This window comes from Acanthopagrus latus, chromosome 21 (genome assembly GCF_904848185.1).
Source record: "Acanthopagrus latus isolate v.2019 chromosome 21, fAcaLat1.1, whole genome shotgun sequence".
In the NCBI taxonomy this organism is placed as follows: domain Eukaryota; kingdom Metazoa; phylum Chordata; class Actinopteri; order Spariformes; family Sparidae; genus Acanthopagrus; species Acanthopagrus latus.
Genome location: NC_051059.1, coordinates 19,835,641 through 20,094,380, shown reverse-complemented (window position 1 = coordinate 20,094,380; position 258,740 = coordinate 19,835,641). Strand labels below are relative to the sequence as shown.

General features: G+C 41.4%; 4 protein-coding genes and 1 long non-coding RNA gene across 6 annotated transcripts in view; 2 read left to right on the top strand and 3 right to left on the bottom strand.

Annotated features, from left to right (window-relative positions):
- Positions 1-4,863: 4,863 nt before the first annotated feature.
- LOC119011804 (uncharacterized protein KIAA0040) lies at positions 4,864-13,759 on the bottom strand. Of its 2 annotated transcripts, none has more exons than XM_037085180.1 (2): positions 13,590-13,759; positions 4,864-9,508 (listed from the first exon to the last, which is right to left on the bottom strand). In XM_037085180.1, exon 2 carries the CDS (start codon positions 8,926-8,928, stop codon positions 8,596-8,598), a length of 333 nt encoding a protein of 110 aa, XP_036941075.1. In that variant the 5' UTR covers positions 8,929-9,508; positions 13,590-13,759; the 3' UTR covers positions 4,864-8,595. The 2 variants fall into 2 exon arrangements, with proteins under 2 accessions (XP_036941075.1, XP_036941076.1); XM_037085181.1 differs by lacking the exon at positions 13,590-13,759 and adding an exon at positions 9,635-13,179.
- A 12,536-nt stretch (positions 13,760-26,295) lies between these two features.
- On the bottom strand, positions 26,296-226,307 carry tnr (tenascin R (restrictin, janusin)). The gene is made up of 37 exons (XM_037084415.1): positions 226,230-226,307; positions 225,027-225,097; positions 222,296-222,372; positions 213,754-213,870; positions 201,346-201,403; positions 200,652-200,946; positions 173,058-173,139; positions 148,942-148,993; positions 122,649-122,701; positions 98,603-98,723; positions 97,209-97,431; positions 96,973-97,073; positions 95,560-95,722; positions 93,241-93,717; positions 85,855-85,974; positions 85,578-85,721; positions 84,589-84,704; positions 80,775-80,925; positions 77,280-77,458; positions 76,779-76,869; positions 76,214-76,296; positions 74,310-74,412; positions 73,397-73,486; positions 70,139-70,272; positions 69,871-70,000; positions 67,241-67,507; positions 63,825-63,944; positions 63,274-63,417; positions 56,500-56,619; positions 54,399-54,542; positions 43,660-43,790; positions 39,654-39,786; positions 38,464-38,615; positions 38,148-38,244; positions 32,885-33,046; positions 32,120-32,283; positions 26,296-30,175 (listed from the first exon to the last, which is right to left on the bottom strand). Exons 10-37 carry the CDS (start codon positions 98,684-98,686, stop codon positions 30,056-30,058), a joined length of 4,143 nt encoding a protein of 1,380 aa, XP_036940310.1. The 5' UTR covers positions 98,687-98,723; positions 122,649-122,701; positions 148,942-148,993; positions 173,058-173,139; positions 200,652-200,946; positions 201,346-201,403; positions 213,754-213,870; positions 222,296-222,372; positions 225,027-225,097; positions 226,230-226,307; the 3' UTR covers positions 26,296-30,055.
- On the top strand, positions 89,495-91,981 carry LOC119011368. The gene is made up of 3 exons (XR_005072175.1): positions 89,495-89,617; positions 90,828-90,958; positions 91,846-91,981. It is a non-coding gene; the product is annotated as an uncharacterized LOC119011368 (long non-coding RNA).
- On the top strand, positions 106,674-109,683 carry LOC119011367 (E3 SUMO-protein ligase ZBED1-like). Its single transcript, XM_037084422.1, has 3 exons — positions 106,674-107,791; positions 108,207-108,823; positions 109,032-109,683. The coding sequence occupies exons 1-3, from the start codon at positions 106,921-106,923 to the stop codon at positions 109,422-109,424; spliced, it is 1,881 nt and encodes a 626-aa protein (XP_036940317.1). The 5' UTR covers positions 106,674-106,920; the 3' UTR covers positions 109,425-109,683.
- Positions 226,308-255,844: 29,537 nt separating the features above from the next.
- Positions 255,845-258,740, bottom strand: part of LOC119011365 (myoneurin-like) — a 5,452-nt gene continuing 2,556 nt past the window's right edge. Inside the window, exons 2-4 of the mRNA XM_037084419.1 lie at positions 258,423-258,565; positions 258,117-258,336; positions 255,845-257,985 (exon numbers count right to left, since the gene is read on the bottom strand). Coding sequence (XP_036940314.1) covers positions 256,615-257,985; positions 258,117-258,336; positions 258,423-258,565 — 1,734 coding nt within the window. The 3' untranslated portion in view covers positions 255,845-256,614. The remainder of the gene's footprint in view (positions 257,986-258,116; positions 258,337-258,422; positions 258,566-258,740) is intronic.

Sequence of the window (258,740 nt, the reverse complement as noted above, 5' to 3'; positions counted from 1 at the left end):
ATCCAGTCCTTCAGTCAGCACAAGATGTCCAAAGTCCATCAGTAGTTTTAATTTAATGAACTCCACACAGCTCATATATTATTCATTTAACAGAATCACCAGGTTAAAGTGTTCAACAGAGGGAGTTTTTTTAGTTCACATACATCTATTATGAAACAGATGACAGCTATTAAATTGCTCACTAAGTGTTGACACCAGTGGTAGAAAGTACATGAATTTAAGCTTTTTATTAATCTCTGTTAATTTAAAGGGTAACTCCACCAGTTTTTCAAATCAAATGTTGCTTACAGATCTTGGGGAGTACCTCTGCATTTGAAAAAGAGTAGTATAGAGTCTTTAGTGGCTCCAGAGGAAGCTGCATGTAATCTGATAAATTCCACCCAGTGATGTCACTCAGTGGCTGAGGTGCATTGTGGGTAACGTAAGCAGCAAGTTTTTTAAGAGCAGTCCACTGGTCTGCATTGCACTCCTGCAACACTTTTGGACTCATTAAGGACAGTTTGAAAAAGCTAAGAATTGATATCGAAGAACACTTTATTACCCACAATGCAGCGTAACCACTGAGTGACATCACTGAATTATCAGATTATATGCAGCTTCCTCCGGAGCCACAAAAGACTTTATAATACTATTTGCACATAAGCAGCAGATCTCTTCAGTGAATATGAATATAAAACCGTGTGTGTACTTATTATTATTTTGTGTGCGGCTCATTAGTTCATCTGCCGAAACCTGATAACAACCTGATTAATCATTTGAATCAGGTGCGTTGGAGCAGGGAAACATCTACAGTCGTATATGTAGGACCAGGACTGAATGCATTTGTCCTTGATATAAAGTAACTGATCAGAGTACCTCCTCCACTCCTGGCTGACACTCTTTTCATTTGGAGCTGCAGCGTTCCCACGACACGGCGCTTTCATCACACTGAATTGAGCAACTGTACTTGCAGGAACCGATGACTGTTTGCCGTCGGATCTTATGAGAGTTTCCCAATTCTGTATCTCATAATCTGCAGACGGCTCACTGACTGTCTGGGTTGGAGCTATTTTTACACAGCCGCTTAAAGCAACGCGGTGAGAGGATATAAACGGCACATTACACCATTTAAACACACACACATTCAAAAAAAACAGATAACAGATAAAAGACATGCACCACTTCAGAAAATGACATTCCTCGCTTAAAAGCCAAGCGGTGAAAAGAAAACTCTTTTGACTGTTTATTCGCCAAAATCAAATGAGAGGGTGGGAAGGTTGCCGGCCCAAAAAATAAAAATTAAAGCAAATATTTCTTGAATAGGGTTTTTTTTTCGCCCCCTAAACTTTGAAATGAAATGTCTCACAAAAGCTCATTGATGCGGAAGGCCTTTTCAGCCACAGTGATTGCAAATTACTTTAAGGAGATTGGTTCCTGCCATTGCTCTGAGAGGCAAGTGGTTTGCCCAGTGCCAGGATAAACAGAGAGGTTTGCCCCTCTCTCTCTCCCCCCTCTTTCTCTCCCTCTCTCCCTCCCTCCCGTGTGTGCGCCTATACACTGTACAGTATATAAGCTCGCAGACACACACATTTGTCTGACCGTGTCACTCTGGCTGACACTTGCGCCTCGGGTTCAGTCGGTGTGATGTATTTTTTCCATGAGGGGAGCTCAGTAATGTTGTAACAAGGGAGGGTTTGTTTGAAAGGCGTGGAGGGTGAGCGGCTTGTGGAAAAGAGGGAAGTACTGACCAGACAGAGGAGAGGAGAGGGAGGAGGGGGGAGGAGGTGGGAGGCGAGGAGAAGAGGACATTACAGTTATGTGATGTGTTCAGTTACTGATCTTTATATACTTTTTTTTCACGATATGATATTTATCTTTTCTTGACATTGTTTTTGTTAGTTCTGGTTTTCCCTTTTTAGACGTACCGTATGCTAATAGGATTTTAAAATGTGTCCACGCCGCCGCCTGGCTGCATTTCAGTGCTGTCACGTCTCTGCTTCTGCAGCTCTAATGTGAAATGGAAGCCTTTACCTTGGCATTTTAAAAGTGTTTTGTCAGATATACACTAACAATCAGCCAGCCACAAAAGCTTGATACATACATAATCTGGCAGAGAGGAAAACGCTATACTTTTTGAAAGGTCTTTCATGCTTTTAGTTTGTAGGATGGGAAAAAAAAAAAAAAAAGACACGGTGTACAAAACGTTGAAGAATAAAGAACAAATGTCAGTTTTGTGTGTTTCTACAAAACTACATATAAGTTAGAACCTTAAGTTTCTTTGGGTTCTTTTTATATTTTTCTCTTGTGCTTATGCTCTGCTTAGGTTTAGGCCCAACACACACTCGGTCAGAGTTAGGAAAACGTCACCGTTTGGCTTAAAATACTTGGTCGCCACAAACAGGACTGGAAGTGTCCCGCACAGTCATCTCACCTGTAAATCCACCAACATCACCTCCACCTTCTAATATGGAAGTGAGGTTTAAACATGTACAAATGTCATTATGGTACACGGTCTACAATGCGAAACGTGACCTTCTAACAATTTATCCCGATGACAGGTTCCTAAAAATATCTCGAGCTTAGCTGGACTGCTGTGGTTCAGTAATAATCTAATCTTCATATTTTCTTGACTGGAAAACAAATTAAAAATCTAAGTGTATTTGGGGGGGGAAATTAGTTACAGTGTTCTTCCCTGTTAGGCAGCACAGCAGTGACATCAACCAAATTAAAGTTTTAATCATTTCCTTATTACATTTGTCTGGGACCAAAACTATTTCACATATAAATGAGCTGATACATTATTGGAGGACAAAACGAAAAACATAAACATAAAAGTCGGTCCCAAACTTTTTAACAGTGGTGTACCAGTCGCTGGTTTGCTCTCTTTATGTTCCATACATACATATTCAGTGTCTTGAATGTGACTGTTATTTACTGGAGTTGTCAGAAGTGTGCAGAGACGCCAGGTTAACGTAGGGAGGGTCTTGGTGCAAGAGGTGACGTTCTGAGCTACCGTGGAGCGTTCTCTCAACAAACTGATTGTTGTTTGCAAAGTACACCAGTGATTAAAAGGAAAAACGATTTGTCAGGTAGATGGATACACCTCCCGTTTGAATTTAAGACTTTCACAGCAAAGTGTGAAGACGACAGGCCGTGAAAGATCCCTCTCAGTCACCTCCGGCCTTAAAGAATGAAGTAAACAAACAACACAGTGGTTGACATGCTGAGATTTAAGTTATGCTAATACTTTGACAACGGTGAACATTGCACGCAGGTTAAGAACCAGCATCTGTGAGGCGGAACAAATTTCCCCAAAGTGCATGTCTGTGCCTTAATAATGTCAAAGATGAATTGCTCCTCAAGCCAAACTGATTACTTGCATCAAAGATTGCTCCGCCACGGCCATCAAACCGATGATGAAAATTACATGTTCATGAGGCTCACTGGAGGCAGAAGTGCTCATTAATTACGACGGCTCAGCAGCCTTCAGTTTTTGTTTGTTTAAACAGTCGTTACCGCAGGAAAATTCCCTCCGTTTTTCCCTTTTTTATTTGCAGTAAAAGTGAAAATTAGACTAATATCACAGTTTGGGATCAATTAGATGTCTTTGTTGTTTGTTTGTTTGTTGTTTTCGTCACATTTCATCATCACAGTTCCTCTGGTCAGACTGCTCACGGTGTGTAAACAGTCTCCAAAAGTGACAGCAGCTTTACTCCCATTTGGCTGCACATATGTACCCAAAGTTAAATGCATCTGGTGTGTACATATTGAATTATGAAGAGCATATTACCTGGTACTTGGATGAAGAGCACAAACAAAATTTGACACATAAAGATAATGACTTGTGTCAAAACTCAAAGGCTCCGTTAACTTCACTTTATATTAGAGAAGGATGAGATTCCATAAAGCAAAAAAAATAAAAATAAAAATAACAACTTTATTTGCTCCCTGTCATCTCCCGCATCGAACTCTCCTTTATCATCTCTATACTGTACGTCGGGATAAATTATGCATGCAGGGCAAACAACAAAGCCCAGCCAGGCATATAATTAAAAAAAAAAAAAAAAGAATAAGAAAAAAAATCGCCTCAGCGTTTTGTTTCAACTTTGGATCATCAAAAATACATCCTAAATATACAACGTCGTGAATAATTGGATTGGATCAAAAAAAAAAAAAAAAAAACATACTGCTATCATATAGAAAGCGATCCAGGGTGGCAGATTTGCTGTTTAAACGGATGACAAATCCTCCCCACCCGAGTTGGTTCTCTATGATCACGGCCAACTGTGGAGGGGGAAAAAAGATAACATATGCACTGTAATATTCCCAAATGTGTGACACCTGCAGCAGATTCACACTCCCCCCGAATATAAAATATGATCCTTTCAAAGCGACGGGGTCAGCGTCGCTTCATTAATTCAGCCTGTTATATGTTTATGTGCAGAAACACCCACGCTGCTGTATGATGGATATGAAAACTGATAATGAGGATCAGTAACTTGTGATCAGCTGGGACGCAAACTGAGATGTGATGAATTAAAAAATGACGAGCATTCATGTCTGAGCAACTGAATATGTTTAGCAGAAACAGAAGAAAAACCTTGCTTTACTGTCTTCATTTGTCCTTGTAATTATATATAATCAGTCAACTGATGAAGTGACTGTCGTGATTCTGGGAGAGATTCTACTTTCTCTTTAACGTCAACAACCAGCACAGCGCTTGAGATCAGTGATCAGTAGACATCTCAGTGTGAGACTCCCCTGCTGTGACTCCCTGCCTACACATCTCAGTTTGGGAAAAAAAAAAAAAAAAAAATACAGAATAACCTTCTTCTTCTTCTTCTTCTTCTTCTTCTTCTTCTTCTTCTTCTTCTTCTTCTTCTCACAAGACTCACTTATGTGAAAGAAAGATTGTGCCAAGATAGATAAAACTCTCATGTCTGTGCAGAAAATATATAGCTGGAGCCACAAGCCAGCGACTTACAACAGAGGGAAAACGTCTAGTGAAGCTACTCAGGCTTTTGTCTGACAGTAGCAAATCCCCTCAGAGCAGTCATTAATTAACTTCTTATTGTTTGACAGTGAGCGTTCGCAGAGATGGTTATGTTTCAGGCAGCTTCTTGGACTACAGCAACTGGTCCTGGCCAAGAAATTTGTGTTGTTGTATGGATTTATCATCATTTATTTGTCGTTACGTGCTTTACTATGCAAAGTAACCAGTCAATGTACGTAGTTACTTTCCACCTCTAGGATTAAACAAACAAAATACAAGATTATGAATGATTAATTATAATTTTCCTCTAGACAGATCAGGCGAGCAGTTGCCTCCTGTTTGCACTTTTTGTACTAAGCTAACTAACCAGTTCCAGCTGTAGTTGTATCTGTCATCCAGCTCTCAGCAAGCGAACAAAAAGGAAGATTTCTTAAAATGTTAAATTAGCCCTTTAATCTTAACTTTCTTTTATCTTCTCCCTGTTTGTATCATCGTTTAGGCTGTTAAGAGCTTGTCGCAATTTGTAAGAATGAACCGAAACTGGCTGTAAATCTCCCTCTGACTAATACAAAACCACAATGACATGCAGAGCCAACCCCCGAACATGCCGGCAATGTGATTTCTTGGCTAGCGGCGCTTAACGCTGATTGCTACAGAGGCTTTTTATTTTGCAGGGTAAGCTTTCAAATGAAGCTCCGGCAAACCAAGAGTTTCCCTCTTCGTAACATGAAGCAGAGGAGACAAACCCCGATTTCCACACGGGGTTGTATCTGTCTGAGCAGTAATGAAATGAGTGCGGCTTGTTTTCCCAGCAGCACTTGAGCAAGAAGATCAACTTAGTGCCAATATAAGCTAATGCATAAAGATGATGATACTGCTGAGAGGCTTCTGTTTAATTGGGCTTTGAGATGTCACACACTTAAAAAAAAAGAAAAAAAAAAAGGAAGGAGCCTTCAAATGCAATCTGCTTTAATCCCAAATCATTTGCTCATATCAGGGTTTCTCCTCTGTATTTTTTATTTTTATAAAACACGTTCAAAACTTGCTTTGAGTACTCGTTAAAACATTTTTATCACATGGCTTTTGTAAATGTAAATTCATATAATTTTAATTGTGATGTATATACAAACATTGTTGGTGCGAAACACCAGGACCCGTATTGATCAAGCTTTTAAGAATTACGTTACATTTACAGTAAGAATGCTCTGAGGATAGTCGAGGAGCAAAAAATCTCTGACGGTGAGAGATTAAAAGACTCAAACTGAAAAACAAAACAAAAATAACGTTGAGGAGGAGAATTTAACTGATTGGGCAGATGTATACGGAGGCAAGGGGTCAGTGAGACATTAATTTATTCTGATGATCTTTTTTCTGAATCTGATCTAAATATTTTTTTTCTGACTTGTGATCTTCTGGAGAAAAGAAAATGATTGCAAGGATGATCTTTCTAAGTTCTGGCAGTAACTGAGGGAATTTCTTTTTCTTTTGTTTTCAGATTTTTTTCAGGACTCTTACGGCAGACTAGTGCGATGCTATCGTCGCCAAAAGAAAGACGTGTCAGTCATGTTAATATGACCTGCTAGAACATGGGGTAGTGCTGCTGTTCAGCCTCTTGTGGTTGAAATGAGTATTTCATAAATGACATAGTTCCACACATGCACAGAAAAACTAATGTATTCTCCTGATTTTTTTTTTCTTTCCTGTTTTGTCAAAGGGAATTATTTCTTTTTTAGGAATTTAGAAAGATTATCTTGACAAAACTTTTTTTCCCCACCAGATCACAAGTCGTAGACGCAGGAGAGATAAACATTTAGATCATACTTAGAGAAAGGATCATCAGGAAAAACACAAAATGTCTCAGTCACACCTCAGGACTTCCGTACTCGTGTGTTCAGAGTTGGAAAGGAATTCTCTCGCGAACAAAGACATGCAATTCTGTCATGTTTAGCCTAAATATCTTCAATCACAGTAACCCTGAAATTAACAACTCAGTGACAAACAGGGAAAAGGAAACAAAAAGAAAACCAAACAGGAGAAAGAAAGAAATGCTGCTGCTGTACATCAGATAGTTTAGTGCTGTGGAAAGTGATTTGAAAAAATAATTATTGTCAGCTTGATGTGTGATGTTTTTCACACTGATACATAGTCATCGGCTCTAACTGGCCCACTTTGAATGATGCGTGCTCATTATGACCAATTTTATTTAGTAGAACTACTCAAAAACATGTCACCGAAAGTGTTTCCTCACCTTCATTTCACCTAAACTCCTCTTAAATTCAAAGTTGCGAGACATTTGATTTGCATAACTTTTTGTCCTCCAGATTGAGAATTTGTATCACCTGAATCCAAAACTTAAATAAATACAAGCTCCCACAAATAACAACTCCGGCTTCGATACGGTTGTTGTCTAGTCTTCATTTAAAAAGATTTGTTAATCAGTTTGAGAAGATTACATTTGGATTATGAATTGTGCCTTCAAGGCTCACTTGACCTGAATACTGCAACGCTCCCAAACGGCAAAAACGGGGAGGAGTGCCTCGGCTGTGCTGCACTGAATGAAGCAAATAAAGTAAGAAGATGAGACAAAATTGAAGCGATGGAAGTCCGAGTTTTTCTTTCCGCGCGGCGCAAGTTAAACTTTTTGGATGTCAGTGATTCCACTTTAGAAAGTGAGAGTCAATCATCGGTGTCGATTGCCGGCTGAATGTGAAAAAGAAGGCAGCATTACAGCTGCCTGAACGCTGGGCACACTTTAAATTGACTCTCTCTCTCTTTCTCTCCCAGATACAGACGCAATGAATTTCACATGGGAGCTCAAAGAACAAAGTGCTCTCAATAACACTGTTCTCTCTCTCTCTCTCTCTCTCTCTCTCTCTCTCTCTCTCGCTCTCTCTCTCGCTCTCGCTCTCTTTCTCTCTGTCACACACACACACACATATTCCTCTGTTTTTAGCATACTTCTTCCTTTTATGTACCACGCACTAAAAAGCTCAAACAAAATACTGTAAACATCGTTCACATACACACAAAATGACAAGAATCTGTGTATTGTTTAACATATTCAACCAAACATGTGCCCGCTACATTATGGGTCACTCTGAACCACTGTCTCAATCATTCACAGTATAAAGAGAAGTGGACGGAGCCTCCTGCATCTGAAAGGTCACTTCAACCTTTCTGATGGTCAGCAGGGGTGCAAACCCACCGGTTTCAAAAAGAAATATGATTATATGGAAGCGTATGAAAAAATGACCCCACTTTTCACCTGATCTGTTTCCTCTGTGAACACTTTCCTGATGAGTTTACAGTCTCAAGTTTTTTTCAATACAGCAGGATGCTCAGTTTGTAAATTAAGGTCCGATTTAAACCGTGGCTTCCTTGTGAGCCACCGATCGCTACCACAGTATGCCATTGGGTTCTCAGTCAGATCCAATCATAACCCCCCACCCCCCCAAGCTCCACCCTCTCATCCAAATATCAACCCCGGTAATGCTGAGGCTTTAAAAGACGGTAGTCCACACTGGCTCCATCCACTTCTCTTACTACCATGTATCTGCTCCATCAGCTCCACTGCACCACCTGGCCCAGGATCAGCAATCTCAGTTTTTAAAAAAAATGGCCGCCTACACCATGGCCAGAGCGACCCTGTCGGGCGTCATTGGCCCCGTCTTGACAGAGATCCACAAGTCCTCCTCGTTGTTGCCCGAGCCCTTCTTCTTCTTCGTCTCCGACCTCAGCGTCCCATCTCGGCAGCAGCAGCAACAGCAGCAGACGTTGCTATGGCGACAGCAGCAGCAGTGGCAGCACACCACCAGAGTGGTGAGGAGGACGAGCAGGGGGAGGGTCAGGAGGACCACCAGGCAGACCGTGTTGTAGACCCCCTGGTTGTGCTTGTCCGTAGCGAAGCTCCAGAGTTGGTTGAAAAACTCCTGGATGCTGTCGGCCTTCCCATCCATGGCTGTCAGATACGGAGCGCTGGCTCCTTTTAACTGGAGTCTGCTGCAGTTGTAAAAGATTTAATTAATCCTTGAGAGGGTTGTGAAGCCCGTGAGTCAGTGAATGTGAGGGAGACTCCAAAAATAATTAAGATATGGTGTTCACTTAAGATAAAAGTCCTTGTGTGCAATCTGGATCCAGCTCTGAAGTGGCGGGGTATCTGCGAGGCTGGAGTGTGCGCTCAGGCTCGTGTTGTTTATGCTAAATGGAAACACTGAAAGCACCGAGGGCCACTTCATGTGCGCCTCCTTCCTTTAAAGTGTCCTGTGAGGTGGTTACAGAGCCGAGGCATTCTTTAAACAAATCCAAGAGACCAACAGCTCATTTGTTTATAACCGGCCTCGCTTTGAAATCACCCAGATGTGACGATTCTGGAGGAAAAAAAACCAACCCAAATCTGCACTTCGGCCAACTTTGTTTATGCGGCTTGGCATTCCAGTAACAGCTTTTCTTTGCTCTTTGTCTTCTCCTGTCCTCTTGCCCTTTGCCTTTCAGTTTAGCTCAATCCAGCTGTAGAGAGGTGGTTCAATTTGGGCGTGTCTGTGAAACAACACACACAAACGAGAAGAAAAAAGAGAGAGAGAGCATGAACATGGAGAGAAATTTTGTTCATCATCAGACAGCCCGTCTACCCTTCCCTGCATCCAATCCATCTTTCTGTCTCACTCTTTAACGTCTCAACTCCTCGCTCTGCCCCCTCTCCTCTTGTCAGTTTCAGCTTTGGATTTTCAGCTTTTCCCCTCATTAATACTGCAGAGGAGTCGTTCAGGATTCAGGGCAGATCTCGCTAAGAGTCCCGCTGAGGGAGAGAGAGAGAGAGAGAGAGGGGCAAAGAGAGGAAAGAGAGGACGAAACGGAGAGAGAGATTGTGTCTGAGGGAAGGCCAGACAGAGATAGAGGTAACCAATCTTTCTAAGAGTCCCGCTGAGAGGGAGAGAGAGCGACAGAGCGTCAGGGAAAAAAATCCGAGTCGAGGGGGGAGACAGGTCGGCCAGTGAGAGGCCTGCTGCAGGAGATTCATCTGAATATATCCGGCTAATGGCTCCCATCGGAGGAGATTGATGGGATCCGGTTTAAGTTTTCATAAATGTCTGATTGTAACGTTTCACCCTGGCCTCAAATGAAATCTCCTCTTAATAGCTCTCCTGGAGAGGAAAACACAAGGAGAGACACTTGGACCAGATCTGCAATAATAAGTCCGTCTGAGAAAAATAAAAGTCACAGTGTTCCTTTATCTGGGAGACTGTTTGATTCAGTCGGAGGCCTCGAGGCGACGTCTTTATCTAAATGCTGTTAAACTACTATAGTTTTTCAAACACCGTTTGACTCAAGTATGTCCCCTAGATTGTCTATAGCTCACGGCTACGGAGCCTCTTTGTATTCTAGATGCAGGAGGGAGAAGAGATTTTCATCTCACATTTGGCTGCTTTCTTAGGCAGACACAGAGAGAGGGAGAGGGGCCAAGATGCACCTGCAAGTGGAGAGCAAATAGATTTGGCGTGGCTGTCGCTGTGCGTCGCGTCTCATGTGTGAAATTGGTTTACCCACAGACAGACTGCTAACTTCCCCCCTGTTCATTTGCTCAACAGGAAGCCGAGCGCTCGAAGCTAAGAGGCAACCTGAGACGCCGAGGCAGGAGTTCAGACAGAGCGGTCGCATCTCTAAAAACACATCTCATCTAAAATACATCCCCACACATAAAGCTGTGCTTGGTGCTATTTGTACATGTGGTTGCATTTTTTGTTTGTTTTGTACGTTTAAGTTTAAAGGTCATGTGACTGTGGGCCCCACAAGCTTTAAAAGTAGATGTTTGCCAGCCAGCCGTTCAACCTTTCATCTTACTCTTGTGGTTAACAACCTGCAAGCCGGCCTTTCACAAGTGGCCACGAGATAAAGGTGATCTGAGAGGAAGGTTAAAAGATGGTAAAGAGGGTGGGAAAGCTGAGAAAACATGTTTCTGCAGCACAATATTCTGTTTAGTTTTTCATATTTTCCTTGAATGTTTGTTCTTGCCTCGTGGAGAACTTGCTTGTTTCCTTTTTCAGGCCTCTAAAAAAACACACAATAGATACTCATTGTACACAGTTTATACTACATTTGTGTTTAATCTTTATAATATATAGTTTTTGCTGTTGGTACGCACGAAACCTTGTTTTTTACTTAAAGGAAATGATGCAAAGCGTGCCTGATGCAAATGCAATCGAGGTGTGACTTCAGCGTGCCAATGCAGCGCCGCTGAGCAACAGACAGTGAGACAGTGAGTTTTTTAGTTTCCTGAGATGTTCCTGGTGCTTTGTAGCCTTGAGAAACTTCTCGATTTCCCTTTGAGGAGGGTTGTATTGCGGGTGAACAGTCGACCTATAATAGAGAACTCAAAATGAGCTGTGCACACAGTTAGCATGGGAGAGTGAATCGGTGGTCACACAGCTACAGGTTGGTTGAAGGGCTCACCACATGCAGATGCACTGGTGGACTCAGGATGTTTGTGGGGGATGGGCAGGAAAGAACAAATAGGGCACGATATGTTCGTGGTTGGGCCTATGCAAACAAAGAGGGCATGTTATAGCCACCATAAGGTGTCCAGGAGGGCACCTGTATCAGTGTGTGATCACTGACAAGGTTTGCAAGTAAACATGTCTCCTTTTTTCCGAAGTCACAGATAAAAAACGATACAATATGATAACAGAACTGCTGTCAGAAGAAACAGACTCAGTGAATAAACCATCGTCGCTTTAGCTTCTGCTGGAATGAGAGATGAAACAAACACATGTCGTTGTGCCTCCTTCTTCTCCTTCTCCTGTAATGGTTTAATCGCACCCTAATGGAGAATTAGTGCCACCAACTGCACCACAGTCCCTCCAGTCTCATATCAGCAGTTGGATGGAAGCAGGCATTACAGGAATTCACATTTTCTACGGCCGATTTTCTGGAAATTCCATCAAAAATCTGCATTCCACTTGGATTGAGACTTGATTACAAGCGGTGGTGGAGCCCGCGAACATCACCAGGAGCCACGACGTCGCCCGTCACATTATTCTTGATTATTTCCTCCGCTGTTGGTACATGTTGTTGTGATGAGCTTGGCTGAGCAGCGGCACCTTTGCGTGCACCCTGATCTCCCTCGCATTATGAAAACGCTGTCAACGCGACGAGCCGGAGTCGCTGAACAATAAAGTCTGCGAGGGAGACAGACGAGGGGACGGGAGCAGCGCAGAGGTGTAATCGAGCTTATATAACAGAGACGTCTAACGGTGTATCAGTGGTAAAGTCTTCAAATGGAACAGATAAATCACTAAGTGTTATGATGATTAGTCTCTGGCCAGGAAGTGTGAGATCATTTTAAAGTGAGCTGAAAAAAAAAACAAACAAAAAAAACCTCAGCGTCAGGAAAAGCTAAAATGGGATCTGAGGTCATCGATGTCAGGAGCTCATTTTATGAGAAGTCTTGCGCTTTTCTTGAAGTAAACACTTAGATCGCCCGTGTTTCCGTCCCAGAAGGCTTCTCAGCGGGCCATTTGCTGACTTTAAATGCCGATGACGCACACCTGAGCCGAGGTTAGTTTGTGATTTATTGACGGCGCAGAGCAGAAATAAAAGGCCATTTATAAAGACAGTATAACTGTTTATATGAACCTCGAACTGCTTGCCTGGCTCATGTCATCTCAACCAAGTTGCCATTCTGAGACTCCCGACCGGGTCACTTCACTTCACTTCACTTTCTCATGACATCGTGCTTCAACATCCAGGAAAAGGCCATTTCTGGGGCACACAAAGCCAGGAAGGGGCTGAGAAAAAAATATTATGATTGCACTCAGTTCCCCCCCCCGCTTTTTAAGGAACATGTGCGACCTAAAAGACAAAGTTGTGACAGAAGGCGAGGCAGGAATCTTTAATGACTCGCCTCGAGCAGATCTCCTCAATCAGTCAGTATTAACAGGCAGTTCTTGGACGCTTGAGTCAGCCACGAAGAAACGATTAAAGCTGTACGTTTTTTCCCCAGCAGAAATCATCTTGCATCGCTGAGTGCAGCTAGAGGCCTGCTGATAGTCTGGAGGAGTACAGCTCTCTACGGCGAGCAAGGACGAGCGCGCAAGACTCTTGTCGACTCGATCGTGATGAAGTGGAGGACGTGATTACAGTAAGAGCAGGAGGAGGACAGTCAGTAAAGGTTAGAGCCAAATGCATTTCCTGTAAACATCCATTAAACAAAGCAACACAGAGTTGTTCTATGGTTTGAGGTTTATGAAAAGGATTGCAATGTTTTTTGTTTTTTTTTCCTTTTCACAAACTGATATAAATCAAAAGGTTTGCTTTAAAAAGTCAAGAAATCACCTCGAGGATCATGTCACTGTGATGCTCCGAGCACTCAAAGGCAGGAAGAAACTTATCAGCTTATTGTTCTAACGTGTCAAACATCCTGTGAAATCTAACCACCACCAAAACATTGTTATTATTTTTTTTTTTTCAGAAGTTTGCTACAAGAGCATAAATTCAGCCTCCGTCTCCCCGCAGTCTTCCAACAACAAAAAGCCCCTAACAGCTTACATAAACCACTCAGAACAATTTCAAATTATCCCAAGTTTGCCGGCACTCAAGATCTCTTTCAGAAGCGGCACCTTACCCCCGCAGGCACTTGGTGAAGCGGCAGGTCAGCTCTCTCCCTCCTGTCTAATCCAGTCAGCTGCTCAGAACGCTGTTGTTTCTGTTTTGGCATCTGGCTTCTGCTCTGTTCTGGTCCCCCTCACCCAGACATCTTGACAAGTCTTCACTTTCTGTTCCTGTTTCCCTCCCTACCCCTGTTTCCCGTCCTCCACCGCCTCCTCCTCCTCCTCCTCTCTCTCTCTGTGAGTGAGTGTGTATTTTGGTCACGACGTCACTGCACCCTGCCCACTTTTGTGCAAGAATGGGCCCTCTGTCTTGTGCTTGTGTGTTTCCTAGCGTGGTGAACTTGATGCCTGCGGTCGCTTTACTGTACTCACACAAGCTCTGGGGTGATGTCAGAGGGAGAGGAGGGGGGAAGTTAAGCAAACTGAAATGAAATAATAAGAAGCCTTTATTAAAAAAAAAAAAAAGAAAAAAAAAGAAGAAGTGTCTAGGAACAAATATTAAAAAGAAAAGGCTCGCCTACGTCTGCTGATCTGAAAAAAACAAAAAAAACCAACATGCAGCTCCAGTCTGATGGTGCAGAACATTTTGCTTTACAAGGACGAATACAGCTCAAACAAACAGCACTCTAAAAAATGGCAATAAAGATGGGGAAATGAAAAGTACCAGTGGGTGAGGGAGTTAGATACATGTGGATATGAGAGAGTGAGGTCATGTACACACACCCATGCAAACACACACATACTGCGCCTTTGGCATTGTCTGCAATCCCCTTTAAGAGCAGTCAAGCAAAAGAGGATTTTTTTATTCAAGTAGGGAAAAAGGAAACAAAGTCTAGTTGCTGTCCACTCCTGAAGAGGGGGGGAAGTTAATGTGCAGTGACTCGAATACTGTACATGTACTCACACACACTGTCTGATGCATGTGTGCAGTACAGCTGGGCTAATGCAACAACTCCAGAAGAGGTTTTTAAGTGGAGCGCCACAGTCAGGTCACATAAACAGCCGTGAATCTCCTTTAAAAAAAATCTTCCACTCTCTCTGGAACTGGTTCTTTCTTCGTTGCTCTGTTTTTTACGTCATGAATCTCCAAGGATTGAGAAAGACAAAATATGATCAGATCCACAATTTATGTTAGAAGACTACGCGCCCGCAGCTTCTGTAGGTGGAAACCTCTCGACATGAAAAAAATGCACCTCGTGACCGCCCGGCTGGCTGAACATGCCGGTGTTTTCTCTGTAGCTACGGGGCACGGTTACATGAAAATTGATGAGACAAGCCTCGCCATGTCTGCAGGTGTGTCTAAGCCATCTTAGACAAATAGCAACCATCCACCCACACACACACACACACACACACACAAGCACCACAGAGGGTGCTGTCTGACTGGCAGGGCGTGTAGCACCGCACAGTGAAACTATATCACAGCTGCTGTCGAGGCACTACAGTGTCCAGTCACCTCGAGCAAGTGTTGATTAATGACCCGAGCATAGCAGCACTCCCCCTTGATGGAAATCCTTCTTTACAGGACTTTATATGAAAATGATTTTGGCGTATATTCCACTTGCTGCCTCGGATGGCATCTGCAGACATATCCCTGCGTGTTAAAACCTTGACACCGCACAGATGAAATGCAGGCACAGCGTGGCATACGTGCTCAACAACAGAATGCGTGACCTTATTCAAATTTACTTTGCCTCACTTCTGTGTAAGACCGAGGAAAAGCATCTTATGACAAGTGAAAAGGTAGGAGCTTTGGCGTGGTTTGCAGAGATCCCTTTACGGAGTGAACAAAATCTTAAAGCAGCAGATGAGACTATAACACGGTGAGGTCCAAAAGTCTGAGACCACATTGAAAATCTTTAATATCTTTACATAAATCTTGTTCTGTTCTGACAAGTAAAATGGAGTATTTAATCCTGCACTGTTTCTTGGTCAGCTACTAATTTGGGCTTTGAGCAGCTTAGTGAGTCTCCAGCAGATCGATGCTTATTAAGAAGCATTGTGAAAGCTGGGACACATGGCGTCAGGAACTGAGCGTCAGAAAGTGTCGGCCGAGCAGAGGGGGGGCTTTCTTCTCAGCGTCAGATCACGCTGGAATCGAATGAGTCATCAGGTTTCACACAGACTTGCAGAGTCCATGCCAGCTTCAGTTTCTGTTGTCATTCGAGCAAAAAGGGTGACTAAGACATTCTGAAACACGTCCACATTTGCCAAAGATTTAACTTCCACCCAAATTGTTTGGCTGGTGGGTGACAGCTCCAGTGTTGTGGGCGAGTTTATGTTGTGTACTGTGGTGTGTTTTTTTTTTTTCTCAGGTGTCACCCCCCCTCCCGGCCTGCCTGTTGAGGTCCACACCTGATCCTACTCATCATTCAGGCCTGGTGATACAAAGTGCTGCTGGTGCCGGTGGGCCCACGCAGCTGTGGTGTGCAAGAGCCAAAGCGACGGAGCTGAGAACGTGTTTCTTTGTTGGCTAGTTGTTTTCTTTCAGTTTGAACGACTGCATTCTGTTTCTTTTCCCTCGTTTCTGGTTCAGATTTACTATGTTGCTCCCCTCGCCTCCTGGCATTACAGGCATTCAAAATTGAAGTTTCTTGACTCGTGGACTTTTGGATCTTAGTGGATGTTACAAACCGAATCTCCTGATTCTTACTCGTCTTTATTTGTTGTACTTGATTAGGGTCATTGGTTAGTTTTAGGTTTTAAATGTTACTGTAGAGTAAAATCTAGATGGCATGTTGCTATATATTTCAAATTCCCTGCTAAGTGTCCTGGGCTGTATTTCTCTTATTAGACATGTCTTTATTATGCTTCCTGTGAGATGGGGGGGGGGGGGGGCACGATATATGTTTGTTGATGAACACTGTGATACTTAAATATGAAATATTGACCTTATGTTCAAAATACAGACATGATAGTACCTTGTGCCTCTTGATTTGTTGCACAAAATCATGTTGGAGGAAAACACAGAGAGAGGAATGATATGAAAAAGCTATAAAAGTACAATGTGCCTCTTCAGGTCTGCTGTGATTTAAAAACATGAAGCTGCAGCGGTGGCCTCGGTCAAAGTGAGCAGTAGTGGCTGGTATTATTTTTTGTTCCATGATGGAGACTTCATTTTTGTTCTTACATTATAAGGAGCCTATTGTACCCTCCCTTTCCTCTGAGGAATACCTTATGTTCCGCTTACACTGCAGTGACCCTCGTATGCGTCCCATTTCCTCCTTGGATACCGTACTCCCAATTTATGCGTCGCTGACCCCGTGCTATAACAGGCGCAGCTCCCATCTGGTTTATAGAAAACCCTCTTTTTTCTCAGTCGAGCTCACCTACAAGGGGAAAGCTCGAAACAATATATCTCTTTATCCAGCTCGGGTCCGTAGCTGAACAAATTGCAGGAAAGACCACAGAGCTCACGCCGGATCACTGATCGTACAGTTATGATATAGCGAAAAAAGTGACTGTGACATTACCAGTGGCTTTAAAGAAAAGCCTCGCGGAGTTACTGGACCGTGCAAAAGAGGGCCTTACAAATCACCACGACCTACTGCTTCTGCCAACACACACGAGATATGAGCGAGTGTGAAGCCAACACGGTGCACACACGGTGAGTTCTCGAGTGCGAGCGCTAATGAAAAGTGACTAAAGGGTTGCTGTAGTGGAATCTGACAAGTGTCCAGAAATAGTCTGCCAATAAAATCAAGTTTTCCCCCCAGAGGCAAAACGTTAGCCGTGATTCAGCGCTGTAAAATGTTTGGGGCGCTGTGAAAAGACGACAGAGAGAAGATGTGATTAGTCTATATAAGGAACTGCTTCGTGCTCTCAAGAAAAGCCATTATTGAAGAGTGATCGGCTGGCATGTAAACTGAAGGCTTTTACAGGGGGCACCGCACTGCACATTCCAGCCATGAGGTCATTCTGAGCTATTTCAACACTTAATTACGTAATAATCGCAGCATAGCTCTCGCATGACAAGGGCTGTCTTCTGGGAGCAGACTTTATGTTAAACATTTCTCTCTCGGAGAAACAGAACTTTGGGCAACTCTGCTGGATAAATAAATAGAGGGCAACTCTGTCAGCTCGCTGTAAGAGGAGTATTTTCCACAGTGCTTATATTTAATCATGGGGGCGGGGGGACTTTCTCAGTTCCTCTTTCGCTCCATGACTATTTCCAAATGCAGCAGAGCAAAATGAGACATTGTGGGAATAAAGAGTCACTCAAGTTAGCCAACGTTTCAGGTTGCCATAGATACGGGAGTTTATAAAAACAGAGGATGGCAACAGAAAATAGCATTAAAGATATTAGTATGACATTTTGGGTAATACCCTAATTTCCTGCCAAGAGTTAGAGGAGCAGATTGATATCACTTTCATGTGTTTGGAGGGAATATGTAGCTAGAGCTAGCAGTTGGTTAGCTTAGCCTAACATAAAGACAGGAAACAGGGGGAAACAGCTGGCCTGGCTCGGTCCAAAAGGTATCAAAGTCAAGCTGCTCCAAAGACCACAGTTTATCAAGTCTGCGCAACCCAGGAGGGACATAAACTCCATGTGTTTAATTCATTTTCAGGATTATCTTGTTAAAAACTCACCTGCCTGTCGAAGTTATGTTGTTTACATTTGGTTTCTAACTGGTGAAATGATGGAGCGAAAGCTGACGATTGGAGGGAGAAAGTTAAGTCCCGCCCCGTCTGGGAAGCTAGGTAGACACACACAAGACGGTGAAGAAATGATGAGGGCAGCCGCAGTGGAAAAAAAGAGTGAGGAGTGAGCGACAAAAAAATTTACAAATCTGTTTCATAAATGAGTGTGTGATATAAAACTTTGGTGACGGAGCCGATTCGGAGCCCCTTCTGCCCTGGTTGATACCACTTTTGCAACATCTTGGTGAGTGATTTTTATGCTAAGCTAAGCGAGCGTTAGCTTTGTGTGACCGCTGACATGTGGCACTGCTGAGAGCTAGTGTCTCTCCCTTGCTACAGTAATGTGTATGCTTCACCTGTTCTCATTAATGTTGACCCAGAAAACACTGTCAGCGTGTTGAAGAAGATTTTGGGCCAAGCTAGCTGTGTCCGCCTGTTTTCAGTCTTTATGTTAGCTTAGCTAACTAGCCAGACATTTAATGGAAAAAAATATATATATATGTGAGTGGTGCTATTTTCTCACCAAACTCCAGACAAAATAGCAAGTTATCATATTTCCTTAATTTTGTTACTTAACTTTATATGGATCGTAACTTATATAGACAGAAAGATTAACAGATAGATAGGTAGACAGTTGATTGGGTGAAACATATTGTCACTACATTATAACTGCTGTGTCATTATCTTTTACAGTCAGACACAACCGAGTTTCCTGCTAGAAGAAATGTCTGACAGTCTCACAAGTTGAGGTGAAGTGTTGGTGGGGACGGCCGAGGCACTTTTTAGTTTGTCGCGAGCGTCTAAGATGACGAGCCTCGTGTGCGCCAACGCGGACGTTTACGTTGCAATGATAACAGACATTTTTCAGACCGTGGCGGAATCCTTGTTTCCAATTTGTGTCTAAAAGAAGACACGTTTTCAACCTATAGTTAAAAAAGAAGATAAAACCTGCTCAGCCTCAGTTCATATCAGTTTTTTGTTTACGCAGAGGTTTTTTTTATTTTTTTGAGTATAACTCACAATATTTATAAGACGGTTCTACAAAGCCCCTATGTTTATCTTATGGGAACAGGCTGTTATCTTGTGCACACTAGATAATAGCTTGTTGCTGTGACCTTAGCTTCGTGTCTCTCTGTTCTTTTTTGCAGTCTTAACTTTAGGCAGTAAAAGCGTCTCAAGAATTTTGTGAAACCAAACCATTTCTTTACAGAGCTGCAGTTTTTGTAACTTAACTTAAGGTGATAAGATAAAGGGATATTCTCTTTAAGCGTTGAGAAAGACTTTCCTAGGAGTCACTGTTCATTCCCGGTCCTGAACTCCAAATGTTGGCTGAAATCTAATCAAGTCGACAGCCTTACTCACTGGCCATTACAGCGTGATCTCCATTCATGTCAGTTCAGACTGTGCAGTGAATTTAGTGCACTCTCACAAACCAAATGTGGTCTTCCTCTCTCACAAATACACACATAAATACACACTCCTGGCTGCTCTGTAAAAAACCTCCCTTTCCAAAGTCTGGAGCATGTAACATCCTGCAGGTGATGTGATAAAGTACAGAACAAACTCTCTGCTGAGCTCATCCCTCAGGTCACCGCAGCCCCCGAGAGACGTTTTCAAATGTGTGTCAGCTCTCACAACTGAATGGCTCCTGAGGACTTCTGTGTAGTTCAACTGATGCAGGAGGAGGCGAGGCATTAAGGAGTGCTGCTGGCTCACTGCAGAAAATCTGACTCCATTTCCTACTTGGCCCTGAATCATGGGTAGAAAATGGCAAAAGCAGGAAAGAAAAAATTGGGGACAAACTCCAACAAAGTTCAGAGAGTGAACACAGTCCAACCGACCTGATCTCATACATCTGAGTACAAATAAAATGACTTTACACTTTCAAAATCTGTCTCTTGCATACGCCAAAGTCCAACTTTGCATACAGCTGATCCTGCCTGCTAGCTTTTATGGAGAGCAGATCCACCTTCAGCACATTAACATGTGACGGTCGCATTCTGTTCGGTTCAGGCAACAAAGCTAGTTGGTTAGCTTTAGGAAAAGATAATGTTAAATATGTGACACAAACTCAAAATGTTACATTCTTTAAACTGAAAATATTGTACTTTTTTTGCTTTAGTTTAATCTCAAGCGAATGCTGATTGCACAGTGTACTGGCTGTAGAACAATGGCACCATTCATGCATAAAGTGAATGCTATTCAGTCGTCAACCAGGCAGGATTTTACTAGGAAAAATGGAGGTTGAATTATAACCCAAAAGAAACGTGTCTATCATTGTGTGACCAAAACAGGAAGTAGCATTATTTCTCCCCCAGTTGCTGTTCCCATACAACGGGAATAACTGCTGAAACTGTACACTGCAAAAGACAAAGAAGGCCGCTGATGGGGGATGTAAAGAAGGTAGATAGAAGAAAGAAACCGAGGTAAAACAAGAGTGAACAGATGGGCATTCCCTCGACGGAGAGCGCTGGTGTTGTGTCAGAGTCTGTTCCCCCGCTGATATGTGTTCCCCCTTACCACCAGAGCCTGAGACAGTTTTAAACTGACACTGTTTCTATTAGATCAATAAGCACCTAGATGAGGGTTTCTGGGTCATCCTTATTGTCATGATTCTTTTCTGTGTAAAGTAACCAGTTTTCAAGCAGTAGCAGTAGCTAATGCTGTCTTTGTGATAGTGCTGCTGACAGTAACGCCACGGTGAAACGCCGGGAGTGAGGGAAAGTTGAAAAGCTGTCTGGTTTCACACGGAGCTCAAACACCGGTCTGCTGGGTGTTGTCATATTGACCCATCCATCAACCCAAACCTCCTCCCTTCTTGGACTCGCTCTTTAATGTCCCTTAGAGAGTGTGTGCACGCCACCATCCTACGTTTGTCAGCTTCATGACAGTAAATGATCTTGGTGCGATTTTTCCTTGATCAACAGAAAAATCGATCAGTAATCTTAACTGCGTGCATCTGCCACTCACCAAGGAGGATGAGGCGCAGCAGAGGAATACACAACACGCTGTACAGTGCCCAAAACAGGCTATGATAACTAAATGTGTCATAATCTGTAGAATGAAAGGACAACTGTGGCTGGGAGAAGGCAACGAAAAATGGGAGTCTCCCTGCAAACTTGAGAGGGTTGACAAGGAAGCCAACCTCAGTCAGCTCTGAGCTGATTAAACAGCATGAAGACAAGATCACAAAAGGCTTCTGTAAATTGTGGAAACACCCAGTTTCTGCCACTTCAAATGCTCTTTGTACAAATGAACAAACAGCTCCATGAAGCCACCCCCGTAGATCAAAGGGTGCGGGATATTTAACTGAAGAGTTTGATTGCTCCGTCGGTCTTTGTTAAAAAGAGAAAAAGAAAAAGCAGTCTCATTAGGCAGTATTTAGAGCCTCCATTATGCATTCATTCATTAAGTAGCTGTGCTTAAAGCCTTAATGAATGGTTAGATAGATCCTTCCAATAATAGGCATTTTACTCATTTGCAATGGTGGCCACCTAATTACAACAAGCAAACCAAAAAAAAAACAGCATCAACTCTAGAATGCGCTGCTCAACCTGAGCATCAAGTCTTACCTCACGTCCAACTCCATCGAGGTTCGTGAGCCGTCAAGTCTTCATGCCTCTGTGATCTATGAGGCCCGGTCCAGGACCCCCCCCCACCGCTCCAACTCACATAAACAGCTGATGGAAATCAAGCTGTTCACCGGCCGGCTTCCCAATTAAGCCCCGGTGTTTACAACGCCATCACAGAGAGACTCTAACTGGGAGATCTGGGTTGCACCTCCCTCTCATTCAGATGCCTGCCAGGGCCTGTTAACTTTCTGGGTTCAGTGAGATGTAAAGAGACTCCGCGAGAGCACGGGAGACTGGGGACGGGCTCACAACGCCGCTTTTCATCAGCTTCACCCCCGTCACCAGCTCCGTGCTCAATCCTGCAGAGAGATGGTGGAGGCGTTATCGGATGGATGGGGTGAGGAGAGGATGAGGGGGAAGAGCCGATGCCTCCTGTTCCCTTGACCATGTAATATTCAACATTTATGCTGCTCAGCTCTGTTTAGCAGCACAGAAATCATATTTCCTGACATATGTGTACCATTTGGATCTTTTCATTACCATGTAAGTAGAGGGTGAACTACTTTTGGATGAACCTTTGTCATAAAAAAGCATACTGTCGACAAGAGCATTGTTTTGTGCCTAATCTGCTCCTAAAAATGCTGCAATTAAGGAATATTCTCTGTGTAAGTTTTGCAGCAGCTCACAGAGCCCTTGAGCACTTTTGCTGAGGCGAATTTCACAGAAAAAGCTCTGTAAGACCTCACAGACTTAACTCAAATGCACCAAGAAATCCACGAAGCACTGAAAGGAGACACTGGGATTTAGCAGAGTTACATAGCGGACTTACCGGATCCAACAAATCATCTTATGTCCGGGACACTGACAGGGTGGACATTCCGGTACAGTAGCTGCTCTGGAGTCCTGCTCTGTACCCGCTCATGCACAGAGATGCACCGTGATATAATGTGAGACGTAAATCGTTGAATAAAGCTCTCAAATAGAATAGGTACGTAGTGTTTTATGCTAGTGGAGGCAAGCGTGTGCACATCTTAGTTGTGAACAAAGAAAACTGCCTGAGAAAACCCATGTTTGGTTTAAACTTCTCATTTACGGTCCTTTTTTATTGTGTTTGTTGTGGGGTGTGTCTAAATCATTTTAATGAGGTTTTGGTTGACTTATTTTGCTAATTGGTGACCATTACTGTTATAGTTGAGTAACATTAGCGTATTTGTTCTGTTTTTAAAAGGGATCTAAGTTGTATTTATTTACATGCTTTATCTTTTGGTTAATTTCAAAGTATAAGAGAAAAATGAAAACATTTGGAAATCCGCTTGGCACAGTAAATTATTAAAAGTGTTCTATGGAACCAAGCCAGTCGTTAGCTCATGTCAGCGGGCTCCATTTCTAAACTTTAGACTTTGAATCCAACTCGAGTCCAAGGAAACCCACAGTCCAGCAGCGTTAAACAACTTAAACAAGTTGTCCACAGGCTTGTGTGGGCGACAGAGAGAGACAATAGAAAAGTGATTAATATGTGTAAATTGCTGCAAATTGTCACATAGAGCCTCTTTACTGAAGCTCAGCTTAAGTTTAATCAGGAGGACTCACTTCACACTCACAATTCCCTCCCTCTCTCTCTCTCTCTCTCTCGCCCCACTTCACAATCAGCTGAATGTGGTCATCACAAAATTTTTGCGACCCTCCTCCACCCCATCCACCTCCAGTTCCTGTACTATTCACGGCCTTCATTACTCTGATGTGCACGTAAACATGTTATTTATTCACTCTTCCTCTCGAAACAGAATCATTTTTATTGCTGACACTGACGGTAGTTAAGTTCAGTTAATGTTTCTTTCAGCAGGTTGTAGTGATTACATTGAATGTGGTGACCCTTCATGGTTGCCATAGTTAAGAGCTAAAAAGCCTAATAGTGAGTCTAAACAGCAGGTGTCCAAGTTGCACTGATAATTAAATAACTACATGAGTGATTCTGTCACTATCCAAAATAATAACACGGAATTATCCCACCACACATGTATTACAATATACCACAGTGTATCGGGCAAATGGCCTACATTGAATACAAGAATGAATTATTGTAGCTATAAATGATAAGCGGAACTGTATCTTTTTGTGGCAAAACATCCTGTCATTCAGGTCACATCAACTTCTCTTTTTGTTTCCAGATGAGATAACTGAGCCTGAAAAGTTGAAGTCGTTTTTTTGCCTCCCAGGGCAGGTTCATCTGACGGTGGTCTGTGGTTTGTTGCTTCCTCCAGCTGTCTGAGAACCGGCTACTGGCAGCTGTACTGTTGCAACAGCAAGTTTTCATGTTCAGTCACCACAGAAATGCAAAAAAAAACATACACAGTTTGAACAGAAAATAATCTGCTTTCTCTTTACTGTTGTCACATACACAAAGTCAGCTGCTTCCCTGGTTCACAGACAAGTTTCACTGTGTTTTGGTAATCCGCAGTATTTCAAGCTCGAGTAGCGTAAACAGAACGTCCTCATGACTGACGGAAACGCTCGTCAAAGTGTGAATGTCGCTTTCATGACGCAGCAGTTCATGTGAAGTGTTTTGTTTTGATAAAGCTTATCTCTCTGACCTTTACCACACTGTTAATCCTGCGCAGCTCATTTATTTGTGTCTGACTCTAATGTATTCACAAACTTCACGCAGCCTCATTATTTACCAAGAATGTTTCTGCTGACCAGACATTTGAATGGATAATTAATGGATAATTAGAACGTGCAGTAATTAAACAATGAATCTTAAAACTGCTGAATTGAGGCTTTTGCGAGGATCTCGATAAAATCGGTAACTGCGTATGTGTGTGGTGTGTTTTGTTCTGCATGAGAAGCTCAGAGAAAAGCTTCTCACACTAGTAATGTGTAGCATTCGGTGTCATTAATAAGATTTGATGAACAAGCCCGAATTAGTGGTCAGTTCTGCAGTTAAGGTTAGAAAATTTAGAGTGTGTTCCAACCCTGAAATTAATATAGGGTGCTAGAAATCAATATGCAACACAAAATGTAGTGCCTGTAATGGACATGCTTGTTGAACAGTGAGGAGGATCACAATGTCAGAGACGACGAGACATATTAATGTAAATATACACTATAGTGCCAAAAGTATTCACTCACACATCCAGACAGTTGAAACCAGGTGTTCCTATCACTTCCATGGCCACAGGTGTATAAAAGAAGCACCTTGGCATGCAGACTGTTTCTACAGACATTTGTGAATGAATGGGTCGCTCTCAGGAGCTCAGAGAATTCCAGCGTGGTACTGTGATAGGATGCCACCTGTGCAACACGTCAAGTTGCGAAATTTCCTCGCTCCTAAATATTCCACAGTCAACCGTCAGTGGTATTATAACAAAGTGGAAGCGAATGGGAATGCCAGCAACTCAGCCACGAAGTGGTAGGCCACATGAAATGAAGGAGCGGGGTCAACGGATGCTGAGGTGCATAGTGTACGGAGGTTACTAAGTTTTTGCAGAGTCAATCACTGCAGACCTCCAACTTCATGTGGCCTTCAGATTAGCTCAAGAACAGTGTGTAGAGAGCTTCATGGAATGGGTTTGCATGGCTGAGCAGCTGCAGCCAAGCCATACATCAGCAAGTGCAATGCAGAGCGTCGGATGCAGTGGTGTAAAGCATGCTGCTACTGGACTCCAGAGCAGTGGAGACACGCTTCTCCATCCGGCAATCTGATGGACGAGTCTGAGTTTGGCGGTTGCCAGGAGAATGGTACTTGTCTGACTGCATTGTGCCAAGTATAAAGTTTGGTGGAGGGGGGATTATGGTGTGGGGTTGTTTTTCAGGAGCTGGGCTTGGCCCCTTTGTTCCAGTGAAAGGAACTCTGAATGCTTCAGCATACCAAGATATGCTGGACAATTCCATGCTCCCAACTTTGTGGGAACAGTTTGGACAGTGGGAACAGAACTACTCCTTTAAACTGAAGGCAGTCAACTAATGTTATTTTTATGAATTAAAGTTCAGCTTTTTATGGTTTTTATGAATCCTGGTGGTCTGAATTCTCTTCATCCGCCCCTCTGGTGAGGATTCAAGTATTCATTTTTTAATGTGGAATGAATGTTTAGCTGACATGTTGTACTGCAGGTCCGCCGGTGTGTATCACGTCCATGCAGGTCTGCCATGTCTCTGCGTGTGAGCCTAAATTAGAGGTTTTGGAGCCAAACCCTCACTGGCAGACCTTCAGAACGGCACCTTTCACTGTTCACTTCTAACTGCTGCTGGCCTCACTTCGGCTTTTTAATGGCCTCCAATTAGAGGTGAAGACACTTTGAAAAGTTTATGACATGGAGTCAGTCTGCGCTCGGTACTTCATTATTTCCTAAAAAGGGGGAGTAGTTACAGTGACTGCAGCTCCACAGTTAATACGAAAACTCGACTGCAAAAATGAGCAAACTGAACGAAGGGTTTGTTCGAACAAAGATGTTGCACGTGGGTATGAACAGTTCACCGCAACACGAGAAGAAAGAGCAAATACAGCGGATCAGACTATTTGTTTTATTAATATGTAGAAAATGTATTAAAAAAGGAACTATATAGTACATGTTTAAGTCAAACTAGAGCTAAATTTGACAGTAATATCCAAGGTTATCCAACAATAAATCCTTAGTTTCAGCATATATGAGCTTTTCAAACAGTCAAGATCACATTTTTGTCAACATTTACATTTTTCATGGCAAGATTTCAAATCAATGCAGTTCCAGTATCTGGCTTATATAACAAATCACCACCAGACACGGTGGTTTTATCAGTTAATTCGCTCGTAAAAAGAAAAAAAACAATGAAATAAAGCATTTTTCTCTATGAAACCATAGAGGACCCTTCTGTCATTATTTAACGGTCAATTTTTACAGAATAATTGGAAAATAAATAGAGAAATAAATAAAGAGAAGCTCAGGAGAAACAAAGAGCAATGCAGTTTGAGTGTATTCCAGTGACCGAGACTGAGCTTTTAGTTTAAATAATGGAGGAGACGCTCTTTTTCAAAGCTGATGCAGCACGACAAAGAGTCGACATTTCACATGATGACAAACATACAGCGCAAACAAAGCGCCGACTTAACATCTCCTCCAAAGATTAAAAGAGAAAAGTACTTCATCAGTCGTACCGCAACAAGAAAAAACAAACCAGCACATCTTATGCGACACTGGTTGGAACGACATCAAATTATCCAGAATATGAAGGAAACACAGCGGCCGCTTTTGTCACGTGTCGTTTCATCACAAGAGGGCTGCATTTGCTCGAACTCAGAAACATCTGTCATCCTGAAAGCTCTCAAAGAAAGAGCAATATTACTAAGCCTTTAATTACTGTCGTGTTTGTCTGAAGCAATAGATTCACTCGCAAATGCAAAAAGGAAAATATTATGATTACCCTGAAATTAAGAGGGCAGGACAGAGGCCTTTTTGTTGTTCTTACTGATTGACAGAAAAAGCTTAATGTAATAATGGATGGTTGAAAAAAAAGAAAATATGCAAAATAAGCTTAAATATATACCAGCTTTCGCCTTCAAAGTTCCAACAGCACCTCATAGTTTTGCCATGAGAGAAATAAATCCCCCCCCAACCCCAACAATACAAATAACATTCTGTTTCTTTTCTTCAAAAAAGCTTCACGACCTTTGTTCCTCGCACGAAAGAAAAATGCACCGAGGCAAACTTCATCTAAGTAGTTAATGAAATAAGTACACGGAGAACTTCCCTACGCTACTATAAATCACTACGGGGAGATGGATTGCACGAGAGGCTCTGAAACGTTCACTTCGACACCCGAACATAAATCAGACCCCGGGGAAAGGTCACGTGTTGAAACGGTTTGTTATGAATCATATTTGTAAGTTTTTTTTTTTTTGTTGATTTTACTTTACTGTTTCTACGACAGCTCAGGCGCCCGATAATGTCAAATATCTTACAACAAACCGCTCCAAGAGCGCCTTTCCCCCCCAGATCAGCGAAGAAATGTGTCACAACAACTCAAACCACGAACACATATTTGTTATGACATTTCTTATTCACTATCAGGCTTCTTGATTGCAATTTCATGCATCCGTCCCTCAACACGACACAACGGTTAAAAGAATTACAGCGTTTAAAGGGGGCGACGCTTCTGAATTAGTTTGCATCTAAAGGGGGAACACATCAAAAGTCACATAAATCTTCAACTCTATATCTACATGAGTATATTAGTAGTAGTGTATAGAGGGGGAGAGTCACCATTGTTCTCAAGTCTAAAAAAAGGACTAAAACTCAAAAAAAAAAGAATATACACAGTCAGATGATACAAGCCAGATTTTCTCTGGTTTGCTTCAATGAGATCAACAGAATCCAAGAAACACAATAATGACATTTCCAGCTGTTAACGTTTTGGATCATTGAATATATGTGAGACCATGTTGCTTGCAGCGATGGCGACGCCGATTTCCCCCCTCCCCCAAAAAAAGGATTGCGTTGGACAATAAACGTATTTTTATTTATTTTTTTCATATAGTATGAAGCCAGAGAGAAGAGTTAGCCAGTTTTTTTTTGTCTTCAAACTCTGCAGAGATGATTTCCCCTCTCACAGAGGAGTCGGAAAAAAAAAAAAAAAAACTAAAAGGAAAAAAGGAAACTAAAAAAAACATTTCCAGAAAGAAAAACCTTTAAACGCATTGGCACTGAACGCTTTGTGCAACAGTGTGAACACTGAATAGAACAAAATGCTCGGTGGGCACGCTGCAGATTACGCCCCGCTCTACTAAAAAGAATACATTCTCTGCCATGTTTGCTGATTTTGTTGTTTCACGGGGGAGCTTAAAAAAAAAAGCGAAGCGAGTAAAAAGGAAGGGCACAGAAGAAAGACTTGGCTCCACTCCACCTACTGTTCTGCTTTCTTTGTTAAGTTCATTTCAGCTAGCAGCGGGGGAGAAGGCCAGGCTTAAAAAAAAAAAAAAAAAAATCTGCACTATGCCCACCCTGACGTTTTTTTTTCTCTTTTTGCATAGAATTTAGTGTTCACATTGCATAAAATAATGCCAGGGGGACGTGATTAACATAACACTCCCTGAAAAGTGAGAATCTATTAATGTAGGAGGAAGCTGCTTCAGTGACTTTGGTGACAGAGCTGACTGGCGTCTTTCCAAACAGCAGGCCGAGCTGTTTCATTATGCAGAATCTTTGGTTGAAATGTTACATCTATCAGCACCATCTCTGCAAGCAATCGCAGCGCCTAAGAAGCTGCACTGAAACAGATATTAAAAACGCTTGTCATATTCTGAAAGTAAAGTCCAGGAAATAATATTGAACGCCCGAGAACTGAAAGAAACGGTTTGATTCAACAATAGCTTTGCTGTGTTCCCACTCGTAGTGCAAATACGGTCTCAGTGTGGCTACCGATAATTATAAAGTTTAAGGTCGACTTCTGTTTCCGCTTTTATGATTAACATAAAAGGATACTGTATTTAAACAGTAACAGACAGAGAGAAATGAAACAAATAAAACGGATGCTGATGAAGCTGTTGCTGGTGCACTGCCGCTTTGTGAACGATGATTCCGGATGTTAATTTAGTCTCTCGCGTCGAGTGTTTGTCATCACGTTTTTCAGATTTAAACAAAGGCATCAAATCATATTAGGATGGACTTTTTGTCACAATATCAGTTATAAAAATATATATATCTTACAGTTAAGGTTTTTTAAGGGCATATACAGTATATTTTTCGTTAAAAGTGTTATTATTTTTGTTTAAACGGTTAAAATAACGCTAGCTCTCGCGTTCCCCGAGGGCGTTACTCAGCACATTTCCTCGCATCCCAGGGAAAGGCAAATCACACACTTAAAAGACAAAAGAAGCTCCTTGGTTTGCCTTTCCGTTTCTTTTTTTTTTTTCCTTTTTTTTATACAGCAAATAAAACCATTGTCATTCAAAGTATTTCATAAATTACATACAGTGTCCTCTATCATCTGGGTAGAAGTACAGCAGGGAAAGACAGCTAAAGCTGGGCTGGAGGGGAGATGAACGGAGCTCGGACGTCGTTTCAGCCTGTCTGCTACTTTATGATCTGATTGTTGGTAGTATATTAATAATGTGTTTTATCATTTTACAACTGAATATTAATAAAATATTAGTAGTTTTTTTTTGTCATACCCCCCCCCTTTCCTCGCTAATTCAGCACTAATCAGCGAGGCACACAAATAGCAGAAACACATCCGAGTAAACACCGTCCAAACTCCCTTCATCCACCGGTCTGGCTCGGGTGGCGGCGGCTTGTTTATACAGGGGCGGACCGCCTCCTCTTGCTGCTGATGCTACGGAAGTTGAACGGCCTCATCTTCATCTCCACGAAGGGGATGGAGAACTCGTGGCCTTTCCAGTGGTACCAGTTAATACCCTGTAAGAGTAAAGGTGTGATTTCAGAGGCAGCTTGAGAGAAATTACAGAGAAGTAAAAGGAGAGGCTGCAGATAGAAATGGTATACAAATATATATATATATATATATATGTATTCAGTAAAGTGCATTAAAAGCAGGAAAGGGAGAAAAAAATTCTGGTATAAGAGCTCACAAAATTACAAATCTAGTGCAATTACAGTCTCACTCTCGCCCCGCTAATCCTCCTCACCGCCAAAACCCTCCTATTTGCAGCTTTAGCTCTGAAAGGCAATTTCTCCCCTCGTGTCTTTATGCCTGTCCATCTCTGCTCCCACCTGGTCTCATTTCATGTCGTCAAAGCAACAAAGAGAAAGGTGCAGAGCGCGGCGAGAGAAGCAGCGACGCTCCACAGGCTTTTGTAGTTCAGCCCTAATCACAGCTTCGCACAACGCCTCACTCTCTTTCTCGAGCCATTTCAGCATCAAGCTGAGAGAGAGAGAGAGCACATCACACGCTCGTCAGAAGACAACCCCTCGACACTCACACCCCACCTCGTGTTTAGTAGTAAGCAAAAACATGTGCGCTCACTTCATGTTCAAATAAAACTCTGGTGTTTTTCCCTCCACATTTTCTTTAATTTGATAATGAACTCACGAGTAGGAGTATTTGGATAAATAAACTCCTCCTGGGACCATCGCAGTCCCAAAAGATGATACAAACACTTCTGATCAATCAGTATTAAGATGCATCATCTCTCCCGGTTTCATTAAAATTCAACAAGTGGTGCAGCAGCCTGTTTTCTGACCTTTCATTACAGCTCCTCCATCAGGCCAATCAGTGTAATAAGTGTGAAGACGGATGTCTGCGGGAACTTTCATGTAATTTAATTCACAAATTATCAGCCTTTCAAAATGAGAAATTCAAACCGTTAATAACACCGGCATAATCAGGACAGTTTGTGTGATTCTTTTTTTTTTTTTTTTCCCGGATGCCGAAATGCCAACGCTGCGATGCCGAGTTAAAGGGCCAGTGGACCAAAATGCCAAAAGAAAAAAGTGGCGGTGTTGGAAATCAGACTACTCTGTTGGCACAGCAGCAGCAGCAGCAGGGAGGAGAACGGGTCATCTGAGGTGCTCAAATGACAAATACACCAACATGGATTTCAAAAAACACCACTTATAATCTGTGTCAGAATATCTCATTGGAACTCAGATGTAGTGGTCAGTGGAGACTCTGACCCCATGATTCCACCTTCGCCGCGTTAAAGCCTCTATGCGGTCGGGGAAGCAGATTTCGGCCGTTTTAGCCAATGCTCGTGTTTCCGCCGTCTGCTCGGGAGCATGTTTCCGTAGCGCCCCAGGTCTGCACTCCGCCCCGCAGAGAAGAAGGCTCTCTATGCTTTGACTAAAGGTTTTCTATCCTAAAATACAACCTGGTCTCAGATTTCGTAGGTGATAATGAAATTCACCAAAAATTATTTTTGGAACATGCAACATGTGAGCACGTGAAATGTTTCTTTTCACATTTAAAAATCACAAGTTCACTTGTGAATTGAATGTTGTCTGGCTTTCTTACCACACAAAACTCTCCACTTACTAATGTTTTCACATATGTTTACATGCAATTTGCATTATTTTCACATGCGGATTTAAATTTCCAGATTTGCAAAGAGGGACACCGACCCAGGCACCACAAGTTCAGGTAATACAGTTTACCCACCTCGAGGCACTGATATTGTGCTTGTGTGTTGCATATTCCCAGACAAATTTCAATTGTATTAGCATAAATGAAATGACGCTAAGTGTGGAGCTGCGGTGGCTTCTGGAGTTCCGGGGCAGTCTTTAAACTGGTAATAAAGTGACAGTCTTAAGTAAATCTTAAGCATTACGTGTTCCTTCTTTTTTCCTTCTATCTTTCTAGATATAACTCTCTGATATAACCGGGACATTTATTAGATGACTCACCTGACTGTGTCTGGACTCGCCATATTTGCCGTTGAGGTTGGCCCGGTGGCAGTTCTTGTACCACCAGGCTCCTTTGTAGGACAAGGCACAGTTAGTGACAGCGATGTCGTTGTCCCTGTCTTTCGTAGAGAAGGGCCGGCCCTGGTGGTAGCTCAGAGAGTCACCTGGGATCAGAGGTGAGAGAGCGAGAGAGAGAGAGAGAGAGAGAGAGACGTAGAACCTTAAATAACCAGTGTTGGCATATGGCTGCTGTGAATAATGGCGCGATGAGGGGGACATAAACGACAAGACAGGAGGGAGGGAGATGGAGAGACATCATATGGAAGCAGTGGGGAAAAAAAACAGTCCGGCTGCAGGTCTTTCTGAATTTATTCAGGCAGAGAGAGGTATAATTATAAACATGAGGGGATGATGGGTAATTCTGGCATATGGTCATGTTGACAGACTGAGGGACACATAGAGAGCGAGGACAAGAATGGAAGTGTGGAGGAATGCTGAGGCGGGTTTCAGGCATCAGGGAGAAGAAAAGATGGAGGAGCAAAAAAAATGGCAGATGGCAGAGGAGGGATGAGAGAGAGAGCGCACGTATATTATTATCATATTACGGTATATTGTATAATGTGGTATTCTGACATCAAAGCATGTTAATGTAGTGAAAAGCTTTCGGCGTGCTCGCTGGCCACTTATGTACAGTAAGTGGGTTCATCACAAGGCTGCCATCCGAAGAGCCACGTGAAAAGGCTGAGCAGTGAGCTGTGTACGTACCAGCGGTGCCGTTGTACTCTCCTATCCTGAGCTTGTAGAGGTTTCTCGCGTCTCCAATGGAGAATTTGTCATAGTTGGCGTAGACCGACTCCTGCCCGTCCTTCATGTCAATCCTCAGCTCGTACCGGCCCTGGCCAGCGATCTTCTGGATGTTATCGAGACCTGTGGAGAGACGTACGCACGTCACAACGCTGTCGTCCCAAACCTTGACGGTTACCATCTGCAGTTTGACGCAACGTCCATCTTCCAATTACAGCCGCTTTAGCACGACAGGAGTGATGGCGACTTGTTTACTTCCCTTAATGATTCGTGTGTACACAATAATAAATCACCCGATTTCTTCTCAAAGGGGTTTACAATCTGGAAAGACCTGACAAAAAAAACAAAAAACTGAGTGGAGGAAAAGGAAGAAACTCTTCCAAGAGAAACGGACATGCAATGCGTAAATGTAATGCGGTAAAAACCCTAACACATGACATGAATGAACATGTGTCGATTTTTGTGACATTCTACCTGCCACCCACATGTGCACCTTTATGATGTGAGATACAGTTTGCTCGAACCTGCATCGACTCCCGATAAGCACCGCATGTCAGGCGTCCTCTTTGTCAGCTTGTCATGCACGTGTGGATGATTGGCGGCGTCGAGAGCGGTGGACACCGTCGCCACCGGCACCGCCTCCAAATGCCACACATCGGCTACTTTGGGAGATAGGAGGCTTTTGCTCTTTATCTCCAAGGTAGCAGATACAAGGCTCGTTTGAATGCTAGAGAGGCGATAAGGCCCCACACTGACCTGAGCGATTGGGACTGCCTTCCCGATCAGATTACAACAAGCGCCCATTTGGAAAAGAACCCCCCCCTTTCTCCTGCTTCACCTCCAACAGAAGCATCACGTGTGCACTTTTTCTGAACCCGGGGGGTTAGGGCAAAATAGACAAAATCCACGAGCCATTGCTGATAAGGCGCAGGAAGTAGAAATCTGGGGGAGCCGGGAAACTATATCTGCTGTAACACGTCAATGGAAAGCAGATACGATCTATGTTACTACCCAGAGGTGCTTAGGGTGACGGGGGAAAAGCAATTGTTGTAATAAAATTGTGTTTAACACTCAGTCATCTCTAATTCTCATTGTATAATATCACTGTGTTATCAGCAATTAATCTAACAGCCATAATTTTTTCCTCAGTTTCTTCTTCCAACAGTTTTATGGGATCAGACTGCTCTATTCCAAACTGCAGCGATTAAAAATGCATTTTGACACACTATTGCACTCTTGTCTTATTATACTACCACTATTACCATCTCGTCACATTTTATTACCAGCTTTCCTCTCGCACTCATACAGAAACAAGGGGAGGAAATAAAAAAAAGAAGAGAGAGAGAGAATGGGATAATGACTGCGCATCGGACACCCTGGTTTTCCCTCCGTTATTACATCATCAAACTGACATTGTGTTGGACATGAACACTGGCTGAGGTCAGTGAGCAGGGAGAATTGATCGCCCTCCAGCAGCAATAAAAATGGCCGTTTCCAAAGTGTAACATAATAATGAAAGCTTTAATTTCCATATTCTTTACTGCCGGCCAGTTAAGTGCCTCTTCTTTTCAGTTTGAGTGGATTTAATGACGATGTCTACGCTTCCATACTGTTCAATATATTGCTGCTCTGTGTGTTGAGGCGGTGATTAGCTAAATGTTAGCTGTGATGGCTCTCCAGGGCTGTGACGGTGAGCGGATCTGTAGGAAGAGGAGTGAAGGTCAAACGGTTTGAAACTGCAGTGGCCCTCTGCATGACGACACCGTTTCCTTTCTGTGCGGACGAAACGCTTAAAGGACACGGCGCACAGTGGAAATGGTTTAACTTTACAGAAACACAGTATATTGATGTGAAAGAAGTTGATAGAAATATATATTTAGAGAGAAACACTGGCACTCTACTTGCTCACAGATTCGCCGACAGCCCTTGACCTGGATTATATTGGGCAATTTTCCATGTTCAAAAACTGGCCACTGCGTGCTGTCTTGACCCTGCCGACTTTTTGATAAAATGGCAGAAAAACTGTCAAAAAAAAAAGTGTCAAAAAGGGAGGAAGCTGTGTTGCGCAACCTTTTTCTTTATGACTTTCCCTCACCCCCTCACAGTATTGTACAACCCGCAGGTTATGTCAAAAAAAAAAACCTTCTAACATCAGCTATTTCACAAAGACACAATTAAATTTCCCTCCGTCGTGTTCTGGTGAGAATAATTAGATAATATTACCACAGGGCTTTGTCACAGAAGACATTTTGACATGTCACAGTGAGGGGGGGAAAGCACAGGTGTAATTAATGAAATCAATGATGGCTGGATTCAATTTAGCTGCTTCAGTTCCAAGGTCCCGCTACCGTGCACGCTGGCTCACTGTCACACTGTCACGACTAAGTAGGGCACTTGAAAAAAGAACAGAGCCATTGTTAAGTTTGTTAGCAACACCTGTGCTTTTCCTCCCGCTCAAAACTATATTAACCGCCAGAACCGCCGAAAAAAGCCAGTTTCATTCGGCAGCCGTGACATTTTGTGCTGCGCTCTGAGGTTGCCGTGTTCCCTCCTGGCATGTTATCTGTAATCTGGCATCACCGGGAGAAGCTTTCACAGGAGAAAAGAGCGGCTCTTGATGCCTCACACCCCGAGGTTACATTAAGCTGCTTTTATGCGCTGAGAGGACAGAGTACAGTATGGGATGGAAGAAAGACACGGAGGAGGGAGAGTGCATCCTAGGAGGCATGGAGAAAAAAAAAAAAGCAAGAACCCCTGGAGATGGAGGTGCCCTGGACTGGTACCAGAAGTGGTGAGAGGGCAAATTACTGCTGACTCAGCTCAAGTGGAAGCGGGTCAGAGGGAGTTTTGTACGCAATGAATCAGATATGCTCCGGTGTCTTTGGCTCATATTGTATGGCCATTATAAACCGAGTGGAAATTAGGAAAAATCTGTGCCAGGGTTCTGCTCCGTGATGCCCTCAGGTCCCTATCAGAAAAAAGATAAAACACTTTAACGCTCACTATCCGCTCCATAGTTTGCAAAAAAAAAAAAAAAAAAAAAGGATAGAATTTCCCTCCTGTATGGTGTTCATATCATCGTACAGAGACATTTTCTGAGCTCCAGTGAGTAATCTTCTCCACTGTTGTCGGAACATTAAAAAAAAAAAAAAAAAAATACATTTTTTATGTAAACCTGCAGACGTAATCCAAATTTTTTTTTTCCATTGTGACAAAATGTTTACAACAGCGTCTCAGAGGTGGTGCACAAAAGTAACGGCAGCGGCTGACATTATTATTCAATTCCACTCGACGATGCTGCAAACTACAGCAACAAATCTGACAGCCTCGACAAGAATTGCAGGCTTTTTATACCCCATTCCATTATTTTGTCAGCTCCTGTTTATGAGGGGTTGCATCTAAAAATCTCTTTATGCTTCCACCTATTACAGTGCGCTTAGTCACTAATGGACTCGAGCGTGCCGCAGCTATCTTGTATCATGATCCGAGACCTGTCAGCTGCAAAGTAGCAGCCCTCCCTCTGTTATAGTGTGGTGCCATAAAAATTTGCCCCCAGTGTTATTTAATTTCTCTAATCTAAAAGTTCAAAAAACATTCCTCTCCGTGTCCTGATTCACTGAATGAAATATTCATGTAATATTTCCCTTTAATCATCCGCACAAAAACAATAACATAAAGAGTGGCCCATGAAGAAACATGACTCATTTGCACATTTTCTAATGAATATAATTATTGTTCTGTAATGAGATTTTTGAGGAGGGTAGGGTGGGGGGGAGAAGAAACACTCAGCAGTCCATCACAACAGTGAGGATGTTCTGCTGTTTTTGTCTCCGAATCAGAGGCGACGCTAAAAACAATTACTGAGTCATTTCAGGGAGAGATGATCTTTCAGCGAATCCAGTAATGAATTGGATAGACTTTGTGAAGTCAAGTCCTGAAAGATGAGACGAGCAGGAACAAAAAAAAATCTTCACACAGAGTGAAAAACCTCACAAAGGAAGGCAGGATATTGAAGATATTAGAAACGTCTCTCCTCTTCATCAAATAGATGAATCAACTGAAGCCAAGTGAAAGCTATAACTATCTATTGATTGTGGCTATTTAATCCACTTCACTCATGGAGAAGATGTGTTGATAAAGAGTGTTCAGATTGAACAAAATTTGAGGCCAGATGTGGTTAACATCAGCATGCTGCTCTTAAAATGCAGCTGAAACAGAAAGGGTGACAGAAAGCTGGGATATTGTAAAGTGAACCCAACCTGTGAATTGACTTGCTAATACAGCTACTAGTCAGTCAGCATCACTTTCATCTGCGGCGCCCCATCATCCCAGGGGACGATAGAAAAAGTGTTTGGGAGGAACACAGATCCTCCCAGAGATGTTAGCAAGTGACAAACTGAATCAAGCTCTGACTTCCACAGAGCGAGTCCTCGTGTGCTTTACTGAAGCCCGAGATGACGTCCTCAAATGCCTTGTTTAGTCCAAGAATATATTCAGTATACTGTCCTAGCAGAGCAAAGAAACCAGAACATATTTACATTTAAGAAGCTGGATACAAAGAATTATGAGAATTTACTTAAACCAATACATAAATTATGAAAATAGTTTAATGACCGACTGAGGAGGAGGGCTAGTTAGCTGCTAGCTGTTAGCAGCCGATGGGCAGCAGAAGCCTGTCGTGTGTTTGTGTAAGGGAGGCTAACAGCTAACAGAGCCAACACAGCTACCAGAGCTAACAGAGCTAACAGCTAACAGAGCCAACAGAGCTAAGAGCTAGCAGAGCTAACAGCTAACAGAGCCAACAGAGCTAAGAGCTAGCAGAGCTAACAGCTAACAGAGCCAACAGAGCTAACAGCTAGCAGAGCTGCACTGAGAGTTTATGTCCAGAGGGAGCTGAAGGGTTTTTAATACTGAACAGCAGTGTAATGCGACAACACAACAAGTTTACAGTTCATAAATGTACTCAGTTACTCAGTTCAGTGCAGTTTGAATGCAAATACTTTAAACTAATAACTACTTATAAAAAAACAAAGTAAAGAAACAACACTTAGCTTTTGGGGCTGTTTACATTCATGTCAGGACTATTACAATAGTTTTTTTCAGGAGAGTGGTGAGGGAGATTTTTTATTTCATCCCGTATCTTTCAGCTATAAAAGCTACAAAAGAACCTTTACTCTCCACATTTTTTTTCTCAAGATGAAGTATCTCAGCGCAAGAATCTTACCGAGCCAGAATTCATCCTCCAGGTTTCCAAAGCCGACCCGATAATCACTCCACTTCCTTGAAAAGTCTGTCAGGCCGTTCTGACGGCGCTGGAACACCTGAACACCAAAACGAGACGATGTAACAAGATCAGATCACTCGGTTTTATCAAACTAAAATAGCACAGACGACTCAGTGATGTGATCAAACCGACATTGTGTGTTTTATTCCATCCGACAAAATCCATTTTTTTTTTCCTTCCTCGGCCTGACACAGTTTCTTACATTTGCACGTGGCACATGTGCTATTAAAAGGGTATTATCTCCACAGTGACTTACAATCCAGCCTCCTTCATCCGTGGTCATGTCACAGTACACCTGCACACCCTGGCTGGGGTCTCTGTTGATGTAAATGGTGTAGACGCCGCTCAGCGTCTCTCCGTTCAGCAGGTGTTGGGCGCAATTCTGAGGTGTTGCAAATAGACGACTCCCTGGAGAGAAACAGGGACGAGTTATGATGTGCCTATTTTTGTCTGTCTTTTGACTCAGATTTTATGGCATTTGACAACATACAGTATTGTTTAAGAAGCTGCATTAATTGATACTTTTACATCAACAATGGATGTATGCCTTTTGCGTAATAAGCTGCTTGTAGGGACAAACCCATGGAGAGTTTCCATCAGCTCTTCGGAGAGTTCAAGCGTCTTGTCAGCTCATTGTTCTGCTTTTTTAGGTCCAAATTTTTCCCTGCTCTTACCAGTTCGTTCACAGCAGGCAGCTGTATTGAATCTGAACTGCACACTACCTGCGCGGCACCAGACAGCATACAGACACAAATAGCTGGTGAACACAGTGGAGCATCTCACCCTGAAAGAGCTGAAAGTAGAGTGAAAATTCATCGGGCGGCCAGAAACACGACACCAAATGAATGCTAATGTTGCTCCATATCTGCTGGATGTGTTTAGAAGCAGCTAAGAGGTTTGTTATATCAACTTCATAAGGCGAGACTATTCTAATAATATGGTTACGGCTTGTTCTGCTGCTCCACAGTGGCCAAAATGTACTTTGAATGAAAGTAAAACTGTAATCCTGCAAAGCTTTCATTACACAGCCTGGATACCGATATGTACTTTGGGCTTGATCACATAAATCTAAGGAGGTAAACAACTTCATGATGCTCTCTGACCCTTAACTGACTGACACATTCTGCACTCACTTACACACTGAGCACACAGTTCAGCTGTAGTGTTGCAGACAGCCACCCTGCAGGTGCAGTCTTAACAGGAAGTCTCCCTCAAGATGCTTCTACAGGGAGGGGACATGGAAATTGGGCCTGAATCTGGGGACCCATTATTTTGCACCTTCAGTTATGGTGACAGTAATGTGAAATGCAGTGCGAGGAGGAAAAAAAAAAAACAACATATGTGGGGCCAAGAGAACTCACCCTGTTAGAATCTCATTCTGAGCTTGAATCAGAGAGAACAGATACATTGAATGTGTGTGTGTGTGTGTGTGTATGTGTAATATACCTGTAGTGAAGGTAGTGGAGACTACAGCGCTGGTGTCGAGTCCTCTTGCAGCCTGGAGCTTGACGGTGTACTCTGTGGTCTCAGCCAGTCCCTCCAGTCGAATCCACGTGTCCTCGGAATCCAAGATCAGCTCCTAGAATACATGCACAAGCACACACACACACACACACACACACACACACACACACACACACACACACACACACACACACACACACACACACACACACAGGACAAATTTCATTCATACACAATTTATGGGAAGTTGGATAAAAAAAATTAAAAAAAAATCATTTTCTGAAAGAGTAATAATTTAATATTTACTCAGTTTAAACCTCGGGGTAAAAATCAATTATATTAGAATTCCTGTAAGTCGCTGATAAAACATTGACTTGAACATGTGAGTTTTACAAAGATTTTTAGTATGGCAACAAAGAAAACCTTCAAGCTATTTCTGTTCAGGAAACACATGACAGTACACTTCGTGCTCCAGTAGCACAACGTTCACAGCCTGTTAGAAGAAATAGGTGTGGTTTATTTTATTTCATTTTTACCACATAAACCTGTTGTTTTTAAGCATTAGAAAAAAGATAAGAACTGATGTCATTGTGTGGTGGTGTCTTTGTCATGATGCAGAAAATAAAAGGGAAATAATTAGCAGTAAAAGTTGCTATTCCACTGACTGCTAGTGTGGCTGCCTGTGTCTTCACATGTGAGAAGGGACATTGGAAATAGAAAAAGAGGAGCTGAGAAGGAAAAAGAAAATAAATAAATAAATAAATAAGAGACTAGGGTGGCAACTAGACGGAAAGAATGAGATAAAAGACCCTTATCGGACAGCCAAGCCGAGAAGCCGCGAAGCAGTCAGGAAACAAACATTTCTATTTTTGGCGAAGAAGTCACAAGGGTACAGTACAGTTACTTCCCTTTGGTTTTTTGTACGAATCATCTCTCATTGAACCAGTCTTAAGGAAGCCAAGATGTTTGACCGCCTTTGAGAGAGAATTTTCCCTGACATCACTTTCGTAGAGAGAGGAAATTAATCCAGTTGAAACAGAAATGAGAACTTGTCTCTGCACGAATTTGTGTGTGTGTGCATGTGTGTTACAGTTTGCCCTGGATACACATTAAATATGAACAAGTAAAAAATAAAATATTCAGCCAGTTTGGAGGAGAAAAAAAAAATCACACATTTCCAGGCAATGTGTCCATGTGAATTATGCAGGGGAAGCAGCTGGTAAATAGTGTCTCCGTCTCCGAGGATCTGACATTTTCCCACCAGGTTTTCAGGGTCAAGAAAAGATTTTTATTGCGCCCCATCTTATCAAGGATAATATACACCATCATACACTCCCTAATTGTTGCATGGCTCAGTGGTCGAAAGTGCTTCATGTGTATTTACCCTTGTGTGTGCCTGTCAGCGGGGAGATCTTTATCACTCCAGGCATGAACATAACCAGCCGTGATACTTACAGCTACTTTGTGTGAATTATAAAACATCAGTTTTCTCTGTAAGACGGGAGGCTGGCTGAACAGCTGTAAGTCTCGCCGATATGTGTATGATTGTTTACAGCCAAGACCGACCTCGAGTGGAGACAACCCGAGGAAAATTCTCACAACGACCATTTCAGTCTCCGTCTGCAGTGATCGCTGTTTTTTTATTTTGCTCCGAGCATGAGTGGCATGACTCATTTGTTGCTGAAATATATGAATTCAAAATGTGACACTTGTTGAGGCAGCTCACCGCGGGGAAAGAGGATTTGAATAAAACCTTGAGGAATATGACCATAAGTGGAGAGAAGAATAAGACATGGAACCGATTTCCAAATCTTCCAAGTGGGTTTGCGAGACCTGCCGAACTTTTATTCATTTCTTCAAAGAGAATTAGTATTTCACTTGCCAATTTAATTTAAATTACTGCTTGTGATTACCAACAACCAACATGTAGGCGGTGGACTGAAATTACAGTCTAAATAATGTTAATAATTAGAGATGAGCAAGTACATCATTATCCATATCTGTTCTCTGAATGGGTTTAATTGGGATATCAGAGGCTGTTATTATTATTAAAGGCTAACACCTCCAATTGTACGCATAACAGTGTTTTTGCAGGTCTTAGGGAGTATTACTACATATGTGAAAAAAAGAAAAAAGAACAAAGTTCTTTTCACATATGTAGTAATACTCCCATAGACCTACACACACACCTTAATGTGAAAAATAGCTGCACTGATGAAATAATTAGAAAAAAATGTACAGAACAACTTTTTTTTCTAAAAAAAAACTTGAATAAGTAAATTGTATATTGAAACTTTTTACACACATATGTATCCATTTTGATATGTCAAAATGTTCCTCTCTGCCACTCGAGGAGCGCACTGGTGTTGAGAAAACAAACTAAGGCTGGAAACTGTAGCAAACGACAATGGACCAAAAGTGTTTGCAGTGGTAAACATGACACAAACATCAGAACAGACTGCCATCACATGTGTATCCAACTACTCAAGCTGTTTAATGAGATTCAGCAGTGTAGCTAAATATTTAACAAGCTGATGTTTGTTTGTAATTTAGAGAGCAAGGTTTATCTAGAAGTTAGATATGACGGAGACTTAAGCAGACTGCTGTCTCGTCAGTACGATCATCTACTGTATGATGGATGGTACAACAAATTTATTTGCGTCTATGAGAGCAAGTTCTTTGTCAATAGTGCTAAAATATGTGATGCCATAATGAAACCGAACAGCATTAAATATGACTTTCTCCCTTTTGGGTGCTGATTTGTATTCTGTATGTTTATGTATTAGGCAGATATAGAGGGTACGAGAAAAAGCTTTAATTTCAGTTTGACTTAACATGCAAATTTATGCAGAGTCTCGGAGATGGTGTACAAAATGTTGATTTAATATTGCTTGTATGTAAATGCCATAGCTGTTTCTTAAGGAACAAACTGTTGTTTTGGAGTGAGGATGAAAAGACGAGTAACTAAAAAGAGCAACGTGAATAGAAGTCTGTTCTGAAAGAAATGGGGTAATCTGACTTCTTAGTGTTGCTTTCTTTGTGTGTGAGTGACACCCGATGGTCAACCACACAGCAATACACACATTCAAGGTCAGTGTGTGTGTGTGTGTGTGTGTTTGTGTGAGAAAGAGGCTTGAGATGAATCATCATTTCATCAGTATGGATGTGCGTCTGTGTTTGTGTGTGTGTGTGTGAGTGTGTGCGCGCATGCATGTGCATGTGTGTGTGTGTGTGTGTGTGTGTGTGTGTGTGTGTGTGTGTTCTGACTGTTTATAAGCTCCATGCCCATCTGGAGGGCCTGTTTGTTTGTAAGACACCTAATTGCTAATAAAGGGAGTATTTTGCAGTGCATCTTGGGAAATTGTTCGACTCAATTCGTTAACAGCCGTTCCACACAGTTCCTGCTAACGTGGTTTATTGTCATTACTCGGCCATGTCAAAAAGTTTAATCAAAATAAACAATGTCTCTTCTGAGACACATTATAGTAATATCTCTATTAGACAGGCAATTTCGCTGCATACCCCCCCGTGTGCACTTCTATCGGCGAGTGTGTGTGTCCCCAAATGCTCGCAAGCTCCAACATCAAGGGATTAGATGATTGAAAGATAAAAGATGAATTTTCAAGTGCTCGAAAAAAGTTGTGACTCCAAATTAATTTCCTCTTTCTGAACATTGTTCATCCCGGTGTTTAATGAGTTGATTTAACTGGGAACATTCTCTGCGTTCTAAATCCGAAGGGGGGGTTTTAATATGTTCTACAATATCTGCAGTTTCTATTTTCAGGTATGTGGATTAAAAAAATAAATAAATAAATAAAAAGTAGTTTATCTCCCTGACACATTTGCAACTCCACTCGACAGGATTTCCAGAACTGCTAGATATGGAAACACATTTTGGCTGCAGATAAAATGTTAACATCAAGGGGAAATACAGTATGTGTGTGGCAGAGTTGAGGCGCCGGAGTTCAGATGTGTGCGTGTAACAAACCTTTCGGCTGCCGTCAGTTGACTTGTAGGTGAGCATGTAGTTGTCAATTTCTGCTATTGGCGGTTGCCAGGAGATGAGAGCGCTGCGGTGATTCACCTCGCTGGCTGTCAGGTTCAGGGGCGTGTCCATGGCTGCCGAGAGAGAAAGAGAGAGAGAGAGAGAAACCTCAATGTTTACAATCAATTCAGTGTAAAAAAAGAAATGCTTTCATAGTTTTTTTTTTTTACACCGACAGCATAGTTCAAGTCTCTAATAGTGACCGAGGTCTTGATTTGTTTGCCTGCTTTTACAAAACATGGTTACTTATCATGTAAACTCATCATGTTTCAGCTTCTCATAGTCGGAGTGAGTGAATACCTGATGTAAGAAGTAAGGAAATTGCTGTTACTGTACATGTGAATATATATTTGGTGAAGAAAGTACATTTCTGTGTTAGGTGCTTAGGATTTGTGTGGATGGAATCGCCTTGAATACAAAATAACACACATTCTTCGTCGCAAAGCACTTTTTAAGTCGAGCGTTAAGATACTGTCGAGGCATTTAGGCAGAAACAGCTCTGTTCATTTGATTGAATTATTCAGCGTATGCAGAAGTTATTGAAAGGTTGAATTCGCAGCTGATACTGTGGCTGTGTTTTGCAGAAAATGTAAAAGGGCAACATCAGAAAGGGGTCAACTGAGTAATTTCGGTTTTAACATTCCTCACAAGAGATCAAATCAGCTGAAGCCGCGGCGTTGAACTCGCGGCTCCGTTGCTACGAACAATGGAAACAAGCCAAGTGCACTCTGTGCCGCTCTGCTGAGAGTAGCCACAGCATGTCACGGTGGAAAAAAAACAAAACAACAACAACCCACCAACGCTTCACAAAATGTGTTTGAGAGAAAGCTTTTTGAGAGAAAGCTTCAAATATCACTGATGACAAAAGCTCACATTATTCTCGTTCTCACCACTCAACAATCATGAAACTTCAGTTCGGACGAATCATGCGGAGCACAATTAGAAATAATGTATTTAAGTCATTCTATTTGATATTGTTAATCTTTGACATGTTTAACTGTATTATTTGTTAACTGCAAAGTTAAAAACTAAATCCAAGTATCTTATTATAGAAATGATGTAGAGGGTTTTCACACATGGCAATAAAACAAACTGTAGGCATCCTGCAGGCTCTTGATCATCGACTAGTTAATGAACACAAGCTGTGGCTGACTCACCGTCGAGAGAGATGTACCACGCAATAACATCAGCAGCCGCAAAATAATCACAGCCACCGTGTACAGGGACCAAAATCTAGGTCCTGTAGACATAAATCAACAAGCTGGAAATTAAACCTAAAATTGACCCACAGAAAATCTGCAGGGAGGCGAAATTATCAGGCTGTCCTTGCAAATTCACACTACCACCCCCACCCCACCCCACACACACACACACACACACACACACCAGTATGGAGCCGACTGGCCAGAACAGCACTGGGTGACAATGACCCAATATTTTTGGATAAAACCTCAGATGCTGAGAATAAAGTGGCTACAGGGAACTTTCATTTTTTTGTCGATTCTGGCAGCTCTTGTGGACAAAAGAGCTCCTTTTTCCAGGTCCTGATTTGGCTGGTGCCTATGTTTGTTTTGGAAGCGAGAGAAGAAAGATGCAACTCATTTTTCAACATCATTTTCTTTCTTTAAACACAGCTGTTTGTAGGATGCGTAGTAATTAAACAATTATCTATTTGTGGCTCTGTAAGATTAATAACTGTAAAGGAAAGTTTGCTTTAGTTCCGTGCCAACAGACTACAGAGCAGCTTCTCTTCTCAGGTCGAGACTCCTTCATCTCCAGCCATAAAACTGTTTTATTGTATGACTTATCCAACCTGGTGTCAGGCATTAAGAATAGCTAAAATATAATGAAAACAGCCAATCTTCTTGCTGATGGTCTCATTCCTATAAAGTTAAAGGTTCCCTGGAGTACATTTAAATAAACGTGTCTAGTTTATGTAATCTGGCATGCCAGCCGTGTTGAAGGTCATCTTTGAAACTATTTTTCTTTTCTTTTTCAATTCTTCTGCCACTTGAACCACAAGTGTTACATTATGCCGCCACTCCGAATCAAGAGTCTGAGGATAAAGCTGACGTTAATACAGATTTCTCTCACTGTTAACAATTCAAACAGAGACCAAGGACATGATGAAATGCCACCCTGTGTATCAACATTTTTTCTTTTTTTTCCCCACTTTATCGGATAATGTTGCAGTGTGCAGATGGACAGGAAATATGAAGTGACATGTGGTGTTGTGATAACGTTAAGTCCATCCAGTCTTAACCCACTTAACCACCAGGACATTCATTTTGACTTCCCTGCCGTTATAGTTTGTAGTCGTAGATCTGTTACTGAAGTAAATGGTGCAGATTTGAGGGTTTATTTTACACATTTTACGCAACAGTGAGTTCTTATAGCAGCAGGACGGTGTACAGAGGATTTGACTCGATATAAACTACAGTGGCCACAGTGATTGCAAAGAAAGAACGCGTCATCCAGTGCAATGTTGAGGCTCACAGAGGCACTAATAGTTTTTGGAGAACAATGCTGGCCTATGACACAGAGGAATGAGCTATTTTAGGCTTTAGCCACACGCGCAGTACTTTTTTTAATTGGTTTTGCTGATAATGAGAACAATATTGGCAGACTTATCCTTTAATGCATGAAAACTAACGATGCGGTCGATAAGTTGGTCCTCGATAAGGGATGACGGCTGTAAACTGTATATTTTGTAGATGAAGTAGAGATTAATAACGGGACACAGTTGCCTGCACAGTGCACTATAACCGTATTCCCTGATGTGGTTGAAATCTCTACGTCAGTAAACACTAAATCCCCACAGGACTGAGTGAGACGAGCGCTGAAGACTCTTTTTCTGTTTAGTCACGGTATATCACAGCCTCAAATGCATTCAGGCCCTTGATCAGCGAGCCCACCCAAGTTTTACTGCACGTTACATCACACCAGCCGAGTATATTCATGGTCCCTGTGCAGCTTTCAACAAGGCCAGATTATAGTGCCTTTGTTGATACTTTAACCACATCACAAGGAGATTCACCTCAATTTCCCCACCTTACATCACCTCTTTTTTCAGTCAATATGTGATCTACCGACATGGCAGCGGAGGCACCGACACAGTCTAACCCCATTTTACTGCCTGATAGAAAATAGATGACCTTCTGTTTGGACAAAGATCTGTTTCCTGTAGTTACATCATGACTCTGGGGCACATCGTCAGCCGGTCGCACCCGGCAGCGCTCTGTGCTAGGAGAGGCAGGGGCGAGGCGGCGCCGAGTGTGCCGCGCAGTCCGACATCAGCGCTGTGAATCTGAGATAAAGATATCCGTTACATGACAGTCTCTTTCTGTGATTCCCTTTGTTTCACTCCTCTGTTCTTTCCTCCACAGCGAAACAAACACAGGCTTCTATAAACAAGCCTGAACTTTTAACTTCTCCTGAGGGCTCGAGGGGGCCGAGGGGGCTTAACTGTTCGCTGAACATCCAACCCTCGACTGAACCCATAACTTCGCACGTCCCTGCACGCATAAAGGAAATCAACAACTCCACACTCCACTCCCCGTTCTTTTAAATCCTGGCATGTGCGCGCATATGACAGCTCGGTAATTAACAGCGTGTACCCGTCTTGATAACCTCCTGAAAGATGTGGGGAGCCTTCAGTGGGAGACAGTGATAGGCAGATTCACATGGTGCGACACGGGGATTGAGAGGAGATGGGCAGAGGAGGGAACAAAGAGCGTTTAAGAGCGAGTGCGGTTTGAGATAAACACGGCACATTCTGCATCTCATTCCTGCTTTTTTTCCCCCCTCCTTTTGTCTGTTTCATTCCTATTCCCACCTCAACCTGGGGTCCTCCTCTCCTCCGCTCTCCTCCCTCTTATCTCCGTTCGTGCCTCTGTTCCTCTCTCCTGCTCTCCATCCTTTGTCCACCCCCTCCTTTTTCCCCTTATCAGACAGGCTGCCATTCCGACTCAACGCGCCGGAGAGTGAACGGAGTTTATCTTTTTGTTCTTGTCCTCCCCTCCACTTGATGAACTCTGCTGCTGCATCATGGGCGCGTGGGGGGGGGGGGGGGGATTTTAATTCATAAAGTTGGAGCATCCACCCTCATTCTGCCCATCTATTCCCTCATTTTGCCCAATTAAATCCATCTCCTCATCCTTCTCTCCCTCTCCATCCCTCCCTCCCTCCCAATTAAACCATCGCATTGAGCGTGTCCACACAGGTGAGCAGGTGCCGCCGGAGTTTCCTGGCAGCCCTGACGCTCCATCTTCAGAGGCGGAGGTTTGAACAATGGGATTGAGATGAATAGGTTTGGCTACATCTAATGTCTCATTAACACACCGTGTAAACAATGCGAGAGGGAAGAAGGAAACACACACACAGAGAAGCAGATGGGAAGGGCAGCATGGGCAGCGGCAATTTGTCGTAGGGAGACAAGAGGGAGGAAGTTATTAGAGTGGATATCACATCTCTATTCCGATTTGCAAGTGAATGATTCCTTCTGGAGGAGGTTTAGGTAATTTGTTTGTTTTTTGGGGAATCTAATCCAATTCAGCAACTGCTACCAGGATGGACCTCACAGGTGGAATCGTGGAATTGAGCACCTTTTTTAACGGTATTTTAAGGCCAGTGGAAATTAAAGCAAAACATGACAAACTTTATTTCGGTTTCATATGATGGCGTCTCCTAGTCTTACATCAGTTCAATGGGATACAACAACCCTTTTTTGAAAAATGTACCTTTAAATTACCTTTCCTACCTGAGCCTCCTTTTCATCAACCCCGCAAACATGAACACGCATCTTGTCCTCCAACGTTCACCGGGGAAAACTGCCCTGTTAATGTCAGTCTACCAGCTAGATACCTAATTATCTGCTCAGCTGCAGCACATTAGACAGTATGAAAACTGCAACCTGCAGATGTCACCTCGGTTGGATTGGACGCTGGTGTGGTCCTTTCTCTTTGATACCACTAACAACACGCTGGCGAGGCTTTGTCTTTACATTGCCTCTCATTCCCTACAGTGCAACATCGGCACTCCGTCAACCTGCCGGATGCTGTCAATCAAGCCCCTCCAGCTGGGTGAGATAAAAAGAATATTTCTGATATTTCCCCACGGACCTTTTATTGCCTTGACCGTGTTCCTGACTGCACAGAGGGACGACTAAATGTTATCTCAGCTGGACCTCAAGAATACACAAGAGCCTTTAGTTACAGTGGCACAGTGGATAATATCATTAGAACTGAAACGGGTCAGACAAACCGTAATTAAGATTTGCTGCAGTGATTCAAAGTTCTTCCTAACATTTTGTACTTGAGGCCATTCCACCCCCATCATGGCTCTGCTTCACACAGCACCTCCTACAGAGCGTAGGCTTGACTTCTGTCCAGGGAGCCTCGGATCACTAGACCTCGCCAACCGTTCTCGGTTGTGGTCAACAAAGTTATTACACCAAAGTTAGGTTTAGGAACAGAGGCCAGGCCTCTCTGCCATGCAATTTCCTGTCCCTATCGATAGAGGTGTGTTTAACCCCTTCCTCACCTGACTTTATTTAAAAAAAAACTTCTTTCTGCTTTTTCTCCGCCCTGGTACTTATTGCAGGAACCACAATGAAGCTACTACTTGATAAATTAAATTACGGCATAAACCTTCCGTTTTAAGTGAATTATTGTGCATCAAGTTAAGGGGAACGTCTGCATAAACAGAGTCATTAGGTATTTATCATTCATAAAAGTAGCTGCGTTTCAATGTGTTCTTCAGGCTCCAGTAATAAATCAAACATCGAGTTATTTTAATTAATACACATTGACTCAACATCATCTGAAAACTAGCCATGAGCTTAAAACTAAAGCCATTATATAAAGTGTATATTCAATATCCTAGAATGGATATTTTTAATGATGTTGCAGAGTTCCACACAGTGTACAGGAAAACAATTAACAGCACAGACTTTATGGGGATGCACGATCTTAAAAGTACATTAAAGTGTCAAAGATGCTTCAGCCGCCTGAAGAATGGAGATTATCTCTCTGTAATAGCAGCACCCTCAGCACTTGCTGAACAACTACCAGCCGGAGCCCAGTGACGCTGCCCGCAGCAAGGATCTCTGCTGCTTCAAAACCTCGCCAAGCACCTCTCAGCAAGTGGGCTCAGACACATCTGAGGGAGAGAAAGCCCAGTGCTGCAGCCTACAGGCTTATGGAGACACCCGTGGCAAAATCCCTTATTTTCCACCCCTATAGCTTAAATATCAGCCTTTGGGGAGCTGTCTTACTCTGTGTTGAACTCTCGAGGCATGGAGGCCAGACAACAAAACAACCCTCAGCTGTGGTTAAGAGGCTTGGGAATCAACAAAAAAAAAAAACTCTCCCCCAGCCAAGGAAAAGAAAAAAAAAAAAAACCTGAGTGGTTAAGGCAGTCTTAGTCACATTTTATGAGTCTGACTGGTCCCCTTTCCCCTTCCTTCTCTCTCTGTGCTGTGTTCATCATGCATATGGAGAAACCATCCTCCTCTAAAAGGAGTAAAAGTCAAAACGTGACAGCAAGAGCTTTCACTGACCCTTCACCTCATGTGCAACACACGGAACAGGAAAACTGGTGAACAACTCCTATAAGAGAGTAACTGTTTGTGTGTTGAAGACAAGCAGGGTTTCTATGATTGGCTGGGTTGTAGTATGTTTTGTTGACTCAGACTCACTCACAGAAAATGTGTCTTTCAGCCAGTTATTTCCAACCTCCCCACGTCTCACCAACACCTATCTAATGGAAAAGTTCAATCAGATGGCGGATCCTGTGTTCAAACCACCGACCTTAACGCCCCATTTACACCAGGTATTAAAATAAGATCTGTATCTAGGCACGTTATCCAGATAGTAAATCATCTGATCTTTTTTTTTCTTCTTTTGCATTTACACCTGGTATTTTTGGTGCACTCTCGTTATCCTCACTGAGATCAGGTGTCTGTCCTCCAGTGCAAATCTGGCAATGAGTGATTTAAGGTGGCAGCAAATCCGGCCCAGACTCCTTTAATAAATTAGTTTTTGAGCTGAGGGGAAACTTTATAAAGACTGCGAAACACTTTTTTCCCCCCACAAAGTCTTCAGTGTGTGTCCACTATTTTAAATTCACCAAATTAAGTTCATTCATTAAGTTATTTTTTTCTCTTTATAAAAATATTGTCTCAGTTTGTTGAGGTAACAGAGTGTAGGCTACTCCATGACTAGATTAATTGCAAGCCTTGTGAAAGGCAGATCAGTTGCACAGATGAGTACACAGTTTCTAATTGGATATCAAACATCTCCCTACCATGCTGCTTTCATTCTTACTGCAGTTATATAACATCCAGTACTCTTCTGGTGCGTTCATGGCACAGAATACACATCTAATCAGTATCTCGAAGTGTGTCTCTTACAGTCTTCTCACTTGCTTACTCTCTATATTTGAACGACAACCTTTATTTCACAGTATGTTAGCTGGAGACAAATATCTGTATCAATGCTGTGGTGTCCAAAAATTGTATAGATTGCAGTTAAAGCTACCTAAGCTCCCAACACGATGCGAGCCAGAGTGCATATATATATAGAGATCACTTCTAATACAAGATGTAAATGGAGTCTTAGAATCGCATGATCAATCTGCTCAATTCAAGAAAGACGAATCAGGCAACTTTTTAAATCACATCTTTAGACTTCATTTAGTCTGAGTGATTTACCTTTTCATGTTCATGTTACTTATTATAACAGGGTTTGAAATTTCTCTGCAGGCTATTTTGGTCAACACTTGTTTGAAAAGAGCTTTATAAATACTGTGTGTCAACGCATCTGTAACCAGTTACTCTCACCTAAGCAGTCAGACAGACAAGTGAACTGCAACTCTAAGAGTGAAAGTCTGACAGAGACAGAGGCAGGAACAGAGCAGCAGACGTGTGGAGAAAGACTCACCGGCAGACTAGTTGACCAAACCAATCAATGGCCTCCTCCCGCCTCACAGCCCGCTCGCAATGTGACATTTTCCACTGGAGCGGAACAGCCAGAGACAGCAAGCTGTGTGAACTGAAACCGGCTTTAATATTTCAATTAGGAAGTTTAATTAACAACAGGGGGAAGATTCCTCTGAAGTTGTGGGTGACTGAGACACCCCCTGATTTGACATGTCATCATTAGTCCTGCGGGGCTGAAGATTTCATTGGTGTGTGTTTCTTTGTGCGCTGTACTTACATGGGCCCATATAGGGCACAACTGTGCAGACGCTTCAATGGGAGGAAGGCACTTGTGTTGTAAGTTTTTGAATAAAATACAACTGTCCAAATGTCTCCAAAATACAGAGTAAAGTTTTAAGTAATTATGAGCATGGCACTTGTTCCTGTTTGTCCTGTAGTCGCTTTAATTCTGAGTGAAGCAGACATTGTGCAGACGTCCTTCAATCAGTCCTTTCCATCTGCAATGGAGGAATGTGACCGTGGCGAGAACAGATTTTGTCTATTAGCAACAAAGCCGAGCATTAATCGCTTGCTTGATTCAGTGAGACGTGGTATTCAAAATCCTTGTCGCCTTCACTCACTCCATGGTGACTGTATCGCAACAATATCCTGTATTCTTTCTTTTATATGACAGTCTAACCAGGGTTTTTCGGTTTTGTGTTGCTCTGTAAAGAAGCTGAGGTACATGACGCACTAGGCAGAGCATCTGTTTCCAAATAAGGAACACCTTAAACAGCCAGGAACATTTGTTTATGCAGGAGTTACTATACATGTACGGCACTGACATGGTTGCAGGTAAGCCTAATTTTCCCGAGCCCCATTTATGTTTTGAAGTCCCTGCAGCTCAGAGTTTGTATCTGTTCCGAGCAGTTCGTCTCTGCTGCAGTGCAGGACAGCTAGCTCCGCTTCTCCCCGAGGGATTAAGAACTCCTCTGCTGACTGAAAAGTTTTTTTGTTTTTTTTTTTTCCCCTGCAAGAACTCTAAAAAGAAAACAAAGTTTACAGAGATGCGACTCAGCTAAACTGGAACAATTCCTTCAGCCCCAACTTTCCTCTCAATGAAGCACATCTGTGAAGGTGAACATAATGAGAGCGGCGGGACACGTGGAGATGAAGCAAACGGAGAGTTCACAAGTTCAGTTCTCATGACAGCTTGTGCCTTTGACCATGTCAAAGTTACCAGCAAGACTCTGACCCATGTGACTCATCTTAACTGTGCAGTGAGTGTTACACAGCGATCAGGGGTCCAAGGTTTCAAAAGCACACTGTGTGGGAAAAGCTCACACCTGTAGAAAGTGCACTGAAAAGTGACCTATACTATTAAGAACACATTTACTCATAGAATACCACAAACTACATGTTTATCACCTGAAACACCGCCAATCAATAAAGCATACAGTGCATACACTGTCCTCAAACAAAAGCTATCGGAATCTTCTCCTGGAACAAGCAGTGATACTCTCAGATAAACAGCCCCACGCCGCTGAATACACTCTGAGGAAATCTGAGTTTGAAGTAATCTAATCACCACATGTAGTACAGGAGAAATGCTTTGTTAATATATCTAGGTGAAATATTTAACAACAAGAATAGCTGCTCTACCAGTCAGGCATCCTCTGGTGTGTTGCAGCCACACAAGACTAATTGTTTCGGTTCAATTAAAAGTGAACTGTGTCAGAACTGCCGTTTAAAATATTTTGCATGGACTTTAATTCTCAAAAGAATGTGAATAAACAAACAACATTTTTGACAGAACGCATTGCGTTGCAGGGGTGTCTAATGAAGACAGCATGCTAACCAGCTAGCAGTCCTATGTACGAGAGTTTAGCTCAGATCTGGGTTGGAAGCTGAGTGATGCCTGGCTCACTCTCAGTCCTCTCCTGCTTCCCGCCACTCCCGACCCCAGTTGATCCCACCTTGTCTCCGCTGTCACCTAAATCCTGGTTGGATTAGCTTTAAATCACAATGTCTTCAAAACCTTTGTGCTCGTGGTGTCACCAACACTTCCCCCCCGGTGCAGTGAGCTCCCAGTCCAGGCAGAGTCACCTCATACAGTAAGACTGCTACCTGCATGGCTCATTGAGCTACAGCTAACAGCAGTTAGTGGTTACACTAGTGATGCGCTTGCTGGTCCTTACTTGTTTGGAGTATGAATTCAAGAGGTGGCCAATGCTTAGGTATGAAGGTTATTATTCACTGTCCACCACGGACTCGACGGAGGAGGTACTGTTCTGCAGCAGGCCAATTTTCGAGCCACCTTTTTGACTGAAACTAACATCATGAGTATAAAAAAGACAAGCATGGATGGAAATATGCTTGTGTCCACAAAACCCTCCAACCAGCTGTCACTTTTCTAGGTTGGTTGTGACAGTGAACTGCATGATACATCGCGCCGATCACATGTACAGATGCAGTCATTGTATTACTAAGTTGTTGTTGTTTGTGCTCCACTTTATTCAACCTCAGGAAGAAATGCATCCGCTGCATTTCACTCATTCTAACTACTTTAGAAGCGTTGTGGAGCTATTGCCCTTAGTCAAGGACAATGAGAGGAGAATTCATAATTAACATGGACATTTTTTTGGTATGAATGAAACCAAGCATCCCAGGGTGAAACTCTCCTACTGTGAGGCGACAGTGCGAGTCCCTGAGTCACTGTTCACGCCGGCTGTTCTGACTCCAGCTGAATGAGATAAACGCTTACGTGTTTGGAGGTTGGTGATGACAGTGCCGCTGGTGAGGGGTCCTTTGGTAGCGTAGAGGGCTACGGAGTAGCTGGTGCTCGGCTTCAGGTTGGATAGCTGGTGCTCCTGCTTGTTACCTTCCACCAGGAAAGTATCGGCCGTCACTGAAATACAGAGCACACATATATGAATGTGTTCACTACATTCACACCATCTTATACATCGTCTGGTTTTGGTTTTGTCTAAACGGAATACATTAAATTGTATCTCTTTGAAGTATTTCTTCACTAATTATGCTTTTGGGGGCCACGCTATAAATACGTTTTGCTCTGAAGTACTCTACATGAAATATACGGCCGAGAAAAATTTATTCACCACTCTTCTTATCTGAATGCGTTTCTAAGAATCATTTGAAGGTGACTAATACTTCTGTCTAACAAGGTGATTTCGATTAAATCGCCATTAAATTACCACTTTATATTTTTAGCCAGAGGAAAACTGCCTCTGATTTGACTGTGAACAAAGTTACCGATGAAGAAAACAATGGTGTAAAATGAGAAAAAGACTTTCAATAATACAATTTAATATAACTGCTGAAGTGTCTCAGGCTCACTGATGGGATTTCGTTGCGTTAGATGTTCGACTGATTGAAATAAAGTTGGGAGCTGCGTTACGGTTAAACTTCACAGTGACAGTGATGCTAGTGAAGACATGGACGAGCCATACATTTACACTAATAACCATGTTTATGTGAAGTTTGACTGACTGATACCACGACGTTTGGATTTTATGTGGGTGTTCCTGGTGGCCATTAAAAAAAATCTAATTTGTGATGCAGGACAATACTCCATGAAATATGAGCTTTTACTGACCTTGATTTAATACACTGACACTCAAGGGGATTTGTCCACAACTTGAATTGCACTTCTCTAAACCATGGAGGAGGCTGGTTTCCAAATATGTGTCCTGCATATAGATGCTGTCTGCGTTACTGAGGGGATCTGGCATCTGTCCAGTCAGTCAGCATGCAATTTACACATTGACTCCGAGAGCTGAGTAATACAGATTCCTCTGGATAACTCAAGGCATGGCTTAGTCAGTGAGGTCATGTGCAAATGAGAGAAATATGCTTCCCATAACATTTTTTTTTTTTTTTGCAGCTCATGGAGAGAAAATAATGGTTGAGATCAAGTGTCAAGCATTTGACTGGTGAATATATAAAAAAAACCCTGCTTTACAGAAAAGGCTAATGACTGCTAACACATAAGGATGTTTGTTTGAATGATACGCTGCCTTTGAATCTTTTCATACTTTCATATTTCAGCACTGCAGTCTGTGTATGTCAAGTAGATTTGAGTTATATCTACTCATTGTGAGTTGGCAGCCATCCACTTGGTTCAGGGAGCAAATTATAAGTTGACTCTGAGAGGAGCAATATGGTTATCTCATACCTATCTGGGTATGGCTGTCAGACAGCCCAGACATGGCTCGCATCAGAAAACATACAGCCGTGTACAAGCTGCACTGTTTGTGTCAAGGCTTAGTGGTTCAACCGAGCATGATAAACAGTTCTGAAAGCAAGACAAATGGATCTATATTGCCTCCGAGGCTCACACTGAAAACCTGTCACAACTCCGCACGCTGCACCTGAATGACCTGAAACTAATCTGCTGATTACGCTCCGACTCTGCAGTTAAATCTTACTGCAGTCAACGCCATGCCTCTATAAGATTTCAATCATTTAATTGTGCAGAATGGGGAAAGAGCTCAGTGTCAATAACAAGCTGTTAAGTAAATAATTGCTTGAACAACGCCTCACGCATTCAAGGCTGCATGAAACACAATCATGACTCAAGCGGACGGCAGGATCAGGAAAGAAAGCTGATCTGTAAGGATCCTGTGAAATTAGCGAGGAGGATCCTTCAGTGGTGCCGATGTGTGAAGGGCAGATTATGAGCTGACTTTGTTCGTGATTTGCAACTGCGCTGTAGTCACTTGACATCCTAGAAATCCAGCTCTCACAGAGAAAAGGGCGTTGCAGTGGGTGGTTTATTAATCGATTCCTTTAATTGTCTTATAAACAGCGAGTGAATGAAAGCCTCTTTGATGACAGGAACTCACCTTGATTGTGTGTGAGGGTCAGCACGTAGTTGTCCACACTGGAGAGAGGGGGGTTCCACCTCAGCAGGGCTCCTTGTGGGGTGATGTTGAGAGCGGTCAACTCAGCTGGCATGTCCATCGCTAGGATAACAACACGACAAAAGGGTAAGTCCAATGTGTCCACAAAAACAAGGCTAACATCAGGATCCATTCATCCATCAAGAGATGGGTGGTTATACATTAATGGTTAAAAGATTGATCAATAGTTAAAATAGCTGCCTGTTTTGCCCTCTTTATAATGCACAACACTACAGTGCATATGCAGAATATGAAGGAAAACTTGAAAACGGACCAAGAACTGCCCCAACTTGGATGCCTCTGTCAGCGCCATGTCACATTTTTGTTGCTCTGATTGGTTACAGATCTGTCAAATTGTGCCCAGAGGCATGCTGGTCTGTGCCGGTTCATGACACCGCTTGGAAATCGGGAACGAATTGTAAATTGTAATTGTAAATCCTTCACCACATAACACGGCTCCTAACCTGCTGCCGGATGTCATATCCGCTTAGAAAAAGAAAATCAAAAACATATATGTATTAAAAAAAAAAGCAGTTTGACCAAAACCCACTTTGTCTGGAAGGTAGCTGTTTTGTCTCCGTTCCCAGATATTTTGTAAGATTACATGAATTTCGACATGAACGACGGAGCTGTGTCATTGCCGCTTTCAAATGCAGAGAGGTTGTCATTATCTACACAGCGGATCGCGGTACAATCGCAGAGGGACGTACAATATCAATTACAGCTCCCGATTTTGAATAGCATACTATTCAAATAATAATACTAAAAAAAAAAACATCATTCCACAATCATCATCAGTTATAATCATAGAAGCCAAGACACAGAAGAGCTTTGCATTCATACCGATTAATTCCGACTCTCTTTGCCATTTTGATCACTGTTTCTTCAATTCTTACACACATCAAAGAGAAATTATGCAGTCAAGAAAGCTGCAGAAGGTCTCAGTTATTCTCCCGAGCCTACTGTTTCCCCACCCTCCACCTAATTTCATTCTCAGACTGCTGGACATGCCAAAATTGAGTTTGAATTTAATTATACCTTTAACCTCGGTGTTTCAACCCCAATTTCTCCTCAGGCGTGTTATTTTGGCACGGCAGAGAGCGAGGCAGGAGAACACAGAACACCGCATGTGCTCCGAAAGCTCGGCCCAGATGAGGTAATTAATATTGCCCTGCCCTCATCAGAATAAAGAAAAAAGGAATGGCGCTCATTAGCGCACTGAAGTGAGTTTGAGTCTTTCTTATCGCTCCGATAGATGAACAAACCCGATTAAAATCATTACTTTAATTGCAAAAAGGTTTAAGTGAATTTAATGGACGCTTGCCAAGTCAATTAGATTGGCAATGGAGATAAAGTAGAGATGGCCAAAGAAGAAAAAAAATAAACAGGTCATCCTCCTTCATCAGGCACAACGATAATCCAATCATCGGTCTCCATCTCCTGATTGCACCAGTGAATCACAGGCCGCTACGTCATGCTCGCGCTCGGATCTGTGTCTGAAAGTCAAGCTCCAGCGCTTAAGATCACGTTTGGATTAAGGGCGAGAGAAGAGGTTTTGAAAAAAAAGCGACAAAAGGCTGCTCTGGGATTACAGTATGAGGCTGTGCTGATGGGAATCTCCGCATCATTAATCCATAGAGTGTCCACTGCCAAAATAACACTGTTTTTACATGCCACATCGCCACCATCTATCCAGGAATACAGGAAAGCTGGACATTGAGATAATGAGCATGTGAATTTGGCAGCCTTCAATGGTGCAAACCTGCTGTTCTGGTAACACACCACAACGGTGATTACAGAGAAAATCACAAAAACGAGACCCAATAACAAAATTAAGCATGAGCAAACAATAGTGTGATCTGCCCACGTTACTCTAAAAGCTGAAAGCCGGCTGAAATGAATTCATAGTTCTGTCCTGCTTCTAAGGATAATTACAGTGTCTGCCAAGGTTGTGTTTGAGGAGGTCAAACAAGCGGAGTGGTACTTTGCCAGTTCACTGCACTAGAGGGAGAAAATACAATATTGTGAAAACCGTACAGCTGTTGGGTTGGATGTTACAGGTGACTTTAAAATGATATGTGAATCAATATTAGACTGCGTTTTTATGAGCCAATAATTAAATTATGTGGATCAGGAATAGCGATGTTTACTTTGCATCTTTTCATCTGTATCTTGCTCACATTTAGTGAACGCTTCATTACTGTTATACTTAAAATGACAAGAAATCACATTTAAAAGTGTAATAATAATTTTAGGGCTGAACACTACGTTGTTGTCCAGTGACAAACATCTGGTAGGTCGAGTCTGGAGTCTGACAGTAGAAGCTGTGGGTGTAAGACATCATTTCATTGATCATGTTGAGGGCTTTCAGTCTCCATGAGCTAATGCTAGCTTCACTGACTGACAGCTCAAGCTGCTGACCTGCTTGGTTTATTAATACTGGGTAACAGCTAACTGTTTATTTTGTACAAATAAAATGCTGATTCAGTTTACAAGCCTGCAAAGAGATTTGATTCTACTGTTGATTTTATGGGAGAACATTAGGCACATGGAGGTTGCCGTTATGTTTCAAGAGCGTTATTGTTGCAGTCATGTAAATGCGTTCAACTGAAGTTCTTCCTCGCTCGAATCGAGGCTCAAAGGACAGAGGATAACGTTCACTGTACAGACTGTAAAGCCCTCGGAGGAAATGTGATTTGCTGTGAAATGTTAGAAAAAAATCTTGAGGAAAAAAATGAAAGTGACCATTTGTTACCCGCTAAATATTGTATTTTTAGAATGGCCTCGCTGCGCCGGTCGGCCACGCGGTCAGTCTGCTTTGTGCTGCGTCTTTGGTCATTAAGTGGACCAGACTGCAGCAGGCAGTGCAGTTAGTGAGACACATTGTGCCATTTAACTCCCCAGTCTATCTCTGCATCCCCTCCCGGTGCTGTGGAAGCTGCACACAAAAAGCAGGTGATGCGTGTGAGTGTGTGCTCCAAAATAACCCCACAGCTACACTGGATGTGTTTGTGGCACAAGTACTAACACGGAGCAGCCATGAAAACATTTTACCTGCCGCACCAGCTGCTTTCATGCCACATGTGGGCCGTGTTGCCTTGTAGCTACTGGGAAACTTTTCTATGATTTTATATTAGAACATTTTCGGCATGCAATGTTAAAAAAAGAAAAAAAAAAGTGTGCCACTACATTCACTACAAGTGCAAAATCAAATTTATTCTTCCAAAATGGCTGAACTTGAATTCTCTGACTTCTCTTAAGTGTTTAGCACCAGAACTTGAAGGACTGTATCCCTTCTTTTGCCAGCACCTCTGCCCCTGACATCACTGGTTCCTCTGAAACGATCTTTTAAGCATCCACTTAAAATAGCAGTCTTCCTTTTATTCATCTCGTCTTAACAGCTGCAAGAAAAAAATCAGGTAGGGAGGGACTTTAAAGGCCTCCCTCCGTACTTCCATTCTGAGACGAGCGATGCATTACCAGGGGTCCCCGACACTTTCCTAATGAGCGCCCTCCATTAAACAGGCCTCCACGCAGTCCATTTAATGTCAACCCTCCCAAATCCATAGTAGATTAGCGCTACCTGCTGCGGTGACAATATTAAAAAACGGCTCCTTGCTTTGTCATCCCCTCTGATGATAATTGATTACAGAGAGGAAGCAAGTAGCAATTGCGGCGCCATTCAAGTCATTACATACTTGGCCAGGCAACGCTGGATTACGTTCCCAAATCCCCTGTTTATGTATTGTTGTTCAAAGAGGCATTAAAATGTCCCTGGTTGTGCAGGAGATTGTTTTTTATTTTTTTTTTACCATTTCTAGGAAGCTTGACTATGGTGTTGTGTTGTTTTCAGGCTATTACAAGGCCAATGGCTCTGCTTATTGTAAGAACACTGGGATTGTTAAAAAAAGGGGGCTGATAATAAAGAATTGGAGTGGAAACATAAGACAGAGATGAGAATGAGAATGAGAGAGACTCTTTTGGCTTTCTTTTTCTTCTCAGTGGACTCTTTAAACCTGACTTCTTCAGGTGATTCAGTTCTCATTGGCATGCAAACAGACCTTTTGCTCTACTCTTCTGCCGCGCTCTCCTTAGCTCTCGTTTTTTTTTTTTTTTTCTCCCACACAGGCACCGAAGATTATGCGTACAGCACTGGGAGAGTGTGTTAATCTTAGGTTAGTGGAATTCTTTCACACACGCGTGTGTGTGTGTGTGTGTGTGTGTGTGTGTGTGTGTGTGTGTGTGTGTGTGTGTGTGTGTGTGTGTGTGCGTGTGTGTGCAACTGAGGTTTTTCCTGTATAATAATGCCGCACTAAGTTATGAGCTTCCACCTTTGCAGAAGAACTGGGGAGAAATAGAGGGCGGGAGACACCGAGAGAGGAGATTAAAGAAAGAAGGGATGAAGCAGTGAGGAAATAGAAAGAGGATGGAGGAGAGAAGAATGGGAGGGACAGAGAGAGGCTTAACAAACATATGGAAGGATAGAGGTGAAGCAAAGAGATAAGCAAGGGAGGGAAGTGGAGAGTGAGATGGAGTTGGGAGTAGGTTACCAATTACTGGGTCACGGAGTGGACAGTTTCATCTACTGCAGCAGCAAAGATTGCACCTCCTGCAATGTCAGCTGTGCACTTAGATTTTGCCTGATGCCTGTGTGTGTGTGTGTGTGTGTGTGTGTGTGTGTGTGTGTGTGTGTGTGTGTGTGTGTGTGTGTGTGTGTGTGTGTGTGTCTGTGTGAGAGAGAGAGTCTGCTGCTCTTTTTAGCACACATTTCCAAACACGCAGCCGTTATTGTTATGGGAAGAACAATCGCTCTGAAAGTCTCGCCGAGGAAGAGGAAGTCTTCATTCACTTGACGTGGCAAACATTTTGTCTCCCTCCCCTCCCCGCCGCCGCCCACTCACAACGGGACATTTATCAAAGGCTCGCAGTCAAAGGAGCGCGAGGAATGCGGTGCGACTTCCTGTTGTATGAGAGCAGCAGAACAGTACAAGAGCACAGCAAAGGTAGATCACACCGTTGAGTCGGGGAAACAGCACAGCAACAATGCAACCCTGCTGCAGTAAATCCTCCCTTCGTTAAGGTCGTAATGTGTTAGAGAGGTGTTGATTCAACTTCAACTGTAGATTGTGCTGCTGTTGCCTTATACTGACAGGTGTCCCTATTATTTAGTCTACCTGATTTTTATCCCTGAGGAAACAGCTTCCACCGCACGTACAGTTTGATGTTTGCCTTGCAGCGGCCATGGTTACAACGAGCGATTAAACCCTGAGACTGCGGAAGAAAGCAGCCTCCCAAACCAACAAAACAGAGACGCTTTCTCCAAACAAAGCATGCTCTCTTTTATCCTGCTTCAGTCCATGTGACTCACAAAGAGCCTGGTTCAGACCTCAAAACTGTTGACTGCATTTGGAATTTTTCAAGCAATTTGAATATTCATGAGAAATGGCCACATAAAAATGGCCAGACGACAAGTGTGACTGGCACAGACACAGCGGCACAGGGCATTGTGAGTCGAGCTTCAGAAATGAAGATGAAGCTTAAGTTCAATCAGGAAGACTGTGTAACGCTACTCATCATCTGCACTCGTCTCACTCTCCCTTTTCTATCTCTCTGCTTCTTATCTCTCCTCAATCATAATCAGCTGACTGTGGCTGCTTGCTCTTTCAGTTAAATAAACCAGATTATACAACAGTCTTCTTAAGCCTTCATAATGTCAATTGCCAAACTTTAAATCTGTTCTCATCTCTGCTGCTGTCGTTTCAGTGCATTCACAATGTATCTCTTGTCATCCATCTCAGCCAATCTCTTCATCCAATCATCTTCCGTTGGAGGGGGGGATCCCAGTCCACGTTCAGCTTTATTATCCCCTTAAAATATCATGACACCATGCTGGGCTCTAATTGCCAGAGACTGTTCCTATTTCCCATCTTTATTGTGCGCATATCAATAAATGCTTGTTCATTGTAAGTCGTTATAAGTCTCTGACTGAACTGTGATATGTTACAGTTGTTTGCCTCTGCCAAGCAGTCAAGATGCAGTTTACGTTAATGTCTGTCTAGATTCATACATGGAAGTCATCATTGTTTAACATATTAACAACATATGATGGCAGTAAATAATTTCCAGTGAGAGACGCGCTGTCTTCACTCAGAGAATATTTTTCAAATGCTTCATACGGATCTTCAATCCAGCAGCGCCGACAAAATCTAATCAATACGTCATTAAGTTCCTGTGGAAGTTTGTGTCAAGTTTGAAAAAAAAAAAAAGACTCAAGGCGTTCCTGAAATCTCGGATTCATGGGTTTTGGGACCGACGGACAAACTGACTGAAAATATGATGCCTCTAACGACTGCTGTTGGTGGCACAGAGGCATAAAAATGCATCCTTAAACTGACTCCTGGGCATAGATTTCCTGACCTGATCCTGGTCGGACATAAATCTAGAAATGTCCCAGATGTCCCTGTTGGGGTCGGCTCAGTCTCGGCAGCTGATACGGTGCTTTTAAATTCTCTGATAAAGCGATAACTGATCATTCTTGGGGGACCTGCTGTCTTTGCTGGGGCTATTATTTCCCAGCTTTGTCCTGAAATACATATCTACAGTATGACAGCATCACAAATTCTCAGGCAAGCGGAGGTCTAGTTTGTATGGTTGTGTAGCTGTGCGCTTCTCTTCTGTAGTACACGCTCCTAACAATGTTCCCGGATGGACTCCTACCTGTGAAGACAGAGGTGCTGACCACTTTGCTCTCCTGACTCCCTCTGACAGCGTTGAGGCTGATCTCGTATTCTGTTGCGGGGAACAAGCTGGACAAGGTGTAGTTGGTCACATCGCTGTCGATCACCACGCTGTCCACTCGACCTGCCAGAGGACATCAGAGAGAGGGGCCGACATCAGAAAGTGCTTGCCCTCACTCTGATCTTACATTTTCTTTGTGTACGGGGAATACGGCTTTGCCAACTGGCGTGTGGTTTTTTTTTGCATCGCAGAGTTAATGTTTAATCAAGACGGAATTTTAATTAAAAATTCAATTAAAATTCACTGATAAAATGCTACAATTAATTAGGTGGAGCGGGGTGTGTAACAAGGTTCGCTGCTACAAAATATCTTACATCAGAGGGACCCGCAACACCAAATGCCATGTTCATTTAACTGTAACATAAAAATGCAGCGTGTCGGCGTGTCTGCTAATATAATAAATACCTTTTTGTTGTAATGCAATCAAACACTTTACTGCACGTGAGGAAAATTAAGCAAGGAAGGGCTACCTCTGGCTGACTGGTAGGACAGCTTGTAGTACTCAAATGGAGCCAGCGGTTTGATCCAAGAGATGGTCACCGCATCTTCGGTCACGTCCGACACCGCCATTTCTTTCGGTGGGTCCATGCCTGGAAGGGAGATGATGGGTGGAGGAGTGTTAGCAGGGGGTCAAGCTGGACCGAGAGACTGGTGTTTTCAAATGTGGGGACCGGGAAGATCTTGCTTTGACGATTTCCAGAGATTCTTATGAAGTACAACAGGAGTGCATGTGGAGGTGTATTCATGAGGTGTATCACAAAGCAAGTTCAGTACATTTACATGAAGATCTAAAAGAATCAGTGCCCTTGGAAGTGCCTCAGTGCTCCTTGCTTTGTCCATATTTAATCTCCTCACCTCTTGATCACATTTGCATAAACAGACCTGTCCTTGGTCTCTGGAAGCATGAGCATGCTTTAATGCAAATTTGCACAATAAATAAACACCATCAAGAGATGTTCCAGGAGAAATCCGTCCAGCTAAAAGGAAAACAATGGGCGGCATTAGCATTGAAACTGAGCAGGGCTTACTCAGAGGAGATTTAACCCCCCCCCCCGCTGACAATTTGTTTTATGTGTGTCCCCTGAGACGGCCGAGCTGCCGTGGAAAAGGTTACGGCGAAAACAATGTGAGCCCACAATTAAACTAATGACACGTCCTCAGCTACTAGAGAAAGAAAAGAGGGATAAGGAAAGACAAAACAAGAGGAGGAGGAGATGAAGAGATCACTTCAATCTCTCAGTGTGGACAAGAGGGGGAACTGGCAGCGCTCGTAAACAAACTGCACTCTCTGTTGTCCTGCCTTGAAAAGAATAATAGCTATTATTCACATGCAGAGGGGGGCAATCTATAACTCCCGGCTCTGAACTCATTGAAATTCTACTTGTAGTGTATAATATACAGTTGTAGCATTTATATAAAATGTGATTATTTATGCATGCATATCCTACTAATCATGCTTGCTTCTGCAAAGGTTGTGTATGAAAAGAAAGGCTAAAGAAATCTATATTTTCTCATGAAGCTTTTTCTAAAGGTCTGAACGGAAACAGTTACAGAATAGGTCTGTCAGAGTTATCTACTCCTATCGACTTTATCCCCCTGGAAGATCACAATTCAATTTGCACTGTGTAAGCTAATGAATGAATGTGGCCCCTCAGGCTGAGCTCCATTAAAGCACCGTTCGGGTCGACAGCAGTGACAGAGACGGTATCAGTCTGATAAACCCCAAAACAGCCCACTGTAGCTGTGGTTAAAGCACACGGCAGCCGACGATTTCAAATGAAATATGTGTAACGCTTAAAAGCAGACTTAATCATACAAGGAAAGCCAGAGGGCGGCGTCTCATCAAACAAGCGAGATCAAAGCATGACACTGAAAATTACCACGATCTGAAGACAGGTGCAAGAGGTACTGCACATCTGTCTCAGAGTCCCCCGTCCAATTTCACCCTCCAAATCTGCATGTCTGTGTGTGGGTGAATGTAAAGAGGAGAGAGAGGGAGTGCTCGGAGCTGCCAGGGTATTATATGGAACTGGCACAGTGATCAGATGACAGCATGCAGGTGTCTCTGGCACCAGTTCAGAGTTAACATCTCTATTGTTCAATGCAGACTTTTGTCTTTTACTCCATTTGCCTTCATTCCTTGCATATTTTCCCTTTTGATGATTTCTCTTTTGTCCTAATTTCTAGCAAAAAATAAATAAATAAATAACCACAGATTTCTTCTTTTCTGTCTCGCCCATTGTGTCTTTCTCAGTCAGGTTATTATGCCTTTCCTCTCCTCGTTCACTCTCTGCCTAGATGTGAATAGCACATTCGCAATCAAAAGAAATTGGTCTGAGAGCTCCCATTCACGGTAAGCCAGTTAATGAAGAATTACGGGGTAATACTGTGTAATACATTAACAAAGACGGACAAAGGTGTGAAGGATCATAGAGGCGCAGCTGGAAGAGAAACATTTTAATCAAGAGAAGCAGAGAGAAAACTGAGAAACTGTAAATACACGAGGAGAGATAAAAGGAAGGCCTGAAAGGAAAAGAACTAATTCAGGAGGATGAAACAGAAACGGTACAAAGCGCAGGGCCGACTGCGTCTCTTACGCTGAATGTTACAGTTCGAGGGCATCTGTCCTCCCCCTCGCTCACCATTCTCCTCTCTGTCCTTGTCTGTGCCGGAGAACCATTCGTCAGCATTTTCCTAAATATCTCCCAATGTTAGGATGGCGCATGAGTTTAGAATGAATATGAAATAACACATCATTGTATGGACTGGCAATTGACTCAGAGATGATCTATTTGGCAGCAAACCTCAGCCATTTGACACCACAGAAGAGTAAAAGGAGTCAGAAGTCAAAATCATTCTGTCGTTGTTCTCCGCAAATTAAATGCTACAACAGAATATCTGGAAATACGTATTTAATTTGAAATCCCTATTCCCTATACTGTATTTCCATGTTGATTCTTTCCCCCTTTTCCTTACTTTACTTAACACATTATTTCCTAACTTTTCCTCATCGATTCTAAACCTCTTTCATTCCCCTTTTAATCCTGAGTGGGATTCAGGGACCTTCCAGTACCACCTGTCTCAATAAACCCCCCAAAACAGCAAACAGTGCAATCTATTCATCGCCGTGATCAACGAGATTAGCGCTGAAACAAATTCGCTAATTAATTGGTTGGTTGATAGACCAAAAAATAGCCGGCAATTCTTTTGTTAATTGATTAATTATTGACTTCTCCTCACAAGTAAAATAAAACCAGACATTACCTAGTGAGAGCTTACCCGCTGTGTTTCTTATGTGATGGGAAACTGAGAGTTGGTGTGACAAAACAAGCAATTTAAAGACATGCCCTCGAACATTTATAGAACAGAGCAGCAACTAATGATTATTTTGATTATCAATAAGTCCGATGATTATTTTTACTATTAATCATCTAGTCTATAAAGTGTCAACAATCTTTAAAAATGATCATCAAAACATCATCGTTCCCCAAAATGCAGAATCTTCAAACTGCTTTTTCTGTCCAACCAACAGTCCAAAAGACTCATTTACTATCATAAGTGACAAATAAACAAAATTCTTATGTTTAAGTTTATGTTTTTTTTCATATTTTCACATTATATTTTTACAATTTAATTAATATCTAATTCTCTATTTATATTTCAGTTGCAGCTCTACTACAGGCCAAAAACTGATCAACCTGCAGATTAATTGATAATGTGAAAAGACTCATTTTCATAGGTACAGTGAAAATCCATGCATTCTGCCCAGACATGAAAACAATGAAATAATAAAAAAAAACAAACCAAGGATGCATATCTTCAAAGACAGCTCTCACACGCAGCCATTATTAAGCTGCTCATGTTTATGTATCCTCAGGCAGCTCACCTGTAGTGAGTGATGCTGTTATGGGCTCAGAGGTAACATCCCCCTGTATTGTGATTAGACTGATGGTGTACGGAGTGGACGGCAGCAGCCCCTGGACCAGTGACCTTGTCTTGACGCCGTCCAGCGTCACCTTAGAGGTGTCGGTCCCGTCTGCAGAGCTGTAGCTCAGGATGAAGAGGTCAGCTGGCGGTGCTGGAGCGCTCCAGGCCACCAACACAGAGTCTGACGTCACCTCTGACAAGTAGAGGTGGGTTACGGGCCTGATTCCTGGAGGAACGGGGGGGTTTAAAGGTCACCGGAGAGTTTTCAAGGACAGATAAAAAGTCGACCACAAGCAGGAAATTGTGATGGGAAAAAAAAAGCAGCAGAAGAAAGAAAAAAGAAGAAAAAAAAAGACCAGCTGCCATTGTTATGGAGATGACAGACAAGCAATTCAGTGATGGATGGAAGCAGTCCCGAATGGTGTATCACTTCATTTATAATGCAGTTGAGAAAATTAGTCTTGGGTGTAATCTTGATGAGGAAGGTGAGAGTCAGAGCAGACCACAATCATGTGGAAGTAATGATTTAATTGGTTAGGAAAAAAAAAAAAGAGTAACTAATGAGATTATCCGCCACAAAGATGAAGATGTGATGGGACTGCTCGCAATAAGACAATGAAGAAAAGATGATGATAGCAGATGCTGTTGTCAAAATGCATGATGTGGACCGGAGATGATGTAATGAATAAGAATCAGTGCAGCAGCTGACACAGCAACAAATGCAAGAGGATTCGTAATTAGGCACGACTGTATAGATACATACAGCCAGCCTAACATTGTCCCCACTCACTCGTGCTGTGCATGTGTATGTGTGGAGGCTGTTAGAAGATGTAATAACACAAGGGCACGCTCAAATACACACAGCTCTACAGCACCAATTGAGATCCAAACTCCAGAGAGTAACTTTAAAAGGTACAATTTGTAGAAAGTGGCCAGAATTCAAAGGTAGGTCGTATGTTCTAAAAAGCCCTAATAATGCTGTCGAGATCACTCCAATTTGGGCTCAGGTTTCGAACAGTAAACTGCATTACAAACTGGGACCTCATGATCTTAAAAGGATATTGACCAGGCATGAGGGGTTGAATAAAAAATGTTTGTTGCCTTATGGGAAATGTAGGGTCCAAACTGGAGAGGTCTGGTTATCTTGGCCTCTCGCAACCACTCCTTAATATTGTGACAAAGAAGCGCTCAAGTCTTCACAAGGACACAGATAATCAAAATAATTTACCGCACATTTCCCCTAATGGAAGGGTTCTTTTAATTTTTGCTGCTGTTAGCATTACAGTGTCTTTACAAACCTTGGAAAAGTGAATAAATGAATAAACAAACAAATGAGTCCATAAATGACTAAATAATGCCAAGCACGTAGATGAAATGGAAGAGTTCACGTTCGGCAACAAAGAAAAGTGAAGGACAGACAGAGAAGCTCCAAAGGCAGAGTGGGATTTATATTTGATCACAGGTCAAGATCAAACTTTGAAGTGTTCACCAGGTTTTGTTTTTGTTTGTTTGTTTTTTTTTTCCTTATGATGAGTTCACCTGAGCGCAGGAAGACAGATGTTGCCAATATGGCCACGAAAACGGCGGCTGAGAAGATGACAGGTAATTAATAATTCTTCCCTCTGATTCCTCATGATGTGTCATTTTATCACTCTCCCGTCTCTTTCCTCCAGATGGTTCGAGCGGTGTTGCTAAAGGAGCCGCACATGACACAAGGTGATGAATGCGATGGAGATCTCTGCGATAGCGATGATGATTATGATGGTGACAACCACCGCGACGGTCATGTAGAGGAAGAAAAGAGATGATGATGATGATGATGATGATGATGATGATGATGATGATGATGATGACAGCGATGAAGAGATGAATGACAAATCTGACAGCAGGTAAGCGCATGAACATCATTATGACACCATCCTTTGTGACAACTGAAAATCCCATCAGGCTTTGTGTTAAATAAAAAAAAAACTAAACAAAGAACCAACAGCGGCGCGTAGATTGACAGACAATCCGATATGTACAGTAGGAGAGATTGACAAAGGTCTGGAGAAAAAAAAAAAAGTTTTGATGTGATTGAAGTTCTCAGAGAAAGAGCGAGCAAGCGGCGCTGTGTGACAAGAAAACTGAAGGAGGAATCTGAAGAAACGGAAACACATGCGGATGCAAAGCAGTCATGCAATTAGGGAACATTTGTAACAAGCTCATTAGCTGACTTGAATAATTTACCTTCACTAATTGCTTCTTCAAAGTCTTTTAGGGTCCTCTACTTTTCTTTCAGCGTGACTCACCTTACCTGCTGCTACACTTTAGTTCATTAAATTCAGCATTCGACTTCATTACGCAACACTGTTGTTAAAACCGTTGTTTGGCTTTCTGCAGTAATAGGCTGATCTTTCATGTCTTTATCTGAGCGGAGAAAAACACTCCAGAGTAAATTTAGCTTAGTTCTGTTTGATAATTGAGTGAATTAAACAGATTCTGTAAAGCAACTTTGATTCTGTGGGAGAGTTTATATCATCTGTTGAACAGAAAAACACAAAAAATGGAGGTCAGTTCGGCTCCGGCGAACAACACAACCGTCTCTACCTGTGAAGGCGTCTATGGTGGCCGCGGTGCTCTGCTGTCGCCCCCTTCTTGCGGCTACAGTGATGGTGTACTCAGTCCCGGGCTCGAGGTCCGTCAGAGTGGTGGTGGTGACATCTTTAGGAACTGTCAGCTGGAACAAGAAGATGCAGCTAAGCACAGGTTCTTCATAATAAAAGCTCATAGCCTTGTTGGTCTGCCTGTGTGCGGCACACACATCCATGTCAGTTTATGTGCTGCGATGTATCTGACATCTGTAGAGTTTCTTTACCTCGGTAGAGACGCCAGAGGAGGACGTGTAGGTGACCCTGTAATGGTCGATGGGACCCTGGACGACGCCCCACACCAGAGTGATGGTGTTGTCCGTAGAAGCCGTGACAGTCAGATCCAAGGGCACGTCCAGGCCTGATAGAGGGGAAGCAGGATTTCAGTGAAACTCTGAAGTGTTGATAATCATATTAACTCTGTTGACCCTGAGAACGGACCTGAGTGCAACAGGGAAAGTTAATGACGTCAATTTAAGATATTGTTTGACATTTTAGGGGCGCCCCCTCTCCTCCATGTCATATAACAAGGAGCTATGTGCACTAGACATTATAGCTTATTATTTGTAGTTCTTTTTTTTTCCCTTTCCCACCTGTCACTCAAGACATATTTAAGTGTGTGAAAGTAATTTATTCTTCATCTAATCTCTATCAAGTATTTTCCATTCAACATCAAATTCATAAACCGTAATCACAACACCAGACATTTGGAGAAAAACGAGATTTTTGAAATATCAATGTAATATCTCAAAATTCAAGTTATGACTTCATTTTATCATTTATTTCACCCTTGCTTTGGTTGAGCTACCCCAACATAAGCTATGTGGAGAGTGCACAAGGCTTCATGTCCTTTTTAATTAATACATTTACTGCTAAAGTTAAAACCTCATCTTGTTGTTTTATGGCAGTGTGGTCTCATTTTCCTATGTTTCTTTTGTTTGCCTTTTCACCACTTTATTTGAAAGGACAGGTGAAGAGTGACATGCTGAGAGAGGTGACAGCATATACAGGAAAGGGCCACCAGTTCGAAAATGAACCCACGCCACTGCAGCCTCTTAACATGGAGTCCACACTCTACCAAGCAGTGAGCTGCTGGGGCGCCCCATGTTTCATATTTCTGTGTTCTGCACCACAGAAATACAGTTGCAACAAGAAAAACATAAAATATAATAATCGTGAATGAGTTTTAAAGCCCTTAGCTGAGATTGCAAATTCGGCATATTGAAAAAGAAGATTAAAGTAAAAGCAGATGAATCGTATTTTGCTAATACAGCTCGCAGCACCCTCTTCTTCTTCTTGTATTGATGTTGACAAAGTTCGTGACACGCAGCCACTCACCGCTGCACGCCTCCCTTCGACCAGAGTGCACAAAGAGTAACTATCAAAAAGCTTCTTTTGTCCATGTCCAGACAGGAGGAAGCTGTTGTGACACATGCACTGAGTCACATTTTATTTTTATGAAATTTTTTGTGCGATCTGTGTCAATACTGTGGAACATTATCACACTAAAAGAACGTCTTCTTATCTACAGTATGTCCTCTTGTTTGCTGCAGCGCTGACATCAAAAGCAGAATGGTTACTAATTAAAATATCAGCTTCCAGGAAGTTCATGTCTAAGGACATTTAAATTAACATCCAGATCCCACATGCTGCCTTTAAAGATCCCACCCACACATGTAAGTCACACACTGAAATTCTCTAATATATGTCTGACATGGTTTTTGCATAGAGAAAGCATAATTACCACATTAATGTCCTGCTCCCTGTCCCTCATTATGAAGTCCAGAATATATAAAAATGCAAATATTTTTCCTCTCACACGTTTTAACTGCTGGACACAAGATGTCTCCCGCTGCACTGTCCATTTTCCGTGTCTGTGTGCTGGAGGCTTCAAGTGTCCACGTCATACCTGTGTTTGCTGAATATCTGACCGGGATTGTCTTCCAGACTGTGTGTGATTACACGAATCATGATCGTTGGTCCGCCCCTTTTAATCAGATTTCATATGAACACAGAAACAACCTCCACTTCCACCAATCATTGTAAAAACATCCCTCTAGTATCAGACTCTGTGCATACATCATTCGACAGAGTGAGACAGTGAGGCTCAAACATTCATCTGCAGGAACAAGAAAACTATTTTGGTTCTCTCTGTTCTCATGGTTGGCCTTTTGTTTCCTGCAGCAACGACCCAACCTTCCCACTGAATGATCAATGTTTAATTCCCACCTGACCCTTGACTGGACTATTTGCCTGAACCTTCAATGTTTGTTGGCACTCCTTGCCAAAAATGTGTTTTTCAAGACAGAAAGAAACTTCAACTAGTTCGACTAAAGCCACTGTCAATAGAAACTACGCTTTCAGCCTTTAGCAGCTCACACTCCGCATAATGAGCAGTGCTGTGTGCCAGGCAGACGAGAGGTGTTGTCATATTATTTAAAGCTATATGAGTAAGATGTAATAGCTGTAGTGCATTTTTAAAGTTCAAAGAGAGCGCACAAAATAGCGGGGTAGAAAGAGAGTGTTCTTAACGAAAATGGAGGCATAATTTTTGCAAAATACCATCAGCCATTAAAATAATTGCAACTGGAGGAAAGATGTGCTTGACAGTCAGTGTGCTGAAAAGATTAGCGAAGCCCTCCACGAAATAAAATTTCACGCAGAAGGGTAAATGGGGTCCTTCTTTTTTTTTTCTTCTTCTTCTTTCAGCCAAACAACTAAAAACACAATAAAAATTCAAATAGCAGATCAATTACAGAGGTAAAGCGCGGGCCATTAGCAGAATGGGACGCATTAATACAGATTTAAAATGCCATGCTGGGAACTTTCACCCAAGCAGGTAATACAAACCAGCTACACGCCGCCCTTAAACAGCACAAGTCGTGCCAAAATTTAATTTGCCTAATTTCATTTAAACAGCTTTAATGTTTAAAACGGGACCAACAGCATGACCTGAGAATGACATTAGTACTCTGAACTTTTTAGTCGCTGAAACTAAAAGGTTTCTTCAGCTCTTCATAGTCTGCGTTTTCGAATGCATCCCATAATTTGGAAGAGGAATAAGGCAAATTAGTCTGCTGATGTATGAAAAAGTGACAGTGGTTTTCTACACGTTATTTGTTTATTTATGTTCTGACTGTTCAAACTGAACAAAAAACTGACCGGTTGTGGCTGGAATAAAATGTTGCCACTATGAGGCCGAACACAAATTCTCTCAGCGCTGAAAGTAACCGTCCTCGAGCAGTGACATTTGTCCCTGTAACTTAATTTAGACTCGGTCCCTGTGGTGGAAAAGCAGTTCCTCGAAAGTTTTCTGGTCCCTGGGGAAAGTTCCTACGGTGGAAACGTGTCTATGGATGATGACTGATGGGTCAGTCTGCCTGTTGTGAAGCTGAGAACTCTAGTACAATTCTTCTGTGTGTCTCATGGGCATAAGTTAGATCACCAGTTTTTTGACAGTGGAGTAAAGGCAGTGATTTGCTCACCCGTCCTGGCGTTCATTGTTGCCGGTGTGCTCTGGTTGCTGCCTTTCATGGCAGAGATGCCGATGCCGTATTCTGTTCCTGGAAGCAGGTCTGAGTCACAAGGAGAGAGAGTGAACCGATTACTCACCTAGTACAAAATGAAGCAAGAAGAAACATCCCCCAGACTTTTTTTTCACATTCTACCTCTGCGAGCACGTGTCAGTGAGATGGAGTTTTTCATAACAGCGTAATTAGTTGTACATCGGTGATGAGGTCTCAGCAAATTCACACGTACATCAGTTAGATTCCGGGAGAAACCTTTTTTTTTTCTCTCGTGCCAGCTGCATAATTGATCAGATTCAAATCAATTCAGCACGTCCGCAGTGAGTTCCTCACGCCACAGAAATAAAGATGCGGAGATGAGCAATGAAAATGAAGGAGGCAGAGATTATTAGCGGAGATGGAGGGTGGAAGGGGAGAGAAAATGAGAGTGACAGAGAACGAATGAGAGTGCAGGCAGCATTGATTGCAGCGGACCAACAGAATAACACAAGGACCTTTTGCTTCTATTCTTATGCTGGCCGTGCCCTTTTCAGCACTATGGCCTTTCAGAAAAAACATCCCGGCTGACCCCTCCTTTTCTGACAGCCTTTCGATATGCCCGCAGGACAACAAGCATTTCCACAGATACAATCAGTAGCCCTGTCAACCGAGCGTTAGGCGCAGAGATAATCCTGCCATGTAGAACACACAGGCACTTGCCAGCTTCTTCACTGCACATTAGATGTGCCGTGATAATAGCGGAGGCATGGGGAAAAACATCGCACTGAGCAAAACACCCCCACAGATGTTGATGATAGCTATTCAATAAAAACTGTCAGCACAACAAATAAACAAATCAGGTGAAGGAAAAACAACAACATCGCTCGCTTACCTGTGAGCGTGGTTTTCGTGGTGGCTCCCTCATTGCGTGGTACAATGACTTTGTCGTACTGGTCCCCGGCTAAAGTGCTGTACACCACCTGGTAGCCCTCCACCTGCATTAAACAAACACATTGAAACATTATGACGCCAAACGGAAGGAGACTCTCAAAAGTAACTTTTTTTCTTTTTAAAAAAAGGAAGGAAATATGAGGCTTTCACCAACAGCCAGAACAGATTTAAATGTTACCCTGCATTGCCAATGGTTCCCAGAATAATAAATGGTTTATTTTGCATTAGCCCAGTGTGATATTTGGCTCTCTGTCAACACTCCGCAGAGTCATGAGGATGAATAAATTTGTAGTGCCATGAGGCATTAAGACAGACTGGCTTCACAAGTCTGGTTGTGTAGTTAGTGAGCACTGGGAATATCACTGTGACTACTGAGGGAAGAAACATGATTTATTACATTCTGATTTGGAGTAAAACACTGAGCGACCACTTTCAGGTTGGCATTTACCAAGCTCAGAAGATGTAGACCCACCTATGTGTGATGATAAAATGCTCAGTACAACAACACAACAGTTCAGAAGAAGGTGAGGAATAAAAACCTGCTTTTGTTGGGTACGCAGGGTGGGTCAAGGGAGGGCAGATAAAATCGGGGGATTAAGGACAAATTAGTGTTTATTTTTACGAAAAAACGCATAATCAACACAGACTCTGTGATGTAATGGGCAGCTAAGGTTGTTCTAAGAATCTGTAAAAGGTATTAAGCATTTCACATCCGTCCACTCGTTTAAATAATAAATACATAAAAGACAAAAAGACAAGGACAAATGTTAAGGTTGAAAAAGAGGAGAAGCTGATATTGGGAGGTTTAGCATCAATGGCGTTCAGTGTTGAAAGAAGTACTCAGAAACTCTGAGTAAAAGTACCATCAGTATATCAGATTACTGGTTCATCGACACATAAGCAGCATTTTTCATGTTGTGCTTCGCTGATGTGGAGCTGATTTCAGCTAGTTCACATTCTTTAAGGGGTGTAATCTATTACATTGGATAATACTGTATATGTTAATCGTTAACGGTGTAACGATCCATCAACACAGATCCATATGTAGGAGCCATATCGATTTTATAATTAATCCAATACTAGTGATGCAAAGTCAAATCATTAGTCCTCATCATCTTTGGGATACGCCTTTATTTAGAAATTTTCAGAGGCATGTCTGTGTGATCTGTGTAATTAAGATGGTGCGGACAGTCAGTATACTCTCCTCTCAGGAATGAATCAGAAGTGTGGAAAGTTTGGGATTTTTGGAGAAAGGACAGGTCAGTTGAGAGACAGTTATTAATCATCATTATTAGTTATTCATTTGTTTGTTTGTTTATCTAAAGGGCCTCCATCAGCTGATGACGTGGTGATCAGCTAATGACTGCTGTTAATGAGATACAATAGAGAATAAAGTGCTGACAGCTTCTTTTCGTAACTGATTGTGTTAAATGGGCCGGTGATATTGTCTGATATCGATCGCAGGACTTTGAAAATCAATAAAACCAAAATCATATTGTATCGTGATAAAGCTGCTGATTTTCACCCATCTAATTATATGCTTTGTAAAATCTTAATCTGCAAAGTAATTTAAGCACTGTAGAATTTAAATCATACGGTACAATCACCTCAAATTCACTAACTTACTTTTCGCCACTGATCAGCAGTATTACTTGCAAACACATCAAGAGGAAGGTAGATTGAAAGAGAACAAATCGAATGAATTTCCAGAACTGGCGTTTAAACGATCAACCCTTGTTGTGTTGTTCTAAGGTGCATACCCCACCTATTGATACCTCAAAATGGCTGAAAGAAAAATTATGAAAAATGAATTATTAATGCTCATTTTGGTCCATGACTAGTTACCTCAGCCTCACTGTTTTCCCATTCCAGCTCCAGGGTGGTGGAGGTCTTTGACACGAGACGCAGGTTCTTGGGGGCATCAATCTCTGAGAAGAACGATAAAGCTGACAATGTTGGGGACACTGAGACCAATTTTTAGGGATGGTGAACAAGCAGGGTTTCAACATCATCACAAACAGTTCAAACTGTGAATTGTCATAGATGCTCTGAGCATGCAAGACGACATGATACACTGCACATCAGCATCAGCTGCTACACGTCCATTTGTACTCATTTAGATCCTGTAATCAACAGCAACCTGCAGATTTTATCCATTTGAATCCCCCTGATTACATATTTTAAAATCATATGCAGACATTTTACATTAGATATAGCAGAAAGTAAAGTCAATTTGAGGACACTCGCTAGATGTTTGCACTCTGAACAAATCTGAATAATGTTGCGACAATAATGTGCTTTCCCCTGCACATTACCATGAACAGATGTTCACTACCGTCTTCTATATAGAGAAACATTACAGTATACAGTTGGACACTGTTGGCGACATCTGCTTGCTGTCAGACCTCACCGGTAGTAAATTCAGTGGAAATGGATCCGCTCTCATTTCCCTTCCTCACACCACTCACAGACACCTCGTAACGTGCACCAGGGCGCAGAACCTGTGGAACAAAAAAAACATGGACAGTTCAGTCGGTTTGATCTCTTTGCATGGATGTTATGATTGTCTTTGTTTTTATCTCCAGACACAGACGTCAGGCAGATTCTGAGATTAGATAATTTAACAAGCATGAAGAGCATAAACACACACAAGCACACACTAGTAACACTATTCAACGCTCAACCCAAAGATAAATGTTTAGTTGAGAGGACTGGCTTTTCTGTCCCCACATGACAGGTTAGTGCACATCAGATCTGTATACCACACACACACACGCACGCACACACGCACGCACGCACGCACACACGCACGCACGCACGCACGCACGCACACACACACACACACACACACACACACACTCACACACACACACACACACACACACACACACACATTCACCCCACCAGTTACCTGCAGGGAGTACTGGCTGAGTGTGGGCTGGAGGCGGAAGGTGGTCCGTGGACCCTCTCCTCCCACCAGGCCGTATCGCAACACAATCTGATCAATCTTTGCTTTTGGTGAAGTCCACTCCACAAAGGCTACTGTGTCTGACACATCACGCACGATCAGCTGTGTTGGGCCATCAATCACTGGATAAAGGAAAGCAGGAAGAAAGAGCATAATTACTTAACGCCCTGTTGCCATTGTTACAAACAAAGCAGAGGTCGCTTTATCTAATGAGAAAAAGTATTGCTGCACTCATTTTTGGTTAAGTCCAGATATTCTTTGACATTTTTATTACCCATTCATTGATTTTTGGACAGATATCATTATCCTAATTAGAGCAATCTGAAGACTTTTTTTTCTCAACTAATTATCGGGTCAGTTAAAGTTGAGGAAATTGTGAAAAATGGCCCTGACAGTTCCCTGAAGCACAAGGTGACATTAGATTGCTTATTTTTTCCATCCAACGCTCTAAATCTCCAAGATATTCTATTAACTAGGACATAAGACATTGTTCACAAATCACATTTGGCTTGAGACCACATTTTTGCTTATAGGATTGATCAATCAAAACTGTTGCCAATAGTTTCTTGTGGTTGAACTGGTCAATTTCTCAACTGTTGAAGCTCTTCTTTGAGGATTTTTAATTCTGCAAACGTTACGTCAACAAAAGAAGCAAAACTTTCCAATTGTTAAATATCAAAGTAATGTCAAATACAAGTCATTGAAAAAAAAACTAACTAAAAAGACTGGCCTGAAAATAATTAATTCTTTGCCAAATAATGATTTAATTAAACAAACTCAATGACAAAGTAAACACGATCCCTAATCTGGCTGAACATTCAGAAACAGTTCAGAAACAGTTTTGTCATATTCAAAGGAAAATAACATGAAAAACTTAAAGAGAAGTGATAAAAGTTCATTTAAATAGTCACTGCTTCAAGCTTTTGCAGTGGTAAATTGAGATTTGTTATCAGAAAAAGCAGTTTCATGACAGCCACGCACATTAAACTTATCAGACCTGACATACGCAGAGACAATAGGCTTTATCTGTACACGGTGTAAATCATGAGCCCTGATCTGAGAGGAGAGCTTAAAATACAACATGAATTATGGAGGTAGATGCTCAGAAATGTGGTCAGACGGCTGTTTGTGTCTGTTGTGTCGACAATATGAAAACCTAAACGGCTGAAGGAGGCCTTCCGGGCTTAAATGACCCGGGGGATTTCCTCAAGCAGGAGAAAGGTGTCAGAAAACCAGAAGGGCTGAAGCCACGTCAGTGGAAGGATATGGAGAAACCATTAGACAACTCAAGAAGTGAAGGCTTGGCTTGAGCTGACATTTGCAGGGGAGGAGAAGTGTTGATCTTGACTGGTTTTATTGTGGTAAGAGGACACTGAGGAACCCCTGAACCCAACCAATACCTACTCTTTGGTGGAGGCAGAGGTGTCTGAGGTAGTTAAGAAGCTCCTCTGGTAGAGTGCCCGTTATGAATGCGATTAGTCTTAGGATTCTGAAAGCTCTGGACATTGGTGGGCTTTGTTAGTTAGCTGACAAGCCTTTTAGGGTTTTCCAGGCATGTCCAACTGTTATGAGACCCCAAGGTAAGACCCAGAAGAAAGACCCAGATCTAGAGAGATTAGAGTTCTTTCTACCTGGACCTGTATAAGTTCAGACAGATGGATGGATGGATGGATGGATGGATGGATGACAGGAGAAGGATTCACTAAACATTCACTCAGCAATTTCTTGTTGTTAGAGCATCAATGCCAATATAAGGGCATTTCAGTCGAGACAATGAGGTGTTCAAAAATGTGATAATTAGCACTCTGTTTCAATAGTGTGTTAATTACTTCTTTCAACAAAAGCTATGGTTTGACAACTCTTGCTTTCACCGGTGTCTGGGAAAAAGCAGGTGTTTTTTTCAACTCTAAATCAACACTGAAACCTAAATGACCCCGAAAGCTACGACTTAAATATAATCAGTGGCAGTTGTAGATTCTGGGGAGGTGTTTGAATAATTACCCATTTAAGTCTAAAAAAGGTGACAAACATATCATAGCATATTGTGCTGTAATAGCTTATTATTCCCTGCTGGTTGCTTCTGCTTTGATAACTTAGGGTAATGATACAATTCACACACCAAGTGACAGACGATCAAATTCTCCCTTAAAGTCTTTCTTTAGGCTTCTGAGATCTAACAAAATCCCAGAGTCAGGCTTGACAGATCACAGGTCCTCCCGATCCTTGATCTTACAGAAATTGGCCCCTTGGGTCTCCTCCTAGAAAACATCCTGAGCAAGACAGCTGTTGAGAACCAATTCCCACATCAGCTGTCCTCTCCCTCTGGTTCTCCCCCGACTCCACGCAGCTTTCCTTCCACCTCCAACGAAGGATAAATCTTTGTTATGAATAATTGAGTGACTTCAAATTTGTCTTTTTCTCTTTCTTTATCCAATAAGGTGTCCTGCAGTGTGCCACCATGAAAAATTAATGGCTTCCATGAATTATTAATCGATACTTAATTACAACCCACGGAACGAAGAAAGACTTGACAGAAAATTGATGGTGTTTTGACTACACACATCAGAGTTTGAATTGTTATGGACGAGGTTTGAATTGGATGTATTACAGCTGTCCAAGTAGTGTCGGCTGGGTGAGGAGTTGGGGGCGATACCTCAGTGAGGTTTACGTCAGGGACATAAATGGTGGCACACACTCACAAATATGTCAAGGCGATGGTAACTGCTTATGTCAGGGTATTTTGCTCTGTGTTTTGCAGTCTACAAAGTGGAGGGAGTACTACAATAATGCTACTGACATGCTGCTAATGCTGTTGACAGCTACGGCAACTGTTTTATCATTAAAGCATTTAATAAAGCAAAAATGATAAACATTTGCTTCTTTCAGCTTCCAAATATAAGGACTCGCTGTTCATCACTGTTAATTGAAAACTGTTGGGTTCTGAATGATGCTTAAACAAACAGCAACTTTGAAATGTCACCTTTGGTTTTTAAGTTGCTAGTTGCACTGCTACTGACTTTATTAAGTATTTAAACTCTTTGGTATTATACCATTTATACATGTATTCAAAAATATCTCTGACTTGTTGACTGTATGGACTCCCTTCAGCTCACAAATCTGATACTTACCTTCTCATACAATCTATGATTTTTAATTTTTTTTCTGTGTTTCATAATTACTATGAGGGTGGTGTTGTTGTCAGTGCAAGCAAACAAGCAAACAAGTGTAATCACATTTAAAATATTGCTAAATCCGGATCGGTGCACCAAAGAACAAACATCGGGGTTCTCTGAATGAATAACACCCACCTCAAACCAGTGAGAGAGAGCAAACAAAAAACACAAATACAAAAATCGGCAGTGTTGAAGCGAAACTCGATGCTGATGATATCATATCCAAACATCTAGGTTTATCAGTACAGTTTTTAATATCACTTACATGTTGTGACAGTAGCAGTGACTGGCTGGCTTCGACCCTGGTCTCGGAGCGCCACCAGGTTAACTGTGTACTCCTCCCCTGGTCTCAGACCAGTCTGTATAAAGGAAGTGATGGTACTGGGCAGCTGTGCAGTCATTCCTCCATCATTATCCTGGGAGGAACAGAGAAAGGTGTAACTGGGTCAAAATCACCCTGCATTGTTATAAATATTGTGTTTTATTTTGAAGAGTTCATTTTAGTGATTTAAAGAACTCATGGCCCCTCCCTGAATAAATGAGGGATTTGCTGGGCTACATAGAGATACAAATAGGTGGACACTTGCATTATTGTTTTGCTTTTTTGGGTAAATATCAGCTAGCCTGCATCTTAAACTTCTTCTCTCAGTGGAGATATGGGACCTGGCAGATAAATGACTATCTCACCAGTGAGATACAAACACTGACTCATCCATTTCAATTCTTTGGAGTATTTTCTGAACTTCATACTTTCTAGCCTTTTATTTTGAATTATTTTTGAAACTTTTGGATGGTGTAGCGCATTAAATTCCCAAACGGAGCTGCTCGGCAGAAATGGGTATGAATGCTACACTGATATTTCTCAGGCTGTGTTCTGCAGAGGCAGCACTCTGTACATTTCCAAAGGCCTGCCACTCATCCATATGGAGCCCCTGCTATTCCCAGCTGTTCTCGCAGAATCGGTGTTGCACATGCACTTCCTGCCAACAGACAGATGTTCCACCTACTGCTGCTCCAAGAACCCCAAAAGCCTTGCACACGAAGGCTCCTATTAAAACAGAACATACAACAGCTTGCTACTTTCCTAAATTAAAACTATAATTAGAGATGTGATCCATTTAATCACCTCAACTAAATTACCAGGGTGGGCAGTAACGCACAATGTTAATGGTCCAATAACAATTGGTGCTCAATCTCAATAATAATACAGTTAAATGAAGGCGATGCTAAATTATACAAAACGAGTCACCATAATAGTATATCCCACTCCCATCTCATGCGTCTGTGTGCTCATAATTAGTCATCATTCTTTCTGCTGACAAGGTTGCTTAGAGGAATGATGGGAGCATTTTTTTTTTTTTTTGGGTCCTCTGGGAGGTATTTTTATCACTTTAATTTTGTTGAGGTGACTAAAATGTTAGACAGTTTGATTGCCCATTCTTTCTTCTTGGTTACTGAATAGGGGTAATTTAGTTTTTCAGGTAAGACAGCATATATTTTATGTCCAATAACGTGTTCTGATAATCCACTTATTATTCATAGAAAGCAATGTAAGAAATATAATAATTTCATACTTGAAAAGTATAGCAGCAAATATTAATATATATAATAGCATAACTCAGAAAAAAAAAATCAATGTTGCCAAGTAGAAAACCCAAACTTTTCAAATCCACCATGTGATGAAACCACGTCTCACACACACACACACACGCGCGCGCGCACACACACACGGATAATAATTGCACCCATTATTTGCATATATTATTATAAGCACATTTCCAAAACAGCGAAGGAAGAGAAAAACACTTGGATTCTAATCAGATAGTTAATGGAATTATTGAAAAGAAGAAAATTGGAAAGAAAAAATATCATAACTTTATATGATTTGTTTTTAAATTAGATGTTTTCATGCCTTCTCCTTCATAATGTAATTAAATATGCTATAATGGGATCCTTAATCTTGAAAACTGTTGACATTCACCACATTTGAAAGAGAAGTTGTCCTGGGGATTATCAAGAGTGACAGAGGGGGAAAAAAACATTGCTGTTTTGTTTGTTTCTTTCTTTCATGTCATTTTTCAATGCTGTGTGCACCAAAAGTCTAATTCCATTCACTTGCATGGTTCTGGGCAGGCACCTGGCATCTCAAATAAGTAAATAAAAGATTGCAGAGACTACTAGAGGTGGGTGAGCATGTAGCGTTTTGTAATTTGGGTTTATCTTTGTCGAACCTAATACATAATGTACATGTATAACAAGCTGCTTGGAGTGTGAGGGGTTGCTTCTCACCTTATTTACCCGACCTACAGGTTTTCTTTAACGAGAGGCCGTTTCTCTCATTAGCGAGAAAAGATGGATTGCTGGCTGTTTGTGGAATTTGCCTGGCACGGTTTCAGTTTTAACAGTCCCATAGCTGCAGCCTCATCATGTGCCCTAACCTTTGAGCTTTGACCATTTGTTGACTACACAACATGAATCCCAATGTGGAGATACTACAGGGAAACCCTGATCATTATGCATGGCCATGTGTGTGTTTCTGAGTGTGTGAATTTCATTTTCAAAAGAAAGCCAGAGCAGCTTGTCCAACATTCAAACTCATGGTGTCTCCAGGAATTAGACACTCTGGTTTTCTATTTTGAAGATGTCACATAAATTATATGTACATATATACTAATATAAAATGAGTAATATGATACTAGTAGAGTTCCACTGTCAGCAGTATTGATTGCCTTATTGCTATACAGATTTACCGATTTATTGCAAAAAGCTTATGATATATAACATATTAGATGGTGTGGTAGGGTAGGGTAGGTTTGTGTTATCAAAACCACCGGCAGCATGATACTTTATTGGAATGTCAGATATACTGTATATTGTAGCTGTTTCTAACAGTGTTAACGTCAGATCTCGAAAGCTCACGCCCCCCTTTCTGCCGCTCTGTTTCCTTTTTACAGAGTAGCGAGTTCTGTATTTGTTCGCATAGGCAAAAGCTTTCATGCCTACTTCCATTACGAGATTGTCAAAATTCACAATCCCCATTGCTGGATTAAATCCACGGGGGGCGGGACTGCCAACTCATAATATGATTTCCCCTGCGGCTGGAATGAGGGAGGGAAAAGCGAAGAATGATAGAGGGAGGAGAGGGAAGGGAGAGAAAGAAAGGGATGGAAGGTACCTCTGGGGTAGAGATGAAAAGATCTCCACCAAGAGGTGATGGAAGGGAAGTCTAAAAAACAGAGATTAGAGGGAAAAGGTGAGGGTGGAAAGTGCTAGAAGAAGAGACACTGCAGAGTGGCATCGAAGATTGGATAGGAAGAGAGAGGGGGGGAGGGCTAAAAGCAATAAAATGAAATTAGGAAGCCCGGTGCTTGTTCCATTCAGAAATGTGCTATCCTCAAAAGGGATTGAAATAAACACAAAAAAAGCATCTGACATCAGATTTTATGCTTGAAGTCCGACCGCACCAAAGGATTTCGCCCCATGAGAACACCTTAAAGGAGAAAACCAATTACTGTGAGAGGGCATGAGATTAGAGTGCAGAGAGTACCTGAGTTTACAGCACGAATTAGAAAGAAATGTTTTTTTTTCTGCTTTCTGGCTTTGAACCTGGCCTTGCTACGGTGTTATAAAGGGTTATTCTGAAAAAGGGTTTAATGGCTCATCCATCTAATAGCCAATAAGCTTAAGACAATCCTCTTGTCTAATTTGGTATGGGCTTCGAGTCGAGCGAACCCCCAAGAAAACCTAAATCCATCAAGTTATTTTCCTTCCCGTTTCCGCACAGATATTCAAAGTCATTTAGAGGTTGGCATTGGTGAGATCTGAAAATAATTATTTTCAATCAAGGATATTTTGTTCAGTCAACAAGCAAAATGGAAAAAAAAAAAACAGCTGCAGCTGCGTAGATGTGTGCGGGGGAGGAGTGGGTCAGTATGTTCTTCTAACAGACAAGGACAGTGCACTTGTCTCTCAGCATGCTGTAGTGCAGTCTTACACTGGGACTGACAGCACACGCACACACACACACACACACACACACGCACACACACACACACAGTGTTCACACAGCTGTACTCTACCTTGGGGATGAAGCTGATCTCCCAGCCATCGAAGGAATAGTAGAACGGTCTCCACTGGACCTCCACTGACGTCTCAGTGATGGATTTGAAGACTAAGCCGTCCGGATTGGAGAGATCTGGAGAGGTAGCCAAAGACATATTATTGTTCTTCAGTGACCTGCACAGCCCATAAATCACTACTCATACTGAAGGTGTCCAATGCTCAACCGTTTTGTTTTACATTTGTTTTCCAGCCCTGTTGTCTCAGTCTTAACTTGTTTTTCTTGAGGGACGCTGCACTAAAGCAAAAAATGTTATTGATCAAAAGATTGATCTGTTACTTGTTGAAAACTGTTTAAAACGGTAACGCTTGCTTCTTAACACCCAATCTAAAGCCTTATCAAATACTGCATTTCATAATTAAGTTCAGCAAAGACAACCCAGCAAATCATGAAATCACTGCAAAAATGGTTCAGTCAAGCTTAACTGTCCTAAATTAACATTATTACTCAAAAATCTGCAATCACTAAAATTAAATTCACTTATCTGTGAAATGGGGGATCATTTTATCAGCCAGTACTGAACTAATGGAAACACACTGTATGTAGTCAGATGATGTCGAGTGGACACAACATTCTGAAAATAGGCTATTATCTATCAAGGGGTTTGGTGGGTTTCCATATTTCTGGTAAGTGTGTTTCTGTGTCAGGTCTGATGACCTGGCATTAACACCAACCAGGAAGTACACAATCAGAAGCTGTTGAAATGTGCTTTGTTATGTGTTTGTGTGTGTACTGGAGTGTAAGTGACATTGAATAAGTGTTACAGATAAGAATCACAACAAGTTGAAGTGTATCCCCATGAACAGCTGTATCCATGTGAGGATACATGTACAGCGCAATGTGTTACATTTATATTCTGTTAGATTAAACATTGATTCGGCGGAACATCCTCTAGGTCTCCCGTGAGGGTATTTTATCAACATAACCCAGAGGGCTGACTGCACTTACAGGTCGAAACAGTGATGCTGGCAGGAACGCTGATGCTGTTGTTAATGACAGCGAACACGTTGATGTTGTACTCTATGCCTGCGTCCAGGTTCGTGATAGTGATGGTGGTGATGTTCCCTGGAATCCTCAGCTCTAACTGAACACCTGACAGGGACACAGGTAAAAAGATACCAATTACACACCTTATTATTTCAAAGAAGCTGAGTGTTATTTTAAAACTAATTAAAACTAAAGCTTCTATTACTAACTTTCCTCCTTCAAAAAGTTCTGTACTTACCTCCGGCGCTGCTTGGTGTGTAGGTCACTAAGAAATCTGTCAGCACCACTGAGCCCTCCCACTCCAGGTCAATAGTGCGATCAGTCACACCTCGTACCCTCAGGTTCATGACTGGTGCAACTGTTGAGACATAAAACAAAAACTATTAGAATACAATGTTTAAAAAATAGCCATGTTTACTTTATTTTGTGTAGTTTTTTCCTGTTTGTGTTTTTGTACTTGCATATTTTGGTTTTACCATGATAATTGTGAAACATAAGCATTATATCACCTGTAGAGCCACTTGGTAGTATTTTGCATGTGTCACAATATTGTGAGATATATCCTACTTTAGTGGCAAAAAAAATGGCAAAGCTGTGTTTGCTTTAATATGTAGGGTAAGACTTTCACACCCACGATTCATAAATTCAGACAGCAGGTGACTAACTTGTATCCCTGGTGTAAGAGCTACAACTCCTGTGAATCACCCACCATAGAGCCTCTAACAGCCAGTGAATTGTGTAGACAAGTGACCCACTCTTTCCTCATCTCCTCTAAACTTAAAAATTATGCAACTTTATGTACTTTTTATGTGGTTTGCTTTTTGAATTGGCTCTTTTTCTGCATAAGCAATTGTTTTTGACTCTTTTTGCATCCACAAAGTTGGTGTAAATAGGGAAGTTAAGAACTAATACGAGAGTCCAGGCACCAGAATAATTCCGCAGAAAAAAAACATCAGCTAATTGTTTAAGTCTCAGTCATATTGTTATCTAATTTGAACTTGGATAATGTAAGACTATATGACGTTGACCCACTGTGTTTGCCAGCTAAAAGGGGCAGATACAGGTCATCTGTAGGCCAATTTTTGCCAAAAAAAAGTGGATGCAAATATAATGACTGAGAAAAGAAAGTTGTTGGGAATACCAACATTTTCCTCAGACAAATAAAATTATGAAGAAAAACTCTGTACCAAAGAAAAGTTTACCTCCATGGCCCCATTTATGAAAATGTCAACAAACACATCTTCACTTGCAACCTGAGAGCTAAGAGTCATTGTCAACGACACAAAATGGGGGTGATGTGATGGACACTTCTCTTGGAAAAAAACTAAAAAAAAACTAAACACAACCCTGTTAATAGTCAACATTATTTCCACTGTGGTGCTTCAGATATGGGCAGCAGTCCAAGTGCCTGGGCTGACATCAGACCACCATCAAACTTCTATACATGCATATAAATTGCCACATGTGGAGCAAGATTTTATATTTAGTATATAAAACCAAAACACATCTCCTTACTAACACAGAGCCCTGCTTTCATTCACTGCATGATTTTGCCAATCAGGGCCAATAAAGGCAGACTAACTGGTAAAATGATCATGACAAGAGTGATTAAAAATACTGTCAGTGCACACAACATTCCTACTGGTGCCATTATCTCCCTGACTAAAAACAGTCTCAGCATCTGTATCTTTTTCAACACACGTCAGCTGGCCAGACTGCACTGAGTAGGTGCATTCCAGCCAGTAAAAGAAGCCAGCGCTTGTGTCAACAACAGGCTGAGTGTTAACATGAGAGGGAGAAGCGCTGTCATTCATTTGGGCTGAAGTGGAGAAAGTCAAGCCATAAGCCTGAGACGGTGGTGCTGAATGCAAATGTGGAGGCATAAACAAGAGTGTTTACAGCTCCCCCTGCCAAAAACAACAAGGATGAGGAGGAGGGGAGCCTGATGAAGGACAATGGAAGAGAAGAAGGTAAAAAAAAAAAGTGTTTTTAGGGGGGGAGAAACAACAAGACTGATTTAAAGACAGAACAGGAGAGAAAACGACTAGACAAGATAGGCTTCTGCAGAGTAAATGACTAAGGATGAAACAGAAAAGAAGAGAGAGTCACAGAGGAGCAACGGAGCAGCAAGTGTGATGGTGTGATAAACAACCTCTCACCCCCCGATCATCTCTACATCCTGTGATACAGGACTTTATAGCACAGCGCTGAGTCCACCTCAGGGAACCTGCGGACGCTCTGGTAGCCAATGCAGATTCTTCCTCACACACTCGAAAGAATGGGAACATGCTGTACGACGGTTTGCTCATTTCGAAACAGCGAACCCGCACTGGGGAAGACTGCTGCAGCATTTACTCAGCTAGATTAATTTCACCAATTAGACCTGTCACATATATAAAGGAAGTAACAAACGAAATGAAGGAGCAATAATCCATGGGATAGAAGGAGAGTGATTGAATGAGGTCATGCAGGAGGCTGAACAGACAAGCCGCTTGAAAAGTAAAGACATAAACTCCCAGAGTAAGTGAAGGGCGAACTCTCAAGTGGGCACTTAGGGGAAGGTTTCCCTGAAAAGTTAGAGCCAGAAGCTGTAACTTTACCGACGAAAGACAAGTGCTGAGTTCTCACCTTGTTGTTGCTATGTTAAAGGTCACCAACGAGCTGCTAATTTGTATGCAAATAATATTGTTTACTCTCCTGAATTTCTCAACATCTCTGGATTGCAGAGTATCGGGAGAGTCGCTGACTTTTGCGACCGGGCTAGTGTCTAACTTCAGCAGCAGTTTTCAGTTTCTGACTTCATGTCCTTGTTTTTCTGTCTCATTCTAACTTCAGTTGAAGCACATTTTGCTTTTGAGCCCCTGACAAGGTCTTCGGATAACAGACAGCTTAACAGTATGAAGGGGCTGTGTGCACGCTGGCAACACGAGAACACAACAAGCTTTTGTAAACATACTAACTTACATGAACGGGGTGAGACAAACACCGTTTATATCTCTTGCAGACTCATTAAAATGCTGAATGTTTTGGTGCTGAATGCTGAAGGTGAGTCATGTATCTTTCCCAGGGTTTTTTACACAGGGGCAACTTGCTGAAGGTTATTCAACATTATCGCCTGGAGTCTTTAAGTCTCATTAGGTCTTTTCAGTATGCTCTGATTGGTAGACACGGCATTACCCACTAAACTAAAAACCTTAAAAGGTAAAACTCCAGCTGACAGCGGAGGTCAGTTTATCATCTGAGGACTAACTTACCTCCAGGCTACCTCATGTAATGGCATTTCTCTCATTCATAAGCTTAAGTGACTTAACTGAAAGTTTGCGTCTGACGCACAATACCATGCAATTGTACCCCATAAGATCTGTTTTCAGTCTCTTCGATTAAATGGGGGTCAAGGATTCAGTGTGCTGTTGTTGAACCTGAACACACAATGCTTCAGGATGGTTTTCCTTGCTTTGAACTGAAGTAAGGAATTGCATTTTGTATTTTGTTTTTATTTACAGATCCTAGTAACAAACCAACTGTGGAAGTGAGTCTAGCTGGATAACTTACACGGCCCTACAAAATCTATCATCGCTTGTTACAACTGTTCGCGGTAACTCGGTTTGTACGAGTCCTGAGGCAGCGGAGTCAAGAATACTGCTTTTAATAACATGTGAGAGGGGGAATCTACAGCGGTGTTCTTCAATCCTGGACCTCTGGGAGCCCTGCCCTGTATGTTTTAGATGTTTCTCTGACACAGCACACTGATTCAAAGGGATGGGTCTTTATCAGGCTTCAGCAGAGCTTGATGACGAGCTGATTATTCGAGTCAGGTGTGTGGGAGCAGGGGAACATGTAAAACATGTAAAGAGGGGGTCCCTGAGGACCAGCATGAAAGAACACTGATCTTCAGTATCTACAGCGAATTCAAGTAACATGCAGCTTGTGAGAATAATGGAATATCAGCACAAAAACAGGATGACTATGGGCAATGAAGTGTTTACTATTGAAGTTTTAAGGTATATACGTTTAATGTGCTCTTTTATATGCGGTGTCAGTGTAATTTTGTGGTTATTTTGCTTGCCAGGTACGATGTATCAGCATAAAATATTGCCTTTTTTGTTGAGATTTACTATCACAAATATAAACAAAACACTTTTTTTTAATTCCATTTTTTCACAAGTTGAAGTTAAATATCTGAGACTTGGTTTTCCAAAACCTTGAGCAAAATCTCTTAAAATCCATGCTCGTGAGCTCTTTTGCAAGATGCCATGATAATCCATCCACCTGACAGGTGTGGCGAATGGTGGTCAAACCGGATATTGATGGTCCCACTACCTCATTCAATTTATGGGCGGCAGCTCTCGTGAACATTCCTGCAGTCAGCATGCCGATTGCATGTTAACTCAAAACCTGCGACATCTTTGGGATCGGGTTGTCTGATAAAACTGCACATTTTAGAACGGCCCTTCATTGTGACCAGCTCAAGCAACACCTGTGCACTAATCATGCTGTGTACTCATCATCATGATGAGCCACACCTGTCCGATGGATGAATTATCTCTGCAACGGAGAGGCGCTCACTAGTCCAGACTTCAACTGCTTTGTGTCTGAAGAATTTGAGAGAGATGAGTGTTTTGGGTGTGTGAATGTGCCTTATGTTCACACCTAATTGCTATTTTGTGTCATCATTGGTGAAAAGCAAGTGAAGTGAGGTTCTGCTTTAAAAAAAAAACTGTGGGTTTTCTATGCTCAAATGCAAATTTGGCTTCTCATTCTACGCTCTGCTTAAGCATCCAAAAAAGGAGGAGCGCACAAAAGATCAGACTCGCATTCAAATCTTTTTTGGTTGGCAAAAAAGGCGGCTCCAAAATACATACTGTCAAAGAAGCTTTGTCATACAAGGAAAAAGAGAATCAATGTCTATTCAGTGCAGGAGAATAGTTTTGGTTATTGAAGGACTTTTGCTGCACACTGACACACAATTTCAGGCACAACTGCAATAACAGTATGTGTCCTCAAGCTGCTGAGGCAGGCTATGAATAGCACACAGGTTTAGGCTTGTGCTTGATTGTGCGACGAGGTGTTCTCAAATGTCTGTCAAAGCCCTATAATATCACAGTTAAACATGTCATTTCTGTCATCATGGGGGCTCTCAGTGAAAAACAAAACAAAGGTGTAAGTAGCAGGGGAGATAAAATCTATCATGTAAATGTTCCATTTCTATAGAACAAGGCGCCAACCTTGCAATGTGGGGTTCAGTATCTCGCTCAAGGATACTTTGACATGTGGCCGGGGGAGCCGGGGAATCCAACCACGGTCCTTCCGATTACTTGACGATCTAAATGTTCACAGACCAGGTAATGCACTGACGTTTTATTTATATTATTTTCAGTCATGTTCACTGACCACATTCTCTGTCTTATCATCTGATGAGATTCACTGGAGGTTGTAGCAAAAGGTGACCAGATTCAATGAACTGTTACCTTGAGTAAAATTACAGAATTCCAAGTCTGGTTTGAACATGGAATCTCAACGATGCACAAAAAAGATTTGGTCATCTTTGGGCATTTTACTGCAGACGTGTATTTGAACTTTACATGTGCCTAATGACATACCTGACAAACACAACTTTACACAGTGGGCTTAGAAGTTTCTTCCGTGAAAGCTGCGGCGACATCCGCAGCTATGTGAGAAATGTCAATGTCAGTTGTCAACAATGCCGCACTCATCAACAAGACAGTGTCACCGCCACTTTTCCAACGTTGGATCAAGGCGTGATCGTGGAATTCCTCTGCTGTCGAGATGAAATGCCACTCTTTAGCCCACGCTGATCTCTGCTTTGTGCACCAACACATATTTTCATGTGAAGATACACTGTATCCTTCCTCACGCCTCAAACATGCCATTTCAATTCTCCATTACTGCACGTGGGGGGAAAATATAGGCCTTCTTAATTGAAGCAAAAATACATCCCGCTTTCTTCAGCTTTTGATACCATGAAGCACTTAAGCCTGTCACCCTACAGGTCTCTGGTAATTGAACTGCTCCGTTTTGTATTCAGCAAACTATCCCCTACAAGCGCCGGCTATTTTAGCCTCTAATTGCAGAGAAATAAGCAATTCGGACTCCTGCGCTTGCTATAGATATTAAATGGTTGGAGGAATCAGCTTTAGTAATATGATTTGCCATCCCTGTCTCTGTTGCTCGCCCTTCTGTCCGTCCTCATCCTTCACTTTCTTGACAGCTGCCTCAAATGGCAGAGGAGGATCTGATACTTTGGCGTGGAGAGCCGGGCTCTTCGACAAAGGCGAGCATGACTCAGAAACTGTCTCAGCTGCAGCTAATGTGACACCTCTCTCTGCGGATGGATGTGACTTTTGACAAATAAATGCTGTTATACCTTCTGCTGTCGGGCAAGTTACGTGCCCCGCCACCTGGAAGCGCGGGTGGGGGGGGGGGACAGGTTGCATTTATAAATCTATACAACAAAACAGATTTATCTCTACCAGCTCTACAGGGATCAGATATGCAACCGTGTGCTGTGAAGCATCATGGGTAAAAAGGTGTATTTTCTATCTAAAGGCTACACCAGGTGGTTGAATTAATTACATCCTTTCTTCTTGTTAAATGTGTGCTGATAAATGAAATCCCCTGCTGTAGCCCCTATCCTGTCTGCAAACTCTCTGCCCTCCGTGGTACGTGCCAATAACTGCTATCCTTCCATTAGCTTTCAGTTTCTGTTATATATTATATTCAGTGCTGAGAGGATTAGCTGCTTAGTCAGCTAATTTAATTTTCAGAAAAGGAATCCAAGACAGATCTCATAATCGTCCCAGTCATATATATACAGAATATCATCCAAAAATGCCAAACAACTGCTGGTTTGTGAGAATGTACTTCTTTTTTTTGTTTTGTTACAGTTTTATTTTATTTCAAAAAGAATGCCTTTACTTTTAAGGGAAGTTTAGCCCTAATTGTAAACGTTTTGACAGATGGTGTTTACACAAATGTTTCAGACATTAACATCCCGCCTCATTAAACAATCCATTCCAAACATCACTGTACTGAATCGATTACAGCGTAAGATCTAGATTTTCCGTTAGTTGGTGTTATTCATCAAGTGGAACAAATCTGTTTTTTATCACCCTTACTTTTTCAGAACTACTCCCACACTGTAAATAAACCACACAAAGACACATCAAAATGCTCTTTATATAAAGAGTGGACTGTAATCTGAGGCGTGCATTCAGTTTTTGACACCTGAATAAAACCTCAGTCATGGTGCCAGCGACTCATGAACAAAGAAATGTGCTCACATACCAGTAAATCAATCTCAGCGGCCGAGGCACTTCATCTAACGTTGCAGCTCCAATTTTGAAAAGAAACCCTGGTCCTGCCCCGAGAGTTCAAGCTGAACTGTCTGAGGGTCACACAGTCACTCTGAAATCTGTTTAGTCTGTTTTTCTACTGTGAGCTACTTGCTTCTGGTCACACTGACAGGAGTGTTAAGGGAGGACAACTTCCTCTCCCAAAGTTTTTTGCTTCTGGGAATTGAACTGCAAATGTCATACAAACTACTTTTTGAACTCGACAACAGCCAAGAGGATCAAACTGACACGAAGGATAAAAAGCAGCCTACCAGAGTTGCAGTCATCTCCAGCAAAGCCGTCCTGGCAGACACAGAATCCATCCTTGCAGACTCCCTTCTTGCTGCAGTTGTTAGCGCAGTAGACCAGCGAGCAGTCCTCTCCCACGTACCCGGGCCGGCACTGGCACGTCCCGTTGACGCACAGCCCCTGGTCCGAGCAGTCGTTGAGGCACCTCCCGACCATGCAGTCTTCGCCGGTGAAGGACTCCTCGCACACGCACTCCCCGTCGATGCACAGCCCGCGACCCGAGCAGTCTGAAGGGCACCGCGGCTCCGAACAGTTGTCGCCCCCAAAGTCACGGTCGCACACGCACTCCCCTTCGACGCACACCCCCTGGCCGGAACAGTCGTCCGGGCAGCGAGGCTCGGAGCAGTTCTTGCCAGTCCAACCTTCCTCACAGATGCAGCCGCAGAGGTCAAAGCTGAAGCTGCCGTGGCCACTGCAGCCCGGGACAAAGTCCAAGCGACCTGGGGAGAAAGGTATACAGAATTATGTGACACAGTGTCGCTTGACTCTGAGATGAAAAGTTTAGAATGAAATCAAACCTAAAGGGCAAATTCAGTTTTTAACATTACTTAGACTTCTTTTCTATTTTTAGTATCCTTAAGACACTTACAGAAACCGCTTAATCACTGGTTCCAACACTGCAAAATGAAGCAATGTGGATCCTTGACAACAAGGACTTTGTACTTTGATCCCCAAGAATCACTGAGCTTTTTTCTCATTATTATACCACTTTAAACGTGGAGAATATCCATTTTCTTTTCCAAGTAAAATTGTCGATTTAATATGAAAATGTCGGAATAAAACTTCCCTCCTGTCTCCTCTCCAGCTCCACATTTTCTTTTTTGTTTCCTACAATGGCCCTCATACTCTGTAGCAGAAATTAACAGAGTAATTGCGATACTGGCAGTTTATTTCTCAAGGATGCCTTGCCATGACTTTGTTCTGGTCCCCAGGAAAAATATCAGAAAAGAAGCTGGGATGTTTAAAATGTGTGTACATGTACTGGAGTCTCTCTTATGTACTGAAAAACAGATGCCCTTTCTAAAACCTTATTAATACCACATTAAAGGGGCTTTATGTGACAATTTGTGTTACATGTATTAATCCCTTTTTTTATTATTGGCTATAAGTGAACGGACTAGACCCTCCTCATCTCCCTCTGTTGCCTTTACAAGCCTGTGGAAAATTTGTTTCAGCTGCTGGACTGTGTAATTTTTCTGAAGGACAATTTACAGCGACAGTCCCGAGGATGTGACATAATGCACGTTCTCAGTTCTGCTAACAGAGCAACAGCAGCTAAGGTAAGTTCACAAATGGCATCCACTAACATGAACTAGAAGTTTTTGCAGAGCATGTGACAGAGTTTGTGGATTGACCTAAAATCTACATGAAAGATGTGCGTCAAATGTTCACCTGCTGCGTCTATTGCACTTAACCCCCATGTAAGAACTGTTTCCTTAACATTTAAGGGATAGACGGCATGTGAACTGTGCAATAGATACCCAAATCAGTGCAGAATAACCCACTGATAACCTAACTGACAGCATCAGGTCAGCACTAAGACATTTTCAGGGTGAATGTGTCACTGTTCTGTTTTTGTAAGAAGTGCTAGTAGTCCTTGGAATCCCAGGAAAATGGTGTTTAATTCTCGAAACAAAAATAATTGAAAAAATCACGGGAAAACCTTCAACCATAGTCCGCATGCATCGACAGCCTTGATGGAAGAAACGGCGGTGAAGACATCAACCGAAACCTGTCTCATTTTGTGCTTTTTTTCCATCTATCCATCATCCTCGTCCTCAGCTGAGCATTTCATCCTCATTCTGATTCAGATCATGACTGCCGGAGATAATCATATTCTCACCGTAGAGATAGAGCGTTTTCAGAAAATATTTGAAAGCTGTGATGGTGTCAATGGAGCAGATCCTTTACCCATAATATATCATATAACTCCGTTTCAGTCCCCTCATATTATAATGGAAGCATCTCCTGAATAGTCAACAAATTTCTCCCTAGTAGCAAAGGTTTCTCCACACCTTTTAGACCGAGACTGTGAGCTGCCCTGCAGCATCAATATTCCGCAGCCGTCTGTCTGCTCTTCCTTCGTTGTATAAACAGTTTTTTCTGCTTATTGTAATATCTGCTCTTTTTCTCCATGTCACGTATGACACAGCATGATTCGAACGTTTCTCTTGCAGTTTTTAAATCTTTATATCTTTTCAAACACAGTGGGAAAATGGCTTATTTAAACAAAACAACATCCTCCAGCTCTATCCATATACGTGTTGTCACTGTCAACTCACCCACAGCGGAGCTCTCCCCGCAGCATCCAGACCCACACTGAGCTCTGAGCAGGGAAACTTCTCTCTCCAGCATCTCCACCCTCGTGGCGAGCTGTTGGATTGAGGTCGTTGTTGGACAACCACATGCAGCTTTTGGGATGTTGATACGGTGAGTGAATGTTACCTGAAGAAGAACGAAAGTAAGGTTAAGAAGTGCATATTGGTACCCAAGGGCATTAAATCATAAGAGAGCATTTATGCCTCAGTTATGGACCAATACACATTTTCTTCAATTTAAGGTGATACGTAATGCAAAATCTATCTTTCTGGTGTCCAACATTTACATTCAGCCATTTAGGCTTCGAAAGTCGCAGGGGGAAGTGAGGCCATGGTCAGTTTTCATAGTTTAATAAAAAATCATTTAAATCAGTAACGTTACCTTATCAAAGTATCTTCCAAACCTTCCAAACCAAAGTTTTGGGACCAGTTCCAGTAGATCACCTCAGTTGGCAGCTGTGACATGGTTACAACTTAATCCTTTGGGTCAACTCCGACTTCAAGTCAGGTACACTGAAAGTGCTCATTTTTGACACTGACAGGCCGAGTGTCTGACAACATTTCAGAAGCAGTTCCTACAGAACTAGACCTTCTGTCCAAATGTAAGATCCTTTCTGTAAGTTTACTGAGCAGTTACAGTTGCTCTAAATCTAAATTGTCAAAATCAGTTTAAAATTCAGCCGTGAGTTCGTAAAATAAGTTCTTGTTGGCAGTTTGTCTAAATAAACTCCAAACTCTAACTCACCCTGATACTGATTAACAAAAATGTCTATCTCTATAAGAATTGTTTCAATAATGTTGTCAGACACTTAGATGACAACCTTTGCCTGTCGGCGGCAAAATCAAGCACTTTTAGTGGACTAGCTTTGACAGATGGAGTTGCTCCAAAGCATGACATAAGAACCATTGCAGCCATGTCACGACTGCCAGCTGAACGGATCTGCTGGACCGAATACAAAACTTTTGGTAAATATGAATCATTTCCACATCAAGACGAATCATAGAGAAAGCTGACATCTGATCCAAAACTGCTGCAGCAGTGCTTTGACAATCTTCCATCGATGTTTTAATAATTTCAGTCTTGTTCACTGCCATGTTCAGTTGTTGCCGGCATAAATTAAGAATTTTGATAGTGATCTGAAGTCACAGTACTTTCGGTTTTGTTTATGTAACACTTGAATTAATTCTGGATAAAACAATGTGTCACCATAAATATCAGTTTGTGATGAAACAGATGTTGTCCTTCAGAATAATCTCCGTGCCGTAAAGTCACTCATAAGTAGTCTCTTCACGTCGCTCATCCTAAAAAAAATGTATCCTTGAATGCTTTATAACTAAATAAACAAACCCAAAAATGTTACTTAAAAATACACCTACCTGGCTGTCAGCATCTAGTGTCTGCTCAGTGTATTCTGTTGGTCCATTTGGATCCATTGGACCCTCCATAGAAGGGCTGGACCCCAATTCAGCACGAAGACCTTTAACCAAGAAGAAGAGCTCTAAAAAACTTCAAAATACAACATGTTTGTGGGTGTCTATGCGAACAAAAGGTCTCTTGAGGACAGCAGTGAGTGAGTTTAAACCCAAACACTCGATCGATCAGAAGACCTCACCATCATCTGGGCCCGGTGGTGTGGAGGCGTCCAGGTCGACAGAGCACAGAGACTCTAAGGGTACGTTGATGTTGTAGACGTGGTTAAAGACCACAGGTTGCTCCCGCAAGGTCTGGTTGGCTGAGGAAGCGGAGGGGGGCTGATCCCCCCCTGGGATCTGTCTCTTCACTCTGGTGGTACGAACCAGCTTGGTGTCTCCGGATGGAGCAGCACGAGTAGCAACCTGAAGAGAGAGGCAACATGAAACAAAAAACACTGCACGTGGCTTGGACACAGGGGGTTTCCAGCTGTTTTTGTCCTTTATGTCTTGTGTTTACAAAATGATGGAGCACAGACTAAGAAAAGACACCAGGGGGACACAAAACAAGATTAATATACTGTGTATGAAGGGTTTTTCTCACTGGCTGCAACATAAGCAAAACTATTTTTACATTAAAAACCGAGGCCATTTGCAAAGAATGTCAGTATTTTCAGACTGTGTCAGGCAGTGCAAAAAGTAAAAGTATGAGGATTATGTTAAGCTAAGATGTAAATCTTAACACGTCTGGAGAAGTAGCATTCTACCTACAATCAACACATTACTTTGAAGGCTAAGAAGCACTTCATGAACTACACTGGCGTCTGAGGATACATTTCACTGAGGGAAAAAAGCCACACTCGTGACTAAATCCACTGTGTAGTATTTCCTCACCATGTGAGGTCTATTCCTGGATGATAGTCGAGTTCAGGCCAGGGTTCACAGACACTGTGCCCTGATCATATGATTAACCTCCATGAAAATTCAGTCTTAGGCCGGCCTGGGCTAAATCTATAACTGTGTTTTCCACAAATATACTTTACTCGGGCAATTTCAGTGTCAAAGTAAGAGTTACATTTCTCTCCTTCATATTAGGACTAACTAGCTATACTGAAAAACAAGAACAATGCAGTTTCTTCATTCTTAGCTATTCATGGCTCATCAACAGCTGGTGAACTTATTGCCCGGTACATTCAGAATTAGCACAACACATGCATGTAGCCATCAAGTGTGTCTTTAAAACGCTCTTACAAACAACAAAGCTAAAGTTAGCTTACTTGGCTACGTAGGATACTGGCTAAGATTATAATTTTAGTCAAGCTAAGTGTCCTCTATCCCGTAATGTACAAGAAACCAACAACGTAAAATATAAAAAGCCTTTAGAAAAGATGCTGGCACAGTATGTACAGTTGTCCAAATCATCACTTCTCTCTGATCATCAAATCAGCCAGAATAGTCTTGAGTGGATTTGTGCTCAGACTCAAGTGATTAATATGGCTGCCAAAAATAGTGGATTGGAAATAAATAATGAATATGAAAAAAGAGCCCTGGGCAGCTCTGCTTCAGAAGAAATGGGTATTTTATCAGAGCATTTTACCTGTAGAGTAAGAAACAGAGCCAAAGCAAGGAGCCGGCCTGTTGTGAGCACAGTGGCCCCGTGATGCTGCTGCGCCGGTGGCATGCTGGGAAGAAACCTCACCAATCTCGTCTGCTCACACCTATGGAGGATTGGCAAAAAGTAGAACAGCGAAAGAGAAGAGAAAAGGGGAGAGAAGAAAATAGTTGGTCCATAGATTTCAGTAAAAGAAGCAGTCGTAGATGGTATTCGCGTCGCATGAAAATGTCTTTTCAAAGAACATACAGTGGCTGCTCCAGTGTGGTTGTTAGTGTGCCAAGATGGAAAACATCTATTCGTGTGTTTCTGTGTGTTTCTATGTGCATGTGGGGAGTCTCACTGCCATAAGCTCATCCTCTGTAAATGATAAATAAATGCCTTTGATCTGCAAAAAAGAAAAAAAAAAAAGAAATTGGCTTTAGAAAGAAAAAAATACAAAAAAACTCTACTAGGGATTGTGAACGTGGTTAAGAACCCTAGAATCCATTTTGCTGTATAATGCCAAATATTTGATCTTTACACTTGGGAGGAATACAAAAGTATCGCTCTGGGAGAGAGTTGATAGATGGATTTCAGTAGAGACACGGTTTGAGTGATGCCGCTGTAATCCTCTCCCCGTTGAGTGGAGGAGAGCGAATGGGAGGACTCGCTGAAATAAAAAGCCGCGCAGAGGAAGAAAAAAAAACTGATGTGGATCCTTGAAGCGGCTGTCACAGACGAGAAAGTGCCGAGCCGAAGTTTGCTTTAGATGTGGCTATTTGAATAAAGAGTTATCTCACTCAATGTGCGGAGATGCCGTATCATGCAAGTGTGGCGACAGCTGGTTCCACAAAACCGGAAGAAGCAGTTTCATCAGTAGCATGTGTGTTTCCTGGCACTAATTTTAAGCACACGTCCCTGATGAGTTTTAGCGTGTCCCATCGCGCCTCTGTATCCATGTGGGCAGAAGACCATTCAGAGGGAGTTGAAAGAAAACATCTCACAGCCGGGCCTGTGTAGTCAGTATTCAAGAGGCTCTTTTATCACAACAATGCATCTCATGTTGGAGAAGCAGGCTGCTCTCAGTTGGCGCCTTTTGTGAGCGCCAGATGGAAGTCTTCTTATCACACCTAACTGGCTCGGGCTCTTTTATTGATCATTTAGGGTGGAAATGTTGAAACATCAGCGTATTTGCACATAAATGAGAAACTGAGAGAATCCCAGCGTGTGTGACCTGCGGATCCTTTAAAGTTTGTCTCATTGAGGGGAAAACATTTTTTTTTTTTCTCAATAGATGCGTACGCAATGTCCCAGACGTCCCGCTCGCGGTGCTGAAGATTCCTAGCACTTCACTTTCAAGATTGACCACCTGAGTGCATCCTTCATTTTAGGGCCAAAGTCTGACAACTTGTGTGTGCTTTTACATGCGTGGGGTGCCCAGAAATGCTCATATGAAAGATGTTGACACCTATAGTATATCATGAGAGCCCCATAGCAGAAAGATAGCCAGTCATATGTTACAATCCATAGCATGCCTCGCTTCAGACAGTGCCCCTAATGCTTTTAAAAATGGCTTTGGCCTTGCAGGAAAACGACTCCCAATGCCGCCTGCTTAACGCCGAGGAGATGGAAAATGTTCTCCTCTGAAACCTCCCCTCAAGCATGAAGCTGCCGTCTGACACGACACGAGCCGTTTAACCAGTGAATTCACCAAACAAATGAGAAGCATGCGGATGATGAAGGAGCGAGAAAAGCCAACTGGAACCATCTTGTTCACAGCCATTAGCTAAAGCGGTGTCCCTTCGGCTAGCTTCAGCAGTCGGTTCGCATGCATGCTTAAAAGACATGATGATGACAAATGGCAGTACACGGACGTTTTTACTCACTTCCTGTGGCGAGTGTGATAGAAAACAGCTCTGGAGATCAACCACTGCCATGATATTGTGTTTTAAACTCAAGTCAAGGCCAATAAAAATCCGATGACAGTATCAGTCAACGTGTTTTTTGCTTAACACAAAACATAATTTTGAGAAGGATCCTTTAAACTTCAAAGATTTATAGTTTAGCTTGGTTTAGTGTAGTTTGCTTATAATTTACTGAATCCAAACGTTTGCTAAAAGAAAACAGAGATTCATTTTGGTACAAATTAGGGTAAAAAGGAAGGAAATTGTCTTAAAAACACTATTTTTTTTAACCAAAGCAAATATTCAGTTAAGCCTTTGCTTCTAATTTCGAAACATTAATGTCTATATTGTTGAATTATATGCTTGTCTGGTGCATGTTCAGCTGTGCAATAACTTCAATACTTACCACCATCTTCAATTTCCTTCATTCTTCATTATGAATACCAAATCACATATTTGTCATTCCAGTTGAAAATACTCAGACTGATAAAACCTCACAAACATGGTTACTACAGAACTCTGATCTGTACTAACCAGGTCATTTTCAATTGACAAATGTCTTGGCGACACTAGTTATACATATACTTAACTATAAATTAACTAAACAAATAGAGTTCAATATGTATGATATAACTTCTTACAAATAAACTTCAGAACTACCTCCTGATGGCAGAGATTAAATGACCCAACATCCTATAGTACACCTGTAAATGTTTTGTTAAGTGCGAGGCGGAACGTATGAAAGAATACGGGGCTCTTTCTTGCCTTTCTTCTGAGACAGAGGTAAAAATAGATGTATTATGAGATGAAAGTGTCATGCCACTGTTTTATATCCCCACAGAAAGAACAGATAAAATTCTAACATATGCATGCAACGAGTCTTCCTTGAAGGCATCCTCCTTTTAACATGGGCCAAAAATAGACCTATACATTAACACAACTCTATAGATAGTTTGACACTGGTGGTGATAGAAAGTTTGAAAGAGGTTCAAAGTCACAGGATTATACTTTAGTCATTGGGTCACGGTGCAGGCTGATGCCCACGAGCATCTCCACGCACAGTGAGAGGAGGTTTTTCATGGAGGCTCAATTAAGGACAGACCCACTCATTCAGAGTGAAGAGAATCAACACGCTTCAGGCTCCAAAAAAACAGGTTTGATTTACTCACTTTATTTTCCGGATAGAGAACGCGCGCACACACACACACACACACACACACACACACACACACACACACACAGCCAACACAAAAACAAGTGCACTGATTTATACACCTTCAGATCTACAGTACTCTTGCATACACACAGTAAATCTGCATTGAATCCACACCAGCGTGTTCACACAAGCACAACCACACACTGTGTAATGTATCCATTCAGTTTAATAACAGTCGGTCCGCCTACCTTGATGGTAAATAGAGCCGGCAGCCGGGGGCCTTCACTTGAAAGAAACTTGAATCTAAAATCTAGCTGATAAAACGAGCGCGTATGTGTGTGTGTGTTCACATCTCCCACTTACTCACAGACAATTAGATGCGTGTGGAAACAATAGACATTTACTGACATTGCTGTCACTTGATGTATTACCTGGTGATTCTGTTTTAGGGAAATTGAATGAGTTCACCCCCTGCAGTGCTGAAATAAAAATTCCTGTTTCAATTATAATAATAAAAAAAAAAACATTAGGATGCTCAGATAGATAAAATGTTTAGCTTTTTTTAGTCAGCTCACACTACGGAGGCTAACGTCCCAACTGTAAAATGAATCACAAAAACCAGCATGCGTAAAATTTTAATGTACAATAAAAAAAAAAAAAAGAAAAAATCACTTTGATCTCATTCTCTTCAATTTTTTTCATCGTTTTCAGATTACATTCCTCCCTGAGGTGAGCTTCTGATTTTTTGTCTCGATTCTTTCTTCTGTCTTTCTCTTTCATCCACAATGTGGTTTACGGGCAGGCGAGTTGATATGAAAAGAGAATTTAATTTTAAAAATGCACAGTAATTACACTGAGATACAAATCCAACCTTTGTCATGTGGATACTTCAAAAATAGTCTTCTTGTCAGGCACGGCAGATTCAAATGTGGTGCCAGATATCTGGAGAATAAAGGCTAAATCACAACTGCGTTTATGTTATACATATATATATATATATATATATATATATATATATATATATATATATATATATATATATATATATATATATATATATATATATATATATATATATATATATATATAAAGATGACTTCATCATGAAGGTGAAAACACTGACTTGGTGAGCTGCCATCTCTTACTTTAAATGTAATCATTAGGAGCAGCCTCTCTGCACGTCCTCAGGTGAACATAGTCAGTGGAACATATTGGAAAAAAAAACATCTTGTTGGCAACATTAGCTATTTGAGAAATAATAATAATAGCAACCTACTGAGCTTGCTTCCCTTTTCCTAATGCCCCCGGAGCAAAGAAAAAAAACATTTACAGACTATTACCATTACAATGAAACCTCATCTTTCACAAATATCCCCCCAAAGGTACGAATAAACAGTCATGCTGGTATTCAAGCAAACACACGCACACGATATACAAGCTAAAGGGAAAAATACAGTGAGAAATGGAAACATAGTGCACATGAGGACCAAACATATATATATATATATATATATATATATATATATATATATATATATATATATATATATATATATATATATATATATATATATATATATTAAATGTAAGTATGACTTTTATTTGGGTGATATTGCTGCATTTTATAATTAACTTAACTTTGGGAACACAGAAGGAAAGTGGACAAACACGAGAAGGAAAAAATGTCTGGTGAGACCGTAATTATTGGATTTATGAACCAATTCTAATCATTCATAGGAGGCAACTTAAAGCAGCAACAGTGAACTTTCATTTATTGTTGATTCTGGCGGCCCCTGTGGACAGAAGAGGAAGTGTTTCCACCGCCTCCTGTCATAACGAACTTCATCTGGCTGGCACACAGCTGTCTGCAGGATGCATAAGGATGAAGTTACATGTAATCCTACAGCTGGCAGATTCACTTGCACACTAAAAGTCATTTTGTTGAGCTAAAGCTAAAGTTACCAACATTCCCTTATAAAGTCATGTCTTCATAATAATAAGCCAACAGCTCGTTTTAGTTCAGTTATACAGTTTTTTCTGCTGCCATCTGGCAGTACAGAACTATCCACAGCCTCTTTACTCAGGCTTAGTATTAAATTGAAATTATTTCATAAAAAACACACAAAACTCCTGTTCTTGGCCTTGCTGCTGATCTATTTTTTCAACTGAATCTGCTGCTAGCCAGCCTTGAAATAACATGATTTGACACAGAATTAGGCACAGCTAAAGGCTGAGAAGTAAAAGTGTGTTGTAAAATGTCTCTTGAAAAGTGGGGGACAACCTGATGGTCGGTGGAGGAGAGTTCTAGAGTTGAGGGACAGCGTTAGAGAAGGTCCTGTCCCCGTTTTTTTTTTTTTGTTGTTTTTTTTTTACTTTTCAAGACTGATACCAAAATAGAACAAGTTACAATGGTTGTGTGTCGTAGAATGAGTTTTTTCAAGCTCAGAGGTGCAAAGAATTTATCTGATTTTGGAGATGATGCAGAGTTGACTAACCTTTTAGATCTCTGTGAAGATTGCCAGCTGCTCTGACAGAAGCAACGACCTTGAAGTGTGATATCTGTCTGAAATGAGCTGAAAAGGGAACTTCACTTGGCCAGATTCATGAACGCTGCCATACAACCCCGGGGCGAAAAAAAAAAAGATATTGGCAATGACCTCAGCTATAATAGGGGAGCGTGTACTCTTCAGACGAGAACTCATTGTACACACTTCAGCGACGTACTGAGCTGTTTACATGAGGCATCCTTTTCTTAAATAGACCTGGAACTTTCAGTAACTCACCTTGAACATTTTTACTGCACCAGAGCGTCGGAGGAGGCAGAGTCGGGAGGGTGTCGCTAACAATTAGGGAAGCGCGATGCAAATTTCACTTAAGGGATTACTGGGATTTGGAGTTGCAAACACCGGGTCAAAAGCTCACGCTGCAAAGGGTTTTTACACAGCTCTGTGGCAATGCTGATGCCTGTAATCACATCCTGATTTAAATGCTTACTTACCCTTCCTTGTGGATTATGCAATGGCCCTTTTTGACCTAAAAATACACTCTGTAAACACTTTATTAGGTCTACCAATGTGTCGGTGGATTGGACATTTTCTCCAGAAAATACAAATTCTTTCGGGCATAAATTTAACAAGGTGCTGAGGAGGCTCACTGGGGATTTGGGGGATCAGACCTCTAGATAATGTTACCAATGATTATGTTTTTTCAGACACACATTCCTGTCTCTCAAAGAGCTCTTATTTCCATACTGTCTCTCCTTCCTTGCTGTTTTCCTCTGACCTTTCTCATTGACAGCTTTGTTTTTAAAAGACAGAGCTGCCACTGAGCGCATTCTCTTTGTTTACCGCTTTCTTCACTGTTAAATCTACACAGTGTACTGTGGCAATTCATATAGCACATATCTTGTTGATTTTAATCTACGGTCGAGCAGTGGGTGAACTTTTTGACCCTGTCTGCATCCTTGATGGATTCAGCTGCAGTCGCATTATTCACCATTTAAAGGAGCTGGCAGTTTGTGTTAACAAGTTTACCTCATAAAGTGTCCTCTGACTGGGCTGAATGTCCCTCAAGAAAGGAGCACACAGTTAATTTCTTTTTGTTATTCTAACGACACACGATTGCGACTGTGTTGTGACTGTCACTCAGTGAAGTGCGGGGGATAAGTGTGGAGCACAGAGGTCGCTGAATGTTCCATAAAATGTCAAGACTGGTTTGGAAACAGGTGACACGAAGGCAACTAAAGAGGCAGCTTTTTCACTTGTTTGGAGGAGATTGCAGAGGGTAAATTCCATTTCCAAGTTGTACACCCTACCCTCGTTTTCCGGATGCCCCCGTGCCCCTCAGAACACAGTCACAAGGGTTAGAGGTTAAAATCTCTCCCTATGAAATCGGACAGCTCTCGATGCCCTCTTGAGCTGCGATGACTCGCACAAATCTGCAATAGCAATACAACGACAGCCAGCTCCAGAGACGTCAGCAAACTGGTAGCGCTTTTTGTTATGCTTGTTATGAACACTGAAATGACTGAGACTTCTTTTAACCCTTGTCTGATTGAAATGTGCCTCTGAGAAACCTGCGATGGGAGGGCCATGTCGCCCTAACACCGTGCCTGACAGCTCTATTCCAGCAATAATTGGGACACCCCTATGAAAGGAAAGGAAAAGAAAGAGGCAAAGAGAGCTGCCTTGAAAAGAAAAAATAAGTTGTGCAAGACACAAAGAGGAGGGAGGGGATTGCTAACTGCTTAACGGGCAGGAAGTTGCCTAAAACAATGTCAATGCTTGCAGAAAATTCAATGAAAAGGTTGGCAATGTTTCAGATTTTTATTAAGGATCAATGCCAATCAACTAGTCTATTTCTTCTTACTTTCTAAGTTCCCTAACTTGTCTGCGTCTGTAAGGCCTGGAGCCATCTGGTTTCTACTTAAAAATACACACTTCTGCTTACATTCTATCTGTAAACAGCTTGTCGCTGAAGTTGAGCAAATGTTACTTGAATACTTTTGAATTTGTTGGGGGGTATTTTTAACCATTTCAGCCAGATTTATACACATTTAGTGCTCCTGCAAGAAGTTCCAGTATGTGAGATTAACTCAAAACAAAGTACATGTCAATGACGTCCATGATAATGAAGGAGCACGTCCCCCAGTGTGACTGTTCTCAGTGTGGGTGGTTTATAGGTTTTGGTTTAGGTGAAGCTCTGCGGCACAGAGGGATAATGTGCATCAGAGTTCGACTACAAAGTGAATACATTTCATGTTTTTTTTTTTCTAAACAGATTAGAAATGAAGGCAGCGTGGAGACAGCATGCTGCATGTTGCATGCAAAAGTCATCAAATTTCAATCTGATTCTGAGCAAAATGTTTGTGCCTCCGTCATTATACTCAGCTTCAGCTTTTGAATAGGACAAAAGGCACACACATGCAGGCGTCTACAGAACCTCGCAGGGATTCATGGTGCGGGGCAGCTTGTTCTTACTCTCTCTGATTCTCTTCACTATAGGTGTGAGTAGGGCTGCACAATTAATCGAATTTTAATCACGATCACGATTTTGGCTGCCACGATTAAATTAAGATGATCGTCGGCGATTTTAACATTTAAAAAGCGAGCTCTGTTGCATGTCAAATCAAGCACTTTCTCAACCAACCACCAGGGGGCGACCGATAGGTTTGGGCATCATTACGCTGCCTAAACCGCAAACGAGCGAGCCCTGCAGGCAGCAACGCCATTTTCAAATGATTTGTGAGAGAGTGAGGCGCAATGTCGGGGGCAGGAGACACAAGTGCGCTAGCACCGACTGGAGACGAGGAGCCGCTGGTGCCTCGTGAAGCAGCAAAATCTACTGTGTGGAGTTTTTTTGGATTCAGGGCAAGTGATATTGACCAAAAGGACGTGATATGTAAAGAGTGCCACAGAGTTGTTTCCGCGCCAAAAGGCAACACAACCAATTTATTTAACCACTTGAAAACACACCACAAACAAAAATATGATGAATGCATGAAGGCCAAAGCTAACGCTGGTCCACCAAATCCCCGTCAGTGTCCAGCGCCAACCCAGACAACCATTACAGCAACTCTGCACCGGGCGACACCGTATCCATCCACCTCTCAAAGACACGCTGAAATAACGGATGCAATAACGTTTTATTTGGCCAAAGACATGTGTCCAATAAGTGCTGTAAGTAACAAAGGCTTCAAAAGCATGGTCAAAATACTGGACAAGAAATACGTGATCCCCTCGCGCAATTATTTCTCCAAAGTGGCATTGCCTGCACTATATGAAAAATGTCGGGAGGAAATAGAGAGGGAAATAACAACAGTCGAGTATTTCGCAACTACGACTGACCTATGGTCCAGCAGAACAATGGAGCCGTACATGTCCCTGACAATTCACTATATTGATGATGATTTTACAATGAAGAGTCGGTGCTTGCAGACGTCATTCTTCCCACAAGATCACACAGGAGAAGCTATAGCCCAGGGACTGCGGGAAGCACTGGCCTCTTGGAGCCTGCGAGAGGAGAAACAAGTCTGCATCACCACAGACAATGGATCTAACGTCATCAAGGCAGCTTCTCTAAATAAATGGATGAGGCTCCAGTGCTTTGGCCATAGGCTCCATCTAGCAATTGGTGAGTAGGACAAATAAAAACAAAAAGTACACACAACTGAATTGTACATATATGTATTCTGTGCTAATATGATGGAGATTGGTCATCATATGTGTAGGCATTTTTTAAATTTTAAATAAATTAACATACAAATAAGTGAATAAATAAATAAATAAATAAACAAGTGATTGAAATAGCATAACATCTGTGCATCTTAACTGACCAAAATTTTACTGTGCTTGTCTATCTATTTATGTACAGTTTTTGGCCTTTTATTTCATGTGATGCTGGAACAAACTAATTTCCCTCCTCTGGGATCAATAAAGTTCAATTCAATTCAATCAAATCCAATCTTAAAACAACACATGAAAATAAAAGAGCAAGTGTATGCAAGGTTTTGTTCTGTTTTAATTATGAATCTCATGTTCTTTTACAGAGAATGCAATGAAAGATCCTCGCATTGACCGTGCAGTAGGGATCTGCAAAAAACTTGTGAGCAGTTTCTCCTACAGCTGGAGGCGTAAAAAGGAGCTAGCACGGGCTCAGAAGGAGCTGAAGCTTCCAGAACATGGGCTGAAGACAGAATGCCCCACAAGGTGGGGGTCAAGACAGGCAATGATTGAAAGAGTCCTGGAGCAGCATAAGGCCATCTCTCAAGTTTTGTCTTCTGACAGAAAGTCCAGACATCTCCTCCCATCATGGCAGGACACTGAGATCCTCGAAGCCATCTACAAATCCCTCCACCCTTTGACTGAGTTTACTGATGCACTGTCCAGTGAGAAGTATGTCAGTGTTTCTTTTGTGAAGCCAGTCCTCCACCTCTTCACTTCCTCCATCCTCAAAGTGAACGATGATGATCCAGAGCTCACAAACACCATCAAGACAAAAATCCTAACTTACCTGGAGGAAAAATACAAGGATCCCGAGACACAAGACCTGCTCAACCTGGCTTCTGCTTTGGATCCCCGTTTCAAGCTGCGATACACAAGTGAGGACAGGGTTGCACCGATCCAAGCCAGACTTATGTCTGAGATGGCTGCATCTCTGAGCATGGTAAGTAATAATTGTAGATACTTGGATATAAACCATTTATTATGAATTCAAGAAACTAAGTGAATTAAAATGTGCTAAAAAAAAAATAATTCATGTGCTGTCTGCAATCTAGATTCTGAATGTGGTTGTCAAAAATATTTATTATATATTTACAAATATATTAGAGTAAATTTGTTATTCATATCTTATTTACCATGCACTTTTCAAGGAGCAGGGCCCAAGTGATGGTGGGACTGCAGACAGGGCAGAGGATGATGCACCCAGCACATCCAAGAAGAAGAAGACCTTGGGGAGCTTCTTCAAGATCACTGAGAGAGCCAGACCAACCCATCCTCCTCAACAAGCTCTAGCCACTGAGCTTCAGTCGTACCTGCAGTGTGCTGACCTGGACAGTGAGGAGAACCCACTGGACTGGTGGAGGGAACATCAGCGAGTGTACCCACGGCTGTCAAAGCTGGCCAAAAAATATTTGGGTATACCCGCAACAAGTGCCCCTTCTGAGAGGGTTTTCAGCACCGGGGGGAACATCGTGACTTGCCTTCGGTCTTCGTTAAAGCCTGAGAGTGTTGACAGGCTGGTGTTCCTGGCTAAAAATCTGTAGGCCTGCTGTATGGTAGTAGGTTCCATTTGTGCCTTTCCTGCAACTGTCTGTTTACAAACTGTTTGTTTGCACTTTATAATTGCATTTTGCAATAGAATATTGCTTTCCTTTTGTTTCAATTTGAAGAGTTGTTTGTTTGAATAAGAAAGTGCAATAAAAAGGTATGTTTTACCTAACATAATGAATAATCGTGATTAATAATCGTGATTACAATATTTATAAAAATAATCGTGATTAGCATTTTGGCCATAATCGTGCAGCCCTAGGTGTGAGGAGTTTTCTTTAACGACTCCTCTATAGGACACCCAAAGATGACAGCTAGTTATTAGCACAACTGTATTAACAGCTGCTGTGAGCTACTCGGTCCCTCATCCGTAATGATTATTTTATAGTGGATCAGTGAGAGAGGCCCTGACTTGTGGGAGTGTTTTGTGCTTGCAGCTCAGACTTGATGACAAAATTCACAGTGGGTCAAGACGTTTTCACCTTGACCTTTCTGTCAAAATGCACAACACTGACTGCATCCACACCGGGAAGAGCGTGTTCTGAACTGCAAAAACATGCTCATTATCAACAGCGTATACTGCATATATCCTCCTATTTATACAGGAGGATATTAATCTGTATGCAGATGCAAATTTTAATCGACATGGGGAAGTTTAGCCTTTAGAACATGGGAAAGATAATGTTTCAGGAAAAAAAAAGCCAGAATAAAGAGCACAAAACGGCCTCACAGAAAGAAACGGCACGCTACAAAAATGACAGTGTAATTACAGAAAGCAGTGACGGTAAAATGATTACAGGGATTTAATAATGAGCTGCAAGAGGGTTCAAGAGACACAGAAAAGATAGCTGAGGGAAGAAAAAAGGGAAAACAGCTAAACAAGCCTCTCTCATCCAACATGCTGAATGCCTCCCCTCCCACACACTGCTCATGATCAGTCTCTCTGAATAAATGTGTGTGTAGGTGTGTGTATCTGTGTGTTTTAGCAGTTAGGGGACCCACAAGAGATTAACATCCCTGTTGGATTATGGAGGGGATATGCACAGGGAAGCTTCATTAACTCTCACTGTGTGTGTGTGTGTGTGTGTGTGTGTGTGTGTGTGTGTGTGTGTGTGTGTGTGTGTGTGTGTGTGTGTGTGTGTGTGCGTGCGTGCGTGTGTGTGTGCGTGCGTGTTGCTCTTTTACCATGACCACAGGCCATTTTCGCCTGTTGCCTCCCCACTAAGTGCTCGCTGCCTGCCCTGTAGACATCTGTCTCAATCTGTATACTTGGGTCTCTTTCCTCTCTGTGGCCCTCAGTGAGGGGGGCTCAGTGGGAACCCATAATTCAGCCTCGGGAGCGTCTGTAACTATCCCTTTACGAGTCGAGAGCGGGACAGTGAAAACATTTATGCAGCGGTCGCCTCCTGTAATCCGGCCCTGATGGTAATCTCCAGTGCCTCCGCAGCTGCCGAGACACTGCGATCATGAGCAGTCTGTGCGGGGGAAGGCACCACAAATGCTGCTTCGGCTTTAAGATGCTGCAGGCTGCGTGTCGGTCTCTGCCCCGACCGGTACCAGGGGGCAGGATATATCCATCTGCTGAAATCTTCTCACCGTCCTGCGGAGTCACACTGCTGTGTCATAGAAAGTCAGGAGAGAGGAGAGAGGAGAGTGGCCAGGTGGACGATTTTTTCTTTTTTTCTGCTGTACCCACATTTTATCCTCCTCATGATTTTATTCACCTCTTTCGGAAAATCACCTTTGCTCTCCTCTGGTCGGTCTTCTCCTATTTGCCGCTCTCGTTTTTCATTATCTCTACTTGTCATTTTCACCATCTCCTTTTATCGCTCTAACAGGGTTTTCATTTTCTCTCTTCCTCTGAAGATTTTTCCTCGTCCCTAAGCCTCTGGTTTTTTTTTTTCACCCTGCACAGCAAATCTGTTCGTCCATTATGACATATCTGTGGCTGATGCTCGGGCTGAAAGCCACACGCAGTACCGATAAAGAGACTGAATTCTCTCTCCGCCGTGTTCATCGCTGCGTTCTCTCCGTCTCTTTCTTTCTCTGGCAGCAGCCCTGTTGTCCCCTCCCTGCTTGCCCTATGGAAGTAAAGCCATAACCTCCATTTGCACAGGTTAATGTGCAGCCACCTCGACATGAACACAAAACCAATACCAGGCCTTCTTGCGTGGGTGATCGCTCACTCTCTCCCGCCCTCCCGTCTCTTGCTTTCCTTTATTCTTTCTTCCACCCCTGCTACCCCTCTGTCTCCCTCTCTCTCTCCACCTTGTAAATTGGACTCTAGCAACATTACGATGCTTTTCTCATTATTCCCATCACTCTGGCCAAATTGCCTTGTCTTTCAGGACCATTGGGCTCTGTTCATTGGCTGCACTGGCAACCAGAGGGCTACACGAGTATTTTTCCTCTGTCTCAGGGCTGCTTCTGAGCAAAGATGGGCCCAAGAAATGGATTCCATTCTACAGCACATAACACGACCCCCGGCTACTGATGACTGCCTGCTCCGCGCTGCACGCCGAGACCGATTTATCACAGAAAATGTAAACAAATGCTCACAGGAGGCGCTGAGATAACATGCAGTACAGAAGTGCCAAACAGTAGTCAATCTTCTAAAAAGCACCTTTTAAATCTCTCATACAGATTCGTCTTTGGTAGGCACAGGACTATCTGAACTACCTTTGTCTCCCAGTTCCCAGGTAGAGACGACATCGACAGTGAAATTGAATCAAATTATAATAAATACATCATCTACGGGGGGAATTCTAACATCAGAGTACTGTAGGCTCATAATTGTAGAGTAGTTACAGTGCTGCTTGATTGGCTATGGATTTCCTCTAATTGTTCACAGCTAATATAATAAAACCCTGCTATCACAAATTAAACATCAACACCCACATTGCCATCGAGCTGATGGCTGTAAAACTTAATATTTGACAAAATTCAGATGTTGTGAAAATGTTACCGGTCAAATTAAGATATATTCGTAGACACACATGCAATTTGTTTATTGATGTGTGGACTCACTGCACTGTTTTATTACTGATAACCATGGGCACTGTCATTTTCTACCAGCCACGAGTCTGTCGGCGAGTCTCTGTGTTCGTGCGGCCCTGGAGAAACCTTTTGTTTCGGCACTTATTGTCTTGGTCAGATGTTTATCCGTCTGTCTGTCTGTCTGTCTTATGTCTTGATTTTTGTCAGCATGAGAGCGTCACAACCGTGCAAGATCAACTCGCAAAACTGGTAGGCCGAGTCACAGTTTGATCCAGCATCCCCGTCTATCAAACAGCGAGCAGCCAGCTTGATATTAAAGGATTACTCTCACCCTTTGCCGGTGAATTTCAGCTGCTTCCTTCTAGACAGAGGGATATAGTCCCATGGTGTAGAACAAAGCGGTATAAAAATAGTTTTGTTCCAGTGGCTATCATGTTGGAGCAACATTTTGCACAGATGCTTGAGAAGCAATGTCTATCTATTTAGTTAGTTAGTTTTTTTAATTAATTAATTTTAATTAATTTATCAAATTTATTCTACTGGCTGTTGGGTTTGTTTTTGTGTGTTTATTCTCTTTTAAGTCCGGATTAGTGGAGCCATGAATGCTTTAATCGTGTTTTATCATGTTGTTTATCATGTCTATTGTCAACTGGAATCTGAACTTTGTTAGCCTTTTATTTGTATCAGTAAATTCCCTGAAGAGACCAAAACAAACAATGAATTCATGTGACTAACAAGTGTTGGCTGTGCCCTGCAAAAACGTTGTAACATGCATAAAAGACATCATTCTTACGTATCTCCTCATTATATTAAACCTCAGCTACTACAGTATGGCTGATACAGCAGAAGTGGGCCTTTAGCAGAGATCCTTCCAAGAGATTTATTTTTGAGACACAGGTGTGAGATGAGGATCTTGCATATCTATACTCTGCGGTTCAAGTCTGTGAATTTCACTGTATCGTTGAGGTTTATTTCATAGATAAGACAGAAAATTCACTAAGGAAGAGACAACTTGAATGGCTGTTATTTAGGCTACATCCCAGCTCAAGGTTTTTTCTTGGAATACGACTCTTTATCCAGGTCTCTATGGTGCGTTCACACCAACCTCAACCAAACTGTTGAACCATGGTCGGATAAAAAGTGGTGGTTTCTGGTATGAAAAGATTTTTTTTCTATCGTTCGGGACATTTACAGGTTATCACGTAGCAAAATTAACAACGATGGGCACATCGGGAGAAGAGGAAATCAAATGTGAAATCAAAATGACCAAACTTGGGCGGTTTCTCCTGCATCTCTTGGTTGTTTGGCCTCAGCAGAGGTATTCTTGGAGATTAAAAGAGAGCAGGCCAAACAAAAGAAGCAGTCAGATGGACAGAGACAAACAGACAGAGACAGAGACAGAGACAGACGGACAGAATAAGAAAATATGAGCCAGACGGAAGAGATAAAAAAGCTACCAGAGGGGAGAGACAGAATGTGGACAAGATGGACCGGGGAAAAAAGGGCACAGGATATGGATGGACGGATGAAAGAGCGCGAGAGGACAGTTAAAAATTTAGACAGTGAAGGTAAATGCTTAAGTCCTTTTGAGTTCACCCAGCTATGAGTCAGGATGAACTGAAAGGATTTTCTTTCTCTCTCGCTGTGTGCTGCAGCTGAATACCCCCTGCTCTTCTATTCTGTCCTGACACAATACATGGCTTTTAGCAAACTCATTTCCCTTTTCAGAGCTGCCTGCTGGTCATTATAGAATGGACAAGAAAAAAAATATATATTTATATACACATACAATATACTGTATATTCCAGGCATGAACTTCAAGCAGAATGCACAAAACGAGAAGTTTTTATTCGGCTTTTTTGTCTGTATTCGTCTCACCGCAATGGACTTTAGTCCTTATCATTAGAAATTCTGTTAATAGGGGCAAGACACACACACAGAGTTTTTAGAAAGCAGTGCTTTTTTCCGAATCTGTCTCGCCGCCACATAGTACCTGCATAAAGCACATCAAACAGCCTGTCAGTGCCTGAGTTTGACATGCCTCCCTTCCCTTCCCTTCCCCTCCCTCCTCTCAGTTCTCTTCATTTCTCCCATATCTTTTTAGCTCAGGCATGACCTAAAACAAAGAATGGACAAAAAAACTTCAAAAACCCTCCCTGTCTGTCACCTCATGGGCTCATGTTGTCTGTCGGTCTCTGTCTCCATTATAACAAGCCATTTCTCTCCTTTCATCTTCCCCTTTCAAAAGCCTTCCGTTTCTTGTGGGACAGAAAATGACGACGTATTCTCCTGCACCTCTCAGTAAATAGGCGGAGGGAAAAAAAGGAAAAAAAAAAAAAAAGTCGTCCTCTTCCCACCTGTGCTGGATGTCTTTCTCTTTCTTCTGTGATTTAAAGGTGGGTTGAAATGACACACACACACAAAAAAAAAAAAAACAGCCACAATCCAATTCCATAAGCTGCGCGGAGATGATAAAGCAACTACGGAGGATCAAAAGGATTGACACGTTCTTCTGTTGCCGCTGTCTGTTCAATGCCACGACAGTGAGGGAAGGAGTGCTCCCGGCGCTCAGTGGGGATTGTATTCAATTACCAAATAAACAGCTCAATGGCACGCAACCACAATAGGCTGTTATTTTAAAGCCCGGTTTATTGACAGGCATTATTATGGGGATCTTGTATTTGCGGTGATACTGCGGCGGCTCGTGAAACCTGTTTCTAAATGCAGCGTCCTCTTTGGGGTAGGGAAACATATTGAAGAGATAAGTAACAGGCGTGTGTCATACATGCCGAAACAGGCTTTTTCTCATGACTTGTTTGCATTGTTATAGTAAAGTTTATGAAACGTGCTACTAGCTATCACAAACTTCATCCACGGCGCTCTATTTTTGATGAGCAAGACAAGATAAGATTTCTTTGTATTGATCCCCTGTAGGAGAAATTCAATTTGACAAAGAAGCACAAGAAAAACAAATACTGTGAAAACAATATCAAAACCTAGCAGTGCAGGGCAGGAATCAAAGATCAAATAGAATAATATAAAATATACTTGAATGAATAAGATAAAGTAGATGCTATATACACTAGATGAATCTATGTGTATATACCTGTGCAACGTTTAAGGCACAACATGCAAAAAGTAGGAGTCGTAAATGTGTAAAAAATGTATGTAAATCAGGATTTTGTTGCCCATTATCTATAGAAACTCTGCATCTACTTTGTACTGAACAGAACAATTATCCATACCAATGGACAACAATTCAGTGATCAACCATTAAATAAATGTATAAACTGGTCTTTCAATGGAACACAAACTTTTTTATATATACAGTTTGATCCAGAAGGGTCAGATTAGTCAGAACTTTATCACTGACTAGAGAAAGGTTGATTCACAATAGTCAAATGTATATTTTGGTTAAGCTTTGATGGGACTTGTATGGCTTTAATTGCCTCCACTGAAGAGGCAAAACAAGGTTTTTGCTCTTGTCTGCTGCTGATTTGGTTGGTTGGGTGGTTGGTTGGTCAGTCGGTCGGTCGGTCAGTTGGAGTCGGTCGGAGCCAGGAATAGACACCAGGAACATTTGGTGTGGATTGGAAGTGTAACTTTCTTTAACATTGGGAGATGGGGCCTTTTTCATTACACAGGGAACTGCGCATGGATCTTGTCAAAAGAAGAAATCTGGCATATCTAATTGGCTAGTTTCTATTTTCATTTAATTATGACTTCATAAGGATCCAAATAAAAATCTGAATCTTGGCCTCGGCAGAGGTATGCGCTCTACTGAGAGACATTCTAGTTGATTTAGCAACAGACTATTGGGACAGATCGGTTCAGCCTTTGATTATGGTCGGGCTGAAAAAAGCTTGGTCAGACTTTAATCCTGACAGGGGTATGAAGAGCATAAGCCATGTGAGGCAAACAATCTGACTGTTAAGTCCACTGACGGTCTTTTACAAGTGTGGGCAGGAGGCCACTATTGATTGTCTCCGGGTTTAAATGTGTGGGTAAGGTTTCCTTCCTGTTGAAAGAGGCTGTTGGATTTAGTATATTCCCACTCACCATCAAAAGTATGAAGAATTCATCAATCTTTAAATGTGGATCAAACCTGATTCTGTCGACAAAGCTGGCATTCACAGAAGACTGACTTTACCTGACTTTGTTGGCAACCGGTGCAAAGAGAGAATGATCTCGAACTTTTATTCATTACCTTTAAGACACACTTTGGACTAGTGCCCAGCTGTATCTGAGCTTATAAGCCCTCATGAGCCAGAGCACAGCTTGAGATCCTGAGGCAGCCCTGCTCTGGTCATTTACCAGTCTAGACAGACGACTACAGATTATCAAGCTTTCTACATCACGGCCCCGGCAGACTTTTTGAACCACCTGTCTGATGAGATCAAGCCAAACTCTTTAAAAACTTACTTCAAGAACTAACCGCCCTGTGATTCGCAATTTGGAGGTAGTCTTTTTGGTTGCAACCTTTTGTTTTACAAGGATTGTAAATCTGTGCACAGGACCCTGCTCTTTCAGTTTGTGTTGTGCCAGATGCCTGCTTTCACCTTCTTTAATCTGACTCTGTGTGTAAGATTTTTTGATTTTGTTCTTGTCTTTTTATCTCAATTTAAGCTACAACCATCAATCAATCATAAACAATTCAAGACATGAAGAAAGAAACAAAGAAGAGCTTGTAAAGCTTTATGGACATTAAGCTGTCTCCTCTAGTATTGAGGGACCTATCTGGGATTTTTATGGAATCAAACTTATAGAAAATATACATTGTACGCAGGAGCATAATTACTGCAAACCTCTCAGGGGTGATCATAATATTTTAGAGGAAAGTTCAGGTTTTAAAGAGGTGAGGTCAGACTGTTAAGACATCCAGTATTGATCGTGCTAACACTGGGTCAAATTGGAAAAAAAGCTTTCCAGAATAGAGGGATGTAAGGTCAGACTGGAAGGGTTATCTCGGCTACATCTCTGTACCAGGACATCAGATTGTGATAGTATCAGTTCCAGGAATAGCCCGGCGAGGAGGAGATACAAAGGTCCAGTTCATTAGCAGGGAGCCTGTCACACTGACAGACCGCTGTGACTGTTTTTCAGCAGCAAAGTCTTAACAGGGCAAAAGTAGAAATAGAACAAAATCTCAACAGTAAGGGGAACAGCTATGAATATAAATAGCATAATTTAAAGGACACTTCTTGTTTCAAGCATTAATTAGAAGTTTCTTTGGCTTGAAACTAGTTAAGGGGGAAAAGTACTTGGCATTGTTTGGCAGTGTGGTAATAAACTCTTGGATTTCTCCAGGTGATGGTTACAAGAAAAGCTGTCAGCCAAAAGACCTTCAGCTTCACTTCCTGATGCTGCTGTCTAATTGTCAGTATACTACCTCTAAGTATGAAAGGCAATACTTTGCCAGGAGGAGCCCCCCGGTTTACTTCACAACCTAGTTCATATGTTTCACCCATAGCTCAAAATATACAGATACCAATATCAGAAATGAGTGTTCAACCTAAATGTGTGTATGTTTGGCAAAAAATGTATACAGTAGTAACTTCTGAAAGCATCCCTGAAGCCCAACGATGCAACGTAGATATCCAGTCACTTGCTTTGTTCTACATGATCAATCCTCTTTGATTTGGGATTTCTTGTGACTTAATACAATTAATACACAACGTTTTAGTGACTGCATTGTTTGTTTGTTTGTTTGTTGGTTGGCTGGCTGGCTGGTTAGCTGGTCGGTTGGTCATCAGGAAAACACAATAACAACAGAATAGATTTCCATGAAACTTGAATGGAGGATGAGTCTTGACCAGGAATTATCACCCATCACCTTTAGTATGGTTCCGGATCCAGGAACACTTTGTTAACATTGCTAGATATGGTGTTAAAATTTTTGTTCCTCAGGGAATGATGAATGGATCTTGGCTAGTATCCACTAGTGAGTACAAAAGGGGAAAGTATCCACTCTACTGAGTGGCACTCTAGATTTATAGAAAGTATTCCTATCATTTAATTTTGTATATAACACATGAATCTTAATTTAAAGCTTTATTCAGTAAGCTGAATTTTTTTTAGATCTCAATACGAGATCTTTGAGCATTTTTATATACAGCAAATTAAATGCTAGTAAACCTTAAAAAATACTAATAATATATAATAATAAAAGAAAATAATAAAATAGAAATTTTAACCATTTTCTCTCATATGTGTTGCATGTTTAATATTATTCTTCAAATTAACCTGATGTGCCAGATGGTTTATTAAAAAATAAAGTTAGTTTCATAAAAGCCATCTGGAAAGGAGCTGCCAGAACTGTTTGGAGAAGGGCAGCCATTTAAAAAAATAATACTTTGCAGGTAATTAGATGAGCCATCTGTCCATTGCAATCTATCACAGGCTAACGCTAACCAATCAGAACAACAGTAGGAGAGTGCTACCACTGTAACCTGTTGATAATCAAACTTTTATTCAAAGCCAGTTGGAAGAAATGTGAGCACATTATTTTCCACTGAGAAAAGTCTTCAGACTGGAATGTGACTGTTGCTCCTCTTTCAGTGAAATACAGTCTCCATTTGCAACTGCGTGATCTTGCACATCTAGCTGCCTCACAATGTAACCTTCGAATTACTATGACACTGAGTTTGTTCAAAATGTTGTCACATTTCCTAGCCCTACAAAAACCAGCACAAAAGGGAGGGAAATTGAAAATAGTATGTTCTTTGCTTTACAATGATGCGTGTAATGACAAAATATGGGGAAAACAGGCATCACATTCCAAAAGCTGCTCTCGTGCATACGTCAGTGCAAATCCTGACATCTCAACTCCCCGGATATATACAGAGAATTCCATCAGCTGTCAGTGCAAGTTGAAAGAACTCACATTCAAAGATTCTGAGGATGCTCCCAAGGGTCTGTCTGTCTGTCCTCGCCTTCCAGTCTTCTGCAACATTAGGTTTCACATGATTTCCTGTGTCATGTATTCACAGTGTTTACTCCCTTTAGTGGAGATGTAATCCCAACATTGCTGGCATATTAAAGTCACAGTGTAGCACTTCTGTTCACTGTTTGTGGCAGTAACGTCTCCACAGATTATATTTGGGCATGGCAAAGATCGTATTCGCACTCTAACGTTTCTCTAAATGCTGAATCCATCTGCACGTCGAATTTTTGAATCCTGTCACGCAGTTCAGGCGTCTGATCAGATGCACCCAGGCGGGGCTCTGCAGAGCACCTCTTTCGAGCGAGGCGCTGTTTGTGTGCTCCTCTTCTGAATGCACCACTGTCTGCTGGTGCTGCTGCCATAATCAAGACTGACACAGGCACACGGACCATAATCCCCATTGATTAGACACCAGAGATCAAAGGCTTCCATCGCTGTCACTTGCACCTCCTGTCTCCTCTCTGCGTATGCTGCTTCTTCCTTTGCCTTGCCTTTCTCCGTCTTTCGCGGCCTCCCTTGTGTGTGTTTACCTTGCATCCGGGGTTCCCCTGCTTGTTTTTGCATTCCCATCATTAGTCGTTAAAAATCTCGCCGTTTGTCTTCCCTTTGCACCTGTTTCATCAGCTACTGTTGACTTAGAGGCTTTCATTCAGCTAATAACCAGAAGCTGAGCTCAATCAGAATAAATAGGCTCATTCTGAGATCAATTTCCCTCTGTATGCTTGACCACATGATGTTTAGTAGTTTATTAGATTCCACATCATGGCTGTTGCTGTGGGAAGCTTGTTTTTCACATTTAATGACTGCAGGAGTACTAGAACTCTTCAGTCAGTGGTACAATTAGCATCGAACAGCAACAGCGCCCAAAACCAGCAACTCCACTTTCTCTCTTTGTTTTGCTTCCTGTCCTTCTCCGTTTCACACCGTTTTCTCTCTCTGCGCTGCAATCGACGCTCTCACAGTTTATCATTAGGACGATGATGATGTTAAACGCCCCAAACAATTGATCTGACTTCTCTTCTGCGGAAAACAAAATCTGTGAATGCTTGCAGCCACACGACTGCACTAGGATGAGCTCGTTGGTTAACCTCATATATTTAAGATCAAACAGCTGACATAATAGATCCCAGGGCCTCCAGCAAAATGGAGCCATGCGCACACCCACAGCATTGTTATGAGCTCAAACCTCCAGCAGGTATCGTGCCCAGATCTTATGATTCATCATGCATAGTAGTTGCTGTAGTTGTTGATTAAGTAGTGCAACCCCATCACAACTGTACAGAAATAAAAGTTCTATCTATTCCTCAAAACAAAGCTGCTCCAAAAAATTGGGATTTTCTACACTGTCTTAACTTTTATTACCATAAAACGTGTTTTTATTAGTGTCTGGTGCCTTTTATTTTACTTACAGCGAGTGAAAGGTTGCATTAAAGTGTGTCTCGGTATTTAATACGCTCATAAAAATGCCTCTACAGAAAATAAAAGTTTAAAAAAAACATTGTTAATGGAGCATAAAAACCGAGAGCTCCTCATCATAATCCGGTTTACACAACCAAAAGGTTTATTTTCATTATCCAGAGAAAAAAAAAACGTTCAGAGAATCAGAGACTGCGACGTATCCTGAGCACACCTGTGACACTCCTGATAATCACTGTTCGAAATTAAAAACCTGTGTGGAACATCTCACCAGTCCGGTGTGTAAATAAGCACAGTAGGTCGTGTTCCCATTTTGTCAGTTCCCAGAGCTGAAAATTTAATTAAGTGATGAACATACCCTTGCTGTTTAACCCATGTGTAATTAGGCAGAAGAGTGTATCATATTCCCTAATCACAGAGTGCAAATGAAATGTAGCAATGTTGAGACTGCAAAGCATCTGCTATTGATTGAGTGCAGACATAGCTTTTTTGTGGGGGGTCACTCGACCGTCTTTCTTCCACTCTACAGACCGTAGTCCTGTATCATTTTATTATCATCTTTACTGTGAGCTTTGAATTTAAGACTAGTTACGAGTCATTTTACCTTCACTTCCTTATATTAATTTCATTTATCTGTTGTGTAGGGTTGTATGGGGCGGGGGCGTTGAGGGTCGAACAATGGCTGGTATGTTTTGCACACCTTCTTCCATGAATAACTGTTACAAAACTCAGAATCTTTAACCCTAACCCTAAGAGAACTTTTACAGAAACACTTCCGTTGTGCTGTGTTTACAGTGATGGCAGAAAACTGTAGGAGAAGCACACGCAGTAATGAATGTCCTCCATTCATTGACGTTAAACTGAATCAATATAGCAGAGGATCAATCTCTGTTCTAAAAAACGCAACCACTTTTAATGGCCCATGTCTGTATATTTCAAAGACTTTTATGGTTTAGATTTTTTTTCCACTCAAGTTCACAAGCTCTGAAGGATCTCAAGGACACGTGGTAACCCTGTGCCGTCATTGTGCCAGCACAAACTTAGCGGCCCTTGGTCGTGCTTGGTGTTATACTTCTGAAATTTAAGTTTTGTCCATGGTAAACCTGGTGATATCTACGGTGTCTATGTGAGAAACAGCCATTCATCCTTGTGTTGACAAGAGGACAGCAGTGAATAGAAAACTTGAACAAAAAAGAAACAGAGACCTGCCCGCACAACTCAAAGATGAGATCTCACTGACCATGACATAAACCATGACTTCTCTGTCAGTTTGTCTGAAACAATCCTCTTTGAGATTGAACAGAAACAGTCAAGCCTCGAGACGCAACCGTACAGCATCAGATGGTCTACAGCCTGGTACTTATCTCTCTTTATGTCTGAGTTTGTCCAGCAGACAGACAGAGATGTGTGGTTGCGGATGCGTATGTGTGTGTGTGTGTGTGTGTGTGTGTGTGTGTGTGTGTGTGTGTGTGTGTGTGTGTGTGTGTGTGTGTGTGTGTGTGTGTGTGTGTGTGTGTGTGTGTGTGTGTGTGTGTGTGTGTGTGCGTGTGTTTGTGTGTGTTTGTGTCTACCACGCAATAAGAGGTGACAATGCATTTGTGTTCCTAATAGACAGCCAGTCCTGGTGATGAATACATACATGGAAATTAGCCCAAGATGAGGGCTAATTGTCTGATTAGATGTGCTTCAGGTTGATAGATGCACAATAGGCCCATGCACATAAAGCAGTCATTAAGGAACATTAGACCATTAAATTGAACATTACACTTTAGCCAGAGGGAAAAATATGGATGTTCATTAATGCGTCTCAACACGTAGGGGGTTGTGTGTCCACGTGTGTGTGTGTGTGCGTGTGTGTGTGTACCTGTTCTGTCAGTACTTTGTTCTCCTGTTGCCCGTCTCGCTCTGACACCGCACCTGTCCATGAGAGAGGAGAGACTGAATTAACATTACAGCAATTACACATTTGAACTGCTTTCTCCCAGGCTTAAGAATACAACATTCCCTGGAAGGATTTTGAAATGCAAATTTCCTCGGTGGTTAAGACACACTCGCTGGAGAACCTTGAGCATGGCGGAAGTGTTTATAACTCCCACGCACTACATAACATGAACCGAGATTGCAACGCGCAGGTAGAAATACACGCTTAAACCCTTTAAGGCCTCTTCTTTCTCTTCTGGCTTGGCATCGTGCACAGACGCAAGCATCACGATGTTACTGACAATTAGAGATGCAAGTCAGTATTTGTATTCAAGGAGTGAAACAAACTCTGGTGCCTTTTAGAATCACAGAGGAACAATGAGACACACACGCACCATTAAATACAGCACATGCAAACAAAAGCATACAAGCAAGTGTCCACACAAGCTCACAGAGGCATGAGTACGTACACTTTTCCCTGCTGAGAAAAAAAAAAAAAAACATATCGAGGCTCCTCTATCAACACAGAAAAAGGAAAAAACACTCATTTGCTTTTCTCGACTGGTGTGCTGCTGAGGGCTTTTTGTTGCAGTGCACCTCCCGAGGCTCGCTCAGACGCACACACAGGCACTCACGCAAACACAAAACCAAGCCCTGTTTGCTCTTGAGGGTGTCTCGCTCACCCTCTGAGAGATAAAATGACATGCTTTGCTGGCCGGGTTGTTTTCAGCTCAGAGGAATTGCAAATTCTCTGAAAACGGTGTCATTTTCACTTGGGTTTCCTCCAGCAAGGAAGGCTGATTAAATAAACAAAGGAACTTGGCTCCACTGTTAGTTCTTCAAACATAGAGAGGGGAAGATACTCATCTCTGTTTGTCCTCTTCATGAGGGAAATCAACATGCAAATTTGCACTGTTTACACATTTAAGCAGAAATGGAGAATGTATATGGCAATGTATTAATTACATATTTGATACTTCATATGCTATTCGACCAAAACTCTTATGTAACCACCAAGGCGGTAGCAACTGATTGCATATGACAGAAAACCCCCCAAGCTAACCAACAAATACATTTCTTCTCTGTTTCTCTCCAAAATCATTCTTTCAGTTTTCAAACGGTACAACAAAATGTAAAAAAAAAAAATACAGAAATAATTCTTTCCAATCTACCACCACAACATTTTATTTTGTTTTATTTTATTTTAATTTATTTTATTTTAGTTAGGTTAAAGCTATCAACACTGGCACTGTATCACCTGATAGACACGTGAACACTAGCATAAGAAAAGTAATTTACACTAGGATTGTTCCAATATTGATAGCAGTATTCAAAAATGCTGGAGTCAGTATTGGGAAGTTCACAGTTCTACACACTGAAAGTGATACAACATAACTTATTCATTAGAAACGGGACCGTGCAGCTTCCCTGCGGTGTCCCGTAAATCTGTATGCAACTTTATAGATTCTTTCCTGCACAAGTAGCAGAATATCCATATACATGTGACTTGAAGCATAACACAACTTCCATTGACCAGAACAAAATGAATTTCCCTAGTGGATAATAAAGAACATCTAATCTAATATAATCCAATACAGAATTAGTGCTTTACTGTGGAAAAAAAAATATTTAACAAAACTTTCTTTTTATTGTCTATAGAATGGGATCAGATAATTACTCTGAACTGGCAGATAAACAAAGTTCAGGTATTGGAGGAGGAAAAATAAAAAAGCATCAGTACTTCTCTAATGCACACATTCAACAGACGCCGAGCAACATGAACATTCATGAGAGGATTCATCGGGGTTGTTTTCGTGGCTACCTGGCATCTGACTTTTTAGCTGCTCAGCCTGTACAATACTAGTCTGTAAATTTGTCTGCTGTTTGGTGCCGGGCAGGTGGGTATAGCACACCTTTTGTCACGGAAAACAGCAGTTACCTGTTGGAAAAGATCATGACACTAAAACAAAGCGACAATGTTGCGAGCTTAAAAACAAACAATGAGCTGAAGGATGCTAAAATGCTCTGTGGAAGAAGCAGAGGAACCAAGTTAATACAGAAGTTTTGGTAAAAGGGCCTTTAAAAATAAAAAATAAAAATCACGGTTTCAGAGAAACATCCAACAACTGCAATTCCAAGAACTTTGTTTGCTTTGTTCAGTCCACCCTCCAGGCCGACCTTCTACCTCAGAGGTTTTGCAGTCCCAATGACAATGTCTTAGACAGACAACTCTCATAATTCACACTGCAGCTTGAGGTCCTTGTCAGGCAAGAGTAAAAATGTGGGTTCTATTTATCACTTGAACAAACAAAAAATGCATGGTCATTTTTCTTTATTTCTTTCTGAGGCCAGTCTTGCCATGTTTCCAATGAATTGTGAGATTGGTGGCATAAACTTTCCCATCAAACACATCAAAGTATAGCGAAAGTTTCAATACATCTCTTTATAAAGGACATTTGCACTTTCCTCTACAGCAGTATCTCCTCTGCAAACAAACTTTTACAGCCCTTTTGGGTGCATGCATTCAAAAACACGAATACGAAGATGCAGAGAAATGGACTCACAAATCCATATTCTACAGTAATTCACTCACAAACATCACAGCAGACATCTCAAAATGATTTGCATTACCCTGCGCACACACAAATATACACAGGCTTTTTGTGTAACTTCTGTATGCTGTCCCACTGAGAGAAGAGAAAGTTACAGATGGTCCTGTTTCCGTCCTCCGACAGCTTTGTAGCTGTGAAGGCAACACCGCGGAGGGCTTTGGAGTGTAAATCATATTATGTTCCTGCAGTTTATGCTCTGGCCCAGCAGCCACTGAAGAAATGCTGCTATTGCAAAAAAAAAAAATGTGAGCATAAAAAACATATGACAAGAGAAATGAATGTGTATAATAAATAATTTGCATTCTTTCATCTTGGTTTGAGCCTAATGAAAATCTAGCAGTGGGTTATATACAGAGGGTTGGGGAGAACGGAGTGATGATAGAAGTGTAATGTTTGTATAAACAAGAATGAGAATGGAAATCATATTTTGGCATGATGATCTTGTGAAGTCTTTGAATTCTTACATTTCACACAGCACGGTATGAAGGCTGAATGGATTTAGCAGCCCCTGCTTAGCTCCTTTTCTCATAGCTCCCATCTGCTGTTGTTTTATTCTTAGCCATGTAAGCAATTCGTTTTATAAAACTTAAGATTTTAAAAGTTGGCCACCAAGGCACTCCACAGTTACATATGTACAGTTTGAATATCATCATCAATCGGCATGCAGACTGTATTTAATTTGAAAAGCAGCGGCATGGAGCTGGATATAATTAGTAAGTACTTTAGAAAACTTTTATTTTCCTTTAATGCAAAAAGGATGCTTGGGGAAATTAATAATTGTTACATTCATGGGGCATCATGGCGAAAAATTTGCATGTATCAGCCAATATATGGAAATGTTTATGCTTTCACCCCATAAGTTAGGTCTCAGCATCTGCCCTAAAAATCGTGTATCTTTTAGGCTCTACCTTTTATCGACTGCAGGATTATTAAAGTCTTAAAACCCACAGTCTCTCTCTACCTTAACCAATGTGCTTTGATTGCCTAACCCTAACCACACTCAGGGTTCAGGGAGTAAACTCCGGTCACGGTGTTTATGAGCATTGCAGTCCTCTCTACGCTTTTGACCATCGCTCTGTGACTTCAGGAAGCCTCATAAATCTAGTTATTCATTCTCTAACAAACACATTGCTTCTAAACACGGATCTGAAGTTTTGGCTAACTTGGGGGGGGGGGGAAAGTTATTTTTGAGTTGCAGGGTTAAAGCATGCCAGTTGCCAGAAAGCCAACATCTGGACAGGCTTAGATCTGTTTTTGTATGCAATGTAATTGCAAATAATGTGACCGAGTCTCCCAAAGCTAAAAACTTCAAGCATATTCGCTAAAGAACTGATGTGATTTTGAAATGTCTAGAGATTGCTATTTTTGTTTGACTGTGCATTTAAATCTAAATAACACAAATAACTTAATGTATATTATTGTCTCTATTCCTAAACCTCAACCTAATTCTAGAGCGAAGCTGCCCGAGCCACTCCATGAATCATATCGGCTTATTGAATTGAAAAAGTATGAAATATCTCAGATGATAGATAGTTGGTATTTAGTGAGGATGGCTCACAGCCACCAGGGAATTCTGTGTGTGTGTGTGTGTGTGTGTGTGTGTGTGTGTGTGTGTGTGTGTGTGTGTGTGTGTGTGTGTGTGTGTGTGTGTGTGTGTGTGGGCATGCGCCTGTGTGTGTTTGTGTGTCCGTATGTGTGTGTGTCAATGAGAAAGAGAGAGTAATAGGAAAAACAAATTGAGAGACAGGGAGACACAGATTGAAAGACATTCTCGCTTTCTTTTTCACACACACACACACACACACACACACACACTATTGTACTCTACAGTGAGTGTGCGTCTTGTGTGTGAATTAGGCTTGTCCCTCAGTGTGCAATTTTTTATCAGTGGACGATCCCATTTCCGTTGTGTTGATGCAGCAGATGGATTCCCTCCCACTAACCATTCATCACCTGCCATACCAAAACCTTCCTCTGCCCCCTTTACGCCAATGAAAAATGGGTTTTTGACCATCTTTTTCCCCAAGAAAATAAAAGTCGTTTACTGTGTCATCAAACAGGTTTCATTACGTTATCCCACAGGAGCTTTTGGAGCAGCAGAAAGTTTTCATTTCATTTTGTTTCTTGCTGCACAAAGTGAGAGTGCAAGCCGAGGGGGGGGGTTGAACTTTAAATTGCTACGATCATTAGCGGACAGTGATGAAGCACAAAGACGAGGGTAGAGATAACATCATCAACAATTTCAAACCCTGCTGTCATTATAAATGCTCATTTTTACTTCAGTTTGATTAGAGGTAAATATTACTTTGTCGACATCTATAATTGCAGTCACGGAAAATATTGGACTCAACTATTATTGGTCAACACCAGGAGGATTTTTCCTCAAAGTATCATTCAGAGAAGCAAACGGGACACAATTCATGAGGCTTCAAATGACTCAAGGAGAATTTTGAGGGAAAGATTCAAAACACTTGAAAGATTTAGAAACTCTGCTGACCTTCAAAGTTTGATAACACCATGAGCCAACATGATAAAAGCAAAGTCGCTTCTTGTTTTGAGTGACTTCTTGTTGCTGAACTTCAAAACTGGGCCTGTCTCACATTTTAAATTATTCCATGAATAATTATTTACTTGATAAAGAGGGATTCAATTTGGGGACACCACATTAAGGGCAAAGGGACGTTTTTCTCTTTCTATGGAGGCAATTAGACAAATGTTGAATTTGCGTAGATGTGTTTCAAAGGTCAGGATTAATTTAGAATTCGTGTCAGTAAAAATAATGAAGCAAAGACTGTTAGTGACACTGTCAGCGCAATGAGCTCACTTACGGGATTGAGGGCAACTGAAAATGAGACATTTGTTATCTTTGCAGAGCAGGAAATGAAATTCGGAGTTAGCCAAACTTACAAGAGGGATTCTGCCGTTGCTTAATGCCTCTGCGAATGAAAACTGTGGGGATGTGAGGCAAAACTTTAATTTGTTGTTTTAGGTTTTAGGTTTTAGGCGCTCAGTAAAAAGGAGTTTCAGGAATATTTCAACTTCCGGTACTTACATGACAAATTCAATTAAAAGTGAGTTTTTTTTAGTCCACAAAATATTTATGGAGCTTCACAGCAAAGCAGTGCTACAGCCCGCTATAGCCATTTAATATTTATCATCCATGATTTTTCATGTTTTAAAATGAGTCCCCATTTTGCTTGTTGTTTAAGAGAATGCTGCAATATTGCTGTTTTGTTGCGACCACAAAACTTCACCCAAGTTTCACTCGGCATGGGGGTGATCAGACAATTCGTTTTTATTTTTGAGCAAACTTATCAAAGTGTTCAAACCACCTTTGATATGGATATACTGTGCCTGATTTACCTGAGGAGGCGGCAGTGATTGATCGATCACATGCGCTTAAATAATTGATAGGAGCAGCACGTCTGAATGTCGGGATAAATGCTGGCTGTCAGTCACACCACAAAACTCAAACTCTGAATCAAGTAGAGTGAAATTTCTAATAGTCTATTTTTTTTTATCTAATTGCAACAGACTGCATTAAATCAATGCACTAATTGTAATTTAATGATAAAAGAACACAACTGTGGGATTGTGCAGATTTATGCTCTTAACATTTGGATGTTTTATTTAGAAAAAAAGAGAACTTCAATGTTGTGCAATCAACACGATTAATAAGTTTTATCCATGTGTCTAATTAATTATTCACGTGATCCAATATGCTTTGCATGTGTGCAAGCATGTGTGTATGTTTGTGTGTGTGTGTGTGTGTGTGTGTGCGCGCGCGTGTGTGTGTATGCAAATGTTTTGTAGAGGATAACTTCTGTTCATACAAGTCAGTATGCTAATGATGTTTACATACAAGAGCGGGTATCGCTAAACTAACTTCGAATAATGAGGATGCTACATTTGCACACACACACGCACATTAGCCGAGCAGACACTAGCTGAACGGAACACACCGAAACACACATAAAACCACAGGTCTCACACTCAATAAACCCTTGGAATTGCTGAGCCTTCAAGTCAGACTTTTAATTATGACAGTCATCGATCCCTCGGAGACAGACCGAAGGAGAGACGAGCAGAGCAGAGAGGCGAGGTGACAGGCAGCCAGAGAGAAAGTCAACAAGAGAAAATGCAGACCAAGTAAATGAGCGGGGGAGTTGATGGTGCAGATCCAGGGGCTATCTGATGAATCAGTGTGTCAAATAACAAATTAAAAGACTGTAAATCGATATTTTAGCATTAAAGCTTACAAAGTAAAAGCCTTGGAGTGCAGATCGATAAACTGAAGCATGCAGGTGCTGAAGCAATGGACGATCCATTTAATTCAAGAAGTAACAACCTTCATAATTCACACGCAACAGTTGTAAAATTGAGATTTGATTTATTTATTGCATCATTACATTTACACAAGGTAACAAATAAATGTCACTCATCCTAAATGATGTAATACATTGCTCATATAAATCCCCCAGTGTGAGCCGCGTTAAAGATATCATTAGTTGACACGGCAACAATAGCCGAGCCAGCATCCTTCATGCTTGTGGGGAAATGGGAACCATTAGTTTCCCTCGCTGGGACTTGTTGGCACTGTGGGGGAAAAATGTCTTTGACCACTCGGTACCAGTAGATTAAACACGGGACGCTTAATACAGTATATTCCTCTTAAAGTCCACTACATATAGGACTGAAGCATTTCTCAGTGAAGCGGGAGATTATCTCTCTGACAAGCCGCAGTGTTCTGTTCAAGAGACCAAGACACATTCACCTGCAAAAAAACAAAAAACAGGAGATATAAAACAAAAACCTAAAGGCCAGCAGCTTGGTAAATTTGTGCAGTAACAGAGTTGAGACATTTCGCAGCATTGAGAAGACTCTTTGCTCTTTCTCTTTTCATTTTTTTCCCAGGCTCTCAAGTCTCTCTAAGGTGTTTTGTATCACTGAGTGTCACGCAGAGGTCGATGTGTCAGCTATTAAAGTTGTCACGCTAAGATGCCTTTGCTGCAGGTAAATACCTCAACTTATTCACAACTGTTTACACCCCAAAAATGTGGAACTTGAAACACAGTCACTGAAACCAGAAACTATTTTGTCTGCAGAATTACAGGCCCAGTACACCTTTGTTTTCGATTCTAAATAATACTGTTTGCAAAACTACTCAGAGTCCTCATACATTATGCAAGACGTTCAAAACTAAAATCTCTCGTGTTCTTTTGGAAAGCAAGGCCAATCACGATGCCAAGTCTTATTTTCCAAATTGGCAACATCCACCGCTCACAGGTGTAAACACAAGTTGACTAATTGTTCACTTAGAAATCAGAGCTTTAGTGCTACGAAAAAAGCTACATAGGTGAAGAGGAAGAGGAGGATCATTGTTACTCTCATTCTCAACCACGGATTATGTGAGTATGCTTCTTCTGCATGTAATTTAGGATGCATGTAGTGAAGTTGATGTCGAGGCTTTGGGGTAGATTGATCCGTCACTTCAGGAGATTCTTTCCCCCACTGTTTAACCGGGAAGGAAATCATTAGATTGATGCAGATCAGTTGCTGTGGTCAGACAAAAACAGGAGGCGGGATGCAGAGTTATAACTTTTTTTTTTTTTCCCCTAACATTCTGCATTTGTTTTTTAGTTTTTAGAGTTTTGACAAATGAGCCCTTTTTGAATGACATATAACCTTCATCATTACTTATCCTATTTATTTAAGTCACCTTAAAATACTAATCTTTTTGCTACCATATTAAATTTGATATTGCTACACATATGGGTTGATATAAATTACTGGAGCAATCCTTCACAACTGGCAAAAATGTGACCCTGAAAATGCAAAAGGCATTAACTTAGATACGTTCATAGCGGAGTTTTATGTTGAGCACGTCAGTTTTGTGCGTCTTTTTGATGCCCCAAAAATTCTGGAAAGAACTAAAACAGTTTACTTTTGCTAGAGATTTGTTCAGCTGTATGTTTGTAGTTGTGTCCTTTGAGAAAATGAGCCATAGATTCAGAAAACTGTCTGTAAACAACTGTGGAAAAAACTCATTTAACTTTCCGAGCCACAGCATCATAATAATGTAGGATTTATCACGTGACACTCAGAAGTTTTTGGTTTCCTGGGCATCCTGTGTTTAAAGATTGAAGCTGTGCTTCTCCTGCTGCTTTGGATGAACTGAATCCTTTCAGCAGAAAAAGGACTGGATGAAGAATCAACAGCTGAAATAAAGAAGCAGAGAAAAACAAGCAATGTGTAGGAGTGTACAGGTGCATGTAAGTGCGCATTAAAATAATCTCATTTTCATGTTAATTGGTTGCCTTTCCACAGCGGAACAACACCTACTCAAAACTTACCTCAATTTAAAATACTGTCACAATTTCCTGACCGCAATCGCAAAAAAAGTAAAATCAAAAAAGGAAACAAACTGTTACATTTCTTCGCATCTCTACCAATATTGGTTATTGGCTCTTGACCTTCCTGAGAGTTTTCAGAGAATAAAGTAAAGTGGCTGTTCTGCAACATGAACAGCGTCGATCAAACAAATATCACTCAACTCCACGGGACACATTGTGAAGCTGGATCACTTCTGTCAACCAAACGGATGACCGTGGTTGACGAGGATGCTGAAATATCATCATTACTGCAAGTCTCATGGCTTGGCTCCAGAGGGGAAGTGAATCGATACCAACAGAATGTGACTTAAGTAAACAGGCTCAGGGAATAAATCATGATGACCACAATGCGAGTGACACGCAACGTCACTCAATGCTGGAAAGAAAAGTAACATGATCCGATCTCTTTGGACAAGATACTGCTGGCCGGTTTCAGATATTTTCTTTTTTTTAAGGTCTCTCCTGCCCTTTCCAATTTTCTATTTCCATTTTTAAAACATTAACTATTAAATAACTCCCGACCTTCTCGGGGCCCTCTCTCACTCTCGCTCAAACAAATCTCAAACTAAAGAGCTCCATTACACGAGAGCAGCTGGACGTTACAAAGACAATCCCACTGAAAAATTAAATGTGGTATATCCCACTTTATCCAACATGATGCAGGCTATTATATTGAGTGGCCTGTTAACAAAACGGTTGAAGTGAACTGAAGTTCCCCTTGATGGGCATTTACACAGCATATAGTGCTATTTCCAGGACTCTTTTTGTGAAAGGTAAAAAGGAAAGAAGAAGAAGAAGAACAGTTTGTCTTTAATGCGCTGCGATTTCCATGTAAGTGGAGTAAAAAATTGGCCACTCTGGTTCAGGTTCTGGATTACTTTTTATTATCAATATCTATCTTTTATTTTTGCTTTATCTATATAACTGGCACAGAAACAGATACGCCTGACAGTGATCGGCCGGTCACCAGCAATGTGGATTGTGCTAAAAACCAGCCGGTTCCATTCCCTGACCACTCAATCAGATCATGTCTAGTGTGGAGTAGGGATGGGCATTTGAAGAGGAAAAACAAGACGAAAACATTTGAAGGAATATTTTTTTTAAGACATAAGACGTAATACATTTTATTCCTGTTTTCAGCAGCAGGTGGTCTTTTAGCAACATCCTCTGCTGTCTTCTACTGCAATGGTTTAACGGCACAAAACTGGAGAATTAACACCAGTTAGCTGTCTATCATATTGCAGCAAAATTCTTGATATTCCCATAACAGTAGAGAAGGGAAGCATACGATGTTGGATTTCTGGAACTAAAAGAAAAAAATTGCTCCACATAGCGGTCGGGCAGGGGGGAAGGGTTTGTGGGGGCAAGAAACTACAATAAATGATGACCTGTAAATCCTGTGTTGTGTTTATGGTTTGCTCGTGTGTCTGTGTCAAAAATGTTGGAAGAATGTGCTGCTGAAATGAGGCACAAATGGTTTGTAGAGAAAAAAAAAACAAAAAAACAGGAGTGTCGCTTGGCTCTATTTTCGCTGCAGTTGCATCGTAACGCGCACCGAGTTGTCACATATACAGCATATTGCACACCTCACATTACACAGAGAGTCCCCACTTCCCACCGCCACTCAGTCAGACTCTTTCTCCACTACCTATCTCTCTTGCACACTCTCGCTCGCATGAATTTATCAGCCTTTAAAGGCAGCACAGTGCTGGTCAGAGGAGTGCAGAGGGGTTAGAGCTGCAGGTCTGGCCGCGGATATCCTGGAGGATGACTGGGATTGTGAAGAGAGCGTGAGAGAGAGGTGGAGAGCACCACTCAATCAATTTCTATTGAATCTCACCCCAGTGGGAACAGGATAAGCAATGCAGACCTCAGGGATGTAACAAGCCTCTGCATTCTTTATACTGAAGAAAAAAAACAGCCAACCGGCCTCGCACTAAACTGCAAAATTGCCTCGCAGCACAACAGTGGCAGTTTGAATAAAGATTTCAGAAAGCAATTCGATTCCTTAATTAGCTAATGATAATACTTATTCTAACCCTCGAATTATACTCTGCTAGACGTGAACTTAAGACGATCAATGTAAAGTGCAGTATAATACATACAGTACAATATCCTTGTTATGTCCTTTATTACGTACAGATAGCAGGCAAACATTTATACATATATTGTGAAAACACTGCCCAATTAGAGAAAGAAATAGGGAGAGAAAAAACACACTGAACCTAAGTGGAATCAGAAATTAGAGGCTCTGCTGATACAAATTACAGAGAAAAGCCTCCTTTGTTGCAAAGAAAACAAGACAACCAAAAGAAACAGGAGAAGGTGTTTAAACACTTTTAAATGTGCTAAAAGTTATGTAAATGCAGGCTTAACCATGAGTGCACCTTGCATTTTGAGCAGGTACAAATGTGTCACACACAAACAATGCCGGCATGAAATCAGTAAATTAGGTCCTGGGAAGGTTTGACGTATTCCAAATGTGGCAAAAGAATAATGTTGAAAATGTAAGCGTGGCAGTAAGAGAAATTCAAAGTTTGAGTGGTAATAATTCATTGTTTAATCACATTTTAAAAAAACAAACAAACTGTAAGTTAAAGGTCTAAATGAACGATGACTGCTACAGCAGTGACATGTAAATTGACTCTGTGGAGCCCGAATCCAGTTTTTTTGAGGGGGTCACACTCAGATTGAAATCAGATTTTATCAAATCTGGACTGCAAAGAAACAAAACAGAGCCCGACTACTGCAAATTAAATGTACACAGCAATCATAGGCGGGGTGAATTCAATTTGCGGTCAGTCAGGTGTGACTCAATCATTAAACATGGCTTCCCAATGTCTGTCTCCATCACTGATGCTCCCCGCTTTGACAGACCCGCTTGATACATTTTTCACCTCGCTTGTTTTTCGTTTTATAAAAGGAAACGAGAACGGTTAAGTACATATGCATACCAATCTCATTATCAGGGCAAACAGCTGAGATTGATTAATGATGCCTGGAACAGTGTGTCCTCTGGAATTGTTTTGTAGCAGCAGTAGCAACGGGTGTTTTTTGGTATTTGTTCCATCCCTGTTCCTCTCAATTTTGGTTCTAGTGCTATAAGTAGTCTCCAGCATCTGTCGTTTTTTTTTTTTTTGTTGTTTTTTTTTTGGGGGGGGGGGGGGGGGGGGTGGGGGGGTTGCAGTCAGTCGATAATGTTCAATTTCCCATTTTAACTAGCTTCAGTGGTGATTTTCTTTCAGTGGAGGTCCACAACTCTTGAAAGAATATGGAAATGCTGCCTGAACATAAAGAGTGGTGAACAGACAGAATCCCACTAGCCTGTGGTCTCAACATAGTCAGTGTCTATATGTGTATACATCCAAAAATATTAAACATCTGTAAAACAGAATTTAAATGAATGAAACCAGGATAGTTTGACGAGGTCTTTTGCCAAAGCTAGAAATCACGCACTCCCTCAACACTGCAGTCACTGGCATATCCATGAAAGTCAAATCAACCCAACGAGACCTAATATGTAACATAAAACTGGCAATAATGTGTCAAGTCTGTAAGGGAGGGTGGATAACAGTACAATTAATGACAAATAATTAATATGCTAATGATCAATGAAGTCATTCTTTAAGCAGAAATACTGAACATTTTTTGGTTACAGCTTCTCAAGTGTTGATGTTTTTCTTTGTCTTTCATGTTTATTAACTACATATACTTTGGGGTTTGGACTGTTGCCAGACAAAACAAGCCATGAGACATCACTTTGGCTCTTTAAAGTAATTTTGCTTTTTCTCTTTTAAGTGCAATTTAAACATTATTAAAGTCTTAGTGTCTCATGTCAGTGCTCTTATGAGTGTCCGTGCATTTTTTATTTTTTCTGATATGTCAACAGACGGAGAGGGATTCATTGACTGAGAAGTCAAAACATTCATCAAAAGAATTTTTTTAAAAAAGCAAAATCAGCCCTCGTCCTCATTAGATCTCACTGACTGGTTTGCATTTCAGGTTGAGGATACCCTACAAAATTGGAAATATGTTGGTTATAACCCTAAAAAAAAAAAAAAAAACTTCAAGAATGGCAAAGTTATGAGGTGACAGTGGACGATCTTGGATGAACAAGTGCCTCTGAGCAGTTAATTGACGTCATAATCTGCATGAATGAATGAATGAAATTAACGGGCTTAACTAAATCTTTCTTACCTAAGAAAGCCCTTGTAGTGGACATGCAGACATGTTGTTGTTTTGACACAAAGCCAATCCCAAAACTGATCTGAAGGTACCTACGGAAAGACAGCTGCACGTCGAACTGTATGGGTGCTGCATATGAACTGCATCCTTTTTCTTTTGAGTAACAGACCTTCCAATAATCTCGGAAGATGGCTCCGCTTGCCGATGAGCAAAATTGCCTTTGAAAAGTCAGCGGGCGCTTTGATAAAAGTTTTTCTATTACCTCAGTTATTCAAGCAAAACCGGTGAATCAACTCTGCATGTTTCAGTGATTCCCGGGAACCTTTTCATACGTTTAACCGTCATCTGCTAGAATACAGATGAATATTTTCAGCCAGAAAGCCATTAAGAGTTTCTGTATGAAGTTATGTGCGTCGAGGGTGTGTGCTCTCTCCGGTATCATCGCTAGTATTTAATATAAGGTACTCTACCATTAGAATACATACTTTGAGCATAGAGAATATAGTTTCAGCCAGCTGGGCCAGGCGTCGTTTGTGTTTGCGTACTTGCGTACTTGCGTAGGCTGTACAGAGCAATGTTTAAACTGAGGTTGACCTGATACTAAACTGAAGCATGAATTCATTATGTGGACGACAACACCACTAATAAGAGTTTTTAAATGCCACATGCTCGTGGCAACTTTGTCCTTATTTTGAGTTGAGACCCTAGTTAAAGAATAGCACACTTTATGACACAGCCCATGCAGCGTGACTCATCAGCTTACAACTATCTTGAGACTTTTTTTTTTTTTTCTCTTCCCAGGACGTGATGTCAGGCAGCCTGGCCCAGTTAGAGAGACATCTCTTCAGAAAGAAAGTGACCCCAATGACTCTGCAGTGAACTCGGATTCAAAATACCCAAATGTTATCTTCCAAAAAGCAGATGAAAAAATGTGGGATTTTTTTTTTTTTTTTATCTCTCTCTGTCCCGAGTTGCCTATTTCTGTGCTGTCAGCCTGCTTCAGTGATATTTCTTATACGGGGGAACAGAGATCAAGAGCGCTTCTGCATTGATTCTTTTGCTTTGTTATGACACAAAATCCTGCTTCAGTGCTCCCTGCTAAATGAACAAGGCACACATGTTCTCTCGGCCTCTCACACACACACACACACACACACACACACACACACACACACACACACACACACACTGATACACTATGACAGATAGCTGTGAGCACATTACTTGATACAAGATTATTTGTTATTTTCAGACTATCGATTTGTGAGTTACGCAATATAACAAGTCTCTTTCAGAAGCATCCCCGCAGCAATCCATTCTAACGTGCTCCCCCATTCGCTGCATTCTAATGATGTGATCAATGTATCCTCTGTGATGCTGACTACACAGAAATAGAGCGTCATTATCCAAAGAAGAATCCAATAAGAAGACAAATATGACACGAGCGCTGCTGTGAGATGACATTGTTTTATATGCGAGCTTCCTGAGATGGAGACTGTGGAAGCACACGGCCCCCGTGAACATCATCCATCATCCAAACATCTGGTAAAAACACGAATACATTAGTCTATTTATAGGGATGTATTTCTACATTGCAGGGTCACACAACAGGCCTACATTATCCTACTACAAAACATGGTGCAGCTGGTATGTCAGGCAGCCATCCTATCAGCAGGGGACGTCATTTACCGATGGGGTCACAAGTAATGGAAAGTAATTTACACCAGGGGCTTTTTTCCATGTAGGATAGCTACAGCACTGCCAGCTCAACCAGGACAAATGGCTGCCTCTCATCCAAATCACTACAGTAACCTAGGCTGAGTAGCTAAGCAGCCCCAGCTGAGGGCTTTGGAGGCGTAAATGGTTCCCGTGGCTGTAGCCTCAGAAGTATCCAAACGACCTGTAGTGTGAATTACAATGCAAGCAAGTTGTGAACATCTGGTTCCATCAAGCTCCGTTGTTTATGAATGTGATACTTGGATTTTTCATTCAGGAGGGTGAGAGAACACGAGGTTTCACTGATTGAACATCCATCAGATTTGTGTTTGTTTGACTCAGATATTAAGATGTGAACTACTAAAAGATGGATTAACTGATGATCAGAGATGGACACAAATACATTAAAAAGTACTGTGTTACAAATGACAAATACTTGCTTGTTATATATGAAAAAAATAAAGGGTAAAATGTATCTAAAAAGAATACAAGTCATTTTTTACTCAAAAAATACTAACATATATTCTTTACAAACTGGTATTATCAAATTTTAATCATGTACTAGCCTCACTATGGGTTTTTGTTGGGAAAGCTGTTGAATAGACACAGACTGATGCTCTGCTCTGCTCTAAAAGTCATTATTTTGTGTTATTCAGTTTACCATTCAAGTGACTTGGTGTTTATTATCTGTTCTCTAGCTCTTGAATAAGCCTACTCTGATTTGAATCAAACATAGTTCATGTTAGTGGGAAAAAGACCTAAATGTTTCATATATCATTATTTATCATATATCAACAGATGAGCGATTGTTAAGCCAGCCCTCCGTTGATGCATGGTTCCACTAAAAACTGGTGGAAAACCAGGGCTGGTTACCATAATAGCACTATAATTCTAAGAACCTTGAACAGGTATGGTTCAAGAACCAGAGTTAATTTGGTGGGAGAATGCCAACAGAGGCTTATAATACCATGACACAAGATTTTACAACTTTGAAAAAAGATTACAGCTCGTGTGCTACAGAAGCCGCTGGTTTTAAATGGATGATGTGAAACAACAGAAAGTTGTCTCGAGCTTCATAAACTGCATAATGTGAAACTATAAAACGTGAACATTTAAGTCGGGAGCACTAAATGAAACAATTCAAACGTGCAGGAAGTGAGTTGACTTTTTGATTAACTGTGTTTTTGTTCTGTTTGCCCCGAACTTGCTGAACTTGCTCCCCTGATGTTGGGATCATTTTTACTGGAGTCATTCACTATAATGTGTTTGTGTAAGGCCATTCTAGGTTCGTAAGTTACAAGCAAGAGAGATGCCCTGACCTGCTGGTGCTGAACACATTACACTGCAGTATTTATACCATTACTGTGATTCATTTAATCTCGTTCCTGCAGTAAAGTCCCATATTTAAGTGGCACTGGAGGAAATAAAGATGGTAAAAAAAAAACTATGTCAAGACCAGTGAGACCTGCCCTGTTACACAGACCTGTAACTAGGCCTTTAAAGTAAACTTTGAAGTGCATTTATAGATTTCTACACTTAGTAAAGTCATGTAAAAACTCTGTAAACTCAAGTACAAGACAACAACACTGATAGACGATGACAAACAGTAGATTCAGTATAATGGGTTTTCTTGTATCTCACATATGATGATTAAAGTGGTGACTGGTGATGCATTAACAGCACACAGGGCATCTTAATTTGGGACAATAATTGAATAGCTTAAGTTTTTATTTCATTTATTTTAATTTTTCAGACCTCAACAGTCGGGGTGTGGATGTCACATTCAAAATCACCCACAAAGATTTCATCTTTTTTTGGGGGATAACTTTCATATGAATTTTGCATGTCAAACTTCCCATTTCTCTTCACTGTAATTTACTATTTATTCTAGATCTAAGGGGCTTTAACATCACCAGTTTCAGTCTCAGTCAAACCTTCAAATACCATGATGTTGGCTTCAGCGGATGCAAATTGGGGAAAACAGAACTGGCCATGTTTACACAGACTATCTACCAGAGCATCTTGTCAGTCGTCGCAAATGTCAAAAAACGAGAGCCTGTCAGTGCCTTTTCACCATAGAAGAAAAATACGACGCACAGCGTGACAGTAAATAAAGCAAATTAATGCTTCCTTGAATTAAAATTGTGAATGGCTTTAACTAGATAATGGGCGCCTCTTAACAGTTAAGCAGTAAAGCAAGTAATTGCTTTTTCATGGACTCAAGATTGTGAATTTCCATCATGTGGTGGGACTAACAAAATCCAATCGCATGGATAGCAATTAAACTCTTCAGTGAACTTCTGACATGGTTCACTTCCAAGGTAATCACATAACTCACTGTGATCCATACTTAATTTTCCTCACAGGATGTTGATGATGTTTTCTGCATGTAACGTGGGTTTTAAGTTTTGTCAAAGCCATGTTCTGCTGGCATGTAAAGCACCTCCAACTCTATGAAAGGCTGTATAACAAATCAGGGGTAGTTCTTTTCAGAAGGGCTCGATGGAGTGTGATGTGATTGCAAAAAAAACTTCAATCAAGTACTCTTAACTCTAAAACTAAAACAAAGTGATGTGCTGTCCGTGAGAACTCAACATCAGAAGCAGTGATTATCGAAAAATGTGCCTGTGTAACTTGATACGATATAATTTCATTGTGTTTCTCTCTTCAGCTCAGATTTATACTACAAGTGTTGTTTATTTTGTAATAGAAATCTTGTTAAGTAGCACCACTGAGACGAAGCACCGCGCCGCATATTGTCGAAATTCACACATCCAGTCCCACTTCTCTCTTGCTCGCTCCTGTTTTCTCAAATATTTACACCATTTTACTCTACTTCAGCTGTAATGCCTCACAACTATTCAAATTACACTGTCAAAGTACTTGGAGATACTGTTTGTTTTTTGATGAATGCTGAAATGTCCTGTTATGCAGGTTAAATATGCACTGGGCAGACTGTGGTGTTTCAGGATTCTTCACTATCCCCCACAAACAGACCGACAGTAAACACATCAGGTAAAAGTAACTTGAACATAGGCATAGATGATGCATAGGCATCTGTGCTATGATTTTTATTATTGTTGAGCAGATTCTTTAAAAGAACCAAAGAAAAAACAGAAAAAAGTAGTTAAGATTGGTGTGAACAAGTGACCCAATGCCTAGGTGTAGGGTGTCCTGTTCTGTTCTTGTCAGTGGGAAGTGTCTGGGTGAAGTGTCAGTGTGAAGTGTTGGGGCTACTTTTCCCTCTGAAGTGTAACAGAAAAATCACTACAGCTGGAGATGGCATATTGGAAATGTCCACTTGCGACATCTAATGAAATGGGCGGCTGGGGTTCAGGCGTAGAGCCAGCGTCATGCTACCGGAAGGGTCGCTGGTTTGATTCCCCTGGTCTGCATGTCGAAGTGTCCTTGGGCAAGATACTGAACCCCAAATTGCTGCCTGATGTGCTGGACGGCACCTTGCACGGCAGCCACCGCCATCGGTATATGAATGTATGTGCGAATTATCGTAAGTGGCTTTGGACAAAACCGCCTGCTAAATGCCCTAAACGTAAATGAAACATGACGTCTTGTCATTTTCAATTTTAGTTTTTTACCAAACACTTCACTCAGAAATGTTAAAATGTACAAAACGAGAATGGCGGCATTAGCAGTCTATGAGTATTACAAAGAACAATTCGCCCAAGGGGAACAACAGCGTAGTTATTAAATATGAACATCTTATAACACAAGACTGACAATTGAATGACAGTACTTTTATAGTACTCATGGGGGGGACGTCAACCACCATCGCTTGTATTCTGTTGAGAGGGGCGAGGGGACACTTGAAAACAAGCGTTAAGGCAAAAAATACATCGAAGAATGTGCATAATATATACACAGGCACATACAGAAATTATATTCTAAATGCTGCAGATCTTACAGGATTGCTGAAGTATGCAAACTGTTCCACAAATTCAAATTGTGACATTTAGATTCATTTTATTAATAGGTTTAGACCTTCTACTGTAAAGATTCAGGATCCGATAAAAGCAGCAAATGTTCACATAATACTGGTGTTAAGAAGTGTGATGTATCGTCGTGAGGCCCAACCACAAAGATCCTGCAGACTAAGACGTGTTATTGAAAGGTTTTTGGGGCCTGGGATGTAATAGGTTGTATCCAGTCTGTGACACAAAAAACAGGAGGGAAGCGAGCAATCCATTTGATTTCCTGCTGTTTCCATTTTTGATTCAGGCCGAGTCACCCTGTGACCGCTACCATATGGTGGCCTGTCCGACAGCAAGAGCAAATTGCATTACTGGACTGGTCACAGTGAATGGTTGCTGCTAACAAGTTGCTGCTCCATTCTGACCCCTTTCTGTGACTGTGTGTATGTGTGTGTCGCCACATTTGCCTGCATGTCTGCGTGGCTGTGTGCTGTGTTTCTGTGTGTGTGCATGTGATTGTGTGCGTGACCCCGAGTGACTTGGTTCCAATAAGGAAATGAAATCCTTTCTGGGATTTTTTTTTTTTTTTTTTCCCCCCAGCGAACCATTTTCTTTTATTACTTCACCTGCACTTCCTTGAGCCACTGGGTGTGCTCCCACGCTGCAACCAACTCCCAGACAAGCATCGGCAGCATCTATCTTGTGGACAGAAGTGCTGAGTGGCTATTACTTCTCAGCAGACCACATAAAAACCACAGCAATTAAACGCTATTGGGCCATTCGACTTTGTCTTCTTAGAGGGGAAAAAAAAGGGGGAGTGAGTGAGTGAGCGAGGGTAGAAAGGCAGAGAAGAAAGTGCAGGTGAAAGCAAGAAAAGAGCTCTCGACTGATGCTGCTTAACGGAGAGAAAGATCTTTATGTCAGTAGTTTGAGAAAGAGAAGGAGGAATTAAAGAGTGTGAAAGTAGCTGTGAAATTAGAGCTGATGAAGTACAGTACCTGTTCTCAAGGGGACGTGAGAGAGCTCTTTAACTAAGGCATAATGGAAAGTAAAAGTAGACTGCGGCATGGGAGTTACGGCGCGGCCTCCACTTTTAACTAGATTTATAGTTGAAGTGATTCTGCCGGAGCCGCATTGTTGTTCTGCCCTCCAGAAGGAAGCTTAAATTATATTCTGCGCTCTTCAGACTGCTCAGCCGAAAAACACTTTTTTTTGAGTTATGACTTTTTGAAATGTATTCTGCAAAAGTGAAGAAAAAATGGCTGAGACAGGCCCGTGCCAATACAGCCCGCAAGATGTATCGCAGACTTCCGGCCATCTCTGTATGATTGCATTTAGCGACCGAAGGAGAACACGAAGATCAAACATATCGGACATCAACGCGGGTCCAAACTGCTGCCGGCCGGGCCTCCGTGAGGCTCCTCATCAAAGTTCGGATTCATTCCATGTAGCTGAGGACACTTTGCAAGAAAAGCTATTTGCAGTAAAGCCCAAGCCCGATGTAGAAAGTTCAGGGTTCAAAATGTGCTTTATTGAGCTTTCAGTTATTTATCTGGTGGCCACCCTAATATTGTCGATGTTCTGTGCTGACCCCAGTCTCCATCCGTCCTACTGACTGCACTTTCAACTCTCGGTATCCCTCAAGCCACAAGCTTTACAATCGACCCAACGATTTAAACAATATCAAACCTGTTTGGAAAACTGAGACTAGCTAATATTACCCCAGGAACTCTTGAACATTTACTGATTAGTGATTTAAAAATTAGGACAATTTGTAATGCAGTGATGATTTTGAGCTATTTGCATATTCATTTAGGATTGTCTCCTTGAAATTAGGGATTCAATCGTGAAAGATTTGTAGAGAAGTGGTGTTTTCCCATCCTGTAGGTTTAAGCCACAAAACCAAACTAAGAATCAGGTTACATTTGGGGTTTGGGAAATATAGAGAGAAGAAAACTTGATGCTTGTGTTACTTTAACCAAGTGTTGTGCTCCCCAGAACCAAACACGACCGAAAAAAAGCGTCAACATTTTACAACGTGGTTAAATAACAACAGTTCCTTTTTAATGTTGATAAAAATGTAACGCAGGTGTAATTATCAATCAATCAATTATGGTTCCATCAAAGGGTATATAACATACAATGTCATTTCTAGACAGGGTGGACAACAGAACTCTGACAGCAAACCCAACATTTTTACTTCACTATGTTCAGTCTTGTTCCATTAGAAGTACCACAACCATCAGTAAAGGAAAATAATCTACAAAATAAATCCCCCAAAAAAACTATTTAGGCTGAATGTAAACATAACTCAAAGTAAATAGTCCACCAGCCAGCAGAAAGCAGTATATCACACTCACAACTACTTCTGTCAACAACCTATTTTTTGACATATTAAAGACTGCTACATAAAGACCGTTACCAACAAGACGTTTTATTTGATTTTAGCAGTAGCCTAAAATGAAACAAAAGTGTCTTTAATTTAGAAAGAACATTGTTGAGCTTCAGCTTTAAAGTACACATGCAAGATTCCTCCCTTCTTTTCCACCTTTTTTTGACTAAACATAGATCCTGTAATTCTGTATTTTCTCCAATCAGATGTCTGACTTTATCAAAAGTGAACTCAGCCAATCAGAACTAAACTTTGAGCAAACAAAGCTCCGTTTTTTGTATTTTCTTCTCAGCGTGATGCAGTGACAGCATTAGTGTCAATGCAGCAGTCAATCCCGCTACTGTCGTTTCTGCCACAACGGAAGACCGTCGCCATTCATCACAGTCCGTCTCCGTCTGCTCCGAGCAACTAAAAATAAACGTGTCCAACCTCTTAGCAGTCAGGATGTGGATGTAGGTACACAGCTCGGGAAGAAAAAAAAAAAGCATGACGAGCAGTGAACTAACAATGAAAATTGCAAATGGCTGCCTGTCTCATTACCCAAGCAAATCACATTAGATATCCTTCGGAAGCCTAATATAGATGCCGCACTGTGTGCCCCTCTCTCTAACAATCAGTCTTTCTATCCATCTTTCTCTCTGTCCATTGATGTGTCTCCCTTTCTTTCTTTGTCTGCCTTTTTCCACTTTTGTCTCTTCCTGCCCCCCTTTCACTTCTTGTCCTTTTGCCTTTCCGTTCCTCTGCCTCTGACTAAGTTGCTCTGTCTTTGACACTTTCTCTCTCTCTCTCTGCTGACCAGACAGATATATTCAAATGGAAGTTAAGGACAGTGTGATGCATTATTCAAACCCCTCGCAGGAACAAGAGTTTGGAACAATGACAGGCAAACTCCCGTTAAAGCAGGCAATTTGCTGAGACAACAAACCCTCAGTGAAGCAGGTGAGAGGTGAAACAATTCAGGAGAGCAGTTGACACGATCACAAATGAGACAGAATCATTTTTTCTCACAGAGCCGTGTTTTTTTAATTTTCAATCATATTTACTCTTACTGGAAGTAAGTACTGCATATTTTAAGGCACAGCCAGCATAGAACCAGTTCATCCATGGAATTGCCCCATTTAAACATCACTTCAACCAACTGTACGGATCAAATCACCAAGACTGACACCTCTGAGTTTTAAACACCCACCACACAGTTAGCACAGGCCAACATGTGCTGTGAGATCAGGGGGCAAAATTGAGTAGCCGGTTAGCTGGCAACACTGAGCCTCAGTGGAAAAACCTGTCACATCACAAACTTAATGTGGAAAATCAAGAGCCTGGAACCAATATCTTGGATACTGCCAAGCTGGCATGCAACATACCCCGATGGCACCCTCGGGGTCAAAAACATCAAACACCGTTTGTGATTCACACTATCTGGATCCTGCTAATTGTTCTGAGAAACGCCATGTCAAACATTGCTGTTTCAACTTAGACGCTGAGCAGCTGGTTGCCCTTTCAAATTATCTCACTTCATTCAAACATCCAACACCATTTTCATAATAGAGTTAGGACAGGATTATCATACTGTGTACATGTGCTTATCCATCTAATAATAATAATAACAATAATAACAATAATAATAACAATAATAACAATAATGATAATAATAATAATAATAATAATAATAATAATAATAATAATAATAATAATAATAATAATAATAATAATAATAATAATTGTGTAATATTGTATACTGTGAAACCTTGCTGTATTTTTCGAGGTGAACATTTCTTGCTGTTGCAACCCAGGTGCTGCAGGATGATGCACATACAGCATCTGTTTCAGAGGCTTTTCGAGGCAGAGCAGTCTTTTGCCGAGCATATTTCAATTTTTTAGTTTCAAGACATGGACTGTTTTTGACTCTCTGCAATCAAATACAAGAGTTCATGGCTCAAACTTTGCAAGCAGCTCACAGTTCAAAAGATATAAACCAGAATTCAGATATTAAAGCACTGGTAGAATATTTTATCATTTTAGAGTTTAGTTTGTGTTTTAAATGACTTGACTGTAATGACATTATGATTATACTTTCAGTTTGACTTTTTTCAAATCCTGGGACAAATAAGCAGATTTTTTTTTTATGCTTATCTTACATTCCTTTGAACTTACTTGACATATCATCTCACATATGCAATGTCTGTATAATTCATGAACAAATAATGAGGGTTTGTATTGAGCCGCGGCATCACCGAACATTTTGTTACCAAAAATATTGAGGGAGACTAGCTGATGAATTGTGGCGCTCCTTCTGACCTTATGACATAGTGATCTGTTTAGACCACAGGGAGGGAAGTCTTCTGATTTTATCCAATGAGAACAAACAGTTTGCCAATAGCTTTTGGCTATCTGGATGTGCAAGTAAGCACACTGTTGCCCCGGGGCAGATCGATGGTCCTCGATTAGGCTGCCTGGGCCAAAAGGAATGCAGCAACTTTCCTATTCGTCAGCTACCCAGACCCATTCTCATTTAAACACATGCACACATAGATATGCAGAAACACACCATGTTGCGCGCACACACACACACACACACATACACAGATGCTTAAACACAAAAAGAAATACTGATGTCCCAGACATCAGCGACACATGGACGTCATTCGTCCCGTGGCATTTAGCACAAACGTCAAATAGTGTAGGGCCCTGCTAAAAATCAATGGGCATTTGCAACAATCAATGGCTGGGTTCCTATGAGAACTAATTAGAAAGGCAAACATGCAGCGCCGCCTCCTTCCTCCCCTCTGCCTACCACTGTGAGCTCGAAACTAAGTGCTACTCCAGCATACGGTCAAACCAGAGTTTAATACAACAGCGTTATAAGTGAATCTAGAATGAATTAGTGTCGATATATCATGACAACATAAGGAAAATTAGATGTCAACTAAAGAAAAGAAATGTGATAAACAATATCGTTGTAATCTTAAGACCATTTTACACCACTGTTACAAAGATAACACAGTAACATAATCATCATGTTGCCTTTTCAAAGAAAGATTTACTTTTAATACTAACAATGTTAAGAATGGAAGTGGGTGTGAAACAAACATTAAGGCCTCTTTTATTAAATAAAAAACAAAGCAACCAAGAGCACAAATACAATGGACTCTCTCTGGTTCTCTAAATAAAAATCACATGTAATGACAACGGCAGCATCGATGTCAGCAAGCAGTATCAAGGTCGTGTAGACATCGATAACTTCGATAATATACGCATGATAAGTTCATGGTGTAGTTATCATGACAGAACTGTGCCTGTTTCTTGTGAAAAAACTGGAGTCTTTATTACCATAAGGATTATCTACACTTTGGTTGTTAAACTCAAAATATTACTCGAAGTGACACAATGCCCTAAAGTACAACTTTTACCTAAATAGGCAGGATTTCATAACTACTTGGCTCTGCTTGATCTAACTTATCTAACAGTATCAAAAAGAGTTGCCTAAAGTTAATTATTACTGAGCAAGAAATCTAGTTTGCAGTTTACTGGTACTGTGTCTCTGGTGGACAGAACATGTAACAACCACATGCTGATAACTGCACTGGTGATGCATGTTTACAGTGTACATGTGCATAGTAAATATTGGTGATAGCCTTAATTTGAGCATTAAAGGTAAAGTTTGATGAGAAATATAGCACGGAATGAAATTTACATGGGATTTAAAAGACCTAGCTAATGTTTTCTTGCATTTCACGACTTTTAAAACTTTTCCAATTGCTCTGACATGCTATGGTGAGACATGATAGACTGACAGACTCCTACAGACTTGCTTATTTAAATGTTTTCCACCTACATTTTTTGAATCCTGTTCTCACCCTCTGGATGATCTGAAAAATGAGTCTGAATTAATGTAGATCACTGACTAACACTAATTATGAGTAATCTCGGTTTCCATTGTGAATCAGGCAGTTGTTTCCATTAATACCAGTGTGAAGTAGGTGGATTGTTGGATAACTGCACAGTCTGAAAATCCCTCTGAGTGTGTTGCTGTACAGCAGATAGATAGAACAGAGAAGCACACATTTAGACATACTCAAATCAAATAAAATGAAAGCTTTGCTGCGAGGCAAATCAAGTCGTCACTTTATACTCGGTTTTCTAATTCTTGACAACTCTGAGAAGGCTTGTCGGCCCCAGGCCATTTCTTCAGCTACACAGCGGGCTGTAAATGTAGTTTCTGTTTGAGGAGCAGAAAAAAACTGTATGTGTCAGATATTATACTTGGATTTACTTGGACCAAGAATCAACCCTAATGAAAACTGGGAGGCAGAGTTGACCAACAAACAAGGATACAAATCAAAATCATACTGTGGAGAAATTCTGAAGGAATCTAGCCTCAATGTGAAAGGAGAGAGGTGACGCACAAATAAAATACAGATGATTTTTATACTACTGCAGGAACAGCAAGTTAATGCATCACCTCATTGGAGTCAGCTACACAGTAAACCTATTGCAAGAAGACTAATAGCCTCTCTATATCATTGAGATATGTGGCGCACAGTGATTGGATCAGCCTAAAGTATGTGCTCTAATGCTAATGTTGCTAAAGGGGTATCCAGGGACACAGGCAGATAAAAAAAGAGACTAATCTCTTCTAAAATACTGTCTAGCCCAGCTTCACACAGAAAAGCCAAGCTGTGAAAATGTAAAAGGCTTTCAAAGGACTTTAAAAACTGACAGAAAGAAGGTATGCAGCTGACTCAATCAAAGGATTATTAATATGTGCATAGAAAATTAAACTGAATTGTGTTTCTATGTCTTTTGGTCATTTCTGGTGTCGTGCTGAGTTGTTTTTCATCGCTGTGTGAATACAATTTCACTCGCTTTGCCCCATCATACATAAAGAGAGAGGGCGACTGCATTGTGTTGAAGAAACAAGTAAACGTTATGCACACACACACACACACACACACACAGTACACGTGCTTTAAGGTAGGCTGTAGCATGCGTCTGAAAAAAAGCCACTCACCCTGAGAGCACCTGAGTCGATCCTTTATAGTGCTGGTCTTCTGGGGTTGCAGCTGTCAACAGAAAAGGAGAGAGGGTTTTTAGATGTTTAAAACATGCCAAGTCTTTTGTCCCCGTGTTGGTGTTTTTTTTTTGTTTTTTTTTTAATTCATCAAATACAGGAGGAGAAAAATAGGAACACCAAATAATCAACCCACTTTTCTTTTTTTCTTTTTTCGCTGCAGAAAATACACCGAGAGAGAATTACACAAAGCCAAAAGACATCAGACGTGAAAACATTGCATCATCTCCAGGTGCCTGTGTACTTCCTTTAACCAAAAGAATATGGTAATAATAATGATAAAAGGTCCACAATAAGCGACAGCAACAACGGCATTGATTAAATCTTGTAATCTTGATCCTTTGCCTAATTATTCAGCCCCTGTGACTCGACTCAAAGTCCTCTTGAAGGGTTATGAAGTCTGCGTACTTTCATGTTAAAAATCTCTGTACTGTCATCTTTTCAAATCCAATAATCTTAACTCAGTGTCTTTTCTTTCCAGAAGGAAATTCTGGTGCAGAAATAATAAAGATGTTAAAGGATATGAAGGACGCTCCTTTAAATATATTTCGCTCTCACTCCTTGTGTCACAACACTGCGAGCACGCACTGTACACAAAGATGCGTTAATTAGCATTTATAATGGTTTTGAAGGACACTGAGAATGACTCTAATTTTACACTGAGCCTGCACTTGGTTCTTGATAGAGGCAGTGGATGCAGCCGTGTGTGCGTGTGTGTGTGTGTGTGTGTGTGTGTGTGTGTGTGTGTGTGTGTGTGTGTGTGTGTGTGTGTGTGTGTGTGTGTGTGTGTGTGTGTGTGTGTGTGTGTGTGTGTGTGAGTGAGTGAATTACAGGACGTGACCTTTCCTGTTGTGCAAGGCACTCGTCTTATGAGCTCCTCTCATCATCCTGATTAGGCTGCCACATTGTTCCAGCACTCCAGACTTACAATCAGTGCTTGCTTGAGTTCAAGTGTTTATTAAACACAGGTTAAAAAAGCGTCTGCATCACATATGTGTGTAGGCACGTGCATAAGCACAGCTGAGGGGCTGTTACCAATCCCCCCTGAGTGCTTCCAGCTGGGCCTGGGGTCGTATTGTAAAGCTCCATACTCAGATTCAGACAAGGTGGCTCGTTCAGCACCTAATGCAAATGTGATTATTTCACCGGTTTGTACATTTATGGCTTCCCCTCCATGTATTGACAAGGTCAGAGTATGTCTGGATCAAACATTTTTCATAACCCTTATAAGAATTTCAAAACAGAGCTATAGAAACAGCACACACAAATAAACAAGCTTTAACTGAATATTCACGAATGCAGAGAGGGAGGGAGACAGACTTTGTGGTGCTTTGGGAAAGTGCGATTTCAAATTGAGGCAAGAATAAACACATATTCACATCTAGGTCAGCAAGATTGGATGCATTTTAGCATATATTAGAAGAGTTTATTTAAAGAGAGTTTTTTTTTTCTTTTTTAAAAAAAATACATGCAGGTACAAGTTGCAAATCGAAGACCCTGCAGATTAAATCAGGATTACTTATATAGCAAGTTTAGGTACCAACATCGTGATTAAACGTCGCTGCTCTCGCTATATAGTCAAATGCTGCTTTATAACAACAAACATTTGTTACTTTTGTTTACAACACCAGTAAACTGTTACGTCTAACCCAGTGGCTACATGAAACAAATATCTTATAACTAGCTACAGCTGAAGAACACTTTGTTAGAGGTCAAAACAAGATGTTGAGCTTTCGGGGGGTTTTTTGTTTTTGTTTTTTTTTGTTTTTTTTTTTGGATTGTGTCTTGTGGTTTTGGACTCTAGAAAAATGAAGTGTGGTACAGTAGAATAAGCTAATTTAGGGATCAAAGATACTACGTAATGAGCTCACTCATTTCTTATGTTTTGTATGTACTTTAATCATTTCCCTGTCATTGCCATCTGCTATTTCAATCTATCTTGTCCCCTATGATCAAAGGGTGCAGATAAAAGGAAACAATATATAAATAAATAAATAATAATACAATACATAATAACAGAAACACTCAAAACCAAACTGCCAGCTAGAGTGATTTCCTGTATACTTGATGTTTTATTCAACAAAATATAGAGACTTACGGCATCTCTCTTTGAAGAGGACGCCTACACTTCATGTAAAAAAATATATAATTAGAAGCACGGCCTGTCTTTACACTCGCAGAGCAGATCACCTGCACTGCTCTGATGCCTAGTGAAGCAAGTCTCATTGATTACAGTGGAAGCACAGTGTTGCCATGCTGTGCAATATTACGCAGCCACCCATGACTAGGGTGCCAAGACGCGTTTGAAATATGATTTGGTTATTGAAGAATAAGATTGAGGCTTTCAAATACCTCCTCATATGTTTAAACTTATAGATCATAGAAAAGTGTGTAGACGTTGTGCTCGTGTCTGTCTGTTCTCCGAGTGCTTTCTTATTTTGGACTAGTTGACTTGTCTGGACTTTAAAAGCGGGAAGCTATTCCAAAGCTTTGGCGTTTCCACTGTGGAGTTACCACCTCTTAACCATTAGACTTGATCATGGAGCTGATCAAAAAATTATTTCACATTCTGAGAATCTAAGAAACCTTGAAATCAATCCTGCAGTTGACAGGTAGCCAGTGAAGGCATGCTGGGGCCAGTGTAATGCTGACTGTAACACTGCAGCAGCTGCAGGTGAGATAAAGAGGTACAGTGAGTTGCAGTGAACTTGCTTTGTGGAGATTAATGCAGTGGTAACAGTTATCGTACCACTGAGAGAGGGGATGGACTTAAATGAAGCGATGTTCCTCAGCTGAAAATAGCGACCTTTCACCACAGAGTCGATTTGTTTGCCAAATTTCAGGACCAAGTCAAAGATGAACCCAAGATTATGAGCATGAGCCAAAAGGTTTGATATCAGTGGCCCTTTAGTGGCTGGCTATACTCTAACTTCTGTCTTGTTATTGTTCAGGCGAAGACAGTCTCAACGCAGCACAGAAGGAGTTCCATATTGAGCGCATCTGATTTCCTCAACAGTATAATCTCACCAGATGATGGGTAGGCGAACATGTCCAAGAAAGAGAAATGAAAAATACTGAAAAGGAGCCAAAGTTGAGGAGACAGACGCTGATTGTTGAGGAAAGACTTAGAGTTTTCTGAGAGTTCATGCTGCTCTAAGGTTACCCATTGAGTGACAGCTCACATTTTAAAAGTTGACAAAGCCAAAAAAAACTTTACTTTGCTGAAAATCTGAATTTGTGAAAACTACAAAGGCCAACTCAGTCAGTGGGATGAAAACCACGAGATCAATCTGAAACAGGGAAGATAAATTATCAAGATAAAAATCAAGCTTCTTTTTAATGGAATAAAGAATTCCATACAAGTAAAAGCGTGGGTTATATGGTACAGGGTTACTGTTCTTGCATTTGCATATGAGCTCCTATACATATTTCATTTTATCAGACTAATGCAATCTACTCTTCTGCGGCATTCAAGATGGCAATGTGCCCAGCAAATCTGTGAAAATACACATTTCTTTGTTTTCTTTGGTTACAGGAGATAAAGGCTCTAAAATGACTCACGGACACAAGGAAATAAATAAAGGAATTTGCAGATGGTGATTATAAATAATAGATTCCATTAAAGGGAGAGAGAGCTAGAGAGAGAGAGCACGAGAGAAAGAGAGAGAGAGAGGAAAGACGTGACAGTGCTGACATACATCGAGACACATCTGCTGTCGCAGCAGACAGTACCTTTGGTGAGGGACAGTGATGTGTGTGCGTGTGGTTGTTTTGTGTGTGTGTGTGTGTGTGTGTGTGTGTGTGTTGGGGGGGAGTTTATTATTTCCACAGCTTTCAATTTATCACTCATTCATTTCGGGGGACATCCAACAGCTTGGAGGAGAGAGTGACGGAACAAGAGAGAGGGAGATGAGGGACGTGCGTGGGAGGTGAGACAAATCAAAGATAAGATAAGAAGAGGAGAGGATGCTTGGCGACGGGAAATGTTCACACCTTCCGAATCCCCCGAAAACAAGAACACCACACTGACCCACCCGCAACCCGAGTCACATGACGGCCTTCTCTCAGCTCCACACCGCGATTCAAAAATCTGGCACCGGGAGTGGATAGCAGCTGCTGCATGTGTCACACTTAACGCATGTACTCAGCGTGTTTGATAGCTTTGCACAGACACACGGTTCAAGTCACACGCACGGCCTGGACTTGTTTTCAACCCAGTATGTGCTCAGATGAAGGGAAGTTTGGACGGTCATTTCCATTCTTTGTAATTTGATGTAAGGTATGTAATTCTGAGAAAACCGCAAGGACTGATTATTTTATATAGCGAATACAATCGTTAACACGTTAGAGGTAAGGCTTTTTATTTTCACAGCTGACAGCTTAGACAGCTGACGGCTTAGATAAATTAGATGAAGGCTAGGATGAGTGTGAGTGCGGTAATATGTACACAACAAACTCTTTTCAATCTTTTTCCCTGAGAGACAAATCTAGACTAGTCTAAATATTCAATCTAAGTCATTTTATCATAATAAGTCATCATCCTCTCAGGGAACATGCAGGCTTTTGCTGGAGAAATGTGACAAAAGTTTGGTCTCTGTGTTCAACAGATCATTTGTTCTCATTTACATTTTTAAATTCTCATTCAAAATAATTGTGGTGTTTTACAACAACAGTTTGACTTTATCCTGGTGATTTTGAACTCGTCAGGGTTTGACAATTTCAAATAATATTCACAGACAATAAAGATTACAGAGTTCGGTCAGGGATTCAACAATAAACAACAAAGGATACAAAGTTCAGTTTGTGACAACGTAAACCATCCTACCAAGCAAATCAATAAAGGATCTCTGGCTGTGGCATTTTTCGAAGTGTTAGTTAGTCGGCCTTTGAATTTGATAAGCAAAATTGAAAACTGATTCTGATTTATTTTCAATTTCAAACTGAAATCATGGGACCCCCACTCTAAATATCAATACATAAATCTTAATGGAAAAAAACCCAACAAATTAGCGAGATGGATAGCATGTCATGACTGCGTTTCAGTAGCTTTTACTTTCATTTCATTTCCCCTCTCCTTGTTAACCCGGTCCCTCGCTCTCTCACACAACGCAGCAGAAATGTCACTCGATCGGAAAATATTGCACTGTGCATATTTCCCTGGCTAGCTCCAGACCTTCTGTCAGGCGACAAACTTCTCAGCTATTTGTCCTCATTACGGAACAGCTTCCAGACTGCCCACCTTAATTCCCCCGCCCGTCCCTCCGGGGGCTCTTTTCCACCCCCAGCCTGGCATGAGTCATTTTTATGACCGCCACTTTGGCCCCCATCGGCCCAGGCCGGCTATGCTTTAAACCCAGCTAGGCGAGTAAATCTGCCAGCTTTAATTAAAATAGCTTCTTTTGTAGCGCCTTTCCTCCCTCTGTCCTCTTGTCCCCTGATGACATAATGGTGCTGGGAACTTCCCTCTGCAGCGCTGACTCAAAAGGCCTGACCCTTGGAAAAATGGAGGTGTGTAGCACTATTTTATGATGAGTTGGCAAGAAATAAGCCACATCTCATCCTATCTTCTCATCGTCTTTCTTTGACCTGGTTTCCTGAGTGAAAAGATAATTGCGAAGGTCGTGCGAAGAGGTTCCCTCGATGAGAAGAGTCCACTTTTAAGGATTTAAAAATATGCAACAGAAATCAATAACCCGTAAACTTCTATAATGGTTTCATTTACACTGCGGCACTTTTAAATTAGAATAAGCTTCTCGGCGTGCGGAGTGACACAGACGGCACAACAACGACGACCTTGCTGTCTTTCAAGGTCAGCTTTTCTCTGAGAAATAACGATCAGTGAAGCTGAATCAATGAGGCTCATTCAAGCCGTTTTCCTACAATATTGTTAAGGGACTAACTTTGGTGCCATTGATTAGCTGATTTATAGCTTGCATCTGTTCTCAGGCTCACAGTGAGTCGAGAGCCGCTCATTACAGGTGAGCAGTGGAGGAGGCGGGAGGAGAGGAGAGGAGAGGAGAGGAGAGGAGAGGAGAGGAGAGGAGAGGAGAGGAGACTCTTAAACATATTAGATACATGTTTTTACTGTACTCAGTCATTGTAAGAACAGGAAGAATTAAATTTAAACTGTCAAACTTGACGCTGTTTTGTCAGACGAAAAGACTATTGACCACTAGTTTGCCACTGTCTTGGTAGCTAACTAGCTAGCTAGCTTGCCAACATTAAATTGTTAGTCGCTTTGTGCTTTCAATAATGCTCTACCCCCCCTTTGAATTGTATACAATGCCCTAAATTTGACTGAAATCCAGCAGTTGCTGGGACGGATCCCATAGTTATGGCACTGTGATAAGACCAGGACTGCTACAGTTACACCAGAGCGAAATCACCACCGCTGAGGACGGCATCCTGGAAACATCCGGTCACATCTGCCATCAGTGCTAGCTGCTGATTATGAGGGTCATAAAGGGTTGTCCCATTTCATAGGGTTAGGAAGCATTAAAAAAACGAGCAGTAGGGGTAAAAGTTGTAAATGGGATTGAGCCTTTTGATCATCGGTCATATAAAAAAAGAAGTCTCACAGTTGATGCATGCAGGGGGCCAGTGGGTGTACGCTTTCATGGGCGCAAAAACACTGACGTCCTGAAGAGCTCTTTTGGCAAAATGTGCCTGTCGAGCCACCTACATCGGAATGAATGAAACACACATTTTCATACATCCAAGTCCTAAACTTGCAATAGCATAGGACTCAAAATTCATGCCTTTTTTTCTGCCCTTTCCTCTCTTCTCAGGACTTCTCCATGCTCCTCTGCCTCCTTCCTATTTTCTCTCCTCTTCACATAAAACAGGCCCTAGCTGCACTAATACACCACCCTCCCTCTTCCGTCCTTCTTTTCTTTCGCTCTTTCTTCCTCTCCTTTCTTATCTGCACCCCTGAAGGGGTTGTCTGTCTCCTAACCAGCTGAAGCAGGGCTTCCGCTGGTCTGCGCCTGGCCCCTATTATCAGAGCATGACAAGGAGCTGCAGTGTCAACTTGTCAGACTAATAAACATCCTTTATGGTACCCGCCTGGGTGTGTTTGGAGGGGAGTCAGCCAGCCACCAAGCAGAGGACCATTGATTTCAGGGATGGTGCACAACGCTCACACTTCCACTCGTCTATTATGCAGTGGACAGGCTGCAATTGTTTTGCCATGCAAAGCCATACTTATGACAGTCATACTCCTGAAGGCTTTCTATTTAGTTTGAGGCACGGTTAAAGAGAGAAAGGCCAAAAAGAGAAAGAGAATTGAAGTTGTTCCCAGCGCAGGTCAAGTATGGCAGCACTCGGGGCAGAAGTGCATTTAATCACAGGCTGCCTTTTCAGACTTTTACATAAGACTCTTTGTAACTTTTTGTTTTCCAGGTCAAGGTCAATAAGGCTTTCATTTTGCTTTTTTTTCCATCCAATCCAATTCCTTATTCTTTTTCAGAGCTGGAGGGGTTAGGGGTCACGCAGCTGTTGAACAAGCCATTCAATCGCTTACAATAGTACACTTTTTTTTTTTGCTCTCCTCCAACTCTTCAGCCATACTGAGTAGCTGACAACATAAATTGAGAGGGACAAAAAGATGAGCGAAAGAATAGAAAGAGAAATGTGCAGAGAGAGAGGAGCACCTTAGGAATAACTGGATCACAAGTTCAGCACCATGGAGAGCAACATCTCTGGCCTACCAAACAGAGCTGAATTGGAGCCAGAGCGCAAAATCTAACTGTGCCTCTTTAACCTTTGTCCACTGGCACGTTATAAATATTCATAACAGGTGGGCAGGCAGATATGTCATCTTTCGCAAAGCGAGCAGCATAGACTCAAATGCAAAGTTCATTAATATCAAATACTGGTGTGGAAAATTATAAAATATTCATCTGATACTTCACGTAGCAAAGGCCAGACGTGCTGTTTTGTTATTGTCAGCCTCCAACGTTTATAATAGATGTGGAACTCTTTTGTCTTTTTACTGTTATTGCTTTTGAAGGTTAAAAAAAAAAAGAGAGAGGAAAAAAAAACTCTCGGCTAAAAGCATAATGCATTACGAGGCCAGTCACTGACTTTACTGAATGTTCACAGGGCTTGTTTATTGATCTGCGATCAGCGACGAAAAGGTCACCTCTCAATCAGAACGACCAAAGATTGACAAATAAGTACAGTGAAGAAAGGCTATTAGGAGGAGGGTAAGCTACTTGGTATTATCAGCGGCCTATCGGGAGCAGGCCGGCGGAGGTCACATTCAGTCTAATGCAGCTTTGATTGTATTTGCTGTGTTTTTGCAGTGGCTGTCTATTGCAACACAAGGCGATCAGCAGTTCTGCAAAAAAAAAAAAAAAATGCATTACAGTGCTTTGTGAGGCAACAGCAGTAAGGGAGGCAAACCTGCCAAACCGTAAAACTGTCAGAGCGACCTTCAGTTACCCTCAGTATTGATGGTCCAATCATATAGAGAATATGAATTAGTACCTTCAGGGATTCCTTAAAATGGGGCATAATTCTCGGATATGTCTAAAGAAAGAGGAATAAATCACATTGTGACTTAATGGCAACGCCCAGGGAGCCGGAGAAGATGAATTTCAAAAACATGCTTTCCTCACTCCTCCCAACTGTAATGTTGTGGTCAGAATAGTGATCAGAGCATCAACTACAAACACTGAACACATAAATGGCGACTATGTCTTGTCTGCGTGCGGACAGACCATTTCAGAATATAAATTTTGATGTTGAATTGCTGGTCAGCATCTCAAGCATTTGTCTTGGGTAGCCAGGGCCCTGCTAAAAAAATTTGGGCTCCCTGGAGAGAAGCGTAACAACAGCTTTACACCATATTTCATAGCTCCTTTTCAGCTCTGGGACCCCTGAATCATCCATCCACCAGCACCGCGGTGAGCCTAGCGGGCCTTTATTCCACTTCTTTGTTACCGTTTCCAAAATCTGGCAGACATGCTTGAAAAGTACCTTATTTTGCAAGTCATTTTAATCGAATAACTGACAACCCTCTGGAATGGTTGGCCAGCTTCAATTTTTACTCATGCATTTTTGGCAAAAGTTGGTGTAGTCATAGAAAAGTTAAAAGCAACTAAGTGCAAAGTGAACAGGTTCGATAAATGACACAACATTTAAGTCTAATCATCACTGGACAGACACGGAAGCAATAATCACATCGTTTTTCCTCTGTGGCTGATTGGTAGTCTTCAAATTGTGTCATCGTGTTCCTCCTCTTCCCCTGAAATGGTTTAATGGCACATGACTGCACCCAAGTTCTTACATTTGCATAATGAATGTGCATTAATTAGCATTTTCTGGTGCCGATGTCGTGAAAATTCGGTCATAATTTGCACTTGGAAATGTGGCTCCAGTTTGGTTGATATTCTCCAGTTGAGCAAATAAGTATCTAACAATTTAGGTATAAAAGTGAAAGGGTACCAAAATCAAACTCTCAGCACATTTTCACTAAGAAGTCCTTTTGCATCAGATTATCTGTCCTAGACTGTATAAAAGCTTTATAGAAAACATTGCCGGTGGCTCTGCTCACTCTCCCTCTTTGTCCAGCTTTCTATTCACCGTCTTTAGCTGTTCCCACTATAAATAGATGTCAGTGTCCATTACTGATTCTGGACTCCTAAAAGACCCTGGTATACTTTCCAAGCTCTCTTGTGCCCATCAGTATCTTTGCTTTCAGACACTGGATGTACCCTGCAAAGTACAATATTTAAATATGACATTATGTTGAGTTTTCTGTTTGGAGTTATCATCAGAAATTAGCTGAAAAACTTTCCAGCGAGTGGACATGAATATAGTAATTGTATTTAATGGGGTAAAATATGTAAAGTCAAACTTGGTGAGCAATAACAATAAAACAGTGCTGCCTTTGTCCGCAAAAAATAATGGTGAGAGCTGTTACATCAGCTCAGAAAACCAGAACTACATTTAAGCTATTAAAAAAAGGACATGATTGTATATTTTACACATTTTTACCACAACCATTCAATGCATTATTACCTAAGAAATGACTGAAAATGTAGAGAGACACTCGTAATGTTAATAAAAGTGAGAAAGACTTTATGTTTCTTGGAAATCCGTGTAAGTCGCCCTGCTGACAGGGGCATTTCTATAAACTAATAAGCATAGTTGTGCTCTTAACCCTGAACATTATAAAGAGAAATTCCTCATCTCCAAATTCTTATCTGATTGGACCGCTTCTATCCGTTAGAGCAAGTATTTCATTAAGATATCTTTTACCCCGATGGCTAAATTTACACAAGCGCTAGAAGTTAAAACCCTTAAAATTGATTCTATGGTACGGAACAGTGGACTGGAGAACAGCTCAGAGATCAGTCAGAGATGCATTTGGGAATATTAACTACAGTTTTATTGTATTCTGGCATACTTTCTAGCACAACAGAAAGACAAACAGATGTAAACAAAGGAGTCATGGGAGATTTGGAGCTTTTATCTGTTTGGATTTTACATATTTATTATGGGGGGTTAGAGGGGCGATCGACATTTCTGCCATTTATCATGGCACTGTAAAAAAAACAACGACGGAGCCTGCATTGCACGGTACGACTCCAAACCATTTAAATCACTTCCTGCACTGAGGAGATCTCTTAAGACTCGTCTAATGAGCTTTAATTCCCTGATATAAAGGAATATATCACACCATGACAACAATGGAGTGATGTTAAAGTGCTTCAGAGAAAAAGAAAAAGAGGGAACTGGCTGAAATGAAGAATCAGCAGGCTTTTGTATGCGGCGGCGCATATTCCTCCTGTAATTGAATGATTCTGAATGTGTTGATGCATTATCTATGCTTATCAGGCACATGGACTGAATATAAATTGGTAAATAAAACACGGAAGTCCAAAACTAGGTACACGCATTACTTGTCGTGACACACATGTGGCTGCAGCGAGTCAACCGCACGCACGCACCTACAAATAATCATTATGTAAATGTTTTGTGTGCACAGTAAATCAGTATTTTGACAGCGTTGTCAGAGCCGGCATTTGAATGTGACAGTTTTGTAATCACAGTGACAGGAGCAGGATATTGGATTTAACTGAAATGCCTATTCAATGACATATTCATCTTTCCACTGCGGTAGGAGCCTTCTCTGCCATGAGTGCAGAGGTGCTTGATCGCTCATCAGCTCGGAGCTGAAACACAGAATTGCTGTCAAGAAAAGTGAGATCCTGTCGTTTCTGACAGACACCGAGCAGCACAGCGGCAACTGGAGACTCATTAATGTTTAATCCCAAAAAACTTTGTATTGCATGACTTTCTCCCAAACCCAGATGTGCTCAAGTTTTTTACTTTTTTGTTTTTAACCTCTCTCTGCCGTGTAGGAGTGCTGCACTGACTGCACTGATCCTCCTCTGCAGGGTTTTACATCCCAGCCCTCCATCTCTGCTATTTGCTTTTTTTTAGATCCAGGGTCTTTAAGTAAAAGGAAAACAGCCACTTTGACTTTCAAGGCTACAGTGCGTCAAGCCAGTAATGACATAAAAAATATTCATTAATACATTTAAAATTGACAATTACACCCACAAAGTAAGTTGGAAGATCTCAACCAATAACAGCGTCTTTCACAGACTATAACTTTTAATTAAAGGGTACAGTAAGTTTTTTCTGCTCCTTGTGTTTTCACTCCTTTAATTTCCTTTCTTTTACTATCGTTTTATAAACTTGACTAGGCTGCCGGCAATTTGTTATGTATCTGTTGGGCATATGTTTCTCTTTCATAGGTTGAGTGACCAGTAATCTGTCATCCAGCTAGCGGCTTCAAAAAGGGTCCCAGATGGATATCCGCTTCATATTAACAAAAGCTTGATGAATGGCTCTTTTGACATTGTTAAACCAGAGTTTCATCAATCTGAACTGTTGATTTATTGATTGACAGGATGATTAATGAGCACGCAGGTTTACATTTTGGCCCTTGTTGGGGACAGATGACGGAAAAGCGCTGTCCTATATCTTAATACTCTTTTATTCATTTATAAGCAGAAATTTGCTTCTGTGTGCATCCAATATCACAACTACGCTAAATGGTCCAAGTTATTAAAGCCAGAAATTGAAAGGTACCCTCGCTTGTCCTAAGTTTGTGCAATTAATCACTTAGTCAGAGAAAGTGGCAAGACGCCATTTTAATCAAAAGGCTGGATATTTCATTTGGAGCCATACGCTTCATATCCTGTGCCCTCCGACGGCCAAAAATTAGATGACCAAGTCCTGAAGCTTTTTTTCATTGATAGTGATTAAGAAAGTCTCTGCTGATGCGCCAACAGCAGGTCAACTTAATGAGCAGCACGGGCAAAATACTCTGAGTGTAAACAAAACGCAGTGTCCTCAATTCACTTCCACAGTGCAGCTTCTTGCCTTCACTCATTTTACGATCTCGCTACAAGGACATCGGGGTCACAACATTGGACCCATTTGATCCATTATGCCCGCCGTGCATATAATATGATTCACAGGACATTATTTCAAAAGCCCCATTAAATTGCCCACACAGATGAGTCTCAAACCTCCCACCAAAAAGACAAGAGGAGAATACTGCAGGGCGACACGGATTCTGGCCACACGTGGATCCTCTGAGAGCAACACAAGATCAATGAGAGTGCCTTTTTTTTTTTTTTCCTCGAAACAGCAGGGTTGTCCTCCAGCCAGAGGAAGAAATGATCTATGTAGATCTCATTAGCCCCCTATGATGACAGACGTACGACCAAATGATTAATGGCCAGCTGGAGAAACAGGAGAATTATTGACGTGACCTTTAGGGGTGCCTCTGTTTCAGGGGAGAATGGACCGACACGTCTTCCGCTGAAATGATCTACTTTGACATTTCCATCTTTTTCTCCTTTGCCTACTTCTCCCTCCCGCTTTCTCTCTCTATATATCTCTCACTTGGTCTTAAAAACGAGCCCAGGAAACCCATAACACATGATAATCGGTCGCCCTGGTCGCTTTTTTTTTTGTATTTTGGATGAATATAAAGAGAAGCTGCTCAGAAAGTTCTCCCATTCTCTGCGATAATTGATATTCTTCTTACCATATTACTGTATTCGGTTTGTATTCATAATGTCTATAACCGTGCTGAATTCACCTTTAATGAAACTGTGGCTGAATAGTCATCTGCCAATTGGATATCCTTTGTGGGGTGGGAAAAAAAGGAAAAGTCAATAACAGTAGACAGTGTCATCTCAGATGATGAGGTTTTAATGATGGGGAGCCATCCAGTCACCTTTCCACAACCCCCAGAGATAAAGGACCACCGACGGAGAGCAGGGACGCTCAAGGAATTAATTCAACATTTTGTGTGTATGGCTGTGTGTGTGTGTGTGTGTGTGTGTGTGTGCGGGGAAAAGCAACGAAGCGCAGGCAGGTGACGTAGATAAGAAGACAACACGAAAAGAAAGGAGGAGGAGCTGTGTGAGGAGGGGTGACACAAGAAGACGATGCGTGAGCCCTTTTTTTTTTGGTATATTTCCATTGGTTTTACTGTAAAGGGCACGAAGCATTGAGGGAGGGACAATGAAAGAGACGAGGTGGAGAGGGAAAAGTTGAGGGAAGGAGGCGGAGGGGACGGGATGGAAATAGAAATATGCAGCGGAAAATGACATGCATGGAGGGGAGGAAAGAGACAGATGGCAGATAGAGGGCCAAAACACCGGCATAGATGAAGATGAGGAAATGGCAAGCGGCATTAATGAAGGAGGAGTGGAGGGTGGGAATGTTCACCGATCGGCGCCGTTACAGGCCCCTCGCGATTAATTGGTTTGAACGAGCACAGATGTTTGCATTCCGCCCTGGGCCCATGCTTACCTCCCCACGTCTGTGCCTCCTCTGGCGGTCCAGATCATAATCGATCGAGGGAGCCGCTGTCAGATTCATCCAACTCGCTCTGAGAATCCTGACCTGGCAACCTCAAGTGGATGGACTCAGGGTCAACGATCTGTTTTTCTCCACGTGAGGTGCGTTAAGTATTCATAACACGTCAAAAGATATAAATAAACAAGCTGAAACAAACATTCTCTGTTTTTTATGAATGCAAATGTCTGCCCTCTGAATTTTTTATATTTTTCCACATTTCGTACCCTGTGTTTTGCATTTCTGTGCCTACACAATACGTGTGCAATCAGAAAAACTAACCCTCTAAACAAGTCTGAAGCTTTGTCTTCATTAATATTTAGCCATATCTGCTTACAACAGCTCTCATGCAAAGTCTTTGATCACGCAGCACCACTTAACAAGTGAGGAAATGTCAAGGTTACAGGGAAAAGGTCTTGGACAAGCACATTACAAGAGCAGCATATCAAGGGTTTGGACCACATTTTGCTTCACCTCTCAGCACAACCGGTTTTAAAAATTAATAAAACAGTAAAACAAAGGTAAGCATTAATTAAAGAACAATGTCCACACCACAGCAGGAACATGGTCCAGAATCTAAACCAGCCATAGAGAATAATAACAAATTGACCAAACTGCTAAGGATTGTTAACTACGGTTGTTGTTGGGTCGCTGAATGTTGATAACAGCTACTTGCTCAGACCTGCTCAGAATATGAAGAAGATCTTCCTGTTTTAAATGCTGATTTAATAGGTGAAAGTCATGGTAAGACTGTGGGTGAACTGATTCTGCCATCAAATTATCATTATTATCATTGCCATCAACATTATTTAACCAACAACAAGGACTAATAATCATAATAATAATCATAATAATAATGATAATGATAATGATAATGATAATGATGATAATAATAGAGCAATTTGAAATAACTTTTCTCTTTTAAATCAATACACAATGTGCAAGCAAACTCATCAATCTATCCCATAAAAGAACCAAACGAGCAATGTTTTAGACCATTAACTGCAAATTGAGTATCCTTTACATTGCTGTTAAACAATTTTTCCAAAGCTGAAGCTTGTGGATTGATTCCCTATGTTCCAGGCAGCCAATGGTTTTATTTTATGTTCTGTAAAATAACTTGACTTAAATACATGTTACAGAACATACTGCTCAGCTGCGAGCAAGGATACATCTTAAAACTCTCCACAGTGAAACATTCGAGGACATCCGGAAAACTGGACAGCTTTTACAAAGCACTATACAACCAATACATTTTTGAAAACTCCAGCTCAAGGAATTAACTGAGGCAGTAACGTGAATCTGGTTTGCGCTTGTGTTGAGATGGTGAGCAGATGACTCTCAGTGAACTTGCTTGGTTTGCCTTAAAAATTCAAAAACAACCATATAGGCACAAAAAAAAGACAACAGAAATCGGGGACTTGAATTAATCATGGAATTCACATGTGACCTTCTATTTTCACATGTGAGCTGAAATTCTATCATGTGATTTACAAACATTCATATGTGATTTTGCACGCGATGTTTACAATTTTCAACATGTGGAAACAAAAGGAAAATGTCAAATATGAACTGGGCATTTTTTCACAAGTGATTTTTTTTTCACACATTAGTTAAAATTTCCACATAAAAGATTTACGTCTGTTCATATGTGATTGGCCTTTTTAAGTGGACATTTGAATCTCCACATGTGTAAACAAACAAAGGCTGCATCAAACAGAGCTAGATACACACTGGAGTCTTTTCTGTGAATGATACATCAATACTCTCAAGGCGATCTTTCAGAATACAAAATAAAGCTTACGAAGACGGGCATTTATCATATTGTGCTCTGCCAGGATTTATTGTGATTTATTATAAGGCCATAAACTTTGCTTGAAGTGTGTTTTTATTAAGCTTTTCTCATGTCCAGTCTCCCAGCAGCCATCGTCTTTATTGACAAGCGATAGAGGAGTGATATGTCTCACCCTTCAATATAATGGGAGGCCTGGGGCCCACCGGTGTGCTCTGCCGGCTCGGACAAGCATCATAATATTTCTGGTGTCATGAAATTGAGTGTGGGTCCCAGCTGTGGCGTACCAACATCTCAGTCTTTCCATCCATCTTTTCGCTCTCTCTTTTTCATTCACCATTAACTAGAGATACCAGTGGAGCAATACTACAACAAAGCATGGAGGGTTTGGTTTCATTCACTCAGGCCTGAAGAGTGCAGCTTGATGCAGCGAGGGCTTTCATTTTCGAAATGGCTCTGAGAGCAAGTGTTACTGTAAATGCGCTGTCAGGCCTTTGAAAAAGGCTGAGATAAATTCACTCATGCTGGTTAGTGTTTCGCTCATGCAAGTCTTTAATCAAAGCTTCTGTATGTCAATACTTCTAAGAGATGGTTATTTTTTCATATTTCTTTTATCTCTCTGTTTACATTTGTCATGACTCACCAGCAGCACAGTGCCTCGGGAGGTTAAGGGCTTCAAGAGAGAAGATTCTGATCTTTTGCTGATGACAGGTGCCCGACGAAAAAATAAAGTCGTACCAGGTGAGAAGTGCAACAGAAAGATCCCTCCTCCACAAAATCCAATAACCAGGGAAGGAAATGCGAGACGAAACAACAAAAACAGGGCAGCTCTGCGAATGCCTCCAGAAGAACAAGCATCCACATCCAAAAAGAATCACTCGATTAAAGAGATGCCTCATGAACATGTCCATCTCAGAATTTCCTGGAGAGCAAAATAAGATGAGCTGCAGGGAAATGCGATATTAAAATCTAAAAATTCAAGCTGAGAAAAAGGGAATTAGTTCTATATTTAGATTTTGCGCTAACAGAAAGAAACTTCCTCTCATAAGTCTAGTTGGTCTAAACAATGGATGGATGATGAGTGATACAAACTGTGTGCTGTTTTTCTTCAGTATTTCTGAGAGGATTCATGGCATAGTGTTGTATTTACAAAGAAGACAGTCGCTTGGCTGGAATGCCCAATCCAAACCCTGAAAACCTCCAATTCAATCAATTTAGAGAAACTCATCCACTGACAAAAAGGGCAGAAAATAACAATATATTGTTGTTGACATCTAAAATGAACAGTATATGCAATACCAGTGCTGACAATGTACAATTAACCTCTGTGACATATTCATTGCATTTCCTGCACCTACACAGTTAAAGGGTGACAGTGGCTAAACGATGTTGATGTGAAACAGCAGCATCACGAAATGCTTGGTTTTACTCAACACCGCTCGGATATGGTTGTAGGGAGGCTTTTAGTAAACAGACAACAGATAACAAACCAGTGCCATTATGTGAATAAATATTGCCGCTCAAGCCCATTCGGTGAATACTTGCTCTAACAAACCCCTGATAGAGAAGTGGACAATGGGTGGAAGGAGCTGATAAATGGCTCATCTTGGTCCCCTGAGAGGTCAGAGCTCTTATTATTTACAACACTGGATCTCGTCATGGCTGGCTGACACTGACCTTGCAAGGGCCCCATGTCCCTCCGCCTGTCTATACTATACCTGTGGGTGTAGGTCTTCATTTACTCCCTACATTTTCGTACTGTATTTTCACAACACACATCTCAATGCTGTCATCTTTGCTTGCACACATGTACAAGCACCACGCAATAGCTCTCCGGCGACTGTAGTGACCTTGGTCTAGATTAACAACGGTCCTGGAGGAACAGACCTCATTTATAAATCCTCTGAGAGATCCTCAGTGTATTTTTGTTATTCTCGATGAGCATATACTAGTATACTACCCTGCAATATTGTACTCCACAAAAAAAAAACAAAAAAAAAAACAATTCACATAACACACAAAAGAAGAAGGAGGTGGTTGCCTTAGGATAAATGGTAACAGTAGTTGGGTTCAAGGGCAAATCCTCAGTCAGATATTTGGGGGGAGCAACAGGAGGGAGCTGTGAGGTGTGGCTGTACAGCATTTGCTTTTACACACTTAATAAATGGGGAATAAATCTGTTGAAATGGTTAATAAAAGAGAATTCGAACATATTTTCTGTATATTTGAGAGGATAGATTGGTATTCACATCAGTAATGGGGGGGGGGTGCACAGCAACTGCAATGAAGGCATGGTTACATCTGCGCTTAAGTCTGTTTAATTGGACAAGTTCCTCATTTCTAATAACTCTGGAACCTTTAAAAACGTCCACATGTGTTCGGTGATATTATCAAGAAAGAAAGCGTATCCCTTAATGATGTACAAATGAGGCTGTGCGTGCTGTGCAGTTATTAGACTGTTGCTCTCAACACACCACACAAGTTTTATAAGTGATTATTGGTTTTGAAGAGAATTTTCCCCTAAAGATTAATAGGTAGTATTTGTTCCCAACACACACACACACACACACTTTCAGGCACATTTTGCATTGTATTTTGCATGTTAAGTGACTTGGGTGTAAGAGTTTGTTTACAATAAAAGATATCTGTCTTCGCAACATTATATGTAAAGAAGAAAAGGTTTAAAGAACTAAGTGTGAACACTTTAGAAGACGAATGACTCTGCATATTGAAAGCTCATCACTCTACGCGTGCCTGGAGAGAAGATTGTGATTAGATTCTTTATTACACCCAAAAAGAAGAGCAAATGCTACAGCACAATCATCATTGGAGAAAATGTGGGACAACAATTGTTGACGTTTTTGCATTGTCAAGATTCTGGGCTACTTTGGACTTTTTTCACATGATAGCATGTCAAGAGAAAACAGATATTTGTTGAAAGTCTTTTTGGCAGCTTGAAAGAAGCCCATTACAAAGAGATGGTATGAGGCAGAAGCACTGACGCAAGATGAATGGTTGAAAATGTTGAATGAAATGTATGTAGGACATCAGAATTGAAGAAATGGACCGTGTTTGCATGTCAACAAAAAGATGAGAGATGGAACCATTAAATATGCCACAGCAGCTCATCTGTCGAGACCTTTTCACGTGTCTTTTCTTTTTACTTTTTTTCTTTTTCCACGTATGGAACTTCTCTGTTAAGGAAAATCAATGAAAAGTATTTTTCTTTCTCAAACACCTTATATTTGGATAAAGGTTCAAATATATTCTGTGGAAACAGTACCAAGTTGGGAGGTCAAATGAAGGATATAGAACATGGCATTTATACTGTAATATTCCCAGGATGTCAGCAACCTCATAAACAAGCAGGTGGTACATACTGTATGTTATATATCAGTGTATCAACAGCTCGTAAATAACACAGAGACTTGTAGGTAGTTGCAGTAAAGTCATCAAATGACATCAGAGGACAGGCTTACTGCAAAGATGAAAACATGCATCAATCCTTGTAGTGTAAAAAAACAGCTCTTTAAAACAATGTTCACTGGAAGTAAAACACCACAGACGCTTGCTTTTCAATCACGTCACACTTATATGTTTTCCATTACGTCTAATTCAGGACCAGTAATGGTAGTAATATGGGCCCTGGCTAGATTACTTCGGCTAGTTCATGAACACAAGGTATCAATCATTCACGCCGTCCCTTTTTTTTATCTCCTGCCGCTGACTACCGCTGGTGATTCATGATAATTTTGGGATTTGTCTAACGATACTGCTGAGACAAGCAATCTCAGCAGACTGATGCTGCACCCTGTCATTATCTACAAGGCCACCACAGTTCAGTTCGGCTGAATCTTCAATGTCAAAACAGGAGGTGCTGTTTTGATTTGGGACAAAACATGTCCTAGGTGAGTTATGTCCTGCGGAGGCCGCCTTTGGATTTATGGGTCGCATCCAGCTGCCTGCAACGCTGAAAAATGGCAAATCAGCATATAAATGACTGCGTTATTGAGAGTGCTAAGAAAAACATCAACCCGCAAGTCCATTATATTAATTGGAATCGCCCTCGCTATGGCAGGCAATGGCTCCAGTCGGACTCGGGTCGTGTGGTGATAAATGAAAGGCCGGAGTATGAATATAGCCTTGGCCAGTGATATACCAGAACATGTGAACAACTGCTCCCTTTTGTTTATACTGACCTTGTAATTAATCAGGGGAAGGCAGGGTTGGAGAAAAATGTATAGGAGTCAGGGGGGAGGAAGGTGGGTGAAGTGGTGGAGAGGGATTTAAGCCCCCTAAGAACAGACTACACAGTGAAATCCTGAGTAAACACCAACGTAGTCCGCAGTGCTTCCGAAATGATGTTGATAAAGAGATGAAATATCACAGGGATCACGGGTTTATCACTTTAAACCGGGGATGCTAAGAGACAAGGGGAATCTCGCTCGTATTTGTTTGTTCCCACAGATGAGTAACTGTGTTTTTCAAGCTTAGCGCTGAAGACGGCGGTGTCAGGCTCCAGGATGCTGCTGAGCATCAGCTGAATTTTTTAAGCTTCTCTAAGGAAAAACTGTCACCTAACCTGTTTTCAAAGTAACAATCTCAAGGATTTTCATTTCAAGAATAGTCTGTTGCGTCACTATCTATTCCCACATAAGGCAACACAATGGTGTTTAAGCATATTGCCCGCTGATGAAAGCCCTTGCATTTGCTTTATTATTGAACGGGTGTCCGAGGAAAAATCGTGGTTATCGTGCGGATTAGAGGACCTTTCTCATAACGGTTACAATAATAAATCTCTGTGTTCGAGAGACCTCGAGGACAGAGAGTGAACCTTACTGTACTGTGACAAAATTATCCCAAATCAAATGTCCAACAAGTGAAAATATTTGCCTGTTAGCCAAGCTAAAGCTGGCTCCAGTCATAGTTAGGCTACTGACAAAACAAGACATCTTATGAGATCTCATTGGGCTCATTTGCCTCTGTTGTCTCAGCCTTTATGGACCAAACATTTCATCAATCCTGAATATCATTTGGACCCCTCTCAAATCAGGTCCTACAGCAACACATACTCCCTGATATTCCTTCCTCATTCATTAATACATATTTCAGGGTCCTGAAATCAGTCAACTATTTGCTTCTTTGTATCTCTGCAAAGAAACGCTGCTCGAGGGTACCACATCCATTTTCATCAGTTCATACTTGTCGCACCTCCAAACCTGCTGCTACAATATATAAAGGGTGAGTCTTCTGTAATTGCATGACTTCACTCTGAGCACTATCTCAAAATATTATGAGAAAGCTCCAGCAAAGAGTTGCCTAAGGGAAACCCCAGCTCATTATGTAAGATGCCCAATTAGATATATTTATGTGACCCAGAAACATATGGATTCACACAGTATTTAGCCTTGCATACTGCAGACCGCAGTATTCAGGATTTTGAATAAAATAAACATTGAAATGAGCTCATGATGTATGCAACACGAACCCTGAGGCTTGTTTTCTTTTTGAATCTCCCATCACAAAATTCATTAACTAACAAGGTTAAGCATTAAAACGTAGCTGTTGATAATTTGCATATGAAGTAATTTAATTTACTTTACTTATTATAAAAATTAATGGGATGTTACCCTGCGACCTCGAGAACCGCAATGTGCCTTGTGAAAACAAACAAATGGAGAATGAAAAAAGACAAGAATTAAAAATGCAGGCTAACTTACTACCTCTGGCTTTTTAGCTGCTCTTAATCGACACCTCCCTTTATTCACAAGGGCACCGTACAGAAGGATGGACGCAGGTTTATATAGCAACTAAAGGAGATTTATTTGGGGTCCACAAGTATCTGAAATACGACACAGCTTTTATAGCGGAGCCATAATTCAGCCATGACGAAAATACATTTATGCGCAATCTGATGCATTACAGGAATTTATAATCAGTTGCACAACGCTGGCAACTGATAAATATGTGGCTCACTGAGTGCTACAGTGTGTATTTCAACGCAGAGATTTGATAAACAGTATAATGGTCATTAGGTTGAGTTATCGTGCCGGGCACTAAAGCAGAATGTCGTCCGCTGATTAACTTGCATTTGCTAAAGAAAACGCTCTTCTTCTCTCCTCTATTTAAGCCTCTATTCTTCACAGCATTTAGAGCACATCCCCGTCTGCCACGCAGAATTTAAAAGGTTCTGCATTTTTATATCATTTAAATATATCTATCATCATTTTCAGTCCCTTAACTCTACAATAGAACTGAACATTTTTTTATTCGTACTTATGCTACTTGTAAGTGAGTGTTAGCTGTATCTATGAACCAATCTATTCTAATAATACGAACAAATACAATTAGAAAAACTAATCTAAGGCTTTGATTCGTACGGTATATCACCCTGGACGTTACAGTCGGCTTTACACTCAAACAATAAAAAAGCAGAGTTTGGATATTCTCTGGACAGAAAATCCTTTTTCATCCAACAAACCACAACAATAACAAAACACGCTCGTCCTGAGGGTCAAAAGTTTTCTAATATGGTGAACTATTTAAAAACTTCATATATCGACAAACTGTCAAGGAACCGCTGCTATCAGGCAATTTACAATTCACCGGCTCGGTGAGTTGAAGCCCGACATCTCAAAGAGTGGAGCCGTTTGTGATTCACAGTCTCGGTCAAAATTAGCCTCAACTGTGCAGCTGAGTTTGTTTCAGTAACTTCTGCAGGTTTGCCTTCCAAAGAAAATCTTGGATTGTGCTATTGAAACTTAATGAGCGCATGCTTTTATTCAGCATTTGTGGCCCCTCGCGAGTTTTAAATGCCTAAACCACCTGAATGTGCATCTGCAGGTATTCACATTAATTAGACTACTGCTTTCCTTGAATAAGCAGAATCCATCCTGAGGGACAGTTCTTACATGTGCGCATGTGCCAATTCTTTTGTGTGCTGGTGTGTATGTCTGTATCAATGCACCTATGCAAGTCTATGTGTGTTTGTCTGTGCGCGTGTTTGCCCATGTGATGTCCACTCCAGCCAGCCAGAGTAATGGAGCAGCCCCATCTGGACCTAACACATGGGCCAGACTGTTCAACCTGTCGGGGGATGAATGTGCTCCTGAGACTGAGTCCTTGCTTGTGTGTGTGTTTGTGTGTGTGTGTGTGTGTGTGTGTGTGTGTGTGTGTGTGTGTGTGTGTGTGTGTGTGTGTGTGTGTGTGTGTGTGTGCATGTGTGTGTGTGTTTGAACTAGAGACAGAGGCTCTGAGTGGTCAGCCAGGACGGGAGGCTGAAAACCTGCACCTGTTACTGCTTCCAAGATAGTCCGGAGAGAGCAAGAGATTGGAGAGAAAGAGGAGCGATACAGTAGAGAGCAAAGAGGCGGTGGGAGAGATAAAAAGGGAAAAAGGTGGAGACAGCGAAATGAAAAGATGGAGACGGAAAGAAGGATGGCAGTGTTAGCCGGGTTTGTTTGCCTGTCTGTGTACTTGCCTGTATCTCTCTGTTGTGTGCTTTGTGGATCACAACAACATGATCAAGGCCTAACTTTATTATGGTGGCAGCTTTTGGCTACAGTTGAAAAGACTGATCAATTTGGCTTCTCCCTTCGACGTGGCCCTGCCATGCTGCCCATGACTCCGCAAAACATTCAGCTGCTTGGCAGCACAGAAGGGGCTGGCGGGCACCGAAAGAAACGAATTGTAGCTCTGCAAAATGAGGACTCCAGCCCAATGAATGAGCTCATTTTCTGCCCCCTTGCACCGTCTCATCTGCATTGGCACAATGCGGCGCTGTGATGTATACTCCAACACAGAGATATCCAACTTTTCAGCAAAAATTATGACCAATTCCCTTTGTAATATTCATAAATTCATAGAATAGAGCCCATAAAGCAGGAGGAGGAACAAATAATCACGACTGCTCCGATTATGATTTAAATGTAAATGTCTCTCCACAGCATAAGTTACCCTCTGCATTTTTGGGGAGTGTGGACTCATTTGAGGATGCTGAGCTCATAAAATGTGGATGGATAGAGAACATCCAGCTCATTTTTCATATCGGGAGCAAAGCCACTGACTAAAATAGCCAGGTGGCACCACCAGTTTAATAGACTTTACAGCCATTAAAAAGGAGCTTCTTGTTAAATGTTGCTTGCACATAAGAGTGATTGACTCTGCTGTTCCAAAGGGCCTTTCCAACGCCAAATACACACACTTTTATCACCTGCAACAAACCCCTGCTAAACCCAGAGCCACAAGGCTCCAGGCTGAAGATTTGCTCTCCTTTCCCTTTTGCTAACAGCTAATCGCCTCCTCACAAACACTCATGGCTGCGCACTCACAGATACACGCATACTTACAACTTACACATGCACACACTTACTTTTTTTTGGCTCCCGTCCTCACATCGAACACCCCCCTCAGGCAGACTGACAAAATGGAGCCGTTCAGGTGGAATGATTTACCTGTTGAACGGGAGGATACGGTTTTGAGTGCCACAATTTTTCACCGGGGGCTGACACCATCTCCCAAAAAGTCATAAAGAGACAGTGCAGCATCCAGATAGCAAGCATAGCTCATTTATATGACTGTGTCCAGACCAACTTTACAATGTTGTTTTGTTTTTTTTAAAAACATTGACTGAATGTAATGTCTGTCATAAATACACGGGTAATTCAAGCTGAACACAGTCACAAGCCAGGTTTGAATACAAAGCACTTAACACTTACATGTCCTAAATATCTGCTGTCTTTGTATCTTAGTGGTGCTCAGTCACAGTTGTTGAACTTTTCTTTTGCCCTAACCAAAATTAGCCTTATCCCCTTGGATGCCAGGATGCAGATCCAGCCTCTTGCCTCAAGGAATTAAAGACCTGTGGCCCAGTTCACCACGTCGGAAACATGTAGTTTTCATTGGCGATCAGTGGAGGCAAAAATCAGAAAGAGCACCAGGTGCATGCGGTGTGGCAACTGTGGGCAGAGAGCTGTGATGCGTTTGTGGAAAAACAGTGCCAAACCCTGATTAAGATTAAAACTGTTTTCATTGTGTGACTCAGAGTATAATGACTAAACCTCTGTAATAAAAAAAGACACAGGCCATTTAACCAGATTGTAGGCTTACATAGGGCCCAGCTGAGCATCTTCCTTCTATTTCAGCCTTTATGGACAATAGTGCATTCTCTCCACAGGAAGGGCACCCTAACTTGGGAGGGCATTAAATCACTTTTTCTCTGTTAGATGGGCGCCACAGAGGGCACATCATAAGGTTTTATCTACTACAGAGTCAGGAAGTCATAATAGTGCTTTAAATTTTCCAAACTATTTTCTTGGAAGTTCTCTTGAAAAAGCTTTACAACTCGGTGTTATTCAAAGTAAAGATAATAACATTTAACAAATATTGAGTATGAAGTTTCAAATAATAAACTGCATGTTAACATTTACTCAGCTCAACACAACAAACTAAATAGTTTAACAATATCACAATCTCTTAAGTTTTAATTTGCATAGTTCTTTATTTAAAAATCACAGATGTGTAAAAATTGCCCAAAACACAACATTTTACACGTTCTGGGTCTTTGGGTTATTTCTTTTTGTTTATATTGAGGTACTACCCCTAAACAGTTGCTAACAGACTTAATTTCTGCTGGAGAAATTAAAGCATTCACACAGTTACGTATGGTTAGTATTTAATCTCAAAGAAAACAAAAGGCAATAAGTCATGCTCCAATTAAATTACAAACCTGCACACACAAGAAGGAATCATAATGAGCCTCGAGCACTTTGAGCACATTATGCTTAAATCCTGGATTCTTTACAATTGAGTATGCAGATGAGTATCCGAGGTCTACCCACAAACACAAAACCTAAACAACAGATTGCCTGAGTTTATATCCAAACCTTAAGGTGCAGTTTATTCTTTAATGTTTTCCTTTTCCTGTAGCTTGCAATGGCTTTCTGCATCAACAACAGGCCGATTCCTGACTGCGGTCTCATCTGCTCAGCTGTATTCAACTCTGGTGTCTCTCACTGGGCTTCAACCTCTCCACTTAACCCTCCCCTTGTGCTCTTGAGTACGACCACCGGGGCAGCCTAAATCTTCTCTCCTTTGACCCTGCAGTGACATCAACCAGTAGGCGGTGGGGTACCAGCCCCAGCCTGAGAAAAGACAGGAAGACGCAGACAGAGAGAAAAAGACTGTGAGAAAGAGATAGAGCTAGAGATAGAGGGAGAGAGAGAAAGAGAAAGAGAGAGGGAGAGCTCTGGGCGCACTGTTGGTGTCACAGAGCTGAGCTGTAGGAAAGGGCCAGTTGGACTTGCTGAGATGACTTGGCAGCGTCTGATTTGTTACATGATTTGGCCACCATGGCTGCAACAGAGTCTCATTTAAATTCATGTGTTTTTTTTCTTTTTTAATCCTCTTCTCTGCATGGCGTCAAGTTCAGAGAGTGTTTTTTTTTTTTTCACAAAGTTCATGTATGCTGCTGTGGCTCCACTGGAAATCCAACTCAAAAACTACAATGATATTAGACTGTGTGTTCTGAGAGGCTGTTCAGAAAGAACGTGAAAGCAGAGACGTGGGTACGATTGCAGTCAGTAGAAAGACACAAGTAGGTTTAAATGGACATGAACTGACCCAGGGCAGAGACACATCCACGCAAGCTGACAGTCTGTCGGCTTGAGAAAAAGAGCCTTGCTTGGCTTTAGGCTTTCTGAATCCAGTTCATAAACAGACAAGACACACACACACACACACACAGCTGGAATTCAGGACTACGGATGGGCTTGGTGCAATACATTTCAAACACAGTGTTGTTGGACCTCTGACAGCTGTGTCTGGACAGTCCGTTGGTTAACAAAGTACACAAACAGTCGGAGCGGTCCAATTTTACGAACATGACATGAGCCAAAGAAGTCACTTCAAATACTTCACAGTATCTCACCTCAAACTTTGCAGTAATGCCTTACTTCTGAGGGTACAACAGCAGAGACGGACACACATCCCCTTTAATCTCAAGCAAAGAGCAGTAGCTTGTGTGTTTGAGTCCTGAGCATGACAACGCCAGTGTTCACATTGTGAAAGAATAAATGACCTCACCGGTGGACGTTCCAATCACTCACACTTTAACTCACGCAAACACACACACACACACACACACACAATTTTCAACCTCCAGCGCCCTTCATCTTGGGGCTGACACCTGTTCCCATGGCAACACTATCAATGGGGGAGCAACCAGGGTCAGCAAGTCATTCCCTCCCACCGCCTCTTCATCCTCATCGCACAGGTCCTGACATTTGGAGCTGTCTCGCTGTGTACCTGTTCATCCCTCAACAATTTTTTTCCTGGTTGTACATTTTCACCTTCTATCGATTTCTCTCGCTCTGTCTCGCGTCTGATCACGCACATGCAAAGAGGCAACGCACACACACACACACACACACACATACGAAGTACACAGTATGGCTTTAAGTAAGTATGAGAGCATAAAAACATTCCTGGGATTATATTTCTCAAGCATGCACCAAGCAGTATTTTGCATTTTGCACAAAAACACAACCTCAGTGCTCTTTATCACCGCAATCACCATGAGTTAGAATTAGCATTTCATAACATTGTTAATCTATTCTCTTATACTACCATGAATTCAGTAAATGTCAACTAAGCCATGAGTAATGAATTAAGAGAAACAGTCAGGGGTTTATTCAACTGGAACTCGACTTATTGAAATGAGTTTGTGGATTAGTGGAGATGGGCGTAATTATGAAATGAATGCAACCGCATAATGGGCTTTGGCATTTTGGACAATACATGGCTCCTCAACTATAACCCTTTAATTTAAAAAAAAAAAAAAAAGTGCGAGACAAGAATTGGATGCACAGCTCCTTTTTTTTCTATATGACTGTGTTTTACTTTTTCATACAATTTTTTCAATTAAAACTGTAATTACAAGATGCACATTTCTGGAGCACATTCAGTTTTTTAAATAGCCACGTTTGGTGCGAACTGACGAGAAAGTCAACAACGGTTTGAGGATTTGAGAGAGGGGATTAAACCAATTTTCACTTCATGGAAAAAAGCAGATGGATAAATCTGTCAGGGCAGCTTGCCACAACACCAGCACAGATAATCAATCCCCATCCACCAATGACACTCAGGACAGGAGAGGAAGCTCCATCTCATGCAATATGCAAAGTGTGTGATATAATCCTGGAGATGGTTAGGGATGTGTCAATAACAGTGTCACTTTTTCTCAACAAGGAACTGGTGGTTTTGGCTTTAGCTAACCCGGTTTAATCCCTCTCCCAGTGGTGCACTGCCGAGTTGATCTGTGTAGCACACTTTGTTGAAGAGAATTCCAATGGCTGTCAGACAGCCACCTGCCCCCGTGTCTCTGCCTGGGGAAGGGCTGCCAGGCCAAAACCCACTGATTAGGTTATTTCTGAATCTGATTTTCTCTCCACTTCCACACAGTTTTACTTTCTTAAGAACAAGAAGAGGACAGTTTTGCCACAAGGAGAAAATGTATTTCTGTTCTTCCTTTCTTTTTCTCTCCCTGAGTAAAATGTGTTAATTCATGTACCCCTGGCCTTCTAAAAAGGTCAAGTTAAAAAAAAACGAGTCTGAGTTTATGCAGTTATGTTTATGTTTCCTCAAGGTCTGTCTGATATCACCATGTTGGTGATGCTCCGACAACATGATAATTAATGTTGTTCTGGGACAATCGCTCACATTGTCCAGTCACGCTGCTGTGATGTCAAAGCTTTGTGACTCGTGTTGTACCTGGAGTGATTTCAACATATCTTATTTTTTAAGTGTTATTTTTTTTAGTTCATTTAGTTTTCTGTCACTGTTTTTTTTAGGTTTAGGGAACTAAAATTCTTCCACAATGTTAAATGCAAAAGATGACTTCTCCCACGTGCTTATTTTTCCAGGTGCAAAATGAATACCTTAAAAAAAACTTGATAGGTCAGTTGCAGTAATATTCCTGAAGCAACGTTGCGTATGATGGTTTGAGGATCAACACCAACACAGAGATATCAGATTGTACATTTCCCCTGTATGCAGGAAAAGGCTGAGCTGGTAAGGACGAGCTGAGGGACGAGCTGAGGGACGAGCGAGGATTATAAATGTATAGATTAAAGATTTAGCTGACCGCATGATCAGAGAGGAAGAACAATTATATAAAAAGGATCACATATCTTAAGGAATAAAAACACTAAATTCCATATTCTGCCAACTCACACACTCCAAAAGTGTTGAGTTTAACAAAACTTTATAAAAGTTTGCTGTCAAACTTTCCTTTAGGGACATCAATATTCCTTATTTCTTCCCCTGTCATTTCTGTTTTGTGTGAAAGGAATCAGATGATGACTGATAATTTGGTGTTTCTGCAGGTAATATCTTGCTGCCACAGCTAAAAAAAGAAGCAGGAGAAGAAACGAAACATGATGTAAATAATCCAGAAAGTTATTGTTACATTGGTCAGTAACAAATTGTATTGTTGGCCCTCTTGGCTCTTAAAAAGCTTGAGGGCTTGGCTCAGCATCAACGTTTTAGCTTGTGTTGGTCTTAAAAACATGACAGAAAAATACTGAAATTGAGAAGTAAACATCAGAGCAAACTAGAGACTAGACATCACAGGGGCTTGAATAGAGCTCTTAATACAAAGGTGTGCTAATTAATGATGCATCATGCCTTGAAGGCTCCCAGTAGTAAGAGCTGAGAAAACCATCAACCCACTTCAGGAGGCTGCCATGTAATGTCATGCTATCTATCCAGCTCTGCAGTACAGTTTGATTATCTATCAGTGTGAAGACTCAGTTGTTTCAATCACATGACTGCCCCGCTCCCTGATGTCTGCCAAATGAAAACAGAACAGTGCCATCCCCAGAGGAGCTTAATGATCCACAAACACACACGCATCAACGCATGCAAACACAGCAAGGCCCGCGCACACACACACACACACACAGTTTCACACAGAGACAGCAGCGTATTGATCACTGTCAGATCTGTCTATAGACTGGAAACAAGCCTCTAAGCAACACAAAAATTAGGACACTGATGATTTGTTTGTTAACACAGTCAGGGCTGACACCCGCCCACACACATATTCACCACAATGGCCCTCATTTTGGTACACTTACACACAGTCAGAGAGAATCGCCAATACCCCCTAACACACACACTTTCACACACAAACGCAGAACCCAGTAATTGACTGATATGGAACAGTGAACAAGGAGTTTTTGTCTGTTTTCTGAATTATGTCTGGCGCTGGACAATTCTGGATGAGTTTCCGGCAGAAAAGACAGTGTGGGTGTCTGGGAGAGAGGGAGACAGAGAACAAGGGGAAAGAGAGAATCAAGCATGGCAACACGAAACATTCAGGCAGAGAGGAGCGAACCGTGTGAACCTTACAACTCCCCGCAGGTCTTCATTGTGCTGCACAAGAGCCACACTGGTCAGACGAAGCCATAAAATATGAACACACAAGCAGTGAATGAAGCGATTGGTCTCAGCCAAAAGTGGAACCAAACAACTTCAGCTGTCTGGACGAGGCATCTCGAGTTTTTGGATGGCAGTTGGATGAGCCCGCCTGCCTGTCTGGGCAGAGAACTAACTGTGACACTCGGTGTGAAAGAAGGCGCCAGAGAAGTGGAGAGAGAGAGGCGGGGAGGCAAGGAGTTAAAGACTGGATGAGGAAAAAGAGGGTGTGAGAGAAAGAATGAGGACAGATGCTGTCACAGTGACTAACACCGGTTGTAACTAAGAGCCAAATAGCACAAAAGAACAAGGGAATTAGTGTCCGGCAGTCACAAACATGAACAGGTTATTTCAGGTATGTGTATGAGCAGCGGGTGTGATTACAACAAGACATGGAGCAATTATCGGAGCTGGTCCAACAGGACTGAGCAATATATTAGAATAATTCAAGGAGAAAAAGAAAAAGGAAGGTGCCGGCAGTATTTTAATTTTGTTTAGTTGTCTTGGAGTGCTGTGTTATCTCGGAGGTGTTTTCAGGTCCTTGCTTTTGCATCTTGCAGTCGCATTCTTGCACTGTTTGTTTTAATTATTGGAGAGCCTTTTCTTCACATCGGGTGATTATTCTCAGCGACAACAATTCTGTTCTGTGACTACCATTGAAAGAAACATATTTTTAGCATTTAAACCAGCGACATATTAAAGAGTGCACACAGTCTATACAAACATAAATCAGATGCTCAGAACAATGGACATAAAGCCATCCTGACCTTTAACGCCGCAACACTAACGCCCACCATGTGTCCTTTTGAACATGTTTTATCACTGGATGATCTTTAACACTATTAACTGTATGAAATGGGTTACGTCTGCACATGTACTACTACCACTTGGAGAAGCATAAGCTAAATATTTTTGACTTTTTGCTTGCTTGTTAGTTTTCACACACAGTCACAGTCACAGCACGAGGCTTTCAGGTGTTACAACTGAACCAGAAAGTGGGAGGTAAACCATCTGATACACATATCAGGGTTATGCATCACACAGTCTCAGAGTCAAGTCTGCAAATTCGCCAAACATTTACATTCTCAAACCATTTTTAATGATGGGATTTTAAAAAATTCCGAGACTTCATTATGCCTGTATGTGTAGCATCACCATGGCAGATTTCAAAGGTGATCCCGGGGAGGAAGAAAAGGGAGATGTGTGAAACATTTCAAGATAAAAAAGATAGCCCTAGAGGTGTGAATCATAGCTTCAACCAGCGAGGATGGGGAGGGAGCACAAACATGCGAGATGAAGAAGATACAGAGCAGAAAATCACCTCTTTACTCTCTTAGCGTACCTTGAGATACACTTAAAGGAACGGGAGAGAAAAAAAAAAAAGAGGAGCCAACTTCGACACAGGGAGACGAGGAGAAAAACAAACTGTGCAACATAACATTTGAACCATTGCTTTCAGTTCCCAGAGTATGATGCAAATAGAAATGTGAGGCGTTGGTGAAACTATTTGTTCTTCGTGAGTGGAAGCCTCCTATGTGCCTTCTGACTGAAGAGTGAAATTAAAGTCTGTTGTCTAAATTCTCACGACTCTCAAGATCACAAGGCACATTTGATGGATGATGTCATTCGTACTGCTCCACTCCACTCTGTTGCATCAGCAGGAGCAAATCAAAGGCACCTCAAGTGTCTCTTCAGTTGAAGTCAAACAATATCCACTAACAGGTGATTTGCAGGAGAGAGGTTATGCGACCCTGAAACGACATAGGGTGCACATACACACTCTCGCCTCCCCGTCATTGTTTCCGCACAGCTATAGCCTCTACACCCCAGCAGGGTTTGAATACTCCCTGATTACACCTTTGTGCGAGTTATAATGCAAATTACAGTCAGTTTGGGCAAAATCAGTGACCTTTGAGTTAGTTTGCTGTGAAGTAGTGTGGCGGGGAGAAGACGTGGGGGGGATAAACTGCACACACTTGTGAGTGCCCTCACAAGTTCACACTTACAGCATATGTGCGCGTGTGTAAACAACCTTGGGTTCTATAAATGATCTAAATCCACTAAAAATAGGTCTTACATTCAAAGAAACTGCATTGGATACAATGGCTGGAGGTAACAAAAGGTGAAAGTGGAATCTCCCATGTTCTGTTAATGTGCGGTTTCACCCAATTTCAAGCATGGCTGCCTCAATAAGATTCATGCATCCCATTTAAACGTTCCTCCAGAAATAACATTTATCCAATTTGTTTCATGGCTTCCTGCTTCCACGCTCTCATCTCACACATGCCCATGGCAGCCAACTGGAGGGGCTCGGACCGTCGAGAGTAAACCCCGGGCTCGGAAGAAATGGAAATCTTGGTCCACTCTGGGAAACATATTTGTGGGGTAATCCAGCATGACATGCCTGGATAATATAGGAAATGCGATATTTGTGGAATGTACTTTGAAATTAAATGTTCTACTAACAATATGTAATAGCCACTCGCGTGCAGCATGACAGTTACAGCAGGGGAGGTTTGCTCAAGGTCATGTCGTGTAATTTCCGGTGTGCATTTAACTTCCATGTATCAAGCGGGCGATGGCGGAGCTCAGGTTTTTAGTCCCCTTTGATCTGCTGTTCATCGCTGTCCTATGAATAGCAACCCACAGTGCCAAACACCTATTTATTCAGCATTTTTTTCTGGCATCACTTCCCTCTTGAGCAACCACGGATGGTGCTGCTGGATGCAAAACTGCCACTGTTTCCAGGCACGGGGCCTATCTAGACAGCAACACACGGCAAAACATTGAATCCATCCAGCTAACAACAGCAGCTCTCCCTACTCCGCTACATTCCCTGCACTGCTCATGTTGCTAATTAGAAATGAACTGGGTAATTAACCACCTTGTCTCATTGTCTGGAGATGGGATATTTCTCTCTCCCGCCGTGCAGTTCTTTTGTTGTCGACTTACAATGACAGATATTTCTTTTTGTTTGTACGTTTTTGTGTGCATCCCTGGCTGTATTTTTGAATTACCAACAACCCCGAAGAGTCTATATTCAAAACCGCTGCAAACTTGGGACGGATGGAGATGAGGCAGAGGAAAGAAATGGTAAAGCCTGTAATCTGTGATGGTTCCCTGCCTTATCGCAAAAAACACAGCTCTCTCTTTTGACACGACAACTTATCTCTGGTTACTGCAGCATTTTCACTTAGAGCATGAGGAAACAAACAGCAATTCAGTGTATCGTTGTGCAGGCAAGACAAATCTGGTGTTTCCCATTGTTGAGTGCATTTGGCATGAGCGGGACAAGGATGAACTATTATCTAGTGACAGCTTCAGACATCACTTCAAAAAACATCTAAAAGACAACAGGCTTTTTGCTCTACATAAAATACTTTATACAAAGATTATATTGATCAAAAGGTCTGACTTGATGTATATTTGAAACAAGTGCTGTGTCGGTATATACAAACCAATACAGCTGCACTGTGTTGCAAAGTTTACCAGCCCAGGAGCATTTACTGGCTCCTGAAATTGCCTGATAATACAATCTTAACATCAGTATAGGGCATCGAAAGTCATATTTTAGAGTTACACCCAAGCAAAGAAAACCTGAAAAAGTGGTCTTCTATATAAAAGACGATAGCCATCTTCTGACATGAACTGCAGAAATGTCCTCTGCCTTATTAATGTTTTTGGGCATCTGTAAGTAATTTTCATTGCACCTACAAGAGATCAAGGCCAAATGTTTTTTACTGAAAGACTCTCAAAGCAGTAGATAAAAAAAGTTTTATCTCATGGAAAGTAATGAACACAGTGCGTTGCCAGCATTTAAGGTTATAGGAGATAAAGCCTGCAGTGATAATAAGGATAGTTTTAATGAGGAAGGGCTCAGGTTTTCATTTGTGAGAGATCAGCCTTTGAATAACTCTCTTTTAAAGCTCGGGGATAGTTTGGTCTGACTTCAAATATCGCAGACTTTGACACAATTTGAGACAGGCGGTTTGGGAGAAGTGGGGAATGTGACTGTAACAAGACTAAGAATGATTTTCCAGCAATAGGAGAAGTATGTCATCCCGAGATTTTAAATATAACACATATAATTTAGGCCAGTCACCACCACTGTGTAAATCAAGCAGTGCTGGGTGGTCCATTAACCACGCAGGCATTAAATATTTGAGCATGCTGTTACTACACCAAAGACACCAATGATTGCTAGATTTAAATAATTAAAACGCTTCAAAATTATATCTCTGACAAGTAAAGTGGCATGACTTTGTTGGAGCTTTGCAAAAGCTTGACAAGGTCTGGGTGGATGGTTCGAAGTACAAATGACATGCATCTGACTTCAACCCCAGAAGCTAAATGTTAACTGTGTGAACCATAATCTGAAGGTAGTGATATCGCACGTTTTGTTATCAAAGGTCCCCTAACTAGTTTTTGTGATTGAATCGGAGCGGTTTTTACATTATTCCAGTAATCAGCTGCTGCCAATATCAAGGCAATATCTGCTGAAAAGCACAAAATAAGGCGGCAAACATGGGCGTAAATCGTACTGGATTTATGGCACTTTTAATTTAAACCAGAGTTCACAGTCAGTTAATTCATCTGGAAAGCCATATTTATGACTGGCAGCTTATTTGTCTCATTTGCACATCATTAAATCTAAACCTGGCTAGAAGGTGATCATTCCCAGCTCCGACTTCTGAGGTAAAAAAAAAAAAAAAAGAAAGAAGGAAAGAAAGAAAAACACAACAGCAAAGTAACTTTTTTACGTGGAAGGAAATATACTCGACACATTTGTTAGAGCCACAGAATCGACACGCGAGTTTTGTTGAGGCTGACTTCCCTTTAAGGTTAGGGGACGTATTGGTTTGCTTATCGGTTCGTGGTCTCTTGCTAAAGGTCATGTTTTGCATGTATATTAGAGAACTTGTTTGAACTGTCTCAGAGAAGAAATAATAAAACAATAGATTCTTGAACTGTGATGAACTAAATTACCCAGACACAATAAGGTTTATAATCAAGTCTATAATTAGATTTAAAAAAAAAAAATGCTTTGCTTTTCATCCAGATTTCAAAAAGCTAGTGAAAGATTTTTCAATGAGCTGTTCTGATCTGTGTCCAACGAGCTTGATTAGAACAATGTTCTTTGCCAATTTTGGCCAGCAGAATAAAAGCCCTGAAAACTGACTGTAAAGTGTGACAAAGAAAGAGAAGGAGGGTGAAAATGGGAGGAAGTGTGAGAGACAGAAGACGGACAGAGAGACACAGAAAAGAATAGTTCATTGTGTGTGCTCTCTCTGGGTGGACAGTCTTGTGTAATGAGAAATATTAACATTGCCAGACTCTTTTGGTCTTGTTCAAAAGAAGAAAAAATCATCATGCTCACACAAAAGAGTGTCCCTAAAATCCATCCAACCAATGAAAGGCCTTAGAAAGGAAGGCAGTGTACAGGGAGAGTTTGTTACGCACCCTTCAGTTAATCCCATTGAAAGCTAAATTAATATTTTTACCTGAAACGTAGATCAGTACGACAAAAACATCATCTTCTAATAGAACAGTGTCGTTTCAAAGCAGGAAAATTGAGCAGTATCGAAAAGGCCAAATCGTATTCCATTTGGCATCTTGTCATTTTTTTATGGGTTACTATGATAAATGAAGGATTCAGATCCTTCTCTGAAATAAAAGCAGCCGCACTGAAAAGACTAAATTACAAGAAAAACTCCTGAAAAAATTCACAAAGTGAAAGGTAAAATAAATGAAATGTGTCAAGTATTACCAGCAACATATGCGTCAAGTGTCAGTGTTGTGCCATTTTACACTATTGTTACATCATTACTGATGCTTAAATGTGAAATCGGAATTTCAATGCTATTCTAACAATCCATTACACAGTTGGATAGATTTCTCAAAAAATAAATAAAGCCTATACCACTAATCAGCAAGTTTCATTAGCTGCCTGGTAAAAACACAATATATCCTTCTGAAACAAAAAAAAAAACTTCGTACCAGGGATGTGAACGGCTAAATATCATTCCTCCAAACACCAGTGCACATGTTACAGGTTCATTCAACAATACGCCAACAGTTTCACTAGGTGCTGGTCTGACAAAGTGAAACAAAGCTCAGAGTGGGATCATTTCACCCAGAATGAATAGTGTCAAATGTAAATGCTATTCTTCAGTTAAGGAGCAGTACTAGAGCTATGCTGTACCAACATTAAGCACCCAGCTGCCATGCCCGAGGATCGCTCGCTACCAAACATCATGTCGCTGTGGTCCGAGGCCATCACCCGATCGACGTGCTGAGTGATTGAGATCAATATGCTACCAGTCAGGGTGGTAGAGGCCGACAGCTTCAAAGAGCTAATTTGGTACCTCGAGGTACGCGTATGTTATGCCATTATCAAGAGCGACTGTGACTTAACCCGTTGAAAAACTCTTTTGGGGTAAAGGAGGATGAGCCAAAAGAGCCTCCTCAGGCTGGTACACGTCAGACAACTTCGCCAACAACCACATGAAATTAGTAACTCTAACATCATTTTTTTCAGAATAAAAGTACACTAAACAATAGAAATAGAGACATAAAAAGCATATTGTTAACAGTCTATTGAAAGAAAAGGTTAAGTCAACAAGTGCAAGTGCCCCCGTAAATGTTCAGTGGGGATTCACATGGCTGTGACTGTTCAGATTTACTAATCAAAACCCTGCACCGACTGTAATATTTGCTTTTCGTCTCTTTGCAGCTGCATCAGTTCCTAAACCAACAACAACTTATTTATCTCTGTATTCCACCACACGTATAAACTGTGTGTGTTCACATTTGCCAATAAAATGCCAGTGCAGCATTAATCAATTTCCCACCACACATCAGGCTTAGAACTGGTGTTTGTTCATACGGTCTGTTTGTGAATGGCAAACAGAAACCACACAAACAGTTTAGCTTTTTAGTCAGGTTGACATCTGCACTCTCAAACTCAAACAAATAAAAACATCTCTGAGTTACATTCGAAGGCATATTAGCATCTGTTGCATCATTTAGTCCCATTGCTGCAAACGTCACCCTGCTGGGGACTGGAAACATTTCAGGATCATATCGTAGTGAGAGAAGATGTTGTTTTTTATTATTTCAAGGAAACAAATGTGTTGCAAAGGTTTAAGTGTTGCTTTCACAGTGCAAGGAATGTGAGGTCAAAGCAAGAACAGTTGAAAGGTTTCAATCCAACCCAGAAGATGTCTGCGATCACAATAGATATAGTAGACTGATACAGTTGCAGGTCGTAGAGAAATTCTTTCAGTTTTTGTCAAGCTTGTAAAAAGCCTCATTTGGAAAAGGTCATTTTTTTTTATTTGATAGATACCCAGATGGATGTGACACTCAACAGAAGGAGTGTGACAGCTGTAAACCTCAAGGCTGAAACTCCGGCAGCATCACAAAGACTTTGTGCCGCGCGCAGGCGAAGAATTTCCACAAAATCGAACACGAGGTCTGTGTGTGATACCAGAGAGTCATTGTTATCACGCAGCCCCCGAGAAAGAGGAAAAACATATTTTTCAACCTTCACTCTCTTTATGACAGAAAATTAATTTCCAGCCAGCTTTAGCCTCCCTTTCAGACTCAATGTTAAAAACTATTTTGCATTTTGTGAAGTGATCGAAGCTTTTTCATACCTGCTAGCTGTTAGAGCCAACATATACTCATACATACATACATTTTCTAATGTTAGAAATGATTTGGACACTACACTGAACATTATAAACTTGTTGAGTTTTTAATGTAGTCCGGACATTGTTCTCTGCTCAGTGGACAGATGGTGAGTAGAAGAATCTCCGCAAGATGATTAAATCCTCAGTGACATGATGGCACAACCCTTTCTTCAATAATGAAGAGTTACCCTCGGAACAAGTCAATTATTTAATCAAAGCTACAAGTCTACTGAGGATAACACAGATAAAATAATATTACAAACAGAAAATGAATATGAGGAAGACTGGATGGCCATTTGTCACATTTGGTTGTTTCGTAAGAGCATCTGCTGTCCTCAGCCTTGAATGTCTCTAATGTACCTTTTATTTAAAGCGCAAACAGCTTCAACATCAGCTGTCACTCTGACTGACTCATCAACATCACATCTACTGCTAATTAATAATTTTACAGTGACATGAGGTTCTTCAAGGAGGTGAATTTATTCAACAGGAAGTGTCCATAATCAAGTGATGATCGATGTCAGTGACTAAAGGTTTTTTCATAGCAGCACTGCTGTTAAATTTCTCATTTTCTCTGCAGGAATTATCTGCTATGGCCGCCTGATGGGACATTTTACCAACAAGTTTTATAGAAGCCAAGATAGTCTACTTCAGGGTATTGTCGGTAATGCACTGATCTTTAAAAAATAATTATTTTTTACTGGAGCCAAGTACTGTTTTCCCTCACTATGAATTCCCATTTCAACGTTTTAATTTAATGATACCCTCAAGGAATCATGGGAGTCTCTTGGATAATTTATGATTACTAGTTTACATAATTGCCATCAGTTTTAATTATTTCAAACTTTATTTCTGAGAAACCTTTTTTTTTTCCCTGTCAAATTTGAATGGTGGGTGGCTCTAAATACTACCATGAGTGCTACTGCACTAAAGAGGGAAAGCAGTCAGAGGAGCAAATTAGAGCTGTTACGTAATGTAATTAGGAACAAAACACTGTGTCAGTTGCCAAATTCATCCAAAATTTACCAGGTAAGCTGACTGGTTCAGACTTCTGAGTGTTTAATCAGAGTTTCAACTTCTTTAACTTCTGCCTAACATTAGTAGGCAAGAGAAGCTTCAACTCAGTGGTTTGATTTTTCTTATCAAAATACATTTAGTCCATACATGTCTGTCTTGCACCTTTGACTTTTTATCAAGAGTATGATCTTTTTGAATGGTGTTGTCATGACACTGGAATTCCTAATTCTCGATAGGGTACCTAGAAAAAAAGATATTCAATACCATGTTCAATACCACGCGGAAAGATTGTGTGGTTACATTTCTATTAAAACATACATGCAGTCAGGCTTGTGCACTGTTTACTAAGAAAAACTATGTGTAGCCCTATGGAAAACAAGGCCTAGGATATAGATTCATAAATAGGAATTCATAAATAACGTGAATAGGATGATAGCATAAATAGAATTAATAGGATTTAAAAGGTTAACTACTATTTACATATTGCATATGGTGCAGCAGAAGTAGGATTTCATGGTTAAGTTCATGTATTGAGTTGAGTACATTAGGTAAAATGTATTTTATTTTCTTGAATACAAAGTTCATGATCCTAGAAATGCTTTTTTTTTTTATTTTCCTACCTTGTGCGACTGAAATACAGTAAGTTTAAAGCTGTCATTTAAAGGTGAGTAACTAACCATAAGTCAGAATAATCTTGCTATATAACTAACTAAAACAGGGTAAACAGACAAAGTAAACATTCACTTATTGTTAGAGATAACACTTTATTTAAAGAACTCAGGACAGCTACTTGTATTAATTGCTAGAATAGCAGAGGGGCGCTACACAACATCTAAGTGAACTAACTAGAGTACCTTATCAATCCCTGGGGAAAAATTGTTTTTAAAAAAACACAACCGGTTCTGCTGTTTCAATACTACAAACATGAGAATTGAAACTGTTTCACATATTCAGATTTTATACATAACAATATTACAATATTTTTGACAACACAGTGCAGTCGCATGAATTGGCTGATGTAGCACAGGTAGAAATCCCAGGTGCCCCGGCAAGCTGATGGGTCTGGAGTGTCCGGCCAGTGTGAGAAATGTTGTGAACATTGTGTAAATCAAAAGGAAAACAACCCAGGGCAACAAAGATCAAGAAAGAAATGTTACTGAAATCCAAATAACTTGGCAACACTTTGTATAGTTAGAGGACCAACATAATGGTAGACTTGAAGCTACAACTGTGGCAAGCTGCCCCTTTTTGTTAATTTTCCTGCAATTGATTTTGCAGTGGTTCTTCCTGATATGTGGGGACTGACTGTGGCGACAAATCTGCTAGCTGTGGTAGCTCTGGTAGCCAGCTGTGGGAGAATAGCTACAGTATAAAATACATGCACTGGCAACAAAAAATAAAACACCTTCCTGTGCTTGCCGGTGTGTGTGACTGTATTGTGGTGAGTATTCCCCCTGCCCACACGTATGTGAGAGAAACAACACTCTCTGTGACAGACAGGCACCCACACCAAGCATACATTTGCATTCCTAAACTCACAAGATCTAATTTTATCACTACGCTCATTAACTTACCCCTAACCTCACTCTTATTCATGTGGACTTGGTTCTTCCTGATACAGTAAAATAAACCCGATTGTGCGCTATACTTTTTGAAGCAGCTGATTCACTTTCAAACGCCGGGGGTCCGACACATAAACAACTATCCTAAATTGTTGAAGCATTTCGTGACTCTGTAGTTTTATATTCTTACACACCACATTACACACACGATCATAATCTAGGACACACATTCTCATTCCCTTCGATCGCTCTGTCAATTACACAGAGGAAATCAGGGGCGAAGAAAATGAAGGGAGTCAACAATGCATGGAACATCGATGTGTCCAACCACCACTGTCTGTTTAAGTGGAATTGACTTCTGCTCATTTCCCAAATTACGCATATCTGACTGGCCCATCGCTGCAGGGGCTACAGGAAGCACAGGGACAGCGAGGGAGTCTCACTCACACACACTCTCTCCATTTCTCTGCAGGGAATCAATGATGTCTGCTTAATTATTGGGTGAATTTAATCAGCGGCACAGCAGTACTTACTGCCTTGTGACCCAGTGGCTGTCAGGAAGTCATTTGGCTTCCAACAGTTGGTGTTCGAATACCACCGCAATAATTAAGAGTACAACAATTTAATTGTTACAAAAGGTGTTGAGGTAACAGAAAAACTACCTCTGCATTGTGGTGCCTCTGTGCTCAGCTATTCACCGACAGGTATTTGACCGCCGGCGCACATATTAATTGTTTTTTGTGAAAAACGGTGCTCAAGTACAAGTGCCACGAATCGCTGTGACCGAGACAGCAGTGTGCTGATTAATGATGCATAATGTCTCGATTAGTGTCTCAAAAACTATTAATTAATGTGTCTAGCCTGCCAAACTGTGTACTAATATGTCGGTGTTTTATCATCAAGATAAACGGTTCGGATAATTGGTCAGCTCTTGCTCTGATTCATGCATTTTATTCTGCCTCGGTTGCTTTGTTTGCAGTTTTGCCTCAACTTTTGCAGCTTTCATCTACAGAGTTGTAAAGGTTTCTCAGATGTTCGTTGTTCCCTGGGATATCTTAAATACTGTTGTCGTTGTGTTACCTCAGATGTTTTCAGCTGCCACAGTACTCTAACATAACTCTTATTTATCTGCACTGTGACGGCATGTACCTGTGCCATGTTTATTAATTTAAGATACGTGCAGACATTTATAGGATAAATATTTCATTCAGCTACAGAGCTCCTCATGACACATTTCTTCCGCCTTCCAAAACACTCAACTTACTCGAGTGGTGAGTGTTTAGCATCTTGGCTCTCTTTTCAATGATCATTTAATTTCTATTTTTTTCGGACGGGAAAGAAAAAAGGAACACTTAAGCAAACCTGAAGAGACACACCACTCCAAGACAGACTCACTCTAAACTGAAAGACAAAGAGCTTCCCTTATTCAAGGAGGCTTTCTACCACTGGTTTGATTCTTTTTAAATATTTAAGAAACAGACCTACGTTTTCACAAATACAAGAAGATGTCTGTCTGCTATGGCTAGGAGATGTGTAGCTTAGCATTAGGCTTGAGTTAGATTATCAGGTTCAATATCAAGCTTTTTTTTTTTTTCGATTACTGGTTTCGGTGTTCAGTGTGGCCTTTGAAGGTGGTTGGTATCTATGAGTGAGTACAAAAGGGGGCTGTCGGGCCTTGGCGGAGGTTTGTGCTCTGAGTGACATTCTGGTTAGAAAAATAAATGCACTTCTTTGGCTCTGATGTGGCGTCCTCTCTCTGTGGTCTCACTCACTGTTCTGCCCACTACACTATCTGGTTACACGTAACAAGTAATATAAACACCTATAAACACTGAATAATCTGAATCTTCAAAGTAACTAGTAACTAGCAGTATCAGTATCAGCCAAGAATAAAACATACTGGTCTGCAGTTTCAAGGGGAGTTTTCAACTTTTTCTGATTAGTGAACAATTAATCCACACACAAGAGAAGTAACAAAGCCAAAAATGCTAATCAATTAAATAAATTAGAACACCCTATGCCTTTAATTAACATATGGAAATGAATGTTCTGTTGGCATTTAAAACCCACAGCCACTCTGAAGATGACATATGTGCACAATTAAGGACTCATGCGGAGTGTATTTGTCGACTGGGAACAAACCAATTGTCACCATGGCACACAGCAGTGATTCTGGAGCCCAGACCACAAAATCAGATGATATCCTGAATATCAGAAGCATCTGCTGAGTTTTGCAGAGCTACCCCGATGAGAATGTTTCCACAACATGTTTCACGTCGCTTCAGTGTCACAAATCTTTTGACAGAACGTGGTTACAAAGTGTGCAAAAGAAAAACTGCATCCAAATCATCTATCATGCTGCAACTGTTCCATAGCCCCCAGGGCACCTTATTGGATTTTCAGATGCTAGATCGGTCCTTTTGAAAGTAGGTTGAAAAATGTCTCATCACTCTTCAGAGGGATAGATATTGATTGGAAGAGATCAATGAAAATTCTGTTGAATATAGGTAATATCATCTGGGTTCTGGCTGCAACAAAATAATAGAATATATAGCAGGTTTGTGTGCAAGGCCCGAGATACTGCAGGGATTCATTTCATGGAATTCTAGATTGTAGAATATGAAACTCTCTGATCCAAAAAACTGAAAAGGGAGTTGTAAAAAGTCTCCACTACAGCATTCAAAGCTGTAGACTCAGAGGCAGCAGTCAATCTTCTTTAATTATCTAAATCTATATAAAAAGATGAGAGTGAAGATATTTTTGTTTTCACACTCCAGCTTAATCTCGAGGCTCGTAACACACGGACAAAACATTACAGCTAATGACTTTTTTGCTCTCTGAGTAATTAGCAAGCACACCAGGCGATGGTACACTACATCACTAAACCAACACATTTAAGAGAGCCAGACCACTGTCAGTGAAGCATACCTAACAGATCAGTTCTATATTGTTCAAACTCAGATCAGGAAGCTTTTGAAACTTATGATCAGTATAATGAGACTGTTAACAACGTAATGACGGCCATTAAAAAGCAAAATATATCCTACATCAGCACTAAACAATACAGACATCCTCCATCATACACAGAACATGGCTTAAAACTCAACCTCCTACCTACTCTGCATCTTTTCACTGGTCTTTGTCTCACGTGGCCTTTACGAGTCATGACATTAAGGTCCTATTCTTGCGTCATGTTGGTTTGTTTAAAGGTCATTCATGATGTTAACAGAACAGTTCTCCTTGAGGTAGCCTAATGATGACAAAGGTGAGCATGTGACCAGAGGACATTGCTGCAAACTTTTGGAAAGGGCGTGTTGAAGTCAGACTTTTTTTTTTATTTATTTTTTTTTTATAACAATGTGGATATATTAATTAAAATATATCGGCATCCATGCCCTGTGGTATTACAAAAAAAAAAAACAGTGTTGCGCAGTTGAGCCAATTATTAGAAATATCTTGTGTAAAAACCAACCCGTAACAGTTCTGTTTTGCATATTAAGTGGAAAATCTAATCTATCGGAATGCATATTCTATGGTACTATGCAAATGGGACAACTGGAGCAGTCATAATTGCTCAGTGTGTGCTAGGAATGAAAATGGCTTTTTGTATGAGCTAAGAACAAATTAAGTTAATGACACCATTCTGGTAAATGGCAGACAGATGGAAGGTTCACAGAGACAAATAACTGTCTTAGTTCTTAATCACATGTGTAATTAACTGGTGTGGGAAGATGCTGGTTTGATTTGTGTGTGTGGTCGCCATGTTTCATTTAAAAAGTGTGTTTTTTTAGAGTCAATTTAGCCCGTATCCTGTAGCGAGAGAAAGGTACAGAGAGATATCTATTTTTTTCATGATCAAAGTGGAACAGAGCTGCTGTTACGTTGTCAACAGGGGTGGAAATGGGCTGACATGCACTGTGACACTTTAAAGTCAGAACAGTCAAGTATATCAGCTGAGATTGTGAAAATCTACAGAATGGACTTATTGGATGAAGCTGAAGCTTTTAATATGTTATCATATGTTTGTGCATGACATGATGTTCCTTGTCCTTTGTGTGTAGTGCAGAGAAACCACAACACTGCCCGCACTGTCCGTCAAAATCTCAGCATGTACATACCATTCATCAGAGACAATAACAGGGAAAAAAATGACATAATATAGTTTGCTTTCATGTTTTGTTTTGTTTTTTTTAAACCGCATTTCATCCAGTTTACTAGCCACAGATGTAAGGATTCAAAGCCTGAAGAAATGAGCCACAGAAATGAGCCCTAATATTCCAGTTCCCCCGTCTTGAATCATTTCTTGAATGGGATTTCGGTTTAAGTGACAGAAAAAAGATTTATAGTGAACACAAACTTTTTCACATTTTGTTCTACAACATTAAATCCATCCATTAACGCCCTACATGTAAAATAGAAAGTTCTACGTGTCTTGGTGGTCGCCAATGGTTGTCAGGGACATTAAACATCATTGCACTGAACACACAGACTCATCTACTCTCTTGTCTGTAGATGGATGACAGATGGACCGTAGCTGCAAACTGTTACCTACTAACTATAGTCTGTAATGAGACACTTAGTGGTGGTGACCCTGAGTAACATCAGCTTTTTACCAAAATCAAATTAAAAAAAAGACCATAGGCTTTTTGTTGCTAATTTCCAGGCTGGCCTACAAAACTATGTCACCCCTATAACGCTGTATTAAGCTGCTGTATGAGCTCAGTCCCAAGAAGAGCGACTTTGTATGTACGTTTCAATCCCGTTGATTGGACTGTTGTGACACTTTGAGACTTTAAAGCCAAGTTATTCGAGTCTAAATGCCAGAAAATAAATAGAGCAACAGCATTGCATAGTCGCATGCATTGATTATTGAATGATGAGGCTCAGGCGTTAAAAGGGCCTGCTGTTGACTATGTTAAATACACTTTTATACTTTATGACAAGATGGTCTTTGGTCAAGTTCCAAGTGGACTTTGAGTTAAAACACTTGTTTTCAAACTATTCTTTACAAGTTCCATAATTAGCTTTCACACTCAACAGCTTTAAAAGAGAAATATTCATGTCTTTTAATAATCCATAGTTTTTTTTTTTTGCAATTTACAGAGTACTAGTCTGTGCTTCTCAATACTTGGACTTGCCTCAAATGATTTAAAAACAGCACTGGCCACAAGGCATTCCACATTACGCTCACTTCTTTTTCCACACTAACTTTGGTTGATGTTCCTTGAGACATATAAAAATACATCCTTGCTCGCTTACAACACACAAATTGCCAGGTTGTCTTTATATTTTGCATTTCAAGAAATATTTCTATACATTTCTGTCTGCTTAATTAAAAATATGCATCCACTAAGTTGACATTTTATTAGCGAGTTTTCAGGATGCCAGTTTGATAGGTTAATTAGGAGAAGAGCAGACAGGCCGCTATGTCAACCCTCTCAATTAAAACCAAATATATATTTATTTAATGTTCATATCAGAACTCTTTCACTGATTAACAGCTCAATCAGATCATTTGGCTGCTGAAGTAATAAACTGTTATTTCACCCTTGTCTGCCATTTGTCTTTTATGGCGAGGGAATAAGAGAAGATGAAGAAGAAGCGTGTGGAGGAGCAGAGGGATTTATCTTGGGAACCTAAATGAAAGGAATTTATCTTCTTAGTAGTGAATGTTTTAATTGCTGATATTACTTTATCAGTTAAGTATCTGCAGGAGAAGTGCAAACAAGATTAGTTCCAAAAAGCCCAAATGTCAAGTTTAAAGAGCTTCAACAAGCTACACAGTTCAGGCAACATCCCTCACGACACAAAAAAACCTGCTCCAGAACTGTAATTCTTTGACCTTTTCCCTCACCAGTAAGACTTAGTAATTAGAAACTTCTCCAAAAAATGCAAATAAGACACATTTAAACAGAACACCGTGAACCTGTACTTCAGGATAATTCATGTATTCAGGGCACATTTTGGGGGGTGTTTTTTCTGCTCTGTTTGCAGTGTGACTTCCCTTCTTATATAAAGGTTACACTCGGACAAAACATTGAGATACGTATCAAACTGATACAGTCAGGTCGGACTGTGCAGCTTCCGATAATCCCCAGTCAGCCAGGTATCAAATAACGTCTGCCTCTAACTACTGCACAGTTGTTGTATAAACAGAGCCAGAGCATATTTACCCTTCAGCGAAAGGTGTCTCTTGAGCCGACATGTTTGTATATCTGAACATCCTTCACAGGCTGCCTGGAGGGGGCTCATGCCTGAACTTTAAGCTTTTCACTTCATAGTAGGCAAGAAGAAGCAACTAGTACCAGAGGTCATCTGGAACGTTTCCTTTTCTCACCGAACATCACACCGGCGATGTGCCCATACATGATCATACATACACACATGCACCAGTACCCGCGGGACCTGCACAGAGCAGTAAATATCTCTAAAAGAAAAAAAAAAAAAAAAGTACGTCTAAAGAAGAGACTGACAGAGATGAAAGACCTTTACGGGCTATTTCCCAGTGCAGACTCTCAGGTGGAGGAGAGAGCGAGAGAGAAAGAAAGAGATGAAAAATGTCAGGGGGTTGGAAAAGACACTGTAAAAAGATAGTGAAAAAGAGAGAGAGGGAGAGAAAGACAGACAGGGAGGGGAGCGGAGATGTTAAGTAGCATTTGAAGTGGAAGAATTCCAGTTTGGATTCAAGCTCCTTGGCTAATGAGGATCATTAACATGGCCTGCCCAGCTCCCCTAAACGCTGGGGAGGCCTGGACGATGTGGGATAAAAATAAAACCTCTCACGCATATCCCCACAAGATTCACAAGGCGAGCGCTTGTAAAAAAAAAAAAAGATATAGCACATGCAGGCCACGGAGGGTACTTCCGCATGCAACACTACACACCGTGGATCCTGAAAATGGGAATACTTACCCTACAAGTACACTCGGTTGAACTCTGAACTCTTTGGATTCTGTTTGAGGCACGGTGGCAAAAAAAGCAATTTAGATTCCTGCGATTTCACAAGCTGAAATAAAGACCAAGGTGAATATGTCTCCACAGCTCCTGTGATATGATATAAATCAGAGGCTTAAATCAGTTCAAGTATGTCATCCCATGTGGGAAATTTGCTTTGGAAAGGAAAAGAAAACGGCTGAAATGACTGTAAAGCTCTCCGATCTTAGACACATTCCCTCCATTATTTCAAGTGGGCAGTTGAAATTTCTCCCTATGTTTTATGATCCTCTGAGCTTTGCTATTTTCTCTCCACTCGCTGTTTAACACACAGTAAAACAAAGCACCAAGAGCTGTCCTGCTTCTATAACTCACTGGTGATGTACAGTCACATCTTTTTTGAGCACTTCCGACTGCTTTTACAGCGTGATCGATTGAGTGGTTAAATCAGACGGCATCAAAACAGCTTGAAAATACAAATAGACTTCGTCAGTGGTCAAGAATATAGCCGAGACCTGCTTTCTTGTACATCCTGCTATCGATTCCTGTTTTTCCCCCTCTCAGCACTGTCACTCTACACCGTTGGGGGGCTGCGTATGTGAAATTTACAACATCTCGCCAGATCAGGCATTCCCAACCAGCAAATACTGCAAACTTGCAGTTCCATCAGCCCTTCTGTCACAGTGCAACTGCTTTTCTTCATCTACTACATTTTATTAGGGAGGAGAGAGATGTTAGCACACACAGAGTGCGCTCACAGCACACTGTGTGAGACCCAAGGCAGTCAGACAGACAAGTGTCTTGATAAGATCAGCATAATTGGCACATTCATCTGTCTTCTGTTAATAAAGTGCTTTGTGGTCGAGAGATCAACTGCGGAGAGCTGTGATTTTCACTGGTGGTATTGTCTTCACTGTCGGGTTGAGAAAAAGATCTTCAACTTACTTGGTGCTAGATACAAAATATCTTTTGATCAAAAATTTAAAAAATCCCTAATAGGCTTCAGCAGCCTTTTGCCTTATCATGGCATGAGACAACATACATGTAGGGTCTTAGATTCTGGATACTGTATTGGGATATGGTATAAGCGTTGTCTTTTCCTTGTTTTCAAGGCTGAATTACAGTAAAATTATGTAATTTTCTAAACCTACCAGACTGTTCTTGTTTTAATACTAGCCTTAAAAATGTCATAATTTTGTTTAAGGTCATTTTTCCCAGTCCTTGACGGCACCTATTCAAACCAATGAGAATCCTCAGCTGGGCGCAGACGCTACGAACGTTTTTTAGCTACTAGGTTTACTTCTACCTGGTTATGCAGCCGACTGAATATGTGAAGTAGAGTTTCCCCCTTGATAGTCCAACAGTGGCATCATCACTGATGGCTATATCAGTGATGATACCATCTTCGTTATATTTTTGACCACAGTAACTTGAAATTTGGTCCAGATCTACACATCACTGCACATCCCGAAACTGTTTGCCTGTACATTTGTGTATCCTTTAGCTCAAGAGTAACCCCATGGGGAGAACAGTAAGAGAAGGGGAGTAGAAGCAGAGAAGGAACACAGTACAACATACAGCGAGAGAGATAGCAAGAAAGCAAGAATGAAAGAACAACAGAGTAAGAATAGATCATACAATTTCTTCAGACAAATTCCCATGTCTGGCTCCTCTACCTTGAAAACATAAATCAGAGCTGTCTACTCAACATTCATCACACAGACTGAGATGATAGTGAAGGAGGCCAATGAGGTTACTTCTTGAGATGATCCATGGAAGGACAGGAAAATGTTCCGATCATTGGTCTCTGTAAGGCTTTTTATTAATGCACTAAATGTGTTGAACATATGAAATGTACAGGGAGACATTAGCCTAGAAATTAATTAAGTGTGCACTAAATAATTACGAGAATTGTTTTCACGTTAATAAAACCGTGCAAACTCAATGTGCCTGTCTCCGAGCCATTACAGCGCTCGTCTAATTAGCAAACAAAGAAACTCTTCTCGTGTGAAGAGTGTTTAAATTAGAACTGAAAGCAGAGCAAACAGTTAAAGATTTCTGCCCTTTTACTGCTACTGAGTTTAAATCTGTGCAGCAGCTGATGGATGGCGCGGTCGCTAATGAAAGCTGGATATGTCCACATTTAACTGTCTCCGTAACGATAAGTAATGACGGTAGCTTAGCTAACACAATTAACACTGGCGCAGAGGAAAATAAAATTCCCACCGAATGAAGTATTATGTAAATTATTAATTACCACGTAGACGATTGCAATCTTGTTCAGCTGCCCATTGGCACTCAAATAAATGTGAAGGATTCAGAGACAGACGGAAGGGAAATAGTGAGGATAATCCTGACACAGTGCGAGAAAAATTCAACAAATACCACCTGCTCCTTAAGCAATTTATAGAAACAATTTGCATTTGCAATTTAACCACTTATATAGACTAAACAGCAACAAACGCAAAAAGGAAACTAAGAGCAATTTGAGTAAATGCTTGAGGGATCTTGCAGTTGTTCTCATACAGTTAAAATATAATGCATGTCCCAGAGAAGTCTTGCAAATGTATAGGATATCTCTCTTCACCATGGTAAATATTAGAGCCACAGTATAGTAATCTGTATTTAATGTATATTTAGTCAAGGGATTTCTAAATGTTTTATGAGCAGCAGTTTCCACAAATGCAGTAACACTTGTACAAATGTCTTCTATGTGTGTTTTTGCATATGTATGTGTGTGAGAAAGAGAGTCAGAGAGTGAGTAATGAACAGATAAAGAGCCAGCGAGAGGTAAAGACAAAGACAGAGAGTGAATCCAAGAAGAGGAAGAGAGACGAAGGGAGAAAGTGATCTCTCAGATTCGGTGTCTCAGCTTAATGACACAGGACCCACATGGGAGAGAGGGAGAGCCAAGCTGAGAGCGAGCTATGATGAATCCAGAGACCGATAACCTCAAGCCTCCCCACTCACAGCCTACACAGTCAGGAAAAAAAAAAACTGTCTCAGAAATTAGCTGCTCAGCTCAGAAACTGAATTTGTGATTTTCCTCTCTGCTGCTTGTGTCCCTGGCTTTCACTTCTCCTGCCTTCTATTCTGTCAGCCTCCAATATGGTGTCAATACCTGCCTCTGAGTCCCCCAATCTGTTCCCCCTGCTGCGACCGTGGACAATATGTGGCTGACTTTGACAAATTAAACCAACTCGATATATGGCAATAACCTTCACAGGATGACATGGAGGGAAAGAGGGGAACAGGAGGGGGGAGGTATGGGAAAGGAAGAGGAAGACGCCTATAGATGGATGATGGGACATACTGAGCATAGCTTGTTGTTTCTAAAGCAGGTACAGCATGAGAATATGGTGCACATGAAGACCAACTTTCTAAATGTCACCATAGCTATAACTCAGCCACTTCAGCTGAAAAGCACTGAAACATCTGTAGAGAAAATGTAGCAAATTGGACTTAAAAAGCAACAGCCACTGATGGGAAACAAGCATTTTTCCATGCATCATATGTTAGAAAAGGACAACTTTCAAAACCATTATAAGCACAGTGTGCTTACACTGCTGAAAGCACAACAGTGTCATCATGTTTCAGTCAGAAAAATATATTTTCCTCATAATGCACAAATGATATCAGTCAACAAGCCACAGTTTTAATTCTTGTTTAAAACTTATTCCCAACACATTCATACAAACTCAGTGGGCGCACGCCAAGAAGAAAAAAACCCTTGAACTGACACAGTAAGTTCTCCATTCAAAGATCAAACCGGTGGCTTTGGACTAACATCCCTCCCATGGTGACAAATTGCCACATTATGGGATCAACAACTCCAATTAATTTCCTCAAGGCAAGCTTTTATAATGACTCCATTAAATTGCCCGAGTGGCTGTAATACAGACATGTTTCACCTGTTACAACAAAACTCTTCAGCAACACACACAGTTGCACTTTTAACCGCAAAAGCACACACATGCAAACACACAAACCAGCGTGAGGGGGTCGTTAAGCAGCTATTGTTGTGCTCCTCTCTGCTCAGCATGATAACGCTCTGATTGATACTAAGGTTCCCCAGTTAATCACCTGGCCATGACTATAAATGCACGCTGTCTTGCAAGTGATGCACAAACTCCAACGGGAGGCACACACACACACACACACACACACAGGCAAACAGATACACAACTGTGCAAGAGTGAAGACAACAGGACTCACAAACGTACACGCACGAGGACTGAATACACCTGCCCGACATCCATCCCACACAAGCTCAAGTTAACTCACCTGCTCTGAGTGACCAGCTGAAAGCTTTTCAAATTGGCCTTGGGTAATCTTCTTCCCTCTCGCTCTCTCCTCACTCTCTCTGTCCCTTTGACCACTCTCTCTCTATCTCTCTCGCTCGCTCCCTCCCTCCCTCTCGCTCAGTGGCAGTACACGGACGTCCTACGGGCCCGCTCACCCTTCCTGTGTGGCTTGGCGTAAGTGCATCGATCTCTCTGCCAAGTGGTACGTGGTCCTGCTGTTTCCACCAGACTCAGATGTGCTCTCTCCTCTCCGCCGCTCACTCTGCCTCACACAGCTGCAGAGGGAAATATGAGGACGGGCAACGTGGTTGAGAGCTGCTCCGCTCTCCCTCTCTCTCTCCCTCTCCCTCTCCCTCTCTCTCTCTCTCTCTCTCCCTCTCTCTCTGTAGTGAGCTGAGATGCTCTCTCTCTCGCTCTCTCTCTCTCTCTCTCTCAGGTTGTCAGCTGGTATGATGCCCACTCCTACTATCCCTTCACTCTGTCACTCTTTTATGGTGGACTGAACTGCACGCTATCTCACCATCCCTTTCTCGTTTTTTTTTTTTTGCTGTTTCTCCATTTATTCCGCTTTCTTTCTCTCTCCCATTATTGATCTGTGTGCCTGTGTCATTGCTAGTGCAGCCTCTAGTGGCTGCATTTTCCCAATGCTGTTCATGGAATCAGCCTTTACTCACACAGAACATGAAGCTTGCTGTGAATTTGCTCCAGGATGCGAGCTGGCATGAATATCAGCTGAAAAAAAAAGAAAAGAGGAACAAATGTAACATAAAAAAAAAAAACATTAAAAACACACAATATATTGACAAAATAAGCTCAAGGCAATGTCTTAAAATAACTTGTTTACTCCCACCAACGGTCAAAAATCAAAAGACATTCAGTTTGCAGTGATTTCAAAAAGGAAAATATGCAGAAATCCTCACATCACAGAAGCCTGAACCACCAAATATTATTTATCAATCGATCACTCAGATACGTTTTGGATTGTGAGGCAATTATCAGGCAATTAATTGGGTAATCAATCAACAGAACATTAATCTGCAATATAATGATGATCATTTTCTGGTCTTAAACTTGAGAACTTGCTTTCCCTTTCAGGTTTTCAAATGCTCGTTGCATAAAGCAGGACATTTGACAATGTCAACTTGAACAGTGGGAAAATACAACTGGCACTGTTTGGCAATGATTACGATATTTTATTAACAAAACAATTAATCACTTAGGTAAAAATGTCATATAAGGGTGTGTAGGTATTTTACACTTGACGACGAAAGACGACGAGTGGCGACGAGTGCAAAACATCCTCAAAATTAGCAAAGGATATTCGGATATTTTATCCGTGAATATATTGTACATTTAAATCATCAAACTGATGAAATCCAAGGTGACCCGTTCTTCCTGGAGAGCTGACGACTCAGCGTCAGTGTGCTCTGTGCTGCCGCCGGTGGAGAGATAGTTTAGTCTGGTTTAGTTTAGTTTAGTTTAGTTTAGTTTAGTTTAGTTTAGTTTAGTATAATGAAGTGGAGTCTAGTCTGGTCGAGTCTGGTACAGTTAAGTCTCACGTAGTCTAGTCAAGTCTAGTCTAATCTGGTTTGGTTAGTTTAGTTTAGTTTAGCGTAGTCTCATCTAGTTTAATGTAGTCTAGTTAAGTTTATTTTAGTGTAGTCTAGTCTAGAGTTTTAGCATAGTTTAGTCTCGTTTAGTTTAGTCTATTGTAGTGTAGTATAATGGAGTGGAGTCTAGTCTGGTCGAGTCTGGTACAGTTAAGTCTCATTTAGTCTAGTCTAGTCTGGTGTAGTTGAGTCTAGTGTAGTTTAGTCTAGTCTGGTATAGTTAAGTCTAGTGTAGTTTAGTCTAGTCCGGTATAGTTAAGTCTAGTGTGGTCTAGTCTAATCTATCGTAGTGTAGTCTAGTTGAGTGCAGTGGAGTCTAGTCTAGTCTTGTTTAGTTAAGTCTAGTGTAGTTTAGTTTAGTATCAACATTGGTGCTGCAGCATTCTCCCATGAGCACTGCACTTTGTGTTTACAGCAAGATGCATCTTGCATCACAGTTTTCATTATCACAGCGAAAACACTACAAAAAATCATGATGATGTGACATGTTGTCTGGGTCTGTACTGAACAAACACATTTTCTTACACACAGAGAACAACATTTGTCATCCAGGGCATTTCTGCAGCACTACAGTTCTTAATCAAAGCCCTTTTTTGTGACACATTTGACCTAAAACTTGCAGCTGCTACACTCGGCTGTATTGTGATTTCGTTTAGATTCAGCTTAATTTTGCAGCCGTACTCTGAACCATGTTGGAGAGGTAAAGATGTCTAACGCGAGTCATAATAAGGACTTCACACTTACATAATCCTCCTCTATTTGATGAATATTTTCATTAATTGGTTAGGCTGAGCGTATAATCATTTGTTTAATGTTCCATTTATATCAGATTGTAGGTTTAGTCAGCACAGAAGAAATAACCAGCTGCAAAGATTATTGTTGCTTTAAGTGATGTCGATGTAGAATAATTGTCACTTCATGTTTGTTGCTAACTGTTTTTTTATCCTATTTCTTCTGCAGTATCTATAACATTTTCTTTTTCATGTATTGAATAAATCAGAGGACGATGATCTTTTCAATGCATGCAGTTGTGTCCCTTTATAACTACCAAATGAAAAGATTTCTATGCAACTTAAAGATGAGAACTTACTTTTCTTTGTCCTTACCTGTCTGGTCGTGACAAAGCCTTTTGTGCCAACTGACAGAGGAGTACATTTTCTCATCGGTTTAAGTGGGATTTTTTTTTTTTTTCTTTTTTTTTTTGATGGTTTGGACTAAAAGAGGAAGGCAGCGTCCTCACTATCACAGCAGTGGAGGTGCAGAGAATGAATCTACCAGGACCTCATCAACTGCTGATCAACTTCTGAAGGGCAAAAGAAAAAACGCTTTTGTGGGGGAACTAAAAAAAAAAGAAAGAAAGAAAGAAAAAAAGCCACAAGCTATAGTTTGCATCAGAGAAGGAACTTATTTGCAGGAAATTGCAGCTGTGGAAGAAATAATCTCAGCCAGAACACAAAAGACCAGAAAAATGTGTTTTTTTAATGTTGCTGATTTGTTTGTTGATGTGTTTGTCAGGTTATGATAAAGTAAGGGACCCTGGAGGAATACTGATGTTTTATTCTTAGTAAGTCACACACATGTGCATGCATGCACACACCTCAACTTGTGCTCACTATCATCAAAACAACACAGGAGTCAAAGCGTATTCACACCATGGGAGATGAACCAAAAATACCTCAGGCTCTCCAGCAAACAGGAAAGATAGTAATTGTTAGTTTGTGTGGGCAGAATGGAAAGACGCTGGCCTAGATAGAGATCCATAGGGTGTCATTAACCGGGTGGGCATATAGAGAGATCACATATTAGCCGTCACAGCAGATGAACAGACTTTGGAGATCACTTGCTGGCTAATGCATGGAACATCACAGCTAATTAGCAAATACCGGGAAAAGATAAGTACAGTTATGAACTATACACCTTGAGAGAGTCTTTACTCTAGTCACATTACTCACGTGTGTTTTAGTATTGTTGGTATTATTTACACACATCATATCTGCTGTATCCTCGTCCAGTGGGAGCTGCTGGTCCACCATAGACCTCTTCTACTGTTCAATATTTGCCACGTAACATTACTTTAGGATTATTTTCATGATTCATTTTTATTCATTTTAGTGTGTCTTCAGTTTATAGGTCTCTAATTTGAATGTGTGCTAAAAAACACTGACACATATTAGGCCTATTTGTGGATTATTCTGGGCTATTGTGGCAGTGGATTATTTCTCTGAGTGGATTATTGTTAACTCTACTGAGTTGGTTTAGTAACATTACCACATTCATTAGAACATTTATTGTGACAATTTAATTTGAACAAATTTGCCTACATTCCAACAATTTAGTTATGTTTCTGGTATATTACATTGTGAAATTAAAGTCAATTTAAAGTTAGTTCTGCCCACAGAATATAGGTTATAGGTTAAGCCTGTTTTCCTCTTAAAATGTAATAGATTGTTGCATCTTTGTGGATCACCTAGAAGGGTTAGCACTCTATCCATCATAGTTTGACAAAATAGGGCCCCCCAAACTCCATCTTGCATAGGGCCCCCAAAAAGACAGAAACGGCCCTGCGCTGATTCATATGGACGCTGGAGTTCAGGTTGATCCTTTGAGCTCTTTGTCACTCCAAGTATTTTTTTTCTGGCATGGACTTCATCATCTTCCTGATAAGTCTGGTTTTATTAAGTTATTTGATGCTATAAAAAGGGGCTGAGACATCATGAATCACAGCTGAGCCTTTCCTCCCAGCTGAGTAAAGGGGGGTGTAAGGGAAGGAACTCGATACCGCGGCCTCACCACCTGATCACTGCTGCACTGACTGTGGCTCCAAATGACGTCAAATGCACAAGATGGCATTTTCCGATATTTTGGCTTCATTTCTGTGCAGTGGGTGGAAGTGAAGTGAAACGGCCTGTCCATCTTAATGTCTGTCAATGGTTCACACCAACAGGCTCATAAAGGTAACAGGGACAAACCCACATCGAATAGCACACACGCACACACACACACACACACACACACACCCCGAAAGCATGATTAATGTATGTTTTCAGTACAAATATTGACCAAATAAATGTCTGTTTTGCTATTCCTGAGATCAAAACACATCCAGACTGAGATACACATACATACTTTTATATGTGAGGACCTTAACTTACATTACTTTGCAGGTACTTTTGGCAGACTTACATTCTTCCCCAAAGCACACAAATAAATTGCAATTTAGGGCTCAGTGTCTGGCTCAGATACACTTCGGCATGTTTGCAGGAGGAGCCAGAGATCAAATCACCAATGATATGCAATGTTATGCTGCTTCCACAAGTGCAGTTTGTGACTAACATGACAGATTACAAATCACAGCCTGAATTCAGTACATTTTATGTGGACGTTCCGGAAATACTGTAAAGTTAGACCACAGCTGTATGTAATCAGACATGCTGAACTGTGAAAATAATAGACAATGAGTTCAGCAACACAACTCAGTGACACTGCAGTCTGTCCTCTGCTGACATTCACGAGAGCAACTCATGAGAATCTGCGATTGAAGGAGGTATTTTCATCACTGGAATTCCAAATAGAATTGGAGAAAGATCGCCTTATAATAACACTAGAATTTAATAAAGTGCCATTCTGTTCAGCCTTGTTTGCACCAGTAATGTCTATACAGAAACTGTAGCCTCTATATTTTCAGAAGCTCTTTAGTATCAGACAAAATACTAATATTCTCCATTACACGAAGTATTAAATTATTTATGTGAACATGCCTCAAACATGTGTGAGATAAACAATGCTTAATCCCGTGTGAATGGGATCCTTAATGCTGACGGTGAAACAGTGTGCTGTGGCTTTGCCTCGTGATGTTTGGGAGGTTATTCAGTGTCAGAGCCTCATTCAGATTCAGCCCATCTTGTGTCTGTATATATAATGTAATTTTTATTTTTTTTTGTTTTGTCTTTGGGTGCGAGCACATGGAAAGACATTCATGAATGCAAAGATTCACTCAATTTGAGAAACTTAATCAGAAGATAAGACTTGATGTACTGTAAAAAAATAAATTGACACTGTAATATATTGTTTCTTTATCCCTAGGGCTGCAAATGACGGCCATGATTTCCGAACAGCAATGTTGATTATTTTAAACAGCCATTTCCATGCAAAACGCAATAACACGAGCTGTACTGTGCAGAACTCAGCATTCACCGCCGCTCCAGTGAGCTTCTGATTTATTTACTTCTTGCGAGAAACATTCATGGAGAAGTAAATGCACTGCCAATGGCACTTCCCGTATTTTACGGACATTCATTGTCATTTATGGGCTTGAGAAATTGGACTATTTCATGAAAATTTGATAGTAAGAAATGATTTCAATCACATGTAGATAACCTCAGCTGGTTTCAGCTGTGGCCTCTGCTGCTCCCAATATTCTTCTTCCTACTCTTGTTGTCAACAAGGCTAAACAAGTCCTGTTCTTTATTTATGACAATGCATATCTTCTAGAGCAAAGCCCCAGGCAAGGTTGTCTGTAAAAACGTGGGATTGGATGTGATGCTGAACTAAAAATAAAATAGGCTTTTAATCCCCTTTTTTTTTTTTTTTATCAACAACTTTGTTATCCTTTGGAGGACTGGGGTTGGTGACTGCCGATGAAACCTCCCACACTTTAATCATTGAGGCTTTTCCATTGTTTATCATTAGTACTTGAGTCTGCCAATAAGTCATTTGAAGTACATTTGGTTTGCATAGATCCTAACTGTGAAAAAGGGGAGTATTATAGTTTGATCAAACTAGGTAGCAAGTAAAAGTTTAGCTGGGATAAAAGAAATGAAACTACATTTAATTATATGTCTCCTGCTTTCTGGTGACTCTTAGGGACAGAAATAACAAAGTAACAATCACCCTGACTCTCAGACATGATCACTATTCATTAGTTCCTTTTCATTTAAGCTCATTCATTTTTTAGCCCCTTCACAAAGTCTGCACGCAACTACTGTTTTTGTCAGTTTAACCTGAAAGTTAAGTTATTTTATTTGCAGTTGACCTGGTGGCCCCAATTCATGATAACTGCAAAGAATGCTGCACCACCAGTCCTTTAAATAAATCCACGTCAATAGATTGGAGCGCTGAGGAGTAAAACACTTTCTGGAAGCAAATTTCTGTAAATGGGAACGGGGTCTGAACATCTGTCACAAGAGTTTAATCACCAAGGGAAAACATCCATCCTATAAATGAAAGAGGAAACATTCATTTCTTTACTTAATTAAACATGAAAATGTTCTTTCTTTTCTTCTAATTAAAGATCTACTGAGCTGGCCGCTGAAGTAATCTCAGGTGTCTCCACACTTCATTTCACTTCCTTTTAGCGCCATGCCAGCACCAGGCGAGGGGTCTGTCACTGACTATTTGTCAGCGCCAAACAAAGAGGGGCACGACTAAACTGAAGTACTTTCATGTTCAGGCTGTATATTTTTAGTCGAGAAAACTCACACAGACGGGGACAAACACAGAGTTACACAAACGCTAACTGGAGTGAGCAAGCCAAGCGACGATTGAGAATTCAGTTCATAAATGTGATTTATATATTGAAAAAAACATTGGGGCACTTTTTTATCATTTGAGTAACATGGCTGACAACTGACTATAAACATTCCACTTTGACATTTACACACAATTAAATAATCCACCCCTGAGCATCCAACACATCTAAGAAAGGTGCAAAACACATACGGGGCCGTCTAGTCACAGACATTCTGTATTTACAGCCAAACGGTGCACTGAATTATGACTCAAAGTTGAAGGGACAAATGCAGTACACCAAGACTCTGCATTAACAACATCTTGATTCACAATTAACCTGCACTGCTTAGTTTTTGTACATGTAATCTGAGTTTGGTGTGCAGTGTGTGTTCAGATACTGCTGTCTTCGCACTTGTGGCAGTAAACGTTGCATGTTTAACCTTTGGTAAATGACCGTAATGTTGTTACAGCCCTTTTCCTTTGGGACTACATTACATCAACATAATACCAGTTCCTACCAGCATGGCCGTGCCTGCCCCACGCTGTATTATGCTGCTGTCTGACAACATTGTAAAGCACCAAAAATGTCCAAAATACAGCATAGACTTGAACGGATGTATATTTTTTGGATGTGCCTTCCTGTAGGCGGCTAAATTACGTCTTGCTGTGGGTACCGATGAGCAGTACAATGCTCTGTCTCCCTGTGGCGCTGCTTCTCCACACAGGTGGAGAACTGACGGTCATTTACAGCTGGTAATATACTGACTAGGGAAAATTACCTCATACAACCCCACATCAAAAGACCCCGACTATCACTTGAAGTGTCTACACCTCATAGCTGTTGATAAACCCTCACAAAAATTCTTCCATCTGCTTACATCAACGTTATATTGTGTTATTAACAGATCTAAAGTGTTTATTCTGCCTTTTAATGCGATACATGGGGGTTAAATGGAGGCAAAGGATGTATTTTCTCGATGTCCGGGACTTTAAGGTGTTAAATGTGATCAGAGTATGAGTGAATACAGCGGACAGAGAAGATAAGGAGAGATAAATTGCACTGTGGAATGACGGTGGACCTCATTTGCATGTGAAATGAATAAAGTGAATGCAACCTCAGGAACAGCGATGGTACATCAAAAACACATCCTCTCTCTCTCCTGCTCACTTTCTCGGTCGCTGCGTCTTTCTCTCTCTCTCTCTCCCTCTCACACACTCACACACACACTCACATCTTCACATATGATTCCATAAATATAAACAATCACAGCTAATTTAAAACATGAAACCAGCGGACTGAACCTGGACAGAAGGGAGTCTTTATGCAGTAATGTGCTGCTTATTTTCTTGCTTATTGTGTACAGTCATTATTATTGTTTCACATGTACTGTTGCACCAGTAGGTGTTGCCTATTTTCGTTCATAATCAAACATAGAAAGTAATTTTTGTGGATGACAGTTGGTATGGTTTGGTGGTCATTTGTGGACCCAAAATCAGGGGGAAGGTCTGAAGGAATTTACTGATTGGTTCAGGTGAATAGATAGCTCATAGTAGCTCAGGTGAGTGGCATGGCAGGTGGTGCAGCTTGGGGGGAGCACTGGGAGGTAAAAGGCTGAGATGGAGGGACAAGTAAGTGGAGACATAGGTGGGTCCACAGAGGTGTTTGTCTCAAGGCTGAGATGGAGGAGGCCGGACGGCAGTGTGGCCATGGAGCTCAGAGGTGGTGCTGGCTCTGGGATGGATGAGGAGAGTTCAGGAGCAAGACATGCGATTCACGCAAAATAACACAGGAGCAAGAATCACAAGAGACAAGAATGAGTAGTTTTGCCAGAGATGCCACGATAGCGAGCGGGAACAATATGGCAGCAGATGGAGAAAAAGACCAGACAACTTAAGCTGAAGAAGGTGTGTGAAAGTCAGGAGCTCCAGCCAACCTGGGAAGCCATGCCCGGCCGCTGTAAGTCCACAATCATCCCTGATAGTAAGCCTATTAACGCAAGAGATTGATAGTCTACATTAACAGAAACATACACAAAGGCAGAAAGATGTGAAAGAAAGATTTAGAAAAGATAAGATTGAATCAGAAAATGGGACTTTTTTTTTTTTGGCAACAGATTCTGAAAGCAATATCATATATTTGCCAAAAGAAAACAGAAATCCGCTCCTTCAGATTTATTGAAGAGGACTGAGAGCCTACAGAGATACAGTGGAAGTGGGAATGTTATGCCAGATGAGTGAGAGCTGGCAACTGTGCACTTGTTAAGTAGTCTTGGCTCCAACAGCCTCCTCGTCAACTCTTCAGGAGATGGCCTTCATGGCAAATCCACATATCTATTTTTAACTAAGAACTAGATAGCTCTGTTCAGTCCAACAGTGTTTCTGTGGAATACAAATTATTGTGTTACCCTTGAATAATACACAGTTAAAGAGCTGCCCTTACAAAAAATTAAGGATACTCCAACAAATCTAACTATGCAGACATAACAGACAAACTGAGTGGAGATGGCAGGCAGACAGACGACACTGATGATATTTCTTTGTAACGCTCTTGGTCAGTGCAGAGAAAACTCCATTTACCAATGAAGTGTGTGTCATGCAGTTTAGACCTTGTAAGTTGACCTGGAGTTCAGTTTGTTGCGAGAGAAACTATTTGTACATTGGATAAGGACATTGCATCAACAATATGTACAAAAGGAGCAAGCAAAAAAACGGTGGAGGGTTCAGTGGTTTGTTGGATGCTTTTGAAGCCAGACAATAAAAGAAGTTCCTGCAGAAGTTTGCGGTTACAGTCGAAATGTAAGCTCGAAACGGAAACTATGCCGACGTCCATTTTTTGGAGATTATACAAACGCAAATAATGGAACACCCTTCAACTTTTCAATGATGCTCCAACCCATGACTACCAAGTAGCTACAGGAACATTGTTACATGAGCACTCAGTCTCACACCTGTAGAGTTTTCGTGACTGCATCTTGCACGGTTGCAAGTGAAAATTCACAGCTTAATGGCGCACCAGACCTTCGCCCTCTTGTGTGAATAAAGAGTGTGTCTAATTTTTGTCATCATCACTTGATGGCAGAGTCGAGGTCATGCTGCCCAGGTCTGTTCTGTCCACACTGAAGTCATTAACATTAATATGCTAAAAATAGAATACACATTATAGACTACACTTATAGAATCCAGACACGGTAACAAAGACTGGCAGGGAGGACCGCGGGTGCAGAGAAACACACTGAGGACTCCTGGTGGACAGGTGAGGAAACGCTGGATCTGAGTGGAGACCAGAGAACACTTTGGTCTGCTCCCGCCCATCATGTAGCTAAATTTCTTCGTCATGGATCTGTTTCATTACCAAAGGTCACCTGCTTTTGTCAGTCTTCACAGTGGTGCTGTTTTTAGCTCTGCACCCAGTTCTTTCATTCTTCGTGTTAATTGAATCCTTTTTATTCAATAGGCCAAAGGGTTCATGTTCAAACAGAGAGGAAAATTATTAATCATAATTGAGCCTTCACACTTCCCTCTAACTCATCACTTTTATTTATTTCTTTTTTTTTGTGGATCTGTCAGCTGCAAAAGATTTTTTAAAAAGCAAATTATGACCCACACAATTAAAAGGGGAAGGTGGTGAGTTAATTCATTTATATATATGCAGCTAGTGCACACTACACAGCTGATATATTTCTCTTAATCATGTCAGAATAATTAATAATTCCATGGAGATGTAAATTCTGCTTGTGTCAATCATGTTGAGATCGGGTTCAACAGCTGCCAGTGTCCAAATTTCTCTCCTATGTCATGAAGAGTTCAGGGACCTCTAAAGCTTTTTACACATTGAAGAATAAAAAGCCTTCATACATTTTTCATCTGTCAGATGTTTGAGCCGGTTAATGTAAGCACGGATGTTAACAACACTGAATGAATGTTGGCACGCTTATGCAAACCACAGATACGTCTGATACAGTTTGGACTAGTAGTTAAAGTTTGATTCTGATTGTTTACTTCCCCCCCAATATGCAAGTGGAAACTTTACATGCAGAGCCCCATCAGCCTCAACTAATCATATTATAAAAAAAATGCACTGTAAGCACGTGTAAACACCCACACAAAGATCATCATCATCATCTTAGAGACGCTTCTCCTGAACTTTTAATATCATTAATAACTGTTTTTCCTGACACACGCTTTTCTTTGCACTTGTGGGCTTGTGAAGGGACCTTCCCTTAATAACGCTGTTGCTGACGCTGCTTACATTGAGATTAACTTTCATCAGAAAAAGAGTACATTTAAAGCACATATGAGAATGAAAATTTATGACACCTAATTTCATATAACAAATAAGACAAATCCCCAGCAAATCCGACCATGACAGCGACAATGAGTAATGAGATTGTTTCATTTCCTGCAAATGGAAAAGCAAGAATAATTATAAATATGCTAAGATCTAATAAAATGTATAAAGAGTCCGTAACCTGAGGATAATCACAGATCCAAGTCTGAACTCTTGACTTAACTTTGGTGGCATGGAATTCATTAGCAAGTTGTTGTTTATTATCATTTCAGAAAGTAATGCATCATGTTTTCACAAAAAGTTAAGACTGTCTTTGTTTACATGAAGAATACTGTAAAACAATATATGATGTGTATGAAGGGTTTTCTTTTCTTGTTATTGAGGATATGATATCGATCAATCCCACATCCCAAGTGCTCTGTTTTTTTTTTTTTAATAATCATATAGAGTTATGCTGTGAGTGATTACTCTGATTGCTCTGTTATAGACTTGTGTTGAGTCTCACTCTGAGTATGAATGTTATGGTCGTGCTTTAATAAGCTAGAAGCTAATAAGGATCATAATAAACAAACAAAAAAACAATCCCCTGTAAAAGCAAGACACACACCTAACACAGACAACAAGGAACAAGGGCTGACTGATGCACTTATTGTTTTCGGCTGCACAGACAACCTGCTCAAGGTTCTCTTCAACAGGAATTATTGCAATGAGAAGAAATTAATCCAGTGTAATATAGAAAACACTGCAAAAAGAGTATTTTTTTCCCTTCAACTTTACACAACATCCCAACTTTAATCAAACTGCGGTTGTGTCAGGCCAACAAACTGTAGGAGCTGAAGTTGTTCTGCACCATCCACATGTGTTTTGCAAACTCTCTTCTATAAAGGCACACTCATGTAACGGGCTCTTATTCATTTTCTTGGCCTTGCTATATGGCTCTCTTTTGGTGCTTGTTGCTATGCTTACATAGTGGTTCCCTTTTTATTACAAATATTACTCATTGTACTCAATTCCACCTTGGTAAATCACTTCATAACTGTCCTTTAAAAAGTGCTAGCTAAATGAAAAAAGATAAATATGCTCGATTGTTTTGAAGGCTACAGAGGGAATGAAATTGGATCAGACTGTGCTCAGCCTTTACTTCAAGTGAAGGACAGCATGCCAGTTTTCAGCTCTTTGCTCTTGTGAGCTGGCAGCGACTGTCACTGTCTGTCAGACGGCACAGCCCACTCCTGAATGTTTTATCTGCCTGCTTGCGGCTCAGTGTGTTATATCCGGAGGTTTGTCATTTCTTTTTGTGGCCCGGAGATTTAATCCCCCTCATGCTCGGAGGTTGCTTCCCTTTTTTTTTCCTTTGCCCTCAAAGTATACCCTCAACTCCCCAGTTCTTTAGCTCAAACCATCTCCCCAGAATTTCCTATGTTATACTAAAGGAGAATAGTTATGCTTTTTTTTTTTAGTTTTTCTTTCTTTCCCTCATTGTTTTGTACAAGTTCTTGTTCATGTAAAAGATCTTGAAGGTAAAAAAAAAGGTCAAAGCCACAGACAGAAAGTCTTTTCTCCCACAGAAAACACTGCACCTGAAACGCCTCATCAGTAAGCCGGCCTTTAATTCTGTAAGTTTGTGACATCTCACTACATCAAATGGTCACACATTTGCATAAATTAAGACTTACGGTTATTTTGGCAGGTAAAGATTGATCAAGCACAGCTGCTCTGCCAATGTTAGCCGTGCTGGCTCAGGCGTGTGTGAGCTGACCAGTCAGAGGAGGCTGGTACTCAGGAGGAGGGGCCTTAAAGAGACACACAATAAAACAAAATAACGAACCTGACAGAGAAATCTCATTCTCAAAATGTGCGTCTCTGGCTATATGCTTTTCCAGAAGTGAAAAGATGTTTCTGACTTCCTTTTGTGTTTATACAGCTGGAAAAGTAAATGTATTGGATGAGCTTTGTTACATTTGTTACTCATTGTTTGTCTGCATTGTCTGACAAGAGAAAAATCAAATGCACTGCTCCAAATCGGAGACAACTGAAAGCTTTGCAAAGGTCTGTAAAACTAAAAAAGGGCTGAAATTAATATTTTGATCTGCTTTAATCTGAAGACACGAGGATTAATCAGCTTCACTGAAGTGACAACAATCAGCATGTTCTGCACATTATTGTGTGTTCGCCTGAATGTGCACGTGTGCAGGTGTGTGTACATATGTGTACCTGCCTGCACAGGTTTTTTTATGCAAATTGAAAATCTCAGACTGTATCCAATTGAAGTGCTTCCTCGCTGCGCTCCTGCCTTGTTTCCCTTGAAGTCCACAATGTTGACAGCAGCGGCAGCAGAGGAGGAGTTTTCCTCATACAATGACTTTCACAGTTGTTGACTTTTTCTAGAAGCAGCTTTTGAAGTTTCCCCTTTTTTCTGTCGACTTGGCAACTTCTCAGCACAGCCGTGCAAGTACACAGGCAACCACAGATACGCACAATTACCCAAGCAAACATACAAAACACAAACAGATACACGCTCACAGACACTTCCTCAGGTTGTATTTCAGCGCAGTGAGAAGGAGAGAAAGAGGGACAGTGAGGGGAAGACAGACTGGGGGGGGACGTGGGGAAGGAGGCGATGCCGTCTCCTCTTCCCTGTCATTGCTCGGCTCTGAGGCCACACAGGATTCAGTTTCACCCAGACGGCTGTATGAGGGGCAGTGAACTGTGCCGAACATGACCGGAGTGCTGATGGCAAACAGTAAGCAGGCGGCTCAGAGGGAAAAGATGGAATCGCTGAACTTTAACCCCGTGGCTGAGAAATCACGGCTGCGATAACATGAGATCTGCAGCGTGGATCACATGTTGACGCCATCATACAGGAGAAAGTCTGATCGCTGAAAACATGCACAAGTAAAATACTGACTGTGTTCTAGTTTAGGTCCTGCAGCTTGTCATGTTTAAGTTTATACCAACCTTAAGTTCTTCCTCATCTGTTTCGTTGTACTCCTTTTATAGCCACATTCCAACAAGATGTATGAGATCAGCCTGTTGTGGAAACTAAAAGTAGGACAAAGGTAATGCCTCACATCTCTCAGGTAGCCTATTTAACAAGGACAACACGTGTGTGACAAGTTATTTATTTATTTGCAGCTAATTAAAGTCCGACTATTTTTCAGTTGCCTTGTGAACCATAAAGTATAGCCCACCACAGTAAACTGTTGTCTTAATCCCTGCTTTGTTTGGATATCTGATCGTGAGCGCCCGCTCCCAGACATTTCTTGACCTTGACTTTGTGCGTTCTCTTATTTCCCCCTTTCTTATTTTACTAACCTGATAAATATCAGTTTTATTTCCTTTCAAAAGGAGTGGTCATTTCAAGGTAATAAGATGGTTGATTAATATTCAGTTCATGGTTAAGTTCATGTTAAAGGGGTAAACATGAATTAAAGATAAGATATATTTAAGATATATTTCATGGCTTGTTATGTATGTTTAAAAAAGCCTAAAAGTAATTATTGCAATGACCTTGAAGAGTAACATTTCCGGTTCACCTGTCTGCACGTGCAGGCAGAAGAGAAACACAACAATGGCATAGAGAAAGAGTCGGGAGATAGACTTGTGTGAGAAAAGTTACACACTGCTGCTTTTTAAAATCTTTGTTAATGCAAAAAAAAACACAAAACAAGCTGAGGTGTTGTGGGTTATTACTTGGTCTTTAAATTGATAAAGCAATTTCCATATTTGTGTTTACATTTTATCAAGGTTTACAAACCCAAGGGAAATCCTGTCAGCCTCTAAATGCAGGGTTCTCCCCAGACGGTGGAATAACGGCGCTGCGCCGCTATACTCATTTTCAGTGTTAGCTGCTTTATAGCGGGTGTTTGTGGGTGGACACCACCACCCCACATTTTAGTTTTTTTATTTTAACTTTATTTTAAGAGGAGTAGTCCCTCTTTTACAAAGGAGTCCTGCTATTGTGAATCTGGTTATGTTTCCTGTTTTATTTTGAAGTTTGTCATGTTTTTTCATTTCCTCCCATAGTTTGATTTCTTGTCCTTTTTCTGTGTCCACCTGTGCCTAGCTTGTATTTCAACCTTTGCATGTATATTAATACTAGATTCTCTCTCATGTGTTAGTCAGTTTGCTCTGTTTTAGTAAATCATAGGAACATGTATACTATATAAAACTATAAATAGCACTACAGGTATGAGGAGAAATATGTATTTATGTTTGGAGTGGACTGCCCCTTTAAAGTGCAAAGAGGACGGCCTATTGTGTGCTGTCTTGTGGAGAATTGACGCGATTGTTAGAGCTATGCTTAACACACCCGAGCACCAGACAGAAAACATTGCGTTTCAGTCAAACAGTCCGCAAGATGAATGTGTTCGTGTCAGTGTGTTAACTGAGACATTTGTCCAAATGTCAGACTTGCCTTGCTTTGCTTCATACTTCATTTGTTGACTCTTCTGGTAAATAATAAATCCCGGAGTTTATTTTTTTGAACAACAGCTCCCAACTGCAGCACAGTTTGAACCGCCCACTCCCAAGAGATTTGTGTTGGGTCCTGCAGGACCAGCACGATCCTGATCCCGATACAGTTCTCAACCACACAGACAGTTTTGGAGTTAATTAGGTACATGATGTGGCAATTATTAAGCTTTAATCTTACGTTTATTTTGTTTTACACCACATTGTTACACCTTTCACCCCACTTTGTCTATAGGTCAGATCAACAAATAATAACACCTTTGCTGATTCAACTACTTTGTTTTTATCCGTTCTGATTACGATTCTTAATGTAAATATATAATGAGAAATAGTTTTTGGTAACTTCGAACATAATTTGAACATAAATCGAAAAATAAAAACTTCTCATATATTTATTACAAATGACCTGCAGTGCCTTCAAGTACCCATTAGGGGTCTTCGGCCCACACTTTGTCACTGGTTACTTTTCAGAAAATGCTTTTACATCTAAAACATACAGTATGATACAGTAACATGACTGAAATGCCTAATAATAAACAATGTGGCTGTCCAGTGTAAATCATGTGTCTCCAAAACCTCCAGTGGGTTTTTTAGGGGGGGTTATGGGGTTTATATAGACGGTTTTTCATGAGTCATGAGTCTAAAATAGACATAACATTTTTCTGCAACATTCCTACATCATTTAAATACATTACTCGTGAAAGAAATACACCGTGCAGTTGATATTTTTATACTGTTATATCATCAGAAACAAACATCCATATTCAAATGGGTTTCGATTTTGTTTGTTTATTTGGGATTTCAGTGCGCCTCTCACGGGTTTACTTGCATTTTTATATATTCCAACAACGAAACAACACCCAGCCCACCTCTCACACCTCATACCTCCTCACAGCAAGAAGTACTCCTTAGCAGCAGGCATCGGCCTATGCTAAAGTCATGCGAAGCTGACAGCAGGCCCCAGGGCAAAAATGGGCCCCTATTAACATACTAGAATTTTGGCTAAACAAACAAATGAAATTAACAACATGTAAATCTTGACTCAGAGTCCCAATACAAGACAAAAAGTAGTGGGCATGATGCTGATTCTGCCTGAAGGCCGCCGTGCATATTCCCAGACGAATGTGCAATCAATTAAAATTTCCTACTAATCAACTAATGCACAATGAATACAGCACCTTCAGGGCAGTTGTCTGACTCTGCCTGGTTGGCAACCCAAATCATGAATACCATCATGAGAGCAAAAATAATTCAATTCCCTGCAGAATCTCTGCAGATCAATACCAGCCTTTACATTTCAGCAGCAGGGCAGGTGTGCACTGAGAATCCAGTGACCCACTGACACGCAGCTGTTCGCTCTGAGCTGCTGGCTGACATGCAGAGGAGGTGGACTTGTTGAAAAAGTGGATTTTAGATGGGTCTGTTAGTGGATGCGTCTATAAAAATATCTCAACATTTTGCCTGAGAGTGCATTCTGAACACAAAAAAAAGAGAGAAATGAAAAACAGTGAGTTGCAGATGTAACATAGTTTTGTTCGATTATACAGAGGTTGTTATGTAAGCCGTCCTGTGTAGGCAGCGTGGGTCGCTCTGTCGGTTCCTTTCAGCTCTCGGTTCAAAGACGTGAGTCAATGAGTGGACATGCAGCATCTTCTCGGTAGATTTAAAGGTGATCTCCCCTGTGACTGTATTTAAACAAAGACCAGTGAGGAGTGATCGTGTCTGGCTAGAGGTTGAATATGAACAGGAAAAAGCCATGACGTGAAAACTGAGACCTTCCCCGTCTCTCTGGGTTGCCTAAACAGGCCCATGGCAAAGTTGTTTAACGCTGCTGGACTGTGGATTTCTACTGTGAAAGATTCCGGTCAGATTTTCTGTGACAGTTTAAGCATGCGACTTAATACATGTCCTTGCGTGCCTCTCTCTCTCTTTTCTGAGAGCAACAGCAAAGGTAGTTTAGAAATTGCGTCTGCTTACATAAAACAACAACTGGCTTCCACCACAACACAGAAGCTCCACAGAGCCCCTTCAAAAGTCCTGTTTCTGTTTGTCCAGATGTTTGATTATCTTGTTTTTTCTGCCTCTTACGACAGACGAGACAAATTGGATCCATCGTGTGTCCTGCACAACAACACAGGTCCCTGCAATGTAATTTACCCCAGGAGCTAAAAGTGACGATTTATAAAACAAAGAATATATAAATATTTCATCATTTTATTACCTAGCAGTGAAATTTTAGATATAACTCACTCGCCAGGATAAAATGTAGGCAGTTAAATCAGGGATGAATTCACATTTGTAACTCGTATTTACCATACTGTCATTTCTAGAAAACATGTTACATCACGTTCACATTAAATGGTTATGACCTGACTTTATATCATGAGGTGGTCGGGTTAATGGCCACCTGCATTTTAAACATTTGTAACCGTGACACAACTGGATACTTTTAAGGACACTGGATATTTTCAAGTCGTGTTTGAGGTGACAAAAAAAAACAGATATTTTTTGACAAGAAACAAGAATCACAATTCAATAAAAGGGAGAGAGGAGAACACAGAAAACAAGAAGAAGACAGAGGGAAATCAAGGATACAGAACAACAAGATATCAGGGAGAGGGTGAAAGATTTGAGGGGAGCAATCAGAGGAGCAGATGGAAGAAACACTGATATAGGTAGCTGCAATTCTGATTGGAGCCAGGAGGAGGTTAGGAGGGCAGGGGTAAAAGACTCAGATGAGAGTTTCAGGAGGGAGGAATGATGGTCAGTACAAATGAGAGAGGGCAGAGAAGAAGACCAAGAAAAAGAGAACTAAAAAACATCAACCAAAAAACACATCCAGTGCTGGCTAAAATGTAAAAGAAAACAACAAGAAAATCTTTTTTTTTTTTTTTAACACTAAACCACTAAAACTGATCACATCCTTCATGCTCCGTGTGCAGTAATTTGATCAGTCAGGTTGATTGGACAAGCGGGGCTGTTGGACACGTCCCTGCTGTCCACAGTGTTGTGTGCGTGATACTCATGTGTGATTGTGAGAAAGTGAGTGAGGGGGAAAGAGAGAATATCAGGAAACATATTGGAGAGCAAAAGTCTCGAAGGCAACATGAATGCCTTTCTGAGCAGCTTAGTGATGTGCCAGAGGAGAGAGCTCACAGAAAATAATTGGATTTCATTTTTGGTCTGCAGGAAAAAAAAAAAAAAAAAACAACTCAAAAACAGATGCATGCCGTCTCCTTGGAGCTCTTGCCACAGGTATCATAAAGGCCGAGAAATGTCTCAGTCGCTGAAAAATGATATGCGGCTCAACACGCTAAGCAAGAAGAGTAGAAGTTCTTCCTTTGATAATAGAGGAAAACCTTTAAGTTCTCTACATACAGACAATACACTATAGATGATGATGCTAAGTTTATTTTCTGACGTTCTCTATGGTAAAAATCCACAGGTCCTCACTTCTGCTGACTAAGTCATCACAATGAGTTAATATTTGCCCATCAGCACCTGTTGTTTACTTTGAGAGCGGGCCGTGTGCTGATGTTGAGGATTAGCATGCATTGAGGATTTCTGCACGCCATAATGATGCCCGTAATGATGACAAGACGGTCAGAAGTAGAACATCTGCATCAGTAAAAAGATGCATTTCTATCCAAAGAATCCATCCTGAGTGGTAATTTGTTTTTACTCTATACACCAGGAATGTAATGAAAAGGAAAACTAACTGCAGATGACGTTCAATCAAACACTGCAGCAGAGACTTTTCTCAGTGGAATCCCAAAAAGTATTGTCTGTTCACATGGCTAAAACGTGCTTTGTTTACTTTTAGCCATCAAATAATGGCTTCTGGTTGGTCTCCACTTTTTGATTTTTCTCTTTTGTTTTTTCTTTGGACTTTCCTGTGCCTGCTTTTTTGTTTGTTTGCATTCTGGACATTAGGATTTTGGACCATCAGTTGATCATTAAAGCTTGCGTTTTGTTCTTTTACCTTTCTGCCTCTGTGTGTCTGCATTTGGGTCCTCACCATCTCTGCAAACCTTAACAATCCGATTTTCAAACTTGTAGTCCTAAAACCCAACCAACGCTGACTCAAGTGACATCACTGTAGGCGATTTATCAGATTTAGCACAGCTCCCTCTGAAGCCTCTATTTTTTTCCCCCCACATAATCTGTATTGCTCCCCAAGACCTGTAAACAGACTTTGATGTGTAAAATCACAGCGGTTCCCCTTCAACCATGATTTTCCCCAACTGACCCTAACTGAGTGGTTTTCTGCCTTAAAGGCGAGGTGAGCAATTCTGGAGAAAGGTAGTTGATTTGTGAGTCTCACTCCAAGGTTGTCTGCACTTGATGATCTGGGAATGAGACTCAACAAAACACAATAGACGGCGAGCCTCGAACCAAAGCATCGGTATTTGAAGAATGAAGCTCAACAGTCAACTATCGTTTTCCAGAATTACTCACCTCATCTTTGAAGAGACAGGCAGTTACTTTCTTGCTGACTTTGATGAGAAGTTCAACACATGCAGCTGAAGTGAATTGCCGGTTAGCTTAGCATAAATACCCAAAGGGGAAAACTTCACCTTGCTCTGCCAAAAAGAAACAAAAAATCCATTTGCTATTAAAAAGGGGGGTTTTTTTGTTTTTTTTTGCTTTGCAGCTGTAGGGGAGTTTTGTATCCTTCGGACAGAGGCAGGCTCACTGTTCCAACCTGTTTCCAGACTATATGCTAAGCTAAGCTAGCAGGCTACTGGCTTTAGCTTCATTTTGGCCATGCAGACATGAGACTGGCCCTGTGATAGACTGGCGACCTGTCCAGGGTGTCCCCTGCCTTCGCCATAAGTCAGCTGGGATAGGCTCCAGCCCCCCCGCGACCCTGCAGAGGATTAAGCGGCTACATATAATGTACAGATAATGGATGGATGGATGGATGGACATGAGACTGGTTCTGACTTTCTATGCTAACTTTTGGCAAGAGGGCAGTACAAGACTCTTTCATCAACGTAATGCGACACGAAAACAAGTGGACACATTATGTGATTAAATTATGTAAATTCTGTGGAGTTCTTGTGTGTTTATTGTTGCAGAGGAGCTTCTACTTGATTTAATGAACATTCATGCTGGGAGCTGCATCCTGATTTTTGCTGGGTTTCACTGAAAACCTGCCAAATACGCCAAAACTGCTACAAGACACAGAAGTGCAGGCTTTGGCGAGCTTTGTGACCTTCTCTGCCAGTGCTCTGAGTACAATTTCTATGTGCCTGTAAAGTCATATTCTGCCTTGTAAGACTGTTTGGGAGGGTTTATGAGAAGTTCTCTGCCCGGAAAGCCTGAAAGATGTCAGGTGATATTTTATAGAGATGGGCACAAACTGTTTTGACAGCATGTTGTGTTGGTTGAATGGATCGAGCACATGACTTCCAGGCAGAAGATGGCAATTCAAGGTTGTTGAACTTTACTTTTAGACTTAGTGTGTAGCCCAGGCTAAAATAGGTCATTTCACCTTTTAAGGAGTCAGGAATTATTTGTTGTGCACTTTGAAATACACTTAGTACGTTTACATGATGTTAGAAAAAGTCGGATTACTGTCAGTCCGACTGAAACCAGACTTTTAAAGTACATGTTCACATGTTAGTCAGACTGAGATTCTTCTAAACCAAATTTTGCAAAGTTGGACTAACACGCCCTGATAATGAGGTTGGAAGATGATTTACTTTTTCATGTATATGCCTTAGTTGGACCTGAACTGACCTCAGGGTTCTGCCACACAATCCCTGTGCTGGGCCTTGACCCGGAAGTCGTCCATGGCATAAATCTGCAGCGGGTGGCTGGGAAAAACAAAAGGAGACAAAGAAGGTATTAATAAAATATATATCGTCTAACGTACGGTGCCGAAAAGTCTTCCATGTTTTCACTGTCCATTTGCTACTTGTTTGGTATGTGACATAACAGGTCAACTGGATGAAGGTCCAGTGGCAACTAGCTAAAACAATGCATATCACCACCTACCATGGTGTAGCTGGACGTACATCCGTCAATATATCGATTCTCCCCCTGGTGCTTGTATACTGGGACAATGGCACTAGTCGAATAGAATGGCCTAATCGAGTAGCTCAATTTAAGCGCACATGGAAATGTACTGACTGACAAAAGAATCATCCAGCCGATAGAAACAACAGATCAACAAACACAAATATCAGTACTGCCTTTGTCGCATAATTCTAGCAGGAGACCTCAGCAACTTGCTGAGTCGCACGTACCTGTCATACATGATTTATCACTTCTTATTATGAATGCGTTGTTAAAATTCACTGATAATTGCCAAAAGATATTTCAGCAAGAGAACCTGTCCTTTTGTTTCCTGTGGTGTGTGTGTGTGTGTTTGAACCTCTTTATAATGTTTCTCTGCAAGGGCCTCTGTCTGATCTTTGTCTTCAGACAAGTCACTTCTACTGCAGTTATAAACGATATATCATAAATATTAATGTAAATGTCCAATAAACATTAATGGGAGAGTGAATAAATCCCACTGATGAAAATACTCACCCTCTGAAAAAGACTATTTTCCCGTGCACAGCTGAAGAAAAATAGCTAGTTAGAGTTATTGGACATAAAGTGGCCATCTAGGGACACACACATTTTTACAGTCTATTAATCTATGAATAATTAAAGGCTCTCAGTATACCCAGAGGACATTACAGCACTTCGTCTTTCAATACAGCAACTTGTTTAGTGGTGTACGGCACACTGCAGTCTCAATTGTCAGGAGGCTCTGAGAACACCTGCACCACATTTACAAACAGCAGAACAAAGAGGGTCAGAAAGCAGCGGATTGCTCCTGATATTGGCGTTGTTTAATTGGAACTGAACATCCAAATTCCTGCGACTTGTTAAATTTATTCTAAAGACAAGAGATCTCTTTCCCTTTCTGTTCCCTTTAAGTGCAGTGGAGCTTCATTTCATCACGTTAACATGGGAAAGTATTAAAATCACTCGTCATTGTTCTGTCAAAATTGTAAGATGGCGGGATTGATGACACACAGGTTGTTGTTTTTTTTCCAGTTTTGTGAGCAGTGAAGAGATGTCCAAACAACAGCTGTTATTGCTGCTTTGCTTGCTTTGAGATTTCAAATGCTCACTCGCCACGCTGGAGACAGTAAACAAGCTTCTGCATGCAGATGATAAAAAACAAATAGTTTCCAATCTCATCAAAGGCCAAGCAAACCGAGATGGATTCAGAGCCGAGCTGCAGCCGGCGTCAAGTGTCTCGCACATGAAAAGCACTGTGTATTTTCTTCACACTAATGAGAATTGTGTTGTCATATATAGAGAACCTCCTCCACTGTGACAGCCTGATTTTTATATTTGAACCTGCGGGTTCAAACGTGGGTTACAGGTGCTGATGTAAGGGGTTGTAACGATTCATGATGATGATTATATGGGTGAAAACAGAGAGAGATTACTTTAGATAACAAAGCAGCAAAACAATATGGAAGGAATGAAAACATCAAAAACAATGTTAAAGAAATGACCTGATAAAACTAAAAGAAAACCAAACATTTTGATATGTTGACACTTCTGTGACCTCACTCCGGCCATGGTACAGTATGGTTAGGTTTAGGAAACCAAAACCACTTGGAACAGGTCAGCGGTTTGCAGAAATGTTAGCCACCAACGTTTTATCCAAGCGACTGGGAACCTTTATAGATTTATATAGGAGAACAAGACACCAGATGGAAAGATTCAGGTTCGCTACCTTGTTACCCCTGAAGTTTATGTAGCTGTCATTATTCAGTTTATTTTAATAGTAAGCCTAGTAGTCAACACTTCCTCTATATACATTTAGCACCACAGTAGCTACATTTGAAGGCACCTTCAGGGAGGGCTCTTGAGAAATGTTTTCGTTTAAAGCAGCAGTTGGAGTTTTGAGAAAAGTCGACTTAGCCAGAACATTTGAATGATACAGCTTCCAGGTCCCTCCTTCTTCCTCTCTGCTGCACTGCAGCCCAGCCTTCAAAGCCCCTCCCCACAGAGGAGCCTGCTGTGCTTGTAAACACAGTAACAGAGGACGCCAGATAACCAAGATGTCAAAATAACAACAACATAAGCCCTGATTGTTCTCTTTCTGACCAATACAACTAAATCACGATAACGATCACCGTATATATCCCGAGTAACAAACAATATTCCTCACATCGCTGTAGACGAAGTTACCAGCTAATCATTACCCAACGCTACATTTTTTCTCTGAAGCATGAGTGATGTTATTTCTGTAAACCAATTCAACAACTTCAGAGTGTCCTGAATAGAAACTAACGTTACCAGGGATGTGCACAGACATTTTGAGGGGCTATTGCTCTAACCTGGAACCTCGCCTACCCAATATTACCTTTACCCATATTTCTTCTCGTCACACTCTTGACATGGCCCTTGTATTGTAACTCTCTAACACTCAGTTTATCACCCTCATTACGTAGGCTACCTGATGTGTTGTGTGATGCTCCGCATGCTCTCCCTCACTCGCAGGTCTGGAGCCTTGTGGTTGGGCCTCATCTTAAACAGAATGATTAGAATATGAATTATGCTGTATTTTTCACTTTTCACTGATTAAAAATGTACTGACAACGGAAACTTCTATTGCAGTCCGTTGACTTTCCATTACATTAACCGAATCACGTAGCATATTGACTCTAAGCAATATATAATGCATGATTAAAAAATTAAAAAGAACAGTGTTGGTGAAGCTACTTTGAAAGTATAGCTTTCCAAACTACCATTACTTTATTACTGGAAGAAGTTAAACTGCAGCAAAGCTACTCTAGGGACAACTCTAGTTTGGTAACTAAAGCCGCTTAGAAAAAAAATTTCTAACCACTGACAAATTGACAATGAACATATGATGTAAACTGATAGCAAAAGAAATTGCCAGTTCATAAGTGCAATTTCTTTCCTCACAGTTCATACATAAATAAAATAAAAATATCTAAAAATTAAATAAAATTTGTTAACAAATAAGAAATTAAAACAATGAAAGTCTTAATAAGGAAATAAAAACGGGTCTGTTGTCTCGTCAGTTTTGAAACAACTGCAAAATGTATTTAAGCTTTTAGTTTAACTAGCCTACATGTAGTTCACGACTCCCCAACACTGAATATACTATATCACATCACATCCAATGAGCAGATTCATTGTTTCATTCTGTCATGGGACTGGGACGGGACGAAGTGAAAATCCACTACCGTGTCTCCCGGCGGCTCGATGGTGTTTTGTGCCCCAATCGCAGACTTCAAGGCAGCGCTGCATGGAAGGCACTCCCCGCCCCACACACCAACACACACACAGTTACACACACAAACACACGTTTCTACCTTAGTGAGGAGACTCATTAAATTAATGCATTCCCTATCCTTAGCCCCTTACTCTAATCTTAACCATCACAACCGAATGCCTCACCCTGACCATGTGCTGCCTTCAAGGCTCCGTTGGGGGCACAACAGCCCATCCAGGCTCCGGATGTTATTAGCTTAAATTGGTTCATGTTACTAGCATACAGGCTAACGTTAATAAAAGGCAATGTTGCCTTACATGAGGCAAACGTTAAGAACTGCACATTATTCGAGGCCAGGTGGATACTTTTTGTATTATTAACAGAGCATTTGTTATCTCCATAACTTTTAAAACTCACCTGACTGACATTCCCTCTTGCACACCTACAAACAACATTGTCCACCTGCAGTGTTTAGCGTGTCAGATTAAAGTCACGTGACGAGGGGCCGAGGGCATCGCTGACGTTGTCAAAATAAAATAACTTTTTGATTAGTGAAAAAAAAAAGTTTTAATTACATGGCCATTTCATTTGTATTAACACTTCTACTTTACCAATTATGGGCTTATGATGTAGATCTTATTGATGCAGACACAAAAGCAAAAAAAAAAAGACACTTGAAAGACACTTTTGCTAACCATAAACACAAAGCTAAACACCGGAGTTAACATACAAGCTGGCAAGCTAGATTTAGCAACGAGCTACGTAGCACTACTGTAACATCTTACAGCCGTGTGTGTAATTGTGAGTATTACTGTAACCGCTGCCACCATAGCCTTGTTGTTAAAACTTAGAATTAAACACATATCAAGCAGGGGTTCTTACTTGTCCAGCAGAAAAGCAGCCAACTCTGCGTCGCTCTTGAGTCCTTACAAATCCTGACATGCCGATATTTATCCAAGTTTTCTCTCTGGCTCGGTCAAATTCTTTGTTTTTACACTGCTTTTCTTCGTCAGACTTCTTCTCTTTGACGTAGGCAATGGTGGGACATTTTTCGACTCTGTTGTTGTCTGTTCTCATTATTTACAGTTTGAGCATGAACAGACAGTGGATTTTTACACAGCTGACCTGTATCTACTTCTACTGTCAATTCATAATGACAATTATTGCAAGTATAACAACACAATAGTTACAGACTACAACTTTAAGTGAAGTGAAATATTTGCCCTTCATTGAAAGGCGGAAGGTCCTTAAAGTGAAAGGCTTGAACAGAAGAAGAAAACTGAAGGCTGTGCGTTTTTTCTTTTAAGATGCAGCACATCTCAAATGTAACCCCCAGAGTTCAGTGCCTTAAATGGTATCAGCAACATTATATTAAACCAACAGGGAGACAGCAAGGAAACTGTGGGTGTAATAAGTGTCCTGTCTCCTGAAATTAGATAAAAAGCCTAACAGCATGTTCTGGATCAACTGGAAGGCAGATGATTGACTTGTCGATAAACCCAGAATAAAGGAACTGCAACCGTCAAAGTGAGATGATTTTTCAAGATTTGTTACTATAAAGACAAAAAACGGTGGCCTTTTAAACCAGATAATAGCAAACAGGGCTCTCACAGACAGTGTTCAGAATAATCCCAGACTCAGTCCTAGATATGAACCAAATCCCCTCAATGGGATTAGGTGATGCGATTATGTCCCCTCGTAACTAAGTTTTCTGTACTTTATATGCAGAGCTATCATAAATTCCTTCCTATGTCTTTAGTATTAAGTCATTTAACAGCAGTGTTGTGCTTGAATGCGTTCAGTGAATGATCGTTCACGAACTCGTTCATATTTTGGGCAAACATGAACTGAACCTAAGTAAATCTGCCTGATGAACATTAATGTGAACACGTTCATTCTGGCGTTTGTGAACGGCGCTCTCTCACACTTACACTTCGTTCAAGAGAGCGCCAGATTTCCATACAGCCTTCCAGGCGAAAACCCGGCTAGCACACACCGTAAACAGACCTTAATATGTAGCGGAAAAAACACCCAATCTTGCAATACCAGTCACCACAGCGTCGCACCACCACATGCGTCATCAACATGCGAAGCATGGAGACAAAACCAAATGAAGGCAGCAGCACTACCTCAGACTCTGCCCCCACCATTAATACGGCATCTTCGTATGATTTCTTAAAACTATTTTATGAAAAGGTCAGTGAGGATCCAGGTGGGAAATCTGACCTTTTTGTGTAAACTTTGCCCGCCAGGTTTCAAGAAGCACATCAACAACATCAACAGCAAACCTGAAACAACACTCTGCTAGCCTTTCAAGGTATGTGCGAGTGAATAAAAAATCAAAAGACATGGCAACAGCAAGCCAAAACAGATCGTCTACCACCCAAATCACATTAACGGCATACAGTTGTCTTAGCCTCCGCTGTCTACATCTCCCAGCCGCAGCTGGACAACCTGGTTTTGCAGTGTATTGTGGGAGAGCTGTAGTTCCAGTGTTAAAACTGATAGAATAATTGCTGTCTGTGGTTCTGTATGGGCTGTGGCAATCATTTTGCAAAATAAGAGCTCGCAGCAACATATTGAAAAAACAAAGAACTAGTTCGTTTTTGGAACAGTGAACTTAGTTCAAAATTTTGAATTTTCAATTATGAACTGAACCAGTTAATTTTAAAATCTGTGAACTGAACTTTGAACTAGTTGATGTAGAAAGTGAACTTTCCCAGCACTGTTAAACAGGACTGCTTCATGGCAAAATTGAACAGGGGGGATTTTTTTACCATTTGTGAAAAAGTACAAGACATTTTCAGGTATGCCATTGTCTTGATAAGACAAAAAAAGGTGGTTTACCAATTGAATTACCATAACCAATTTTATAATGTCACAATAAATGTCAACATAATAAAAATATTACATGTACAGTGACAGAGGAAGGTTTGGAGGAGTATCTTTGAGTGGCTGCAAAGTTAGCAACTGCCCTAATGCATCAATACTCAGTTCTCTTGACTTTGGATCAATTAGTTTGAGGTAAATATATGGATCGCTTCACCATATTACATTAGAAATGGAAAGGGTCTTAAACAGTCACCATTATTTGAACGGTAAATGAGCAGCTGCTTGATGGAAAGATGGGAAATCATTGGTTTTGCACAAAGACCTCCTAAAAACTGACATAATCTGTCAGAGAAGGTGGATGAATAGATCAATTATACTCGAAAGGAGGCAGAGAAGCAATTAGAGACAAAACAATAAACCAGAAAAAAGAGTACAGGCCTCATTCACAGCTGACATTTTGAATTTACAAAGCAGGAAAAACACCAGGTGCGACTAATAACATTAGAGATGGCTCTTTTCCATTTTGCCAATATGAGCGAGCCAGCATGAGCAAACACAACGTCCCCATTATACCGGCATGGATAAATGGATGAGGGCCATTATTAATGCTTTTAAACCCAAAACGAAGTTGCAACGTCAGTGAGAGAGGTTTGAAGTGAACTGGTTTTGCGTCCACGCGCTCTAAAAACATGGTCAGTTTTGAGATGGAGGAGAGCGAAGACGCTCAGACTGCCTGGAGGAAGAAACATGAGACCCTCCCCATCTCTCAGCTCGACAAAACACCTACGTATTACCATTTTTTTCACTATTATACTTTAAATATTTCATGAGGATTGTTTTCCAACAGAATTTCGACCTGATGACATGTTAATTTGTTGTCTTGATAATACTCTTCAGTCATTTCTGTACAGGTTAGGAAGTGTGACTTCAAAACTATATTCCAACGAATTACCTAAAAGCAAATGTAGTCAGTAATGTTACTCGATTACTTTTTATTAATACCTTTGTTTCATTCGAGACCAGAGTAATGTATGTGCATGGTTATAGATTAGATTTCAAATTTTCTTTATTTCAAAATTCTAATCCAGTTAATAAGCTCCTGTTTTCTAAACACATTTGTAATCTAATTACATATTTTTCCTGTAACTCTTGGCCAATTCAGTTACTTCCTTTGTATCCTAATTATAAAACCTTGTTAAATGTATTCCAGTTACTCCCCGAGCTTGTTTCTGTATTTTATGACCCTTGTAAAACACACATGTTCAGCTTGTGGCAAACAGAACGGTCATCACTTGAACACCCTTATAGATGTTTCTTTCAAGACGGTTGTGAGAAAGGAGTCTTAGAATTCTGCTATCAGTGAAGGCGCGTGGGCCTCCACAAATGAGTCAAGTCGATTTCAACAAAGGACAAGGACAAGTCAGTCTGCGTGCCGGAAAGTAGAAGAACACAAGTTCACAAACAAGAGTTATTTGTTATCGGGAGAAACTTGAGGTGTATTCAAAAGTCTACTATTATATATCGTGGATGTTTCAATGCTGTGTGCATCTTCATCAGAGTCGAACAATCCAGAGACTCACATCCTCCTAAACAGCCTCCCTGATTAGGAGCCAGCACGGGCAGGGAGGAGGGAGAGGGGGCAATCAACTGCATGGATGCAGAGTTCACAATTAGAAAAGTCACAGGAAATTAAATCACTTTGAGCAACAACTGTATATACAAATACCAGAACATTAGAAAAATAAAAATCATTCCCATGAGTAGCTTATTATCAAGCGTAGTTCATTAATGGTGGGAAAAAAAAAAGGGATTAACTTCTTGGAGAACCTTCCCAGCATTACAGCTCCTACAGACATAGATTTTTAAATGCACAATACAATCGCAAAGAAAAATAATATGACATTTTTAGACAGCGTCGGTTTCACAAGGTTGCACACAAAAATAATGATTGTTTATGGAGGTGTGAAGCAGAAACGAAGATATTTTACGGTGTTATGAAACAGAAGGAAGAATTAAGACACCGCTGCGCTCTCTGTCATGGTTCTCAGGCTTTAGATGTTAGTTCTTTTTATTATTGTTTTATTTCGTGCAACATCATAGTACGACAGTCACCACATCATCCTCGGGGAGGAGACACTCAAAACCAGTTTCATAACTTTTTAATCACTTGCACACAAAAGCGTCTACGCCTATTCAGTCACAAAGCAATAACAAATGGAACCATCCCAGAAATGTGTTCATGAAAAATGTGGAGGTTTAACAGTGTCACAAAGTTCTCTGCGGAGTCTGTTTCATTTTTCTTCAGCTTTATCGGGCAATTAGTTCATTTCATTTATCACATGCTGGGTTCAGCAGACAATCTTTCATATAATCATACACACACACGCACACTCGCTCTCTATCTAATGACAGGCACACATGTATGGGTGTCAGCATGGAGGCACATGCATGCGCACAAGCACGTACACCTCAGCGCCGACAGGATTAGCATATCATTTCTCGGAGTAAAGTGGAGCTTCTGTGCGGGAACAGTCGGGGAGAAGAAAAAGAAGCAGCAGGTTTTTGGAGTTCAGACACATGATCGTGAATACTTGACATCTCCCGATTGAGCAGATCATTTGGCTGTAATTAATACTGATGCGGTAGTTTGTTAAGAGCTATCTCTGTTTCAAAAGATTAACACTTCCAGTAACTGAGGATGGGATAATGGAGGTTTCGGTGGGCTGCGAGTGCTTCAGGGATGGCAGCAACCTTTACCAACTGATGTGTGCAGGCTGACACAGGCTTATGTGGTTCAGTTATGGACAGAGGGAGATGGGTTGTTTGGGTAAGTGTAGCGCACAGATTCTCACAAGGGAGCTAACGTTCACACCTCCGAAATCCCAGCTTCCCATTATATGTGTCAGTGATGATGGTTGATCGAGCAGAGGAGGATATCCAGGAGCGCCGAGGACGGAGCGGCACCCAACTATGAATTAATAAGAGCGCCAACAGCAACAGCACACGGACGGACTATTGGATTTATTTTTCCAGACAGGAGTTTCACAAGAGTTTCTTTTTACTGATCACTTCTTCGGTTCTTCTAAACTGTAGCCAGTATGCCCCCTGGTGTTCCTAAAAGTCTGACGGATATTTCAAGTTGTGAGAACTGATTTGAGGGAGACCATAACAAGCTTAGTTTATACTTCCTTGACGCTGTCTGCCACAAGGTGTTTTGTTATTGTTCTTCTGGGAACTGTGCTTATTAGATGAGAAGACTGACACCGCTCTCATGAAACCATCTCAGCTGGGCCAGAGTGTGAAACAGAAGAAACAGCAAGCCAAATAAAATATACACCAAAAAAACTCAAGAAATGTAGAAATGAGCAGTAACCCAACTGCTAAGGTGCAAAGAAACAGAAACTTCGAGGCTCACGCGAATGTTTTCCATATACACCATGAAAGATGACTCAACTGAACACAAAAGGCCAACTTCACTTTATCCAGTTTGTTCTTTTTACATTTATGTGTTTGTACAGATTAAATAAAGAAGATGCAATGTGTTCAAGTGTGAGCTCTGAGAGATGTTGGCCAACTGTTTCCCTCTGTTTCCAGTATTTGTGCTAAGCTGAGCTAATCATCTCCTGGCTCCACATCCACAGTCTTAAGAGTAGGATCGAGCCCCTGATCTCAAATAGAGAAAATAAGTCTTTTTTTCCCAAATGTTAACTATTCATTTAAGCCTGACACAGAGAAAAAAAAAGCCTCTAGGCAGTTATTTAGGGCTAACAAGACCGGGTCCTGATCGAAATGAATGGGGAGTGAGCCATAACTTCCCTTTCAATGGTCCTCTGGTCATAAACACTGCATGTAGGCAAATAGAGTCACATGTCAAGTCTGAAAAACACTTAAAAGGTTTAGTAACTTTTCCCCAAATTCAGGTTTGAAATGCTTTTCTCCACCACAGCTTAGACTTCCACTATGCATGTACACAATCCATAGTGCCATTACCCGTCTATGTTTTGATTACCTCACCTTCCCAGGTAATCCCGCGCATTAGAGCGATATCATCCTCTTCCACGTTTATGCAGTAGAATCGGCTGATGTGTTTCCAAGACGATTTGGTTTTGCGCCTCTTGTCATCATGCCTGATTATCAGCGGTGCACCTTTTGATGAAGGAGAAGTGATTTGTTCGAGGCATCCAGATGGAGACTGTACTGTACTTTCAGCTTTGAACACCATCCAACCACACACACACACACACGCATCAAACAACACACCCTTTTGATCACCGCAAAGTGACAACACTCTGTTCGTAGTGTGCAAATAATGGAGGAATCAGCGCACACTTCACAGCAGAATTGAGCCAACTTGACATGATTTGCATTTCTGCCGGAGTGCTGACTGAAGAATCATCTCCGGAGAATGCAGCAATTTGTCTGCCTCCGTAATTAGCAAAGAAACACACAAGGCTGTGCAAATCTGATCGGGAAACGTGGTTTTATAGCTTGTTACAGAAAATCAGATAAGTAAGCAGGAAATAAAGTGAGGAGGGTGGCTGTATTTTAATGTAACAGATGGTGGGAGGTAATATAAAACTTTGAGCATGCAAATGAGTGTCTAACCTGGCTGCAGTGTGCTGAGGTGCGTATCGTGAACGCAACTTGCATACCAAAAATATTCTAATTCCATGCAAGTTTCTGTCTTTCCTCACTTTGATAATCACAGAATAATAGCAAAAATATAAAATTCCATATCTAAAGTTACAGCTTTTTTGCAGTATTGTTTATGACAATTGTTTTTATAGTCAGAAGTTGTTATTTTCAGGGTGCGCTGAACTGAAACTGAGATCTAACAGCCACTCCGGCTCCAGCGGTGTTGTGTTGCCTCTCAGTGCTGAAGTGAACAGCAGGGATTTCTGCCGCCATCATGTAATGCCGGAGGGCTTTTTCCACTCAGCGGTGGCTGACCGTGTGAGCTCGGGTTGGTCGCATGTACCCTTCTCAAAGCAGCAAAACCTGCAAGACCAACACACTTGGCTGGACAAGGTCAACTGGATTATATTTTTTCACATGACTGAAACTCTAACAAGGGTCACGTATGAGAAAGTGACGGATCTTAGTCTTGGTGCTCGCGCAGCTTGCATTTCTTTTCCAAAAGCTGGTGATGATGTTTTTTTAACAAGATGGAAAAAGTCCAGATGTTCTTCATCCGTACAGTGAAGCTTCAAGGCGCTGTTTTGTTTCGTTTTCATAAATATGTAGCCAGCAGCTGGCTGACTTAGCTTAGTACAAAAAACATAAACAGGGTCAAACAGCATGTCTGGCTCTGTCTGAAGGTAAAAGAAAAATCCTCCCATTAGTACATCTACATCACTCACCAAACCATTTATATCTTATGTCCTCTTGTAGCGATTTGACGTTTTTTTGGGGAGGTTGCGTCCTGGACTTGGTTGGTGAACTTCCTGGAGTCTCTGTTGGTTGCCTGGTAACTGGCCCCTGCCAAAATGTCAAAGTAATCACAATGGTTACTAATGTGATGCAGCCCAAGGTCAAAAGTATAAATATTCATTAGACTGGTGTATCTTTACTAAATTACCAGCATGTCTGATTTTTGGGTAATTTAAAATAAAAAGCAGGAAATAACATTAATCTCAATTAAAATCATTTGTGAGGGAATTGCAGCACAATGGCACATTTCCATTAATGTCTGGCTTTACTTCCTGTTTTACTTTAGCGAGAAACCATTGACATGTTTGTGACTCACTGAAATGTCTAATTCACCACAATAAACAGGAGTGAATGTGCCAGCAGAGTACACAAGTACACAGCATCTATCAAAACTGTGAAAAGACAGGATCGTTCTGTACCTTGTCAATATGTTGATTGCACAGCGTGATGGCTACGGAATAATAACACAATCTGCTGGCACCATTTATCTGCTTTCATGTCTAAATAAATTACTCATTTTTGTCCCGTGTTGTTGGTCGTTGCTATGCTGAGGAGGATCAAAAATGATCCAGACGTCTTTGCAACAACAATATCATCAAAACCAAGAGTGTATTAAACACAGGCTTGCTTATGACTTCAACTTTTCATGAAACAATTATTTCAAAAGTTTCCCTTTTTTGTTTTCGGTCCTAGATGTACGGTTTCCTTCAGTTACTGACCACACATGAAGCCAGCTAAAGTTCAAAAACCTACAGCTCATTGACGAGGAAACAGCAGCTCACAATGACGACAGTTATTATAGCGCAGCTCTTTTTATAGCTGCTGCCTACAGAACCTGTCACTGTGAGAAGACGAGAGGAGACAGGCTAACAATCAAGAAATCACAGGGAGACTTGCTCTGCTTCCGTGAACACAGCAGATGGATGGAGTGCACTCTTGGCAACATACTACTGTGGAAAACCACACATGCAGATCTTAAATGGACTTGGAAGTAAATGAAGGTGAATCAAGACACATCGTCTGGCATCTTTATGTGTCGAACAAATAGGTGTCTGACGAGATGAAAGACGAGGATCAAAGCAGATTCAATCAAAATCAAACCATCCGCGTTTTGAACTCGGAAAGACGCGTGTCTGCACCCTTTATGGATTTGTGGAGGACTGAAACTCTTAAGAGCTGTGTTTCTTTTCAGAGCAGCGGAGGAGAAGCAGTGATCAAAACAGTGTCGAACACTCTCGGTCTGGAAGTGAAGCGTGAGCCAAGAGAGAGAGCGAGAGAGAGAGGAGAGGAAGAGCTGAGTGGTGAGGAGGAGCATCAGTCAAGGCCCGTGCCAGACCCTCTGTTCTCACGTGGGACGGCTGTAATTAATTTGGACACTTGGCTGCTGGGTGGCATCAGTGTTAACGTGTGTGTGTGTGTGTGTGTGTGTGTGTGAGTGTGTGTGTGTGTGTGCCCGCGCGCGCTGGCCTTTTATCAGCGATGACATATCTCCGCCCTCCTACTGTATGTTGCCCTTGAGGTGGCTATTTGCATTAGTGTCAGAGCGGTGCACATAAGCTAGCTGACACACAGATTCACACACTCAGTCACACTCAGACCCGCTAGAATTTGAAGTAGTCAGGATACAGTAAGTAAGTTTTACTCATTTAGGACAATTTCTTGTGTGATATTTCATCATAAAAAGACTTCATTCCAAAGGATTAGTCCTGAATATAGATATCCGTCCAATTTGTGGGAGCTGTCATTGATCCTCTACCTCTGCAGACCCGCAGTTTGAATTTAAAACACTGCCATTAAAAATTCATCGGTGCCTTCTTTTCAGGGCCATAGGGGGGCTGCAGGGCTGCAGCCTACGGCGGGTACAGTGAAGCGGGAGGGGAGGGTGAAGAAACATCCTGGTCCCGAATCCATCATGGGGCATAACATAAATATTTATATTTAAATAGACAATCACTCACACTCATAACTACGAACACATGCAGTTCACCTGACCTGCATGTCTTCAGACTGTAAAGAAATGGATGAGCTCTGAATCCTCCCTTGCAGAAAGTGTTGTAGGTCTTAGTTTTAATAATGCACACCTCAGACGAGATGAAGATCATAAGCATAGGGCACCATCTTTGTGAGGGTCAGACACTTTTTTTCATGTCAGGAACTATATTAGTTAATTGTGAGCCAAGATAGATGCATGTGTACGTTTATTTGAAGATAGGACTACGTAACGACCTAATGTAACAAACTGACAAAACACATTTTATTTTAAAAAAAGTGCTCCATTTTGAAGAGCTGAGGGGAAAGTCAACAGTCAGGTTATAGTTCTGCGTGTGGGTTTCTGTCTATGAGTAACCCCTTTAATATTGCATGAAGTGATTTGATCCATTGTTAAAATGAAAAAAAAAACCAAAACACTAATTTAACTCCTGCAAGTATTCATGGATGGGAGCAGACAGTCTCTTATGAAATTTCATGTAGTGTTGATCAGCATCAGTACACGGATAGAAATTATATATGAAGGCAGTGAGTGCAGCCGAGTGCAGGAGCAGCAGCAGAATAAACTAACAGCGGCTCTGCACTTTAGATGTAATTAGTATATAACAAGCTGCCACATAAACCGAGTGCTTTGAGTTAAAATGTTTCTCTAATAGCTGCACAACTTGAAAGCTGACAAACATGAAAGTTTAGCTGCAGAAAATATCCAGTGAGCAGATGCAGAACCTCTGTACGGATCTCCTCAATCCTTTATTTTAACAGGGAAACGCCGACTATTTTCCTGCTGTTGGCAGCTGAGATGGATGTTTTTCAGCTGCTGGGTTGTTCCCGCCACAAGCCTAGCGACTGCAAATAGGAATTTCACACCGTCTGCACTCAGTTACTTGGAGTCTGAAGTTACTTTCATGTAGGCCATCAAAGAGCAGGGGAGTCGTGCTGAACGTCTCACCTCTGCCCCCCTGGGGGAAACCAAAGGTACGACGGTGAATGAGGTCTACGCAGCCGCCATTGATAATTTCCACACACCGGTGTCAGAGGCTGACACTGTTCGCCCACCGTGGCAATCTGGGAGTCCATTGGGAAATGTCCAAGGTCTGCTCCTCTGTCTGTATACCAACCACAAAGAAGTCTGTAGGCTGGTAAATGTCTAGTTCCGGCTGATGGTGCATCAGATCTATCCAAGGTGAAGAGATAACAGCTGTTAACAAGATAGACGTACAGGGAATTTTTAGATAATATTTTATGTGAGTCTGACTGATTACATTAAGCTGAACGGCATTGGTTTTGCTTCATTTGTGTAGAACTTGCTCATCTGGCTCTCCGATGACAAATTGACCCATTTAAGTGGACAAGTCAGGGTTTCTCCTGGTTTAGTTAAAAACAACCAGCAGGTAGGTTCAGCCACTAGCAGACATCGTAGTGTGCATCATCAGTTTCTGTTCCTCTGTCTTTTTCTCTCATTTATGGTCACATATTTTTGGTAATAAATGACATTCAATTGCGGGTGACATTAACCGAAACAAGGCTATACCGCGGGGGGACTGGGCTCACTCTTGACAGTGTAAAAGGCTTCGTTATCTGTGAGAACCTCTGAGTCAAGCCACTTATCCACTTCAGGTGAGAGGGAGCCTGTTCAGGTGATTGGAGCTGTGTCCACGGCTCTTTTCACTGGCAGCACACACAAGTATGACTGACGGGGCTGCGCAGACCCTGGATGAACTGGAGGAATTTCTCAGCTGGGCTGAATAATCCAGTCAGTCCAGTATCCCTAGAAATTGGGTCCATATTGGATGATTCTGCACCACATGATTTCCCTGTAATTCTAATTTTAATGACGCCTCGCGCCTTAAATGTAGTGAGGCGAGACGCCAGGACTTGAAGCTCCCAGTGAGAAATTCAGACTTTTAGTCCCTGGATTTTTATTTTTGTTTCATCTTTCCCCACAGTGCAGTTGAATTCTTTCATTCGACCACTGCCTCTTCAGTGACCACTTCTTTTCAAACCAACAACCCAAGTTTGTGACAATTTCTGAATAGGACTCTGAGCCTCGATACCAAGCAGATCATTTAATACCCTTTTCAAAACAAACTTTGGAAAGCTTGCTTTTGTGCCACCAAGGATATTATGGAACTCACATGTTGAGTCATTTAACTTTCACGGTTCAAGGTGATTTCTTTTTTTTCATTATACGATACCGGGTTGTGTATCCAAATTAAAGTTTTTAACGCCTTCACCCTACACAAACATAGAACATATCAACCATGGTTTAGGCCTGTGGCGCAGAAAAGTTGTGATACTGAATCTTTTTTTTATGTCCACCAGTAATTGAGGCTATAAGCACCTATGTATAAACACACACAACTAGGAAATAATTCTGATCTGATGATAATACCGTCGACATCAGGTAACCTCTACATTATCCGAGACACAAGAGTTCCCAGCTCCAGTAGTTAGGCCGGCCAGATGCCGGTTGTTCATTTCATTTTCCTGTGACCAGACAGTAGCCAGGAGCAGCCTTAAATCCAAAAGGAGGTCTGATCCCCTTGGGGTGGTCGAACGATGCCGCGGGCAGTGATGATTTCATAGTCAGCTGCTCTTAATCCAAATAGACTTGCTCTCTTCGCCAATGCTGATGAAGCTATTTCTTCCATAGGTGTGTCTGCAATATAAGCCAAAAGAAATAAAACAAGCTGACCCATCGAGTGTCGCAACTTGATCAGGGATGTGATGGTGGAGACGGGTCTTTGTAAAGACATAGACACAACTGCCTCTGATTTCCTATTGCTCAGCTAGAGTCTCATTTGTCCATATACTCATGTACTGTGCTCAGTGATCGTCTCCAGCACTAGTTCTTTCCTCTCCATTGCGGATTAATTCATTTTGTCCCAGGCAGTCACGTGTTTCAGCAACAAAGCGAGTCGGAAAAAACAAAAACTTGGACAAATTCGAAGGAAATACCAGCCGCTGAATCGGCACGGGACCTCGTTGCCATGACAAGTTTCACTCCTGACGATGAGCAAACTGGACTTCAGAGCCACGAGCACCTCCTCTTTTAACCACATTTTAATTAAGTAACTGTAACCTCTTCCTTAATTTGACCACAAGGAAAGCAATCATTTTTAAAACGTAGCACTCTGATGAGACCTTGACACATATAAGGACGACTTCTTTCCGTCTGAAGGATGACGGATCTCATTTTTGTCCCAGCATGAAAGGACGCTCCCTGCATTTCATACTGTCGATGTTAAAGGTTATTTAAACCATCTGCTTTTTTTGCACTTGAAAATAAATGTTAAGCGAATGTAATGTGAGGAAAGTACGAGCGTGTTTACTCTATTAGACTCCTCCACTTAGCACTTTAATAGGACTCTGGCGTGACTCACGCTGACATGAAGCAATTTCCTGCGAGTTCAAAATCTACCCTTATAGTTTCAAACACTGGTTAGCAGGTCTGGCTCTGTTATGGATATTCAGAGTGCTCCCTTATGGTCCAGAGGGGAGCACTGCAAGTGGTAATTGAGAGCGAGTGCTGTCATTATACAGTATGTCATGAAAAAAAAATGTAATATCTGCTGCAGATGTGCAACAAAAGGGGAGAAAAGCAGGAATAGAAGTGAGAGATGTCAAAATGAAGATAAATGAGGAAATTTGAGATGGAGAGCAAGCAAGCCGGGAAAAGAGGAAATGTGCATGTGTCACAGTCCTAATTAGTCAACCTTGGGCCGTCTGACCAAGGACAAACCATCGACAGAGGCAGGGCCGTGCCTGCAGGCAGCCAGAGAGGGGGAACACACACTGACACTGAAATACACACTGTCTCTCACTCTCCCTCACACACAGGCTTTAATTAAATTTACAGATGTCAAAGCTCTGATCACGAAAGCATACCCCCCCCCGTCCTCCTCCCTCTCCCCCTCCTTCCCTCCTGTCATTCATCCGTCCATCTCTCCTTGCATCCGTCCCTTTCTGCCAACCATCCCGGGACACAGCTCTGAGTGGTGTGACGGTTAACGCCATGTCGTTCAAACTGACACCCTCTATCTGTCGCTCTCACTTTAGAAACACACACACACACACACACACGCACACAAACACACGAGCACCCTCGCCCCCATACACTCTGTCATGCGCACATGGTCAGACAGAGAGAGCGAAAGTGTTTCCAGACAGCTATTGATCTGTTATGTGGCTGATAGGACAGTAATGAACTTCCTGTAGAACAAACGGCCGCCTGCAGAAAGAGAAATCTGCTCCGAATGTCCCCGGCACATCAACGTTTTCTGACTGATGTTGTTATAGGTTTTTTTTTTATATAGTCTGCTATGACTTTTTGCTATTTTTTTTTTTTTTTTTTGAGGCACATGACAGTGGAGCACTGTCGAGACATTTTCAGGTTTTGTAATCCTTTAAGTTGGGATGATTGTCCTCACCGGGGACGCAATGGACAGGTGAGGACGACGGGTTTTAAATTTAGCTGCTTGTTTTCTTTCTTCTTCGTCTCCCCTTAATTATGGCCTCGATTGTGTATGCAACAAAGCATAAAGCATAAGTGATGATGAACTGCTGCACTATGCTCCATATCACTGATTCCTAATCAGGCGTAAGAGCACCACAGGCAGCTGTGCAGGTAAGCAGGACATGTGTGTAAAGACTGTGGAGTAGCTAAACTGATACGAACAAAAAAATATACCCTTAATTCTGGCAAAATAAATATCATAGGATATTTGTACCAGCTTTTTTAAGATTATAAAGATTTAGTCAATATTAATGTCACATATTTTGACTTCACTCCTCAGTTAGACGCGTGATCCCTGATTGTGGCGCTGCCCCAAATGAAACTTAGAGGATTTTGAGAGTGAGCATGTGAGTTAGAAAATGTATCTCTTCTGGTGTCTCGATGGAAAAACCACAAACTGATAATCACCCTGGTATAAAGTGATATATGATAAACAAAGGGGGGGGTGGGGGGGGGTGATTATTGGAACGGGACAGCAAACAAGAAATATATAAAACAGGTCACTAACAGGGTGCATTTTGCCAGCAAGAGGAATGGCACCCCTTTCCTCAAATTGCAGCTGAGTTAAACCAACCAGGATGAAATGGATATCAGCTGTAAGATACCATCTCCTGAGGCTCTCGCCGCCTGTCATTATTCGACTTTGCAGACGACGTCTAAAGGCTGCAGAGCATGCTCACTTACCCTGTCTACATGGGGGTGAAGCCACCCTTTGAGTGTCGCGTTTGCCCGATGATCAACTTGTCAGGCACTTCCACGTGTGACCCGGGGTGCTGATGAGCTCCGTCGCTCTCTGAAGGAAACACAGTAATCGTGAAACATGGGGAGGACTGACCTTGCCTCCCCTCTTTTACTTCCCTTTGCCTCGCTCCTTTCCCTCTCCCTACTCCCAGCTCTCCTCGGAGCTGTATCACCATTAATGTAATGGAGCACAGTCTGAGAGTGCATGTGACAGAGATACAGAGAGTATGTATGTCCTAAACGCCCCTGGCACCTCCTTTGAATTTAGAAAGGAGCCCATCAATCTCAGTGTCCGGCTGCCTGTCCAGTCGCAGTGACACTACAGTACGGTATCTGTATTTGTGGGTGCAAGTGTGTGTGTGTGTGTGTGTGTGTGTGTGCGTGTGTGTGTCCTGGAGGGACCGTCTGCTTAAGGGAAGATAATGGGATGTAATGGAGATGAGGCTTAAACTCTTTCTCTTTCTCATCCCTCCTTCATCCTTTACTCTCTGACACTTTCCTCGCAGTCTCTCCCCACGGACAAGCCTGCAACCTTTTCACTCTCTGACTGACGGACAACATGCTATACAGTTAATGCTTCGCCCTGGGCAGCAGCTGAAGGTAAGTCTTAGATATTCCAGCAGGACGTGCCGCAGCCAAAGACGGGGTTTTAAGAACAGCGAGCAAGGAGAAACCCAGACTTTCATTTTCCAACCTGACTCCGTGGGAAAAAAAAAAGAAAAAAAAAAGCTGAATCCAAGCAGAATTTTTTAAAAATGAATTAATTTTGCCTGTCTGCTCTCTCCTTCTCGACGATAACAAGCTCTTAATCCACTTAACGTATTTTTTTTATTTTTTTTATTTGTCAGTTTAAAAAAAAAACCAAACCCCAGCAGTGGTTTTTCAGCTTGTCAGGGATCATTCACTCCGCCCCCCCCCAACGACGCACATAATCTAAACTTGCAAAAAACATGCTTCTTATCAAAAATGTCTCCCCTCGAGTGAGAGAGGAGAGAAAATAAACTGTCAAAACAAGCTCAGATAATTTACCATACACACACACACACACACACATGCAAAGGTACGTGATGCACATGCACGAGCCTAAATGCGACACACGCAGGGGTTCATGAAGAAGCTTTAGAGTCCCTGCTTTAATAGACAGGGATTTACCTTCAGGATTTACCATAAGAGCCCTGTAATAAGAGAGACAGAGAGGGGAGAGTAACAAATAGCAAACTGTGAGCTGCACTGAGCTCCAGGCGAGAAGAAGCGATGTGTGGAGAGAACTAAATTATAATTTCAAACATTGCTTCCATTTACCCCCCCACCTCCCCTTCTTGCCTCCTCGCCGTCCTTCCCACTCAGTTGTTCTCAAACATCATCTCCCCTCTCTCCTCTCTCCTCTCTCTTTCTCTCTCTCACCTCCCCAGCCTGAAGTCGAATTCATAGTCTGGTGTTGCAGAGGATGAGGCTGGAGGAATTGATGTAACACTCACATGCCAAGTGGGACATCCGATTTGACGCAATACTTATGACAGGGCTGTAAGTGTGCATGTAACAGCTTGTTTTTTTGTCCTGTTTACAGGCTGTGATGTATCGAACTGGAGCTCGGCCTTTTTTTTTTTTTTTTTAAGTTTGGCTCCAATCGGAAAATGACAGAAGTGAGAATAAGGGTGAGAATTAGATGTGAAATATTGCTGCTCATAGTCCCTTAACGCTGGAGTGCTGAGGTACATTAGGTTCACACATGCATGATAAACAGGGTTTTTTTTCTTTTAAAGAATGTGAGAGTGATTGCATATTCAAGTGTTTCTCGAAGACTCGGGGTGTTGCGATGTGTTACATCACTCATCAATGCATTCTATCCCGCTCTAGCCAATCAATCATTCATGTTTTAAACCGTCAGAGTGATTAATTCAAGTTCAAGCACATTAATAATGGACGACTCAAATGGACTTTTAGATATTACAGTGAAGGTTTGATGAAGGTTACAGTGAAAACGCCAGGTCGGCCCATTCATTTTGAGTGTGGTTGGTGCGTCGAGGCCAACATATTCCAACCCCCAACTTGTAAAATACTGCTGGTCACTTTTGTCAACCCTCTAGTGAGGACTCTGCGGTCTCAGACATGGTCTGACAAAGGCAAATGCGAATGCATTGGGACTCAAAACAAGGCAATCTTGGCTGTTTAGACTGCTGGGTGTGCAGAGAAAAGCTGAAATCTGATTAACTTTAGGAGAAAGTAACCAGTGTTGTTGTTCAATCCGTTTGCTTTTGATTTGGAACATGACACTATAAAAACAGCCTACCACTATTAATCTGATGACAAATGCTGTTGATAAAGTGCTGTTGGACATGGCACATTCATTGTCGGGGTGAAACAAACAATTTCAACAGTCAGAGATCTGCCAAATTGCTCATTGTGCTGCAAGGAGACTGAGCAACAGGGGAGGAGAAATACTCACCGGAAAAAAAAGCCTCTCTGGAGTTGTTGCTTTCCAAGCCGGGAGCTGGAGACCCTGGTGCTATCCAGGCAGAGTTTGCGGACCAAACAATGATGCTCTCCCAGTTATATCCTCCCACACTGCCGCACCAACCCTGTGCTGATCGCCCCGATGTCTGATTTGGTCTGAATACAGCCAAGAGTCAGATGGTGCCAGAAGAAAAGTCAGGGGATCAGCAAAGTCTGTAGATTATCCGGGTGCCCTGAGTGGCAAAACAAAATATTGTGCAATTCCATCAAGTTAATAAGTGAAATACTATGTGAAGCCCAGATATCACACTGTTTACTTACTTACTCGGTGTCACAATGTGTGAGACCATGGATTAAACTTACGCCGGAGTATCCCTTTAAGGTCTTCTGAGTACAACGTCACATGTTGGTCAATGTTGCAGGTTTACAATGACTTAACTTGGCTAACTTATAACTTAACTTGGCTCCGACAACAACCTCACCATCCTGTGTTGGTTAGAAAAACTGTTTCGACATTCTGGTACGGTGGAAATATTCAGAGAGCTTCTGCTTTCAGCAAGGCAGCAGTTCAATAACTGAGATCCAATTAATGTGCGTACATTGCATTTCATCCCGCAAGTTAATTCTTGACCTTGGAAATCTGGACTCGCTCGCTCGTCTTTCAAACACATCTCCGGGTCATAAAAGCTCCTGAGTGGCTGCAGCTTTATTGTCTATGCCCTCCTATATCTTGTCTTAACTAGTTGTTTTTTGCATTTTTTTTACTGTTGGAACAGATGTGGATTTAAGTGCACTTTATGCCACTGGGAGCCGCGTGCTGTTTATGCAACACACTCAAGCATAACATCGCCTGCCACAGTAAAGAAAACTGGGAGAAGAAAACACGGATTTTCTCTGTAAACCCACACTTCATACAGTATGTATGGCATAAGAAGAAACAACCTCTGAACTTGCTGTCACTGCATCATAAATATTTTTAACATGTATCCTTACTTTTAAACCACGATGCAGCCTCACAGTACAAGTTCACCCGAGAGCAGTGCAATGGGAAAGCAGTGTTATGCCAACAAGGTCACTCAGGGCCAATGATAATCATTTTATAGTGCTTATCAAACACCATTACACACACCATATATCCTTTTATATGATCTGTGAATGGACTTCACTGAGGAGGATGTCCACTTTGTCCTTGGTTTAACGGCGGTATAAGTTGATAGAGTCGCTGCTACAGACACCATAATGTGCCTGACGGATCATATTCCTCTCTCTCGTCCTCCTCGCAGTCGGGCGGCGGTGTGTGCGCTGTAAGGTCGTCACCGTGACTTCGCTGCGGGGTCCACTGCGAAGAAATGACCCGTGGACCTTGAAGAGGTGTCAAATGAGAGTAAATAATGTTTAAGCGCCGCGCGTCACTCACGACTCCGACAAACCCTTCAGGACATGATTTACACCGTGTTTCGGAGGCAGATTTGACACTCGACAGCAGATTTGCTTTGTACCACAGTCATATTGCACAGAAGAGTCGTCATTCTTCCGGAAGCTGTGTGTTTCAACAGTACAGTGAAATGTGTTTGTTGAGAAAACAGGTCAGCAAAACAGTGATTGTTGTTGTTGTTGCTGAAATCTTCTTGAAATCTTGGCGACTCCTCGGCCCGCTCAGTCGTCCGTGTCGATCCAAACTCTTCACATTGTATTTTATAATCTTGTGTCAGATATGTTATGGCTGGTTCGTCCGTCCTTGGAGAGAGATCCCTCCTCTGTGGCTCTTCCTAAAGTGTCTATTCCTGCTTGATAAACGTTTTTTGGGGGGAGTTTTCCTGACTCTAATCGAGGGTCTGAGGAGGGTGTTGTACACGGCACAGGCTGTAAAACCCAATGAGGACAATGTGATTTGTGGTACTGGGCTGTAGAGATAAGAAAGTCTCGATTTGACTTGCCAATTAGATTTTCTTTTCACAAGCATAAAGAAAACGGGAATCAAACCTTGTTTTTTTATTTCTCACTTTTGACCGTCAAATGGAAAAACACTGTGCTTTGATTTTACATTTTTGTATTATAACCACTGTTTTTTAATACACCTCTCTAAAAAGAAAATTAAAAGACCAAAAGATACCCTGCTCAATTAGTCATATCAAGATAAAATAAGACAGAAAAGAAGAAAAATAGTAATCATTTAAAGTTACAACAAAGAACTTTGGTATTTCGTTGATTTTAGAGGCCCCTGTGGACAAAAGTGGGCTGTGTTTCACCTTTCAAAACCACAAAATACAGCGTTAAAGATAAAATTACCAATTATAAATCTCCTCCTGCTTCTTTTTAATTGGCAAAAGAACTACTCACTGTAACTTTGCCAGTGTGTACGTGGACCCAGTGGAAGGCGTTAAGACAAACTCAAAAGAAATAGTGAATCTTCTCGGTTGTCGTCTCTTTTGCTTAGAAAGATAATATAGAGGTATCCGTGTTACATTTAGACTGTGCCATAGCCGGTGAAAATCTCCTGGTATAGCTTGAAATACGAACTGGAGGAGAAAATAAAAGACAACGCTATGCAAATGTATGAACAAGAGCAGATGTTTTGTGCAAAAGTATTGCCAGCCTTCCCACCAGAATGAAATGTTGGTATTCTGTGTTTTGGCAAACTTTGGATATGTTCAGATTTGTACATTTCATACGTATCATATCAAGGAGTTGCTGCATTTTTGGACCATGTTGATGGCGACAGGTAGGTCAAAACATGACCTTTTTTTTTTTCTTAAATCCTAACCAAGTGATTTTTGTGTCAACTTGACTGAAAATTTCAAATGTCATTGTGAATAAACATAAAGGTGCAACATATAGAAACATATATTCTGCCGATGTGGTGTTAATTCAGCTGTCGTTGTGCATTTGTGGCAGGCAGCAGATGAACAAGTTGATCATTTGGGGGAGTCGTATCTCCTCATGTCCAAAACACCATTTCCCCTCCATAGTAAGTATAAAGAAGAAATACTGGTGGCAGAATGACGGCGGCGGTAAAACTTCTGTTTTATTTGTGTACGTTAACATGCGCAGCGTGTATTTGAGCGACTGCACTGAGATGGAGAGATAACCCTATCACTTTCTTCACTGTTATCTGTCCTCAGCGGTGGTATTTAGCCTGACAGCCCCCCCTTCTTTGAAAGGGAATGATATTTTATACATATTCATGATTCCCATGGTGTATCCCTCCTGTGACCTTGGAATGACTAACTCATCTGCAGTGAGTATAGTCGCACAAACACACACACACACACACACACACACACACACACGGAGACATAAAGCCTTGATCTGAAGAACGTGCCGACCGGGAGCATTGAAGCCAACAAATGTCTGTTTTCTCAGTCAAATCCAATTACTTCTTGTGTGGTTTGTAAAGCAGTGGTATGGAAAGAAGGACTTGAAGCAGAGACGCATGAGATGAGGGATGATGGATAGATAAAAAGGTAAATCCGGAGAGAAAATGATAGAATGGATGTGGCGAAGGGGATCTGTGGAAGAAGAAAAAAAAACAACTAAAGGAAAGAACAAGGAGGACAAGCACCATTATACAATAAAAGACAGAAAGAAACGAGGACGGGAATAAATCTGAAGAGACGGTGAGGAACCGGATGTTAACTGGGTGGGGACAGAGGAGACACACAGAGGGATGGAGGTGAGGAACAATAAAAGTGTACAGCGCTGTAAAGTTGGATCTAAGCACCACTCGATTTGAATTTTATAATGTAGTAAAATAGAGGACGAGGGAAGGGAACTGATGAAGATATTAGAGAGGAAACTGGGGTTGGCAGCGCTACAGATCACAGCCGAGACGACACCGGCCCGGCTGCCATTAGATTGCTTTTGATCGTCCGAGGGAAACTCGTGAATGCGGCGCGGCGCCTCAGGAAAACGACTGTAACTGAATATTTTACACTTCCTCAGGATGGGAGGAGAAGGTCAACTCAAACAAGGAGCTGCTCACCGGCCTGTAAACAGAGCGGAATCTATAAAGACGGTCTAGTTTTCGTGTGTTTTAGAGCAGAGGCGCTTCGGGTCGCTCGAGACTCAAGGTAAAATATTCTCCGTGCTCCACTATAATTCGAATTCCTCTGCGGCATTTTAACCATTACAAAAATCACAACCAGCAAAGACATATTCAGCTGCCTCCTTTCACACGCGAAAGTCAAATTTCACAACAAGCAGATAAAATGAAGTCGGAGAAACACTTTGAATTGCGAGGCTGGTTCTTTGGGCAGGACTTTAAATTACAGAGGAGCACACTAGGTTGCTGAAAAACAGAGGAAACTGTAGCGTGGGTGAAACATTACACACATCCGCAACAGACTGAAATTGTGGACCGCAGCAGGTAATGGTTCAATCACCCCACCTTCCCTCAATAAACTAATCCAGGTTGAATGGGGTTTTAGAAATATAGCCATGCTGGCAGCTGTGTGACGCTTCACGCACAGTGGTGCCTTGAGCTAAATGCTAATGTTAGCATGATAGAATGCTCACAATGATGATGACATGCCGACATGTATCTAGTATAATGTTTACCATGTTCGCCATCACTGTTAGCATGTTGACTTGTAAAGAATGTTTTCTTTTATTTGGTTTTTTTTTGGATTATTGCAGAAAATAAAGTAATCTTCTCAGTCAAACCGAAAAAGCCAACGTTAGGCTACAAATTCACTGTATCACTGTCGTTTGACTTCAGTGTTCCCACCACTAAACTTCTACCGCGTCTCAGCTATAAACACCACTGTAAGCTCATCGATCTACAAGTTGTAAAGTTTGAATAATGGTAAGCAACTTTTTCAAGACTCATAAAGGCTTATTAATTCCAGATGTGGGGTATAAACTGATATGTTTTACACTGTCAAAACAACGATGCAACGATGTACACTTTACGCATTCAACGGCCGCCATCTTGTCTAGGTACCAGAAGAAGCTTTAGATTTGGAACAACATTCGCCAGCTGAAATCTGGGTACATAGTAAGTGCAGATAGTGTACTACATTTAAGTTTACTCATGGAAGTCTGAATATTGGAACACAACACTGGTGTAGATGCAGATCCACCAATTAAGTCCTGTGGAGAGCAGATCCATCATTAGGTGACGAAAATAAATGGTGTGGCTGTAGTTTGGTTAGAATGAGGCAACAGACGGCAAAGTTGAGGGTAAAGTTGATGCGTTACGTATGTCCATTAGCTTATGGTTATAAATTAAATCAAGACAATGTTGACTTTTGGTTTTAGAAAGGACACAAACACTTGGCCCCGCGGGTGAAAGTCCCGTGTTTTTTTTTTCGTCACTTTTTTTTTTACGTGTGGTTTTTGGATGCATCTGTTTTCCACAGAGCTTAATGGTAGATGGGTTGGAGAATCACCCGCACGCAGTTTGAGAGCTGAAAGTTGTTTTATTCACACACGGAGTAAAGCGACTAACCTAATTTAAAGGCAATCCATTCAATAGCTGTTCTATCACAGCTGCAAAAACACAAAACCACAAGTGACAGTGTGCTGTTTCCTCTGTGTGACACGTGCACAACACTGGCACTGTGACGTATGTATAATGCTAGCTGAATTGTCACAGGTTTATTAATATTTTAAAACAAAGTGACAGTGTCTGTGTGCATGTGGCTCCTGGAGGGACGTATTAATCTGCTGTGAGGCAGTGAGTGGAAATGTAATATGCCTGTGTCGATTTGGAGGAACACGGTAGCCTTGTACAGATAACTGTCTCCGTGTCAGCCCGGCTGTGTCGCAGCCACTTGGGGGTTTGTGTCACCTCTGATTTTCCACAGAACGCCATTCTGCATGTGTGTACTTGTAAGCAACTGAGTGATTAACATTTAAGAGGTTGATTAAAATTTTGGATTCAAATGACTGTAACTCGGGCGATGGGAGGGGAACAGGAAGCAGATGTCGGATCGCACAAACATGAACTGCTCTCTGCGTCTCTCTCTTCATCCTCCCACATCCAAGTCTCCCTCCAGTGAGATAAAAGCCAAAGTGAGAAAGAAGGTCAGGGAACGATCAAAGGTATTTTACTACTTGAGTTTCAGCCGTTTCGCTCCCAAATGCTCACATTTTGGGAGTTGCTGTTGGGAGTTAGTGATTCTGCAAACCACTGATTCATTCACATTTGTACGTCACAGGCCCACAAACTAAACTGACATTGCGAAAAAAGTGTCATGTCGCACGTTTATGACCTGAGTTCCATATCTAGAGGTGGTGGGGATGATGTTGGAGTTACAGGTGAGAAGGCTGTCAAGACTGCAGATCGAGGTACAACATTAGTGGGTGTGAAACCACTGGATTTCGTGGTGACAAAAACAAGACTTTATTTGAAGAGAGGTCAGGACATTACCTGCCATGTTTGTGGTGACCTAAGCAGTTATTGTATGGCCAAAAACACAATCCTTTCCTAACCCTGACAAGTTTATTTTTGTTCCTGAACCTACCCACATCACGAGCACAGTGGTGTCGCAACATGAAATAAAAATATGAACCCTAACAAACCTAAAGCTTCAACATATTCGTGGTTTTGCTAAACCGCACATTGCCATCCAGCGAATTCACAGTTCTTTTAGTTCCCAGTCTGCTCTGATTGGTCAGCTCTCACAGGCCTGAGCAGGCACCACTCATGAGCGTTTCTCTAATGATTTAGTGTTGAGACACTTAAACAGCATGTATACAGAATCTAAACCCTCTTATTTATAAAAAAAAAAAAAAAGAGAGAGAGAGAGAGAGAAAGACATGAAAACATAACTTTCAATAATGTGGAACCTTTAAGAATCTGACACCCCTGAAAAAATTACACTGAAAATGTGGTTTATTTGATTGATACCATCAGTTTTGGCGTCATTATGCACCTTGTATTAAAGGTGCAATATGTAAGAATTCAATATGATCAACTGAACGTGACGAAATAACACCTGTTGTTATGATGTTGATGTTTTGTGTTGCAGAGATATCTACTGCGGTTAGAACGCTAACCAGCTAGCCCCTCCCTAGCCAGGTTCACAGCTCCTAGGCTACGGGTCTGAACGCTAACGCTTCCCCAGTGCTCCAAGCTCCCAGTCCCAGACCACCAGCTGCACTGCTGACTTAGCTAACTAGCTTGAGTTAGCAGCAGTAACTCTTGTGATATACTGCCTCCTATTTGCTTGGAGCATAATTTTGACAGGTGCTAAATTCTTATATATTGCACATTTAAACAAGACTTATGTATCGTGAATTTCTGTTTTACTTATCATAGTACATTAGTATGCAAGCCACTCAGGAGCTAACTGTTTCTATATTAAGAATATGTCAGAAAATGATTCTAAGGCGGGGTGCTTCTCTATCGCTGGATATCCTTATCCACCAGAGTTTGAGGGTTTTATCATGCCGAGGAGAGCAGGAGGCAGCGAGATGCTGAATGAATGCAATATGCTGGAGATCCTGTCTGTTGATACCATCAGGTATCATTGGCTTTACACTGGAGACTTACAGAACTAAGAGTAAGAACACTGATTCTTCAGCGGACCACGTGAAATTCAAATGAGCAGTTTCTTGAAGCAGAAAAAACAGCAACATTAAAATCTGCCAGTTGCTGTTGACCGTTGGTGGTTTCCAACACTTCCTGCTATGTTGTTGTTGTTTAGTCTCTGGAGCTGTTCTGAAGAGTACCTTCATGAATGTTTCATTACTGCATATAAAATCTAACTTTATGATTATCAAACAGGCTCATTCACCTGATAGGAATGAGTGCATGAGACATGTACGTCAACGTATTTGTATCTCTGACAAACTGACAATTTGACGCTCACACGGATGCAATGAGAGGTTTCAGGTTGTGACTTTCACATGTGGATTTTTTAAATGCAGAGCTGACAACAGTATGGATTTTTTTTTGCCCGCCCCTCCCCCGTCAAATTTATGCTCGCCTCTGACTAAGATCTAACACGTCTCCGAACCCGGGTAGAAAACTTGCTGACATCCTTGACATACCACTCAGTCCCTGCTGTTCTGGATTGACGATGCCGCACTGTGACAGAGGGTGCAAACTAATACTTGCCAGTCAACGAGGCTGGATGGCAGGAGACAAGTGATTGCACTGTTGATGGGGGTAATTTTGCACAGAGGGGAGGGGGGGTGGAAGGAGGAGGGGGGGGGGGGGGGTTATGGTAAATAACAGAATACAAATGCTGTGTGATTGATAAATACTGTATGACAGCGCACCGTCTCCCCCCGTGAGAGTCAGCGGAAGAGGAGGTCGTGCTAAATCAGGGAGTGACAATGAAAACTACTGCAGAGGAGGCGATGGGGAGAAATATCTTTGCAAAAATCTTTAAAAGCTAGACGGCAGAACATTTTTTCACATAATTGGATCTTTCAACAGTTCAGGAGGATAATCCTCCCATTAAAGGATTAGTTTGACATTTGGGGGAAAGAGACTTTTTTCCGCTTTTTATGTCGACTTAGATGAGGCAATTGATATCGCTCTCATTACTGTGGATTAGATATAAAAACTGCAGCCATCACTTGTTAGCTTAGCTTAGCATAACGACTAGAAGCATGGGGGAAGCAGCCAGGCTGGTTCAGTCCAGAGGAAACAGAAGCTGTCAGTGTGCCATTGGGGCGTCAAGGTTGGCATTACAGCTGTCAACTTGGCGGGTTTTTGGAGTGTAAATACATTTGAGAATTTGTTGAAATAATAGAGGTAAAAGAAGAAAAGTGAGAAACAGGTCAGTCACATATATTATTTACTTCAACCTACTCCTTTTCGGACACTGTTACTTTTGTTTTGTTAGTTGTTTTATCTTGTTATACCATATTTTGAAGAGAGTGGAGCTGGAGAGGATGTCCTGAATGGATCTGACTGAGAACACACAGACGCACCATGGTAGCAACTGCTTTACTGTGTATTTTACTCCATATTCACTCCAATTTACAGAAATTAACATCGTGCTGGCTTGAAAGAGACTTCGGACATATCAAAATCAGACGTATTTAGGTGGCTGGTATCTGTGAGTGAGTACAGAAGGGGACTGCTGGGCCTTGGTGGGGGTATGCGCTCTACTGGGTGCCATTCCCGTTAGACGTCAGTTTTAAATGGGGTCACAATAATGAACACAGTGATAATGAGAACAGTCCAAAGTCCATTTTCACCAAACATCCGAGTGATGTCAACTGGGAAATGGTAATGGAGAGAAATGTCATTTTGGTCCAGGCGGATTCGCGTCCGTCTGATTTATGACATTTGGTAGACATTTTCAGTTTCCATGTGGGAAACCCATTTTCAAGTCTGATTCCCTGAATATAAAACCATAAACGCGAAAACAGTTTTCCTCGTGGCTCAGCTGCTCGAGCGTTTCCTCCCTGCTTTCCCACTCTCCTCTCATGTTGTCTCGCCGACGATGTTCCTGCCTCTCTGACTGGCACAAAATGGACAGAAACACAAAGTGATCTCTGATGCATCTCACCCAGTGAATTTATGGTGCCAAATAAATATTATCTCCGCCACGGCAGTTATTATCTCTCCGCGATGCGCTCTTCATCTCGAGTCTCAAAGCATCAATCTGGTCCTCTGTCAACACAGAGCAGTGCAGATTATTTAACCGACATCTTAAAAAGACCGTCTTCAAATCACCAGACCCCGAGAGAGGGAGGGTAGAGTTATACCGACAGAAAAGGAGCCTCGGGATGAAAAGAGCATAATAAGGGAGGAAAATAACAGCCAGGATGAAAAAAGTACAGAAAATCGCTGTACGACAACATCCTAACGCTAGTAGATGACATCAATTCTGCAGACCTCAGCTTCTGGCTCTGTGGGGAGGCGTCTTAGCTCCTATTTAATATTAATCTACTCTCTGAGGGGGTTTGGATTTAGGATATACAGAAATATAAGCCCAGCGGGGTCACCGACACAGCCTATACTATATGTATGAGTCCTTCTCAGGGATGAGAACGGAAAAGAAGACAGGTGAAAGGAGACACCGACTCGTTCAACAGGCCGACTCAGCAGCAGAAATAACAGTTACCATAGTAATTGTGTTCTCAGAGGCGGCTGCGGTCTCACTCAGCGGAAAGTGAGTCAGCATCTGCGGCACCAGGAGGACATCTAGTGGTCGCCCCGTGACCAGCAGGGAACTGTTATCACCATGGCGATGGAAGCCTGGACCACAGGGAAATGTTTTTAAACTGATGGCTTAAAGTGGCAACCTCGAAGATTTCCGGAAGTGGCAATTACAGGTGCATTTTTTGGACCTCACTGCTTCCAAGAAATCCTTTTTTTTTTTTAAGTTTCGTCATCTGCTGTTATCGGGTCTTTTCTCTGTTTGATCAGCAATAACCGTTTATTTTCAACACCAGCAGAGACCAGGACAAACAGAACTGTTATGCCGCGTGCAAAACCAACTACTCTCTCTGACCGACCAACCATTGCTCAGCGAACGCGTCACTAACCGTACGCCACCAGTGATATTTCCCGGGGAAAGTCACTGCGACACCCAATGTACATCTTTGGTATTCCAGCAGATGCAAGGAGCTTCCATCAGAGGGCCACAGGCTCTGTCATCATTGTGTTCCCCGCATTCGGCAATAGATAGTGACTTAATTATTAATGAAAGTCTCAAATTAATTATGTGTGACTGATTTTGCACAACTAAATGACTTCAATAAACAGCATCAAGTATCTGAATTACACAGCTGGTTAAAGGAGAGGCTGCCTCTCATGCACACAGGCTTCATACTCATTCATTGCTCTGATATTTATAGGTACAAATCAAATTCTTTTAACTTCAGCCCTCCAAACATTTGTCCATGTTTAGATTTGCAAACCACACTTGGTCTTACACGGCAACAGGCTGATTCTTCCAGAGATGAAAGCTGAGAAAGTTTCTCCAACATTCACACACACACACAAAAAAAGAAAGAAGTTAATGGGCCTTGAAGCGAGCTTAAGCTCTGACACACAGAGGAAGAAAAAGAGGATAAACATGTTACACAGGGGGGAATCATTCAGGGTTTGTGATCAAAGTGGGAACTCTGAGCACAGATCAGCCCGTACTTTTAAATTCAACAACTGTAAAGTCGGGAAAAAGATCTAATTCCTTTGGCAAGACATTCACACACCCACAGCAGCTCCACTGGAGTTGGCCAGGGACCAGTTCATCTGGTTCCCCAAGTAGAAATGTTATGATGTGAATACAGATACGGAACATTAGCTAATGGACAAGCTGAGAGGACAAACTGTCGAACTGGCTGTCTGCTACGTTCATCTTTACATTTTTTATGAAAAAGTCTGCAATCCCTTGAAGGCCCATACTGCATATTTTAGCATTTTCTGTTAATTGCATATATTTAATATTACTTGCAACACTTTTCTAGCTCTGTGCAGTGTGGTAATATATTTAAAGGTGCTTATTGTGAGAAATGTTGATTTCTGAGTCTCATTCCCAACTCGTCAAAAAACTGACGCTTCAGGATTGTAGGACGGTTCAGCGGCCGTCACAAAGAGTTATTATTTGACAAATTGACAATGAGGCTCAAAAATCTTACAAATAACACCTCAGTGGAGGTCTAATAAAATACACGTATTCATCTTTTCCTTTCTTAACTTGTATTTTACTCTCTTAAACACTGAACGAACAAAACTGACAATTTCCAAAGATTTCCTCAGTGGTGCATTCAGGGACACTCTGAGGTGATCTACCATTGACAACAGGAACACATACTGTGTGTTTGTTCATTTGCTGCATTAAAACTGTCGCTGATTAAAAGTAAAACTTGAAAATCTCTGATGGCAGTTTGTCCTTGATGGTTTTAAGAAATCTATAATCGTCAGAGCATTACAGAAGCATAACTAACTTCTGCCTTCACCGCGATGACTCACGTTCTGTATCTCAAACTAATTTCAAGCCTCAGTGAGATGATTGTTTTTGTAGCGTACTCAATAAAAACTAAAAAGCAATTTCTACCAGGAAAGGAAGCAAATAAACACAAAATGGTCAGTGCAAAAATAAACTTACATCAATTCGTAGCTAATGGGGCGAAAACGAAACAAAACCCGCGAGTGAAATATTCTTTCGTAATTCTCTGAGGACACTCTGAAGCTCAGGCTTCAGAGGAGAACTCACAGTTTTTTATTTACAATCAAGTGGTTATAGCAAACAAGTACGCAGGATGTTTTTATAGGGTTGGGGACATTGTGCAAAAAGGAACAATAACACTGATCGAGTCTGTTGTGTAACGGTGATTTATAGGACAAGGCATATAAGAAATGAAGTGCAGTTTAAGTTCTTAGATTTCCTGACAGACTGATAAATCACTGAAGTTACAAACAGTAAAATGCAGCTTGTAGTGAATCATGTTGTTTTTAGCTTGAAACTGTCATTATTATTACAAGATATGAATCCAGAACATTTCCCGAACTCATTCCCAAGCTTTACTGACCGATCCTCCAAAACTGCATGTCGACTCAACTTAGTGTCATCAAATGATCGGAGGTGAAAGTGAGCGAGGCTGTTTATCTTGCAAAGGAATTCGGACTAAAAATGTAACTACGTTAATCCGTCCAAGAAGGATTAGTTTGAAAACCAAACTTCAATTTTTAACGGTGCACTTTGTAGTTTGAGAAGAAATTTTAATCATTTAATCATTGGTATTTTATGATTCTATTTAATAATAATAATAATAAACTTTACTTTGTTTATAACTGCTGGCCTTCCTCAAGTAGCCACCTCTCTGGCTTCAAACAGTTCAAGAAAATAAATACTTCTGAGTTTGTTTGTTTTTTTTTTTCAAAACTACATAGTGCACCTTTCACAGTAAAAGAGTTTTTGAAGTTTTTCAGACCTCTGGATTCTTCTTCGGTCGGCCTCGACGTTTCCCTGCGCTCTTCTTTCTCTTTGTTTCCTCTCCTGGGTCAAAATCAGAGTCACTGTTGTTTTTTGCTCTTGCTTTTGTCCTCCCCGTGCTCTTCTTCGCCGTCTCCATCTCTTCTTCTTCTTCCTCTTCAGCTGAGACGAAGGACACTTCACTGTCTGATTGCTCGTCCTCGCTCTCCTGTTCACTGGAACCTTTTCTCTTCTTCTGCGGTTTTCCGGTCTTGGAGTTTGAACCCCGGCCTGTTTTTTCCCCTGCAGGAATCAATTTTCCCGCTGCGTTCCTCTTCGGTCTTCCTCTGGGTCTACCTGTGCTCCTCTTTTTACTTTTCGGTGCATCAGTCCCTTCCTTCTGCACCTCCTTCTGCACCTCCTCCTCTGTGTCTTGTTCTTCATCTACATTGTCAAACTCAGAATCTGTGCCTTTCATATTCTCATTCTCCTTGGCGTCACCACTGTCGCTCGCCTTGTCTTTCGTCTTTCCCTTCTTCCGTGCACCTCCAGAGCTCGACGAGTGGTAGCGCTGGAGGTGACTCTTCAGGCTGACGTTGTGGTTGAATCTGTAGTCGCAGTGCGGACACTTGTACGGCCTCTCCCCCGTGTGCAGGCGCAGGTGTGATTTGAGGTGGCTCGACTGGTTGAAGCCGCGCTCGCACACCGAGCACTTGTACGGTTTGAGCCCCGTGTGCACCACCGAGTGTCTCCGAAGGTGATGCACGTCTTTGAATTCAATCTCGCAAACTCCGCATTTGAACTCCGTCGGGGCTCTGTGACCTGCCAGGTGGACGCTGCGCTGCTTACGGGTCGCGAACGCCTTTGGACAGTCCGGGCATTTGTACGGATCTTTGCAGCCCTGATGCGTCTGCTCGTGTTTACATTTGTCCAACCTTGTTTTGAAGGTAATGTGGCAGTATTTGCAAGGATGCTCGTAGGTTTCGTCGTGGATTCTGCTGTGAACCTGCAGAGAAATTTGGGTGACGCATCTTTTGCCACATATGTTGCAGGAATAGGGCTTTATTTTGTGCTCACACGTGTGAGGCTTCTGGATGGTGAAGAAGCGTCCGCACTCTGTGCAGAGCTCGTTGATTTTGAGGCCTCCCGCGGAATCCAGCTCCTCTTCTTCGTCTCCCTCACTCTCATCTTCACTGTCTTCTTCAAACTCCTTTGTGAGCTCTTCAGCCAGCAGAATTCCCTCCGTTGGACACCATTCGCCGTCCGAGCTCACCCTACCGTCATCGCCCTCCTCGCCTTCCTCCGAGGGAACACTCTCTTCGTCACTAAATGTAACAATCTCAGAGAAAACTGTGCTACTGGGGTCGTCATCTGTTCGCATTTCCTGTGAGAGATACAACAATAATATCATGATTACACAGAACAGGATACTAGCGAAAAAACAAAATCTATTATTATTCATTCTCTGAAGACTTAGTAGACTTAGTACAGCATGTCTTATTATTCAAGTCTTACCGGTTGATCTGCAGCAGCTGGGACAATGGCGTTGACCTGGCTTTTCCACTGGAAGCTGTAGTCACACTTAAGGCACCGCAGGTTCAAGACGATGAGCAGCCCACAGGTGACCTTCTCCATCTGAAGTTTGAAGCCGCACGACGGGCACTTGCGGCGAAACAGCTGGAAGAGGCAGCTTTCATTCACGGAAATCTTTCCTTTCATCTGCAGGAGCGCGGCCCTGCGGATAAATGAAAAGGAAGACATCAAAAGTCAGCTTGAAGCCGAACAGAGAGGGCGCAAAGAAGTCAGGAGAGTGTCGCTCACCTTTCCTTGTTCAGATCAAGCAAGATTTTTCGCTGCGACTGGTCAAAACCAGGCGCATTTGAAACATCCGGAGAATGCAACACTGCACTTGATTCAGGACTGGCGTCCCACTGATAAGCAACGTCTGTAGTTTGATCAAGCTCCTGCAAGAAAGGACAAAAGTACAAGCTTGTATTTAAACACAAACTATATACAATTCACGAATGTTGTGTTCAGTTGACATTATCGATTAGAGCTGCAACAATGAGTTGTCAGTGATTAAAGAAAATGCCAACTATTCAGACAATTGCTTGTCCAAATTCTCTGATTCCAGCTTCT

Coding starts and splice junctions, on each gene's coding strand:
- LOC119011804 (XM_037085180.1), bottom strand. CDS start 8,928: ATGGATGGGAAGGCCGACAGCATCCAGGAGTTTTTCAACCAACTCTGG.
- tnr (XM_037084415.1), bottom strand. CDS start 98,686: ATGCCACCGGCGCAGCAGCATCACGGGGCCACTGTGCTCACAACAGGC. Junction 97,432..98,602: donor CTCTGTTTCTTACTCTACAG/GTAAAATGCTCT, acceptor CTCTCTCTTCAG/GTTGCTACTCGTGCTGCTCC. Junction 33,047..38,147: donor GGAGGATGAATTCTGGCTCG/GTAAGATTCTTG, acceptor GTCTCTCCACAG/GTCTCGATAACATCCAGAAG.
- LOC119011367 (XM_037084422.1), top strand. CDS start 106,921: ATGTCGGGGGCAGGAGACACAAGTGCGCTAGCACCGACTGGAGACGAG. Junction 107,792..108,206: donor TAGGCTCCATCTAGCAATTG/GTGAGTAGGACA, acceptor GTTCTTTTACAG/AGAATGCAATGAAAGATCCT. Junction 108,824..109,031: donor TGGCTGCATCTCTGAGCATG/GTAAGTAATAAT, acceptor GCACTTTTCAAG/GAGCAGGGCCCAAGTGATGG.